The 288,358-nt window shown below is 42.6% G+C and overlaps 1 protein-coding gene across 1 annotated transcript; it reads right to left on the reverse strand.

Annotated features, from left to right (window-relative positions):
- Positions 1–82,591: 82,591 nt before the first annotated feature.
- LOC126184352 (cadherin-like and PC-esterase domain-containing protein 1) lies at positions 82,592–226,975 on the reverse strand. The gene is made up of 7 exons (XM_049926731.1): positions 226,852–226,975; positions 209,502–209,638; positions 135,723–135,934; positions 129,311–129,412; positions 116,646–116,733; positions 94,382–94,528; positions 82,592–82,690 (listed from the first exon to the last, which is right to left on the reverse strand). The coding sequence occupies exons 1-7, from the start codon at positions 226,973–226,975 to the stop codon at positions 82,592–82,594; spliced, it is 909 nt and encodes a 302-aa protein (XP_049782688.1).
- Between the last annotated feature and the right edge of the window lie 61,383 nt (positions 226,976–288,358).

Consider the following 288,358-nt stretch of genomic DNA (forward strand, 5'->3'; position numbering starts at 1 on the left):
CTGGTTGAGGGACAGTGTCAGCCACAGACAGAACCTGACACCTGTTTGTCAGACTAACTGGGGAGTCGTTACGTGCGGCCCACTGGGACATATTTTTTCGCCTCCCACTCCCCGACGTGACGTGAACCTCAGTGCGAGCACTAACTGGGCTGGCCACCAGTGTGGACCGATCGGAAGACTCAGACATGTTGGACACCCGTTGAATACCCAAGGCCGGTCCACAACAGTGATGCCCATCCATTGCAGTTTCAAGCTGTGTAACTGAAGCCATCACAGCCTGCAGCTGAGGAGAGGTGACACCAACTCGGCTCACATCCTCACACAGCAATCACAGTCCCTATCCATACTAAAGACCGTGGAAAACTACACTACACAGACAGACAAGGGCAATCGACACGCAGTACGGAACTCCACCGTACCCACGGAGTAAAAGGCAAGAACTTTGTCTAATAAATTAGACTAACACATAGAGATTCAAAACCTGAACAACCAAACCACTCAGGTGAGGTGAGACTAAATAATTCGCTCCTGGTTAGAGACTTGTAATACGTCACAAAATAGGTTTACTTCACGACGCAAACGAAGACGCGAGAACTGTGCGTATTAAATATAAATTTAACAAGCAGAAACGCAACAATATAAACTACCAAAGTACACAAATAAAACTATGCTATTCGCGCCTCGTTAGAAACTCGTAAACTGTCGCAAGAGTGTCACTTTCCTGTTGCTGCTTGTGTCTCGAATGGCTGCTGACATGATGTTGGAGGTTACAGCACATCTCCAAAGTCATTGTTCACCTATGTTGAAAGAAAAGTTAAGTTAGGTAAAAAGTTATTTCTACTTAACAAGTACGACTGGCAATTGGAAAATGGTTAGAAATTAGTACAAATTCAGATGTATTGAAGTCGATGTGATAGAAACGTTTTTGCTATGGAACAAAGTGAGGCTTGGGAAGGCTCAATTGCAATATCAGGAAGCTACCCCAAAAGCAGCAAGAGCAGCATAACAGATTCAGATGGTTAATATGACTTTCTAATGAGGGTTCGAAGGAAGATAATGGTTGAAAAGTGCAATGTTCCTTTTTTTCACGCTACCACTCGGCTGATAACCCGATAAGATTTTATTTAGATCTTACCGATTGAGTTATGAAGACTTTGGTCCCAGTGAAATCAGTCAATGTAACGAAGTTGAGTGTCCATATGTAGGTTCGTTATGATGGGATCGAGACAGGAGATAAAATTTAGGTCGAACGACTAAATTTTGTCTTCCGAAACCGCTTCTCTGATGAAGATCGTAGCACGGTTCCTACGTTCGATCGCCGCATAGATGCGAAGATTACAACTATAGACATATGTGGGTGCGGTTCTAAAAAACATCTCAAATAATTCGATAGAGGAAATTCGGCATGAGCTGATGAGATATCTGTTACGTTCTATAAGCTGAATATGTCGAAGAACTGACACTTCATCTTGCATTAGTTCACCTGAAGTTGCTGGAACAGCGGAGCCTGAAGCCATATGAGTTTGTTCATTACGTGTGCGGTTGTGTATAGGAAGGTGACAACATTAGACCCGAGTTTCGAAATGCAGAGAGACTTGTAGACCATCAGTACTCTGTAAAACATTAATAGCCCAAAACATAGATATATGTAATGTAATGACAGCAAAAGGACGAAATGATCGATATAATTTGACTGTGATCTTTCTACGAATGAAAACCTTCAAATATCTATAAGTATGCAGTTGAGTGATTGGAGGTGGACTTAATAAATGTAGCGTTTGGCGCCCTGGGGGGGGGGGGGGGGAGAGGGGGGGGGAGGCAGATCTCAGACTCGATTTCGTTGAAAGAATTCAAAGGAAATTTAATCCACATACGAAACAGGTGACTTACAAAACACTAGTTCCCGTCATTCTTCAGTATTGGTCTGGGACGATTGCCAAGTTACGTTAAAGCATGAGACGGGAAAGGTTCAGAGAACAGCTGCATGATTCGTCAAGGATTTCTTAGGTCAACGTGATAGTGATACAGCAATGATCAGTAACTGCCGTCGAAAATACTGCAAAAACGACTTTTCGCACTCTAGAGAGCTCACTAACAATGTTTTGAGAGTCCACGATGAAAAATAAGACAAGGAAAGAGAAAAGCTGCTTTCTTCACATGAATGTCACGTAATGGTCACGGTTCTATAGAATCAGGGTACACAGAGAGGTGTAATCACAATCTTATTTCCACAGCAATTTACACGGATGAAATGGCGAAGGGGAGAAAATGATATTGGTATACAATGTAACATTGTTCACCAAGACAGGGCTAGTGAGAGAGTAAATTTTGACTTCGGTTTTTCATTCATGCATCTGAGTGGTTACATTGTAACACATTAAAGTTTTTTCAGCCTGTTTACCCCACAAGCTAAATAAACCGTATTTGTTTCAGAGGTAGGAGATACGAAGTTTATGCTGGACTCACGAAACCGTTGTTGTTTCTTCGCGTGTAATGCCGTGACGAGCAGCTCCTGTTCGAAAGACTGTCGGTCAAGCGTTCGATAATCGCACTCGTACCAGGCAGCCCATGGTGCAAAGGAAATGCAGCAAACAGAGTTGTGTCTTTCACGAAAATGCACGACACTCACATCGAGCCCTTGCCGTCCAACTCCTCAGTGATACTGCTTCACCGCAGTAATTCGTTTGATGGCAGACCTTTTAGCTTAACATTTTCATCGTTTTCCTTTTAAATACTGACTGTAAATACGGTATTTCAATTACTAATCTGATTCTGTGTGTCACTAAACTAATATGGACATATTTAAATCATGTTTTACAGAATTTTATGACTCTACCTCCCTTTCTTCAAACAATGATTAACTACAGAAGAAAGAACTAAGTAAGCCTGTTAGACAGGTAGCCTTGAATTACAACGACACATCCACAGATCCTTTCAATCTGCAGTAGCTTTACGCATTTAACCACTTTCAGTATCATTATGAAGACTAATCTGCTGTCAGCTATGTGTATACAGAATATCCTTAGACCACGTACGACAAATCGAAACAAGATAAATAGCAGCTACCCCAAAGCTAATCTCATGAATAAAGCTCAAAAAAAATATTCATTACACGCGCCGTCTAGGATTCTCGTCAAACATTATCTAGTATTGCGGTGAATAATAAAAATCGTGGCTGTTGCTCCGATAATTTCATTGATACTTGAGTAACTCCTATATAAAGCTAGCTTTTGTAAACAAAACCTGTAATTAGTCTCCTTAGAACCGTAAGGGATAAAAGTCTGTGTGTTCACGACAGTTTTTTACCCAACGTTCAAATGCATGCACATTAATATGCAACTACAGTATTTAAGTTGGTTGATAATCAGTAGTAAAACATGCGACAGAAATTTCTCAATGCTGCTAAATCACATCTGCATGTTAGATCAGTAAACACCAGTAGCAATAGAAGATATAATTTAAAATTTGTGACCCAACTATTATCCCTTCTGAATCAAGACTGCAGAGCACCTCTTCATTAGTCTTTTTATTGTTTTAAAGTAACTGAAGTCACACAAGCGTTAGCAAACCATTAAACTCTGATTAGTGAATTACTATTCCCATGGGAATGCTTTCAACTGGCGTTTCTTTCGAACTTACATGTTAACGTAACCACCGATTTTTGCCAACAAGTTTGTAGACAATAATGTAGTGAGGCCCACCTATGTCACCATAAGTTCAAAATTCTTAAGTCTTACCGTCGGCTTTTGGTTTATAAGTTATTAGGCAGATCTGAGAAAGGGTTTTCGCATCAACGGTCAGATCCTACTGTTAGTAATGAAACACGAAAATGTTTTGGAAATGGAGTTTACGTGCTAGAGATTAACAAGTTTGACAATTGCACTAATATGGCGTACATTGGTCTTGTGGGAGGTCTTGTATTGCGATTATTTTGCACTTCTTCCTATTGCTACTTGTTTGTCCATATCAACAAATTCTTCACGCAGTATCGTATCTCCAATTTCATCTTTATCTACGTCCTCTTCCATTTCCGTAATATTGACCTCAAGTACATCGCCTTTGTATAGACCCTCTATATACTCCTTTCACCTTTCCGCTTTCCCTTCTTTACTTAGAACTGGTTTTCCATCTGAGCTCTTGATAGTCATACAAGTGGATCTCTTTTCTCAAAAGGTCTCTTTAATTTCCCTATATGCAGTATCTATCTTACCGCTAGTGATATATGCCTCTACATCCTTACATTTGTCCTCTAGCCATCATTGCTTAGCCGTTTTGCGCTGCCTCATTTACTGCATTTTTATATTTTCTCCTTTCATCGATTAAATGCAATATATCTTGTGTTAACCAAGGATTTTCACTAACTCTTGTCTTTTTACATACTTGACCCTCTGTTGCCTTCACTATTTCATCTGTCAGAGCTACCCATTCTTCTTCTACTGTATTCCTTTCCCCTGTTCTTGTCAATCGCTCCCTAATGCTCCCTCTGAAACTCTCTACAGCCTCTGGTTCTTTCACATTATCCATGTCCCATTTCCTTAAATTCCCACCATTTTGCAGTTTCTTCCATTTTAGTCCACGGTTCATAACCAATAGATTGCGATCAAAGTCTACATCTGACCCTGGAAATGTCTTACAGATTAAAAACTGGTTCCTAAACCTCTGTCTTACCATTATATAAGCTATCTAAAACCTTCCAGTGTCGCCAGGTCTCTTCTACGTATACAGCATTCTTTCATGATTGTTGAACCAAGTGTTAGGTATGATTAAGTTACGCTCTGCACAAAATTCTACCGGGTGGCTTTCTCTTTCATTCCTTACCCCCATTCCATATTCACCTACTACTTTTACTTCTCTTCTTTTCCCTACTATCGAATTCAAGTCCACCATGACTATTAAATTTTCGTCTCCCTTCGGTATCTAAATAATTTGTTTTATCTCATCATACATATCATCAATCTCTTCGTCATCTGGGGAGCTAGTTGGCATATAAACTTTTACTATTGTGGTAGTCGTGGGCTTCGTATCTACGTTCACTATGCTGTTCATAGTAGTTTACCCGCACTCCTATTTTCTTATTCATTATTAAACCTACTCCTGCATTATCCCTATTTCATTTGATATTTAAAATCCTGCATTCACCTGACCAGTAGTCTTGTGGCCGAGCGGTTCTAGGCGCTTCAGTCTGGAACCGCGCGACCGCTACGGTTCCAGGTTCGAGTCATGCCTCGGGCGTGGATGTGTGTGATGTCCTTAGGTTAGTTAGGTTTAAGTAGTTCTAAGTTCTAGGGGACTGATGACCTCTGATGTTAAGTCCCATAGTGCTCAGAGCCATTTCAGCCTCCTGCCACGGAACTTCACTAACTCCCTATATATGTAACTTCCATTTCCCTCTTTACATTTTCTAACCAACCTTCTCGATTAAGTCATCAGACATCCCACGCTCCAATCCGTAGTACGCCAGTTTTCTTTCTCCTAATAACGACGTCCTACTGAGTAGTCCCCGGCCGGAATTTCGAATGGGGAACTACACTACTGGTCATTAAAATTGCTACACCACGAAGATGACGTACTACAGACGCGAAATTTAACCGACAGGAAGAAGATGCTGTGATATGCGAATGATTAGCTTCTCAGAGCAGTCACACAAGGTTGGCGCCGGTGGTGACACCTGCAACGTGCTGACATGAAGAAAGTTTCCAACCGATTTCTCATACACAAACAGCAGTTGACCGGCGTTGCCTGGTGAAACGTTGTTGTGATGCCTCGTGTAAGGAGGAGAAATTCGTAACATCACGTTTCCGACTTTGATAAAGGTCGGATTGTAGCCTATTGCGATTGCGGTTTATCGTATCGCGACACTGCTGCTCGTGTTGGTCGAGATCCAATGACTGTTAGCAGAATATAGAATCGGTGGGTTCAGGAGGATAATACGGAACGCCGAGCTGGATCCCAACGGCCTCGTATCACTAAAAGGCGAGATGACAGGCATCTTATCCTCATGGCTGTAACGGATCGTGCAGCCACGTCTCGATCGCTGAGTCAACAAATGGGGACATCTTCAAGACAACAACCATCTGCACAAACAGTTCGACGGCGTTTGCAGACGCATGGACTATCAGCTCGGAAAACATGGCTCCGGTTACCTTTGACGCTGCATCACAGACAGGAGCGCCTGCGATGGTATACTCAACGACGAACCTGAGTGCACGAATGGCAAAACGTCATGAATCCAGGTTCTGTTTACAGCATCATGATGGTCGCATCCGTGTTTGGCGACATCGCAGTGAACGCACGTTGGAAGCGTGTATTCTTCATCGCCATACTGGCGTATCACCCGGCGTGATAGTATGGGGTGCCACTGGTTACACGTCTCGGTCACCTCTTGTTCAAATTGACGACACTTTGAACAGTGGAACTTACATTTCAGATGTGTTACGATCCGTGGCTCAACCCTTCATTCGATCCCTGCGGAACCCTACATTTCAGCTGGATAATGCACGACCGCATGTTGCATGTCCTGTACGCGCCTTTCTGGGTACAGAAAATGTTCGACTGCTGCCCTGGCCAGCACATTCTCCAGATTTCTCACCAATTTAAAACGTCGGGTCAATGGTGGCCGAGCAACTGGCTCGTCACAATACGCCAGCCACTACTCTTGTTGAACTGTGGTATCGTGTTGAAGCTGCATGGGTAGCTGTACCTCTATACGCCATCCAAGCTGTTTGACTCAATGCCCAGGCGAATCAAGGCCGTTGTTATGGCAGAGGTGGTTCTTCTGGGTACTGATTTCTCAGGATCTATGCACCCAAATTGAGTAAAAATGTAATCACATGTCAGTTCTAGTATAATATATTTGTTTAATGAATACCCGTTTATCATCTGCATTTCTTCTTGGTGTAGCAATTTTAATGGTCAGTAGTGTATTTTGCCTCCGGAATATTTTACCAAAGAGGACACCATCATTATTTAACCATACAGTAAAGCTGCATGCCCTCGGTAAAAATTACGGCTGTGGTTTCCCCTTGCTTTCAACCATTCGCAGTACCAGCACATCAAGGTCCTTTTGATTAATGTTACAAGACCAGATCAGACAATCACCCAGGCTGTTTCCCCTGCAACTACTGAAGAGGCTGCTGCCCATTTTCAGGAACCACACGTTTGTCTGGGCTCTCAACAGATAGGCCTCCGTCGTGGTTGCACCCATCGCTGAGGCACGCTAGCCTCCTCACGAAAGGCTATGTCCACGTTTCATGGGGCTGGGTGGACAGTATTGGTACTGTGAATGAATTTAGATTCATTTCATCCTGTTTACGAGCGAAAATCATGAAGGAAATTGCACGCAGTTCAAATTTGGAGTCGGGTACCTCGCAAAAATCTATTGCTCACAGCGGCACATGGCTGACTGGATGCGTATAGTGTGGTCTGGCGTGTCGCGTTTTTCTTTCTTTTCAATTTTGGTGAAACCATCGACTGAAGATACGCAAGATGAAGCATTTAATCCACTGTATGTGAAGAGAGTAATTCTGGGATATGCCAGGAATGTTTTTGTACCATGGCTTAGCCCCACTCCATCTGGTAACACTGATTGTGAACCATGATGTTTATTTCAACCTCTTTAATAACCAACTGTTGACATTTTTCTACATCTTAAAAACGGCCGTAGTAGGCGTACTTTACTAGTTTGACAAACACTCGAACATCACACTGCACCTGAACTGGCCTTCTAAATCTCACAGTCATAATCCTACAGAAAGTATTTGGGATTTCGAGGGGCGTTAAATAAATAATAAAATAAATTTTTTCTTTGCAATTTATTTTGAAAAAAATGCGGCCTTTTTTGTATGACATGGTGCGATATCCTCGCTTCAGCCCCTAGAGTTTCATGAAGTTCGATAGGTGGCAGCGCTACACATAGCCTTCAAATAGGCATCTGCAGTGGAGATACGTTCCAAACAGAGAGCTGTCACTGAGGTTCTTTTGGCGGAAAACCAAAGCGTCGTAGATATTCATAAACCATTGGACAGTGTCTAAGGAGACTTTTCACTGAACAAAAGCATGGCGAGTCTGGTCTTTGGGCGAGGTGTTTGTCATCATCGCAACAAGGTTGCGCAAACCTGTTTGATCTCCCGCATGCCGGACTCCCGCACACAGTTGTGACTCCTGCAATGCTGGAATGTGCGGACGCTCTCATGTGAGATGATCGGCGTATTACAATCCGACACCTCGCCCCACAACTGCACGTATCTGTTGGTAGTGCTGACACACCCGAGAGGAGCTGATAAAACTTCTTTCGACTCTTCTTCCTCATACAACCCACTGTCCGGGTCGTGCATCTTTCGACTTCCGTCTGTTTGGCCCAATGAAGGATGCACAGCACGGGACGCAGTATGTGGATGACGGGGACGTTATTAATGCAGCAAGACGTTGGCTCGAACGTCAAGTACACTGGTTACATGAGGGCATACAGGCCCACGTTTGAGGAGTATATGGAATATATCTGAAGAAACTTGTGGACGCTCCTTACCGCCATATTCAGAGTAATTAAAGCTAGATCCGGTATTAATATGAAGTTTCCTGGAAGTGAAAAATTTTTTGTCCAGTTTGCTTTTTGACAATAAAATACCACTTGAACTTATATTCCCGCAAACATTTATTAGAATGATTCACTGGGCAATGCTGTTATAAAGCAAGATTAACAACAGCGACAAGATAATTAAATATCCAGTATCTGTGTCATTTTCGAGTATCCGTTTGTTTCTCTCGAACATTAAGAGTCTTGAGGCCAGTGAGTGTAATTAAGTACCGCGTGCGATAACGAAAGCAAAGTCTCGAAGAAGCGCTGAATGTTGGCGAGAATATCCGCATGAAGGAGGGGATTACATAGCCAGAATGTTCTGTCGCTGCAGCACGGTACTGCATGGTCGGCTGGAAGCTACCACGACCAGGTGAATACCTTAAGGATCCGTGAAGAACGCTATTGTGTGTTTAGACGGGGCGTTAGGATACCAATGGTACAACTGATGGCAGAATAGATTCGCCAAATATCGAAGAATTTGATGACAATTTCCATAGTGATCTTTAATAATGAGTTGGATATGTATATTTCGTGTTGATTCTAATATGGAGTGGCAATGATTGGGGAAGATTATTAAGCCAGAAGTTTCCTGAAGATTTTGACCTGGAACACTGAAGTGAGGGGATAGGAATCAGTGGTATGGAACAATAGGCGAGCGATGGCCCGCATCCAGGTAGTAGAATTCTCCTGTGTGTATGTGTCACCCAACAAACCGAATGAGGTTGATCTTCTGAGATGTTTCTCATTAATTCTCTCCATCGATGTACGAAGATATGTGGAAAATTATTGGATAATGTTTCGTCGGAGATGAGATCGATTGAGATAGAACACTAGCTCTAATGAGAGACATTTGAGGAAGGAAGTGGTTGTGACCTTGCCAAAGGACTCCTTCCAGTATTCGTCTGAAGGGGTTTAGGGAAACCACGGGCAGCAGTCACCGGACAGGGGTTTGAACACTGTTCTTCCATAACACGGTATTATATCGTTCGATATTTTTTTTAAAAAAAGTCCGAAAACTGATCAAGATCTTTGCATGTTTAAATTTCAGTGCCGAGTTTAGACAATGATATCCTTTTCTTTTCTAAAAGCTGTCCCTCAGATCTTCATAAAGTAGATACAGAAAGTTTTTCATGCCACTCCGCTATTGTGCATCGCTTCTTGCGCTTCGTGTTGCTGGTCATTTCTCAAGGCACGGAAGAATTTGGTCATGAAGTGTTCCTCGCATCGTTTAAGCGTACTGCGCTGTTGCTGTCAGAATCGATACCTGTGACAGTGTATCTACCAAAATAGTTGGCTCCTCAGCAGCTTGTAGCCTGTGGAATACTACGGACCCAGTACAGAAATACTAACCAGCTATCGACGGTAAACGCCATCACATATACTTATCGAGGCCTCTGATGTTTTTAATGTCTACATTATCTGATCTAATCTAAAAAGTATCATTTGCCAGAGGCGCAATGTGGATATGGAAAGCAACTACTTGTCTCCAAGAAAATAACTTATTTTCAGGGATTTAGAAAGGTAAAACTCAAAGTAATTTTCCTTGTGATTAATTAACTTTTATTACCCGAAATGAGATACCATTTTCGTCTTGATTAAATCTTTGAGTGATATCTTGTAAGCCGAAGTAATTTAATCACCGATGGCGTATCTGTTTTATGTATGTTTTTATAGGATTAACACTTCTGTCTGTTTTTTCTGCTAAAGAGTTCTAAGAGGAAATTCAAATTCTCACATCTAAAAACATAGAGATTTCTAGATTTTAAAATATGGGCATCTTTGGATGTCCCACTCACTGTAACTATCGCAATGAACATACAGGAACACAATATACTGCTATTTTAATTAAACAAATTTGAATATATCTCCGAATTTCGCTTAAGGTTATTAGTGCTTTAGAAAGATGTTAAACAGAAGTCTTACAATAACATAATTGGCGACAGCTTTCACTACGGACATGTTAACCTAATACTTTAGCTTTCACTTTTCATTTTGTCCTGGAGAATCTTTTGAAAGGTTAGAATCCGAATTTATGTTATCGCATTCGGCAGAGACAGAATTCTAATTTCCTCCCAGCTATCCAGATTTAGGTTAACCATGGTTTCCCTAATTCGCTCAAGATGACTGCCGTTATAGTGCCTTTGAAAAGATCGCCAGTGGTATTCTGTTATATCCTTGTCCAATCTGCCCTTGTGTAGTTCCTCCACAGGAGACGTTAAACACTAATAATACGTCCTTCCTTCGTTCGTTTGGGCGCCATAAACCATAGGTAAGCGAAGTGCACGACAAGGAACTGGTAAAGCGTGACACTGTTACAATGTAACAGAATAAAGAATGAAACTGAAACACAATGTTTAGCAAAAATGTTTGCTGGTGGAAATATTAATTTCTTGCAGAAATCGCTGTAGGAAGACATCACATACGCTGAAAAAGTTACGCAACCTATGAAGTGTGCTTTATATGACGTTTTATTAACTACTGGATTATAAACAACTCATGGACAACTATTCCAGTATTCTTGAAGTGTTATTTTCGTATCGTGCTTCATCACGACCCTTTACAACAGTCACATATTAATGGTTCTTATTGGTCACTCACGTACGAAGTGTGTTAAGAATGACTGTATCTGAGCAACTATTAATACAGTATTATTTTTAAAGTCCCAGGGAGCACGAGTGGAAGGGGCTAAAGAATCTTACTAGGTTCTGCTCTAAAACTTGTTCGTGGAATTCCTTCATCAGATTGCCGTGAGATATAAGACGTATTTCATCGATCGTCTCCCAGTTAAGTTTTTCATTATTTCTATCACATAGTCAAGTATGTTTCATTGTCACTTAGTGGCTCCTTTCTTAATATATTCTGAGTGTACCCTAATAAAATCAAATCTGATATCGATGTCACCCACTAGAGTGCCAAATATCGGCTACATAATTGTCTTACAATCGACCAGGTAACAGTGTGGTAATAGGGAATCGAGGTGTGCCACTTGTATTGCAGAGAACTGGTCGATTCACATCACTTTACGACATCGTATTGATCGATATGTCTATAAAACATGACTTCCTTTAGTTGTAAGTAATCGTGATGTTAGAAGCTCCTACACTGCAGCGTTCACGAAGCGCAGTGCTTCACATTTGTATAAGTAAAGCGTTAATTGCGTCTTCAGACCAGGATGACTTCTGGTAAAGTTATAGCTGGATATCACTTAAAATTTTTTTTTTTTCGGATAGCCCCTGGTGATGTAGCGTGAGGGCTATGAATGAGCATTTGGCAACAGTGAGAAGAGAATGTGTGTTGTGTGGTGTGTGGTGCAGCTGGGGCCCGCAGTGAGTCACGGCGTGACCAACGCGACAAACGCGACCGCCAGCAGCCGTGACGTATCGCCGCCCCCCAGCTCCAAGTCACCGCCGTGGAACTCCACGAGCAAACGAAGGGGCTAAGGTGAGAGCAGTAGGCAACACAAGCGTGTACAGCTATCTACGGATACGGAGAGAACCAAAGGCGTGCCTTAAGCAGCTGTGCGGTTCGCTAACAGCTTGGGAAGGCCACACGAGTATCCAATCTGGCAGGATTAGAATTCAGTCTTCTGCAGGCAAGTGCTTTCAAAGGATAGAAAAATGTATTTTGTGTCACTGAACATAAAACTGAAATCGTCTGTAATCCAAAGTTCCTACCTATTGAAATTTTAATAATATCCAACAAAATTTTATCACAATATCAACTTGATCGAATGATTTTCTAGTAGTCCTAATCTAGAGAACTCTAAAATCGTTTTCTTTATTTAAAAATTGGAAGCCCCTGATTACATGATTAACGAGTATCAAAGGAGCTATTCACGTCATTAAAACACTTGGATTTACTTAGAGATGTTACAGCGAAACAAATTACTCAGCTGGAGGCAAGCATGTTTTTGGTATCGGGCCTCTTTCAGGATGTCATAAACCAAAACTAAGTCAGGTAAGAAATTGGAACTAGTGCACTAGTGTAGAAATACTGAAATCCTTCTCAAAAACAGGCCAGAAAGAACTGCGACTGCTTTGTTTGAATGCGCAGAATGTGGGACAGACGTTCTTTAAATCTGAAACGGCGTTACATACTCTGATTAGCCAAAACATTACGACCAACTGCTTAATAGCTTGTTGGGCCACCTTTGTAACACCATCATCGTTTCTGCGTAACATCGAATCGACAGTTCTTTGTTAGATTTGTGAACGTATGTGGCACCAAATGTCTACGCACAAGTCATGTAATTCCCGTAAATAACTGGTCGCTCATTTGTGTACGCGGAGATGGCGCCTGATAGCGACCTAGACTGGTATCATCGGATTCACATCAGGCGAATTTTGTGGCCAAGACATCAAAGTGAGTTAACTATAACGGTCCTAAAACTATTGCAGCTCGGTTCTAACTCAGAGACGCGGACAATTATCCTGCTGAAAGGTGACGTCACCGTCGGGAAAGACATCAAGCATTAAGGGATACAGGTAGCCCGCAGACGCCAGCTTGTCTTCCATTATTACCATAGATTTTGTGCAAGTGCAGGAGATGTCTCTCATAGCATAATATTGCTCCCAGCGGCCTGCATACGTGGTGCTTTACACTTTTCGAGGGGTCGTTCGCCTGGATGACGGAGGTTGTGGAGACAACCATCGGCATGGTGTACGAAGAAACGTGTTTCAACCGCCCAGGTGACAAGTTTCCATTAACCCACGGTCCAGCCCCGCTGATCACGTGTCCACTGCGATCGTAACTGAAGATGTCGTTGGGTCAACATATGAACACTAAGTGGTGGTCTTCAGCGGAGCCCAATATTCTACAATGACAGCTAAATGGTGTGCTCCGAAACACATGTGCGCGCACCAGTGTTGTATTCTTTCGGCAGAGCTGCCACAGATCGCCATCTGTCCTACTTTACAGAAAAGACGAGCCTACGAACGCCATGTTCTGTGAAGGCTTGTGGACGTTCAACCATTTAGAGCCATATTCCACTGTCCTTATAACTCTTTCCGTAGACGCTCGCAACAGTTGCACGTGAACATATGACTAGCTGCGCCGTTTTCGATATTATCGTTTAGAGGCTCCGGAGAATAACAATCTGCCCTTTGTCAAAGGCGCTTACTTCAGTAGAGTTCCTCGTTTGCTACCCGTATCGTCGTTACAGTGATCCCCCATTCGTCTATGCTCCGCGTCACGTTCCTGCAACGCCACCAGGCGACATCCAACAGGACGGTGGGCAGTGGTCATAAACGTTTTGGCCTATCGGTTTATATATTCCGCAGGCCATCTTTCGGTATGTAACGGAGTGCAGTGTGTGCACCATTGTCACTTCACCCTTTTCCTTTTCCAGTCGCGAATGGCTCGTGGGAAGAACAGTTGTTGCAGAGCCTCTGGGTGCGCTCGAATCTCTCTAACTTTACCTACATGGTCTTTCCGCTAGGTATACATACCAGGAAGAAGCAATATATTATTTGACCCTTCTAGGAACGTAAGGTTCAAATGGTTCAGATGTCTCTGACCACTATGGGACTAGCATCTGAGGTCATCAGTCCCATAGAACTTAGAATTACTTAAATCTAACCAACCTAAGGACATCACACACATCCATGCTGAGGCAGGATTCGAACCTGCGACCGTAGTGGTCGTGCGGTTCCAGACTGAAGCCCCTAGAACCACTCGGCCACACCGGCCGGCAGGAACGTAAGCAGTAGGAACTTTAACAAACCGTACTGTGATGCAGAACGTCTCTTTTGCAGCGTGTGCCACTAGAATTTGCTGAACGTCTCCTTGACGCTTTGTGAGTTGGCAGCCGTATGAAAGGACACAATTAATATCTCGCGTAAGCCTATTTAAAATTTCAGGGAACCAATTTACGGTATGGAATCTACGAATAATCTCCAGATTTTTACGATAGCTACTAACATTCTACATTTTTATTCTTAATGTCTACATATTTATTTTTCAACATAGTCAGCCTGGCAATGAATACATTTCCCCCAACTAGAGACCAGTTTGTTGATAGCGTCACTATTGGGAGTTTGACATTTTTTACGAAGCCACAACCTCACCTCTGCTTACACCGCTTCATCACTATCAGAGTGAAATACTCGAATGTGATCTTTAAATTTTGGAAACGGATGAAAATTGGAGGGGGCCATGGCGGGACTTTATGGAGGATGATCGATGGCTATGAACTCAAGGCGTTGAGTTGTTGCGGATGTCGCAGCGCTCGGGTGGCATCTGGCGTCGTCATGCTGAAACAGAGGGCTCCATGTGTGAACGAACTATTCGAATTCGAAATGGGATTAAAGCGCGCTGTTTCTCATGCACCGAGTTACGTTACACGCAGATATGTTGCAAGCTACAATTCGGTACCCGCTAGCAGAGAGCTGCAACTTTAAGTCAGTGAAACAGAAAAGCTAACCGAGTAGCATGCAAGATATGTAATACCTCTACACATTTTGAGAAGTGAATAAAAAATTCGGAGGCCTTACTTTTCAGCACGCCCTCGTTCACAATACTCCCGTAGAAGCTTTGGTTACGTGATTAAACCAGCAAAACCTCGCGGAAACGCATATAACCGTCTACTCATTCAACGCTCAACTCGTGAGGGGGTCATGGAGAAAGCCACATACAGTAAAATATAGTGGACTGTCTGAAATGTACAGTAGAGTGATTTACAGAGTATAGTCGTAAACAGAGAAAGAAAGAATCATACTTTCATCAGTGATGCTTTTCGAGAAATCTGCTGTCTGTTCGTCTAAGGAGAAAGAAGCTTACAGGAAAATTGCACTGTCATTCTTGAGTACTTTTACTGTATATAGGGTTCAGTATTAGTTGAGGTTACAGATAGTCAGGCGTGTGCTAGTATCATGGTAAACAAATAAATTGAAAGTCTGAGCTGACTGACATTGGAAATTATCTGATCTCAGATTCTGCGCTACCAACATGTCAAGAAGAATTTCCAGTGCTTTATGAACATCTGCTTCCCACGTATTGTTCACATGGGGACACGGAGATCAGTAAGAAGACGCGGAAAGAAACCTAAAGGCAGCTTCTCCTCTCATTACTATCATTAATAGTACAATGAATAATTAGCTTTACAGTGATTAGCAGGTATGTATGTAGACATACGAGTTGAACGAATTGTACGACTACATCATGCAATCGGTGGATTACTAGGATTGTGACACATTCTCTCTCTCTCTCTCTCTCTCTCTCTCTCTCTCTCTCTCTCTCTCGCTCTCTTTACCCTTATCGATGCTACCACAGCGTACACAGCGTAGACTACATGGCACAGATACTCACAACTGCATTACAAAACGCACAAAACGTGGCCTTACCAGTACAGAAAACTGCTAGGCATCGTGGTACACCTTGGAGGTAAAAACGTACAAATCTGAGAAAACGTGTGCGATATCTGCGCGTAATTTATCTAAGAGATTGAGGACACGATGTGAGAGAGGCTAGAACTATTGTTGTATAGGTCAGTGAAAACTGAAAAAAAGGCTCTCTCGATACGACAAAGAAAATGCATGAGGAACAATACGATCAAAGGAACTAGTAGCAGATTATGGGTTACTTTCTACGGAATAGTATCAGAGAAGTTAAAACGATCACCGGTGCTAGCTACATTGTGTAAACGGGATGGGTCTATTGCTTCAGGTTGAAGAGATTTAACTCAGTACCTACTGAAGTCGCTTCTTCCAGAAAATAACAGTGAAAATCGTAACGATCTTCAAACTGAGGCACGAGAAAAAATGTATGCCACATAATAAAGCCCAAGTAACGTTCTATCACTTGCACAAGAGGAACTTAAAGTTGCTGTCACTCAGATAAAGAATGAAAAAATTCCCAATCCTGTATAAATTGATAATGAAACGCTGAAAGCAGCAAAGAATAAAATTGTTTCATTTTTCACAAACTTCTTGAATGGATCACTAAGACACGGAAAATCTACTTTAGTTTGGGAATATGGACTCTACGGTTCCTAAGATCTACAATTTACTTGTCATGCCGCAAGCTACAGTCACACAGGAAGCTACACGACCTCAACCAGAGCCAATTCGGCCTCTGAAAGGCCAGATCCATAGACGACGCCACTAACTGTGCTCTCAGCATTGTGGACAACTGTAGCATCAAGTATATCACAGGTATCACGGCTGAAACTGCGGGCGCACTTAACAGCCTGTGGGAGCCCTCAATATTTGCCCAACTGAAAGAATTATAGTACCAAAATGTTTGTACCACAGCTTCCTAGATTACTGTGAATGGCTCACTGTGGAGTGGTACAAAACATCCAGTAAAGTAGTGGGGCGAATACACAGCGATTTATATTTGGACCAATTTCCTGGTACCTTAACTTTGAGCCATTATTGACAACTCTGTCAGGAATAATAGCCTATGGCAATGACACACTGTCGTGGCAGAGGACTCAATAGCAAGCTGGAAGGAAAAGTGGTAACGTACTTGCTCAGCTGCAAGAGTGATGAGCAGATATTAAATCGAACATGGCACAAATGAGTCTACCTGCCTGCTGCACAAATTCCTAAAAGGCAGCCTCTACCGTTCGCAGAATCCCATTCTGAGGACTTGGGAAGGTCTGGTGTGTTGCGGTGAGATAAGTAAGTATTTGGGATTGGATGGGAAGCGTAACTTTTATCATAAAACGAAGACTTACACGACCGGATGTCGTAGCTGCTAATGACTGCTGTTGGACTGTATGGCCGTGGTCGAAGAATCATTACGGTTGCTGACGTTTCGTTCAGAGCTGTACTGAACATCTACGGAGGTGCTCCTGCCGACTGACGAATCGAACGTCGGAGAGTGGCATAAATAATGTGTTAAGTGGGCGTGGTCGATTGCTGCCTGACAAGAATAATACTTATCTGTCGATTTTGCAGAGCCACTTCCCACATGTCAATGAATTTCATGGCTTCTTTTTGTGTTAAAATTATCACTATGCTTACTCATTTCGATGGCTTCTCTATATAATCGTGGACAACAGTTTTATATAGTATACAAAATTTTGGTTTCGGAAAATTTCATGTCACGATTTCCTGACTGAAGAGCTACAGCTGATTTTTCTGTTTTCCCTGGTTCAAATGGCTCTGAGCACTATGGGACTTAACATCTGAGGTCATCAGTCCCCTAGACTTAGAACTACTTAAACCTAACTAACTTAAGGACAGCACACACATCCATGCCCGAGGCAGGATTCGAACCTGCGACCGTAGCACCAGCGTGGTTCCGGACTGAAGCGCCTAGAACCGCTCGGCCACAACGGCCAGCTTTTCCTGGTCAGAGGCGACTTTTATGTTATTTCAGTCTTGTATTCACTCTTCTCTTGGTACTTTCAATGTAGACCTTTCGACAAGTACATGGAATCGTATATACTACATTTGCTTACAGAGGAAATCATTACTTCTTTACATATTGGAGTGCTTGAGATGTTTTCTTCGTTGGTCTAAAAAACCGCCATGATATCAGGTTTCTATGAAATTCTACCGACTTGATCAATTAGTTGATCTGTGGGAGAGAATCCGCGTTTTTCCATTGTTTGATCAATGGGAGAGAAACAGCGTTCTTCCATTGCCATGTTTTACTCTTGTCTTTTTCCCTACTGTCATTCTGCAACAGAACCTTATTTACTTCTTTGCCTGAACGGCCATTCTTCTTGAAATCCTGCTTCAGATGTTTTAATTAGCGGTCCAGGTTTTCCAGCGTGCAAATTCTTCAGGCTCTGTAAACAAGACTTATAATGGGCCATCTCTTTTGCTGCGGATTATGATTGGAGTTCTTATACACATATCTATCCGTATGTATGACTTTCCGGAAAACCTAATGTTTCAACTTTCCAGCAGCTCGTCTCATAACTAAAACATCGAAGACGGGGATGGCGTTGTCTGTTTCCATCTCCATGGTAAATTGGATTTGTGGATTTATACCACATAATTAACAAAAGGAACCTTCAAGAGCTTGTTTATCAAGTGACCAAACCACGAATGTATCATTGACGAACCGATACCATCAACGTGGTTTCTTATTTGCATTTTGCCGGCCAGTGTGGCCGAGCGGTTCTAGGCGCTTCGGTCTAGAAACGCGCGACCGCTATGGTCGCAGGTTCGAATCCTGCCTTGGGCATGGATGTGTGTCATGTCCTTAGGTTAGTTAGGTTTAAGTAGTTCTAAGTTCTAGGGGATTGATGACCTCAGATGTAAGTCCCATAGTGCTCAGAGACATTAGAACCATTATTTGCATTTTCTAGAGCTGAATGAACTTTTCTATATAAAGCATTCTGATCTGTGAAGGACAAAGGCCCTCTTCTTTCAGCAATTATAGTATATCAGATTCCGAGTACCTGAGGAAAGGTCTACATTGTACGCTCCACCTTACACCGGCCTATGTTCTAACATAGGCCGGTGTGAGGTGGAGCGTACACCATTACGTTAAGTAGTGATTTTGACTTTGTACGTATGTACTGTTTGTGTTTTCCTTTTTTCGTTTATAAATGTATAGCTATGGTGTTCTTTTAATCATAGACAAAGGTCTACTTAGGCACTTGTGGGTTTTATTGTTCTGAAGAAGGTGTAGTTATCTATGCCGAAACCTAGGTTAACACTAGGTCCTTTTTTCGCAACCGAGGCGGGTTTCTAGTTTTTTAATATATTAACCAACGATTGCTGACGCGCTGCGATGTTGAAGGTACTTTTACAATAGCTTAGACTCTATCACGGCTCTATCACAACAGGTCGCAGGGTATGTGGCATATTTCCAAGCAAGAAGAAAAGGATGCTTGTGAGCCGCGTAGACTTATCTTGAGGCATGATTCACTGCGTGGCAGACCATGAATATTTATACACGATCTTCTGGTGGTTGTGTAGCTGCTTAGCATAACATGATATGATTTAGCATTGAAAAATACCGGTAATTACATCTAATTATTAAATGCATATCGCAATTGTCGATAGAAAATTTAAGGAAAAATATCCTGAAAAAAAAAACGTTTATATGTTTTGTGAAATGTTTTGTTTAAAAGAAGGAATAAAATACATTGCATAAATATATGACGTGCCTTAGAGTGATGTTCAAAATCGTGTGTAGCAAATGAGTTCCTGATTGGGAATTAAAAGTTCAATTTGAAAGAGTACTAGAAGATATCTGCCCTACGTGATTTCGAGGATCTTTCAAAGGTCCATTAAATACTTCGCTAATCGATTTTTTCTTAACTTTGACAAATAATTTCACAAAACATTTTCCGCATTTTTCTATTTTTTGTTTATTAGCACGTTATGTTCAGGAAGCTTAAAATATACTACACGGTGCCCCTTGATGAATGGTCATCTGAAGCAAAATACTTCATATGAACATATGCTGTATTCTGAATGGTTTTCGTGACAGAACCCAATTAATGTGCATTTGCTTTGGCGTGCTCGTGAAACTCTTACCAGTCAAACTTTTAACCTCCTTCCTTCAGGATATCCTTGTGCCATTAAACTCGCTTTCTGAACTCGCAGTTGTCCATGGTATGTTGTGAGCGAAGCAGAGCAAGAGTATGAAAATGTGTAAAAAAAATCATCTATTAACTGTGTTTGTACATGCGCTGGCTAAAATACCGCATAGCTACATTAATGAAGAATTTGTAGATATGGGATATGTTTACGTGTTTTGCTACGGTAGTACTCTCGCTGCGGTCAAAGAATACCGTCGGCACTTTACGACACATCGAATTCCTGACCGTTGGGTGTTTACTAGAGTTTTCGGCACACTGCAGGAAACAGTTATTCTTCCAAACCCTCATTTTCCTGCTGAACATGTACTTCAACAATCTGTGCAGCAACAGCAACACGTTGTTTAAAATATACAGCGTTGTCCTGCTGGCACCACACGGTGACTTCCATTGGATATCACTGTTCCACTGTAAGCTTTCTAAATTTAAAAAAAAATCTATACGTGAGAAAACTGAATATATTGATTTCAAAACTTTCTCCTCTTGTAACGTTTACTGCAGTTATCGTATTCAATTACTGAGCGAAACTCAGTCTAGGATGGCCCTGTGCTCCGCATGTGAGCAGTGTCGTGAAATAAAACTTTAAGCTTCTTAAAGTGCAAAATTTTAAATAAAGAAAATTAATCTAATTAAATGACAAGAGAAACTAAGTGTGTACTCAATGAAAGCTATGTAAGTAAAACTGAGTACCGAAGTACTTCATGAACGTTGCGTGATATGAAGTGCAATGTTTGACTTGGAATATCCACAAAAATAAGTTACTGCTCTACCCGTACGAAAATAACTGATTGAAATTACCAACGCAGTTCACTGAAAATAAATTTGCTTGCTAGCACAATACCTGACAATCCCTAATACACACTGTTTGTTCAAGATTGCAAGGTGTGATCTATACTGAAATGAAAGTGACTTACCTCTTGCTCAGCATGCTGTTTTTGTGGCTGGACTACTGACGTTCTCGAAAGCAAGTATAAATCAGCAGATGCAGCAGCCAAAAGAAAAATAATTTTCCCTAATTTTTTGCTTGGAAGATACAATCTGTTGCGGCGTGTGGCGTAAGGAGCAATGCACACACGACAAAATATTCAAAACTTTACTATAGATCTTAGAGGTAGGTTTTACTTTAAAGAAAATCATTCCTGAGAAACCAAATGAAAACCCAGGAGATCAAATTAACACTAATCATGAAAGTTATTAGTTATCTGAGGGACAAAGATTTGCTTTAGTTAATATTTCTGACAAACAAATATTTCATTCTTGCAAATGCCTTCGTTGTCTTTAATATTTTTCCAAAGTCTTCTATTACAATATAAAGAATGATAACTTATTGTAAATGAGTTCTCATCATCACAATAAATTATTCCAGAGAGCTTGTCCCAGATTCACAAAAAACTGATCTCATTCTATGAAAAACTCAATTGCTCGCTACAAAGCCACAAATAAGAATGCCCAAACGCTGCAGAACTGACTGACTAGCAAGTCATCCATACATACACTTAAGCATAGTTGTGCAGTGCATTCATTCATCTTTGTCCCAGTACAGTAAAGGCGAATTATGTACAATAGTAGAAAACACATGAGAACCTTACATTATCTTCTGCCTCCCAGTAAAAATTTCATATGATTTGTCTTAGCTGTGGCACGGCAAGGAGAACGAAATTTCGAAAATTAAGTTACAATTATAAATAATATTACAAGTGTTAGGATTTAGGTTACAAAATGGTACAAAAGAATGTTCCGATTGGTGTACACATATGAAGATTGTCTTGTCACAGGGAGGAAGCACGCACAATTTGCCAAGTGCTGTAGGTTGCAGGGAAATACTGCATCACTCATAACTATCGAAGGTTTGCTTTAATGTCTCATATCATCAGTCCTGAGGCTAGTATGTGAATACAATTAGCACCAACAGAGATACTGTCAATAATCCGGTGACAAAGAAAAGAAGTGCAACTGGCACAATATTGATACATTTCTTGAAACGGGGTCACTGATTAGGACGCTGACCCTGTAGTACTGAACCCACAGGTAAGCAACACCGACGGGTAAGAAGAGTTATGCAACATTCTGTGCCAGATACAAACTAAATTTAACAAGAGGAGCAACTAACAATAAACGTTATATTCCAATTTTGACAAATGGCAATGAAAATTTATAAGAAAATCTAATGTGCACACACTAATAGATCTTATATTACAGAAAAGCTTAGCTACTGAGAACTAATAACTAACATGTAAAGTATAGGAGCAATGATAATAAAATCACATACATGAGAAACATACACATAACATAAGAGGAAGAAGGTATATAGACCAGAAACAAATAACAAACAAGCAGCTGTATGATGGTTCATTTGAAGGAAAAGGAAAGAGAATTACGCGCACTTCAAAGTCTCAGTCAATCTATGTGATATCTTATCCTAGTGTCATGTACTACTCTAGCATACTGATTGGCTTTCTACCTTCTGTACTGCATGCATTCTATACCTTCACTGAAACCTCATACAGTTCTCATAATATCATTTATCTCAGTTTACTTGCCAAAAATATCACATTCACATAATATTACGTTTCATGTCAATTCACCTGCCAAGATAATCATATTGAAATTTTCTTCAAATACTTCGTTATCTTATTACCATAACCACATAATATAATCATTATTCAACCTGCCTGCACTCATTCATAATTCCACACTAAAAAAAATATCTTTCTTCATCTATAGCATAAATAGTGGGCAAAGCCAATCCTAGCACATTTTGTTTTGTGCAGGTTGTGTATAATCAGGGGCAAGCATATATTCAGGGACAAATTAAATCCCTCTCCCTCCCCTTAAACTGCTGTTATGCTAATTGATCTATGACACCTTGGGGGCTGATTCATGACCCCCCCCCCTAGCCCTACATATTCCTCCTCCCCCATCCACTATGGGAAAGGGATTGCCACAGTCCCCAGTTCAGTTCTGAACCACTTTTGCCCCTCCTGAGGAATCCCCCAGCACTCAGATCCTCTCCCATCCTCCACTTTCCCCCACCCCACCCCGTCTGGAAACGTGTGGAAAAAAGATTCAGTCTGCGCTGACCTGCTGGAGAGTACAGATTTCATGACATGAAATTAAATTGAATATCATTTGATATTATAATATATCGTTCAATAGAATTTGCATATTCTTTATTTGATCAGGTTGCAGGAGACAGGGTTCCTCCCTTCTCGCCCCCTAGCCCAATTTCCATGACATAATAACTATAAGAAATGAGGAATGGAATGAAGTGCAATATATTAGCTGCAGTTTTGGGCCGCCCACATCTGTGTCAGCAAGCCAGGCATGCAATAATCCACGTCAGCTGACTGGACGCTGCCGGCACCAGGTGGAACACTGAGTGCTGATTGTTTCATATACTGTGGAGGCCTGTGGGCTAATGGCATGCCTCAAAATTGTGAGGACCAGTGTGCACCACTAGTATCGCCTCACAGTGACTGGATGAACTACCACGAAACAGCGCATGCATGAGGCGCTCATCCTCTGCATGGCACAGACAAACAACTGTCATGGAGTGCGCAGCCCATCACAGAGAAACAGCTGTCGTATTCCACGCAACCCTCTGCCACTCCCTGGAGCTGTGTGTGCCTGTGTGCCTAACCACACGTAGGACTTACCTTTTCTTGTGGCATCAGGTGGTATTTCTTTGATCAGGAAATTCTAGACCCAGTTCCTGGCTGCTTCCTTGTCTCTTTTAAGTGGTTATCTTCTGTTTGTCGCCTCCATAACTTCACTTGCGAAATGGTGTGAAAAGATCAGTCTGCTTTAAACTGTTAGACTGGGAGGATCTCATGACATGAAATGGGCGATAAATTCGACCAATATTTCTTTATTTATTTAAACATTAATAAAATTAATTAACTAAATTGGTGGAAATGCTGGGCTGTGATTCTCTTTATTTGGGAGGGAGACATAACTGACTCTCATGTCATGAAAAATGGCGGGAAATAGTCCATTTGCACTAACCTATAAATTAATTATTTTACAACTTACAGGAAGCAAACAGATCACTTAAAACACTCATCACCACGATGATTCATCTTCATAAATATAAATATATCCGAGGTCTTGTATACAATGATGTTTGGAAACACAAGCACCCTCTTGTATGCTGTGCCTGAGTCACCACTACCACAATGTTTCCACCTTACACTAAATATTATACCGGCCAGAAGAGGATTAGAGCCCCACACATGGTCATGCCGGTAGTTGGACGCCCATCACCTGGTATCCACATGCTGGCTCTACCAGATGATCCAAGACTGGAGAGACTGTCACTGTGACTGCCCAGCCATCGACCAATCAGTTTACATTGGGGGGAATAGTTGTCCAGCGCAGACAATCGCCATATTGAGCATTCTCAAATTTCAGTGTAAAAATATGAGAATACACGCAACACACCAATCCGCTTCTGTCACCATTCAAAAATTGTACTGGTTAGATTGCTGTTCAGCCATTCAGAGAGGGCGCGAGCGCTGCCGTCAGAACTTGTCCCAGCAGCTGAGGGCAAGAGCCAACTAGCCAGAGCCTATCTTTCACCCGCTGGTTGCACGAGGCTAAGCAGCGGCTTGCAGTCCGCCGAAGCCTCGTTACCATCCCTGCCATTGGTTATTTTCAAAGACAGAAGAAAATGGAGCATACACGCTTTTTTACATCCCTTAAGTATTGTTCTTAGTGTAAAAATCCTGTACAAGAGCATGGCATAGGCTGTATTTCCACTAAGTGTTTTCTCATCCATTTAAAAAAATCTGGTCTTATCAGCTTAATATCTGTTACGTCAAACATCACAGAATTAGAACATCAAACTTATTTTTGGCTGTTGACAGAGTGCGAAGAGCATGCTCTACCTCTGTCATAGGATGCCTCCTCATTTTCGAACTCTCGTAAGTAGTCAAATGCCTCATCATTTACAAAGTCTCTTAAGATAGCCAAGTACGTCACAGAAAAGCTGTAAATAACAGGTTAATACTACATATCACTTTATAAATTCAGTAAGATTGCTGATTTTATTACGATGGCCCTCTGTCCCTGTGTATGTGGGAATTGAAATTTCGTTAAAAGATCTCGCCACAACTAAAAAACGCCTGATTACTGCTCCAATTCGTAAATCATATCCGTGGAAATCTTTCCCTCGCTTCCGTCCACCCAGCGGCACATCACTGATATCAAATTGCTTGACTAATCAATTAAATTGATCATGAGATCCCTCCTGCATGGTGAGCAATTTTTTTCCTGCAATAGGATTACACTCACCAGGTAACTCAAATGGGAAGCCCTGGAGAGAAGACGATGCTCTTTTCGAGGAACACTGTTGAGAACAAACATTTGAAGCTGACTGTTGAAGGATTCTACTGCTGCCGACATACATTTCGCGTAAGGACCATGAAGCTGAGAGCCGAGAATTTGACACTCATATGAAGGCATACCGACAGTCTTCTTTTCTCTCTATTGCGAATGGAATAGGAAAGTAAATGACTAGTAATGATAGAGGGCACCCTCCACCAAACGTCGTGCGATGGCTTGCGAAGTATGCATACAGTTTTAGATGTAAGATTAGTCTACTGTTTAAGATTTCACTCCATCCATTTATAGGCACATAGAACTCACTGCATAATGTTTTCTCTTATTTATCGAGAAAACAAAAGACGCAACTTATGATGCTGATTGTCTGTCAGTAAAAAGTTTTATATTAGCGCCTAATTTTCTCACAGCAGTCACTTCGCGTGACGTTTTTGAGACGTTGTAATATGGTTTGCCAAAAACACTTAGATAAAGTGGTACAGAGCTTACCTCACAACTCGCCTTTCGTCGGAATATGCTTTACCTGCCATATTCTCACGAATCTTCTAGTCTTCGATATACCGCACTTGAACCCAACTGAATTTTACACGTGAGAGATCACCGCATCAAGTCACAGACCCCCAATAATTCTCTAGATATCCCATTACGTTTCGACAGCACTGCTTCATTACTTGGAAGGCCACCTAGTCCAAATGTCACTTACTACGTAGAGAGGTATCACAAGAAGAAAAATAGCACACGGGGTTTGAAGGAAGTGGTATACGCTGCAGTGGAGCGAGAGCAGATCTGTGGTACTGTTTGCCGGCCGCGGTGGTCTAGCGGTTCAGGCGCTCAGTCCGGAACCGCGCGACTACTACGGTCGCAGGTTCGAATCCTGCCTCGGGCATGGATGTGTGTGATGTCCTTAGGTTAGTTAGGTTTAAGTAGTTCTAAGTTCTAGGGGACTGATGACCACAGATGTTAAGTCCCATAGTGCTCAGAGCCATTTGAACCTTTTTTTGTGGTACTGTTTCACTTACGAGAGTGGGAGCATTGGGATGGGGATGTGCTGTTCGTGATTTCTGTCACCCAATCATTCTAAAATCAACGAAAGCTCATTTCGAGATGGTAAATCTCCTCCAACAAGTTTTTCATGCAGTGAATATGGAATTCAAACTATACAAAAAAAAAAACATAAACGATTCGGAACGGGGCGTATGTCCATACGAAACTTTTTGCTTAATATAATCGTTCTTCTCATATCACTGAATATTTACCGTTCGTCCTGGGACAACTTCTATTTAAATATCGATCGATATTCTATTTTTTCTTAACTATCCTTATTGCAATTTCAAGCAAAAATTAAGTATACTTTTTAAAAAATAGACTTCACAATGGTCAATTTCGTGCCTCATTCGTCCATATCCCAGTCTTCGTTTTGCTGAGAAAATTTAGGCACAAATTTTAATTTCCAATCACATAGAAGTGTCTCTTTATTGCCTTGGTTATTTTCCAGTAGTTAAACCTTTTCTAGCAAAAGTATCCCTCACGCTCGTCAGTCTGGTTCCTCTTTCGTTCATTTCCTGGTCTTTATTTGTCGATGAAAATCCTGACAAAAATTTTCCTTGTAATCACTAATTGTCTCTCTAGTGCCTAGATTATTTTTAAGGAATAAACTTTTTCTATATTTGACCTCACGCTGGTAGTTTGATACCTCATATGCCCATTTATCACTCTTAATTTGGCTATGAAAAATCGTACAAAAATCCACTGTGTTATTTCTAGAGTTTTGTTTTCACTCCGGTTAAATTTTTAACGTAAAGCAAACTAATTAGCAACGCGTTACAGTTAGAAAACAAGGACAGATTGGAAGAGGATGAAGAAGGAACTTGGGTGTGGTCCTATCAGGTGAGGAAAGTACTGAAAGTGTGGGCATTGTTGCCCTATGCAACAGTTCAGTTTGTTGTTACCTACACCATGCATTTCTCTCTGTTTAAGACACTCACAAACCAGCCCTGGGAGAAATAATAGCTGAAACCTAGCTGGGCACTGTCGAACGAAGCTAACATAACAGATACGGGTACGTAATCCCATGCCAGAGTTCACCAACTGTAGTGGTTGGCACACGGTGGCGCGTTAGTCTATCGGCAACCTATGAGCAATATTTTTCAGTGAGTAAGAGGTTTGCTGAAAGTGTAGGCCAGTGCAGCACTTGAACACCATATTTACTGGATAGGTCCGCACATCACGGGCAACATAGATCTTGTGCTATATTGTTGAACAATAAAGTCACAGAGGTCTTAAAGGAACGGCACAGCCACCAGCCTTAACATGTCAACAATGTAACGGGTGTTGGACAAATTACCGGTAAGGCGAATTGGATGTGGTCGTGCTGTGTACCCAATGTACCCACCACACTTTCAAGCCAGGTGCTGGACCTTTTTCACAATGAAAAAATGCAATCTGCTAACATTCGTCCTCCTCAGAACTTCCACACTCCAATTATTTCCATTGTTTACTGTATGTGGAACCGGAACTCGTCTGAAAATATGATATGTTGTGACTCCTGCGTCCAGCGTTGTTGCTGGGCGCACCACTGTAGAACATTTCATGTTGATTTCTCGTTTGTTGCATGCTTACTTCATGATGTTGTCATTTTAATGGGAACAGTTAAAATGCGTTTCAGCTAACAGTGTTATTTGGCTCCCACAGATTCTCACTATGTAGTTAGTGTTGTTCGTTCGTTATGAGTTACTAATTCGGTGTGCATCTTTTTTATTCCTCTATAAGTCATATTAATTGGCGCTATTTTCCAACCAGTATTTACATGATGGGTCTGATTTCACTACTTACATCCTAGAGGGCTGAAGCATAGCAATTCTTTAACTTGCTCTGATGAGGCAAATATAACCACCTGCCTAATAGATTGTTTGGCCTTTGGAACGAAATACATCACTGATTCTGCATATCAGGAATCCGACAATTTGTTGGTAGGTTTGCGGAGGTATGTGGCATTAGATGTCAACCCAGAGGTCATGGCCGGCCGGAGTGGCCGAGCGGTTCTAGGCGCTACAGCCTGGAACCGATCGCAGTTCGAATCATGCCTCGGGCATGGATGTGTGTGATGCCCTTAGGTTAGTTAGGTTTAAGTAGTTCTAAGTAGTTCTAAGTTATAGGGGATTGATGACCTCAGAAGTTAAGTCCCATAGTGTTCAGAGCAATTTGAACCAGAGGTCATGTAACTCGCGCAAATAATGGGCCTCTGATTTGCGCACTCGGTGATTGCACCCGATAGCGACCAAAATGGGTTACATAGGGTTTACATCAGTCAAATTTGGTCACTCAGACATCAACGTTACTTCACCATAACGCCCCTCAAACCACTGTAGCATGGTTCTGGCTCCAAGACATGGACGGTTATACTACTGAAGGTGATATCGCTGTCGGGGAAGACATTAACCACGGAAGGATGCAGCTGGTTCCCAGCTGTCAGCGTGTCATCGATTACTACTACAGGTCCCATGCAAGAGCAGGAGAATGTCTTCCACTGGATTATACTGCTTCCACCAGTCTTTCGAGCCACCGTTCACCTAGATGACGGCGTTTGAGGAGACGACCAGCTACCTCCTGCAGCAAAAATGTGATTCATCCGAAGAATCAACAAGTTTCCATTGATCGACGGTCGAACCCCCGAGGTTCAGTATCTACGGCAATCGTAACTGACGATGTTATGGGGTCAACAGGTGAACACGTAAGGGTGGTCTGCTGCGGAGCTCCTTGATCAACAATGTACTACGAAAGGTGTGCTCCGAAATAATTGTGCATGCACCAGCATTATGCTTTTTCGGCAGAGATGCTACAGATTACCATCTATCCTCCTTTTCAGAGCAGACAAACCTCTAAACCCCACGTTCGGTGAAGAGTCGTGGACGTCCAACTACCTGGTGGTAGTATTACTGTCCTACCTCTTGCTGTAGATGTTCATAAAAGTAGCACGTGAACGTTCAAACAGTTCCGTCATTGTCGAGATACGCGTTCACAGACACTGCGTCATAATCATCTGTCCGTTGTCGAAGTCTTTATCTCAAAGGATTTTCCCATTTGCAGCCGATATCTTTGCTAGGTTGATCCCCCGTCCGTGTCTGCCCCGTTTACATACTTTTCTTACCGCGACACGTGACCGCAACGCCACCAGGTGGCATCCAACGTCGCGTCGGGCAGTGGTCATAATTTTTGGCTGGTCAGTATATATACTAGACGTACAGTGGAATAACAACTTCACTCTGCAGCGGAGTGTGCGCTGATATGAAACTTTCCTGGCAGATTAAAACTGTGTGCCCGACCGAGACTCGAACTCGGGACTTTTGCCTTTCGCGGGAAAGTGCTCTACGAACTGAGCGAGCCAAGCACGACTCACGCCCCGTACTCACTGAGATACTGGCAGAAGTAAAGCTGTGAGGACGGGGCGTGAGTCGTGCTTGGGTAGCTCAGTTGGTAGAGCACTTTCCAGTGAAAGGCAAAGGTCCCGAGTTCGAGTCTCGCCCCGGCACGCAATTTTAATCTGCCAGGAAAGTTTTAAACGTACACTCTTCGACATAAAACCCAGCTAACGGCCGGCCACCGCAGAGTCTACGTCCGTTGCCGACTGTGACATGGGACAGATGAGCTCAACCTAGCAGCGCTGTACGCTGCAGCATTTCCTGGAGGAAGTCTGAAAGCTGATTTCCTGAGTATAAATGGTAGAATACCTGTAATTTTCGTCCCTTTCTGACGCACAGATAATAACAGTTCAGACCAATAACATTTTTGAGAAAGATTACTTTGGAAACTGTCTTCCTCTGGAAGCCGCAAGTAACAGTGATATGCGGGGCGCACTGGTTTTTACATGACGAGTATACTGTGGTGAAGCAAGCATTCGAACAAGTAACTGGAAGTATGGACTAACTTTGTGGTTGTGTAACCGACTAGCTAACAGCATCTCTGTTTATGTGTTCCCATCCCATTTTAATATTCCCTGTTTTCACTTCAAGGAGTATTTTCTTCCTTGACTCTCGCGTTTGATTAAAGTAATAAAATTATACACTGAGATGACGGAAGTCATGGGATAGCGATATGCACACATACAGACTGCGGTAGTATCGTGTGCACAAGGTACAAAAGAGCAGTGAATTGGCGGAACTGTCATTTTTACTCAGGTGATCCATATGAAAAGGTTTCCGACGTCATTACAGCCGCTCGACGGGAATTAACAGACTTTAAACGCGGAATGGTAGTTGGAACTAGACGCATGGGTCATTCCATGTCAGGAATCGTTAGGGAATTCAATACTCCGGTATTGACAGTGTCAAGAGTGTACCGAGTATACCAAATTTCAGGCATTACCAATCGCCACAGACAACGCAGTGACCGGCAGCCTTCACTTACCGAGTGAGAGTAACGGCCTTTGCGTAGACTTCAAATGTTCCATTGTGAGTGAATTCCTAAGGGACAAAACTGCTGAGGTCATCGGTCCCTAGACTTACACACTACCTACACTAACTTATGCTAAGAACAAGACACACACCCATGCCCGAGGGAGGTTTCGAACCTTCGGCGGGAGGGGATGCCTCAAACCGCGCGGCCACATCGCGCGGCTGCGTAGAGTTGTCAGTGCTGACAGACAAGCAGTACCACCTGTAATAACCGCAGGAGTCAATGTGGGATGTACGCGAACGTATCTGTTAAGACAGTGCGGCGAAATTTGTCGTTAACGGGCAATGGTAGTTGCCCATCGACGCGAGTCCTTTGGTTACAGCACGATATCACATGCTACACCTCTCCTGCGCCCGTGACCACTTTGGTTGGACCCTAGACGGTGGTCTGGTCAGATGAATCCCGATTTCATTTGGTAAAAGCATGATGCAGATCCCACGAAGCCACGGACCCAAGTTTTCAACAAGGCACTCTGCAAACGTGGTGCCTCCATAATGGTGGTGGATGTGTTTACATGGGTCCTCTACTTTAGCTGAAGCGATCATTGACTTGAAATGGTTATATTCGGTGACTTTGAGGCTATTTTCTGGCATCTTCCCAAACAATGGTATAATTTTTGAAGGTGACAAATCGTCATGTCACTGGGCCACAATTGTTCAAGATTTGTTTGCAGAACATTCCGGGCAATTCGAGCGAATGCTTTGACCTTCCCGATCGCCTCATCGAACATTTATGGGAGGTAACTGATCGGTCTTTTCATGCAAAAAATACTGCACTGCCAATTCTTTTGCAATTATGGACGGCGAAATGGGCTGTATGGCTCAATATTTCTGCATGAGATTTCCAGCGACTTGTTGAGTATATGCCACGACGAGCTGCTGCACTACGCCAAGCAAAAGAAGGCCCGGAACGACACTAGAAGGAATACCATAACTTTTGTCGCCTCAGTGTAATATTTACGATGTTTGTATTTTGTTGTATATTGTAGTCCCCAAAAGTGATGACCCCGACAATGGCAGAAGACGAGAGAATGAAGAGCAAGATCATTTCGCCTACAAACGTAGATACTGCACCTCAAAGGCAGTTATCGGATGTTCCAGAAGACCTTCAGACTAGACCACAACCGGTATGAATTTCCGACCAAGCGCAGGGCACTTCGCGTCGTATGCAGCTCACAGACAATTCCACGGTAAAGCAATATCGGGCCTTCCGTGTCACATAGTATGACAGTCGAACAAGTAACTCAAGTGTGGACTACCTTTGTGTCTATGTGAAGGACGAGATGCCGTGTTTCTTGACTTCCGCAAGGCGTTCGATACAGTTCCCCACAGTCGTTTAATGAACAAAGTAAGAGCATATGGACTATCAGACCAATTGTGTGATTGGATTGAGGAGTTCCTAGATAACAGGACGCAGCATGTCATTCTCAATGGAGAGAAGTCCTCCGAAGTAAGAGTGATTTCAGGTGTGCCGCAGGGGAGTGTCATAGGACCGTTGCTATTCACAATATACATAAATGACCTGGTGGATGACATCGGAAGTTCACAGGCTTTTTGCAGATGATGCTGTGGTGTATCGAGAGGTTGTAACAATGGAAAATTGTACTGAAATGCAGGAGGATCTGCAGCGAATTGACGCATGGTGCAGGGAATGGCAATTGAATCTCAATGTAGACAAGTGTAATGTGCTGCGAATACACAGAAAGATAGATCCTTTATCATTTAGCTACAAAATAGCAGGTCAGCAACTGGAAGCAGTTAACACCATAAATTATCTGGGAGTACGCATTAGGAGTGATTTAAAATGGAATGATCATATAATGTTGATCGTCGGTAAAGCAGATGCCAGACTGAGATTCATTGGAAGAATCATAAGGAAATGCAATCCGAAATCAAAGGAAGTAGGTTACAGTATGCTTGTTCGCCCACTGCTTGAATACTGCTCAGCAGTGTGGGATCCGTACCAGATAGGGTTGATAGAAGAGATAGAGAAGATCCAACGGAGAGCAGCGCGCTTCGTTACAGGATCATTTAGTAATCGCGAAAGCGTTACGGAGATGATAGATAAACTCCAGTGGAAGACTCTGCAGAAGAGACGCTCAGTAGCTCGGTACGGGCTTTTGTCAAAGTTTCGAGAACATACCTTCACCGAAGAGTCAAGCAGTATATTGCTCCCCCCTACGTATATCTCACGAAGAGACCATGAGGATAAAATCAGAGAGATTAGAGCCCACACAGAGGCATACCGACAATCCTTCTTTCCACGAACAATACGAGACTGGAATAGAAGGGAGAACCGATAGAGGTACTCAAGGTACCCTCCGCCACACACCGTCAGGTGGCTTGCGGAGTATGGATGTAGATGTAGATGTAGATAACACTGTCTTTGTTTATGTGTCCTCCTTGCATATGTAAGATCTCTCCGTTTCCACTTGAGAGAATATTTTGTTCCTCGAATTTCGCGTTTGATGAAAGTAATAATCTTGTAATATATACGACGTTGTTATTCAATTATGCTTTATAATTCCCATAACATTAATATGCAAAACATGAGTATGGTTCAGAATTAACTGTATAGTTTGTGACGCCTACTGACTATCACATTATGTTGTTTAATGTTATTCTTAGTGCTTTATATCTCTTTCTTTTCCCCTGTAGAAGCGATTCTTTATGCAATTTTTTCGTTACGAATTCATATGTTTTCGTCAAGACACAGTGAATAGCTGTGGTGTAATGAGTTCTAGTGGTGTTGTTTGATGTCGTGATTTGATTTCTTATGGTAAATGTATGCGATAAACTGTGTGAATACCTTGCAGTTCATACTCTGTAGCAATGCAAACCACTGCACATTTGAGGCTGATCGAAAGTGATATAGGAAGTATTCAATCTTATGTAAACCAACAAAATTTCCCAATTTCGAAACTGCTCAGAATGGAAAGAAGTTGGTAAACTCGTCTCAGCTAACGTCTGCAGAGAAGCCTGATTGCTATTATACAGATTAGTCATAAAGTAACTATATTCAATACTGTTTCCCCGACGTAGTGGTCCTACGTGACGAACAAACCTATGGTTGACGATTGAGTCGAAGTTCTTCGGGGAGTTTGTAAGTTGAACAAGTTTGGTATTCACAATACAGAAACCTATGACCATTACCACAGTTTACTGACAATGGAGGATGTACTCCACGGGAAGAGGTACGTGGATGATGGGGGAGGTAATTGATGCAGTAATACGCTGGTTCCGACGTCAGCAAGTAAAGTGGTGCCCGCATGGAGCGAGATTACGTCGAAAAATAGGGTTTTGTAGCCAAAAAGAGTGTGGAATTATATGGTGTATAGGAATCCTGAATAAAACAAACCTCCTTTGAGAAAAATGTGTTGCATTACTTATTGAACGCTCCTTGTACTTCAGCTACGACTTTGGCAATGGGGGAGTGTTCACTGTAGCGATGCCTTCTCTGCATAGTTGTAATGTGCTCACTTTCTAAAACGGTAGCTTCTTTCGAATTCTGTTCCAATTTTTCTGCCAAAACAATATCTTGTCAGTTACTTTCACTATTATGTTAATTGGGCTTGTATCCACCACAGTTAAGAGACGAACCGTGACACTCTGTGGCACATGTCTCCTCGCAGCCTCGCAAGAATAACCATAGTCGTCTGCTTCGCGAGTACCACGTTACAATACTAAAAAAAATAAAAAAATCTCTGAACAGATTCGGAGCAACTCTCAGTGACACGAATCAGTATTTTGATCATCATCTCATTACCAAACAAGACGGAATCATTGAACAAGCTTGTTACTATACGTTACCTATCACGGATATGAAGGTGCAAAACGTATGAACGTGCACATTGCACATTTGCCTATTTCCTCTGTTTTGTTTCTGCTCCAGTAGTCATTAGTCCAACTTTCTCCTGTAAATCTACAGTTCGATTTGTTACTCTGTGTCATCAATGTATTAGTCTGTTATCCGTGCCGGCCTGGGTGGCCGAGCGATTCTAGGCGCTACAGTCTGGAACCGCGTGACCGCTACGGTCGCAGGTTCGAATCCTGCCTCGGGCATGGATGTGTGTAATGTCTTTAGGTTAGTTAGGTTTAAGTAGTTGTAAGTTCTAGGGGACTGATGACCTCAAAAGTTGAGTCCCATAGTGCTCAGAGCCATTTGAACCATCTGTTATCCGTAATATCTACAGGTTTGAAGTATTCCTAATATTTTAGTTGTGTATGACACTGGACCGGACGCAGGTTGCATTCCATTTAAAGTCACCACTGCTTAGTATCTTAGTGTTTAATGACGTCTTGGACAAGGTCGTTATGCACTCATTTTTATTTGTGTTAAAATAAGTTTTCGTTGCAAGCCAAACAGAATAAGAGAGCATCTCATACGGATTTTTCAATGGTGTAATCTACTGTCGGTTTCAAGCTGTCCTTTAGAGTGGCATTTGGGAGCGCAGCTTTACGAGGGCTGGCTGCAGCAGGCTGAGGATAGTAGTGTGGACATTGTGAGCTGTCCACAAAGTTCTCCATATTTCTAATGCAACTGAAACTTTGGAATGTTCCTGACGATATTTTACACGTAGTACTTGTTCTGTCACATTGTTTTATTTGTGCTAAGAGATCCAAGTAAATTCTCGTAATATTCTCTTTCCATACTAATGGAGTAGTCTGAATAGTCATCGCTTTTACATGATACTGAGATCGCAAATTTAATTTTTCAACCCTAGGAAGGCCATTATCCCCGTAAATTTCAATTTTTTTGTTTTTCATATTGTGAAATGTCTGCACTAATTACCACCGGAACAATGACAGAGCACTGAACGGAGGAGTGTCATATTTTCTCTGTGGCGCCATGTTCGTCTCTTGATCTAAGGCAAGGGTATTTGCTGGTTCAGATCTCGTTAGACTGCCATGTGTATTGCTTCAGTTTCTTTCTCTTTACTCTGAAGCCGGCCGGAGTGGCCGAGCGGTTCTAGGCTCTACAGTCTGGAACCGCGCGACCACTACGGTTGCAGGTTCGAATCCTACCTTGGGTATGGATGTGTGATGTCTTTATGTTAGTTAGGTTTAATTAGATCTAAGTTCTAGGGGACTGATGACCTCAGAAGTTAAGTCCCATAGTGCTCAGAGCCATGTTTTTAACTCTCAAAATAGCTAGAACGGAATTCAGTAACAAAATGCTAAGGAAACCTTCGCATTGCGCCAATTGAACGATTAGCCTATTTCCATTGTTTTACTTTTAATCGTCAACCATCTTCATTAATGCAATAAACTTCATTCATCATTAGTTTGTTATTGCTATTATTAATATCGTTATTCGTTCATTCGTAAGAGCTTACCAATCACAATTTGGTTTCGATGCACATGACAAGTGAATCTGCAAGAACCGAATGTTGCATATTTCGCCATGCGGAAGACACACATTTATCTCAGCGTCTCGTTTCCAGGGTAACAGGAAAATCTCAATAGGAAAAGATGAAATGGGAGGCGGGTGACGCAGGCACAACTCTCCAACAATTACTGTTTATTTAACACTGTGCTAACAGTCGAATTCGTGTTTCAGTATATTACTCAACAATGGAATATATAGTGTAGACTTTGCCCGTGTTTCAGATAGCTACGAATTTGTGACCACGAGTGTGGGTTACCATTTCTCACCTGCTGGACAGTATTACAATTGTAAATGGAAGATTCTGTTTGTTAATTTTGTTTAGTTGCTATTCGAATTAGTTATGCCAATGGATAAATTAGGGTTTCTTCTTGCTTTTGTATAGACAGCTACGTAAACAAACATGGAAATTCCGGGTAATCAAGTGCGTGTTTCACTTGTGACATTCGATTTGGAACACAATTCGTAAGCCATCTGGCAATCTCGATCCAGTATTTCGTGGGAACAGGCGTAATGGTTGCTTAACGAATACCAAAGCAATAACACAAAAATTCTCTGGAACGATACGAATGAACCATCAGTGTCATGGATTTGGATTCATTTGATCATTTAGGGACTAGAAAATAAGGAAACAGTACGAAAGCAAGGAACAGCCTAGTCAGTATTCAGTATATGTATACATATCAAGGTAAAAAACGTACGAAGGCGCAGAATTACACATCGTCCCCATATGCAATTCTGTTCCTGTGTTAACGAACATAATTTACAGTTTCTTCTCTTCTGGAACCTGAAATGAACTGATTACTGCATGGCATCGAACATTTAGTTAACAGCGTTCCTCCTTGCTTCCATCCCCATCAATACACTTCTGGAAATTCTGTTCGTATGTGGCACACGACAGCATTTAGTCGATTTCGAGGTACACAGAGTTTGATAGCTTACTGTTTCTCGACATATGGGAGAAGGCCGATTCCCAATTACTTTTCATTCCACTGAAATTAGTTTCCGTTGGAACGAATCAAAATAAGAGATTTATTCGTTTGTGTTTTGGCGACACTGTAATTGTTATGGAAAAGTGTCGTCGTAACTGCCGTCTGCATCACGTCTGCTGCGCAGCGAGCTACGTTAATTCAAGTATTAAATGTATTTTTCTTACTTGTCACTTCTTCTTCCATGTGTTTTTGCTTTTAGGAAGCTTTAATCGTCGAGTGCTAGTAATAGTGTTCCATAGATTTCGTGTTTGTTTTGAATACAGTCAGAGAGAGTCCCTTTAGTCAGCCTTAGTGCCAGCAGTGCTAGTGTTTGTTTTCAATACAGTCCAGAGACAGATAGCGCTATTTTCATTGTTTTCTACAAGAAGTGTCTAGTAACCACAGTTTAGTCAACTATCAGCCGCCATTAGTGAATTACCAGTCTAGTTAGAAGTTGATTAACTCTCTACAGTAAATTGATTTCTTAGAATGGATAGGATGTGTGACTGCTGTGTACGGACGCAGGAGGAGCAGGCCACTGTTCGCGAACAGCTGAACGTGTTGATGGCCGCAGTCAGCCGTCTTCAGGCTGCTGCCTCGTAGTGTAGCGGCAGTGGGGAGTCTGGTGCGTCGCATGGTACACCCAAGGTGTTACATGTTTCACTCACTGTCCCTGCTGTCGAGACATCTTCGCGGGTACCGGGCGCGGTTGGGCCACCCTCTCCCCAAGGGTAGAGGCGGGTTCAGCGGCGTTCGCGGCGCACGAGGTGGAGGGTCAATGTGGAGGCTGGCCGTGTGGCATCGCCTGCTCTGCCTGTGAGTGGACATGTGGCCGCTCCTTAAGCAAGGTCGGAGCAGGCACACGGGGGAGCGGTTTATTAGTGATTGGGAGCTCTAACGTTAGGCGGGTGATGGAGCCCCTTAGGGAAATAGCGGTAAGGTCGGGGAAGAAGGCCAGTGTTCACTCTGTCAGCTTGCCGGGGGGTCTCATCCGATATGTGGAGGAGGCCCTGCCGACGGCGATAGAGAGCACTGGGTGCACCCGACTGCAAATTGTTGCTCATGTCGGCACCAATGACTCCTGCCGTCTGGGTTCAGAGGTTATCCTCAGTTCGTACAGGCGGTTGGCGGAGTTGGTGAAGGCGGAAAGCCTCGTTCGAGGGGTGGAATCTGAGCTAACTATTTGTAGTATCGTTCCCAGAACCGATCGCGGTCCTCTGGTTTGGAGCCCAGCAGAAGGCTTAAACCAGAGGCTCAGACGATTCTGGGGAGATCTGGGGTGCAAATTTCTCGACCTCCGCTATCGGATGGACAAACGTAGGCTCCCCCTGAATAGGTCAGGCGTGCTCTACACGCAGGAAGCGGCTACAAGGTAGCGGAGTACGTGTGAAGTGCACATGTGGACTTTTTTTGGTTAGAGAATTCCCTCCCTAGGCCCGACAAGACGCCTCCTGAGACGCGGCAAGGTAGGAGCAGGCAAAATGCAACAGGGAATAACAATATTAACGTGCTAATAGTAAACTGCAGGAGCGTCTATAGAAAGGTCCCAGAACTGCTCTCATTAATAAACGGTCACAATGTCCACATAGTACTAGGGACAGAAAGTTGGCTGAAGCCAGATGTAAACAGTAATGAAATTCTAAACTCAGATTGGAATGTATACCACAGAGACAGGCTGGACAGTGAAGGGGGAGGCGTGTTTATAGCGATAAGAAGTGCAATAGTATCGAAGGAAACTGACGGAGATCCGAAATGTGAAATAATTTGGGTGAAGGTCACTGTTAAAGCAGGCTCAGACATGGTAACTGGATGTCTCTTTAGGCCCTCTCCGCTCAGCAGCTGTTGTGGCTGAGCACCTCAAGGATAATTTAGAAAATATTTCGAGTACACATCCCCACCGTGTTATAGTTCTGGGTGGAGATTTTAATTTGCCAGATATAGACTGGGAGACTCAAACGTTCATAACGGGTGACAGGGACAAAGAATCCAGTGAAATTTTTTTAAGTGCTTTATCTGACAACTACCTTGAGCAGTTAAACAGAGAAACGACTCGCGGCAACAACATATTAGACCTTCTGGTGACAAACAGACCCGAACTATTTGAAACAGTTAACGCAGAACAGGGAATCAGCGATCATAAAGCGGTTACCGCATCGATGATTTCAGCCATAAATAGAACTATTAAAAAAGGTAGGAAGATTTTTCTGTTTAGCAAAAGTGACAAAAAGCAGATAACAGAATACCTGACGGCTCAACACAAAAGTTTTGTCTCAAGTACAGATAGTGTTGAGGATCAATGGACAAAGTTCAAAACCATCGTACAATATGCGTTAGATGGGTATGTGCCAAGCAAGAGCGTAAGAGATGGAAAAGAGCCACCGTGGTACAACAACCGAGTTAGAAAACTGCTGCGGAAGCAAAGGGAACTTCAAAGCAAACATAAACATAGCCAAAGCCTTGCAGACAAACAAACATTACGCGAAGTGGAATGTAGTGTGAGGAGGGCTATGCGAGAGGCGTTCAATGAATTAGAAAGTAAAGTTATATGTGCTGACTTGGCAGAAAATCCTAAGAAATTTTGGTCTTATGTCAAAGCGGTAGGTGGATCAAAACAAAATGTCCAGACACTCTGTGACCAAAATGGTACTGAAACAGAGGATGACAGACTAAAGGCCGAATTACTGAATATCTTTTTCCAAAGCTGTTTCACAGAGGAAGACTGCACTGTAGTTCCTTCTCTAGATTGTCGCACAGATGACCAAATGGTAGTTATAGAAATAGAAGACAGAGGGATAGAGAAACAATTAAAATCGCTCAAAAGTGGAAAGGCCGCTGGACCTGATGGGATACCAGTTCGATTTTACACAGAGTACGCGAAGGAACTTGGCCCCCTTCTTGCAGCGGCGTACAGTAGGTCTCTAAAAGAGCGAAGCATTCCAAAGGATTGGAAAAGGGCACAGGTCATCCCCGTTTTCAAGAAGGGACGTCGAACACATGTGCAGAACTATAGACCTATATCTCTAACGTCGATCATTGTAGAATTTTGGAACACGTATTATGTTCGAGTATAATGACTTTTCTGGAAACTAGAAATCTACTCTGTAGGAATCAGCATGGGTTTCGAAAAAGACGATCGTGTGAAAGCCAGCTCGTGCTATTCGTCCACGAGACTCAGAGGGCCATAGACACGGGTTCCCAGGTAGATACCGTGTTTCTTGACTTACGCAAGGCGTTCGATACAGTTCCCAAAAGTCGTTTAATGAACAAAGTAAGAGCATATGGACTATCAGACCAATTGTGTGATTGGATTGAAGAGTTCCTACATAACAGGACGAAGCATGTCATTCGCAATGGGGAGAAGTCTTCCGAAGTAAGAGTGATTTCAGGTGTGCCGCAGGGGAGTGTCGTAGGACCGTTGCTATTCACAATATACATAAATGACCTTGTGGATGACATCGGAAGTTCACTGAGGCTTTTTGCGGATGATGCTGTGGTATATCGAAAGGTTGTAACAATGGAAAATTGTACTGAAATGCAGGAGGATCTGCAGCGAATTGACGCATGGTGCAGGGAACGGCAATTGAATCTCAATGTAGACAAGTGTAATGTGCTGCGAATACATAGAAAGAAAGATCCCATATCATTTAGCTAAAATATAGCAGGTCAACAACTGGAAGCACTTAATTCAATAAATTATCTGGGAATACGCAATAGGAGTGATTTAAAATGGAATGATCATATAAAGTTGATCGCCGGTAAAGCAGATGCCAGACTGAGATTCATTGGAAGAATCCTAAGGAAATGCAATCCGAAAACAAAGGAAGTAGATTACAGTACGCTTGTTCGCCCACTGCTTGAATACTGCTCAGCAGTGTTGGATCCGTACCAGATAGGGTTGATAGAAGAGATAGAGATGATCCAACGGAGAGCAGCGCGCTTCGTTACAGGATCATTTAGTAATCGCGAAAGCGTTACGAAGAAGATAGATAAACTCCAGTGGAAGACTCTGCAGGAGAGACGCTCAGTAGCTCGGTACGGGCTTTTGTTGATGTTTCGAGAACATACCTCACCGAGGCCTACGTATATCTCACGAAGAGATCATGAGGATAAAATCAGAGAGATTAGAGCCCACAAAGAGCCATACCGACAGTCCTTCTTTCCACGAACAATACTAGACTGGAATAGAAGGGAGAACCGATAGAGGTACTCAAGGTACCCTCCGCCACGCACCGTCAGGTGGCTTGCGGAGTATTGATGTAGATGTAGATTCCATATGCCATATTACTTCATGAGCGGAAGCTAATATCACTATCTTTGCTATGCCTGCGCTGAAATTACCCGCACCAGCGTTAACAACGCCTAAATACTTCAAAAATGAGATACTCTTGATTAAATCTAATTGAATGTCTTAAATATAGATTCCCTGAAAGCCTACTTTAGGAAGTATATGGAGAGACTCCTGCAGAAATAACAAGTGTTCTCACGACTCCTCCCTGAGACGCCATATAAGACGAGCACGACAAGCATTTGGCTACATACTGCCACTCTCCTAGCTAAGAATTGCCAACCATGTTGCAAATATTTGTCAACCCTCTGACAATGCACTTATTTCGCATGTGCTCCTGAACTGTTCCGCTAAATTGACTTGCTATTCCCTTTCCACTTCGATGACTGATGCTGCATAATCCTCATGCAATATGAGACACTAAGAGGAAATTTAATTTTTGGACTTCAAGGATGTCGTACCTAACATACGTAACAACAGTTCTTACTATTAACGTTGCGTTATGAGGCTCAACGACAAATGTTATGATGAATGAGTGCTATTTGCATCCGTGTCTCGTTAGCTAAATGTCTCCACACATGACTTTTGATTAGAGTTATATAACCACAATAGGCTGTCGTAGACTACGGTAGTTTTCCTAGTACCTTCGGTTAGTTAAGATCGTAACCGCGTTCCCTGTATATTAGGCGTGGCCGTGCGGTTAAAGGCGCTTCAGTCTGGAACTGCGTGACCGCTACGGTCGCAGGTTCGAATCCTGCCTCGGGCATGGCTGTGTGTGATGTCCTTAGGTTTGTTAGGTTTAATTTGTTCTAAGTTCTAGGCGACTGATGACCTCAGAAGTTAAGTCGCATAGTGCTTTGAACCATTTTTGCTTTTATATTGCCCGTTATCTCAATTCGATCGTTTTGTTTGCCTTTGCATTCAGTGTCTCACTAGATTCCCAGAAACAGGAAGCGATGAATCCTCTAGAAAGTGAGTGAAGATATATAAAGATCCGCGTAACCTACAGAACATTTTTGGTTACATAGTTACATATCTATCTGTTATTTACAAATAAATAGTTTTTATAGAGGGACTGAAATTGTCGGTATTTAATTCAGATTTTATTCCGAGGTTGGTGATTCGTAAATGGAAACAGAGTTATGTTGTAATACAAATAAACAGACAACACAGATTTCTCACAAAGTGCTAGAAAACACAATTTCCTAAAAGAAGCCAAAAATTAAAAAAACTCAAAACAAAAAGATGGAAATTTCTTTCGAATACGTCGTTGAGCTTACTTAAAACATGATTTGCTGTTTATAAATCATTTTCGCACATATCAATAATAACAGGAGCTCTAGCCCTTGAATATGATGAAGAGCTTTCTATAATGTACAAAATAAGGTTTTTTATGTTGTTGTTGTTGTTGTGGTCTTCAGTCCTGAGACTGGTTTGATGCAGCTCTCCATGCTACTCTATCCTGTGCAAGCTTCTTCATCTCCCAGTATTTACTGCAACCTACATCCTTCTGAATCTGCTTAGTGTATTCATCTCTTGGTCTCCCTCTACGATTTTTACCCTCCACACTGCCCTCCAATGCTAAATTTGTGATCCCTTGATGCCTCAAAACATGTCCTACCAACCGATCCCTTCTTCTAGTCAAGTTGTGCCACAAACTTCTCTTCTCCCCAATCCTATTCAATACCTCCTCATTAGTTACGTGATCTACCCACCTTATCTTCAGCATTCTTCTGTAGCACCACATTTCGAAAGCTTCTATTCTCTTCTTGTCCAAACTAGTTATCGTCCATGTTTCACTTCCATACATGGCTACACTCCATACAAATACTTTCAGAAACGACTTCCTGACACTTAAATCTATACTCGATGTTAACAAACTCCTCTTCTTGAGAAATGATTTCCTTGCCATTGCCAGTCTACATTTTATATCCTCTCTACTTCGACCATCATCGGTTATTTTACTCCCTAAATAGCAAAACTCCTTTACTACTTTAAGTGTCTCATTTCCTAATCTAATACCCTCAGCATCACCCGACTTAATTTGACTACATTCCATTATCCTCGTTTTGCTTTTGTTGATGTTCATCTTATATCCTCCTTTCAAGACACTATCCATTCCGTTCAACTGCTCTTCCAAGTCCTTTGCTGTCTCTGACAGAATTACAATGTCATCGGCGAACCTTAAAGTTTTTATTTCTTCTCCATGGATTTTTATACCTACTCCAAATTTTTCTTTTGTTTCCTTTACTGCTTGCTCAATATACAGATTGAATAACATCGGGGATAGGCTACAACCCTGTCTTACTCCTTTCCCAACCACTGCTTCCCTTTCATGCCCCTCGACTCTTTTAACTGCCATCTGGTTTCTGTACAAACTGTAAATAGCCTTTCGCTCCCTGTATTTTACCCCTGCCACCTTCAGAATTTGAAAGAGAGTATTCCAGTTAACATTGTCAAAAGCTTTCTCTAAGTCTACAAATGCTAGAAACGTAGGTTTGCCTTTTCTTAATCTTTCTTCTAAGATAAGTCGTAAGGTCAGTATTGCCTCACGTGTTCCAACATTTCTACGGAATCCAAACTGATCTTCCCCGAGGTCGGCTTCTACCAGTTTTTCCATTCGTCCGTAAAGAATTCGCGTTAGTATTTTGCAGCTGTGACTTATTAAACTGATAGTTCGGTTATTTTCACATCTGTCAACACCTGCTTTCTTTGGGATTGGAATTATTATATTCTTCTTGAAGTCTGAGGGTATTTCGCCTGTCTCATACATCGTGCTCACCAGATGGTAGAGTTTTGTCATGACTGGCTCTCCCGAGGCCATCAGTAGTTCAAATGGAATATTGTCTACTCCCGGGGCCTTGTTTCGACTCTGGTCTTTCAGTGCTCTGTCAAACTCTTCACGCAGTATCTTATCTCCCATTTCGTCTTCACCTACAGTCTCTTCCACTTCCATAATATTGTCCTCAAGTACATCGCCCTTGTATAAACCCTCTATATACTCCTTCCACCTTTCTGCCTTCCCTTCTTTGCTTAGAACTGGGTTGCCATCTGAGCTCTTGATATTCATACAAGTGGTTCTCTTCTCTCCAAAGGTCTCTTTAATTTTCCTGTAGGCAGTATCTATCTTACCCCTAGTGAGACAAGCCTCTACATCCTTACATTTGTCCTCTAGCCATCCCTGCTTAGCCATTTTGCACTTCCTGTCGATATCATTTTTGAGACGTTTGTATTCCTTTTTGCCTGCTTCATTTACTGCATTTTTATATTTTCTCCTTTCATCAATTAAATTCAATATTTCTTCTGTTACCCAAGGATTTCTATTAGCCCTCGTCTTTTTACCTACTTGATCCTCTGCTGCCTTCGCTACTTCATCCCTCAGACCTACCCATTCTTCTTCTACTGTATTTCTTTCCCCCATTCCTGTCAATCATTCCCTTATGCTCTCCCTGAAACTCTCTACAACCTCTGGTTCTTTCAGTTTATCCAGGTCCCATCTCCTTAAATTCCCACCTTTTTGCAGTTTCTTCAGTTTCAATCTGCAGTTCATAACCAATAGATTGTGGTCAGAATCCACATCTGCCCCAGGAAATGTCTTACAATTTAAAACCTGGTTCCTAAATCTCTGTCTTACCATTATATAATCTATCTGATACCTTTTAGTATCTCCAGGATTCTTCCAGGTATACAACCTTCTTTTATGATTCTTGAACCAAGTGTTGGCTATGATTAAGTTATGCTCTGTGCAATATTCTACAAGGCGGCTTCCTCTTTCATTCCTTCCCCCCAATCCATATTCAGCTACTATGTTTCCTTCTCTCCCTTTTCCTACTGACGAATTCCAGTCACCCATGACTATTAAATTTTCGTCTCCCTTCACTACCTGAATAATTTCTTTTATCTCGTCATACATTTCATCTATTTCATCATCATCTGCAGAGGTAGTTGGCATATAAACTTGTACTACTGTAGTAGGCATGGGCTTTGTGTCTATCTTGGCCACAATAATGCGTTCACTATGCTGTTTGTAGTAGCTAACCCGCACTCCTATTTTTTTATTCATTATTAAACCTACTCCTGCATTACCCCTATTTGATTTTGTATTTATAACCCTGTAATCACCTGACCAAAAGTCTTGTTCCTCCTGCCACCGAACTTCACTAATTCCCACTATATCTAACTTTAACCTATCCATTTCCCTTTTTAAATTTTCTAACCTACCTGCCCGATTAAGGGATCTGACATTCCACGCTCCGATCCGTAGAACGCCAGTTTTCTTTCTCCTGTTTGTGGCTGTAAACTTGACTTGCATCAAAAGTAGTTTCTTTCGTTAAATGAAAGCGCAGGATTTAAGCGCTCAACTAATTTTTTTTACTTATGAAATGCAATGTATATTTTGCGAGTGTGTAAAATGTACAGTGGACTAACACTGAACGATGTCCGATTCTAATTACGTGCAAACTAACAAACAAGCAAAAAACAAAGAGAAGTCGTTGACTGCCAGTTTCTGTCTCCAGATTTATTTATGTTTCTTTCCCTACCAATGCTGCCAACACTACCGCTAATTCTGCCATTTCCTACGTCATTTACATATTGTACCAAAATGACCGAACCGTAGTTTTGGTAAAGGGCAACTCCACTTTTGATGCAAGGGCCTCGTGAGTTCTTAGATCTAATTGCTATGCAGACCGGTGCACTCTAGGTCATTGGTTTCCGTTTTATGTAACAGATCTGTTAATTGCTAGAAGAAATTCTTTAACAAAATCTGAAGGAAAGCTTTACACATTAAGTCTTCTCACAGGCCCGACTAAGTGAGCTGTGTTATTTGTCATGGATGTCTGCTTTATGAATACAAAGTTCTTCACTATACAAACGTCTCCGAACAACTTCGACTCGACTGTCAACCATAGAATTAGAGATCTTTTCGTCACGGAGGACACACATTTCAGGGAAATAGCTGTGAAGTGAATATTGTTGCTCTGTGCTAAATCGGTGTACAAAGAGTTAAGCCGTCGGCACACGGACCATGCATCCGAACGTTGAGCGTTGAGCGTGCCGAATTTCTGACGTCATAGCGTGGAATAGCACGTTCGGGAGTCTTTCCGAACGTGCAGAGCAATATCTGGCATGTCAGGTATTCTGAACGTGCGTCTGAGCGTTGAGTAATGAGATGGCACATCGCCACCTACGTCACACGCACGCCGTCTCTCTCCAGTACAGAGTTGTGAGGCGCCAGATTGGCATTCATTTGAAGCCTATATGTATATATGCCGTTTCTGAGCACCAGAAAATTGAGAATCACTGGAAAACCCGTTGTTAACTGTGTGATCCGTTCCAATAAAATAATGAGAAACATCATAGTCGTGGCGAAAGAATTATTGTAACTTGCGTATTATGAGAGTAGGCTATTTGAAGGCACCGGCACACTGAAGATCCACTCAAAACGCATTGTTCTTGGTGCAATTTGTTAAAATTAAATTTCAATTAGTAATTATCTACGATTAAGGTTTCAGCATGCAGTAAGATACTACCATTAGAAACAGAGATTTGTGGTTGGTTTAGACAGCTGGCACGGTAGCTCAGCGTGTTCGGTCCGAGAGCGAGTCTGCTTTAGGCGGTGGCGCGGCACGGACCTGCAGTCCCGGCCGCGGGCGCGCGTGGACGAGGAAGTGTTTACACCGTCGGTACTCGCGCGTGTTGTTGTCTGACTCGATCGCCATGGCACACAATTTTCGAAAGACTACGCTCCAATTTACGTTCGACAACGAATTTGCCAGACCCAAAGCTTTCGAAATAGAGCGTTTTTTGAGGGAAGAAGTTCGTTTACCTGCTACGGACATAATTGGAATACACCTGTCCATTGTAAGCAGTACAATGTACGTAAAGATGACCGATGAAGCTGCGTGTGAAAGAACTCTCTCCGCTGCTCAAAGAGGATTTAAATTTCGACACTCTGATGGCCATATCAGCGACGTAACAGTAGCTCCTTCAGGATTGGGTGTGAGGATGATTCGGATCTTTGAACTGCCGTTTGAGGTGCCAGAATCGATGGTTATTGAATCGCTGCGACCATATGGAACGGTACATAGTCATACGCCTGAACGCTGGGCAAGTTTTAGTACCTATCCTGTGCTAAACGGCGTGCGACAGATGCGGATCGTCCTTACTAAACATATCCCGTCTTATTTATACATTGGCGGGTGTCGAGCTATTGTGATCTACGATGGCCAGACACGCACTTGTTCTGGCTGTGGTGGAGAAGGACATATCCGCTCGGAGTGCATACAACGCCGCGTTGTGCAACTGCCACATGGAGACGCGTCACAGCGAGAAGTTCCCACGCAACTGCCGATGACGTACGTGTCGGTGGCTCGCCGGGAGGTGTTGCCCAGTTCGGAGCGTGACAAGGACGTGTTTATGCAAGAGCCGACCGAGTTACGGGAGCATGGAGGTGACTCGGAGAATGTCCCTACGCCCACGTCACGTCGGTTGAGGGAGGAACCTTCCGACAACTCACATGAAGCACGCGACTTGGAAGTAGAGGTCGAGACAGTGGCGCCGGCAACGGACCAACGAACGATCGACGAACACAGTGAGGCAGCAGAGGGCAGGGCACGCAAACAGCGATCGCCGAAGCGTCGCAAAAAGCGTCGCCATAATTCGGGTGACACGTCCCCCCCTAGCCTAGGGGACACGGAAGTTATCCTAGCCGAAGAACTGTCTGACACAGAACACGTGCCTTTAAAGGACGCTGACAGGATTCCGTCAGATGGAGACCGGATGTCCGGCCTTTCAGATGGTCCCTCTTCATTGACACCGACTGACCCAGAGCTGCCGACGAAGGAGTCAGGGATACCAATGTCCCAGCAGCCTCGTCGCAATACATCAGAGGACGTTTCTCGGATGGATGACCACTGCGACTGGGCGGAACCAGTCGAGGACATACAGGAATTGCCACCCCCTAATGATGACCACTCACCTGCAGGATGCACACCACGGAACGACAACAAAGGAGGGCAGCCCGTTGGCGGGCACCCCTCTGAGCACGAATAGTGGACTAACGCCCTTGGAGTTCTCAGTGACATGACACGAGCATGACAACGACAACGAACCAAGCATATAAGGTGGGCACAGTGAACATTAACACCGCACGTTCGCTTGCAAAGATGCAACTTCTCCGGGATATGATTTACGCCACTGACGTTGATATTCTGCTGATGCAGGAAACCTGCAATGCTGCTTTTCCCGACGTGCACGGATACAACACTTACCTAGCGCCGACTCCAGATGGAGGACGTGGCACAGCGATACTAGTCCGGGAAGGGATTCCGATGTGTGACCTCGATTACCTTCCTTCGGCTCGGGGTTTGGCTATGACCGTGAACGGCATTCGTATCGTCAACATCTATGCACCCTCCGGATCTGACAATCGACAGGCGCGTGCACGATTCTACTCGGAGGAGATTGCCCCCCTATTCCATGGACGGTATGACCACATCTTGGTAGGGGGGGATTTTAACTGTGTACTCGCCCCGAAGGATCAAACTCCTAATTTCAGCTCATGCCACGCATTGAACACGATCTGCCGGGACATGGCCCTTATGGACACGTGGGAAAAGATCCATGCGCAGCGAGAGGGCTACACGTATTTTACTAGCCATTCGGCGAGCAGGCTGGATCTGATTTATGTTTCTGACGGATTAAGAGATCACGTGTTGGCTGCTGAACGTTGGCCCACAGCTTTTACGGATCACCTTGCATATTTATGCACGTTAACCCTCCCACGGCAGAGGGTCTGGCGGAGTCGTAGTTCCTGGAAACTCAATTCATCCTTATTGGTGGATCTCGAATGTCGCCAGCGGATCGAAGAAACATGGCAGACTTGCACTCGCCGTCTGCCGCTGCACCGTACGGTTCTTTCGTGGTGGCTGCAGTGTGCAAAACCGGCGATCCGAAGAGCTCTCATCACGTATGGCAAGGAAAAAGCGAAATGGCTCCGAGATACACTTGACTATTTCTACATGGTGCTCCGCGACCTGTCCTCCATGGCCCCATCGCTCGAGCGTCAAGCGGAAGTCCATCGCATTCAGGCCTGTATTTTATCGATCACGAGACGTCGACTGGAGGGACTTTCGATCCGTGCGCGGTGCTTGGACAACGTCGATGGAGAACGTATCGGCATGCATCATGTGTCCAAGGGAAATGCTCGTAATCGCCGATCCCTAATCACAGTCCTCCATGATGACGATGGTCGGCCCTTGACGTCACAACGGGACATTGCTGCTGAGTTTCTGGAGTATTATCGCCTCCTTTTCACTGGGACGCCGACGGACAATCGGACAGGAGAAGAAATTTTGCGACAGATGCAAACGGAGGTGGATGGTTCAGATGCAAAGGCGCTATTGGAACCCCTAACGGAAGATGACATCCGGGGCGCACTCGCGAAGGGTGCGGTGCATAAATCCCCTGGGCCAGATGGGTTGACACTCGAATTTTACCGCGCATTTGCGGATTTAATGATGTCCCAGTTGGTATTGATGTATAATGAGTTATTGAGCCCTGACACGGACGTTCCGTCGCAGTTCATGGCGGGACTGCTTATACCAATACCGAAATCGACAGCGAGTGTCAGCGCCCATCAATTTAGACCGCTCACGATGCTCAATACTGATTATAAGCTCTTTGCGCGAATGTTGGCGGCAAGGCTCAAGACTGTAATATCCAAGACAATACCACCAGACCAGGCTTGTCTAGGGGTACGGAGCAACATACATACTATCCTCGGCGAATACCGTGACGTAATTTCCCTGACGGAAGCTTGTCGCATGCGAGCGGCGTTCGTATCGGTGGACTTTGATCGTGCCTTTGACAGGATCAACCATGATTTCCTTGACTCGACCATGCGACGCATGGCGATACCACAGGATTTTATTACCGTCCTCATGCGCCTCCTTCGCGGCGCTTCTTCGACGGTGAGAGTCAATGGCAGGGAGGTAGGACCGATTCCTGTTTGCAGCTCAGTTAGGCAAGGATGTCCCTTGTCGATGTTACTGTTTACAATAGCGCTCGAACCACTGATGCAGACTCTTAGACGGACTCTAACAGGCGTCCGACTCCGAGCGAGCTCCTTCACGTGTCGTGCATATGCCGACGACTTGATGATACTCGTCCGGTCGGAGAACGAAGTAAGTCAGGTGGTTACCCTTCTTACTACATACGGAGTAGCTGCGGGAAGCAGGGTCAACATGAATAAAACCAAGATCATGCACATCGGTCGAGGGCTGGACGATCTGCACAGTCCGTTTACGACGGTGGACATCTTGCGATGCTTAGGTGTATTGTTCACCCGATCGCTACGGCAATCAGCGGCGGCGAGCTATCGACGTCTCCTCCAGAACGTCCGACTGCACATACGCAACAATTCACTCCGAACGCACGACCTGCTCCAAAGGGTGGACTACACTAATGTTCACCTGGCCTCGCGACTGCCGCACCTGGCACAGGTACTGCCAATGCCACATGGTATTGCTGACAGATTAATGGCGGCCTTTGGATACTATGTCAGCCAAGGAATGTTGTTTAAGGTCAAATACAAGACTTTAACTCTCCCACACCATGCTGGAGGACTTAACCTCACGGATGTGCGGAACAAGGCTCTAGCTCTATACCTGCGAGCGACGCTACGCACTTGGAACCAACGGCAACACGCCATCACGTCGGCCATCCTGGATGTGCTTCATCCCACGTCCTTTGAACCACCGGTCGCTGTAGGCACAATCTCGCCCTCTTTTTCTCACGTCGCGCGATTTTTTGTTGATTTTAGTTATGTTCAGTTACAGATACCTTCTACAAGAATCCCCACTACCCGTGAGATATATCGATACTTGCGGCGTCATCATGGCAGCAATGTTGTCGAACTTAAATACCCAACACGAAACTGGCGACAGATTTGGCGAGCTGTCCATACACCTCTCCTCACCACAGCAGCGCGATCGTCATGGTATACACTAATCAACCGCAAGACAGTCAACCGCCAACGTTTGTACGACATTCGCATGGTAGATTCCCCGCTCTGCCTTATATGTGGCATGCAGGACACCGACGAACATTCTCTGCAGTGCGGTGAGGCAAAGGATGTTTGGCGGCTGACGCAACGCATCATGGCCCTCCTCAGACGCACCGACGAATCAACGATCACGACAGACGCTTTATTTTTCCCTGACGCTGTATTTTTCCCCTCACAAAAGACGTCGGCAATCCGATGGATTGGTGGACACGCATCGCACTACGTGCTCTCGCGGACATTGATATTGGGCATGGACTATTGGCATTATCTACTAGAACAACACGAAATCATCCGACGCCACTCTAAATATAAAACGAATTTTGCGAACTTTCTAGGCAGCATGTTTCATAACCCCCCGAAGCGGTGGGGAGTCCCAGGTTTACGTTGTTTCGAGGGATAGCACGTACTCCCAGTGAAGTGACGAGGATGTCACTTCAGTCCTATATTTCTTTTCCTTCTTGTTTATATATGATTTTTCTTTTGGGACATTGAAATAAAATAAAAAAAAGCGGTTAAAAAAAAAGAGCCAGTTGACCTCTGTAATAAAAAAACTGAGCGGAAGGATCAACCACCGAACTTGAACAGGATGTCTTGCGACGTCCGCAGCGACCAAACACAATTATCAATAACGAACAAGACGCAAAAAAAAAAAAAACCTTATGAGTAGAATCACCGACTTGTAATGAGTTAACTATCGCGGCAGTAGTTCGCGTCTAGACACTTCCAGATTTTTTTCCTAACATTCGCGTTTTTATTAGGTTCTGATACTTTATTATTAGTTTAATATAAGTATACTCTATAATATTTGATGTTATGTAGATATAAGTTCACCTTTTTTTTTTGAGGGGTGACTGTTCGATTGACTTAATCTACTAGACAGCTTGCGCTACTTGTATCAAGATATTTTGCTCCTTTTTCTTTTACGCTTCGTAATTCACATGTTGCAAAGATTCTGCAATAAGGTAGGAACAGTGATCAAGTAAGAATGGCCTTGGGGTTTTACTAAAATGTAGGAATGATGAAATAATAAATATTATTTATTATTCTTATGCGGAGAAGTATTCCAAATTTGTACCGCACTGTTTGTAATGGAAGTTTTATAAGCCTGTGTCCTTATTGATTGGACATAGTACTTTCCTTTTCATGGACGATGGAGGAAATGTGCGTTTTAATAGAGCTAACGTGGGATATGAGTAAACGGTGTGATTTACGAGCTAGAAATATCCCTCAACTGCCTGCCGCTGGAGTGCGTTGCGATCGCGTATACGACGTTGGGGCCCACGTACCGTATGCACAAGACGCATCGTTCCTGAGCGTTCAGCAGCACGTTGAGCTTGGCACGCTCAACGTTAACGTTCGACAGCACGGTCCGGCTTAAGGCACCTCTATCGACGTTTGCTGACTCGGTCGTTAGCAAACTGCCTTATATTCTGGGTACCTTCAAAAATGGGCAGTTTTGATGGTTTAAGTCTAACTGAACACCATAAAAATCGCTATCGACCAGCGTTAAGTTCTCCATGAATCAATACGTGGATCTCTAATGTGCAGTGTGCGTGTGTTGCTATACAGCGTAGACTACAAGGTATTCACACAGTTTGTCGCATATACAGGATCTTACAAACAGGTACGGCCAAACTTTCAGGAAACATTCCTCACACACAAATAAAGAAAAGATGTTATGTGGACATGTGTCCGGAAACGCTTAATTTCCATGTTAGAGCTCATTTTAGTTTCGTCAGTATGTACTGTAATTCCTCGATTCACCGCCAGTTGGCCCAATTGAAGGAAGGTAATGTTGACTTCGGTGCTTGTGTTGACATGCGACTCATTGCTCTACAGTACTAGCATCAAGCACATCAGTACGTAGCATCAACAGGTTAGTGTTCATCACGAACGTGGTTTTGCAGTCAGTGCAATGTTTACAAATGCGGAGTTGGCAGATGCCCATTTGATGTATGGATTAGGAAGGGGGCAAAAGCCGTGGCGCGGTACGTTTGTATCGAGACAGATTTCCAGAACGAAGGTGTCCCGACAGGAAGACGTTCGAAGCAATTGATCGGCGTCTTAGGGAGCACGGCACATTCCAGCCTATGACTCGCGACTGGGGAAGACCTAGAATGACGAGAACACCTGCAATGGACAAGGCAATTCGTCGTACAGTTGACGATAACCCTGATGTCAGCGTCAGAGAAGTTTCTGCAGTAGGAGGTAACGTTAACCACGTCACTGTATGGAGAGTGCTACGGGAGATCCAGTTGTTTCCGTACCATGTACAGCGTGTGGAGGCACTATCAGCAGCTGATCGGCCTCCACGGTTACACGTGTTCATCCAACAATGTGTCAATCCTCATTTCAGTGCAAATCTTCTCTTTACGGATGAGGCTTCATTCCAACGTGATCAAATTGTAAATTTTCACAATCAACATGTGTGAGCTGACGAGAATCCGCACGGAATTGTGCAATCACGTCATCAACACAGATTTTCTGTGAACGTTAGGGCTGGCATTGTTGGTGATGTCTTGATTGGGCCCCATGTTCTTCCACCTACGCCCAATGGAGCACGTTCTCATGATTTCATACGGGATACTCTACCAGTGCTGCTAGAACATGTGCCTTTACAAGTACGACACAACATGTGGTTCATGCACGATGGAGCTCCTGTACATTTCAGTCGAAGTGTTCGTACGCTGCTCAACAACAGATTCGGTGACCGATGGATTGGTACAGGAGGACCAATTCCATGGCCTCCACGTTCTCCTGACCTCAACCCGCTTGACTTTCATTTATGGGGGCATTTGAAAGCTCTTGTCTACGCAACCCCGGTACCAAATGTAGAGATTCTTCGTGCTCGTATTATGGACGGCTGTGATACAATACACCATTCTCCAGGGCTGCATCAGCGCATCAGGGATTCCATGCGACGGAGGGTGGATGCACGTATCATCGCTAACGGAGGACATTTTGAACATTTCCTGTAAGAAAGTGTTTGAAGTCACGCTGGTACGTTCTGTTGCTGTGTGTTTCCATTCCATGATTAATGTGGTTTGAAGAGAAGTATTAAAATGAGCTCTAACATGGAAAGTAAGCGTTTCCGGACACATGTCCACATAACATATTTTCTTTCTGTTGTGACTTGGCAAGACAGCCAAGCCACTATGATTGGTAGCCGAAAGGCACGCGTTAAGCTCACGCAGGCTGGCGTGAGGTCTGGAACATTTAAAGGGATTGAGACTGGCAAATTAAGTACGTAGCTGATGGAATACTTAACTTTAATCCATAATTGGTGAACATCGGTCTGACGGTACATGCATCACAAGATAAATAGCAAATGCTAATGGCGCCTTGCTAGGTCGTAGCAAATGACGTAGCTGAAGGCTATGCTAACTATCGTCTCGGCAAATGAGAGCGTAATTTGTCAGTGAACCGTCTCTAGCAAAGTCGGCTGTACAACTGGGGCGAGTGCTAGGAAGTCTCTCTAGACCTGTCGTGTGGCGGCGCTCGGTCTGCAATCACTGACAGTGGCGACACGCGGGTCCGACGTATACTAGCGGACCGCGGCCGATTTAAAGGCTACCACCTAGCAAGTGTGGTGTCTGGGGGCGACACCACACTTTCTTTATGTGTGAGGAATGTTTCCTGAAAGTTTGGCCGTACCTTTTTGTAACACCCTGTATTTACTGTAAAAATTCAAACCACAACAGTATAACTCTTTACACCACGTTTGCTCACTGTGACTTGACGAAAACATACGAATTATTTACGCAAATAATTACGTTAAGAATCGAAACTAAAAAGAAAAGAAACGACTTATATCGCATTAAGAATAACATTAATCATCGTAATAAGTTTATCAGATTACATCACTAAATTTATAATAAATTTGAGCTATACTCATGTCTTGCATATTAGTGTAATACAGTACTCATCGTATAAGAAATGGTCGTCTACCTCCGTTGCTGTCGAGCCTGAAATTTAAATCTAAGCCATTTTTTGTGGAGCATTCCTAAGCAACAGTAAAGCATTTTCTACTCTCCAACGCGTTTAGCACCTGACGCTTTCGACAAACGGCGCTTCGTCCGCAGCTCGTGGTCGTGCGGTAGCGTTCTCGCTTCCCACGCCCGGGTTCCCGGGTTCGATTCCCGGCGGGGTCAGGGATTTTCTGTCTCGTGATGACTGGGTGTTATGTGATGTCCTTAGGTTAGTTAGGTTTAAGTAGTTCTAAGTTCTAGGGGACTGATGACCATAGATGTTAAGTCCCATAGTGCTCAGAGCCGTTTGAACCATTTGACAAACGGCGAGGGAGCGCAGCGCTGCAGCTGCAGCCGCTGCCGAGAGCCAGCAATTGGACAGAATTTTCATTACTAGTGCGTCAGAAAGTGAAAAAAAATTGTATTTGACTGAGGACCTATAGCTCGTCCATGCAAACAAGACCATTAACTACTGCCCACCATTTCATAATAATGTATGAAGTCAAATCGCAGTAAAGATCATATTCCGTTAGAACATGAAGCGCCATAGCACCAAATCAGAAGTGAGAGTGCCCAGCAATCTCTCATCTTCATGTGGGAATAAATATACTGTGAAGCAGTAGTCAGAATGGCCAACTCCTTAAACAGATGTCCGAGAGATGATCGCAGGCGAGCACCACATATTATTCTTCCAGCAGATTTTTGGGCAATGAAGACACTCTTTCTTAAAGATGAGTTGCCCCATAACATTATTTCATATGACAGTACTGAACCAAAATAAGCAAAATATGTCAACTTACTGATTTCTTTCTCCCCAAAATTTGCTAAATTCTAAGTGCAAATGTGGCTGAACTAAGTTGTTTTAGGAGTTCCAAAATGTGTTTTTTCCCAATTTGAATTCTCATCCATATTGACAGCTAAGAATTTTGAAGTTTCCACACTTTGTATTCATCACCATGTGTTACACTTACCACCAGTGCAGTACCCCTAGAGCTGCAAAACTGATTATGATGTGTCTTTGTGAAATTCATGGTGAGACCACTCGCACATAACCAGTCAATAATACTTCTGAGAACTTTGTTCACCATATCTTCCATTTCTGTACATATACAGGATGTGATTACTATATCGCTGTCATCTGCAAAAGGAACTAATTCTATTTGTTGTACATTAGGCGGTAGATCATTTACTGTGCATATATGAGAAACAACAGTGGACCTAAGACTGGGCATTGGGGAACCCCATACGTGATTTCTCCCCAGTCAGAATTATGTCCCTGGATGCTGTTGATTGAGTTACTACTAAGTACAACTTTCTGCATTCTTTTGGTTAGATAGGACATGATCCAGTGGTTGGCTATACCATCAATCCCATAAAACTTCAATTTATCTAGGAGTATACTATGATCCACACAATTAAATGCCTGGGATAGCTCACAGAAAATACATACCGGTGCTATTTTGTTATTCAATGCTCGTAATGTCCTGTGCTTGAACATATAAATGGCATTCTCAGTAGAACAACCCCTCTGAAACCAAACTGTGATTTATGCAGAGTTTATTGTTTCAGATTTTAGAAATTTGCAGCTTCAGTTACTTCCATTAACACCAAGTTTGCCGCATTTTACAGTTACTAGTCATTTCTTATTTATTTACTTCAGCCGTTATTTCTTTATTGGTGGTGCTCAGTGTTTACCGACTGTTATTATCACATCTAGAATTACTGCTGCAAATTACTTCTCATATTTTCTTGTGAGACGTCATTCAGGTATAGCCATTTTAGGGAATCATTCTTACTCACTAGGAAAACGTTACAAACTGATAGCTTATGTACAACATGAAGACATATTTTCCTTGCTTACTATGATAGGACAGAAGAAAGAATGAAGCTTGAAAGGGAAATAAATGATGACGTGGTGATAGTAACAGTGTGAGGTAAATCCCGGCACACTCGTTCGCCTCTGTATCTCGTAAATGATGCTGCGTTTGTTTCGCCACAATGTGTTATAAGACGGTAGTATTTGGATCTGTTCTAGTACCGGTTTGTTAAAGGGAGTGACTTGCGCTGCCTCCCTATCATGGGGCACATATCTCTTCTCATGGAATCTGTGGTAGATCATAATCAATAGCGGAGCTACCTGACTCAAAAATTACGTACAGAACTTTACAGGACCTCCGTAGGACTCTGGAGGTCTTACTAGGTTTCAGTGAATCTTACCAACCAAACTCGAAGCAAACCATGAATGGTAATAACGACGTGTACGACTGTGTGACGTACACTCTTTGAAATAAAACGTGGTCCACCACCGGGCGCCGCAGATTCAAAGTACACACTGATTGAGACATAGGACAAATAAAATGACCGTAGTGAATTCGGCTATCTGCACCAATCTGCACAATCTGGCAGCAGTGTAGGCTGCGAAAGTTTCAGGAAGAAGTTTTAGTATCTGTTCGAGGAGTTACACTACGACTGCGCCCGTGGTCACGCGGTAAACAGCACATCGTCTGAATGCGCGTTTTGCGTTCGAAACCGCTCGTTTCCTAAATTTTTACAGCGCCGAGCTGAGGAGGAAGCGAGCAGAAAGGAAGAAGCCACTCTTCTACTGGCACTTCGCTAGTAAAGAACTGCAGGCCTGTACCTAAATGGTGAGACTTGGGTCCTTTGCTAGTGTGTCACTTAGATACTGTGCCAGCCACCTTCTGAAACATCAGAGGTACTGCTAATATCATCATGCTCACAACGAGTGAAGTGTGGGTGTTCTTATTTGTCTTGAGTCGGCTGTCTAAGCATTTGAAATATTCCGTCACACACAGTCGTGGCACGGAGTCAAATTGGTTTGGTAGAACAGCAGACAGGTCCATCGGCACACTGGAAACCACTGGGGTTTCAGAAGCTTATAGGAAAGCACCTGCCTTCCAAATTAACCGAACATGAGACGAGTACTTACATTTTTCGGGAACGCGCCATTAGTAACAGATTGCCGCCGTCCACGACTTCAATCAATGAACACACTGTGATGTGCCACCTTGACCAGCAGGAGGGCGAAGTCACTGCTGCGGTGTAGGGCTCTAATATATGTTTCTCACAATCAGCACCCTGTTCTTTTGAACCATATTTTTCTTTTTGAATAGTAGAGTATAGATGCTTGGTGGTAGCGTAGTTTTGTGCCATAACCCGGATTCACGTGTATGAAGTCAGATAAAGCGATTAGTGTTCTGGTTAGTGTCGTGTGTCGATCCCCAGGTGATCACTTTGTACACCATAGACCCCGTGTTAGTGAAAGCGTTTGTTAAATAAAAAAATGTTTCTGTAATGTTTCTTTCGTCGTTTTTGTTGTCTTGTAATGTTAAGAATGAATAAATCTAGTGTCATTTAGATCACAGCGTCTCCCTGAGTTCTGATTAACAGATCCTTCCCATTTTATTTTTACAGTCTAGATTAGAAACATAACTAGAAATTTTTCATTTAACGTCCCCTGCCAGGATCTCCTACTTTATTAACGATAGTCTTTCAGAGTTTGTTGTAAATAATCCACTACAGTTCAAAAGGAACACTGAGGTACATTATTACAATACTAGAAGAAAAAATGACATTCATTACTCAACATTAAGGTTGTATTTAGTGCAGAAACGGGTGCACAATGCTGCAACAAAAATTTTTATCACTGACCCAGTGATACAAAATGTCTAATAGAAAGGTAAAGTTTGAAAATAAATTGAAAAAGTTTCTCCCTGACAACTCCTTCTGTTCCATAGAAGAATTTCTCTGTTTGTCATGTGTAAAAGGTGGTGGGTAGGAATTTCTAACTCAATCTGTGTATCGTGTTTTCATTTCAGGAACAAAAATAATTATATGGTGATGTTTAGTGAGCAAATAGATGTACAAATTAATTTGCAATATGAATGTAAAATGACTCATTCCACATCATGACGATTTAATGGGCAAAATGATCCATGGAACATGAAATTAACTAACTAACTAAGAATTTTGAGTAAGAAGTAAGGTTGTCCGAAGGTATAAATGGAAATGCCGTGTGGCTAGGGCCTCCCGTCGGGTAGACCGTTCGCCTGGTGCAAGTCTTTCGAGTTGACGCCACTTCTGGGGAAGGGAGAGTAATAAAATGGTGCCACTAGAGGCAAGCCAGAGCGTTTCGATATTAGTTAAAGGAGATGTGTGGAAGTGGTGTGAGGATCACACCAAAAGTATATATAAATAATGAGGTCAGTAGGCTGATGCAGATAAAAAGGAGACAGAAGCGTCGAAATAGAGGGGTGGATGTAAATAGAGAGAAATAGGTGTAATGAAGTCAGTAGGCTGACATATATGTTACAATAGTGAAAAATTGATGAGTAGTTGTCATGTTTTAGATACGTGTAATCTTACTGAAGGCAGATAGTAAATTAACGGATAAATACAGACAACAACACAGATAAACGAATTTATTAATAAATGCAGATTGTAGAGTACCGGTATGCTATAATAAAAACAGCTTTTTAATGATGTGTGTGACAAATCAAAATATCTACTGTCGAATAAATGACAAGCATATCAATCCATACGATTAGTGAGGCACATGAAGATAGAACTTACAAATGTTAGTCAATTTTCTAAGTAAAGCCACATTTAAAGAAATAAAATAGATTGCAAACTAGTCCAAAATGTGACTATAGAAAAACCTATGTTGACTTTAAGAGCGTAAATAAAATATGTTGGAAAGCGCCATAAAATACTTCCCCCCGTTGACCTCAAATGTTTTAATGAAAGTGCTTCTTATGGACGCTCACAGAGGTGCCTATGATTGTAATTGAGTAAGTGAATACTGAGAAGTGAATCGTTTTGTGAGCTTCTCTTTCAGGTAAAGACTGATGAATCAAAATCACAAAAAAATTCTGTAATAAACGAAAATAATTTTATATCATGTTTCTATGTAATTTATGTACATGACTTGTAAAAATCCATTGTATATATATATATATATATATATATATATATATATATATATATATATATATATATATATATATATATATAATATATATATATATATATATTGTATATACGTTAATTTTGTGGGTTTAGTATTAAGGAAAAAATTTCTAAAATAAATTTCATTTAAGAGAGGTCATCTGTAGTAACATCACTTGTTTCTAATATTTAATTTTGTTAAAAAATCACTGTTTTTACGAAAATAAGTAGGGGGTGATGTGGCGAAGCAAATGCTGTTTCATTTGAGAGATACAGAGGCGAGCAAATGTGTTGGGACTTATTACAGTTCACTACTACCAGGGCCACGTCATCATAACTCGCCTGCACGAAGCATATAAAGTATTGTGCAATAATCTAAGGATGAAATTAAAAACTGTAGTAGCTTTTCCATAGTTTGACAATATATGCATCAGAATATTAATGTTAAAATTGTTAGATCTCAGAATGCTCAGAAGAATATGTTTCACAAAATAAATTCTTTTAAAAAAAATCAAGTGGCGCTAAATTATAAAGCTAGAAAGCGAAAAATTGTTCAGAATGTGCAAATGTGTAAATGTATGTCACAATCAACTGCTACATGTCTCAACTCAATGGGAGCAACATTTTAGACAAAATCAGCGTTTTTACGAAAAATTGAAGGCGCTAACTGTTAGACTCAGAAATATGAAAATTCGTATGAAGCTTCCGTTTGACAGAAAACCATTACCTATACGACCCCATTAAGCTACCCCTAGAAGTTTCCGAGTAATTTACTAAAAACTAAATGTGGAACAAAAGGGTCCTTATTTGTAGTACACGGAAGAGCCAAAGAAATGGTACACATGCCTAATATCGCGTAGGGGTCCCGCGAGCACGCAGAAGTGCTGCAACACGACGTGGCATACACTCGAGTAATATCTAAGGTGGTGCTAGACTGGATTGAAACCATGAATAGTGCATGGCTGTCCATAAATCTGTAAGAGTACGAGTGGGTGGAGGTCTCTTCTGAACACCACGTTACAAAGAATCCCAGTTATGCTCAATAATGGTTATGCCTGGGGAGTTAGGTGACCAGCGGAAGTGTTTAAACTCAGAAGAGTGTTCCGGGAGAAACTCTGTAGCAGTTCTGGATGTGTGGGGTGCCGCATTGTCCTGCTGGAATAGCCAAAGTCCGTCGGAATATGCAATGGACATCAATGGATGACTTGATCAGACAGAATGCTTACGTACGTATCACATTTTAGAGTCGTATCTAGACGTATCAGGAGTCCCATGTCACTCCCACTGCACACGCCCCACACCGTCACAGAGCCTCCACCACCTCTGCTGACACGCAGAGTCCATAGATTCGTGAGGTAGTCTCCAAACCCGTACAGATCCATTCGATCGATACAAATTGAAACGAGACACTTCCGGCCAGGCAACATGTTTCCAGCCATCCCAGTTATGCTCAATAATGTTTATGCCTGGGGAGTTAGGTGACCAGCGGGAGTGTTTGAACTCAGAAGCCACAAGCGAAGCGTAAAGCTTACTGTGGTGCACTCATCTAGAGTACACGAGTGGGCCTTCGGATCCGGAAGCCCATTCCGTTGATGTTTCGTTAAATGGTTGCCGCTGACACTTGTTGATGGCCCAGCACTGAAATCTGCAGCAATTTGCGGAAGAGTTGCACTTCTGTCGCGTTAAACGATTCTTTTCAGTCGTCGGTGGTCCCGTTCTTGTAGCATCTTTTTGCTGCCGGATTCCTGATATTCACGGTACATTCGTGAATTGGTCGTACTTCCACTCCATCGCTAACTCGGAAAGGTGTGTCCCATCGCTTGTGCACCGACTTTAACACCAAGTTGAAACTTACTTAAATATTGATAATCTGCCTTTGTAACAGCAGTAACCGAGCTAAGAACTGCGCCAGACATTTGTTGTCTTATACAGACGTTGCCGATCGGCGGCCAGTATTCTGTCTGTTTACAGATCTCTACAGGGTGTTACAAGAAGGTACGGCCAAACTTTCAGGAAACATTCCTCACACACAAAGAAAGAAAATATGTTATGTGGATATGTGTCCGGAAACGCTTACTTTCCACGTTAGAACTCATTTTATTACTTCTCTTCAAATCACATTAATCAGGGAATGGAAACACACAGCAACAGAACGTAACAGCGTGACTTCAAACACTTTGTTACAGGTAATATTCAAAATGTCCTCCGTTAGCGAGGATACATGCATCCACCCTCCATCGCATGGAATCTCTGATACGCTGATGCAGCCCTGGAGTATGGCGTATTGTATCACAGTCGTCCATAATACGAGCACGAAGAGTCTCTACATTTGGTACCGGTGTTGCGTAGACAAGAGCTTTCAAATGCCCCCATAAATGAAAGTCAAGCGGGTTGAGGTCAGGAGAGCGTGGAGGCCATGGAATTGGTCCGCCTCTACCAATCCATCGGTCACTGAATCTGTTGTTGAGAAGCGTACGAATACTTCGACTGAATTTTCAGGAGCTCCATCGTGCATGAACCACATGTTGTGTCGTACTTGTAAAGGCACATGTTCAAGCAGCATAGTAAGAGTATCCCGTATGAAATCATGATAACGTGCTCCATTGGGCGTAAGTGGAAGAACATGTGGCCCAATCAAGACATCACCAACAATGCCTGCCCTAACGTTCACTGAAAATCTGTGTTGATGACGTGATTGCACAATTGCGTGCGGATTCTCGTCACCTCACACATGTTGATTGTGAAAATTTACAATTTGATCACGTTGGAATGAAGCCTCATCCGTAAAGAGAACATTTGCACTGAAATGAGGATTGACACATTGTTGGATGAACCCGTGTACCCATGGAGGCCAATCAGCTGCTGATAGTGCCTCCACACGCTGTACACGGTACGAAAACAACTTGTTCTCCTGTAGCACTCTCCATACAGTGACGTGGTCAACGTTACCTTGTACAGCAGCAACTTCTCTGACGCTGACATTAGGGTTATCGTCAACTGCACGAAGAATTGCCTCATACATTGCAGGTGCCCTCGTCGTTCTAGGGCTTCCCCAGTCATGAGTCATGGGCTAGAATGTTCCGTGCTCCCTAAGACGCCGATCAATTGCTTCGAACGTCTTCCTGTCGGGACACCTTCGTTCTGGAAATCTGTCTCGATACAAACGTACCGCGCCACGGCTATTGCCCCCTTCCTAATCCATACATCAAATGGGCATCTGCCAACTCCGCATTTGTAAACATTTCAATGACTGCAAAACCACGTTCGTGATGAACACTAACCTGTTGATGCTACGTACTGATGTGCTTGATGCTAGTACTGTAGAGCAATGAGTCGCATGTCAACACAAGCACCGAACTCAACATTACCTTCCTTCGATTGGGCCAACTGGCGGTGAATCGAGGAAGTACAGTACATACTGACGAAACTAAAATGAGCTCTAACATGGAAATTAAGCGTTACGGGACACATGTCCACATAACATCTTTTCTTTATTTGTGTGTGAGGAATGTTTCCTGAAAGTTTGACCGTACCTATTTGTAACATCCTGTATATTTGAATACGCATTCCTATGCCCGTTTCTTTGGCACTTCAGTGTACATTAAGTACCATTTATATTAATGATAGAAAATTATGATTATAGCCCTTGATTACATAATAAAGCTATAGCATGTTGCAGGAGTAAAGAAAAATCAATACAAGGTCTCTTAAAGATGTAGTTCAGAGGTCATGTTTTACTGTCGGTTCCGTAATAAAAATTCTAGCTTTCAGAATTGTAATGGAGTCGAGCTGAAACTCTTTCAGTAACTAAAGGTAACTTAACCTTAATAATATAAAAACTACGAAGATTGTAAATTGATTAATAATTATAGTTATTAAATAATACGTGTCTAAGAAAGTGGCCATGTAGATGCTGCCACCAGAATATCAAGCGGTTAACAGCAGACGTTCCGTTTGGCCGTCCACTGGGCCCATATACAGACATCACAAAAAGTTTTGGATCACCCCAGTTCCCAGAACTCGTGAAGATAGACGTTCTATGAGGATGTTGTATCACAGACACAGTCCCTTTGACTGTTTAGAGATGTCACTAAACCCGCCCAAAGATGTAAACAACCATGCATGAGCAGCGCCTATTAGACGGAGGGGATCCGACAGCTGATCAGTTTCCGTCATTCCACCAGGAAGGAGGTACACGGCTCGTATTGTCTGTAGCTCAACCACGCGTAGACGGTCAATACCGCGGTTCGATCGCGCCAACATTGTTACTTTGTGCCAGGAAGGACTCTCAACAAGAGAAGTGTCCAGGCATCTCGGAGTGAACCAAAACGATGTTGTTAGGATGGACGAGATACAGAGAGACAAGAACAGTCGATGACATGTCTATTTCAGGCCACCGAAGGGCTAGTACAGCAGTGGATGACCACTACCTACAGATTACGGCTCGGAGGAACCCTGATAGCAACGCCAACATGTTGAATAATCCTTTTCGTACAGCCACAGGACGTCGTATTCCGACTCAAACTGTGTGCAATAGACAGCATGATGAGAAAATTCACTCCCGACGTCCATGGCGAGGTCCATCTTTGCAACAACGACACCAGGCAGTGCGGTACAGATGGACTTAACGACATGCCTAATAGACCGCTCAGGATTGGCATCACGTTCACTTCACCGATGAGTGTCGCATGTGCCTTCAAGCAGACAATCGTCAGAGACGTGTTTGGAGGCAACCTGGTCAGGCTGAACTCCTTGGACACACTGTCCAGCGAGTGCAGAAAGATGGAGATTCCCTGCTGTTTTGGGCATTATGTGGGGCCGACGTACGCCGCTGGTGGTCATGGAAGTCGCCGTAACGGCTGTACGATACGAGAATGTTATTCTCCGACCGATCGTGCAACCATATCGGTAGCATATTGACGAGGCATTCGTCTTCATAGACGAAAATTCGCGCTCACATCTTGCACATTTTGTGACTGACTTCAAAATGGTTCAAATGGCTCTGAGCACTGTGGGACTCAACATCTTAGATCAAAAGTCCCCTAGAACTTAGAACTACTTAAACCTAACCAACCTGAGGACATCACACACACCCATGCCCGAGGCAGGATTCGAACCTGCGACCGTAGCAGTCCCGCGGTTCCGGACTGCAGCGCCAGAACCTCTAGACCACCGCGGCCGGCTGACTGACTTCCTTCGGGATAACGAAATCGCTCAGCTAGAGTGGCCAGCATGTTCTCCAGACATGAAGTCTATTTAACATGCCTGAGATAGATTGAAAAGGGCTCTTTTTGGATGACGTGACCCACCAACCACTCTGAGGGATCTACACCGAATCGCCGTTAAGGACGGGGGCAATCTGTACCAACAGTACCTTGATGAATTTGTGGATAATATGCCACGATGAATACAGGCATGCATCAATGCAAGAGGAAGTACCACTGGGTATTAGGGGTACCGGTGTGTACAGAAATATGGACCACCACCTCTAAAGATCTCGCTCTATGGTGGTACAGCATGCTATGTGTTGTTTTCAGGAGCAGTATAAAGGGCGGAAATGACGTTTATGTTGATCTCTATTCCAATGTTCTGGTCAGGCTCCGGAACTCTCGGAACCGAGGTGATGCAAAATTTTTTTCGATGTGTGTATAAATACGGTAGGAGAGTCTGTATGACGCATTTTGCACCGAGCTATCACTCTGTCCGCATCATCAAAAGCCACATTATGTGCTGCCTCAGATGACGTCACAACTGGGCTGCTACTAAACGCATGTTTTCGGTTCGGAGAGGAAATGTACTGACGAGGACTGTACACCATCCTGGATGGCTTGGATTTCATTTGAGTAACTATTTGTGTGCCGCCTATAGTGTTGACAAAACCGTGTGGCAAGTGGTGACATTATTTTCCACTTTTCTTGCATGCAGTTAACTTTGATGATTAGAAATCAGGGCTAAAAGACCGCTTAACTGGAAGTTATCGCCGAGGTCGCCTCTGAAATGCTCATACTGCTGTTTATTTCAGATACATTATTGTTTTCAGGAATATTACTACGTTTGTGCTTGTGAACTTTTACTGAATATATTATTCAGTTAGAACTCAAAATTTTTATTTATAATCGTAGTTCCTGATCCTGCTGAGTAAGTAGCTAGTAGGAACATTTTCTTTCAGTGAACCCAAGAATAATGTGGACTTGCAGACTGGGAATTATTGTCAGTATGTTCTCCATCGCTTTCTTGCTCACTGCAAATATAGTGTTCGGGCTCTTGTAAAAGACGGCGATGAATTTATATTCTATAATTATTATCCACCCACTGCCCCAAAATATATGTAGGTAAAACAATACTGGCACATGTTCGGAGTTCAGTCATTGTAACCCACCTTGAACCAAAGTGCCCACGCGAGTTAGCTTGTGTTATGAAAATAGCAATCTCAAAGCACACTCTTCACACATGAGAGCCTCATTGCCTTGGACAGAGCCCATCAGATTGATTCGGTTTTGAAATGTATTTGTTTATAGGGTTTTGTTTCAGTACCACACTGATATCTATACCACGTCTATGGGACGTATAACAAGGTTTGCGACTGGCTTGGAAATTTTCATGTAAGCAAGACGCAGCGTATTATCTTGGATGGTAAGTCATTTATAGACAGCTGAAGTGACACCAGTTGTGCCCTAGGATAGTGAAATTCTACAGTTACTGTTTATGTAATACATTAATGATTTAGCGAATAGTATGAGTGGCAAATTCAAGCTTTTCGCAGGGGCTGTACTTACCAGCGAGATAATTCCTTGCAGCAAAAATCCAGTTAGAGCTCGACAAAATATCAGCTTGTTGTGAAGCTTGAAACTTTCTCTTAATGCACATAGAACACTTTTACGGTCTATACCTGAACACATCTCATATGTAAGGGAACCATATCAGAACATAGATCGTATACGAAGGGGAGGAATTGCGGATGTCCCCAGACGTGCCTGACTGTCGAGAGAGTGCACGGAAATATTCAAGAATCTTACCTGGCAGGCACATAAAGAATAATATACGGTGGATCGATTGATGCTATTAAGAAAATTTCACTACTTGTCTGCCACAGCAGGAACTGCGAATGTTCTTCAGCCTCCTACGCATGTAGCCCGTGGAGGTTATGCCGATAAAATTAGGTAAATTCTTCCATTCTTCTCATGATCAAACGGGAAGAGACCCTAATACATCGCAGAATACGAAGTAAATCCTCTGGCACTCTTTTCACAGTGATTCTCTGAGTGTAGAGAGTGTAGTATTGAGAGTGCAGCAAACATTCAGAATATTTCCAGAGCGATACTAACCCCTTTGTTTATGTAAACCTCTAATTAATTTTAGGTAGCTATGGACTCAAAACGTTTTGAAGGTAAGCAGTGATAGTCTGTGAGTAACTATTGACAGCTGAACAGTTTTTTTTAATACTATTTGGTGACGAATTCACTTTGCTTAGTGATAACATGAACAACCTTCGTATATCTCATCTGTGACCTATAGAGAATTCGCACACTATTGACTTTCATTATCTGCCCACCGTGTGTATGTCATACAGTGTGACTGATAATTAATAAGTTAGCGAGATCAGTTATCTTTCCGTATTGTTATGAATGGAATTGAGCTTTAACTATTTCTGAAGCAATTCCACTGCCTACACGTCAGAGCATACCCGTTTTCACCTCCAATGAAATGCACATTCTAGTAGCGAAGCCCCACGTTAACTAAACTGAGGATTCTTTAACGGTGGTTGAATCAACTTCTATCTTTCCTCAGAGGTACAGTTTCTCCTGAATCAGTCTGTATATGTGCAAGTTTTATATAAGATGTGCAGTATAGCTTGACTGTTGTTTAATCACAATGCGAATCCTTGAAAGCTCAAGAAAAAGGTGTCTTCTTCCGCGGCTTGGTGGAAGTACACATCAACCATAACGCAGAAAAACTTCGGAGGTGGATTCTGCAAATTTATTGTTTTGGCACAGGTAATGGAAAGACTAGTACCCAGACTAATTGTTTTTTTCTTTGTGTTTCATTTAATGCAAAGTAATTAAGGAACTTCTTATGAATAAATAATCCTGCTCAGGTACACTTTTCAAAACGGTTTTTCTCAGATTTCCAACTCTGAATTTCCCGAAGGTTATTCAGTCTTCCTAGGAGTAAAGAACTTCTCATCAATCAGTTTCTTCAGTCTGCATTGGATAGCATGACATTCTACTTGAGTCAGTAGTTTTGGTTGTCGCATCGACTAATTGATTCTGATGTAGCATTTCTTCTCACTCATATTTTATCAGCGGGAAAATATTCTGAAAGCGCAAAGCAGCGTGATGGGGACTTGAAGTCAGACACTACATGAATTTTACACAACACAGCTGAAGTTTGAAATGGTCATTCTGAGGTACGATAGTAGTATACTAAAAGTTGATTTAATTACATTCAGGATTTACGCGTGTTTAAAGGATTCTGTACTCTGGTTTCAGACTCAGATACTTCATAATTCATGCGGATATTCTAGTAGCTTGAAAACAGTATCAGATTCTTCCACAAGGTTTTTATGTGGATTCTAGCACTTACTTATAACTCTTTCTGCACATGATAAGCACATGTGTGACACAGTATTAGCAGGCGATTTTCCATGCAGAAGTTACTTGCAACAGCGAAGTATAATAGGAAAATAATGCAATTATCCGTCGGTGATTCCTCGGTTGCATTTGATCTTACATAACATATTTCGTATACTGACATTTACTTGCAGCTGTGACATCTGTAATTCTGTTCTATTTGCACATGTAGGGATATCATAAAATTATATAATGGAGCGGCTAACATATTCTCCTTCTAATGTAACTCATTTCTTTGGGCCCATAAATACAGGGTTATTACAAATGATTGAAGCGCTTTCACAGCTCTACAATAACTTTATTATTTGAGATATTTTCACAATGCTTTGCACACACATACAAAAACTCAAAAAGTTTTTTTAGGCATTCACAAATGTTCGATATGTGCCCCTTTAGTGATTCGGCAGACATCAAGCCGATAATCAAGTTCCTCTCACACTCGGCGCAGCAAGTCCCGATCAATGAGTTCGAAAGCATTGTTGATGCGAGCTCGCAGTTCTGGCACGTTTCTTGGTAGAGGAGGTTTAAACACTGAATCTTTCACATCACTATGCGTGAAACTTGCCCGCACGCGTTCAACCGTTTCTTCGCTCACTGCAGGCCGACCCGTTGATTTCCCCTTACAGAGGCATCCAGAAGCTTTAAACTGCGCATACCATCGCCGAATGGAGTTAGCAGTTGGTGGATCTTTGTTGAACTTCGTCCTGAAGTGTCGTTGCACTGTTATGACTGACTGATGTGAGTGCATTTCAAGCACGACATACGCTTTCTCGGCTCCTGTCGCCATTTTGTCTCACTGCGCTCTCGAGCGCTCTGGCGGCAGAAACCTGAAGTGCGGCTTCAGTTGAACAAAACTTTATGAGTTTTTCTATGTATCTGTAGTGTGTCGTGACCATATGTCAATGAATGGAGCTACAGTGAATTTATGAAAGCGCTTCAATCATTTGTAATAGCCCTGTACAACAGGGTTTTTTAACAATTGAAGGAAATTCGCAGTTTTCTCACAAATCTTTGGTGTTCACACTTTGTTACTAGGAATGGTCACAGTTATTAAATGATACCCTAAAGAACTATCCGTTTCATATTAAGCAACTATTATAGTGATTTCTGAAATGTCTATTACATACTGATATCGTCTATAGCAGATATCTTTTCGATAACGTGTTGTTGCTGGTAAAAACGAAAACAATTTGGTTTCATATGAAGGGTATGAAATAACACATATGGTTATGTTTTGAGGAAATCTACTTCGAACATTCTGTACCTGATGTCCGAAACAGGCATTTAGGAGGAAAATACTTACCCTTTTTCCCTTTACGCGCAGTCGCTGATAAATAAGACGCAGCCGAGGGACAGCAGAGGTAAATGTATCTTTCGCTACATTTAACACAGTTATTAGCGTTTTAAATTTCAGGCGTAGACAGACTGGTTAGAAAAACTACCAGCGTGAAAAATATGATAGCGGACACAAGGGAATTAGTAAAGAAAATATACAGTCGATTACAGTTTAACATTTAAATGATAATTTCATCATTCTACGTCCTACGAACGGTTTGAACGTTAAGTCATTATGAATTTCATTTGAGCATTTATTCTTTAATAATGCCAAGAGTCATTGTAGAAATTTACTTTGTTAACTTATAATCACTTTCGTCCATTACGAATATCATCGAGCTATTATGTTTGAAAATTTATTTATGAGTAACATTTTTCCACATCGAACACAGAAATTTATCAGCGTAATCAACATTATTGGGAAATAATTTACTAGTGAATTTAAAATACACAAATGAAAAAAAGTTGTGCATCTCTTTGGTTCCGAGAGTTCCGGAACCTGTACAGAAAATCGGAATAGAGATCAACATAAACATCATTTCCGCCCTTTATATTGCTCATTAAGACAACACATTGCATGCTGTACTATCATAGAGCGAGATCTTCAAAGGTGGTGGTCCAGATTGCTGTACGCACCGGTACCTCTAATATCCAGTAGCACGTCCTCTTGTATTGATGCATGCCTGCATTCATCGTGGCATACTATCCACAAGTTCATTAAGGCACTGTTGGTCCAGATTGTTCCATTCCCCAAGGGCGATTCGGCTTAGATCCCTCAGAGTGGTTGGTGGCTCACGTCGTCCATAAACAGCCCTTTTCAATCTATCCCAGGCATGTTAAATAGACTTCATGTATGGAGAACATGCTGGCCACTCTAATCGAGCAATGTCGTTATGTCATTCGCAAGACGTAAGCTATGGAGGCGCGGATTGCCGTTCACAAAGACGAATACATCACCAATATGCTGATGATATGGTTTCACTATCGGTCGGAAGATGGCATTCACGTATTATACAGACGTTACGGCGACTTCCATGGCCACCAGTGGCGTACGTCGGCCTCACATAATGCCACCCTGAAACAGTAGGGAACCTCCACATTTCTGCACTCGCTGGACAGTGTGACTAAGGTGTTCAGATTGACCAGGCTGCCTCCAAACTCGTCTCTGACGACTGTCTGATTGAAGGCATATGCGACACTCATTGGTGAAGACAACATGATGTCTATCCTGAGCGGTCCATTCGACATGTTGTTGGACCTGTGTGTACCGCGCTGCCTGGTGCAGAGGTTGCAATGCTGGACCTCGCCATGGACGTTGGGAGTGAATTTGCTCATCATGCAGCCTATTACTCACAGTTTGAGTCGGAATGCGACGTCCTGTGGCTGCACGAAAAGGATTATTCAACATGTTGGCGTTGCTGTCATGGTACCTCCGAGCCATAATCTGTAGGTAGTGGTCATGCACTTCAGTAGTAGCCCTGGGTGGCCTGACCGATGTCATTGACTGTTCCTGTCTCTCTGTATCTCCTCCATGTCCCAATAACATATCTATGGTACATTCCGAGCTGCCTGGACACTTACCTTGTTGAGAGACCTTCCTGGCACAAAGTAACAATGCGGATGCGATCGAACCGCAGTATTGACCGTCTAGGCATGGTTGAGCTACAAACAACAGGAGCCGTATACCTCCTGCCTGAAGGAAAGACTGAAACTGATCGGTTGTCGAACCCCTCAATCTAATAGGCGCTGCTGATGCATGGTTGTTTACATCTTCGGGCGGGTTTAGTGACATCTCTGAACAGTCAAGGGGACTGTGTCGGTGATACAACATGCATATACAACGTCTATCTTCAGGAGTTCTGGGAACAGGGGTGATGCAAATCTTTTTTTGATGTGTGTAATTTAATTTTTCAAATTGAAAACTTTGAAACCCATGACCTGCTTATCATATTCAGTCATGAATTTCTCATGTAGTCCTATATATGTAAATTTTAATCTATTACAAGTTAAATGACCAAATTGGTAATTAAATTCAACAACGAAAAACAGTGTGTGTGGATTTTCATGTTTTATCACCATTGGATAGGCCAATGAAAAGTGTTAGGAACTAGTCCGGATAGTGTACAATATTGCTTTACAAACACATGTGAGTGGAGAATCTGGGTTTTCAGTGCAACACCTGAATTCCCGATTTTACCTATCTCACATCCATATTCAGCTGTTTACACCAGCGCATAGCACCATTTTCTCCTTGAGACGATGAGGACGTCATTATGATTTTCCACTGTGAGCCTAGTATGTATTGGCAAGAGATTCTTCTTGAGAGATTTCAGTAAAAAGTATAATAAGGAAATGGAAATAACGAACACATTTATTGTGTATCTCCGAAATGTACAACACATCACATACAAATATGCAGTTTTCTTTTAATACATAACGTTTTACACAGGAAACATTTGAGCTAGTTGAAATGAAGTATAAGATTTATTGTCAGAGTTTCAAGTGCAAGCTGCCAGGAACATAACAGCTGCGAGCTTGTTAAGTACACTTAGTCTGAAACATGCACTGGAATAATATACAGTGGTAAACATCATTACTATTTTACAAATCTCACACCAATACTCATCTCTGCCTCCCTCTTTTTTCTAGATATTACAGTTTTACATTACAAACAATCATTCCTGCAGAAAGTAGTCATATAATACACAGTAAGACAATTATATACATAAATAATTTTTCATTGTTACATTTATATCGCAAATAATCTTTACAAATATAGCTTGCTCCATTATAAAAGATAAAATTCAGAATTTGAAGCTCTGTTTGAAAACTTCCTCTGATATAGTGTGCTAAATATTTCTTTGGGATATGCATTTTCTTGGATCATGTATCTGCCTTTGTGACAGATTACAGTACAGTGTTCTAACCCATTAAAAAGTTTAACAGAAGAAAGTATCTATTAACTACTAATTACGCTAAAGTGAGACAACACTGAAGTAGCTGTACACTAAGTTAAATTTATAAGAATTAATCTATTCATCAGCAAAAGATTTCAGTATTATAACTTGCGCTAGTTTCGATGATACGCCTTCACTTTCTAAATTTGGAACTCAATATCTTGTAACTGAGAGTTATCGTGTCATCAGTATAACTACAACATGCCGTAGTTAAACAATGAATAAAAAATCTAACTACATACGTTTGAATTTGTGCTGGGTATAATTCTCTCAGTCTTTCGTATATTCCACATATGCTTATGATGATCTATATCGTGATGTTGTACAACAAGCAATGTGTGTGTGAAATCGAAGCATTCCGTTGGGTGATTCACAAATGGACTACCAATTAAAAAGAAGTGAATGTTACATATCCACCAAAAATTACTTATTCTTGTGGGAGTTTTATGATAATGACATAACGGTCGATAATATAATATTCGTTGTTTGGTAGTAACAACAAGCTTGGCACATTAACAAATATCTGAATTGTCATTCAGATACCACAGCGGTCTCAGATGAAGAGGTCCATTCATGAATAAGCAACTTTACTCTTATACAAAGCTAATAACAAAACAAAGTGATGAGATGAATGTTGTGACACTAGTAAATCATGACGACGCAAGTAAGTATCTTTCAGAGAGTGGACACTGCTGACTCTAAAAATAAAACTTCGAAGAATGTGAAATACATTCATGTCATCTAGTCTCACCAGCGTATAGGTATTAAAGATATGCAGTTCTTCTTGAGACCATAAAATTATTCTAACATCCTCTAGACCCTTCTAACACTGACCCTAGACAAAGGACGGGTAAATATTCTTTGGAATCAACAGCAATGTGGATCTGCAGGCGAAGTTTTACCCGTGCAGTTTCATTATTAGATGAACTTCCATTATGGCGTAGCTGTACGAGACGTTTCAGTAGCTTTTAGTTAATTTTACTACTTCATAGCCCTATTAAAGGTAATAAGTAGAGCGGAGAAATGTGTAGATCCCATAGATATATTTAGGCAAAACGCTGTAAAGCAGGAAATCACGTTAGAGAGCTCACAAGGGGACCGCGACTCCTTGTCGTCACCGATTTCGTCCAAATTTATGGTATATGCTAGGCTGGGCCAGAAATTAAAGTGACAGATATGATAACTCCAAATGCCCAAGCGTTTGGAAAAAATAGCATTTTTGGTGCTTGTCTGACGAGGTATGCGATATTTATGTTGGTGCAGTTACCCGGAACAGGTTGGCGCTACAGAAAGAGTACAGAACGGTAATTCATGGATCGTGGGTTTAATTTCCTGTGCAGGAACTTTTTTTTATTTTTTGTTTACAATTTTTACGTTACATACACTGCACATAAACCAAAATAAAGGTCAATATATTGTCTTTATTAGTGTTTTCATAAAAGGCATGAAAATCACAGGCGAAGAAAATTTGGGATTGAGAATAAATTTCCAGGAAGGGATTGTAAGGCTTACACGAGGATTTCGGATATAAAGTTAGATACTTTATTTATTTTCAGTTGATGGTTTATACGTGATAAGGTGATATTCATCACAAAATCATTGGAAGCAGTACTTGACTCGGAATTTTGCACAAGATGTGAACACCGCATTTTTAAAATTAGGTGGTTGTTTCAAAGTGACCAGGGGAAAACAAACTTATTTTACATTCATAAAAGTTTCTCTCCCTCGCCGCACAGTTTGGCAGTAAATCATATGTTACCCATCACTTCGTCAATTATTTGCGAGGGTAGCTAGTGATCTACAATCCTATGAGATTTAATACTGTCTTCTCGGGATGAAATTTCTTTTCCCCCTCAAAGAGCTGATTTTACTTACACCGGTAGCCAGTTGTTCAAGAGCAGCTGCCAAGGACTGCTCAAAGGTCAAAATGAAACTAACGGAATACGAAGTCCCGTACGCTTTAATTACAGTCCTTTCTTGGAAAGTTATTGGGCAGAGCCGTCGTAGACGCTTTAAGTACAATGCTGTCTTCGAAATGTATTAACCTTCCTATATTTTCCTTTACCTTTCCTTTTCAAGCCTTTTTGTAAAAAATATCAACAGATATAATATACTGCCCATTATTTCCGTTCTTTTGCGGTGTAAGCAGTCTAAAAACTGGAAATAAAAGATGTTCCGCAGGACGACTAGACTCCACTATCCACGGATTACCGTTCCCTGCTCTTTCCGCTGCGTCATAAACTGCCTGGCAACTACGCCAACATCAATGGCTCGTGACTCGCCCGACCGACGTCAAAAATTATGATTTTTCTAAACTCTTCGCCATCCGGAGCGCCCTCCTCTGTCACTTTCATCTCTGGTTAAGCGCTGCATGCACTATAAATTTGAACAAAATCGGTGGTGACGAGTAGGCGGGGCCCTCTTGTCAATACGGAGTCTGGGTGTCTCCGTTCTTCGACGAAGTACAATAAATGAAATGTTTCTTTACAGCAAATTCATGTTAATGTGGTCTTCTCATTACACATTAAGAATTATTAATGTTGTATACGCAATGGTCAGAGGTAGGTTGTGTTTCAGACTTCCGTTGCAAAAATAATAAATTTCATAGGTATGTTTGAGCTGTTGCTGAAGTAAAGACAGACTTACAGAATTTCTAAAGCGACTTTGAAGAAGAAACTACTTAAACCAAAAGGAACACTTCTCCATACAGAATGAACTTCTGCTGTGAAACATGGTTACAGGAAACAGTAATGAGGCAATCTAATCTACTTATAAGGTATAGGTAACCGAAAGCATTATCTAAGAGGTCGGTAAGTCTTCTAAATGGAATAGTGCCACATGCTATTATTGACATAGCGTGGGAATGTTTTATACACCGACGTGTTCAAGTAGAAGGTCGTAATTTTGCAAAAAACAAAAAAAAATTAACATTGTCTACGTTAACAGAAGGACACTAATTTTGCCCTCCCGAAGTCAATTCCGTTTTGTCATTAATGTCACAACGTCAGAAGCGAAACACGTTTGATTCAAGAATTCCAAAATTTGTTTTTACATTAAGGCGCATAAATGTTACGTACTATCTCAAGTATTTCTTACAGTGCGTGTCCCTATAACCAGGTGAGACGACCTTTTAACCTGAACTACTCTCAAATATTCAGTAGAGTGGAATCGTCCAGCTGTCATATTTCGTTAAACTGAATGGTTACCATCCTGAGGCAGTGATGATGACCTCCAGGAAAGCCTAAGGTCAGAGTCGATAAACAAACGGTGCATCAGAGAGCTCAAAAACATATGAACCCCCAAAATCTCTTCCTATATGAGAGAATATTAAGATAGCAATAGTCAGCTGGAGAAGGATTTTTTAAAAAAATGTCTGTTTCGCGCCATATCCATTACGGAGAGTTGGAGAAAAAGAGATTTTCGTAGCTGTGATATCTTGGGGACAGACGTAACTGTTTACTGAAAACACTTGTTCCAAAGCATGGAAGAGCGTGTATTCGTAGTAGTGGATAAACTGTAGATAATGACATTTTATTAATGGAGGTAGATACTGGATCTACATAAGAAATTGTTTGAACAATAATAGGTATTAATAATACATTATGTGTTGTGGTAGGAATATTTTATCGGCCTCCGAACACATCTACAGAAGTAACTGCAGACTCAGAGACAATCTCATTCCACTAGAACGTGTGTTCTCGAAGCAGTCGTTAATAGATGATCGATATATTAACCAAAACACAACAGTTTTGGTAAAATCAAAATTGTTAAATGGTGGACAACAACATACTTCCAACAAAACTGTTACAAAACCTATATCCGAAAAAACATAGAACACTGAGTTTTTATATCAAACCGTCATGGAAATACGTTACACTAAGTAGCAACATGCAGATCCAGTCTCTTTGAATGACAGTTTCCCGAAATTTCTTCACCAAAGAAGACGAAGCAAACATTCCGGAATTCTAATTAAGTACAGCCGCCATTATAAGTAACTCAGAAGCAGATATCCTCGGTGTAGTGTAGCAGCTTAGATAACTTAATAAAGGCAAGGCCTCCGGTCCAGACTGTATACTAGTCAGGTTTCTTTCAGAGTAGCTCCATATTTAGCAGTTATATACATCTGCTCACGTGACTAAAGATCCATACCTAAAGACTGAAAAGTAGTGAAAGTCACACCAAAATCAAAGAAACAAAATAGGAGTGATCCGCTGAATTACAGACTCAAAGTGTTAACGCCGATTTGCAGTAAGATTTTATAAAATATACTGAGTTAGAACATCACAAACCATCTCGAAGAAATTCGGTTTATTGACAAATAGCGAACACGAATTCAGAAAATATCATTCTTGTGAGACAGAACTAGCTCTTTAATCTCACTAAGTAATGACTGCTGTCGACAGGAGATGTAAAATTGATTCCATATTTTTAGGTTTCCATAAGGATTTGGACACCGTTTCTCATAATCGACTTGTAAACAATTTGCGTGCCTATTGGAGTATCGACTCAGTTGTGCGACAGGATTCGTGATTTTCTGTCAGAAAAGTAACAGCTCGTAGTAACCGACGGAAAGTAATCGAATAAAACAGAAGTAATACTTGCCTTTCCCCAAGGAAGTGTTATAGACCCTCTATTGTTCCTGATTTACGTAAACGATGTAGGAGACAATATGAGCAGTCCTCTCAGATTGCTTGCTGATGATGCTGTCACTTACGGTCATGTAATGTCATCAGATGATCACAACGTATTGCAAAATGATTTGCACAAGATATCTATGTTGTGCAAAAAGTGGGAATTGACTCTGAATCTTGAAAAGTGAGAAATCATCCACATGAACACTAAAAACAGTCAGCTAAATTTCTGTTATAAGGTAAATCTCACAGATCTAAAGGCTGTAAACTCAATTAAATACTTAGGGATTACAATTATGAATAACTTAAATTGCTACGATCATAAAGATAATGTTGTGGGGAAAGCAAACCAAAGACTGCGATTTATTGGCAATACACTTAGAGTATGTAACAGATTTAATAAAGAGACTTCTTACACTACGCTTGTCCGCCATTTCCTAAAGTACTGCTGTGTTGTGTGCGATAAGTATCAGATGGGATTGACGGAGGACATCGAAAAGTTCAAACAACGTCAGCTCATTTTGTATAATCACGAAATATGGGAGAGAGCGCCATGGGTATGATACGCAAATGGGGATGGCAATCATTAAAACAAAGATGTTTATCGTTGCGACAGAATCTTCTCTTGAAATTTTATACACTAACCTTCTCTTCAGAGAGTGAAAATATTTTGTTGCCGCCTACCTAAATAGGGAGAAATGATCACTACAATAAAATAAGACATATCCGGGCTCACGCGGAAAGATTTAAGTGTTCGTTTTACTCGTGGTTGGATAAACGCTCTTCCGGGCACTTAACTGTGAAGTGGAGAATAATCACGTAGATCTATATGCAGATGAAGCTGTAGATGAGTATAAACAAGCGAGGTGGAGCACTGGTAAGGCACTGGATTCGTATTCGAGAGGGTGGCAGTCCAGCACGGCCATCCAGACTTAGGTTTTCCGTGATTTTGGTAAGTCGCTTAAGGCGAGTGCTGGGATGGTTCCATTTAAACGGCAAGACCGATTTCCCTCCCCATCAGTCCTGAGTCAGAACTTGTGTCATCCCTCTTAATCCGCTTCAATTTTAAGTATGTTCACAAGGACACCGAAATCAGTGACAATGAATTTCTGATTACAAAATTGGTCACAAAAGTGAAAAAATAGTTAAACAGAAAAGTATAGTTACTCAGTAAGATTAATACGGAATAGATCATAAGTGTACCAGAGAGCAACAAGAATCATTTCAATCAGATACAGAACACATAAAGAACTGTGGTTCAAGTTCCAATGGTAAGTCTATCAAACTCAGTAAATATGTGTACGTAACAGAATAATTAGTGACGATGGTGACCCCATTCCCTGGGACACAGATAATGTCAGGAAGCTTTTCAAGAAAGAGAGGGGGGTTGCACAATAGCTGCCAGCCAAAGCATGAACCCGAAGATACTAAGAAAAACGCTCTTGGATACTGGGACCCTATGTAAACTTGTAACATACACTGCTGTAATATATTATCGTAGGTTCCCTCCGAAAGCATAAAAAATCTGATCATATTATAAAAATATTAGAAGGAGAAAAATTAATGACGAGGTAGAAAAAGAAAATAATAAAACGAAGGCCGAAATAGTTTTCTCTTTCTAAAAATTCCTTCGCATATCAAACTCAACGAATGTTTCCATCCATCAATAGCAGTACAGCTGTAAGAATAAATGGCGCATTTTTTCGTATTTGTGGTACTTAAAAAAAGCAGCAGTTGTTGAAATGAAAGAAACTCAAAGTCTCCGGTGCTTTTCCTAGGATGTCCATTATGAATTTCTCAAGAGGATTTGCTTTGCTGTTGATCATAATGCCCCTAAGACATCTCGAGAGGAAATCCATTCCTAGCGGCTGACGATGGTGTAAGTCATATCCATCTACAAATAAGGCAGCATAGCTTATCCACACAGCTACCATCCTACATTATTCATATCTTTTTCTGAAGAGTTATAGGACATATTCAGAACTGAAACATTAAGGTCTCATGAATAAAATTACTTTTTCGACGGAAATCAGAATGGATTTCGAAGAGATGGTCGTATAAAACACAACCTGCGCTATTAACACTACATACCAAGGTTCTGTGACAACCGTTTGGGTTTAGAATTCACAAAATTTTGTTAATCTGTTGATATAAAAGTGATATCTTCTGAGTCCAAAGAGAACGCAATAGGCAATTGTCCATGTTATAGGCTAATGACTTTTTGGATATTATTAGCTATGATCTCAGACTTTTATGAAATGCTGCAGTTATTTATGCAGAAGTTTTATGCGGTTAAGCATTGTATCTGTATCCAGTTATATCTCGAAAAGTAGTATCCTAGTGGGCAGGCTCGTAACTAACTATTCCCAATGTAGAAAATTAAAACAGATGGTCCGCTCTGGAAGTAGAAGTCTGATATTCTTACTAGGTTACAACTTCAGTCAATGGCATCGAGAAAATACTCGCAGGCTACAATATGTTGACGTATAAATTGGAACGATGACCTGAACCGCAGTGTCGGTAAAGGAAGTTAAATTTTAGGCTTCGGTTTATTTGCAAGATACTAGGAAATTGTAGTTTATCTACAAAAGGGATCACTTACAGAAATCTACTGCGCCAACTGTTGGAATATATCTTAATTATGTACGAACATGGCAGACTAAAAAATAAAATATTTCGTACTTAATGAAGAGCGGCTGTAAAGGTCATAGACTTTTCTCACTGGCATAAAAATGTAAGAGATATACAAAAATAATCTTAACTGCCGAGTAGTCGAGGGAAAACTCTGTGGATCTTTCGGAAAACACTCTCAGAATTTTCCAAGTACTCGCTTTCTGGACGGAAATTACGAGGATTCTTCAGCAGTGTACGTATAGATTCTTTTGAGACCGTGAAGTTAAGGCTTAACTCCTGACATCTCACTCAGAAATGTAGAAGGAATGATTCGTCCTTTGCTTCTTTGTGAATGAAACGGAACGATACCTTAATATACATACAACAGAAGGCAACCATCGATACACACTGTAGTAGTAATTAGTAATCTCAAGATGTAGACGGGCGCTTAATGCTCTAGTAGGTGAATTAGTAACATGCTATTCCAAATGAAATTTCTCATCTGTGGCTATAGACTTAACTGGAATTAACATACAAACATGCCTCAAACTGATTGAAACAGTTTCATTTCTTGTTGTAGTTTAGAATTTCATTTAAGTCTCATTAATATTTATTTCCGCTCAACACTCGCTTATTTGTCGATAAGATGTTTTATTTCAACAAGATGGCACAATGTCATTTGACTGGGAAAGCTGCCGCAATTGTTAACACGCTGGTTCACAATCGGGGGGAGCGTGACTAAATCTCTGGCCGACTACATGGGATTAGAGTTTTCCACGGTTCATGTACATCGATTAAGGTGAATAATGGAATGATTGCTTTCACGGGGACACAACAGATTTTCTTCCACACTCTTCTCCAATCTGAGGGTATGACCCGTTTGTAATTATCTCATCGGAGACGGACTCTTAAAACCTAATCTTCCACCAGTTTGTTTTAATCTGGTTATACTTAAGTCATAAATATCAATCTAGGGATAACTGGCACTAATAATGTGAAGCTCACAAAGAAAATCTCCTGATAAATAGCAAATGTTACTGACTTACTGATGTACCTGCTCCAGTTTCTGCCGATGTGAATAGCACGGTTTTGGAATATAATGCGGCAGCACGGAAGTGGCAGCAATGAGTCGTCCTTCTTTTTGCGCAGTTACACTGCAATTGGCTCACAGATTTCCATGGAACTGTCTCTAAGAATTTTTTCAGTCCCTGGAATAGAATATATGGACAGACTTTCAAAAATACTGACGTCTGAAATTGTAGAAAGTGTTATTTGCTGACGGTGTTAGCTATGAAACTAAACCATTCCTGCAATTACGTATTATTTATCATTATAAAGTTTTTCAAGTTTCTGTGTTACGTTTTTCACTGTACCAGTTATTTGGACCCTCCACAGTTTGATGAATACGTACTTTGCCCTAGAGAAGTTGGAAAAAACTGAAATCAGGACACCAGGAAAACGTGCTCAAAATTATTCGGCTAATAAGCAGGAGATATTTTGTATCGTGTGAGAGTAACCGCAAAATTTGACAGTTTCCTGTAGGATATTATTTGGCATAGGCTTAGATTATGATAGATGGATTCTCATTTGAGTTCGGAATGTGACTTTGAGCTTCACTGGAAACTTTCGATAAGTATCTTAATATCCGTGTAAAGGTAGCTACAGGAACAGACTGAGCAAGAGTCATTTTAGCTCGCACGTACTTTTCAGCGTTACACGAGAAAGCTATTTACAATGGATACTTTCTTCACCTTTACAAACGAAAACTCGTACAGACGAATCGAAGTCGTAGAGTTTCTTGAGTGTAGACACAGGTCAATGTGCATGTACATAGCGACGTTTGAAGCGTTGGGAAGATGTGAAAGCAGTGCGACAGCGGTGTAGTGAAGTATCGCGGACAGCGGGGTGTAGTGTCAGGGGGCATGGCGGCAGATGCGACTCAGGAGGATCTCGGAGTAGAGTGCGTTGATGTGCCCCGTCACGTGGTATCCGCCACCACCTGCCGGCTCCACCTGAAACGCAGTTGGGCGAGGTTTAGCAGTAGCTATGCAAACACGACAGTCAAAGATTTCACAGCTTCCTAACATTTGTCTTTTAGGAGAGATACATGGGCTGAATACTACAGTAGTGTCGTAAGCTGAGGGCCTCTCTTAGTTAAGATTTCTTTCTTTCAGGTAAATATAGGGTGCAACGAGTCTAAGTTGAGATATTTCTATTCGCGACTGATGACGGTGTCCCAAACCACAATACATCAGTATTTACTTCATTTGTAGACTAATAATTAGAGCTATTATAAATCGTATGTTTCTAAGTTGAGTAGTGCCTCAAGTACATGTGGCAAGAGCAAGCCATTAATGCTTATTTTTCCCTGGACAACAAGTCGGATTTTAAAGTGTGGACTAGTGGATGCAAAATGGTTAGTCTATCCTGAGAGGCACAGTCCACTTAGTGGTGCAGTTACGGCCATGCAGAAAGCATCAGGTCGTAAAGTTTGTGACATGTTACTGAGAAGACTGTTCGACGCAGTGGAAAAATAACTCACACACTGATGTATAAATATATCAAAATACCTTATATAGAAAAAAATCTGCAATTATATTCGTTACACCCTGTATATTATTATTGTTGTTACAGAATGTATTTTAACTCTACAGCAGAATGTGCGCACATTTGAAACTGTGTGCAGGTTAAAACTGTGTATCGGACCGGGACTAGAACCTGCGACATTTCACGGGCAAGTCATCCACCTACAGAGCAAGGCAAGCACGTTTCACGACACATTCTTACAGCTTACTAGTACCACTTCCCCTACCTTCCACATCCCAGATTTGAGTCCCGATCTGACACACTGTTTCATCTACTGGGAAGTTTCATTAATATTAGGCTATTATTACTAACGTTTATTGAGGCAGTAAATTTATTTGACATGCTCTGTGCCTACAACGATTCGTCTAAACAAATCATACGTAACATGACAAGGCTAGTTTATAGAAATATAAGATCTTTTTTTAGCTTGATGCAATAATATAATTAAAAAGCTGTCATCAGACCGAAGGTTGGCTTGAATTTCATAATGATTAACTAGGCAGGGTACCATTTAAGCTAGTGTGTTGTTGCCCTCCTCCATTCTTTGAAATGATTTACCCATCCAGATGCAGGGCGACCTACAGTAAACTTCGCTTGTGAACCACACTGCTACTCAGCATTTTACATTTTAGCAAATATTGTCAGACGTAAAAGAAGTGAAAGGCGGGAGATATAAACAGAAGTAGAAACGATAACAACAATAATAGTATAAAAAACGAAAAAAAGGAAAAATATAAAAATGAGAAAGTAATGTTTAAAAATAAACAGCGTTCTCTAGTTCTCAAATAAATTGTAAGCTTACACACATCTACGCAATATTCTGCGTAAGCCATGGTACAACTAGAGGATTTTGGGAATCGTCAGCACTCGAGCGCCCCTTCCCGTGAGATTGACACTTGGTAAGTTTTATGATATCGCGCTACGAAAGAAAACTATGTAACGAGCGTTAATTACTGCTTACCTTCTGAGTCTGCCTGTTCTAACAGTGAATATCATATCAGTTCAAATTACAAACACTAGTACAAAATATAAATGGGGACTAGAAACAACAGTAAAATGTATGTGATGAGTACATTGGGTACCAACAACTGTTTTTAATTATGTTCAAAAATGTAAATGAGGTCACCTGAGAAGTGCTTAAAGCTTCAGAAAGTTGTATCTGTTTGTGCCTTGACACTTAGCAATTCGTGTGGGTTATCCAATTTGCAATATTATTTGTAGTTTCCAAGGCATCAGGGTTTCTTAATTCATAGCTATGTTTATCATCTACATCTTTGTTGTCCCTAGCATTGTAGTTTAGAGGTCACTGTATTACGACATGATCAGATGCACTTTACGCTTGACATGCACATCTGTCAGTGTTTTACGTATTTTATATAGATAGGTTCCATGTCCTGTTACGAAACGGATCGTGTCTCTGCTTGGGTAGTTTCCTTCTTTCGCGAATGTCTGGAAACAGTACGCAATCACGGCGATGGTTGTCCTTATTATTAGAGCGCCTTTTCTACGCACTAGTTCTCCAGGAATTTAATCGCACTATGTTCGTAATTTTGTCGGCAGTGATGTGCCTCACGATCTGAATGTTCCCTTCCGCAGGTAACAGCATGCAGATCTGTACCTCACAATTACATTGGCAGGATAAATCCTCAAAATTAATAAAAATACTACTACTGATTTTGTATCAAATGCCCCATTATATCTTAGAAAGACATCTCGCTCCATACACCTAAGATGTGTTTTCGCACGTTACTTGCACAACTGCGAATCAAACAATGATAATAAAGATGTCACTATGGTACCGCCTTCTTGCTGCCAAAGGAAATTTATAAGCCACAACCCAAGTTAGCTTTTGTATGGTTGTCCAGGATTTACAGTGACCTTACTGACATGTATCGTAACATTTTTGTGTGTGTAAATAAAACTCTACATACCTGCGTATCTGACTATTGCGAATAGAAATTCCTGCTAATTCGAGTGCAGGATTTTTTGTGTAATGGACAGTTATGGTGTTGTTGTTTACACATCTTTGCTGCACCAGCGATAGAATACTTGTTTCTTTTGTTACCAAATTTCTACTACAGTTCCTAGTCCACGCGACAATTATAAAGGCATTTCGTAGTTTGGAAACACCGAAGTTCGTGAAATACGCTTGTGATGACCACTGTTATAGTAACTCCATATTTCCTAGAAGATCCGTTTATCACTTGCATAGCCCTATTAATAGTGTCAGCAATATTTACACTTTCTAAATCCATAATGAATCTGTTTCAGCACGTGAAGCTCACTGTGGGACAGCAAATGTTCACATAGGAGCTTCTCGACAGTATCCGCAGCATTCGTGATGTGTGCGGTCCGTAAAACTTCGGTTCTGACTCGTAAATGCTGCTCTCTCTGGTTTCCAGGTATTCCGTATACGACGTAGTTTGAGTAATTCAGTAATGATTGATGACAGGATAGCCACTGTCGGTGGAACTGCATGTCACAAGATCTCTGAATAAATGTTGTCAGGAACTGGAAAAGGACTGAAGTTACCTCTTCCTCTATAAAAGAAACTTCAGCATTGCTGTTAAGGTAGTTAGTATGCAATTGATTTCGAAGGCGAGTATCATTATCACTTTCTTAAGCAACGACGACACCTGGAACAAGAGACGGTAGAAGTTTTTCTGCTGACTTTCTGTTGGTGTCCTTTTAGTCTCTTTGTTGGGTTTAAATGACCAGGGTGATTTGACTTTTTTAGACAGCGGTTTGTGTGGCTGTGCCCAGGTGATGAACTGTAATATACGTGATGTTTTCAGCATTCTTGGTTAAAGATTCATAATTCTTTCTTTGCACTCTTCTTGGTAATTTTATAAACTATACTGACGTCCTCGTCTCCGTAGTCATCATTGGTAAATTCGCCACGTACTACGTACCGTCGTTCTTCTTAAAGTGGACAGCTCTTCGTTCCATGGTGTTTCTTACTTATTTGATGACCACTTACGAGGTGCTGCTTTAATTTGTGTGTATTGTAACACTGCTGTGAAGGTAAGTGCTGTGTAATCGACACTGCTTTCAACGTAGCCAAGATATCCCAGTCAACAAATGCAAAGTCTAAATAAGTTACTGCGGAAGTTTGTTCATTTCAGACAGCATGCAGCATTTCTAATTGAAATGTGATGACGTTGTGGTAACTCATCGTGACATTCTGGTTTACTTCCAAAGATGAATTATCTTGATGGTTGATCTGATCGATGGCATTAAGTCACGTTTGGTATCTGCTTCTAATTTGTTCTAATGAGCATGCCGTTGATATATATCTATGAAAGAAAAATACGTTTAGTTCTTCTATGACGTCTTGTAACAGTATACCGCGCTCATCGTCGTTTCGCACTAGCATCAGCACCAATTACATGGGAAGTACAAGGGTTAAATAAATGCTTGAAAACACCACGAAAGATGAATGCTTGAACATAACTGCAGATGCTAGCCAAGTTTGGGGGTTGCGCTGGTTTATTTGAAGACAGACATCACCTATGCAATGTACTCAGTTCGTTGAAAATGTCAGTCGTGGTCAGAACAGTTTTCTGTGCAGCTGTGAATGCATTTCGTCGGAGGTAAGTGAGTTCAAACTTGGGCAAATATTGATGGTCCTCGCATGGTGGATGGATCGATAACTAAGGTAGCCGAAGTGTTTGGCGTTTCAAGATTCACCGCATCGAAGATTTGTACATCTACAGGAAAAGTGTGAAAACATCATCTGCTAAGTCACAAGCCTGTCAGCACGAAAACAACACGAAGGAGCTATATAAGCTGGGAACTGCAGCGTGTTGCCTGAAGTATGGCAGAAATTTTCGTAATGAGAGCACATTGTGGTTGATGTAATATCACTTAAATGTGGTCGGTAACAAATGAGTACGTCCAGCTATAAATTAAGTCAGATCACGATTTTAAAATATCAGCATGAGTAATAATTTATGATTGGGCTCTATATTGAAAAGTTTGTTAACACACATTATGGTTGGCTAGTACCACATAATTGTTATAATTATGCAAATCAGTAGGTATATGTATTCCCGTGTTTTGTCCTTTGCAATAAGCCATAATTTTTTCTCACGAAATGGATGCACAACTAAAATGATTATAAGGCATGGCAATCCTAATTTTGTCACACATGGAAAAATATGTTTAATATTTCAATGCTGTAAGATGTTGTCTTTGTTACTACTGTCTTACGGTCGCTTGTTTTAAGTTAATGACAAGAAGAACAGTATTTATTGTTTTTCGGATGATTCAAAATATGAAAATGTGCAAATGGTAGCCAACAATACGCGCGATATAATTCTTTTTACTTGAGTGACAATTGTATATTTTGCTACTATTATTTATTATATTGACTGGAATAATTAATAAAGGCGTCTTCATGTTTTAATATTTAAAATGCGACGAGTCCACTGGCTGCGGACACGCGCTTGAATGCTAGGCGTAACACTCGCGTAATTCAACATTTCCTGAAACGTCTGTTGCCTATGTCTGCCTTCAGTTTCATTTTGACTTTATAGTGAGGATATATATATATATATATATTGTGACATTTATCTACTATGAAAGGCACGTATTGCTAGTTTTACACGGTTGTCATTAAAAGCAGGCACTTTCAGTGACAGGTATGTCTTCATCAAAGCGTTCACTACCGTACATCTATTTTTGTATTGTTGTCTCAGTAGGTCAATCTTGAGAATGAGCCAGTCGGTTTGAAACTGGTCCCCAAAATGTATGCATGGGAACTGTGACTCATTTGTTATGCACTAATCACGAAATAAAATGGATGCCGGTCCTATATCAACAGATTGTTGAAATTGGATAAAACTCATAGCATTATCATGTTCAAAAATTAAATTTCTGTGGTGTTGCCATGGATTCAAGCTAATTCTTCATAATCATTTAATTTTTATTGACGACCCTGAATTAATGTTTTTCTTATTCTATTCACACTGAAGAGCCACAGAAACTCGTTCACGTGCCGAATATCGTGTAGGGCCCCCGCGAACACGCAGAAGTGCAGCAACACAACGTGGTATGGACTCGACTAAGTCTTAAGCAGTGCTGGAGGGACTGGCATCATATGTCTGGCGTATTTGGTGGCCAGCGGAATTGTTCAAACTGAGAACAGTGTTACTAGAGCCACTCTGTAGCAATTCTGGACGTATGGTGTCTTGCATTGTCCTGCTGGAATTACGTGAATGGATGCAGGTGATCAGACAGGATGCTTATGTATATGTCAGCTGTCAGAGTCGTATCTAGACCTATCACGGGTCCCATATCACCCCAGTTTCACACGCCCCACACCATTAGAGAGCCTCCACCAGCTTGAACAGTCCCATGCTGACATGCAAGTTCCATGCAAGCATGAGGTTGTCTCCATATCAGTACACGTCCATCCGCTAGACGCAATTTGAAACGAGACACTTCTGACCAAGCAACATGTTTCCAGTCATCAACAGACCAATGTCGGTGTTGACGGACGTAGGCGAGGCGAAAAGCTTTGTGTCGTGCAGGCATCAAGGGTACACGAGTGGCTCTTCGGCTCCGAAAGCCCGTATCGATGATGTTTCGTTGAATGGATCGCACGCTGACACTTGTTGATGGCCCAGCATTAAAATCTGCAGCAATTTGCGGAAGGGTTGCACCTCTGTCACGTTGAATGATTCTCTTCAGTCGTCGATGGTCCCGTTGTTGCAGGATATTTTTCCAGCAGCAGCGATGGAGGTGATTTGATGTTTTACTGGATGCCTGATATACACGGTACACTCGTCAAGTGGTCGGACGGGAAAATCCCCACTTAATCGCTACCTCGGAGATGCTGTGTCCCATCGCTCGTTCGCCGACTATAACACTACGAAAAAACACACTTAAATTTTGATAACCTACCATTGTAGCAGCGGTAACCGATCTAACAACTGCGCTAGACACTTGTTGTCTTATATAGGCTTAACTTCGGTGATCTGACGGGAACCGGTGTATCCACTGCGGCAAGTAAAACAAGTTAAAATTTGCTGGCAAAATAAATGTGTTGATGTAAAAATAATATTTACATCACATATACACTAATGCAATAAAAAATCACAACACCAAAAACGAGTTGTGCGACATAAACGAAAGCTGATAGGCGTGTTTCTACACCTGAAAGATGATGTCTATTCAAATTTCGCAGACGCGTGAGAGTGGCTCTAGGAGCGTCATTATGAGGATGCAAATCAGGTTAGCTTTAAATACACGATGCAATGGGCGTGAGCGTTAGTTAACTTTGAGAAAGAACTTGATGAGATGATATTAGTCAAGAATGCTTTTAAGGTCACAAAGACGCCTTTATCAACACCTCACTGAATCTGAACGAGGTCCTGTAATGCTACGAGAAGCTGGATGTTCCTTCTGCGATACTGCAGAAGGACTTGGGAAGAATGTAACCACTGTACATTGCTGGCAGCGATAGTCACCAGAATGTTCGGTCGCAAGAAGGTCAGGCTCTGGACCGCCACTTGGCACTACCGATAGGGAAGACCATCGTGTTCGGTGTATGGCTCTGGCACATAGTATTGTATTTGTAGCACCAATTTAAGCAGCAGTTGACATCACAGTGATACAACAAACTGTAACAAATCGATTACATCAAACAACGTGTATTCCACCGATCGGAAACCACCGCCGTTTGTGACTTCAGTGGTGTAAAGCGAGAGCTCATTGTAGGACAGAATGGAGGACTGTTTTGTTTCCTGATGAAACCTAATTCTGCCTCGGTGCCAGTGATGGCCGTCTGTTGGCTGGGAGGAGGCCAGCTGAGGGCCTGCAGCCAACCTCGCCTGGAGTTATGGTCTGGAGTGCGATTTCGTATGACAACAGAACTATCGCAGTTATCCCACGCATCCTGAGTGTAAATTTGTACTCAATATGGTGATTCGACTTATTGTGCTGCCATTCATGAACAGCATTCTAGGGGGTGTTCTCAAACAGGATAACGCTCGTCCACATACCACCGTCGTAAACCAGCTTGCTTTGTGGAGTGTCGTCATGTCGTCTTGGCCTGCTCGATCACGAGATCTGCCTCCAGTCGAACGCATACGGGACATCATCGGGTGATAACTCCAGCTGCATCCACAAACAGCATTAACCGTTCCTGTATTGACCGACCAAGTATAACATACATGGAACCAATCAGACAAACTGACATCCGGCACCTGTACAACACAATGCATGCAAGTTAGCTTGCTTGCATTCAACATTCTGGCCGTTACTCCCGTTATTAATGTAAAAGTACTTCACATTTGGAACGGCTTGTCCCACACTTATATTAACCACTAATCATGCAGTGTTAATCACATAAATATGTTACCTACGCAAATGTATTACCGAAATTTCATTACCATAAATTAATTATTTTCTGATATTGCGACTATTTTCCATCAGTGTATATACAATGAAGTGCCAAAGAAACTAGTATAGGCATGCGTATTCAAATACATAGATATGTAAACAGGCAGAATACGGCGCTGCGGTCGGCAACGCCTATATGGAGACAACCTCATGCTTGCGTGGTCGGCACTTGGATGTGTGACCATCCAGGCCGCCATGCGCTGTTGCCATTTTTCGTGGTGCAATCAGCCTCGTGATGCCAATTGAGGAGCTACTCAACCGAATAGTAGCGGCTTCGGTCCAGAATACCATCATAGCGACCGGGAGAGCGTTGTGCTGACCGCACGCCCCTCCTAACAGCATCCTCCACTAAGGATGACACGGTGGTCAGATGGTCCCGGTAGGCCACTCGTGGCCTGAAGACGGAGTGCTTTTTTTCTTTTACTTATTACTGTTAATGCATTTTAACCTTTTTAGTAATTTATTCAATTATTACAGATTCTGTTTCCAATACTGTAAGCTTCAAAAGGAAACAAAGTCCAAAAGAGCCTTCTCAACTATTGGGCCTTTCTCAAGGCTGCAAGGAAGTTCTTTTTATAGCTGTTACTATGATTGTTTAATCAATTCAGAGCTTGATGTAAACAGTAACTCGTCGTATTCAGAGATACTTGTCTGAATTTGCTGCCAGTTTGATCTGCATTTAGAAGTGGGCAATCAAGACGTTGCTAATATTGGTCCAAAAGGATTTTAACGCATCTAGAGAATAAAATGTGAGCGAAAGTTCTTCAACAAGCATTAAAATGTTAGGAGAATGAAAGAAACCATTAATATATTTATAGCGATACTTTTTTAACCTATCACTGTCACAATTTTATGGCTTTTCATCAAATGATTCATAAAAATGATATAAGTTGTAGATGTACCTATAGCAATACAAAACTTGTGCAGATCTACCGCTTTCTATTCAGGTCTGTTGTGGTTATAAGGTGTGTTATTAGTGCAACATATCTTACTGATATCAAATCAGCCTAGTATACACAAAGCTATTATAAGATATTTGAAAGCACCTGACACTGTGGTAAAAGATGACTGACCCTTTGTCAGATTAAAACTAATTGTAGATATTTAAATTCCAAATTAGTCTGGAACGATAGGCTGCCTTCCAGTGGTGATAACAGAACATGAAAGCCCATTAAATATTAGTTACTCTAAACCATTGGATCATCTTAAAGGTATCAAAATGAAGAAAAAATAACTTAAGTAAATATTATGTAGGTAATTAAGCGCTTAAAATTTCATGGGGGTGCTGTTAAAATTAATTGACATTCAAACCGAGTTTGTATTATAACAAGAACGTTTGTTCTTATTTAAATTTAACTGTCACTTCTTTATTTGCTTTGCTTTGTTTTATTAAATGTTATTTTACATTTTGTGAAATTGTTTTGTGGAGTAAATAATGAATTTTACATATGGTTATTCTCTTTCTAGTTTAATGAATACTTTCATACAGGGTGTTTCAAAAATGACCGGTATATTTGAAACGGCAATAAAAACTAAACGAGCAGCGATAGAAATACACCGTTTGTTGCAATATGCTTGGGACAACAGTACATTTTCAGGCAGACAAACTTTCGAAATTACAGTAGTTACAATTTTCAACAACAGATGGCGCTGCAAGTGATGTGAACGATATAGAAGACAACGCAGTCTGTGGGTGCGCCATTCTGTACGCCGTCTTTCTGCTGTAAGCGTGTGCTGTTCACAACGTGCAAGTGTGCTGTAGACAACATGGTTTATTCCTTAGAACAGAGGATTTTTCTGGTGTTGGAATTCCACCGCCTAGAACACAGTGTTGTTGCAACAAGACGAAGTTTTCAACGGAGGTTTAATGTAACCAAAGGACCGAAAAGCGATACAATAAAGGATCTGTTTGAAAAATTTCAACGGACTGGGAACGTGACGGATGAACGTGCTGGAAAGGTAGGGTGACCGCGTACGGCAACCACAGAGGGCAACGCGCAGCTAGTGCAGCAGGTGATCCAACAGCGGCCTCGGGTTTCCGTTCGCCGTGTTGCAGCTGCGGTCCAAATGACGCCAACGTCCACGTATCGTCTCATGCGCCAGAGTTTACACCTCTATCCATACAAAATTCAAACGCGGCAACCCCTCAGCGCCGCTACCATTGCTGCACGAGAGACATTCGCTAACGATATAGTGCACAGGATTGATGACGGCGATATGCATGTGGGCAGCATTTGGTTTACCGACGAAGCTTATTTTTACCTGGACGGCTTCGTCAATAAACAGAACTGGCGCATATGGGGAACCGAAAAGCCCCATGTTGCAGTCCCATCGTCCCTGCATCCTCAAAAAGTACTGGTCTGGGCCGCCATTTCTTCCAAAGGAATCATTGGCCCATTTTTCAGATCCGAAACGATTACTGCATCACGCTATCTGGACATTCTTCGTGAATTTGTGGCGGTACAAACTGCCTTAGACGACACTGCGAACACCTCGTGGTTTATGCAAGATGGTGCCCGGTCACATCGCACGGCCGACGTCTTTAATTTCCTGAATGAATATTTCGATGATCGTGTGATTGCTTTGGGCTATCCGAAACATACAGGAGGTGGCGTGGATTGGCCTCCCTATTCGCCAGAGATGAACCCCTGTGACTTCTTTCTGTGGGGACACTTGAAAGACCAGGTGTACCACCAGAATCCAGAAACAATTGAACAGCTGAAGCAGTGCATCTCATCTGCATGTGAAGCCATTCCGCCAGACACGTTGTCAAAGGTTTCGGGTAATTTCATTCAGAGACTACGCCATATTATTGCTACGCATGGTGGATATGTGGAAAATATCGTACTATAGAGTTTCCCAGACCGCAGCGCCATCTGTTGTTGAAAATTGTAACTACTGTAATTTCGAAAGTTTGTCTGCCTGAAAATGTACTGTTGTCCCAAGCATATTGCAATAAACGGTGTATTTCTATCGCTGCTCGTTTAGTTTTTATTGCCGTTTCAAATATACCGGTCATTTTTGAAACACCCTGTATGAACTTCGTGTTTTATTCTATTAAATTCTAACTCAAGTAGTGTGAAGCTTTTGTTCTGTGCAGGAGTTTATTTGTGAGTTGTTCTGTGCAAAAAACTTTACATCAAAGGAAATTTTAAAGTTTTAATTGTTTTGCTGAAGCAAAAATGCCACACACAAGATTTCTTCAAATGCTTTCCAGTTTTCAGCTTTATGACCAAAGCTGGAGGTAAGTGCTCAGGGTGCGAGTGGCGTTTTGGTAACTTGGATGGGGGAAGTAAGAGTAAAGAGACTCACTAGAAGGAATGACTATATCAGTTTACCGTACTACTGACGATCATCTCCGCTTGCCCGCGATCGTAGTTACTGCTCTGACGCCTCCTACACGCATCAAGGAATTTATAACATTACTCTACGAAGAACGCAATAAAATCCGACTCACCATCATTTAGGATTTGAATATGTATATTGCTAGAAGAACTTAATTTCACCAACCATTCTACGTGCATTATGGAATGTGGTAGAAATATATGTCTCCAATACCTTTCTCACATTGTCCCGAATCACAGGTTAATTTTGCTCTATTTCGTTATTCCCTACCTCTCTGCATAGTGCAGATGTTTATCAAATAAACATTAAATGAACGATATGTAGCTCGTGGATCGTTGTGCGGGAAGTGGGTATGCATGAGGTACCTTATGGAAGTGGCAGGCGCATTTGCCCTGTAGGAAATCGTTGTAGCGCGCCGCCGTCATGTTGAACGTGTCGACCACCTCCATTTGGTGGTGGCTCGCGAACGCCGCCAGTCCCTGTGAGTGCTTCAGCAGCTTCTGCTGCTGTTCCTGCAAGAATAAACGACAGTGAACAACACATTAAAGTAAGCAGCGAAAACTCATGTCCTAGACATGAAAAACTAGTCTGGCAGTCAGAAATCAGATCAAGTGGCTATGGCGTTTATACAGACTACTTTCATGACTGCACAGTAGAATCCACTACCTCATACACGATATCTTCACATACACATGGAGTATGAAGAGAGCTACTCAAATGCCTTTCACCTGTGAAATAATTTTTGTTTGCTCTTATCAAAATGATCTGCAACGAAGCTTCCAGTGAATGTCGGGCGACTCATTACTACAGTATAAAGCAAGAGCGATGTAGACGCTTGTATACAAATGTTAAGTATCCAGATTCATAACGCATATCAGGGATGACCACACCAAACTAGCCAAGCTCCTGTGTGATATTGTTTCGTGGGCAGGCGACTCTAGGCTTCGGCGTTTCCGTGAGGTTCTTCGTGGCAGCGCCAGCGACCGTGCCCCTCTAAACGAGTCTCGGGTTTGAGCGGTGCTGTCACAGAATCCCCCCTAAAAAGTTCCTTTCTTCCTTAGTATTCTGCATTGTTTTTTCCAACCGCTTACTCACTCTGTAGCTAGCAGCTTCTCGTGGAGCTGCCGGCCTGTTCCGCAATGTTGATGCAGACTTTTGCGTGAAATATGGTAACCCAGATAGACACGCCTTAGGCCACTTCTTTATTTTTCCTTGACGAGAAGAAATGATTACATATAACTCAATTCCAGATACGTACTAGAACAATTGAAAACTGAAATGATCCAATATCTTTATTTCAAAATTCTCTTTGCCAAGATGTTGCTATTTCGTCTGTATCTTCATGGTAAGTATGCTGCGGACTCTCCTGTCTTCCAAGATGACGACTGCTATGTTCACTGGACGTAATACACTGAGGTGACAAAAGTCATATGATATCGATAGGCACATATACTAAATGATGGTAGCATCACGTACACAAGGTATAAAAGGGTAGTGCACTGGCGGAGCTGTCATTTGTACTCTGGTCACTCAAGTGAAATGGTTTCTGGCATGATCACGGACCCACAGCGGGAAATAACAGACTTTGAAAGTGGAATGGCAGTTGGCGCTGGCGCACGGGGCATTTATTTTCGGGAATCATTAGGGAATTCATTATTTTGAGATCCACAGTGTCAAGAATGTACTGAGAATACCAAATTTCAGGCATTACCTCTCACCACGGACAACGCAGTGGCCGACGGCCTTCACGTAACTACCGGGAGCAGCAGCGTTTGCGTAGGATTGTCAGTGCTAACAGACGAGCAATACCGTGTGAAATAACCACAAATAATCAGTATGGGACGTATATCGAACGTATCCGTTAGGGCAGTGCGGTGAAACTTTGCGTTAATGGGCTGTGGCAGCAGACGTCCGACGCGAGTGCCTTTGCCAACAGCACGACGTCGCCTGCAGCGCCTCTCCTTGGCTCACGACCATATCGGCTGGTCCCTAGATGGCTGGAAAACTGTGGCCTGGTCAGACGAGTTCCAATTTCAGTTTGTATCTCACAGGAGCTTGGCTAGTTTGGGGTGGTCATCCCTGATATGTGAAATAAATCTGGATACTTAACATTTGTATACAAGCGTCTACATCGCTTCATAATGGTGAGGGCTGTATTTATATGCAATGGACTGAATCCCCTTGTCCAGTTTAACCAGCCACTGACTGTAAATGGTTATTTTTGGGAACTTGGAGTCCTTATGGAGTCATTAATGGACTCCATGTTTTCAAACAACGACGTCCTGTAACCGGGCACAGTTGTTCGCGTTTGGTTTGTTGAACATTCTGGACAATTTGAGTGTTTTTGGTCACCCTTATCGCCGGATCTGAATCCCATCGAAAATTTATGGGACACGATTGAGAGGTAAGTTCGTGAACAACATCATGCACCGGCAATACTTTCGGAATTATGGATATCTATAGAGGCAGTATAGCTCAATATTTGTGCAGGGCACTTCCGACGACTTGTTGAATATGTCTCACGTCGAGTTGTTGCACTACTCCTGGAAAAACGAGGTCCGACACGATGTTAGGTGATATCCCATAACTTCTGGCACTTCAGTGTACTAGTCGCCCCTTTAAAAGAGCACTCTGGTCGCTCTGGAACTCTGTAGATTTTGTATAACTGGAACCAGGTGGCAATTTAATCCTTCACTGTATACGTATGTCGAGATAGGGAATTGCTGTTCACGAGTTTGTCGGTTATATGGAATGAGCCCAGTAAGATGGGTCAATGTGTAGATGTATCAAAATGGAAGAAAGGAACAACCTTACTCGACAGTTTCCAAGAGCAAACCTTTGATGAAGTTGGCTGATTTATTGGTGTATCATCGTGGACTCTCCAGCATGTTTACATGGGAGGCTGTGCCACCCGTTGTCGCGTAACATAACGTATAAACGGTGGTGGCAAAAACACCGTAACCAACAGGGACTGGAGACGAGTGCCACGATTTGCCAGTAACAAAAGTTTGAAACCCGTCAGAAATTTCTACTCTCAGTGAATGTGGATCCATCTCAAACAGGTTCCGAGCAAACATTTCGAAGAGAACTGCATGTAATAACGTTGAGCGATCAGTGTACCGAGATCAATACTCACATGCAAAATTGTAACTCCCTACGTAACACCTAGACCACAGAAACTATCAACTTTGTCAATGTTTTTTGTTTCAATACGTGTTACCACCTCTCACCATATGAGGGTACGTTAGCATTGTCGAGTATGACCGTTTTGGTGGTCCGTGTGTTATGGTGTCTGGAGGCATAGCGTTGCGTGGCCGTACTGACTTCCAAATTCTCATTCACTCTCAAGGCTATTATGACACTTTGCTCTTTCCACATGTGCGTCTCTTCAGGGTTGCATTGGGACCTGACTAACGTCTTACGGATGACAATGCGTGACAACGACGAATAGCGCACGTGGAGGAGCTCTTACAAGGAGAGAATAATCGGCGAAAGGACTGACCTGCCTGTTCCCCAGACTTAAATCCCACCGAACGCGTGTGGGATGCATTGGGCAGACGTATTGTAACACATCCACGTGTACCAAAGACCACCCAGCAGTTGTCAGCGGAATTGGTAGAGGAATGGAACGCCCTACCTTAAAATACCTCAACAGTCTCGTAACCAGCACCGGACCACGTTGCACAGCATGCATTGCGTCCGTGGTGATCACATCTCCCCATTAAGAGCCATTTCCGCCTTCCGAAATGTCCAGGAGATCATCATTAATCGCACAGACTTCTATGTATTTATTATCTTTGAATAAAAGTGTAATTTCTGTTCGTACTGTTTCCATTTATTTTCTGTGCTATACTGCAGCAATTTTTTCTTTACATGGTCCAAGTTTGATCGATCTATGTTACTTCACAGTGACAAATCATGCGAAAGCTGCTTCCATTCTTAAGTTTTTCACAACAGTGTAGTTGCCCGTCTTCAATGGCCCAGTCAACACGAAAACTTGACTTCGGTTGACAAGGTAATGGTCAATTCCAACATGTTGAAACATGCCCTGAAACGTTTTATAAAGTAAGAAAACACCGAAAAAAAGACGCTGTCTAAATTTTACATGCTAAGACGCATTGCAAGTATTTTTAAAATATATTGAAAATTACCAAATTCGTAGTTCACTCTGCGGCTGGAGAACTGGACACTCCTACCGGAGCTATAGCGGGTCGCACATGTGCACACGGCAGGCGCGGATCCTTGGTTAACAACACATCGGTGAACAGATAACACGACTCGCCGCGACCGCCATTTGTAAAGCGATTTTCAGTTTTCATTGATAGTTTCCCCAAAAAACAACTGTCCACAGTTGCTGTTCCCTCAAATTCGTAACTCGGTAAATATCCATAATAATTAACAGTTGCTTTTGCGGTAGTGTGTTAACAATGGAAATAAAACTGAATTGTGGTGAGTGCTAATGTTACGCAGTGTGTGAACTCGCTTTTTCTTCGTAAAATCTGATCGTGAACTGTGTGAATGAAAGAAAGACTTACATGATGTAATAAATATGCATCAAAATGAAACCCGCCAAACTGTGGTTCAAATAGTTCAAATGGCTCTGAGCACTATGGGACTTAACTTCTGAGGTCATCAGTCCCCTAGAACTTAGAACCACTTAAACCTAACTATCCTAAGGACATCAAACACATCCATGCCCGAGGCAGGATTCGAACCTGCGACCGTAGCGGTCGCGCGGTTCCAGACTGTAGCGCCTAGTACTGCTCGGCCACCTCGGCCGGCGCCAAACTGTGAATAGAAAAACTATCCGAAAGATATACTGTAAAGGATGGCCACAACGTCCCATTAGGCCCATTAATAATCATCATAAACACCCAAATTTAAACAAGGAACTTGAACAAGAGTTCATTAGAGGAGCTTTTTAGGTATGAACCACATAGAGCTGCTTGTGAGATGCAGTGCATCATTACGGATAGAGATCTATTACACTGGGCTTTCAGAATTGCAACTGAGACGAACATTGTTGATTACAAGTAATCTTCGATCGTTTAATCAGATTCAAGAAATCATACAGCATGAGTAGTCGAAAAACGACGAAGTTTACCTCAAGTGAAAGTGTAGAGGAGAAGCCATTAATTCATAGTTGACTTGAAGATGAAACTGGCCGTTATCCCCACATCTGCTGTGTCTAACGCCGATCACTCAGGTTTCATGAAAGAACTGCGAGCAAAGCTGCACTTCGTCATTTCGAGGCGTAAAAAGACAGAATCTTCTCTGCAGTTGATTAATGCTATGAAATATTCGTATACAACAATGACAGTGATAGGTATGAGTGTATTCCTGTTTTTGCAACTTTATGTCTGTCTTCAGGGACCTGAAAGCAAATTAGGACAGAAAATAACTAAAATACTGTTTACTGGGAAAAATCTTATAGCCAACTTATCTAAGTTTGGAGCAATAGGAAAGAACAATGCTCAGCATTTCATTTGACACTGCTTCCAATTAGTTGCAGAAATTTATTCATCGCATTTGTTGGACTCTTGTCCTGTACATAACGATCCCTCTGGCTTTCAAGAGGACGACGAAAAAACTGGTTGATATAACTCAGATTCCTCACGAAATAACCGATTTGGGTCTTAATAAAGAATTTTTCCGACTATGGAAAATATTTTTAAGGAAATTGTCCGACAATACAAATTCCGAAAGCTCCGCACCATTTGAGATTTATCAGAAGAACAGTAATTCTAAATTTTAGTCATTTGTGCTTAACAGTATCTTTCGGTAAGTTTTACGACTTGCTTTAGGTATGCCCGGTATGCAGCACAAGAAGCAGAGCAACGGATAGGACCATTTCCTGCTCCACCGCACTTCTGTACAAATAAAACTGTTAATTATTGTGAAGTGCTGATAAAATCTTCTCGGGTTGATAGCCGAGTCAATGTGTTGTTTTCCAGCAACGTTTCAGCAAGTTTCTTACTTGCCATCTTCAGGCCATCTTCGCCTGAAGATGGCAAGTAAGAAACTTGCTGAAACGTTCCTGGAAAACAACACATTGACTCGGCTGTCAACCCGAGAAGATTTTATCATCGAGATTCGCCGAGAAAGCCTGCATTCTCATATTGTGATGTACTATTTTTCTTTAATCATGCGTTCTTTTTATCATTCAAATGCCACTTCTCTTTATTGCGGCGACTATGTGGAATAAACAAGGAACTCATTATTACTAAAATATACGTTATTCAAAAATTGTCATAAGAACTGTGTTATAGGAATGTTATAAAATGATGTATGTGTAAGAAATATATCATTTCGATAAGTTAAAGTTACGACTGATGGAAGTCAGCTGTAATGTAACATCAATCATTGATCGATTTATTTTCCTTTGCCAGTCTCCTTTGTAAAATTACATACGCAGCATTATATGAACTGTCTATTATTCAAAACATTAATAACACGAGACGTGTTTTGTATGGTTCAGATGCTTCAACTTCGCCTGTGGTACTGCCACTACGCAGCCCTACACTTTCGTCACGGTCGATCGCACGCTAGGCCGGAAGAGCTGTACGAACGGCTGTCATGAGCGGTTCCTCGTGCGACAAAGACGACTAACTTCAACCATTTTTTAAAAATACTTGCAGTGCGTTTTAGAATTTTGACAATGTATTGTAGTTTTCCTGCACAATAAATGTCACATTGGTCCATTCCCTTGCATGTTTACCCGTGTATTGTTGTCCGACGAGTTACGGTTTTGTCTCTTTCCAAATGATACAAAGCATTCAGTGTTTCGATGATGCACTGATCCGTGGATTGTGCATTTTGTTACGGCCAGAGGTGGTTATGTGTTATTTAGAGGGTGACTTCCTACCGCGAGTCTCGTTCACTCAGCCTCGTTAGCGTGAACATGAGCCAGAATATTTCTTTCAACATTTTCTGTTCTCAGATGTTGTCCTTTCCTGTGTACCTACGTGATGAATATCATGTGTACTCTCCCATCTTCCAAGATAACAACTACCGTGTTCGTAGTGCAGCGCGCATTGTTTTCAATATTAATGTACAGTTAGGCATATTATCGCAACTGGTCTCGCCCGCTAAACCAGTCGATCTTAATCTCATAGAAAATGACTTGGGCCATTTCAGACATCGGCTGAAACTTTGCGGTTACCATCCTGGCAATATGGTAGCTCGACAGGATGCAATCATAAATGAGTGGCTTCAGCTGGGTATGGCATACCTAAAGAGACCTGTGCGCGCTCTTCCTCGCCGAAGTGATGCCGTTATAAAGACTAAGGCACTGTTACACGATATTAGCGTGATGTCCCTCGCTGGAGAGTAATTTTTTGTCTTATTTACACGTTTGTGCTTATTTGTACGTTTTGGGTTATATACTATCGTTTCTTTTCATGTGCAAAATGTAACAAATACCAGATATTTATAACATATCATCCCATTATAACGCGATACTACGAAATCGCTACGACACTTTGTAAACTTTGTTGCTTTGTTTCTTTTTGTCCTTGCAGGTCGGGCTAGTCGCGTGTCACAGAAAACCCCTTTAAGCGTCAGATGCAATCTACGTGCACATTAGGTGCTCCAGTGGGGTTTATCATTGGACGTTGACCGTAGACGTCTTCTGAGTGATCTAGGGTGGTCCACTGTACTTCGTCACTGTTTTATTCTTTTGTGTGTGTGTATGGCTTTTGGGGAAAAACTAATTAGCGGATATAAATTATTGGTACTGTTGTTTTCTTATTCATTGGAGTTTTCTGACGTCCTATGGCTTTGATATTACCTTTCCTATGCAACCTCTTGATTCGCTATAACATCTACGTGAAAGTACGAGCATGGAAACATATGAACATTAAGGGAGTTTCTCTACTTTTAACGTGGAGAGCATCTTCTGTCTATACGTGGTAACAAACCGAAAGAGTCGTTTGCTCTCAAGAATATTCTAATTTTATAAGGCCAGCACATATATATTTATCCTAAAAATTACCCTGGTAATTTACATAGTGATTTACAATTTTTTTTGTAGTCCCGTACACGCGATCCCTACGTACCTACACCGCTGGTTGCAGATCACTACTTCGCAACTTCTGTAAGTTAATGACACGACTGGGACATTAATTCCGACATAACATTGTTGCCCTGGTGAATAATGAATGCTTTTGACTTTCCGTAATTAAGTACCCATTCCCTCTCCATCTCGTGTACCACAAGCTGAGCTGGGATAGTTATCATCGTTAAACGGCGGCAGAAATGATCTATAATAATCAGAACGTGACAGTTACACACTAGTGTTTGGGCAAATGGACCATAATCATCCTACTCTGTCATCTGGAATGACCGACTGGCTTCCGGCAGGCTGAGCATCATTGCTTGTAGACGACTAAGTTCCGCTCGTTTTGCACATGGTGCACAGTTTCTGACATATTGCGCTGCATCTGGTTTACAGTGCTTCCTACGCAGTCAGCAGCTGCTCTATGGTGTGCGTCTCATCAAGCGACGTAATCAGATAGTGACGACCGACAGGCTTTTCTCTGCACCTCCATAGGGAAGCCTTATGTTGCCTGCTTCCACTCGTTTTCCTGCACAGGAATCCTGTTCACTTTCACTTTTCCTTTTTTTTTCATTGAAATGCCGTCACACGCTAACGCGTCTATTTTACGGCTGTGTATTGCCTCATAATCTATTTGATGCACCTTTAAAGACAAATAGCCATTTGGATGCAGCATGTTGGTAATCACTCTAAAACCCACCTGAAAAGTTATTTAGAAGTAATTGTCCTATAGCTGTTTTCCGTGTCTTCCTGTTGATATTGAGAACCGACCAATACCTTTTTTGATCTATTTTGTAAGTCTCCGTCATAAAAATCTCTGTTTACCGAATCACTTTTTCTCTTTCACCGAAGTGAGAATTACATTAATAAATTGGTTTGCTTCGTGTTAGTCTAAATTAATAAAACAAACAAAGTAAGTATGTTTCTTTGGAAAAAGATACAGATTTTTGTTTATTGGTAATCGTTTTAATGTAACACTTGAAATAATATTTCTGATTTACAACACATGGAAATATGGACACAACAGTATATATTGTTATTCTTGAAGAACGACGCGATCAAATATGTTAAGAGCCACCGCGGCGTGGATGTTGTAGGCTGACGGAGGAACAAGGGATATCTTCTCGATTCTGAAACCAATGGGCACTCTGATCATATTCTACAACTCATGAACTTCACTTCACATTACCAAACAACAAGCGAATACGTGTTGCGTCCTACTATGTCAAAATATTTGCAGACATGACAGAGTGTCTACTTGAATATCCGTCCCAACAAAAAAATAAATCTTTACGGAGACACTAACATAACTTACAAAATAAGGAGAACCAAGAGGATAACTATTCTGATCTCTGAAGTCATTCCTACCCCAAGCAAGCCAGAGATAAGTTTAGCAGAAATTTTTACAAAGGAGCTAATGGTGTTGAGAAAGGATACAGTAAATAAAGTTCGCGGTAGAGTGTTTATTGGTGTCAGAAGTAACTAGGTAGTTCCTCTGAGTTAGTACGGGTAGAGATTAAACTCGACAACTGGAATAAATTAATAACTGGTTCCTTTTTCCGACATCCCGACTCAGATGATGCAGTTCCAAACAGTTCAAAGAAAACTTGAGACTTATTTCAAATAGGTATCTTACTTATACAGATATTATAGTTCATGGCGACTTCAATCTACCCTTGACATTTTGGCAAAATACATGTTTAAAGTCAATGATAGGCACAAGACGTCGTCCGAATTCGTACTGAGCGCTATCTCTAAAAAATATTTTGAACGATTTGTTCAGGAGCCCAGTCAAAGCGTAAATGGTTGCGAAAACATACTTAAACTCTTAGCAACAAATATACCTGAGCAAACAGGGAGCATCACGACGGGTACAGGAATTAGTTACCACAAGCTCGTTATAGCGAGACGGAATACGGTAACGTCCAAACCAACCAAAAGACGCAAGTTATATCTATTTAAGAAATCCGATAAAAATTCACTTGACATCTTCCTAAGAAAATGACTCAAACTATGTAAACGTAGAACATACGTGCCGTAAATTAAAACGAATAGTGTCGACAGCACTGAGAGATGTATACGAGATAAATTAATGAGAGACAGAATGATTCCCCATGGTATACAAAACAGCTCAGAAAACTGTTACAGAAGCAACGAAAAAAGCCTACCAAATTGAAAGGAGCGAAAAATCCTCAAGATTGTCGATGTTTTTGATGTGTTGGCAAATGTGCCAACACCTTGTAGATAGAGGAGGCTGAAACGCACGCTATCTAACGCAGACGGGCGTGAATTCTGGAACAGGATACGTAATTAATGCACTAAAGAAAAGTACGTAGCGTCTGTTTACTTAACTTTAATTCATCCTTGTGGTATATCGCTCTTGACTATACAAATGAGACTCTCTCCAGAAATGGTTAATGGCGCCTTGCTAGGTCGTAGTCATGGACTTAGCTGAAGGCTATTCTAACTGTCTCTCGGCAAATGAGAGAAAGGCTTCGTCAGTGTAGTCGCTAGCAAAGTCGTCGTACAACTGGGGCGAGTGCTAGTCCGCCTCTCTAGCCCTGCCGTGTGGTGGCGCTCGGTCTGCGATTACTGACAGTGGCGACACGCGGGTCCGACATGTACTAATGGAGCGCGGCCGATTTAAGGCTACCACCTAGCAAGTGTGGTGTCTGGCGGTGACACCACAGTTTTACTGAAGGTCGAAACTTAGCGGACACTTCAACGCGAGATGCTTCTAATGGTTTCCAAACCGAATTTCAGTATCGAAATCTGGCAGCAAGTTCTAAGAAATTCTACCCGTATACATACTACATCAGCAGCAAAACACAACCAACACCTTCAAGGAGCAATAGCAATGGTAAAGTTACTGTTGATAGTGCCGCTGAGTCAGCATTACTAAACACGATTTTCCGAAATTCTTTCAGCATAGACGACGAACTAAATATTCTGGAATTCGAATGAAGAACAACTGCTAATATCAGTAACTTAGAAGTGGATCTCCTAGCTGTATCGAAGCAGCTCAGTGACTCAAAAATATCAAGGCGTCTAGTCCAGAGTGCATATTATCTAGGTTCCTTTCAGAGTATGCCGATACGAAAGCTCCCTACTTAGGAACTATACGCAAATACTCGCTCGACGGAAGACAGGTTCCTAAAGACTTGAAAGTAGCGTAAGTCACACCAGTATCCGAAAAGGATATATGAGTGATCCTCTTAATTACAGACCCATATCACTAACGTCGATCTGCAGAAGGATTTCTGAACCACTAATGTTTTCGACAAATACGAATTACTTCGAAGAAAACGATTTATTGACAAATAGGCAACCCGGATTCAGAAAATATCGTTCTTGTGAAACAAAACTAGTTCTTTAATCACACGAAGTAATGAGTGCTACCGACAGGGGATACCAAACTGATCCCATACTTTTGATTTCCTGAAGACTTTTTACATCGTCTCTCACAAGCGACTTACAATCAAATTGCGTGCCTACGGAGTATCGTGTCATTTGAGCGGCTGGATGTGGGGTTTCCAGTCAGAAAGGTCACAGGTCGTAGTAACCGACGGATAGCGATCCAGTAAAACAAAAGTGATATCCGGCGCTCCCCAAGGAAGTATTACAGGTCTTGTGCTGCTCCTGATCTACAAAAACGATGTAGGAGACAATCTAAGCTGCTCTCTTAGATTGTTTTCAGCTGATGCTGCCATTTACCGTCTCGTTAAGTCATCAAATTATCAAAAACATTTGCAAAATGATTTAGACAAAAGTCATCCACAAGAGTACTAAACAGATTCCACTAAATTTCCGTAACACGACAATTTTCACAAATATAAAGTCTGTGAATTCAACTAAATACTTAATGACTTTAATTACGAAGAACTTTAATTGGGACGATCACATACATAATATCGTGGGGAAAGAAAACCAAAGTCTGCATTTTATCGACAGAACACTTAGGTTATGTAACATTTCTACTAAAGAGACTGCCTACGCGACGCTTGTCCGTCGTCTTCTCGATTATTGCTACACGGTGTGGGATCCGCCTCAGACAGAATTGACGGAAGATGTCGAAAAAGTTCAAAGAAGGACAGCTAGTTTTGTGTAACCGCGAAATAGAGGAGAGAATGCCATGGATATGATACGCGAATTGATGTGGCAATCATTAAGACAAAGGCGTCTTTTTTATGATAGGATTTCAGTCACTAACTTTATCCTACGAAATAATTTTTAAGCGCCACCTACATCGGGAGAAATAAACATTGTGATATAATAAGAGAAATCAGACCTCCCAAGGAAAGATGTAAGTGTTCGTTTCTCCCGCGCGCAGTTCGAGAGTGTAGCGGTAGAGAAATAGCCTGAAGGTGGTTCGCTGAACCCTATGCAAGGCACTTAATTGTGAATTGCAAAGTAGTGGTGTGGAAGCAGATGAGTACTGCAGAGTGTTGTGTAGAAAAACCACGCCACGCTTAAGTTGGTATATTTCTTGTTTTCCATATATGGAGTAATTGCCATCATTTTATATGAGAGTTATTCATAATTATGTTTTAGGTCCTTACTCCGTTCATCGAAACGGCAATAAGACAGAGTAGTCTGTTATTTTGTACTTCGACCCTACCACAGCTCGACTGTCAGCAGTGTCGTGTATCTGAAGATGTGACTACGTGGGTTGCTCAACTGCACGAGAAATTCAGACCGAGGCGAACATTGTCAGCAGGAACAGTCTTCCTACTGTTAGGGTTGTTCAGATATTGTAACATTGTGAAAAAAATTTTCAATCCTGTGAACTTCCACTTACTTCTGATATTCTCGTGTTATTTTTATCGAATATTCTAAATAGTAAAAGTGACCTCTTCTTTGAATGTCTAGGAATGTCATTATGTTTCACGGTCTGTATTATTTGCCAGGTGGCTGTCTCTCACTAGTTACGTGGTACAAAACTCGTCGTAGGAAGGGAATATCGTTTTGTAGGTGTTGTTCTAAAATATGGAAACTCTGCGAGAAATGGGCCCTTTTAGACAAAGGCTGATGCTAGTCGAAATCAGGTGGTCGCACTGTTGTAATTGATTACGAACAGTACCAGTGCAATGTCCTCAATAAGTTGCAAGTGGCAGTCGTCGTCAGAACAGTGTTCTGCGTAGTTGTAAAAGCATTATGTCGGAACCAAATGAATTCGAACGTGGGTAAATTGATGGTGTTTCTATGGTGCATAGTTCCCTAACCAAGGTAGGCGAAGTGTTATGGTGTTTACAGATGCACCGTAAAGAAGGCACATGCGAGGAAAGAGATAAAACATCACCCTGAGTCACACCGTGTACGAAAGTCTGCGTTGAGTTATCGTGACAGACCGTCATTGAAGAGAATTGTGATGAAAAATAAGAGGACGACGGCCGTAAGAGTGACTGCAGAAGTGAAGGTCGTACTCGCGAATACTGTCAGCACTAAAACTACACGAAGGCTGCGCCATAAGCAGTGAGTTGTAGGGCGAGCTGGAACTCGAAAAACACTTATCACAGATGCAAATAACCTAACAGGGTAACGGGGATCGAAAAGTCATAAAAATTGGACTGTTGAGCAACGGAAGAATGCCATTTGGTCGGATGAGTATTGTTTCACACTGTTTGAAACTTCTGTTCGCGTTAATGACACAAGAGTGAAACATGGCAGGGTTTCGGTGTTGATTTGGGGAACTATATCGTGGCATTGCATGGACCCCATTGTTACTCTGCAAGATCGCATTACTGCCAACGTTTATGTGTCCATTCTGGCTGTTCAGGTCCATCCCACGGTACAATGTTTGTTCTCCAGCGCTGATGCTATGTTCCAAGACTACAGTGACGCTGTTCTGCTCTGGCATCACAGTCACCAGATTCAATGTAATTAAGCCTTTGTTCTCTGCATCGTTACGGCCTTTGCATATTTTTGTCCACCTCCTGTAGCTCCCAGTTCAGACATCACTAGAAAACATAGTATATTTTCTCAATTTGCGACATGGTTGCGAATAGAAAGTGTTGTGTACATAGTTCCGCATAGTCAGCGCATACACCACTTTCCCACTAGAGTGCGCCCCGCTAAGCACTACAGCGCAGGCGCAGTGCTCGTCTGTCTCCGAACTACGAGATGGCGCTGCCTTAGAGACGGACCAAATTTTGCTTCCGCCGATCCGCGTATTAATATGTAACACAGCCAATGAGATTGCTGCTAACGTAGAACTTTTTCTCCTCGCGGATCACAATCGCGCAGTGATACCTGAATGCGCGAGATATTATAACGAGTGTACAGACCTCCGATTAGTCTGCACCAGTCTGTACCAGTCTATAGTCAAGTTTCAGTCTGCGCTTAATAAGATTACCATATTCCCGTATATAGCCATGAAGATAAATGTATAGACACTTTGTCAAGTATCAGAGATATGTGAGAATAAGATTAACGTACCAAGACCAAAGGAACTTCAGATTGTCAATTGTAAACAGCACCCAGAATCGAGTTATGTAATGTCTATGCTTTTTATTATTTTAATAAATGTGTGTGAAAATTAATCAAGTTCTGTTTAAAGTTGGTCACCATCAATCTGCTACTCTAAGCGTGCAAGTGGCATTTCTATCATGTGACCTAATGGCACAAGATAAACACGCCACGATAAGACTACGAGACATATTGCTGGCACTCGCCTACTTCGTTAGAGCGACAAGTCAAATAATCTGATGGTGTGTGTATCGAAGGTCTTACAGTATGCACACCACAGAAAGTGAAGACTATTTTTTTATTTCAGTCTATGATCATAAACTCGTTAGCTCCTCAGACTGCCGTTCTCGGTCAGCAATGACCATCGTCAGATCTGCAGCAAAACATGGCAAAAACACAAATACAACTAGTGGATTGTCTACAACTTAAAACATAAAAATAGGCCATAATGAAAAGCACTAGTGACATACATGCGAAAATCATGCACTTTAAAATAACAAGACATACCTATTTTAAAAGCATGTCCCAATATAGTTGAGCCATAGTGGCATCGTCAAAAGATAAACATAAAATCAGTTTAGCATCGTTGTAATATATAAAATATGGTATGTGCTAGGTCACAATGTCGCCGGAGTCATCTTGTTAACAGCGCTACCGTTCACAACAAACTGCTGTATAGTGGCCACAAAATGTTTTTGACGTAAGCTTGATAGATGTTGCTACTGCAGGCGTACATATATTCTTCAATTATGTGGTTGTACGATATGGAATAAAAATGTATGTCATACTTTTATCTAAAATTTTCCACAAGAACGTATCAAAATTATTGTCACTTAACTATTTCCTATTTACAATCTAACTTTAGACATGGTTTTAATTTATTGCTTTTTATTACTGTAGTGACTTATACACCTATTAAGCCCGCTAGAGACTTTACCGATTGTATTCTTCTTGTTATTCCACATTGTACAATTATATGACTGAAATTTATTCTAAAACAGTATACATTATTGTATCATTTTTCGGAGCAGATGTAAACGACCTGAAGAATCTTCAGTAGGGAAATCGCAAGAAACCTGTGCGTTAATACCGCTGCAGATGTGTAGGCTGAATAATCAATTTTTCTTAATCGTCAAACCTGTGCTGGGGCCTGATGGAATTCATTCCTTTCTAGGTTATTTCTACAATTATTATCTACGATAGAAGTCCCAAATGGATGGCTAATAGTAGAAGTTGATGCCATGCTGCGAGTGAATTACTAGGTTACCCACAATTCTTCAACCGGATGTGATACTCCTTGATAGTCAACATACCCTCGCATCTAGTTTTTAAAACTAACAGCACATCAACGTGTATGATGAATGTTTGTCAGCAACTATTGTAGAGGGCATAATAGGTAATGAATTTTCGATATATAAGAAAGTGTCAGTAATGGAAAAAATAAAAAGAAAGAAAAATAAAAAACACCAAATAATCTGATATTTTCTGAACAAAAAGTCTGGAAGTTCAATTGCAGAGAACATGTGTCTGTTATGTTAATGTATTGTACTATTCTGCAATGACATCGAATTCACGTTTTGATGGTGTCTCTGCCACAGCCAGAAAAATCTGACGCTGTGCCTTTAGTCTGGTTGTAGCGTGTGTAATAAATATATAGGTCATGAAGGGGAGGTAATTTACAATGAACTAGCAGTCCTGCCTAATGCCGCTTCTTTATCAGCATACAAAAGTTCCTGCGGATCTACTCTGTGACCGTGGTAGCATCCGGTGGTGACCCTGATGTCTGTGTTTATGCCGGAATGAACGGCATAAACTGGGATAATGGGAAGCGCATAGTCAAGTAACAGAGAAATATTCAGTTAATGGCATAATTATACACTAAACGTTTAGAAGCATATCTGAATTTAAGGTAGCCTTATTACAGCATGGGATGACATCAATCGACAGTTCTGGATTACTCGACAGTCAGTGAGTCCTCCGTCCGTAGGACAAACAAGTAATAAGAGAGAAACAATTGAACATGAAATAATAGATTATCCAGTCCTTAGATAGTTGTAAGTAGTTGAAAGTGAAAAATTTTCCCGACGCAACGTACATGTGGTATAGTGGTTAACCATGGCTGATGCAAGATAAGTACACAGAGTACGGTGAGCGCAGCAGTCTTATCCCACAAGCACTGATGCGCGTGTGGCGCAGACGGCTCACAGCACAAGCTGCGTGCTCGCAAAATTATAGCAAGTAACGTAAGCATGTACTTGCTCTCGCAGCGCGAGCAGAATTCTATCGTTGTGAATTTAGACACGATTTATTCCACAGAAATGAAAGCTAGTTGATGTTAATTAAAGATACAATGGAAGATCTTGCGTCTGAATGGGTTCCATCTAAAAGCTGCATCCAAATGAGCTCTATCTAAAACTGCGTCCGAATAAGCTCCAACTAAAAGCTGTATCCACCTGGCGTCCACTAAAAATCCTCAACCACGTGGGACCGGTGTGTGTGGTGCGGCGAGCCTACTAAAAAAATAGTTGTTTCTGTGGCCAACAACCTAACTAGGGGAGCGGCGCAGACAGTCCTTCGGTGTTTTGGCTCGAGGGGGCAGAGAAGCCTCCCTGGTGCTTGGGTTGGACATCCTGTGGGGGACCAGGAGAACGACTCCAAGCAGATAAACGCTTCCTTTCACTTTAGCGTGCCTCTGGCTGCGATTTGAATGCAACGGCTGCATCTTTGCTGATTTACACCATCTTGCAGCTTTCTTAAATTAATCGCTCAGTGGATACTAAAATTAATTCGCCCCAATATCCGACTGTCCTGCGTGTAGGCAAAATATTTATGAATCCGGTACGTCAAGGAAGATTGATAATATAATATTAGATTGCCTATTAAGTTTTCTGACTCGTTAAATATTAACACAATTGGTCTCTGATTATCGTCATTGTATTTGCAGTGTGGCGTTCAGTATGAATACATGATCGAAAATGTTATATTTCAGTTAAGTATTCTTTCTTCGTGAGAGACTGATTGAGACAGCAGCTTAGGTGTCTCCATGTTTGCCAGATACATTGCGGACAAGTCTCAGCTTTACATGGGTAGTGCTCTGCAGGACTGCATTTGTGGCCGTGGTTTCTGTCGTCAAATTTTCGTGCTTTTAAGTATACAGTGTTAATTCAGCACGAGTGTAGTGTTTCTTTTACGATACTGATGAAAGGAGAGAGTGAATCGCAGTGACATCACATATCGCTCTGCTCTCGAACAGAAAAACTGGACCAGTGATGTAAATTCCGCATAAGACGGCGGATCACTGTCGGAAGTCACATGCCTATATTCTAGTAGATGTTGTGAAGAGATCTGCGATTGAACCTGGGATACCGTCACGTGAGTTGATCTTGCAACGATACCTTAATGTGTATTGTCATTCTTGTCTACGGTGGTGGATTATTTGATACTAAGTCAACGCAAATACGATCAGAAATTCCGTTAAGAAACGTTATGTTCATTTCTCAAATGTGATATATAGAGTATTTCACTTACGCTCAAGAGTTGTGTCAGGCGTGGCGAGGGAACCAAAAGGGGGCAGGCAGGCTCTGATTGCCTGTGACCACCTGGTATATTAGTCGTAGTATGGCAGCTGACGTAACGGTTTTATACGAATGACGTGTTATCAGTGACCGACGAAATCTTCCCACCATTAAGCTCTCCAGACTGGTGTTTCTGTAGCCTGTGCTCCAAGAGCTTTGCACGAACTCTCATAAATTCAGATACTGTCGCTTAATGTTAGAATAATTCCTACCAACAAAACCGCCGTGTCACAAGCAGTGTGAGCACTTGTATTGCCCTTCATGAAATATCCGTAAGTTTTTTTTGTTAAATGTTACTAATCTGATTAATGTTACTCATCTGAACGAAGGTTCCAGGATATTGTTCACACGTCTATTAAAAATTATGGTTTGGTAGAAAAAAATTTATCACCTTGCACTAATCGCGTACTACATTTCCGTATTCACAACACACACAGTATCTCAACGTAAGTAGTGAGGATTTTCATAACTTCAACGTTGATGTTTATGCGTGCCGCGCCGGGTAGCCGCGAGGTCTAAGGCGCCTTCCACGGTTCGAGTGGCTGCCCCTGTAGGAGGTTCGAGTCCTCTCTCGGGCATGGGTGTTTATGTTGTCCTTAGCGTAAGTTAGTTTAAGTTAGATGAAGTAGTGTGTATGCCTTGGGACCGATGATTTCAGCAGTATGGTCCCATAGGAACTTACCACCACCAATGTTTCTGCACTCTCACGCACCGCGATAAATACAGACCTTTTTCATAAGAGAAAAAGAGCATTTCAGTATCAACCAATACGCCTAGGCGGCAATAGTCAGTTGCAGTGCTGACTACGAGCAACAGCATCTTAACTGACCATTCGGCGCACTATCGTTACTTTGTCTGGTTTCAGTCTGTGTTTGTGTAGAGCTCTATAAGTAGACTGCACTGCCATACCAATCTCAAGTGGTAAGTGGTGCAGTTATTTTCTTAGGTTTCCTTAAATTATCTATTTCGGTTGGACGCGAAACGCCACCTGCTACAGTGATGTACACGTAAGAACGATGAAGCGATGTACAATGTAACAGGGGCAGTGTATCACGTGACGCTGTAACCAATAGCGTCATTCGGCCACGTCCGTCTGTAGCGTACCCTTCGGGATGCACTTATAATTTTTACCATTGATTTTCATCTTAGTTTAGGTATGGCGAGAGTACTTACTAACTTCATTGTTCTGTAAGAGCGGCATAAAGCATATATGATGAGTATTACGTTAAGAAGTGACATAGAGAGTTTCCCGGGCAAGCCAATTTTTATAAGGAGAGTCAGAAGCAGAAAAAAGGCCCGATGTGGTGCTCACCCCCAAATTGACAGTTACCAGGCTAAATAATGATTGGTACGTGAGGCGTGGATTGGAGGCAGAGCTCGCTGGTTACGCCATAAAGAACACTTCCTGATAAAAAATGTGACGCACGTACAAGAGGAGATGAAAGCGAAATGAAACCTTACGGTGAATGCAAAATTAAATCAAATTTACAAAGAAGTTGGCCGTATGAGCCCACTTAGGAGTACGACGTTACACCTCCTATGGTCTTGATGCATGCACTGATTCACGTGCGTAGGGTGTCCTAAAGTCATTGTATTCTATTCTGAGACATGGTGACCTACAAATGTTGTAACTGCTACTTGATATCCTGGGAATTGGCAATGGGACGAGCTGGCCGTTGTGGCCGAGCCGTTCTAGGCGCTTCAGTCTGGAACCGCGCGACCGCTACGGTTCGAATCCTGCCTCGGGCACGGATGTGTGTGATGCCCTTAGGTTAGTTAGGTTTAAGTAGTTCTAAGTTCTAGGGGACTGATGACCTCAGATGTTAAGTCCCATAGTGCTCAGAGCCATTTTAACCATTTTGAGCAATGGGACGGAGCTGACGTCTCAGCTGGTCCCACAATCGTTTTATGAAGGACAGATCTGAAGATGTTTTTGGGCAGGAGAATGTATCAAAATCACTCATATAGTTCCTGTAGGCACATGAAATGTGTGATGAGCATTGCCCTGTTGAAAAATAGCACCATGATACATTTGCATTAGAGGTAACACTCGAGGGCGCAGAATGTCCGTAGTGCACCATCGTACCATCAGATTTCCCTCACCACCAGCTATCATCTCAGGTCATACCTGATGGCTTCCCATACAACGACGTAACACCCCTGTTCATCTCCAAAACATGGTCGCCGCCATATTCGCCGACGATGGTCATCTGGAGTAGAGCAGAACCACGATTCATCACTGAATATAATGCGACAACATTAATCAACAGTACATGTTTCCCGGTCACGGCACAGCTATAGAGGTAGCTGTTTGTGTTGCGGTGTTAGTGTCTGCCTGCACCGTGGGCGGTAATTCCCTAATTCGCTTGCTGCTAGTTTCCAGCGGATGGTGCGGGATGCCAGCGAATGTTGTAAGGAGTCCATTACACGTTCTCGGGTGGCAGATGCAGATATGAAGGAGTCGTGATGTGCTTGGTGCACGATAGGGCGATCCTCGCTTGTGATGGCCAGACGTGGTCGACCGGAACCTTGATGGTCGACCGGAACCTTGAGATGAGCTATGATAACCTCATATTCCCAGTTGGGCTAGTGTCATATCCGAATGCCACAAAAATCTGGATATTGTACGATTCTATCAGCCGGCCAAATGGAGATCCACATTGAGGCTCCTTCACAGCTCTGCCAGGCGCTGATTACGCTGTCTCACATTAGCACGCGGTATCTCCATGTCTTCCACAGTGATCACCCACATTTGACTCTATTCACAGCTCATGTATGCCCTACTATGCCTGGTAACAACACGAAATCCGAACACCACTAATTTATTATGGTAGTTACTCTACTTTCCACCGAGAATTGCAACTCTAATTACTTTCATATTTGCTTAAAATATGATACTGACATTCTACCCTGACCTCTTGGTGCCTCACTTTTGTTTGTCAGGCAGTGGGTATTCCAGCCCTTTCCTGTACAGAATGCATCCCGCACTCGCTTTCTTACTCGTACACTACTAAAGGCTCTGAAGAAACGGCCAGAGTGTGATGGACGATTGGAGCGTCCCTCCGCTTTTTTGGCTCCCGCGCTACCCTGGGTGCAGCACTTGCGTCGTATCTGAAACACCCTGTGTATGCTGCAAAATGATGTAGAATGTAGACGACGTGTACCCTTCCAACGCCATTATGTCTTTTCTGAACTTTAGAACTGGTCTCATGAATTAACGCGAATAATCTTTTTCCTCTGTACAACACAAAATGCAAGATAGAGTATTTCATTATGTTTCAAAAAGATTCAGCCGATTTCATAAGAGTATATCTTCCAACTACACCAACACAGAAACTTGGGGTGAATTCTAACCTTCACGTCGAATCTACACGTTTGCCTTGGCACCAGTTGTAGGTTGCGCTTCGTAGGGATGCCGGTAAGCGTCTACCTGGGGCAGATATTTCGCACGCTCTTATAACTCAGATATGTTAATGATATAATTTCACACCTGTATCAATTATCATGCAAAATTTCTTTGCATTTTATCTGGTAGAACATAAATCAATCTACTGACCACGGTGAAAGGTCAGCAAAACATGTTTGGGTGTTGAACAAGAAGAATTTATGTTAGAAGAAGCCAGAATCATGTTTCCATAATTGGAGATAGAGAATTTTCTGAAAGTGTGAAATTTTGGAAACATGCCGAAAACTTCATTTTTCGAGAGGCTGGACACAACCGCACTAGCACCTTCAATTAACAGCATTTCTTGACAATGTGCTGCCTCAGAGATAAGTTAGACGTAAGGCTCATGTAGATCTCGCATTGGAACATTGGCGTCCAAGGTTGCCCTATCTCACAGTATGCGATTTTTTTGTGAGTGTTTGTGAAGGATACGTCTGAGAGCCTACCCTTGAATAAACTCTTTCTCCATGCGTGTTTTATCACATGGAATGTGAATTTTTTATACTTGGGAAAGACGATGTCTATGAGATTCCCATAGAAAAATCATTTGTTGAATTGTGAGGCCGTATAGGAGGAGCAGTGAATGCCGTAAGTCAAGACATGTTCGTAAAAATATGGGCGATTTTGACAGTGGCCTGGATGTTTGTTCTGTGTTCGATGGAGGACATTTTGAAAGTCTGTAATAGGTAAATGTAAATTTCTTTCCTAAATGTAATAATGCTGTGCGTGCATTTGCGTAAAAAGGATACCCTTTCAGAATTGGATTATTCTTTTGAGAATAAAACCATTGTGCTTCTATGCCTAAGTTAAAATTAACACACGGTTTTTTATTTAACTCAGGTAAATGAAAAAGTCTTCTGAAATTGAATGAGTCTTTTTGAAACACCGTGTGAATAAAAAAGTGCAATAAAATATTACATACATTACATTACAAAACAGTAAAAATATGAATTTGGTTAGATAGTTTATTTAAGTTCAGTTTAAAAGCATGTAATAGATAACTGTTGTTTTTTATGCTCTGAGGCTGGCTGTATAAGTGAGGCCAAAGAACCATAAAAAAGAATCTGCTGATATTTGGGTTCGCGCACCTTAGGCAGGTAGTGTACGCCCTCGGACGGGATGTGAAAGCCTGAACCGAGCGTCTTGACGACGATGCGTGCCGACTGCAGTCCCTCCCTGTAACAAACACAAACAGATAAGCACACTTCATTCCACATGTATTTCTTGATAGTATTACATCACCCTGTGCTCACGAGTTATGCGAAATGATAACAGAAACAGTAGTGGCGGTCAGTTTGTAGGGAAGCAGCCTACTCACGCTGTAGTAAATTCACATCAGTTTCCATTGTGTGCCAGCCGGTCTGCTGTAACTAGCTCTGACGTCATAAATGTTGCGCAATACCTTAAAAATCAAGCAAATGACTTAAAACTTTTCTAGCATGTGAGGAATAATACTAAATTAATGTGTGTTAAATATCAGTTCGATAACTTCAGCCATTTTTGAAATTTGGACGTTTTTCTGAAAAAATCATTGGCGCAACAGAAAAGAGCTAGAGACTTCAAAATTTATATTTAGATTCATCTTTCATAATGATTTAATAAAAACAGTACTTTGGATTTCACAGATTAAGACTTTAGTGGAAATTCATGATTTTCTGGTTTTCGTCTCAAAACTGAAGGAAGCAAGATAGATTAAGTAGGCTAATAAATAAGGCTAGGATGTTGAGATTTAAGTAGGTTGGAGGTCCGCTATGACTATGAAGATGTGAAAAGTTTCTTTTGAATACCTATAAAATTATAGCGATAGCGGATCTCAAAAGGGCCAGTTCAGAGCTCATCTGCTGCGTGTAGCGTAATTTAATTAATTCTCTCGCCCAAAATAGTTAACTTAGCCACGTCAAAATTTTATTATCAATACTTACCTGCGTGCTAAATGCACGTTTAAATTAAGAGCTTCATCGGCCATCAGCAAAAGAAGCTATAAATTATTATGTAACTTGAAGTGGTGCGTTACTAGCCCAGCGGCTAGTCGGGAGAGCCGATTTGAACAGGCGTTCTCTTAGCCGTCCGCACCGCGGCTATATATATAAGAGCGCTGCGCGAGGAAGGCAAGGCCCCAGTTCTCTCCAGACGCTGAATAGCACGTCAGCTGTGTCGGGAGTCGCTTCGCTCGGAAGCATTGCTACAAACAGCCTCGGGTGCCGTATTAAGTTACTAGAGATACGCGGAACCGTGAAAGCATTTCAAGTAAAGGATTAATTCTGAGATGATTTGCATTATCTAGCTTCAGTTTGCGTATTGTCGTGTTTTCACGTGCCGTCGCGGGACAGACATTCTACCAATTATTTTAGCGTGGCGTTTGATGAAATATTCTCATCAAATCTTGGCGAGCATTCTTTTTAACATTTAATTCGGACATTTATAGTTGCATCAGCGCATTAGACTCTGAACTGCTCTGTTAGTTAGGTTGTAGGGATACTTGTGTTTGTTATCAGTGAATTTCAGAATATACTCAACTATTTTGGAAAATCGTTTTGATTAGAAATCCCGAACAATCTCCTAATTCCTCAGAGCTATAAGCTGCAGCTATAATGGTATTCTCAGATGAAGTGGGCACTAGGAACTCTCTTTACAGGCTCCACGTTTTATTAAATCACTTTCTGGGTGCTAAAAGGTAAATAGAGAGCCACTGTTGAGAACGGCGAAAGACAGCATTAACAACATTTTAAAAGCCTGAAACTGATTCAAACATTTTGAATTGCAAGCATTTATACAGCAAATTTATTTTCACGACTCACTCGCCGCCCCACAAGTTACATTGCACTGAACCGTGATAAGATCATTTCAGATCTAGGAATGGTGAAGGAAAATTTAACGTTTGGCGTTCCTCTGACGACGAAGTCATAAGAGCCTGACCACAAGCTCGGATACGATGAAGATGGGAGAGAAGACCAGCCGTATTCTTTCGAAGGTACCATTCCCTGAATTAACCGCAGTCCATTTAGGTAAACCGCAGGGAACCTAAACCTAAATAGCAGGGCACGGATCTACAGTAGATAGCAGTTCGCTCCGACTATGAGTCTTATGTTTTAAGTACTGTGTCCCTGCGAAAACTGTATTGTTAAATTACACATCGAATTACCTCTGAATGAGGGCTGGTGAAACGGTACAATCTGTACAATAGAACACTTTTTAGTTCGCGTGTTGCTGCCAGATTATGGATTTGGGCCACACTTTCTCAAGGAGACCAACAAAGCCACATTTCGAGCACAAATCGAAGATAGAAACTTTCACATTTGTATTTGACGTTCTGTGTTTGTATCTGAAATAAATTTCATAGTAAACTCCGTTACAATTAAATTTTTATTGTAGGATTGTTTTAATTACTTGTAGTCATCTTGGTACATCGGAGATTGTATCTAACTGCCGGATTTAAGTTCTACCCTTGGTACAACCAGAGCTTTTTCTCGACGGGAGATCTCTACAAGCTCCATTTAGTCTCTTGGGTGCAACTAAGAACTTACGTAAAACGGGTTCCAGGTTGGAAAGCTAACATTAACGGTTGGGAGGGCGGTGTGCTAACCACGTGAATCGCAATTATTGCAGCACGATGAAGCTTTAAGCAGAGAATGGACTAACACACGTTCGGCAGCTGCATGTTATACCAGAACAGTGATAGCACACAGATGAGTTTCGTTAATAGTGCCTCACACAACACTGTATACAAAGGTAGACATTAATGGAAAAACGAAGGTGTAACTAGTTCAGATCGTGTTTCCGGGCTTCTCGTATTTCTTAATTTATTTCAAAGAGGATCGATGTCTTCTTTATTTTCTTCATTGCCTTCGACTTTTTTATTCATCCTGAACGTTTAGTTTTTCTGGAGGTACTACTATTGTTTCTGTACCGCAAGATTTCCTTTAGCTGCACTATTATTTTCATATATGTCTAGGAGCGAAAAATCAGGAGTGGAGAAGCGAAACCAGTTGCGTATTTCTGTAAACGTACTTGGGAAATCATCTACCATTAATGCATCAGGCATAACGCCACTAGAATGTGCTAGTTACATAATTGTACATATTAAATATCGTATTAAATTTTTAAACTAACAGACGGCAATAAATAGTGAAAAATATTTTTTGAAACGTGATTGACGGAAAGCTGAAATGGGCTGCATGCGACCGTTCCTGAAACACGTGCTTTCTTCGTACCGTTTCATCTGCGCGGAACGATATATTTCTCTGTTCTGCTTAGAAATATCAGTACGTCGATTCAAAGCGGTCCTACAGCTTTCCCCGAATGTAGTATCCCGTTAGCATGCGGTCTTACTAATACTCACCTATCGTAATAAACTGAGACAATAAAACAATTTTCAGTCATTAATTTAGACGGAAAACCAACTGATTTCCATTATTCCACAGGAAGTTCATTTCACGATCGTCCGGCAATATTTGTCTAGATTTCTTACGAAATTTTTACAGCGCGAGTGGTTGCAATTTTCGAAGAATTAACACTATCTGCTATGACCAGTGCCTTACGTAAGTGAAAGTTTGTGTTGATGCCTTAGTGGATGCACACAGTGCTTTAAATAAACGCAATTCTGACGTATCCTTGTGTTCCTCTGATCTTCGGCAACCTAAACAACTTATTGTATTTTTCCTTGCAAAGAGTAGGTAAATTGAGATTTAGGCTAACCTGGCATTCTTCCAGATTCAGCTAACTTGAAATTTGGGGCTATACATTAATTACTCTTCGTATGGACATGTGGACCACACAGTGCTTTTAGATTCGTAAATGTGCTCTCTCCACGTTCTTTTTAACTTGTTGCATCCATGGCGAATTCTTTAATTTTCCTATATATGTAATAGTTTTGTTTATAACCCTCATTGTTGGGAGACTTTCAAAATGTCCATAAAATTTCAGCCTTCGTTTTCTAATGTCTGCTCCCAGGATGATAATTTCTCCGTTACATAATGGGATTTCAGTCTTTATCAGTCCCTCATTCATAGGGGCTTATAGAATTTTGCTCATAACCCATTGTTTCTCCTTTAGGATGTTATCCAGATCTACTTTTCTGTTTAGAGTTAAACTTTCCCTTGTATGCAGAGCTTCAGGTTAGATCACGGTGTTATAGTGTCTAACAGAGATTTGTAATTCAGCTTTTTCAGGGCGTTCTTTGGGTGACTTCTGTCGGTTTGCTGTGATGTCAATGTCCGCTAGATCTGCTTAATCGCCTGCGAAAGCTAAGCAAGATATCTCAATGACATCTTTAGCCCTGTCCAAGTTTATTAGGCATCCTGAGATTTTGTTTTTCTAGTTCTTCTTTCCATTTGCTTAATGACTTTATTCAGAATGAAACTGAAGAGGAGTGGTGACGGACCATCACCTTGGCGAACACTGGTTTTAATTGCAAAACGCTCTCATATTTCTCCCACACTTTTACATTGGACTTTTTATCCATGAGCGTTTGCTTCATGAGATTTACTGTCTTTGGAATTACTCCCTGCCCTTCTGTATTGTCAAAAAGATACTTTCGGTCAACCCAAACATATGCCTTCAAAGTCAACTGAAGTACCGATGACTGGGATATTTCCGATAGCCTTATATTTCACTATTATTCTTAGGTTGAAATTTGTTCTGCACACGAGCGTCCTGCTAGAAATCCCTCTTGGTATTCACTCATCTTATGTTCAAGATATGCTTGTGTCATTAGAAGTAAACACGTCGTGAATATGAGGCACTTGAGCTGAAGGAGAGAGATCCATTCGTAGTTATTTATGTCTGTTACGTCATTTTTCTGGAGTGATTGTTTGAGTGCACACTTCTAATCTTCTGGCAGTTCTTCTGTTTGCCAAATATACGTGATGATTTGTCTAAGTTCTTCTAATATGTTTCTCCCTACGTGCTTCAATAATTCCACGCTATGATGTCATCCTCCCAAGATGTCTGTTGATTTTAAACCTAAGGATACGTTTTTAGATTGCATCTTTGGTGAGCGTTTGGAACAGTGGGTATACCAGTACTTGTATATGGTTCCCCTAGGAAGTCGTAGAAGTAGTTCTGGACAGTTGAATAGCTGAGAGAAGTATCGTGCTGGCTCCCTACAGTTGTCTCCATTTGTCGGAGAGATTTTATCATCCTACCTTTTGAAACATTGGTTCTGTGCTGTGTATCCACGAATGTATCTTCTGAAGGTCCTGTAAAAGTTACATGTGTTGTGTTCTCTGATGTTCTTTTCAACAGGTCCAGTGGTTCTATCATGTGCCTCCTCTTGGTCTGATTAACATTGCCACCTCCTATCTGATCTGTGTCTGGAATGCTTGCTTTCGTTCTTCCAGAGCTTCTTCACATGTTGAATCCCACCAAGGAAGGAATGTGTTATTTTTCCTGGAGATTATCGTTTTGGCATTCTGAATGACCTTGGTTAGAAATAACTGCTTTATGTTTCTCAGATTCCTCTTTTGTACCGTAGTTCTTGGATTCTTTTTCTGTCAGCTCTCTGAAGGTTTGTTTTCTTATGGTGTGCTCATTTTGCAGTAAATCTAACTTTGATCCACAAGATAGCGAATCGTATAGTTGTTTGCACCTCTGTGAAGTTAAACATGATGAACGTCTTCCTGCGAACTGTATGTAATGTTTAGGTGATCTATTTCATATCCACCAAGCTACTATCTGGGTGACCTTCAAGTCTCGCTTTCAGGGATGTTTCCGCAGAGAGGTCCACATGCGTTTCAGATTATTTTGTTGACACAATGCAATGAGTCTGGTCCCATTTTTGTTGGTGAATTTATGTACTTGGTAACACTTTCTTAGGTGTTCTTTTCCTCTGACAGTTTTTGCATCGATATCGCGTAACTGAATTCTATATCTTCATCAGGAATTTTTGACTTTACCTGCTCAAGTTTATTCCAAAATTCTTCAACCTTTCAGGATCTTTCCTGTTATTGATGTTTGTGGGAGTATCTGCAATTGTGGGGTGGCTTCTATACCGACTCGCTTGTTCATTTTGCTGTTGAAGATACGGGAGTAGCCGTAATCTGTAGTGGTCGCGTATGTGAAGCGCGTTTTCTGAATAACTAATAGCTACATCTTTCTGATATAGTTTTCAAAAGTAGTAGTGTATATTGACTGGTTGAATTAGGGTGTTTACACTGACGGTTCAAATGTATGTAGGATTCTTTCTTGGTAGTTTTCCAGAGAACTCAGATTTTCTCTGTGATCGTGGCACCCACGTTCCCCAGAATCCGAAGGCGTGGTTGCCGTTCATTGTTGGGCAGACTGGTTACCGCGGTGGATAAAGTTGTTGTTGTTCCCTCGAATCATGATTGCTTGTAATGAAGATGTTGTCCAGAGTTTCGATTGGGGGTTCGTTTTATTTAAAATTTATTAACTAGTATTTGGTGGTAACCATTTAGTCAGGGAAATGGGACATGACATAACTGTTATTCAATACCATGTAAAAAAAAAGACATTTTGAACTACGCTGATACAATTTAAACTTCGTGATGCACTTTGTAGCCGGCCGGCGTGGCCGTGCGGTTCTAAGCGCTTCAGTTTGGAACCGCGTGACCGCTACGGCCGCAGGTTCGAATCCTGCCTCGGGCATGGCTGTGTGTGATGTCCTTAGGTTAGTTAGGTTTAAGTAGTTCTACGTTCTAGGGGACTGATGACCTCAGACGTTAAGTCCCATAGTGCTCAGAGCCATTTGAACCATTTGCACTTTGTACAACTGAAATGGAAGAGAATATTACAATGACAATGAGGAATAAATTACTGGGGTTTTAGGACCAAGGATTATAAGTTCCTGGAACATGAAATATGCAACCTTGTCGTCTCAGTCAACAGATGCCCACCATGCGGCTGCTGGCTCCAAGTCAAACGCAAAGTAGATTTTTCTGAGGATGTTGACTCTGACACTAAGTTCACAGTACCTCGATACATTATCATATAATAATAATAATAAAATAATAATAATAAAAGTAACAATTACGGCAACAGGGTGATAACAATAATAATAATAATAATAACTATAATAACTTTGTAAGATCGGTAAGATGTTGTGGCAGCTATGAACAAGAAGTAGACATGAAAAACAGGTGAGACAGAATGAAACCAGAGTACAAATAAAAGGAGTGGCAGGATGGAATGATTTTTTCTGAAAACGAAGGACAAAGAGATAAGGAAGAGGAAAGGCAGAAAAAATTGATATGAGAAGGATTATGGATTTATTCCTCCATTTCCTTGCTACCAATGCTACTCATACCATTTTATGATAAACTGTATTAATGACAGCTGATAAGCATTCAGCTTTTTCTTAAATACAAGAAGGTACTGGAAATAAGTTTCAAAGCCAGATATCGACATTACAGAAACAATTCCTGATAATTTTTGTAATTTGGTAAGGTATCAGATAGATAAAATGCGCTATTTCAGTTCTACATCTGCACCTATACACCGCAAGCCACCTTATGGTGTGTGGCGGAGGGTGCTTCAGGTACCACTAACTGTTACGCTCCCTTGCCTGTTTCTTTCCCGAATAGCACGTGGGAAGATTGAGTGTCGGAAAACATCTGTATTGTTTCGATTTTCTCGAATTTTCTTGTTGTGGTTATTTCACGAGACGTATGTACGTGGAAGAAATAAGTCGCCCATATCCTTCCGGAAAGCACTCTCTCGGACTTTTTCAACAACGCCTCTCTTGCAGCGTCGTCCAGTGGAGTTACTTTAGGATCTCTGTCTCGTCTATTTCTTCTATTAATGTGACCTGGTAAGGGTCAGAAACTGTTCAGAAATATCACGGATCAAAATCGGTCTACCAAGTGTTTTGTGAGCAGTCTGTTATCGGCTTTTCCTAATATTTTTTTGTGCGGTCGTTTAATTTAAGGTGGCTCCGGATGATAACTCCAACAAGGAGCAGTCAAATGTGTAGAGATTGTGTAAGGATTTCCCACCGAAACCTCTGCGGGATAATTGAAACAATCTTGGCAACATCCACCAACCATTTCGTTTCACAGCATTTACTAGGTAGGCAACTGGAGTACAAATTATCAACGACTTCACGTGCGTCATATCTTCGGTGGCGCGAGGGTACAATGAGAGGTCGATGACGTGGAAATACCCCGTGATAGTCAGAAGTATGTGTGACTAATGATTTATTGACGCTGTGTACAGCACAAAAATCCGACTGGATGTTGGGGAAGTACGGTGGATTTAAGGATGTTTAGTACAAAAAACTAGTGTTTAGACTACACTGAAATGCACTGCCGGAAAGAAAATGCAACAGCCTCCATGACAAGGTCACTTCCTTGGCAAGTGATGTGACAGGTGGAGCATCATTGTAGGAGTATATGATAACAAACAAAGCGCACATGTTGTAGTAAAGGGTGTCCAAACAGTTACATCAATACAAAGTGCACCAGCATCTGTCGGTAACTCAGGTGAGTATCCTCACATGCAAACGATCATTAAAGGTGACGGATTGCTCCAAGTATCTTGCACCGTTTATTGCATTTCAGAAGTGGTTCTTACAGGCCCTGGAGGAAGAGTAAATTTCCACTTCTCCATGTCCCATACGTGTCAAGCTGGCGAGAGACCTAGTGATCTTGATGGTCAGGCAATTGTTATGCAGCACGGGGAGCACATTGCGTCGCAGCAGCTGTATGTTGCCGTCCACTCTCCTTTTGAAAAAGCACACCATCTTCCTGCCGAAGAAATAGCGGTAGCCGGAGGTAACGGGCTGTAGAATGTAGCAGGCAATTGTTACAGTACACTCCAGAAACACCAGATCTACTCTCATCACTTAAAACAACAGACCGCTGTTCCACCCTCCGCTCAACTCTTTCACTATTTCACAACACCAGTGTTTGGCAGCGTGGCCAGAGGCACACTTGATCTTAATCCTGGTCCCTGATGACACAGTAGGTGCAGCATCTGCCCAGATTTCGTTCCTGGATGATGTTCGGTCTTTCGCCGCTACTGCCACAATACGTCGATCTTAAAGCGCATCTGTGCTACAGAGACGTCCAGAACCTGGTCTGCAGGTGTGGGAATATTCCACATACCAGTGTTGAAATTAGCGACGCACCAATGAGACACTGTTCCCAACATGTGCAGCAATCCTCCCACACTTTCATCCAACTTTCTACAGGCAAAGTGTGTGATCCCGTACAAACTGCTGAAGTTGTCCGATAGGAGCACGTACTCGTTGGTGATGCATGCTTGTACGATAGAATGAATGCTGCAAACAATGTTCATCTCGAAGCCCAGCAGAGTTATTGCCAGCAGAGTCAAAACAGGGAGTACACAAACAGGCCTCCTGTCATCGGATCCCCTACGATCATGACAAATGAATCACTAACTCTGGAACCCCTCAATTTGCACATATTATGCCATGGTGCCACAGAACACAGTTCCTGAGGGTGTTGCGGTTTTTTTTTTTCTTTTTTTCTGGCAGTGTACATTATACGTAGGGACTTCATAAAGTAAGTTACACATGTCGTCCTACGCTAAGACCATAGCGGAACAAGAGTGGCACATTCTCAGAAGAGAGTACATGTCGCAGGTTTCCTTCAGACACAGTTCTGCTGCGGTGCGGTTAAAAAAATATATTACAGTGTATGATCAAATGGTCAAGTACGCGGAACTGTACGATTCTTGTGGGCAAAATATATAAACCCCAAACACTTTCACCAAGAAATTCTGGTTGTATATGGATCAAATGCAATTTCGTGTCCAGCCCTTGCGAAATGGTGCCAACAATTTTACCAAAGCTGCACAGAGGTGGATGACGGTGATCGGAATGTCCAGATCTTGTACACGCGGATTCCATCTTTTCGGAACGTTGAAAGAAAATCTGGCTGAAAAGAGATCTTCCACCGTTGAGGAAGTTTGCACACCGGTTCTCGAATAGATCCATGACCAAGGAGAGTGTTTCTATTGTCGCGAAAAAGTGAACGACTGGTAGAACGCTCCGACTGTTATTTTCCGAGACTTGTTGAATATGTTAAAAAATAGCTTGGGTTTTGTAGGTCTAAGTTACACGTTCGTGTCAGAGGATTGTAAAGCTTTTCTGTCTGTTGACTTCTACAGTGAAGTGCCTAAGAAACCGGTATTGGCAAGCGTATTCAAACACAGAAATATGTGGTCGGCAACGCCTAAATAAGACAACAAATGTCTGGGTCTGGTGCAGTTGTTAGATCGGTTACTGCTGCTATAATGGCTGGTTATCAAGATTTAAGTGTGTTTGAACATGGTGTTATAGTCGGCGCACGAACGATGGCACACAGCTTGTCAAAATGTGTGTGAAATCTTGTGGGACTTAACTGCTAAGGTTATCATTCCCTAAGCTTACACACTACTTAACCTAAATTATCCTAAGGACAAACACACACACCCATGCCCGAGGGAGGACTCGAACCTCCACCGGGACCAGCCGCACAGTCCATGACTGCAGCGCCCGAGACCACTCGGCTAATCCCGCGCGGCACATAGCATGTCCGAGGCAGCGATGAAGTGGGGATTTTCCTGAACGACCATTTCACGAGTGTGCCGTGAATATCAGGAATCCGGTAAAACATCAAATCTACGACACTGCTGCGGCCGGAGGAAGATTCTGCAAGAACGGGACCATCGACGATTGAAGAGAATCGTTCAACGTGACAGAAGTGCCACGGTTCTGAAAATTGCTGCACATTTCAGTGTTGGGCATCAACAAGTGTCAGCGTTCGAACCATTCAACGGAACATCATCGATATGGGGTTTCAGAACCAAAGGCCCACTCGCACGCCCTTGATGACTGCACGACACAAAGTTTGACGCCTCGCCTGGGCCCGTCAATACCGACGTTGAGCTGTTGATGACTGGAAAAATGTTGTCTGGTCGGATGAGTCTCGTTTCAGATTGTATCGAGTGGATGGGCGTGTACGGGTATGGAGACAACTTGATGAATCTATGGTCCCAGCATGTCAGCAGGAAACTGTTGAAGGTGGTGGAGACTCTGTAATGGTGTGGGGTGTGTTCAGTTGGAGTGATATGGGACGCCTGATATGTCTATATATGACTCTGAAAATTGACACGTACGTAAGCATCCGGTCTGATCACCTGCATCCATTCATATCCACTTTACATTCCGACAGACTTGGGCAATTTCAGCAGGATAATGCGACACCCCAGACGTTCAGAATTGCTACAAAGTGGCTCCAGGAACGCTCTTCAGAGTTTAAACACTTTCACGGTCCACCAAACTCCCCAGACATAAACATTATTGAGCATATATGGGATGCATTGAAAGTGCTGTCCAGAAGAGATGTCCACCCCTTCGTACTGTTACGGATATATGGACAGTTCTGCAGCATTTATGGTGTCACTTCGCTCCAGCACCACTTCAGAAATTAGTAGAGTCCATGCCACGTTGTGTTGCGGCACTTGTGCGTGCTCGAGGGGGCACTACATGATATTAAGGCAGGTGTACCAGTTTCTTTGGCTCTTCACTGTATGTCGTCCTAGAATGAACATAACATTTACCTACCCTGAAGAGCCCTCAATTATATCACATTGTGTACAGCATAAAGAGAATGAGTTCATGCAGAGTTGTTTGCATTAGAATCGTTTTTCAATAGTAATGCGGTCGCTATTAACGTGGCATCCTGACAGGAACCGAACGTGTTATTTACGGTATTCCACAACACCTGTTTCTCTCCAGCCCCCAATGAGTCGTCTTAAAGAAAATGTCATTCAGGTATAAGTAGGAAACGAAGAAGAAAAGAATCGTACCCATACAGTGCCGTCAGTACCAATGCCATTATACACATACAATTAACATAAATGGATTAGGATCTGAGTAGAATTAGGCCGTGGTGATATTAAAAAAACACTCCTTCTACAGAATATAGCTCCAATGAATAAACCGGTGTGTTTCCTTGTTTTGTTCTGCGCAGGGATTGGCCTGCTCTCCAGATCACTTCCCGTTAGACTGAAAGCCATGCAGAAGCCGAAGGGGCCGTGTCCTACTAAACGGCGCTACAAACGTTAAATAAATAAGTGAGCTTCGACTGCAGTTTCGAATAAATGTTCAAGAAAACTTGGTTTCATGGTATAAAAAATGGCTCTGAGCTCTATGGGACTTAACATCTATGGTCATCAGTCCCCTAGAACTTAGAACTACTTAAACCTGTGTGTAAGGACATCACACAACACCCAGTCATCACGAGGCAGAGAATTCATGGTATAGATTTAATCACCTCTCATGAATGAGCAGTGTACTGAGACTAAACCTTTCGTTGTGTAACAGAATATTCGATGTTTTAAAACTTGCAGGCATATTAAAACATCGTGCTGTAACGGGAATCGAACCCTGAACCCTCCAATAGTCTTATCGACTGAACTATCCAGGCATGAGAAGTTATCCTACCTCACATCTTTACTTATTCCAGTACCTGTGTCCTAGCATACAAACTTTACAGAGGTTTTCCTGCGTACCTTGCAAAACCAACACTCTCGGTACGAGATATACAGCGGAGAAAGACTTAAGCCACAGCCTAGTGTGTTTATAGAATGAATCTAACACTGCAGTGCAGAGTGTGCTATTTCGAAACATCGTGGTAGATTCAAAATTTCTACCTGACCGGTACGAGTTCCCGTGTCCGAGGTTCGGTACACAGTTTTTAATCTACAAGTTAGTTTCAGTGTACTTATATTTAGTGTTGTGAACTTAAGGACGTGGACAACAATATCTGTATTGTGTGGAAGAAAGAACCTGCGTAAGACTCGAAGCAGCACGTGTAGATGGTGCGTGGCCAGCCAGTGGACGCCACCCACAACCAGCACCGTAGAGCTGTCGTTCTCTAGCGGACGAGACCTGCAACACAAACCCAAGCATACTGACTTTCTCTCTTAAAAAAGACTTCTCACAAGCAGTTTTCATATCCATAGTGCTTAATAATCTCATCTTCTAAGCCATTTGCAATCGAAATATTTCGTCTTTGATATCATATACGCTGGCTTATAAGGTAGAACGTCTGATAAATGTGTTATAGTGCACTATAGTGATATATAGTGCGCTATGAAATTTCATGATCTGGCGAAATCATCATAAGTGAAAGGTACAAATTACCTTTAATTTAACGCATTACAATCGCGATAGGAGGTACCCGGTATGTGGTTGAGTCTCTGACGATAGCTTTCCTTTTCTAAATTCTCATTACATGCAATAAAGCTAAGTTTTGCAGACTTTTTACGTCGGTTGTTATTTAAAATGAGACTTTTTTTCTGAGTTTTTTCACCAGTGTTCTGAATGATTCGCTTCATTTACACGAATGCTACAACACGACTAAGCCTGACAACTGGAGGAATATTATGTGGCAAACATTTTTGGAACACAGTCAGTCGAAGAAACTGCGATCCATAAAACCATAATAAAATTATTTCAATAAAAGCAGTAGCTTATTTATTTCATAGGGGGACTGGTTTCGATCTCTTACAGGATCTTCATCAGACCATTTTACTCTATGACAAAGAGTGATACATTTTCTTAGAAATCAAAGGAATTGATAGAATCATAAGAGTAAAATGATACAAAAGCATTGCCATTTTTTAATATTATTTTATTCTTACGATTTTACTCAAGTCCTTTGACCACTAAGAAAGTGTCTTACTCTTCCTCACAAAATAAAACGGTCTCATAAGAGATCGAAGCTGGTAACGTATGAGACGTATGAAACACGCTGAGGTGACGAAAATCATGGGATACCTCCTAAAATTGTTTCGGACCTCCCTTTGCCCGGCGTACTGTAGCAACTCGACGTGGCATGGACTCAGCAAGTCGTTGAAAGCCCCTGCAGAATTTGTGCCATGCTAAGTCTTTAGTCGTCCACAACTGCGAAAGTGTTGCTGGTGCAGGAATTTATCTCTCTATTATATCCCACAGTTGTCCGATGGGATTCATGGGGGTGATTGTCCACAATGTTCTTCAAACCAGTCGCGAACAAGTGTGGCGCAGTGACATGGTGCACCATTATCTATAACAATTCCATCGTTGTTTGTGAACATGAAGTCCGTGAATGCGTGTAAATGGTCTCAAAGTAGCCGAACATAAACATTTTCAGTTAATTACCGCTTCAGTTGGATTAGATGACCCAGTCCATTCCTTGTGAACACAGCCGACACCATTGCGGTATCACCAGCTTGCACAGTGCCTTGTTGACAGCTTGGGTCCATGGCTCCGTGGGGTCTACGCCATGTTCGAACCCTACCATCAAATCTTAACAATTAAAATCAGTACTCATCTGACCAGGCCACTGTTTTCCAATCGTCTATCGCCAAACCGATAAAGTCACGAGCCCAGTAGAGGCGCTACAGACGATGTCGTGGTGTTAGCAAAGGCACTCGCGTTGGTCGACTGCTGCCATAGGCCATTAACGCTAAACTTCGCTTCGATGTCCTAACGAATACGTTTGTCGTATGACAAACTTTGATTTGTGCGGTTATTTCACGCAGTGTTGCTCTTCTTTTAGCAATGACAACTCTACGCATACGCTGCTCCTCGCAGTCGTTAACTGAAAACCTTCGGCCACCGCGTTGTCCGTCATGAGAGGTAATGTCTGAAATTTGGTATTCTCGGCAAACTATAGAAACTGTGTATCTCGAAATATTCAATTCCCTAACGATTTCACCGAGTGAGGTGGCGCAGTGGCTAGCACACTGGACTCGCATTCGGGAGGACGACAGTTCAATCCCGCGTCCGGCTATCCTGATTAAGGTTTTCGGTGATTTCTCTAAATCGCTCCAGACAAATACCGGGATGGTTCCTTTGACAGGGCACGGCCAACTTCCTTCCCCGTCCTTAACTAATCCGATGAGACCGATGACCTCGCTGTCTGGTCTCTTTCCCCAAACAACCCCTAACGATTTCAAAAATGGATAGTCACATGCGTGTAGCTGCTACTACCATTTCACGTTCAAAGTATGTTATTTCTCGTCGTACGACGACTACCACGTCGGAAAACTTTTCACATGAATCATCTGAGTACAAATGACAGCTCGGAAAATGCACTGCCATTTTATCCCATATGTAAGCGACACTACCGCCGTCATATACGATATCGCATCACTTTCATCACCTCAGTGTAAATAGCTTCATGCGATCAAGAATGTTTTCATTGAAATAGTTTTAATACACTAAAGAGCCAAAGAAACTGGTACACCTGCCTAATATCTTGTAGGTCCCCAGCGAGCACGCAGAAGTGGCGCACCACAACTTGGCATGGACTCGACTAATATCTGAAGTAGTGCTGGAGGGAATTGACACCATGAATCTTGCAGAGGTGTTTAAAAATCCGTGATCAGACAGGATGCTTACGAACGTGACACCCTTAGAGTCGTATCTAGACGTATCAGGGGTCCCATATCATTCCAACTGCGCACGACCCACACCATTACAAAGTCTCCACCAGACTGAACACTCCCCTGATGGCATGCAGGGTCCATAGAGTCATGAGGCTGTCTGCATACCCGTACACGTCCATCCGCTCGATACAATATGAAATGGGACTCGTCCGAGCAGGCAACGTTCTTCCAGTCATCTAGAGTCGAATGTCGGTGTTGATGAGCCCAGGCGAGGCGTAAAGCGTTGTGTGGTGCAGGCATCAAGAGTACACGAGTGGGCTTTCGGCTCCGGAAAGTCATATCGATGATGTTTCGTTGAACGGTTCGGACGCTGACACTTGTTGTTGATCCAGCATTGAAATGTGCATCTGTTTGCGGAAGGGTTGCACTTCTGTCACTTTGAACGATTTTTTTTAGTCATCGTTGGTCCCGTTCTTGCAGGATCTTCTTCCGACCGCGGTGATGTCGGAGACTTGATGTTTTACCGGATTCCTGATATTCACGGTACACTCGTGAAATGGTTGTACGGGAGAACCACACTTCATCGCTACCTCGGAAATTCTGTGTCCCATCGCTCGTACGCCGACTATAACACCACGTTCAAACTAACTTAAATCTTGATAACCTGCCTTTGTAACAGCAGTAACCGATTTAACAACTGCGCCAGACACTTGTTGTCTTATCAAGACTTTGCCGACCGCAGCGCCGTATTCTGCCTGTTTACATATCTCTATATTTGAATACGCATGCCTATACCAGTTTCTTTGGACTTCAGTGTATAATGTGGTGTTCTACTTGAAAGAGCACACTGAAAGTGGAACGCCAAGTACGGTTACAAAGAGTCTTCTCTGTCTAGATGGAATTGTAACATTTCATTTACTAAGACCCGAAAGCGTGACGGTGACAGTGAAGAGAATAATTTATTGTCAAGTGTCAAGAAACTAAGAACTGCAGCAAAGCAGTGATATTTTTAGGAACTTTGTCGTCTCATTCAACTGCCGAGATGGAAAGCGTTAAGTCACCAGCTATTGCGACCTCGAAGACATTATCTTTGTTTCACGCGTCACGCACCATTCAGACCACTGCGCGCTCACTTCTCTGTATGTTCACTGGAAGCAGCTGTACTGGTCATGTCATAAAGCTCTTATCTCTGCCTTTTCTTGCAATAGTCATGCAGCTGGCTGGAACAGTTCCACGAATCGCCACTGTCAATGCTGGCACAAAATTCCGTTCGTCGGCCTATATTTGTAACTTGATACAGAATAAATGAGTATTAATTTGTAAAATTTGCTATATCAAAAACATGTACTGAGTAACGAAACAAAGTTTGAAGTGGAATTGACATGTCTACCTCAAAAAATTACTTCGAAGTTGCTTTTTTCTGTACAGTAGGCGATCAGTGTAATTTTAAGCAAAATCGATCTTAAAAAAGATGGATTAAACAGTGAGCTGTTCGCTGATTTTGTACAGCACCCTAAAAATTCAGGTTGATTAATATTACAACAATACATATGCAGATTAATACAGTTTCTCGATACATTAAAGCCTGAATCGCAGCAACTATTGTATCCGCGCCTTCTATGTATTTAAATTCAAAAATCAAATATAGTTTGTAAAATTAATTGAATTTTCGAACGGCGCTTGGCATAATATGATTATAATATTAAAAAAGGAGCAATTCCTAATGTTCTGGAAAATTATACAGGGTGGTCGAAAATTCCCGTTACAGACTTGAAGGATTTCTTGAGGGGAGTGAGTAAATCGTATTTTGAATAGGAAGCCATGTCCGGAAACGTCATGCAATGAGACTACAGAGCGTCAAAGTTATAGGACCGGGCGTCTGTAAATGTACGTATACACGGGGTGATGTTACAAACTTCCTAGGATGATGGAGAACGATAAATGTATTAATTTGAAGTAAGGATCCCTGTACCGGAAACGAACTAGTCGAAAGTTATAAACGAAAACCGTTCTGATACCTCTGACAGTTGATTAGATGTACCGGTTCTTGTTTTGCGAAGAGTGTAGGGCTGGTAACTTTCAGTGGTGGCAGTATGGGTAAAAACAAGAAAACATGTCCAATAAACGTGGACTCTAAAGTCCGTACCTTAACAGCTATGAACACTTGCTCAGTAGAGGAGATGTGTTTCACATTAGCGAAGATGAACGAGTGGTCATAGCTCCTCAGGTACGCAATTTAGAGCCCACATTTATTGGACATTATTTCTCGTTTTTGCCCACACTACCACCACTGAAAGTTACCAGCCCTACACTCTTCGCAACACAAGAACCGGTACATCTATTCAACTGTCAGAGGTATCAGAACGGTTTTCGTTTATAACTTTCGACTCATTCGTTTCCGGTACAGGGATCCCTACTTGAAATTAATGCATTTATCGTTCTCCGTCATCCTAGAGACTCTAACATCATCACGTACATTTACAGACGCTCGCGTCTGTAACTTTGACGCTCTGTAGTCTCGTTTGATGACGTTTCCGCGCTGGGATCCTATTCAAAATACGATGTACTCACTCCCCTCTACAAGTCCTAGAAGTCTGTAACGGGAATTCCCGACCACCCTGTATAGTCTCTTATTCGCAATCCTAGTGGTTTATTCTTCTCTTCCACCCGGTACAGTCAGATTAATGGGACCACCGTCTATGTTCTACGTCAACGTGCAGTAACCACTCACAGACGGTAGGTGGCAGGACTAGCAGTGGGTGGTGTATGAAACATGTATGGGGACGCCGAAACCAGTGCAGTCGTTGTTGCAATGCGGAAACGGAGCGATTTATCTCATATACAAAAGGGCATGACCACTGGCCTTCGGTCCAAGAGTAGAAAGTGACAGGTGGCCTTTTCAGATAAATCACGTTTTGTGCTCCATCGGTGTGAAATGTGTTAAAGGAAACACCCTGCAACAATCGTCGGTAGGGTCCAGGGCGGAAGAGGTAGCGTTGTGGTCTCGGGAACGTCTTCGTGGTATACCTTGAATTACCTCATCATTCTGGGAGACGCAATGGATCAACACAAGTATACATCTGTTCTCGGTGACCGTGTCCAGGCACACATTCATTCTGTTTTTCCTCGGCCCGATAGCATCTACCACCACGACAATGCAACATATAACACAGCTCGGAGTATACGTCCGTGTTTCTAAGAGACTCTCTTTACCACTAAACAGCCAGGATTTAAATCCAATGTAGAGTCTGTGGGGCCACCCGATTTGGCTGTTCGCACCGTAGATCCTCATCCGAGAAACCTAGCGCAGTTGAGCACGGAACTGGAGTCGGCATGGGTCCACATCCCTGTCGGTACCTCTCCCGGCACGTCTCTCAGCTGTCCGCGCTGCAAAAGATGATCATTCACATTTTTGACAGGTGGTCACAGTACTGTGACTGGACAGTGTATTTGACTATATTACGTAAATGAATTAAATAGTATGGGCTAGTAGCATTATACTTATTTGCTGGAATTATTTGGCAGGACGTTATACAGGTTTTAATATTTCGCCATACTTGTAAGTAGCTCCCTTGATTTTTTTTCATTTTTAAGTGTTTCATACACAGAATGTTTGGAAATTGAAAAAAATAATTAGGATTCTCATTTTTTGTTGTTAAGTGAGGCTGGGATAGTACACCAGTTGTTATGTACGTTCCTAGCTCTAATTTATATAGTCTATCGTTTTGGCCACATATGAAACCACTAAAACATTTTATGAACGTGCTGAAAAAATTTATCTGTTTGTGACGTTAGTAGGAGATGTACACTGGTGGAGAGCGCACCTGTTGATGAGGCTGTACAGCGTCCTGTCGAAGACTGGTCGCTGAGGTGGCGCGAGCCAGAACTGCGGGTAGTAGGCGAAGGCCAGCGTGGTGGCGCCTGCGTGGTAGACGCGCATCTCGTGCGTCTTGTCGCCGTCTAATAGGCTGGCGTTGAGCCGCTCCAGCACGTAGTGCAGCATCCCGCGGTTCGTTGAGTCTCCCACGAATAGCAGCTTCACCACCAGAAACAACACGTATCACGCTATTACGTCTTCGTATACGCAGAAGAATAAAGCTCCTGTAAATAGCTTCAAATCTCTCATTACCTAAGGAGTAAGGAACCCTTAGGAAATCGAGAAAGGACGAACCCAAGGACCATTGTCCACGGAAAAATTTGGAAATTTGTGGTAAGAGCCTATAGGACCAAACTGCTGAGGTCATCGGTCCCTTAGCTTACACACTACTTAATCTAACTTAAACTAACTTACGCAAAGGACAACAGGCACTCTTGCCCGAGGGAGGACTCGAACCTCCGACGGGGGGAGCCGCGCGAACCGTGGCAAGACGCCACAGATCGCTAATGTTTGAGAGGAAAAAGGTATGTTTCAAAACAGTAGCAAAAATACAAGCAATGCTTATAGCTTGGCTTGACAGCAAACATTACTTTGAAACTGTGACGTCAGAAACGGAATAGAACGTTAAAAAGTTGACTGGAAGCTAGATCAGTAAACAAAAATTAGCAGCCAGAAAATTACGTACGCTAATATGAGATGTGCGATATTTAAACATTTTGCATTGCGTTTACAAGGAGTAAACATACATACGTGGTATAGTGAAAATAAGTAAAAACATAAGGGAACCGCGGATGCAAATCGGAGAATGGTGTTCGACGGAAACGGATCGCTTATTAAAGAACATTTATAACAGCAGCTTACGGTGTTACGTGATGTCATTCCTAAACTTAAAAACGTAGAAAGGTGAAATAATGACGAAATCATTATCTGTTATTCCGACAGCATATAAACACGTTTCGAAAAATTCTACCATCGAGCAGCAAAAGCACTTTTGCGTGTATTATTTCAGTCATAATGGTGATGAACACACCGATTTAAAATTAGTAGAAAGATAAATTAACTAACGTGATACAACTTCGTTGATGAAATGGTTCCATTAGTGATAGTTAGTTTAGGGTCTAACCCAGCCTTCAGGAAACTGCATAATTTTCTCATGGGGAAAGATGAGAAAAACCGGTCGTACGCTTCCCTTGTTAGAGGGGAACGTGTCTGGCGAACCTGAGACCTTTCAGTTTGCGCCTGGTCAGCGCGAGCTGTCCTATATAACCATAATAACCAGAAACGCTGAACAAGTTTCAGTGAACACGGTACAACGCGACGATCCAACTTTGTATGCGACAGACATGATTTGTGCCTAACTACCTCGGTATCTTTAAAAAAAAAAAAAAAAAAAAAAAAAACTTACACTACACGCCAGCAGCATGTCGAGCCGACATTTTCTTCAACACTAATTATTGTCAGTTGCAAGTTGTATGAAAACAGTAATATACACACATATAAAGAAGTTTTTCATCACACCGGTTTCCACTACTATAGACTTTGTATTTCGATATTGTATCACAGACACAGTCATTTTGACTGTTCAGAGATGTCACTAAACTCGCATAAAGATGTAAACAACCATGCAAAAGCAGCGCCTATCAGACGGAGAGGGTTCGACAGCCGATCAGTTCCAATCATTCCACCAGGAAGGAGGTACACCGCTCGTGTGTCTATAGTTCAACCAGGCCTAGACGGTGAATACCGAAGTTAGACCGCGGTCGCATTGTTACTTAGTGAGAGGAAGGGCTCTCAACAAGGAGATTTCCAGTCGTCTCGGAATGAACCCAATGGCTCAAATGGCTCTAAGCACTATGGGACACAACATCTGAGGTCATCAGTCCCCTAGACTTAGAACTACTTAAACTTAACGAACCTAAGAACGCCGGCCGGAGTGGCCTAGCGGTTCTAGGCGCTACAGTCTGGAACCGCGCGACCACTACTGTCGCAGGTTCGAATCCTGACTCGGACATGGATGTGTGTGATGTCATTAGGTTGGTTAGATTTAAGTAGTTCTAAGTTCTAGGGGACTGATGACCTCAGAAGTTAAGTCCCATAGTGCTCAGAACCATTTGAACCATTTTAACCTAAGAACATCACACACATCCATGCCCAAGGCAGGATTCGAACCTGCGACCGTACCAGCAGCGCGGTTCCGGACTGAAGAGTGAACCAAAGCGATGTTGTTTGGACATGGAGGAGTTACAGAGAGACAGTAACTGTCGATGACATACCTTGGTCAGGCCGCCCAAAGAGTACTACTGCAGTGGATGACCGCTACCTACGGATTATGGCTAGGAGGAACCCTGACAGCAACGCCACCGTGTTGAATAACGCTTTTCGTGCAGCCACAGGACGTCGTGTTATGACTCAAACTGTGCGCAATAGACTGCACGATACGCAACTTCACTCCCGACGACCATTGCGAGATCCATCTTTGCAACCACGACACCATGCAGCGCGGTACAGATGGGCCCAACAACATGCTGTATGGACCGCTGGGGATTGGCATCACGTTCTCCACACCGATGAGTGTGGCATATGCCTTCAATAAGAATATCGTCGGTGACGTGTTCGGAGGTAACTCGGTCAGGCTGAACGCCTTAGACACACTGTCCAGCGAGTTCAGCAAGGTGGAGGTATCCTGCTGTTTTGGAGTGGCACTCTGTGGGGCCGACGTACGCCGCTAATGGTAATGGAAGGCACCGTAATGGCTGTACGATACGTGAATGCCATCTTCCCACCGATAGTGCAGCCGTATCGACAGCATACTGGTGAGGTATTCGTCTTCATGGATGAATATTCGAGCCGCCATTGTGCACATCTAGTGAATGACTTCCTTCAGGATAACGACATGGCTCGACTAGAGTGTCCAGCATGTTCTCCAGACATGAACCCTATCGAATATGCCTGGGACAATTGAAAAGGGCTGTTACTGGACGACGTGACCCACCAACCACTCTGAGGGATCTACGCCGAATCGCCGTTGAGGAGTGGGACAATCGGGACCAACACTGCCTTGATGAGCTTGTGTATAGTATGCACGACGAATACAGACATGCATCAATGCAAAAGCACGTGCTACTGGGTGTTTGAGGTACCTGTGTGTACAGCAATCTGGACCACCACCTCTGAAGGTCTCGCTGTATGGTGGTTTTCATGAGCAATAAAAAGGGCGGAAATGATGTTTATGTTCATCTCTATTCCCATTTTTTGTACAGGTTCCGAGGCTCTAGGGACAGAGGTGATGCAAAACTTTTTTTTGATATGTGTAGAATAAGACATCTGATTAAAAAGATACCCTCAGTCGAGCTTTAATTTGAAAGACAATCCTGCGAAACGGTCTTCATCTCGATCTTTAATTTGTAGGAAAAGTCTAAAAACCAGAATAAAGTGTAATATTGAAATGGTATTAGCTATGAGCATCGTACAAGTGAGGTGATACAATAGAGTGAATGCAGCGGACCGAGTCCCAGAACCACAGCTAACACAGAGGCGTTGATATGGTAGAGATGTGTTTCTAAGTCAATATGTGGCTGGTACGGTTGCTCGGCGTGGACGCTTTTCTAAATCGGACACCGCTATCGTTAGTGTGCAATGTGGAGGAAGCAAATGCCGGATCTCCAGAGCACGTGCTAAGGTCGATTTCCTGAGTGGTCGATATCTCGTAGCCCTCTACGATATCGAAGATAACTTATTGTATTACATTTAGTAACTGTATTAATTTTAATATATATCTATGTGTACTATAATACGAGGGTTGAATGAAAAGTAATGCCTCCACCATCGTTAATTGAGATTGGATGGGAATATTTTAATTAATCAAACGCAGAAATAATCCTTAGAATGTGATCTTTAATTACCAATGTTCACTTTTCCACATAGTCACCAGATAATTGGATACATTTCTGCCAATGATGAACAAGTTTTCTGAAGGGGTCACCGAAGAAGTCGATATTCTGTTTCCGCAACCACATCTCACAGTTCTCTTAATGACTTCATCAGAAGCATAATGATGTCACCGCAGATAGTCTTTCATTATCGGGAACAGATGGAAGGCAGACGGTGCTAAATCTGGACTGTATGGAGGATGCCGTACGGTGGTGAGATTCAGTCTCTGGCGTTCTGCTGTTGTGCTTCGTGAAGTGTATGGTTTGGCATTGTCACGCTGCAGGATAACATTTCCCTTTTCCTTTCGGACCCTTGTTAGCCGTCGTTACAGAGTTCGCAGCGCCGTGATGTAACGCTCTGAATTTATTGTTGTTCCACGATCAAGGAAATCAACATGGATAACACCATCTGCGTCCCAGAACACTGTGGCCATGATTTTTCCAGCTGAGGGCTGCGTCTTGATTTTCTTTTTCAGGGTCGAGTCTTTGTGTCGATATTTCATAGACTGACGTTTCAAATCCGGGTCGTAGTGGTGTACCCACGTTTCGTTTCCTGTCATAATTGAATGGAGGAAGCCGTCAACTTCATTCTCGTAACGAGAGAAGAGTCCCTCGCAAATTTCAAGTCTGTGAGCTTTCATTTCAGGAGTCAGCATCCGGGGTACCCATAGTGCACAGATCTTCCAATTGCTAAGCAAAGCAATAATGTGAGCCACACATTCTTGTGAAATGCCGATTGTGCTTGCAGTTTCCCTCTGAGTGATACGACGATCGTTCTGAATCAATCTGTCAACATTTTGCTTGTGAAACTCGGTGGTTGCTGTCACAAAATGCTCAACTCTTTGTTTGTCACGCAGGTCAGATGTTACCGCCTCAACATCTTTAAACTTACTTACATCTACATCTACATCTACATCTACATGATTACTCTGCAATTCACATTTAAGTGCTTGGCAGAGGGTTCATCGAACCACAATCATATTATCTCTCTACCATTCCACTCCCGAACAGCGCACGGGAAAAACGAACACCTAAACCTTTCTGTTCGAGCTCTGATTTCTCTTATTTTATTTTGATGATCATTCCTACTTATGTAGGTTGGGCTCAACAAAATATTTTCGCATTCGGAAGAGAAAGTAGGTGACTGAAATTTCGTAAATAGATCTCGCCGAGACGAAAAACGTCTTTGCTTTAATGACCTCCATCCCAACTCGCGTATCATATCTGCCACACTCTCTCCCCTATTATGTGATAATACAAAACGAGCTGCCTTTTTTGCACCCTTTCGATGTCCTCCGTCAATCCCACCTGGTAAGGATCCCACACCGCGCAGCAATATTCTAACAGAGGACGAACGAGTGTGGTGTAAGCTGTCTCTTTAGTGGACTTGTTGCATCTTCTAAGTGTCCTGCCAATGAAACGCAACCATTGGCTCGCCTTCCCCACAATATTATCTATGTGGTCTTCCCAACTGAAGTTCGTTATTTTGAACACCCAGGTACTTAGTTGAATTGACAGCCATGAGAATTGTACTATTTATCGAGTAATCGAATTCCAACGGATTTCTTTTGGAACTCATGTGGATCACCTCACACTTTTCGTTATTTAGCGTCAACTGCCACCTGTCACACCATACAGCAATCTTTTCTAGGTCGCTCTGCAACTAATACTGGTCTTCGGATGACCTTACTAGACGGTAAATTACAGCATCATCTACGAACAACCTAAGAGAGCTGCTCAGATTGTCCCCAGGTCATTTATATAGATCAGGAACAGCAGAGGTCCCAGGACGCTTCCCTGGGGAACACCTGATATCACTTCAGTTTTACTCGATGATTTGCCGTCTATTACTACGAACTGCGATCTTCCTGACAGGAAATCACGAATCCAGTCGCACAACTGAGACGATACCCCATAGGCCCGCAGCTTGATTAGAAGTCGCTTGTGAGGAACGGTGTCAAAAGCTTTCGGGAAATCTAGAAACACGGAATCAACTTGATATCCCCTGTCGATAGCGGCCATTACTTCGTGCGAGTAAAGAGCTAGCTGCGTTGCACAAGAACGATGTTTTCTGAAACCATGCTGATTACGTGTCAATAGATCGTTCCCTTCGAGGTGATTCATAATGTTTGAATACAGTATATGCTCCAAAACCCTACTGCAAACCGACGTCATTGATATAGGTCTGTAGTTAGATGGATTACTCCTACTACCATTCTTAAACACTGGTGCGACCTGCGCAATTTTCCAATCTGTAGGTACAGATCTATCGGTGAGCGAGCGGTTGTATATGATTGCTAAGTAGGGAGCTATTGTATCAGCGTAATCTGAAAGGAACCTAATCGGTATACAATCTTGACCTGAAGACGTGCCCGTATCAAGCGATTTGAGTTGCTTCGCAACCCCTAAGGTATCTACTTCTAAGAATCTCATGCTAGCAGCTGTTTGTGTTTCAAATTCTGGAGTATTCCATTCATCTTCCCTGGTGAAGGAATTTCGGAAAACTGCGTTCAATAACTCCGCTTTAGCGGCACAGTCGTCGGTAACAGTACCATCGGCACTGCGCAGCGAAGGTATTGACTGCGTCTTGCCGCTTTTGTACTTTACATACGACCAGAATTTCTTCGGATTTTCTACCAAATTTTGAGACAATGTATCGTTGTGGAACCTATTAAAGGCATCTCACATTGAAGTCCGAGCCAAATTTCGCGCGTCTGTGAATGTTAGCCAGTCTTCGAGATTTCGCGTTTTTCTGAACTTCGCATGCTTTTTCCGTTGCCTCTGCAACAGCGTTCGGACCTGTTTTGTGTACCACGGGGGATCAGTTCCATCTCTGACCAGTTTATGAGGTATGAATCTCTCAATTGCTGTTGCTACTATATCTTTGAATTTGAGCCACATCTCGTCTACATTTGCATAGTCAGTTGAGAAGGAATGGAGATTGTCTCTTAGGAAGGCTTCTAGTGACACTTTATCCGCTATTTTAAGTAAAATTATTTTGCGTTTGTTTCTGGAGGATTTGGAAGAAACGGTATTGAGCCTAGCTACAACGACCTTGTGATCACTAATCCCTGTATCAGTCATGATGCTCTCTATTAGCTCTGGATTGTTTGTGGCTAAGAGGTCAAGTGTGTTTTCGCAACCATTTACAATTCGCGTGGGTTCGTGGACTAACTGCTCTAAATAATTTTCGGAGAAAGCACTTAGGACAATCTCGGAAGATGTTTTAGCCTACCACCGGTTTTGAACAAGTATTTTTGCCAACATATCGACGGAAGGTGGAAGTCCCCACCAACTATAACCGTATGAGTGGGGTATTTATTTGTTACGAGACTCAAATTTTCTCTGATCTGTTCCGCAACTATATCATCGGAATCTGGGGGATTGTAGAAGGAGGCAATTATTAACTTAGTTCGGCTGTTAAGTATAACCTCCACCCATACAAATTCGCACGGAGTATCTACTTCCACTTCACTACAAGATAAACCACTACTGACAGACACAAACACTCCACCACCAATTCTGCCTAATCTATCTTTCCTGAACACCGTCTAAGACTTCGTAAAAATTTCTGCAGAACTTATTTCAGGCTTTAGCCAGCATTCTGTACCTATAACGATTTCAGCTTCTGTGCTTTCTATTAGCGCTTGAAGCTCAGGGACTTTCCTCTAGAGACTCCCACCCGAGTTCCTGAAGCATTTCCGTAACAATCGCGTGATGATCAAACCTACCAGTAAAAAATCTATCAGCCCTCCTCTGAATTTCTTCTATGTCCACCCTCAATCCGACCTGATAGGGATCACAAACGCTCGAGCAGTACTCAAGAATAGGTCTTATTAGTGTTTTATAAGCGGTCTCCTTTACAGATGAACATCTTCCCACAATTCTACCAATGAACCGAAGACGACTATCCGCCTTCCTCACAACTGCCATTACATGCTTGTCCCACTTCATATCGCTCTGCAATGTTAAGCCCAAATATTTAATCGACGTGATTGTGTCAATCGCTACACTACTAATGGAGTATTCAAACATTACAGGATTCTTTCTCCTATTCATCTGCATTAATTTACATTTATCTATATTTAGAGTTAGCTGCAATTCTTTACACCAATCACAAATCCTGTCCAAGTCATCTTCTATCCTCCAACAGTCACTCAACGGCGACACCTTCCCGTACACCACAGCATCATCGGCAAACAGGCGCACATTGCTGTCCACCCTATCCAAAAGATCATTTATGTTGATAGAAAACAACAGCGGACCTACCACACTTCCCTGGGGCACTCCAGATGATACCCTCACCTCCGATGAACACTCACCATCGAGGACAATGTACTGGGTTCTATTACTTAAGAAGTCTTCGAGCCACTTACATACTTGGGAACCAATCCCATATTCTCGTACCTTAGTTAGGAGTCTGCAGTGGGGCACCGAGTCAAACGCTTTCCGTAAGTCAAGGAATATGGCATCCGTCTGATACACTTCATCCACGGTTCACAAGATATCATATGAAAAAAGGGCGAGTTGCGTCTCGCAGGAGCGATGCTTTCTAAAGCCGTGCTGATGCATGGGCAGCAACTTCTCTGTCTCAAGGAAATTCATTATATTCGAACTGAGAATATGTTCGAGAATCCTGCAACAAACAGATGTTAAGGATATTGGTCTGTAATTTTGAGGATCCGTCCTTCTACCCTTCTTATATACAGGCGTCACCTGCGCTTTTTTCCAGTCGCTTGGGACTTTCCGTTGGGCAAGAGATTCGCGATAAATGCAAGCTAAGTAAGGAGCCAATGCATTAGAGTACTCTCTGTAAAACCGATTGGAATCCCATCAGGACCTGGCGATTTATTTATTTTCAACCCATTCAGCTGCTTCACAACCCCAGGGATGTCTATCACTATGTCCTCCATACGGGAATCTGTACGAGACTCAAACGGCGGTATGTTTGTACGATCCTCCTGCGTGAAAGATTTCTCAGATGCTAAATTTAAAATTTCAGCTTTCGTTTTCTGTCTTCCGTTGCCAGGCCAGACTGAAGCCTTCGACCCGCTTACCGATTTTACGTAAGACCAGAATTTCCTTGGGTTTTCAGCAAGATCTTTTGCTAAGGTATGACGGTAGAAGTGGTTGAATGCTTCACGCATCGCTCTTTTTACATCAGCACGAATCTCTACTAAGTTTTGCCTGTCCTCATCCTCCCGATCTTTCTTGTACCGCGAGTGCAACTGCCTTTGCTTCCTGAGCATTCTCCGAATTGCGCTGTTAAACCACGGTGGGTTTTTTCCGTCCATAACCCACTTCTTCGGCACATACTTGTCCAATGCGTGATTTACAATGTGTTTAAAATTTGCCCATAATTCTTCCACGTCCATCGTACCGGAAGTAAATGAAGTCGATTCATTTACTAAGTGGGATGGTAACAACTGCTTATCTGCTCTTTCTAGTAAGAATACTCTCCTAGCCTTCTTGACCGACTTTTTAACTTTCGTAACCATAGTCGTAATGACAACATCATGATCACTAATCCCTGTCTCAACACTGACACCCTCGATGAGGTCTGGTCTGTTCGTGGCTACTTGCCCAACGACGCACAGTACTCACATCAACACAATCACCATAAACTGCTTTCAATCTCTGATGACTCTCCTGTGGGGTGGCACATTCTACTGTCAAGAATTCAATGACTGCACTTTGCTTAAGTCGCAATGACCGGCCGCCTGCGCAGGGTTCCATACTTTACACTGTAACAACACAACCGTTCAATGCTAAGGCTTCCCGCCAACTGGAGATGTAGAGAAGAGGCTAGGGAACAAGCCAGTACCTGCCGCATACCAATGCTTTTCAGTCAAACCTCGTATGATATTGTTTACTACTACCATAAGACAAAAACTAAGGAATTTGCTTGAAAAAAATCTATGTTGGCATCAAAATCTTCTCTCCGATCGAACACTAGTTTCGGGCAAATAAATCGTTCGTGCTACGAAATTATCAGTGACTGCAACATTCTTTTCTCATAATTTCACGAATCAGTTCTCTTTGACACAATATTCATAGCTATTTAAGGGAGTTTCAGCAGTACTGCTAGTACGATCTACATGTCGCTGCGCATTAGCTCAGCGTCATTACCTACTGAGATCTGGACTTGTTTCCACCAGAATGTCGCTATCGAAAATTACTCATACTTCTGGCACATGATTCATCTAGCCAGTAATAGTTGGTGGACAAGTTTTTATTTTCCGGAGATATTGTAGTCGCCGCAGAATACACTTAAACAGCTCACCCTCGGCGTCGCAACTGTCGCATGTTCTACATTGACCTTATGAGTCAATGATTGGTCAAAGCAAATGTATTTTAGGTGCATATGACATACACTTAGATATGTGAAATACCAGTTTATATTTATTTCAAATTACCCGTGAAGGTGTTAGAATATAATTAAACTACCGCCTAATATGACATAGTCCAGTCAACGAAGGAAAGGGAAAGAATTGCGTGGTCGCAAATTTTTGTACATTGTTAGGAGGGCATGTGACGAACAACTTTCTGAAAATCCTGACCGGTGGGGTGTGAGCGTTCGTGTGAGGAGGATGGGGTTCAAGGTCACTTCTTAAAGCATTTCTTGAATGTCCCGAAAACCGCGGCTCCTACCGGAAGTGTTTCCCAAGACAAACTTTAACTGCAATAAACTGCCTATAAAAAACTCCTATTCCTTTTTTTCTCTAGGACTAATAGTTTCCGTGTTGCAAAGCGACAAAAAAATCGCATTTTATTAAAAGTAGTTAGTTAATGGTACAAAACTAACGTTCACTGTTAAATGAAGTGGGTTAAGCACACATATTAAATGTGTGTACCACTTATAGCCGCAGCAGAGCCGAGTTAAGGGATAAATTGTGTTCTGGGGTGTAACAGGGCATAGGAGGTGTGGCTGGATAGTAGAAGTGAGAGGGAAGGTATGCCACCAGGTTGTGGTCATGCATTTCCCTCCTTCATAGTTATGCAAACTGAAGAGCAAGCACATGATTTCAGACACTGCCTACCCCACAACGTCACAAAATGGAGCTACAGGATGTTTCACAACGTTATACTGACCCTCTGGAGTGCGTCTTGTTAACCACAGGCGACGAAGTTTGCAGGCATGACGTGGGAAGTTTATTTTCCGCAAGAAGTGCATTAACATTGCATGGAAGACAGATGAGCTACTGATATTACTAACGCAAGAAATAACTATGGACAGAATCATCGTACATTTCTGCATACTGTTCTACACTACTAGAGAGGAAATAGTAGCTGTATCGTTTTTCCGGATAAAGCAACTTCTTTCATCAAAAGCGCTGCTCGATTTTCAGTTCATAAACAGACTAAATGTTCGCAGCATTTCCTGCGCAATTCTCTTACACGATAAGAAAAAAAAAAAAAAAATAACTTCTCTGCTCTCGTGTTTTTATATTTGAGTTACTTTCAGTTAATTAAATCAGTACTAATTTGATGTCGATAAGTGAGATTTTATGTAAAATATGCTTCTATAAGCAATGGACGAGAAGCGTGTAATTTGTTTTATGTTGTCAGTGACCTTTGGTGTGTTGGTCAGACAGGAACTGGATAGGTAAGTGTGCTGCTGACTACCGTTGTCAGCATATTGTGTAGCCTCGTAAGTGTTTTGTAGTCGCTTGATGGTGAATTAGTGATTTATCAGGAAGATACTTCCCTTCACTGAACATTAATTACGTTACTGGCAGAGTGCATACATCCCCTACACTCTGAAATAACTGGCACTTGTAGAGTAGGCTGCACTCACTGGAGCCACTTACCACACATGTACACTGTATCTTTCAAGGTAGGTGTCAATATATCTGATGCAATGAGACTGATCAAGTCTAGAACAGCAATCTGCTGTATTCCGTTGCCTGACTTACGATGGAATATCTGACGTTTCATAATACCTTTGTGACCTTCTTGTGTTGCAGAGTGAGACCATATAAGCCTTTGGGCCTCTTCAGATGTTGGGAGAGCTGAGGCTAGGGTGATACATTTAACACCTCTCATGAACTGAAACGCATTCCAACCAATGATAGTGGAGACAATGAAATTGAGATTTTCTAATACATTATTGAAAGCGTGTCGCACTTGGGACAGGCTCTTCAGTGTGATAGACAGCTGACAGCTTTAGCTGTTCAATATTTTTACATAATAGTTGACTTAGCAACAGCAACTTAGCACTCATTTAATAAATTGAAAATAACTCCACTATTTAAATACGAGCTCAGTGAAGTTATTTTGTTTACTCACATAAAATAACTGGACAGGAAATACACTGAGGTGACTAAAGTCAGTCGGCCGCAGTGGCCATGCGGTTCTAGGCGCTACAGTCTGGAACTGCGCGACCGCTACGGTCGCGCGGTTCGAATCCTGCCTCGGGCATGGATGTGTGTGATGTCCTTAGGTTAGTTAGGTTTAAGTAGTTCTAAGTTCTAGGGGACTGATGACCTCAGAAGTTAAGTCCCATAGTGCTCAGAGCCATTTGAACCATTTGAACCATTTGACTAAAGTCATGGGATACCGCCTATTTTCATGTCGGAATTCCTTTTGCCCGGCGTAGGGCAGCAACGCGACGCTGCACGGGCTCTACAAGTCGTTGGAAATCCCCTGCAGAAATACTGAGTCATACTGCCTCTATAGCCGTCCGTAATTGCGAAAGTGTTGCCGGTGCAGGGTTTTGGACACGAACTGACTTCTCCATTACGTCCCGTAAATTTTCAATGGGAGTCATATCGGGCGACCTGGGTGGCCGAACGATTTGCTCGATTTCTCCAGCATGTTCTTCACACCAATCGTGAACAGTTGTCTGCGCCACACTCGAACCCTGCCATCAGATCTTACTATCTGAAATAGGGGCTCATCTGAGCAGGCCACGGTTTTCCAGTCGTCTAGGATCCAGGCGATACGATCAAGAGCCCACGAGCGGCGCTGCAGGCGATGTCATGCTGTTAGCAGAGGCACAGCATCGGTCGACTTGCTGCCATAACCAATTCACGCAAAATTTGGCCGCACTGCCCTGACGAATACGTATGTCGTACGCCTCACATTGATTTATGTGGCTATTTCACGCAGTGCTGCGTGTTTGTTAGCACCGACAACTCTATGCAAACTCAGGTCCTTTCTGTCTTTAAGGGAAGGCCGTTGGCCACTGTTTTGTCCGTGATGAGAGGTAATGGCTCAAATTTGATATTCTCGGCACTTGACAGTGTGAATGTCGGAATATTGAATTCCGTAACATTTCCCGTAAAGGAATGTCCAAATCCGTTGGAATTCGATTACTCGATAAATAGTACAATTCTCAAGGCTGTCAATTCAACTAAGTACCTGGGTGTTAAAATTACGAACTTCAGTTGGAAAGACCACATAGATAATACTGTGGGGAAGGCGAGCCAAAGGTTGCGTTTCATTGGCAGGACACTTAGAAGATGCAACAAGTCCACTAAAGAGACAGCTGACACTACACTCGTTCGTCCTCTGTTAGAATATTGCTGCGCGGTGTGGGATCCTTACTAGGTGGGATTGACGGAGGACATCGAAAGGGTGCAAAAAAGGGCAGCTCGTTTTGTATTATCACGTAATTGCGGAGAGAGTGTGGCAGATACGATACACGAGTTGGGATGGAAGTCATTAAAGCAAAGACGTTTTTCGTCTCGGCGAGATCTATTCACGAAATTTCAGTCACCAACTTTCTCTTCCGAATGCGAAAATATTTTGTTGACCCCAACCTACATAGGTAGGAATGATCATCAAAATAAAATAAGAGAAATCAGAGCTCGAACAGAAAGGTTTAGGTGTTCGTTATTCCCACGCGCTGTTCGGGAGTGGAATGGTAGAGAGATAGTATAATTGTGGTTCGATGAACCCACTGCCAAGCACTTAAATGTGAATTGCAGAGTAATCATGTAGATGTAGATGTAGGTGTAGATGTAGATGCGTCTAGCTCAAATTACTAGTCAGTGTTCAAAGTCTGTTAATTCCCGTCTTGCGACCATATTCACGTCGGAAACCTTTTCACATGAATCACCTGAATACAAATGACTGCTCCGCCTATGTAGTGCCCTTTTATAACTTGTGAATACGATACGATATTTCTTACAGGAAATTTAATACAGTTTAATTTTGTGCTGAGAAACACTGTCGCTAAGCCGCGGTTTTGGAGATGTTCAAGAAATACGTAAAAATTGAAATTTAAACACACCCCACCCCAACGCTCACATCCCACGTGTCAGCAGTTTCTAATATGCTGTCCATGACACTCACTCTTACCACTGCACAAAAGCCTGTGACAGCAGGATTTTTTCCCCGACTGGTCCTCTTTTGGTCCTCGTTGACTGGGTTACAATAGAAAGAAACGCGATAGAACAAAAGGAAACTCTATCTGAATGTGAGGAAAGCTCTTCTTATGTATCGTAACACATCAGAGTACAGAAGTGGTGGCCTAAAGCATGTACTGACTCAAAATGCACTGCAAACTGCTGCAAAAATGTCTGTGAAGGTTGTGCGATGAGAGCAACCTAGACAGATACAAGTAAACAATCGTCAGATAAACAATATCCCTATTATTTCTATGTGTGTATTTCGACCTGGGAGAGATCTAGCCAAATTGAACATATTTTATTACACTGAATGTGGTATTTCAATTCGTTTGTGAAATTTACATAACCTGACAAATTACAGTCCCTTGCTGGTACAGCTTTTCCAGGTAATTCATGAGAAGTAGGGCTAAGGAAATGAAGATCATAAACTCTAAATAAATTAGTGGAGTCTTTGAATGGAAACACCTCTCACCCTAGTGACGCACCAACGCAAAGAACAGTTTTCCTCGTATGTCTCATGGAACAGTTCCACGGATCCTGTGGCCGTATAAAGGCCACCTCCAATGTAAAGTACATGAACAGTAAATTCAGTAATTTTTGTTCCAGCTGGTATGAGACTTACTTTTATATTGGAGATCAAAGGAATAAACAGATATTCCATGAAATAAGGAACGTATAAACCTAAATATTGGGAAACCTACAGTTCAGATACACATTGACGGAAAAAAAATCGCAATACCAAAGAATAATGAATGAAGAGAATTGAAGTTTTGGGAATGCATTTGTCTAGACAAGGTATTTAAGAGATTAGTACCGCAAGATCACAGGTTAATATAAGAGTGAGGTAAGTCATTGCAAATGTGAAACGATGGTACATTAACAATCGGTGTAACCACCAGAATAAGAATGCAAGCTTGCATTGTGTTGTACAGGTGTCGGATGTCAGTATGTGGGATGGAGTTCCACGCATGTTACACTTGGTCAGTCACTACAGGGAGGGTTAATGCTGTTTGCGGATGACGTTGGAGTTGTCGTCCAATGATCTCCCGTATGTTCTCCTTTGGGGACAGACCTGGTGATCGAGCAGGCCAAGGAGACACGTCGGAACTCTGTGTAGCATGTTTGGTCACAATGGTGTTATGTGTGCGAGCGTTATCCTGTTAGAAAACACCCCATGGAGTGCTGTTCATGAATGGAGCACAACAGCTCAAATCACTGATTGACGTACGAATATGCAGTCAGGTTGCGTGGTATAAAAACGAGAGTGCTCTTACAGTCATACTAAATCGCACCCCAGACCATAACCCAAGTGTACGTCTAGTGAGCCTAGCAGGCAGACAGGCTGGTTGTAGGTCCTCAACTGGTCTTCTCCTAACCACCACACGGCCATCACTGGCACTGAGGGAGAACCGCTTTCATCACAAAACACAAAAGACGTACACCCTGCTTCCAACGAGCTCTCGTTTGACCCCACTGAAGTCGTAAATGGCGGTGGTTTGGGGTCAGTGGATGTCACGCTTCAGGGCGTCTGTCTCGGAGCTATTCTTGAAGTAACCGATTTGTAACAGTTCGTTGTGCACTGTGGAGCCAACTGCTGCTAAAACTGCTTCTGCAGATGCAGTGCGATGCGCCAGAGCCATATATTGTTGTCAGTGGTACAGGCAACCCGCTCTTCAACCAATCTACAAAGTAAATTAGATGAAAAACAAGAAACAGATAGTGGGCATATGTATACACTGAATTTAAAACTTTTTAAAGATGAAAAATGAACTTGAAGTTTTGAGATGTACCATAAATGACTTACTGCACTGGTAGTTAAAAACAGTAATAACAAAAGGTAAAATGAAACATAAGAAAGCCGGCCGGGGTGGCCGAGCGGTTATAGGCGCTACAGTCTGGAACCGCACGAGCGCTACGGTCGCTGGTTCGAATACTGCCTCGGACATAGATGTGTGTGATGTCCTTAGGTTAGATCTAAGTTCCAGGGGACTGATGACCCTAGAAGTTAAGTCCCATAGTGCTCAGACCCATTTGAACCATTTGAAACACAAGAAACGCACACTTAATACATTTAAAACCTGTTGCCGGAACATTGATATTTTAAAGAAGCACTTGCTTGGCACTACAAACAGGAGGGATCTTCCATGGGATAGGGAGTCAGTTCTTGAAGGGGAAAAGTTTGACCAGTGAAGAGGGTAGGAATGTGGTGGTATAAGGACAGAGGACTGGTGCATTGCAGCCTTGGGGTAAGAGTAGCTACTGGAACAGAAGAGGGATAGGAGTAGAGGGGAGAATTCGTGACGCTAATAGTTATTGGGAAAAGAGAGTTGTGTGGAAAGAAGGACCGAAGGGGAAAAGGGGGGGGGGTGAGAAAATGTGGAGAACGGAGGGAGAAGAAGCCCTGATAAGTTGGATTGGGTGAGGTGGACCTATAGCTGGGAGGATTGGTAAATGTCGGGCCAGAGTTCAGGATCTGGGAGGGGGAGATGGTTGAAGTTTCGTTGGCAGAGCATGTAGAGGGTGGGTAAGTGGAGGGTTGATGTGAGGTGTTGGTAAAGGTGCGGTAGCATATGAGGATTGGAAAGTGGAGGGGAAAGGATAGGATTATTTGAGACCAGTTTGCAGATGGTGTAGATTGCTTGGTGGTGTTTAGTGTGAGTGATGAGAGACGGGAATGTGGTGAGTTGCTAAAGGATCCTTGTGTGGGTAGGTAAAGGGATGTAGAAAGTGAGATGAAGTGCATGGAGTTCGAGGATCTGGAAGGTTTTATAGAACTTGGGATGGGCAAATATCTATGCAACACTTGCATAGCAAGGGATGGGTTGGATTAGGGATTTGTACAGGTGGAGGGCAGTGGGGGCTGTAGTCCCCATGTTCGCTCAGTTAGTAGTTTTAATCTAATGTAGGTGTTCTGTTGGAGTTTAGCAGGGAGTTTTACACATTAGTTGCCAGTCAGGTTAGTTCAGGGTATATTAGTGTTAGTTAGCTGGATGGGACGGCCATAAAGATGACGTAGAAGTCATGGAGACGGAAGGTGCGGATGGTGTGTCCTATAATTATTGCATGAGTTTTGGAGGATTTAATCTTAAGGAGCCATTTTTTACACCAGGAGTTAAACAGATTAAGGTGGACCTGAAGGGATCGTTGGGATTTCTGGAGCGTAGAACAGAGGGCAAGGAAAGCGGTGTCATCAGCATACTGAAGGAGGTGGTCTGGTTATATCGGCAGTGTAAAAGACGTAAAGGATAGGGGAGAGAACGGAACCTTGGGGCACTCCTGCAGTGGGATGGAAGGCGCGGGAATTCGTGTTGTTAACAATGACATAGAATGGGTGATTGGTGAGAAAGGATGCAATAAGGCGGACATAGTTGACTGGAAGTGCATAAGTTTGCAGTTTGAAAAGGAGACCGGTATCCGGTACGCAGTAGTATGCTTTCTCTAGGTCAAGGGAGAGATAGATGACGGATTTACGATCGTTGAGCTGTTGGGATAGGAGACGTGTGAGGTTCAGGAGTTGAACCATCAGCAGCGCTAACGACCGTTACAGCGTGTATTTAAAGCAAACTTCAGTCATCATCTTTCAGATGTAGGAACATGCCTACCAACTTTCGTTTATGTCTCATAACTCTTTCTTGGTGTTGAGTTTTTTCCCGTCAGTGTCTTATACTGTCTGCTTTGGAAAAACATCAATGTCACCATTGTCATCTACGGCACAAAGTAGCCATGGAATCATTTTCTGCAAAAATAAAAAAAAAATCATATTCACGCAATAGGCATTCTTTTTGAAAACTACAACTGGTAACACGTTCGTAACATCGGAAGCTGACAACGCAGAGAACTCTCACCGGTGTTTCACGAATTGTCTGCTGACTTTAATTACCGTTGTTACCTCCACGAAAGAGATCTGTATTCAGCTCTCCCTCTAAAAAATTTTAGACATAAAAATATGGTTTCAATTTAATTACATTTCAGCTGCGAAGAGACTTCCTCAATGAATACGGCCCTCGGCTGGTATTAATTAATACTTGACGCGTAATTATTTTTGGCTGTAATGTATCTGCGCGGGGTAGCGACACAGATGTGGCCGAAATACGTCGGCCAACAAACTTTCTCTCTAAAGGAAAAAAAAAGTTAGCTCTGGAACTCCTGCTGCAAGTTTTTGGGAGTTCATTTCCAGATGTCGTATTTCATAAATCACTTCAGTATTTAATAAAGTGGCGGTACTCTCTTTAATAACGTACGACGCTTAATCTAATTGGAATCGCACGTTTTTCCGTCGTTCTAGCTTTACTGGACAGACGGTAGAAACCGAATCATTGTAAGATTACTTGAAATAAAATCGTACGAAATAATCGTATTTCAGGATAGCACCAGTAGAAATTCTTTCGACTAGGAGCGCAAATAGAGTTAAAAATATTTTCTGTTGACTATTATTCACAGTCTATAGTAGCCATTAAATGAGATTCCATGGAAACAAAAAAGAAAAAATGTGGGCGTTCTTCATTACAGTAAGTAAATATTTGACGTAGTTAATTAACAATTTTGCGGAGAGGATTTTCTAAATATTTTAAGTGTGTGTGTGTGTGTTGATTTGGTGAAGCTGAAGTTAATGGAGAATGGGCAGTCATATTATTTCATGGTGAAAGCGGCCTGAATATTTAGTACATACATTTGTAGTATTACTTTCCCCTTTATAATATGAAGAATATGGTAACGTTTAGTGAACGAACGGATAGTACTCAGAAACTATAAGTTTTCAGCCTGATGATGAAAGTTCATGATAGTCACGTCGGATTACATGACTTGTTGTGGAGATAACAAAGAGTCTTGTTGTTTAGTTTAGGAAACGGGAGGAAGAATATCAGTGACTGTTCTCATATTAGTTTATAACTCGAATGTAGTTGGAATAATTCTCATGTAATTAAGAAAGGAATGCGGTAGCTCATCCATAGAACTCTTTTTCGGAAAAAGCAATAGGGTGGTTAGTGTAATGGGAGATAGAGCGCAGCGCCTTCACCAAATTGTATTTTTTTTAATGCTGTCGTTATCCTAAATTACCTCAGGCAAATGCTTAAGTGGTTTCACCAAAACGGTTAACATCGTTTCACAAATTGCTCCCTCCCATTTCATCCGTCTTATTCCACTGAGTTAGACTACAGGCAGTTGTGACTATCAAGACAATACTCAAAAAAAGACAGAAAGAAAGCAATCAGTAAAACAGCTCCCAAGGGATTGATGTAGATTTTCAGACATCTAGACTCTACTTGCTCATAAGTGGTCGTAATGAATTGGAAGAAATGGAATCAGTTAGAGGTCTTCAAGTATGAAGCGCCATTGCATCTTCAGAAACTCTGTAGAAATGTACACAACGACCATGACAAGGAAAATATACAAATGTTCATTTAATTCACTAACTAAAGTCAGTAATTTAAACATCCGTGGTTATAGACTTAACTATCAAAATTGAATTTGATTTCTCTCTGTTGGTGACAATGTCTTCGACATTGTTCATTAATTAACTTCTCATGGTTGGGATTCACAGTCATATAATATTTCTTAAAAGACGTCATAGTCGCCGTTGACTGTCTAAAATATTTATTGTTACTACTGCAATTTCGGCCTTATGGCCCTTTTCAAGTAACACTGCAACGTCACATTCTGTCAGAATATAAAACGATCTGACAGGATGTGACTTTGCAGTGTTACTTGAAAATGGCCATAAGGTCGAAATTGCAATAGTAACAATAAATATTTTAAACAGTCAACGGTGACTATGATGTCTTTTAAGAAATTTTCATTAACATTTACTCATTATGCATCTATCTCAGTTTCTAGAAACAGATAAAAAAGAATGAGATATTATTTTCACACGTCGATTTCCCAATTTTTGTACCCTAGATGGTAATAATTAATTTTAGTATACTGATCTTAATTCAGTACATCATTAGTTTCGAAAGCTTGCTGTCACAAAACAGTTACTTACATTACTTATATTATAATGTTCCATAGCAGGATTTAAAATTCCCTTTAAATCTACACACCTATTGCGAAAAAACGTCGTGGTTAGTTTACTATCATTCAAGATGCTATTTGCTTCCAATATGGGTGAAGATATGGCAGCCAAAAGGTCATCTTCGAATTTTGCTTTCTGATGTATTCGACGATTCGGAGCAAAAAAGAGGAATCTGTTATATTTTTCAAGTTATTGTAATTGCAGTCAGAGAATAGAACAGAATTGTATCCGATTTACGTTTTTATGTTGAGTATTTTTGCTCTTTAAAATACAAGGGTAGGACAAAAATGTGAGGGTTGTTGGGTTGGGTTGTTTTCGCGGAAGGAGACCAAACAGCGAGGTCATCGGATTAGGGAAGGACGGGGAAAGAAGTCGGCCGTGCCCTTTCAAAGGAACTATCCCGGAATTAGCCTGGAAGAATCTAGGGAAATCACGGAAAACCTAAATCAGGATGGCCGGACGCGGGACTGACCAGTGTGCTAACCACTGCGCCACCTCGCTCGGTCAAAAAAATGAAACACCGTGACAAATGCATGGGTGAACATAAAGGCAAATACTAGCCACGTCAGCAGGTTGTGCTGCTGTACTTTGTATGGAGCGTCAGTCGCGGTGAGAACAGAGTTTTGTGCAGTTATGAACGCATTATGTCGGAGTTAAGTGACTTCCAAAGTGGGAAAATTGTCGGTGCATGTATGGTGACTGTTTCCATAACCAAGGTAGCCGAAGTGTTTGTTTTTGCAAGAGGCACCATACTGACGACGTTAGCTAACTCACGCTGCGTGTTGAGCGATTGTGTCGTACGATCATTGAAGAGGATTGTGACGAAAAACAAGAGGACGACAGCTGCATATATGTCTGCAAAACTGAATGTTGCACTCGCGACCTGTCAGCACCAAAACAACACAAAGGGAGCTGCATAAGCGAGAATTTTAGAGCGAGCTGGAATTCCAAAACCACTCACCAGTGATACAAATGACGGCAACAGGAAGATGTGATTCCGCAGCCATAAAATCTGGTCTGTTGAGCAATGGGAGAAAGTCATTCGTTCGGATGAGTCTTATTGCATACAGTTTCCAACTACTGGCCGAGCTTACGTCCCAAGAGGGAATCATGGCGTGGTCGGTAACGATTTGGACACCCTTATCGTGGTATTCCATAGGCTCCGTGGTTACTCTGCAAGATCGCATTATTGCCATTATTTTGTGCCCATTTTGGCTGATTAGGCCCACCACGTGGAACAATGTCTGTTCCCCAGTGATGATTCACTGTTCTAAGGCGACATGCCATCTTTTCAAACAGCTCGCATCGTCCAGGGCTTGTTAGTTTTTTTTCAGCCATTGTGGTGTACTTTTGATAGAAGAGCGCGTGATTACTATCCACCTACACCAACATTATCTGAATTTGCTACTATTTTGGAGGAAGAATGAATTAGATGTCAATTGAATACCATACCAGACCTGTATTTATCCATTCCGAGATGAGTGAAAACTGTTTCGAATGTCAATTGTTTCCTACACGTTACTAGGCATGGTAATGTGTCGTGCTTTTGGTGTCTCCACATTTTTTTCACCCTCTGTAGCACATGGACTCTGCTTCCGAGGCACCTCCTAGTTGATCTGAAATCACAGCTGGGCGAGTGGGGCGTGGTAATGCGTTCGCGTCGCTTGAGGCGGAGATCCAATGTGGAGACTGGTCGCCTGGTCTCTCCCATTCACTCTTGAGAGTGGACAGGTGGCCGCTACTTCAGCAGGGTCCGAGCAGGCACACAGGGGGATGGGTTCCTAGTTATCGGGAGCTCCAACGATAGACGCGTTATGGAGCCCCTTTGACAGATAGCGTTCAGGACTGCATTCGGTATGTCTGCCGGGGACGTCATCCGAGGTGCGGAAGCGGCCTTGCCTTCGGCTACCGAGCGTGCAGGGCGCAGTCGTCTGCAAGTTATGGGTCACGTCGGCACCAACGATGCCTGTCGAATGCGTTCTGAGGTCGTCCTCATTTCATAAGGCGGCTGGAAGAGGTGGTGAAGATAGGTGGCCCCGCGCGCGGGGTGCAAGCAGAGCTCTCAATTTGCAACATTGTTCCCAGAGTTGATCGGTGTCCTTTGGTTTGGAGCCGAGTGGAGGGACTCAGCCACAGGCTCCCTCGATTCTATGACAGTCTTGGTTGCAGATTTCTGTATCTGCATTATCGTGTGGAGATTTGTAGGTCTCCCCTTGAAAGGTCAAGCGTGCACTATACAAAGATAGCAGCTACTCGAGTAACAGAGAACTTGTGGAGGGCACATGAGGGTTTTTTAGGCTAGGCGTTAGTTTGGAGTGCTCTGATCAACACTCGCCAGTCGATAAGCAGCAAGGGAAGTCAGACGGCGTTGAGAGTAAAGACACTTGGACTTTCAAAATTTTATCTGTAAGCTGCCGAAGTATTCGTAGTAAAGTTCCTGAATTTACTGCCCTCCAGGAAAGTTCTCGCACTTAAATTATTCTTGGGACGGAGAGCTGGCTGAAACCCGAACTGAAGAGCTCTGAGATATTTAGCGAATCGTGGAATGTGTATTGGAAAGACAGATTAGAAGCAGTAGGAGGGGGAGCGTTCATTGCAGTAGACAAAAATATTGTCTCTACTGAGGTCGAAGTTGAGTGAGGCAGTGAAGCTACCTGATCGCATATAACATGTGTAGGTAAAATCAAGTCAATTGTTGGATGTTTTTAACGTCCACAGGAATCCACCGTGACAGTTCGAGTCGTTCTATGAAAGTCCACGGTTAGCAGCACTGAAACACGCAGATCACTCAATATTAATTGGAGGCGACTTTAACGTTCCGAGTATAGACAGAGTGAAGCCAGCTGCAGGTATGGCACATGTCGGCACTAATGACGTGTGTCGCTTTGGATCTGAGGAAATTCTCTCTGGATTTCAGTGGCTATCTGATTTGGTGAAGGCTGCCGGTCTTGCTTACGAGATGAAGGCAGAGCTCACCATCTGCAGCATCGTTGACAGAACCGACTGCTGACCTTTGGTGCAGAGCCCGGTGGAGGGAATGAATCAGAGGCTCAGACGGTTTTGCGACCGTGTTGGCTGCAGATTCCTTGACTTGCGCCATAGGGTGGTGGGGTTTCGGATTCCGCTGAATAGGTCAGGAGTTCACTACACTCAGCTGGAGGCTACAGGGGTAGCGGAGGCTGTGTGGCGTGGACTGGGCGGTTTTTTAGTTTAGAAGGCCTCGAGAAAGTACGGGGTGGGCTGCAATCTCAAAGGGTGCATGGCAAATACAGGACGTGCTTGGATCAAGGAACAGTCGGAATTGTAGTTGTAAATTGTTGTAGTTGTGTTGGGAAAGTCCCTGAGCTTCAAGCGCTAATAGAAAGCACAGAAGCTGAAATTTTATAGGTACAGAAAGCTGGCTAAAGCCTGAAATAAGTTCTGCAGAAATTTTTACGAAGTCTTAGACGGTGTTCAGGAAAGACAGATTAGGCAGAATTGGTGGTGGAGTGTTTGTGTCTGTCAGTAGTGGTTTATCTTGTAGTGTAGTCGAAGTAGATACTCCGTGCGAATTGGTATGGGTGGATGTTATACTTAACAGCCGAACTAAGTTAGTAATTGGCTCTTTCTACCAACCCCATGACTCCGATGATATAGTTGCTGAACAGTTCAGAGAAATTTTGAGTCTCGTAACAAATAAATACCCCACTCATACGTTTATAGTTGGTGGGGACTTCAACCTTCCGTCGATATGTTGGCAAAAATACTTGTTCAAAACCGGTGGTAGGCAGAAAACATCTTCCGAGATTGTCCTAAATGCTTTCTCCGAAAATTATTTCGAGCAGTTAGTCCACGAACCCACGCGAATTGTAACCGTTTCTTCCAAATCCTCCAGAAACAAACGCAAAATAATTTTATTTAAATAAGCGGATAAAGTGTCACTAGAAGCCTTCATAAGAGACAATCTCCATTCCTTCCGAACTGACTATGCAAATGTAGACGAGATGTGGCTCAAACTCTAAGATATAGTAGCAACAGCAATTGAGAGATTTATACCTCATAAATTGGTAAGAGATGGAACTGATCCCCCGAGGTACACAAAACAGGTCCGAACGCTGTTGCAGAGGCAACGGAAAAAGCATGCGAAGTTCAGAGAAACGCGAAATCCCGAAGACTGCCTAAAATTTACAGACGCGCGAAATTTGGCACGGACTTCAATGCGAGATGTCTTTAATAGGTTCCACGACGATACATTATCTCAAAATTTGGTAGAAAATCCGAAGAAATTCTGGTCGTATGTAAAGTACAAAAGCGGCAAGACGCAGTCAATACCTTCGCTGCGCAGTGCCGATGGTACTGTTACCAACGATTGTGCCGCTAAAGCGGAGTTATTGAACGCAGTTTTCCGAAATTCCTTCACCAGGGAAGACGAATGGAATATTCCAGAATTTGAAACACGAACAGCTGCTAGCATGAGTTTCTTAGAAGTCGATACCTTAGGGGTTGCGAAGCAACTCAAATCGCTTGATACGGGCACGTCTTCAGGTCCAGATTGTATACCGATTAGGTTCCTTTCAGATTGCGCTGATACAATAGCTCCCTACTTAGCAATCATATACAACCGCTCGCTCACCGATAGATCTGTACCTACAGATTGGAAAATTGCGCAGTTCGCTCCAGTGTTTAAGAAGGGTAGTAGGAGTAATCATTCGATCTACTGACCTATATCATTGACGTCGGTTTGCAGTAGGGTTTTAGAGCATATACTGTATTCAAGCATAATGAATCACCTCGAGGGGAACGATCTATTGATAGGTAATCAGCATGGTTTCAGGAAACATCGTTCTTGTGCAACGCAGCTAGCTCTTTATTCGCACGAAGTAATGGCCGCTATCGACAGGGGATATCAAGTTGATTCCGTATTTCTAGATTTCCCGAAAGCTTTTGACACCGTTCCTCACAAGCGACTTCTAATCAAGCTGCGGGCCTATGGGGTATCGTCTCAGTTGTGCGACTGGATTCGTGATTTCCTGTCAGGAAGATCGCAGTTCGTAGTAATAGACGGCAAATCATCGAGTAAAACTGAAGTGATATCAGGTGTTCCCCAGGGAAGCGTCCTGGGACCTCTGCTGTTCCTGATTTATATAATTGACGTGGGTGACAATCTGCGCAGTTCTCTTAGATTGTTCGCAGATGATGCTGTAATTTACCGTCTAGTAAGGTCATCCGAAGACCAGTGTCAGTTGCAAAGCGATTTAGAAAAGATTGCTGTATGGTGTGGCAGGTGGCAGTTGACGCTAAATAACGAAAAGTGTGAGGTGATCCACATGAGTTCCAAAAGAAATCCGTTGGAATTCGATTACTCGATAAATAGTACAATTCTCAAGGCTGTCAATTCAACTAAGGACCTGGGTGTAAAAATTACGAACAACTTCAGTTGGAAAGACCACATAGATAATATTGCGGGGAAGGCGAGCCAAAGGTTGCGTTTCATTGGCAGGACACTTAGAAGATGCAACAAAGCCACTAAAGAGACGGCTTACACTACATTCGTTTGTCCTCTGTTAGAATATTGCTGCGCGGCGTGGGATCCTTACCAGGTGGGATTAACCGAGGACATCGAATGGGTGCAAAAAAGAGCAGCTCGTTTTGTATTATCGCGTAATAGGGGAGAGAGTGTGGCAGATACGATACACGAGTTGGGATGGAAGTCATTAAAGCAAAGACGTTTTTCGTCGCGGCGAGATCTATTCACGAAATTTCAGTCACCAACTTTCTCTTCCGAATGCGAAACTATTTTGTTGAGCTCAACCTACAAAGGTAGGAATGATCATCAAAATAAAATAAGAGAAATCAGAGCTCGAACAGAAAGGTTTAGGTGTTCGTTTTTCCCATGCGCTGTTCGGGAGTGGAATGGTAGGGAATTAGTATGATTGTGATTCGATGAACCCTCTGCCAAGCACTTAAATGTGAATTGCAGAGTAATCATGTAGATGTAGATGTAGATGTAGACTGAGATGTCAATGGCTTCATTGCAGTAGGTGGAGACAGACATTCATGCGAAATGCTTTTGAAGACATTTTCTGAAGACTGTCTTGAGCAACTAGCTACGCAGCCTGCTCGCAATGGAAATATCTCAGATCTTGTAGCTACAAATAGGCCGGACGTTTTCGACAATGTCAGTAAAGAAACGGGGATTTGCGACCATGATGTCATTATAGTAACTATGGTTAAGAAAGTCAATAAATAAGACAAGAAGGCTAGGAGAGTGCTTCTGCTAAATAGAGCAGATAAGGAGTTATTAGTATCTCACTTAGACAGTGAATCGGCATAACTTAGTTCCAGTATGATGGATGTAGATGAATTATGGGTAAAGTTTAAGCAGATTATTAATCTTGGTATGGAGAGTTACGTGTACAGTAAGTGGATAAGGGATGGAAAAGACTCACCATGGTTTAATAACGAAGTTCGGAAGATGCTGAGAAAGCAGAGGTTGTTGCACTCTCGGTTCAAGAGAGAACGCACAAATACGACAAGCAAAGGTTGGCAAAGATTTGTGCGACTGAGGAAAGATTTATACGCGAAGCATTCAACTGCCGCCGTCACACCTTAGCAAAAGATCTGCTAGAGAACCAGGAAAAATTCTGGTCCTATGTAAAATAGCTAAGCGGGTCTAAAGCCTCGGTTCAGTCCCTTGTTGACCAGTCCGGTTTACCAATTGAAGACAGCAAAACGAAAGCCGAAGATTTAAGTTTCACGTTCAAGAAATCGTTCACATAGGAGAATCGTACAAACGAACCATCATTTGACCTTCCGACAGACTTCCGTATGGATGACAGAGTTAACAAGCATCCCTGGCGTAGAGAAACAACTGAAAAATTTTAAAGCAAACAAATCACCGGGTCTGGATGGAATCCTAATTCGGTTTTACAGAGAGTACTCTACGGCATTAGCCCCTTACCTAGTTTGCATTTATCGTGAACCTCTCGCCCAGCACTGAGTCCCAAGTGACTTTAAAAACGCGCAGTTGACTCCAGTATATAAGGAGGGTAAAAGAACGGACCCGCAAAACTACAGACCAATATCCGTAACTTCGGTTTGCTGCAGAATCTTTAAACATATTCCCATTTCGAACATAATAAACATTCCTTAGACGGAGAAGCTAATGTCCACGAACCAGCATGGTTTTAGAAAGCATCCCTCGTGCGAAACTCAACTCGCCCTTTTTTCTCATGACATACTGCGAGCTATAGATGAAAGGCATCAGGCAGATTCCATATTTCTAGATTTCCGGAAAGCATTTGACACGGCTCAAATGGGACCCTGTATGTTGTCCTCGACGGCGAATGTTCATCAGAGACAAGGTTATCGTCAGGAGCGCCCCAGAAAAGTGTGACAGGACTACTGTTATTCTCCTCATACGTAAATGATTTGGCGGACAGGGTGAGCAGCAAGCTGCGGCTGTTTGTTGATGATGCTGTGGCATAGTGATAGATTTAGTCATCGAGTGACTGTCGGGGCATACAAGATGACCTTTCTCTCGGTATGCTGAGAAGATACCTATTTCGAACCAGCAAGTGGTTACGATCGCACAAGCGATGGTCAGTTTGGAGTGCTGGAAACGATGATTGCGAATCAGGTGCCGAACTTCATGTAAGACTTCATGAAAAAATTATATCTTTTATTAAGTGTGAATAAATTAAGAACCAGTTCACTTCACTTACAGTCGAATGGAAAGACAGAACGGCTGCATCAGACGATAGGGAGGGTGCTGAGTTACTATGTGAACTCCGTCACAATGATTAACACATGTACTTTTGTTTGAAGTGTGTGGGTACAATTCAAAGGTCCACAGCAGCACAGGGTTATCACCGTATGTGGTGATGTATGGGAGAAAAATGCCATCACCATTTGACATAATCAAGGCAAAAAGAGGCAATGGTGAGGAGTCATCCTTGAGTTCGCGAGATTAGTGAGAGGTATCGAAACGAGTATAGAAGGCGAAAACCAAAGCATTGTGAGCCAGGAGGGATCTATCAAAGACATGGGAGCTCTTACCACAGTACAGAGTGAGGCAGTGGGAGACGTTGTTCAGTCCTTACACACCGAAAGGTATGGCGCAGAAATTTGTGACGAGGTACAAGGGTCCTTATCAGGAAACAGAAACAACATCACTAGTCAACGTCTGGCTACAGTTGCCTAAGGGTTGACAATACGCCGATGGCAGTTCAGAGGCACTCCAGAGTTGATTCTAGTGATAGTAAGAGTGGAACCAGAGGAAAAAGGAAAGAGGAGGAACTGGAAAAGTACACAGAGAAGTGTAAATGAACCTATGTAAGACTTGTCATATACACTGAGCTCACACCATTGATGATGATGAAGTCCCATACTCCTTGACAGAGCATAGGGGACGAAGCGGGAGACCCTCACCGCTGTACTAGGCAAGGTACTAGCGGAGGTGGTTTGCCATTGCCTTCCTCCGACCGCAACGGGGAGAAATGGTGATGATGATGATGATGATGAAGAAGACGACACAACAACACGCAGTCATCTCGAGGCAGGTGAAAATCCCAGACCCCGCTGGGAATCGAACCCGGGACTACGTGCTCGGGAAGCGAGAACGCCACCGCGAGACCACGAGCTGCGGACGCTCACACCATTAACAGATGTATTTTTATTGTGTTTATTGATGGAAATGAGCGTTTGCCGTCATTGGCCGGGAGACCCCTTGCGGGGCAGATCCGGCCGCCTTGGTGCAGGTCTTATTACATTCGACGCCACATTGGGCTACCTGCGCCCCGGATGGGGATGAAATGTGTTTATTGATGATAATTTAGGACATTATGTATTGAGTACTGGGGGTAGTATGCTAATCGTGTATGTATGAATTTTGTACTAGAATAAGGGTTCTACAGTTTTACTTTTATAGAAGATGCTGACTTTTTAGGGGATAGTGCGGATTATCGTATTCCTTGTCCTCAGACTGCTGTACACCGAGATCAAGGATGAGAAGGACGCTAGTTGTAACGGAGCTTTACCTCTTCACCTGGGGTGGAGTGGGGGAACAGTGACACCACCATCTGGAGACATGTAGTCATTACAGAGGAGGAACTGCGTAATGACAGAGGGGGAAGTTTCAGTATGTCCAGCTCGTGTGATGCAGATGAGTGTGAACGTTTTCGCATTGCAGTAATTCATTGGCAGAAAACAGAATTAGCATTGCCCAAGGAACATTAAGGAAACGGGCCGTATTTCCAGCAAACATGTCTGCACTGAATGTATTCCGTAAATGGCAGTGTGGTAGTGGTGGCGAGTTGCTATGGTAATCTCTCGAGGGCCAGACGGTTGCAACAGAAAGATAGTGGGTTGTTGATTAATAGGACAGCACGAGATTTAAAAGGTCTAACGTTCCATCTACGAGCCATGATGACGGGAGTTAATAATTTGAACGTAACACAGACGCAGCTGTACTAGGCAGACGACCAATTCGAGATACTACCTAAGCATAACCTAACCTTCCTGAATCACAGGTGCAAATCAGATCTAATCCATTCCGTGGATCAATTAAAAGCCGTAAAATAGGGGCAAATGTCAGTGGAAGAGTTACTAAAGCATCTTAAACAGTATCAGGAAGGGCAACAACGAGTACTCATGACTCTGAGCATCACGATACTTAGCGCCATAGTGATTCCAGCTCTGAATTCCGTAGTCTTCATCTATTTGAAGTGGAGGGCGATCCAGCATACCAATCCAACAGTACTACAGATCACGGCAGACTGGAATCCTAGGGCATGAAAGTGAATATGGTGCTGTACAAAAACTGTATCTGATAGCATTCAAAAGGTTATAAGGCCACGCAGTAAGCAATGAAGGCTTTCAAATTGGTTTTGCAGCTACAGTGTGGATGCACAAAGTGGTGAAAACTCTGGAGGAACTAATGGAGTGTTAAGTGGAGCAGATGTAAGCGACTAAACAGCATAAGGAGGCATTTAGCATGTAAGAGTTTAAGTCAGATGCGGACTCTGAGCTCCGAAAATTGTGCCGCCATATGTTTTGTAAGAGGGACTTGGGTTTTATATCTGTCAGACTGTGGGGAACCGGTCCTAGGCAGGGTCCATCGGACTGGATCTTTCCTATAGAACGGGGAGGGGGGGGGGGGAGTTAATAAAATGGCACTACCAAGTTAAGAGTAAAATTTATGATAAGGTGCAGCATTAGCTGCCGGTGGCCGATAGGCACGGCGTGTCGACTTTAGGGTTAAGACAACAAGCGTGTGAAATTCTTGCGAGATGTGTTAGCCTCGTTCATCGTAACTTGCTAGTGAGCAGTAATGCATGGAGCAGGCAATGTCTTCGTCACTGAGGTTTTGGTGGTTTTCTGGATAACGTGACCAGAGAGGCACATCGCCGCAAGTGTGCTGCTGTCTGGTATAAATACCAATTATTTTGTAGCAGAGACATTCGCGGCCCAGCAGTAGCAGCAGGACGCAGGGACTAAGCAGACAACGATACGACATGGAGCCGCTGGCCGCAGCTGCGGGTTCGAGTCCCCGCTGGGGTACTTGCTTCTAGCGCTAAGTCCGCCCACTGGATTTGGTGCCACAGTACGGTGGTTCACTTTGGCAGCAGCTGGACTCCTGCGAGGAGGCAGCGGGTTAAACCCCAGGCACACCAGCCGGTTCCGACAACGCGATGCGCGCGCCTATTGCTGCTCGTCTTGGCGACGTGGGAGCAGACGTTCTTCGAAGAGGGGCTACCTCTGCAATATTCCAGTAGGTGCCGGTGACTTTGGTGCTACCACTTATACAACATACCCACGGGTCCTGCGCCCAGTGCAGACGCCAGGAAACCAGGGCACCAGCACCTGGCTGACCAACTACCGCGCCATTCGTGTGGGCCAAGGCGGGGTCAGCTATATTCAAAGTGTATGTGATATCATGCGAAATTTGTGACTGGATTGAGGATTTTTCGGTAGGGAGGTTCGTAGCATATTATCTTAGATAGAGAGTCATCGACAGATATCTATGTAACTTTGGGTATGCTCCAAGGAAGTGTGTTGGAATCCTTGCTTTTCATGTTAAATTGTAATGACCTTGCAGACAATATGAATAACAACTTTTGACATTTCGCAGATGACGTAATTTTCTATAATGAATTACTGTCTGAAAGAAGATGCTCAAAAATTCATTCTGACCTTGATAAGATTTGAAATTGCACAAAGACTGGCAATTTTCGTGAAAAATTCAAAAATATAAAACTGTGCACTTAAAAATCTAAAAAATATAGTATCCTATGACTACAACATCAACGAATCACAGTAAAAATCGGGGTAGTAATACAAATACGTAAGTGTAACACTTTGTAAGGATATGAAATGGAACGATCCCAAAGCCTCCGTGGCAGGAAAACAGATATCAGACTTCGGTTTATTGGTAGAATAATTGGAAAATGCAATAAGTCGCCAAGGACATGTGCTTAAAAATCACTAGTGCGACACACGCTATAATATTTTTCGAATGGGACCCATAGAAAATAGGGCAGACAGGGGATTTGGAATGTATACAGAGAAGGGCAGCCCAACTGGTCACAAGTGGGTTCGATACGTGGGAGACTGGCACAGAGATTCTATAGAGACTCAAGTGTCAGACACTTGAATATAGATACAGACTAACACGAGGAAACCTGCTTGCAAAATTTCAAGAACCGACTTTAACTGATGAATCTACTAATATACTACAACCCCTTAAATGTCGCTACCGTAGAGATGGTGAAGACAAGATTACATTAATAATAGGGCGCACAGAGGCATTTAAACAGTTCGTGCTGAAGGAATGGGAAGAAGCCCTAGTAATTGGTACAGTGAGAAGTATCCACTGCCATGCACTTCACAATGGTTTGTAGAGTACGGACGTAAACTAAGATGTAGATGTATGTTTGTATTCATCCATGGAGTAAGCCCTATGTATATAAGTCTCGATGAAGATCATCAGTAATTTTCAACAAGGGGAACTTGTGGCAAGTGTATAGAAGGTATCAGTTTGTTAACTGTTCACAGAGCAAGACGTTTCACGGCTGTACCGCAGCAAAGCCAATCATCAGTGGTCCAGATAATCGAATACGATACACATTTAACACAAAGTACAGTAGAGACGAAGTTACACGTCTAGAGTCATTAATAGTGACCATCATACAACATTTTTCATAGTAACACAATGGTCCAAGGACTAACTTGGGTCATGGTTTATTAGGGTGTTTTTTGATGAAAAAGTCATTCTGATACTCAAATATTGTTCCAGAAGGAGAAAGGCGTCATCCAATATCGCACTGTTCATAGTATTTGACATGTACAGGCGTGGTTAAACTATCATCTGGGTTAAACCACAGATCTATCGTGGTAGTCTAAATAACTTAGCTTGATTGTTGCACAGCATCTGTAGTCTGAATTAGAATAAGAACTCTAGCACAGGAGTCTTCCACGATCATCACTGACAAAAATAAGCCCAGTGCTGCCTAGCGAATGGTACAAAAAACGGACATTCTGCGGAAACATTCCTCGAAGACTCTATAAGGTCATCTTTATACAGGATGGTTGGGGACTTCGGCTGTTCAGTATAAAACTTCAAACCAAAAACACCTTCAGCCGTCTATATTTCAAATGTTATCTTAATTATGCGACTAGCTTCGAAGTTTCACTATTCCGTCTCCATACAGAACACTAAGACAAAAATCGCACTAGACTAATTTGGGACCACTCTCTCGAACGCCCACGTAAAATTCAGTTTACGGAATCATTGTGTTTGTAACGGAAACAAACCAACGTATTGCCTTGACTCTTGGCGTAGAATGAGAAACATGTTGAGCAGTATTTGGCTGGACTCACTCCAGTTACACATTGCAAAAAATAAACTACAGATATCAGTCGAAACATCAGAGGAAATGGGGCTGACGACTCTTGGGAAGGACAATCGGTGCATGTACAGCATGTTTTGTTGGAATTCCATCATTTTGTTCGCAACAGAGAATATAACGAACCGAAATACCAGAATATCAGTTTCTAATCCGATACATCCACATATGAATAACATAATTATATACACTCCTGGAAATTGAAATAAGAACACCGTGAATTCATTGTCCCAGGAAGGGGAAACTTTATTGACACATTCCTGGGGTCAGATACATCACATGATCACACTGACAGAACCACAGGCACATAGACACAGGCAACAGAGCATGCACAATCTCGGCACTAGTACAGTGTATATCCACCTTTCGCAGCAATGCAGGCTGCTATTCTCCCATGGAGACGATCGTAGAGATGCTGGATGTAGTCCTGTGGAACGGCTTGCCATGCCATTTCCACCTGGCGCCTCAGTTGGACCAGCGTTCGTGCTGGACGTGCAGACCGCGTGAGACGACGCTTCATCCAGTCCCAAACATGCTCAATGGGGGACAGATCCGGAGATCTTGCTGGCCAGGGTAGTTGACTTACACCTTCTAGAGCACGTTGGGTGGCACGGGATACATGCGGACGTGCATTGTCCTGTTGGAACAGCAAGTTCCCTTGCCGGTCTAGGAATGGTAGAACGATGGGTTCGATGACGGTTTGGATGTACCGTGCACTATTTAGTGTCCCCTCGACGATCACCAGTGCTGTACGGCCAGTGTAGGAGATCGCTCCCCACACCATGATGCCGGGTGTTGGCCCTGTGTACCTCGGTCGCATGCAGTCCTGATTGTGGCGCTCACCTGCACGGCGCCAAACACGCATACGACCATCATTGGCACCAAGGCAGAAGCGACTCTCATCGCTGAAGACGACACGTCTCCATTCGTCCCTCCATTCACGCCTGTCGCGACACCACTGGAGGCGGGCTGCACGATGTTGGGGCGTGAGCGGAAGACGGCCTAACGGTGTGCGGGACCGTAGCCCAGCTTCATGGAGACGGTTGCGAATGGTCCTCGCCGATACCCCAGGAGCAAAAGTGTCCCTAATTTGCTGGGAAGTGGCGGTGCGGTCCCCTACGGCACTGCGTAGGATCCTACGGTCTTGGCGTGCATCCGTGCGTCGCTGCGGTCCGGTCCCAGGTCGACGGGCACGTGTACCTTCCGCCGACCACTGGCGACAACATCGATGTACTGTGGAGACCTCACGCCCCACGTGTTGAGCAATTCGGCGGTACGTCCACCCGGCCTCCCGCATGCCCACTATACGCCCTCGCTCAAAGTCCGTCAACTGCACATACGGTTCACGTCCACGCTGTCGCGGCATGCTACCAGTGTTAAAGACTGCGATGGAGCTCCGTATGCCACGGCAAACTGGCTGACACTGACGGCGGCGGTGCACAAATGCTGCGCAGCTAGCGCCATTCGACGGCCAACATCGCGGTTCCTGGTGTGTCCGCTGTGCCGTGCGTGTGATCATTGCTTGTACAGCCGTCTCGCAGTGTCCGGAGCAAGTATGGTGGGTCTGACACACCGGTGTCAATGTGTTCTTTTTTCCATTTCCAGGAGTGTAGAAGGGAGAACCGATAGAGGTACTCTAGGAGTGTATTTTTTCTCTGCATAGTGCATAAATTGTGATGTTTACCTTTTTATTTAATAACTGAAAATACATAAAATTTCCTTTAATTAATATTGAACCAAATGTGTAATTTCTGTATGAAAACTTTGTAGTGAACGGTCAGGTAGGCATTGTCATAGTCTGAAGCTGTTGATTCTTTCTGAGACGAACAATGACTTGCCAGTGACGGCAGAAAGAACTTCTCTGTTCGACCTTACAACCAAATCGATTTCCCATCATATGTTGACTGTATTGTACAGAGGGCATAATAATGATCGTTATTAATGATAAGAAGATGCCAATCCCGGCATCTTCAACATCACTACGGTAACATGTCGGTGGAGTACTGCAGCCGCGATTAGGGCCTAATCGGATTGAACTAAGACCATTCCGTGACATAGAATGCTTTTGATTTCAGAAAACTAGTCATTTCGATCAAAACTTACTTTGTAGTTCAGTATAAACTATTTTGCCCCTGCTTCCAAGTGGTCCCTCTATCTTGCATAACAGTAGTATGGATGTGCCATTATTGGTAACGTACTGGAAGTGTTCACTTAGTGGGAACAGGACATCCCTACACATAACATGTTAACATTTCCCATCCACATCATCCGTATAAAAACAATTCTTTTGGAGATGCATGGAGGGTATTTTTGGCACTTTTTTCCAAGGAATTTCAAGGCATTAGAAATGAGTATGATAAACTGTGACACTATGAGAGACCAGTCGGCTATGAAACTGTATTTTTTTTTTAAACGTTCAGTTGAGCAATATGTGGCTGGTAAGTTGCTCCGTGGTCGCCGGACCAGGTAAATGAGTGGGCGCTGGGCAACGCATCCCAGTTATTTAAGTGAGTTGTGGATGTATAGAGGTCGGGGAGCAGCCTGCTAGTGACAGAAGCCTAACAACCTGGAGAACCTCAGGATGTGCCGTCGTGAGCTAAAGAAAGGGAAACAACATGACCAAAAACCGACCAAGTCAAAACTTAACATACGACATTCACTGAACATACTGAAACTACTTACAGACATGCTATGAAAACTCGAAAGACAACTTGACACTTGCTTTAGTGAGACGATCTCACTGAAATTATTACCATCTATTTAATGTCCTTATTATAAAAATTTGTTTGTAACACTAATAAATGGTTCAAATGGCTCTGAGCACTATGGGACTTAACACCTATGGTCATCAGTCCCCTAGAACTTAGAACTACTTAAACCTAACTAACCTAAGGACGGCACACAACACCCAGTCATCACGAGGCAGAGAAAATCCCTGACCCCGCCGGGTATCGAACCCGGGAACCCGGGCGTGGGGTAACACTAATAACAAATGATACAATCACTCAATACAGACTTACGAAATACATATGGATAGGGCTTGATGTCAGTTTGAACATTATCTTGTTTAAATTATTATTAAATAAAAGCACTGTTCTTTATAAATATTTTATTGAATAATTCATAGAATAATGTCACAACAAAGATTTCTTTACATGTACACTAAATATTAGTGCCAGTAGGAATGATTTTCCTTCTATTCCATTGTTCTGATGTTATTTAGTGAGAAGTTTTTGTAACGTAATGTTTGTAAGATTGTAGTTTGATCGAAGTAGGACTGCAGGGCTAAGTTGAATGCAGTCGTTCATATGACGAGGTTACTGCAATACCTCTTGTGGTGTATAATATTTAAGTCACACCAGTTATTTTGCTATGTATAAAATATTATAATGCAGTATTAGATTTCAAATAACTAATATACGCCAGTTACTCTTGGTTTCTCCGTCTTAAGCTTAATACAATTAATTACACAGGATTTTACACTTGGCCTGTTTAATTTTTATTTACAAAGTATCTTCTGTGGCCATTCTGCTAATTGGATGCATATCTTTATATATTTTTGATTGTTTTAGATTAAAAACAGCAATTTGTTTATTAAGCTGGTGTGCAATTTACTTACGGTGTTTCTGCCTTTTGTTTACATATTCTATCAACAACGGCTTCTTCCTTCTTTGTTAGCAGAGCCTGATGTCGAAAGAAACATCGTTACACATTTGGGCTTGGCAGTTTCCTTTTCCTTTTTATATTTTTTATTACGAGTGAAAAGGCAAAAACTGCCAAGTGTATATCTGTAACTAAGTTTCTTTCGACATCAGCCTTCGCTAACAAACAGGGAAGACGCAGTAGTTTAGAGAATATGTAAACAAGAAGCAGAAACATCGTAAGTAAATTTCACACCAACTTCATAAACAAAATACTGGTTTTAATCTACAACAAGCAAAATTGTACAAACATATGTATCCAATTTCCAGAATGATCACGGAAAATGCCTTGTAAATATAAGCGAAGCGCGTCTGGTGTAAATTTCTCTTTAATTAATGGCACTAACCTTAAGACGGAGAAACCAATAATAATTGATTTTCACAGCTGCTAAGAAAGGCGGCCATGCAAACAAACATATAACTAAAATATGTGCCATATAGGTTTGAAATCAATAAATGTTGTTATGTATGTAATCTTCCGACCAGTGATCAAGTTGTAAGTTGCTACTCGAAGTAGAGAAGTTTGTCACGCGAACAAAATTTTAAATACTCACGTGGAGCAAGGTTCGTGTTGTTTCGTCTTCATCTGTTGGTCGGTAATGTTATCTTGGATAAGATTTGCGAGGCCAGAACCCTCTCGGGCTCTTGTTTTTCTCTGCACTTGGAAATACACTGGTCAGCCTAAACATAATAGCCACTGCCCACCGCGACATTAGATGGAGCCTGGTGGCGTTGGCGGCACGTGACACGGTAACAAGAGTGTGTAAGCTGAACAGACACAGGCGGGGACCACCCAAGCGAAGATATGGGCTGCCAATGGGGAAATCCTTTGACATACAACAGATTATTATTACGCAGAGTCTGTCCGGCTATCTCGAAAACGTCGAAGCCGGTCGAATGTTCAGGTGCTACTGTCGTGAACATCTACGGAAAGAAGTAGGAAAATAGTGAAACTTCCACTGCGCACTAAATGGTTGGACGTTCAAGACTCTTCACACAACATGGGGTTCGAAGAATATTCTGATCTGTAAAGTAGGATAGATGGTGAGTCATGGCATCTCTGCCGAAAAAACAAAATGCTGGTGCATGCACAAGTGTTTCGGAGCACAGCATTCATCGTACATTGTTGAACATGGAGCTCCGCAGCAGACCACCCCTACGTGTTCAAATGTCGACCCAACGACATCGTCAATTACGACTACTATGGCTACGGGACTATCGGGATTCGATCATCGATCAATGAAAACGTGTCAACTCTTTGGGTGAATCACATTTTTGCTACACTAGGTCGAGGATTGTCTCCACAAACGTCGTCATCGAGGTGAACGTCGGCTCGGAACGTACAGAGCGCCAAGTACGCAAGCTAGTGGGGGCATTATTATGCTATAGGAGACATTCTCCTGCGCTTACATGGGACGGGTGGTAATAACCGACGACACTCTGACAGCAGAGAATCACCTGCATTCCCTTCTTCCCCGGCGGTGATGTCATCTTTCAGCAGTATGATTGTCCGCATCTTAGAGTGAGAACCGTGCTACAGGGGTTTGCAGAGTAATATAGTGAACTCACGTTGATGTCTCAGCCACAAAATTCGACTGATGTTGAGAGGTGGCATGAGCCCCCTCTCATATTTCTATCTTACGATTCTCCTCTCTAATTGCATGTGGTGGAAAGTTGCTATTCCTTCACACGCGGACTTCCCACGCAGCGTCTCTCGTCACCCGGGTGGTCCAGTGACAGGTGGGCATTGTTTGACTTTGAAAGGGTGAGCCGAAAGGTGTGAGGGAGTCGAGTGAATGCTTTCCAGACGCCAACATTGTCAAGAGGCATGCCCGCAGGGCCTGAAGTAGCGGCTGGGCTAGAGGTTCCGTTACTTCGCATAAACTTAGCGAAAACACTTTCTGGCGGGCTACCAGCGAGGCGTGGGAATGACTTGTGTACCCAGGCAGCTGTGGCGGGAAAATTCCCGCGCTTTCTGCAAAATAGTAACTGTGATTGGCTTGCTCAGGGCATAGCTCCGTGACGTAGCAAGAGCGACGCAGAAATTGGCGTCAAGAATCTCCATTGGTGGAATGGTAGCGTTCCGGCAATGGAGTGGAATTTTCCGCCGGTTTTCGAGTTGCTGATTGGAACGTTTAACCACGGCCACTGTCGTGGGGGCGGGAATGTTCTGTGTTCGGTTTTGTACGGGTGCTCTTGTGGGTAGTCGGCTCTCGCTTTTCAGTCGAGGACGTTGAAGCAACCAGCCAACGGCTCCGGTACGCCAGATCGTGTCCTGGCAGTCAAGAAGACAGTTTGGTAATGTATGTCCGCAGCACCGGCAGATAGGGATTTTCCTAGGTGATAATCAGAGCTCAGCAGAGCGCGCCTGTTCGTCTTTTTTCTAACTTTGTTCTGTCTTGGGTAGCAGCAATTAATGTTGGGTTGGCTATGTGTTTTCTCTAAGATTTGAGTTGCAAGGAATTGGCTGCACATACCACTTCGTCATAATCCTCACAATCTAGTTTAGGGACAACTTCACATTCACAGCGTTTGTTTGAGTATCCAATTTGAGCCAATTTGATGTATTGTAAATATTTCATGTGTTTTTGTTTATTATTTTGTGTTTAGTCTTAATAAATCATATTGTTATTTTGGACAGAACTTCCATTCTGTTAATCGGTAGAGCAACCCCATCATTCCTCACTATGTTAATGAAACCTTCGTTTATTTAACTTATTTATCAAATTAAATTATTGCAGGTGCCAAACTCTCTTCTACTCCACTGGCAGGGTTGATTAGAGTCAGTTTGCGTATTTTTTTTATCCTTGTGCAAGAGCAAAAGTTGGAGTTAGAATAGGGGGGGCTTAGAGCATCATGTACATATGTAGATTCTAGAAGAATTGAGTGTTAAATACACTGCTAGCCCCGGCACCTCGCATAAAATGGCGACCCTTAGCCTCGGATCTTTCCTGTGAATCGCTGATAAGTGTTACTAGTAGTAGGGACACTCAGAATTTTTTTTGCTTAATTTTTTATTGATTAACACCCAAGTTTTTTTGTGGTAGTTCTGCGTTTAGTTTTAAGTAGCGGCGCATTATTACAGTTTTTGTTTTCAGTGTATATATTTTTTTTTGTTCATTGTTTTTTGTGTTTCGTTGATGTGGTGTCCGTACCACATCGCACTTTGTCGGATTTGTGTGCGGTTTCTGTGCCACATCAAATTGTGCTTGTAATTACAGCGTTGGAACAGCGTTGTTGAAATTTTATGTCTATGCGTAAAAAATACAGGGAGTAGATTATTTTTGTTGTGTATTTTAGATAAATTTTGTTTCTCATGAATGATCACGAGAAGTAAGGCACGACTATTAGTGAGCGAAGCTAAAACAAAAGTGAACACCATAATGGATAAGGGGCACGTTACTGACGGGGATAGGTTCGGAGATGAGATGGGCACATTTTTAGCAGGACAGGACGCCAGGGTCATTGATGAGGAAGGTGATTTGGACGCGATCTTAGAGCAGCGTTGCGGCCGTGATTATGATAGCGAAGTAGAGGATGAAACAGAGACAGGCACACAGGTCGAGACGGCAGCAGAAGTTTATAATCAAACGAACGAGTGCAGACAGAGGCCAGCTCCGTCACGTCAGAGCTCAAGCGCCCAGGTGTCCAGAGTTACATCACCCATGTGTGACGAGGCTCAAAATGATGACATAAACCCAATACTGAGCTTCCTACGATCAATGAAAGAAGAAGCTGATGAACAACGGAAGAAGGAGAAGGAAGAAGAGGAGGAACAACGTAAGAAGGAGAAGGAAGAAGCTGACGAACAGCGTAAGAAGGACACTCAGGCAATAATTTCGCATATAGGGAAAATTCGTGGGGAATTACTAACAATAAAGAAAGAATGTGGAGAAGCAAAACAAATGTCACTGGTAGCACAAAAAGTAGCAGGCCTAGCCAAAACGGCAGCAACAGGGGCAATGAAAGTCGCGGAAGCAACTTCTAAACTCGCAGGGCGCTTGCGACGTACAACACAATCCTACTCAAAATCCCTAGCGTTCTTAAAAACTCAGGGTAATATCGCGGTTGCGAACAACACGAAACGAATGGAAGAAGTAGAGAGTCGGATAGCAAAAATAGAGCAAAACGGGCACACGAGCACTGCGCGTTCGGATACCAATGATGGAGTACACAGAATTGTGTCTCCGAGGAAAAGCCCTTCGTGCTCTAGCCCAATGACCGAGTGCGGAACTAACAATGCACACGCAGAAACAGCGAATAATAGCTCCAATAATTGTAGCCCACTTAGAAGAGTGAATTCTGAGTGCCATTTCCACGGTGTTACAGAGGTAGCACATCACAGTTATCAGCAAGATAGAACAGGACACTCAGCAGACGTGCAAGTATCGGAAACGAGTGACAACACCAGTGCGAGGATCAGACAGGATTTTGATCACAATCACTTCCTGTCGATACTAAAATTCCAGAAGTTCAAAGAAAATGGAGGATCGATGCATCCGAAGAGCTGGGTGATGCAGTTTACAAATTCATTACCGGCATCATGGCCAACCCAGGCAAAATTAGAATTCATGTGTGGACACATCGAAGGCCAAGCAGCGGAAAAGATGCGAGATGTGCCAGCGACGTGTCGAACTTTTCAGGAATTTGTTGGTGCATTCCTGCGGACCTACTGGTCAAAGGAAACGCAAGACAGGATTAAAGAGGAAATAATATTTTGTCCTGAACTGGAAGTGTCCGGGCATAGGAGCGTAACCAAATTTCTTGATGATTTACTCAAGAAGAATCAGTTCTTAGATAGTCCATATAGCAACGGAGAAATCATTAAATTTTGCTTTTCCAAATTGCCAGTTAGGTACCAACAGACACTTGTCGGCAAGTGTGGATCTGACATAGAAGCATTCAAGATTCTATTGCGCGAACTCGAAGTAGTCTTTGATAAACAAGACGCAAAGGACAGGAAGAAGGGGCAAAGTAACAAATACGACGGGCCAGGAAGGGAAGACGACAACAGATCGCATAATCGCACTGGTCAGTTAGGAAACCAGGGTTACGGAAGTCAAGGTTACGCTATTCAAGGTTATGGAAACCAAAGACACGGAAACCAGAACGTCAGGGAGCAGGGTCAATCTAGACAAGGAATCTGGGATAGGAGGAATAATGAACGGCAAAGCGACCGTAATTGGAGAGAGCGAAACCAAGGATAACAGTGGAACCAGGAGATTGAAACTAGACCCGCAAATCCTAATGCACGTCAGAGGAGGGGGAGCTTAACAAGGGATTGACGCCAGACTAGTGCGAACACAGGCCGCCGGAATTTCGCACGTAATCTCGGACCTGGCCAACTACGGATGATACATTACGAAGATTTATCAGAAATCCTGCTCGAGGAACATAAAGCAACTCCTCGACAAGATCGGCAGCCTCTTATCACAGTAGCAATAGCTGAAAAGAGTATGAATGCGATAATAGATAGTGGAAGCTACATAACAGCAATATCTGAGGCAGCATACAAGAGGTGCTCTCAGGAGATGGACTGGCCTGTTCTATCGGTTAAGAAAACCAAAATAAAAGGGGCATTAGCGGGTAAATGTACGGAGGTCACCGAACAAACAAGACTGGAATTCTCCTGCCAAGGACACAAAATAGAGTCTAACTTCTGGATCGTGCCAAATCTGGCGATCGACATGATAAGAGGAACGGACTTCCTAAATGAACATGAAGCGATAGTTGATCTAGGACGAGGTGAAGTGGTTTTGAGGAAAGGGAATCCCGTCCACATTAAGTTCGACGACCAGCTGATCCCAGCTCAACTACCGTCTAACTGTGTACGGATAAACTATGCGTGTCTGAAAGACAGAAAGGAAAAACAGGTCGACGTTGCGGGTAGGGGAGAGGACACGGATGAGAATGAAGTCGGAATAATGGGAGAAATAAAGGAGAAAATAGGAGAAAAAGTGGAAGCAATAAAGAATGTAAGGTGCGACCACCGCAAAGAACTTCATAAATTACTAGTAGAACATGCGGAGGTCTTCCTTCCCAAGACAGGATCAATAAAGAATTTCCAATATGAATTTCGTGTACGTCCGCACAATCAGTTTCGTGTGCCACCCTATCCAATCCCCTTGGCATATCGACAGAAAGTAGCAGCTGAAATTGCGCGAATGCTGAGTGAAGGAATAATAGAACCTACGGCTTCAGCCTATAATAACCCGTTAAGAGTAGTCGAGAAGGCAGATGGTAGTATTCGTTTATTCTTGGACTCGCGACAAATTAATACCATAATAGAACCCGAAACAGACAGACCGGAACGATTAGAGGAACTCTTACAAAACTTCCATGGAATATCAATCTTCTCATCAGTTGATCTAAAATCGAGTTTCTGGCAGATCGAGCTCCATCCAAATTGCAGACAGTACACAGCCTTTTTAGCATTTGGAAGATGTTACCGGTTTCGTCGTCTCCCATTTGGTTTGAACATTTCGTCTGCCGCATTCATTCGGGGGCTGGACGGCATACTAAGCGATAATTTGAAACGTCATGTCACCAGCTATGTGGACGATTTGCTGATCGCGGAGAAATCTTGGGGAGAGCACAATGCGGTCCTCGGTGAACTCCTTGCGACATTCAAGGAATACGGAGTGACTATCAATATCGAAAAATCGAATTTTGGGACGTCCTCTGTCAAATTTCTAAGACATATCATCACGGGTGAGGGCATTGCGCCAAATCCCGAAAAGATCGAAGCGATTGAAAAGTTTCCCATTCCTACGACAAAGAAGCAGTTAAGGGGGTTCTTGGGGATCATAAATTTTTACAACTGCTTTATACATGTCAAAACTCAGAGCAGTCCTAGGTTGCATCAACTTACAGGAAAGAAGATTCCTTGGGAATGGGATGAGGCGGCCGAATCCGAATGGAAAGCATTAAAATTCGCATTATTACAAGCACCCATCCTATCACACCCTAATTTAGCAGAAGAGCTTTGCATAGTAACGGACAGTTCATACTCAGGTCTGGGTGACATGGTGTTCCAAGACTATGTACATGAAGGAAACAGGGTGTGGAAGACAATTGCGTTTGGTAGCAGAGTACTAGCCAAGAGTGAGAGGAATTACTCAGTAACCGAGTTAGAGGCGCTGGCTATTGTATGGGCGTTTGAAAAATTCAGATAACTTCTGTTTGGTCGCAAGACGAGGGTCTACACAGACCACAAGGCACTCGAGTTCTTGATGACTGCAAAGCTTAATCACAGGCGGCTCATTAGGTGGGCATCATATCTGCAGCAGTACAACTTTTCGATAGAATATATCCCCGGCAGTAGAACATTATTGCAGACGCCTTATCACGGTCACCGATCGGATTTGAGCACAACATGGAAGAAGATCTGGAGGAAAATCACTACTGCCTTTTCTATATGCAGAAAGTAGCCTTTGAAAATTTTATTACCTGTAGTATGCAGGACGTCAAGAAGGAGCAAGACAAGGGCCCTGCCCTAGTGTTATTGAAACAGAAATGGATAGACAGAAGACACGCCACCATCAGGCAGTTCTACCTCTTGCGGAAAGGCATAATTTTCCACCGAAATTATGCCAATGGCACTGAATGGGGGGTATGCATCCCTGAACACCTAATAAACAAGGTTATATGGCATACTCACCTCAGCTATGGACACTTCGGACCACGCAAGTGCAATCTAAAGCTAAGGACCATGTGCTACTTTCGAAACATGGAGCGTCGAATACGGAGGGTGCTGTCGGTGTGTAAAGACTGCCAAAAGGCTAAGCACACCACTGTGAGCATGCAGGCACCATTATACCCAATCGTACCGACCAAATTAAGACAATTAGCAGCAACAGATTTGATGGGACCTTTGCCAAGAACAAGAAGAGGATATACTTACGTATTAGTGTTTGTTGAACTAACGTCAAAATATTTTACCTTTACGCCACTGAAGAGGGCGACAGGACGAACTGTATCACGAGCCCTAATACGGGATTTCCTATCACAGGTTGGTCATGTGAGTAGAATTATTTCTGATAATGGGCCACAGTTTAAGTCAAAAACTTGGAAGGAGACGTTGCGTCGATGTAAAATTGACCCATTTTTATATCTTCACACCATCCGAGATCGAATGCTGCAGAACGGGTTATTAAAGAACTCGGAAACTTGTGCCGGTTGTACTGTAACAAACAGCACACGACATGGGATGTTTTCCTTAAAGACTTCCAGGAGGTGATCAATGAGGCACCCCATGGGATAACAAAATTGGCACCCATTACAGTACTGAAAAACCGGATTCCTAAGGACTTGATAACCGAGGTCGTAAACTTCCCACCAAGGGCGCGAACGCAGCACCAAGCCATAGTGGATTTGGCTCTCAAGAGGATACGGGCTGCAGCAGAGGTCAGGAAGAGACGTGCCGACAGGGGAGCTCGTCTACGACACTTCCAAATTGGACAAAAGGTGCTCGTTACGTCTTTCCGACTTTCGAACAAACAAAAAATGAAATGCCAAAAATTCTATTCTGTTTACAACGGCCCGTACCGTATAAGGAGAGCAGCTCACCACAATGCTTATGAATTGGAGACGCTGAAAGGAAAGAAGTCCATAGGACTCCACCACATCTCTCACATAAAGGAGTTCGTGGAATAGTAGTAGTGTAAGTGGTGTACATAGTAGAATAGGCAAAGATATGAACCTTTCTTCGGGGAACAATAATCGTTGCATTAATAGATTAAGGTTGTTAAACTATTAACACGCTGCGTTTTCTCGCATAAGAATTTACTGCTGTTAACTTTTTTTGTCTATGTTCGGGATCTCCTCTGTCGTTGCGATAAGAGGCACTACCTTTCTATGAGCAATGTTTTTGTCCTTTCCTATCTGGTGTCCATGTTAAGGGATAAAGATGAGTGACGAGATGTCGCACAAACGGGCGCATACAAGAACGTGCTCTTAGAAGCGTTCTGAGAAGTCGTGATACGCTCCATAGCGGCCACAACCAGTTCGTGAGACGTTCATACCAATGCTTGCAGGCACGCGTCAGTGCACTGCAAGATTGTGGTATATTGCGTGATTTCGAGGATGAATATGGGCAGTATAGTTTTTTTTGCAGAGCTGCGCCAGCTTCGTTGTCTTGCAAGCCGGGGTGAAGCTGTGAGCGTTTGACTCCAGTGGTGCCCTAGACGAGAGAAATGCGGGCATAAAGCCTACCATGCCAATGTGCTGGTTGGGGATTTAGCGTGCTGCTCGTGACTGTCACAGATGAGTAACCAGGGACTTATAGTTGGATATTCGTGACATACTGTGTAGCTGGCGTGTGTTGGGCGACTGAATCCTCAACAGAAACCAGTCCTGCCTTGGTCATATTACATTGCTTCTGGAAAGGTGTGCTGTGATCGCGAAAACCGCATCACATAGAGAAGGAAGTTGCAACTATAAATTTATTGTCGTGTATAGCCATGGCTAACCCAGTCTCTGGAGTTTCAGTGAGGCGTAGTGAGAATTCGGAGGCCATGTCGTACGGCGCGCACATCACTGTCGTCAATAGCGGCGTGCAGCGAGACATCTCAGCGGAACAGGAATTATGTAAGAGTGTTGTATAAGGTAAAAAGAAAAAATAATAATAATAATAGAGAGAGTACCATATACTAGGATAAATTAAACTTTAGGATTTTACAATAACTAGATCCTTAATAGTGTGGCGGTTTTCTATCACTAGTGTTCAGCAGAGCGCGCCTGTTGAGATGCTATTTTTCAGGTCACCAAACCACAGACAAGAGATGGAGGGACGATGGGCGAGCGAGAGTAGCATAGTTGCATGTTCTTTATAAAACTTAGACCTGCTTAACAACATAATTTAATTAAAAGACATAGAATGTAGATCGTTGGCAAATGGTAGTTAATTCTTGAGCATGTCTACTGTCGATCTATATAATTAATAGTAATATTAGTGCGGGCCCGCACATTTAGTTGTTCATCCATTACATAGCATCAGTTATCACACACCATGTACAATACTGAGATCGGTCTCTACAGAAATATCAAAATAAATTATTTCCATGTCTAGATTAGATACACCAAGATAGCTACAGATAAATAACTATAAAATTAAAATTAGAGTGTCTGAAATGACAGACCATCAATGTATCGTTATGTAAATTTATTATAACATAGAAGGTCATGGAGATAAGTGAGGCATAAGATTTTTGTAAGAATTGTGCAGATGATGGGGATCGTGGCAATGCAGAGGCCAGCCGGAGCAAAAACAGGAGGTCATCGGCTACCTGCAGAAGAGAGTGTCAGCACGCCACCTGACGTGAAGGGCGCGAGAGCATCCGGTCCTACAAGCTGACAGTCACCGGGCCGTATACCTGAGGGATTAGGCGGCAGACAGCCCTCGCCGGGCCACAAGTGAAAGTGAGGCTGGCCGTTGACACTGACACGCGACCCACACGAGACAGCCAGCTAGCTCTCCGGACACGGCAGCCGTTTGGAGGGATTCCCTGCGGCAGACCACGTTGTCGTGAGTACACGAAGAAGATCACATATGGTGTCATAACCGGCGTCTCATGTGCCTCAGGACAGAAAGGGACGCTATATACTCACCTGTTTGGGTTTTTACAACTCACTAGCATTGGCCGATCTGCATACACAAAGCAGTATCGTGCCACACTAACAAATGTATGGTCTCATTTCTAACTTCTCCTCTTTATTAGAGAGCAGTTTTAGCAATCGTCGCTCCTAGTTCGATCCTGTATGGATGACCTCACACACTTGTGGAGTCACTCCACGTGCCATCATCCCTCGTCGAACTGCAATATTGGGAAATGTAAAGTACTGTCCAGCGAGAGAAGAGACCTAGACTAGTGATGTATCCCAACAAGTAGACGTCAGAGACAATTAATCGACGTGAGGAGAGCCTATCACTGTGTCTTCCTACCGTACTGCCGTGATCATATGCGTGGGTCTGACTACAATCTCAACAGCGTACTGCAGACGCTCCAGCACTCCCTATTGCTGTTGCAACAACGTAGCAACAACACCCGACGTTTAGCCCTATGTGATGTCAGTACTGTGGCTCCAATCCCAAAAGCCCCCCTCCAATGCTCAAGACATGGAACCACGTGCATCAATGCATATGACTCGACATACCAACCCCCTCAGAGAAACTAATGAATTTGTGAAGTGCTTCGAACATTTCTAACAATGTGATTTAGTGCCTCATTCTCAGCACAGTCGTGAACAGTGTGCAATGTGCACGCACAACTTAATGTCCCATGAACCTTGTTTTTTTTCTTAAATTTCTTTCTCTAGTGTTGTTTTTGTAATGTATGTGATACCATGTATGTGTTTGTTTTACACTGTAATTCTTATTACAAATTACTGTATTGTTCTCCACACCATGTTTTTTTTTTGTGTCTTGTATTTATTGTTGTGTGTATGCAATCGGTGTGCCTGAAGTCCCCATAAACTGAAGCAGATACCACCACTATCATTGTGAATGGACCATCTGTTCAGGGAACATTTTGTAAAGGTTATTCTTGCTGCAGGGAGACAGAATGAATCGGAGGTTGTAATTAGATTCAGAAAGCTCACAAAGAGATTGTTAACTTAAATAGTATCATGTGTGAATGAGTTCAGGTTAGTTTAATGATTAAAATTGTTGTAACATCTTGGGCATTTAATTGCAGAGCACTCCAACTCTGATTGTAAAGAATAAATTGCTCCATATTTGGCTCACATGTCCGGGCCATATTTAGAGAGTGAATGTCTGTGTGAATCGGTATTTGGAAGGGGCTCCCTGGGTATGGATGTGTGATGTGAGTGTTAGTGTTCCATATTAAGAAGGTGAAGTTGGCCACATCATAAATAATCCTCCCTCTATGAGCTGCATTTTTCAGTTGCAGTGATTTTCTTTATAGTGTGCGGCATGTGCAGCCAGTTTGCGAGATTGTTCTTGGGCGATTGACTCACTACCTTGCTCCTAAGTGAGCCAACCGCTCACCAATTACAATCTAAAATGGCGTAGGGGCTATGAGAGGTGGCATGAGCCCCCTCTCATATTTCTATCTTACGATTCTCCTCTCTAATTGCATGTGGTGGAAAGTTGCTATTCCTTCACACGCGGACTTCCCACGCAGCGTCTCTCGTCACCCGGGTGGTCCAGTGACAGGTGGGCATTGTTTGACTTTGAAAGGGTGAGCCGAAAGGTGTGAGGGAGTCGAGTGAATGCTTTCCAGACGCCAACATTGTCAAGAGGCACGCCCGCAGGGCCTGAAGTAGCGGCTGGGCTAGAGGTTCCGTTACTTCGCATAAACTTAGCGAAAACACTTTCTGACGGGCTACCAGCGAGGCGTGGGAATGACTTGTGTACCCAGGCAGCTGTGGCGGGAAAATTCCCGCGCTTTCTGCAAAATAGTAACTGTGATTGGCTTGCTCAGGGCATAGCTCCGTGACGTAGCAAGAGCGACGCAGAAATTGGCGTCAAGAATCTCCATTGGTGGAATGGTAGCGTTCCGGCAATGGAGTGGAATTTTCCGCCGGTTTTCGAGTTGCTGATTGGAACGTTTAACCACGGCCACTGTCGTGGGGGCGGGAATGTTCTGTGTTCGGTTTTGTACGGGTGCTCTTGTGGGTAGTCGGCTCTCGCTTTTCAGTCGAGGACGTTGAAGCAACCAGCCAACGGCTCCGGTACGCCAGATCGTGTCCTGGCAGTCAAGAAGACAGTTTGGTAATGTATGTCCGCAGCACCGGCAGATAGGGATTTTCCTAGGTGATAATCAGAGCTCAGCAGAGCGCGCCTGTTCGTCTTTTTTCTAACTTTGTTCTGTCTTGGGTAGCAGCAATTAATGTTGGGTTGGCTATGTGTTATCTCTAAGATTTGAGTTGCAAGGAATTGGCTGCACATACCACTTCGTCATAATCCTCACAATCTAGTTTAGGGACAACTTCACATTCACAGCGTTTGTTTGAGTATCCAATTTGAGCCAATTTGATGTATTGTAAATATTTCATGTGTTTTTGTTTATTATTTTGTGTTTAGTCTTAATAAATCATATTGTTATTTTGGACAGAACTTCCATTCTGTTAATCGGTAGAGCAACCCCATCATTCCTCACTATGTTAATGAAACCTTCGTTTATTTAACTTATTTATCAAATTAAATTATTGCAGGTGCCAAACTCTCTTCTACTCCACTGGCAGGGTTGATTAGAGTCAGTTTGCGTATTTTTTTTATCCTAGTGCAACAGCAAAAGTTGGAGTTAGAATAGGGGGGGGGGGGGGGCTTAGAGCATCATGTACATATGTAGATTCTAGAAGAATTGAGTGTTAAATACACTGCTAGCCGCGGCACCTCGCAATGTAAATTCTATAGAACGCATCTGAGTTACTATAGGGCGTCATCACCGCGTACGCAAATCAGTGGCCCGTTATTTACGCGAATTACGTGAGCTGCGCGTAAACATCCAATGCCACCGACCTCAAAAAAGCCACCAACAAACTTTCGCATCCCTGATACGCAGAACCAGTGATGTGCTTGCTCCAAAGACGTAAAAACAACCTAGTAAGCAGATGGTCATAATTTTTTGGCTCATCAGTGCAAAATGTAATACAATAACAAAAAAAAATGCGTGTTGTACATCTACAGTTAAACAAATTATTACGATTTCAGAAAAATTGGATGATTTATTCAAGAGAAATAGCTTCACATACTAAGCAAGTGAAGAACGCGTTGGTTCAAAATGGTTCAAATGGCTCTGAGCACTATGGGACGCAACATCTTAGGTCATAAGTCCCCTAGAACTTAGAACTACTTAAACCTAACTAACCTAAGGACATCACACACACCCATGCCCGAGGCAGGATTCGAACCTGCGACCGTAGCAGTCCCGCGGTTCCGGACGCGTTGGTTCACTTCTGGTTTTCATACAAGCAGTTATCCAATTTAGCGATGATTCACAGAGTTGTTGGATGTACTTCTGACGTATATGATACCAAATTCTGTCCAGTCGTGCTGTGGATTGTCAAAATCCCGAGCTGGTTAGAGGGTCCTGCCAATTACGCTCCACACGTTCTCGACTGGGAAGAGACCACGCGACCTTGCTGGTCAACGTAGAGTTCGGTAAGCACGAAGACAAACAGCAGGAACTCGCGTCGTGTGAGGACGGGCATTACCTTGCTGAAACGTAAGCCGAGGATGGCTTGCCATGAAGGGCAACTAAACGGGGCGTAGAACACTGTCGACGTAGTGCTGTGCTGTAAGGGTGCCTCGGATAACAACCAAAGGGTCCTGTTATGAAATGCAATGACACCTCAGACCATCACTCGTGGTTGTCGGACCGTATGGCGGACGACAGTCAGGTTGGTATCCCATCGCTGAATGTGCCCGACATCACTGCAGACGGGCTTGTTAGTGTATAGAGATGAGTGATAGTTGGCGCAAGGGACACGGTGCGTACAGCTCCCTTCCTGTGAGCCGCCAATTAATGGTTGTTGTGGTCACTGAAGCACCTGTTGCACATCAGATCGATGATAATGACGAACCCGCGGCTCTGAGTGCCTCTCTGACGATTGTTCGGTCCTCACGTTCTGTCCTCTCACTAAGTCGACACTGTGTTCGGTCGTGGTTCACTCATTCCTGCCAACATCGTCGAATGGTGGAATCGCTCCTATTCAAATGTCGAGCGATTCGCCTATTACTCCAACCGGCTTCTTTGAGCCCAACTAAGCAGTCTTCCTCAAGTGCTGATATCGCCGTATCTTGTACACGCGCCTGTCTGCAAGCCATAGTTCCTCTCCAACTGAGCAAACTGTTCGAAATTCGGTAAACTTTTATCCCCTGTTATCAATATGTCCCCTGTTTACTATCCTTGCCAGCTACGTGGTTAAATTGCACTGCAGTGTTACACATTCATTGATCAGCAGCCAGTTTACAATTCTGAACTTTTCAGCCTAGGTTAATTCTGTTACTGTATAAAGACTTGTGTGTATTTGCTAAAATTTAGGAATTTGATGCAGTTTAAGCAATTTAATGCACGGACCTTGCCTTTCGTGTGCATTCTTTAGCGCCTGCGAACACTCTGCTTTCTCTGCAAAGTCGTCCATTTAGCTCGCTTGTTTCTAAATTGTACACAAAAACAGCTTGTGTGCGGCTACGATTTGGAATAAATTGATGCTTGATCTAAATAAATTAACATTTGAGATTAAGCGTGTCGTTGTAACCTACTTTATGATTCTACGGTATGATATTGTTAACAATTTTCCTTTATACTCCATTTATTTGTTGCATTCATTAATTTGTCTATACTAAATTCATGTGTCTCATATAGATCCTTGCTTCTGTATGCGTTTAAAGCTACCGTTCATTGTACAGACGAATTATACACAAATTTAAGTTCGTGTACTCGCCCTGTAGTGGTCAAATAGCAACGAATTGGTCGCATCTGGTGATTAAACTCCCTTCATTACGTTGTTACAGACTTCTTCATTTTTAGCTGTTTACTTGAAAATGCTTCTTACGTGACAGGAAAGATCATCAGCCCGAAATGCTGTTTGTTGTTTCAACAACTGTGTAATGAATTCCCGGACCGTTTTCTAAGTAACAAGACAGCTCTTTATCTGTGCTTGTAGCCTACGTTCTTTAACTAGCTAGCCTCTTCTTCATCGCATTGTCAGTGAATGACATAGCACTGCTCATGTATTTTACGGAGGACCTCACTTTCGATAACATTTCCTTTGTTGTGTATAGCAATAGTATCATACACTGGGTTCGTCAACTTCGTTTAAAGAATTGTTCAAGTGTGTCGGAATTCTGACTCTACCATTCCTGGACCTATATCCCATCATGGCATTTCTTGATGATATACTGACTCGTTCAGAAAAAACTGGAACATTCATTAAGTGAACACTAGACAGAAAAATGATTTAAATGGGAAAAACGATTTGCACTTGACAACACTTCCTTGCTCTACTCAGCAGGTTTAATTTTAAGTAGGCTTTTGGTATAACTTGAAAAATTGAAAGATGAGCACTTAGTATTCAAATTCAAATTAAGAGGTTTCCATGTGACACACTCCTTCTGTTCTGCACAGGAATTCCTCACAATGATTGAGAGCTGTTGAAGTAATGTGTTAACTTTTCTTATATTCCCTAGCAATTTCCTAGTGTTTTATTAATTCTTTAATTCTTTTGTTTACTAATTTTCTGATTAGCATTCTTAAAACCATGTCCTGGTTCATTCAGCTTTGGCTCGCATGGTTCCACGGCAGTCGATAAATTAATAAACGGAGTTACTGAAGAAATGTCTTTATGCTACTGACCAGAATCACAAGAAGGGTAAGAAAATGACACTTGAAGTTGACGTCTCCACATTCACAATTCCACTACTGCTGGTATCATTGTCGCAACAACTTACTATTCTGTTACTTCGGAATCTCCCTGCAGATTTCTTCTTTTTAAATCCTGTATTAATGTATCGTGGGTCGTTTCCACAGAACCAACAACACAATTCACAAAGCAATAAGTAACATATTACACTAGTCTTGAGACTGGCAGTCTGAAATGGAACCAATTGCCCCTAGTACAAGGCAACTGTGGTGACATGTCCCACAGATACATTATGTGAAGGATTATTGGAAAGGTTGAATGACAGATTTTTTGAGAGAACGGATCACCACAAACCAATGACAGCATATTTTTGAGAAATAAATTACAAATACTTCGAATTAAGATTGGAAAAAAATACATACATAACCTTAAAAAGTAAAGTTTCTATTGTATTAGAATACGAGATATCTAAAAATTGACTTTTTTAGTGCGTTTTTATTTGGTCGCTTTCTTGTGAGACTGTTCGGTATAAATTTTACAACGGATTTTGAGCTAACTTCCAGGTGAGCTAGAGACTTCAAATTTTAAACATAGTTCGGAACTGGATGCCAATACAATGTTAATTCTCTTTCTCGTCGGTCTGATCGGTACTGGTGGGGATGGAAAAGGGTGATAATGGCTGACATTTCAGCTTGGCTTCAGGACCGGCGTGTTGAACTAATATTATCGGATTGCTTTCCATGTGCTATGCGAGTGGATGGGCACAGCTGAGCTGAGCGAGAAGAGAAAAGAAGATGGACGGAGAGAGGGAGAGGAGGACATATATACACTGAAGAACCAAAGAAACTGGTACACCTACCTAACGTCGTGTGGGGTCCCCACGAGCACGCAAAAGTATCGCAATAGGACGTGGCGTGGACTCGACTAATGTCTGAAGTAGTTCTGGAGGGAATTGACACCATGAATCCTGCCGGGCTGTCCATAAATCCGTAATAGTACGAAGGGGTGGAGATCTCTTCTGAATAGCACGTTGCAAGGCATTCCAGACATGCTCAATAATGTTCATGTCTGGGGGGTTTGGTGGCCAGTGAAAGTGTTTAAACTCAGAAGACTGTTCCTGGAGCCACTCTGTAGCAATTCTGGACGTGTGGGGTGACACATTGTCCTGCTTATATTGCCCAAGTTCGTCGGAATGCACATTGGATATGAATGGATGCACGAGATCAGACAGGACGCTTACGTACGTGTCACCTGACAGAGTCGTATCTAGACATATTAGGGATCCCATATCACTACAGCTGCACACGCCCCACACCATTACAGAGCCTCCACCAGCTTTAACAGTCCCCTGTTAACATGCAGGGTCCATAGATTTATGAGGTTGACTCGAAATCTGCACACGTCCATATGCTCGATACAATTTGAAACGAGGCTCGACCGACCAGGCAACATATTTCCCGTCATCAACAGTTCAATGTCGGTGTTGACGGGCCCAGGCGAGGCATAAAGCTTTGTGTCGTGCAGTCATCAGGGGTACTCGAGTGGACCTTCGGCTCCGAAAGCCCATGTCGTTGATGTTTCGATGAATGGTTCGCATGCTGACACTTGTTGATGGCCCAGCATTGAAATCTGCAGCAATTTGCGGAAGGGTTCTCTTCAATCGTTGTTGGTCCCGTTTCTGCAAGATACTTTTCCGGCCGCAGCGATGTCGAAGATTTGATGTTTTACCGATTCCATGATATTCACCGTACACTCGTGAAGTGGTCGTACGGAAAATCCCCACTTCATCACTAACTCGGAGATGCTGTGTCTCATCGCTCTTGCGCCGACTATAACACCACGTTCAAACTCACATTAGTCTTGATAACCTGCCGTTGCATAAGCAGTAACCGATCTAACAACTGCGCCAGATACTTGTCTTATGCAGGCGTTTCCGACCGCAGCGCCGTATTCTGCCTGTTTACGTGTATCTGTATTTGAAGACGCATACCTACCAGTTTCTTTGGCTCTTCAGTGTGTGAGCCATGCGCGTACACATTCCCAGTCCAATACAGAGAGTCCTCATTGTAAATGTCAGTAGCTATGACAATACTTTCAAGACCTACAACCTAAAACATAGGGTGTATGCAGTAGATAATAAACAAGAGGTGAACTACTAATAGATCATTTATGTACTGCGTGCGGCCGGCCGGTGTGGTCGAGCGGTTCTAGGCGCTTCAGTCTGGAACCGCGCGACCACTACGGTCGCAGGTTCGAATCCTGCCTCGGGCATGGAAGTGTGTGATGTCCTTAGGTTAGTTAGGTTTAAGTAGTTCTAAGTTCTAGGGGACTGATGACCTCAGATGTTAAGTCCCATAGTGCTCAGAGCCATTTGAACCAATTTTTTTGTACTGCGTGCGCCCGTAGTTTTTCGTTATAAACCTTACTGTTATTTTCATAGCTATAAAGCACAGTTTTTTAGGACTATTTGCAAGGGGTGCTCTTTGGCGAGGCACTCTTGCGAAAATTTAGAGAACCGAGATTTGAGGCCAATTTCAGAGTGTTTCTATTTCCGCCAGCGTACATTTCGCATACGGACCACGAAGATAAGATGCGAGAAATTAGGGCTCGTACAGATGCTTCTAGACTATCGTTTTTCCCTCTTTCTCTTTGCAGGTGTACCAGGTAAGGAAAAGAATAGTAGTGATACGTGGTACCCTTCGCCATGCACCTTATGGTGGCTTGCCAAGTATGTGGAAGCAGAAAATTGTATGTTGCTAGGAGAAATTGTTTCATACTTTTCAGACCATTCTGAAAACTTGTTACATTAAAAATTTCTTTTTATTAAAATATTATTTAATTTTTAGGGTCCACATCCCCTAAAACGGGTAGTAGTTAGTCTTGGCAGCATGTTTACTGCCTACAAGTTGAAATGCATTGTAGTCAGAATCATAATGCCTTGCACATAGTACAGCGTATTTGAAATCACAGATTTGCTGGACTACCTCATTGCTTTTAGCTGCTTGGTATTCTTTGTACTAAGTACTATGACACGTGCAGGGTGTGTTACAATTTGTGTTATACACCTCTAGAGGTTGTAGGGTTCACATTTTACACAGGAACTCATGACCATTAACGTCATCCAATGATGCTATAGAGCGTCAGTGTTATAGGCGGTGGCGACTGTTGCATATTCAGGGAGATTCCGCGATGATGCTACAAACTTTCAAGGATTATGGAGAAGGATAAAAGTATCAATATAAGGTAAGGAAAGGTATGCAACTCTCTGAGGTTGTAGTATGGACCAAGACAACAACAAAAAAAGTCTAGTAAACGTGGGCCCTAAAACGCATAACTGAGGAACTGTGAGCACTTTTCATTTCCTCTGTTGAACAAGTGCTCATAGCTATTAAGGTATGCATATTGGAGCCCGTGTTTGCAATACATTTTTTCTTGTTTTGGTCCATTCAATCACCTCTGAAAGTTATATACCCCACAGTCTTATCAACAACAGTACCGGTACATGTATTCCCCTGTCAGAGGTTCAAAAGGTTCAAATGGCTCTGAGCACTGTGGGACTTAAATGTCAGAGGTGTCCAAACTGTTTTCACTTATAACTTTCGATTTGTCCGTTATCGGTACAGGGAACCTTACCTCAAAATGATATATTTATCCTTCTCCTGCATCCTTGAAAGTTTGAAACTTCACCACGGAATCACCTTCTATATAAAAACATTTACAGGCGCCGGCGGCTATAAGTTTGATGCTCTGTAGCGTCGCTTGATGACGTTTCCGTACATGGGTTTCTATGTAAAATTTGATCTAAGTCCCTTCTGCAACCTCTTGAAATGTGTAACATGAATTGTGAAACACCATGTATATCTGTTTGTGTGATTGCGAAGCGCAGATGAAGTGTGCTTGCGCTGCCACGAATGTGTTAAAGAGTGCGTTTCTTTCTCTGATCTTGATTGCAGTGTTTCTTAGGACGAAATCTAATTGCGTTGTATGAAATGGAGCATCATAAATCGGCAATGAAAGCGCATGTGCCTAGTGATGACTGTACTTCCTGACGAAAGAAGTGAAGCACACAGAAAATATCGCCAGATGCCAATGTAGCTTCGTACACGTACACATCGCCGGCGGATATGCAAAAAGTTAAAGTTACAATTCTCTGTGACAGGTAAAATAGCTACCATAGTTGATTAAAGTTGTTTGTGTTCAGTGTTCTTGCTAGGCCTGATAGTGTACATACTGGGCGTGAACAGCGTATGATGTTGAGTGATCACTGTGAAGAACACGGGTATGTCGCGTTCTTGTGTGAGACAGTTATGAAAGAGTGTTATTGTAGGTCTGCATCTGGTCGGCTGGTTGAATCACGCAATATCCAGTTTTGCTGGTCATTAGGAAATGAAAGTGACCCGATGTGGGACTGCATTGGAACGTGAGGTCAGGCGTACTCGTCGACAAGGTTCCGGTCGAACATGTCTGATCACCCACAACAAGAGACAATGCCGTGTGCACCAAGCAAATGGTAATCCCTTCACATATGCGCCTTCCAACCAAGAACAAGTAATGGAAACCCTGAATTATTCTGTGTCATCCTGCATCATGGTTGGAGACTAGCAGGAGTCGAACCAGGAAATTACCGTCCCATGCATAGGCTGCTATTAATACCACATTGCAAACGGCTGTGTTTGGCATAGTGCTGTGACCGAGAAGCACGGAATACTGATGAATGGCGTCGAACTGTGTTCAGCGATGTATGTGTTAAGGTTCTCCACTACTCCGAATGACCATCGTCGGCGAGTGTGGCGCCGCCTGGGGGAAGTCAGAGTCTTCCATTATATTGGATAGTCGCAGCAGTGTTACACCAGGCATCATAGTGTGGGTCCTATCGGGTATGATTGGAGGTCACGGCTGGTAGTGAATGAGGGAAATCTGCCAGTATGCCAAGGACATCCTGTTGCCTCCCATGCGACAGTATCGTGATGCCATTTTTGAACTGAACATTCCTAGTCCACACACGGGACGTGTTTCTATGAACTGTCAGCGTGATGTGCTACAGTTATTATCCTGGTTTGATGAACAAAATCAAGGTATTCCGGTAGTTTCGTCAGAATATTAATTTCGTCTCCAATTCACGCCAGAAAACGTAGTGACCATATTAATGTCACGTTGAAGTGTCCCAATATATAAGTGTCTACAAATCATAAGTTAGTGCAGAGGAGAGACACTCATTCAATCCTAATTTCCTATAAGAGCTTTCCTATTGTTCATAATTAAATACACTCCTGGAAATTGAAATAAGAACACCGTGAATTCATTGTCCCAGGAAGGGGAAACTTTATTGACACATTCCTGGGGTCAGATACATCACATGATCACACTGACAGAACCACAGGCACATAGACACAGGCAACAGAGCATGCACAATGTCGGCACTAGTACAGTGTATATCCACCTTTCGCAACAATGCAGGCTGCTATTCTCCCATGGAGACGATCGTAGAGATGCTGGATGTAGTCCTGTGGAACGGCTTGCCATGCCATTTCCACCTGGCGCCTCAGTTGGACCAGCGTTCGTGCTGGACGTGCAGACCGCGTGAGACGACGCTTCATCCAGTCCCAAACATGCTCAATGGGGGACAGATTCGGAGATCTTGCTGGCCAGGGTAGTTGACTTACACCTTCTAGAGCACGTTGGGTGGCACAGGATACATGCGGACGTGCATTGTCCTGTTGGAACAGCAAGTTCCCTTGCCGGTCTAGGAATGGTAGAACGATGGGTTCGATGACGGTTTGGATGTACCGTGCACTATTCAGTGTCCCCTCGACGATCACCAGTGGTGTACGGCCAGTGTAGGAGATCGCTCCCCACACCATGATGCCGGGTGTTGGCCCTGTGTGCCTCGGTCGTATGCAGTCCTGATTGTGGCGCTCACCTGCACGCCGCCAAACACGCATACGACCATCGTTGGCACCAAGGCAGAAGCGACTCTCATCGCTGAAGACGACACGTCTCCATTCGTCCCTCCATTCACGCCTGTCGCGACACCACTGGAGGCGGGCTGCACGATGTTGGGGCGTGAGCGGAAGACGGCCTAACGGTGTGCGGGACCGTAGCCCAGCTTCATGGAGACGGTTGCGAATGGTCCTCGCCGATACCCCAGGAGCAACAGTGTCCCTAATTTGCTGGGAAGTGGCGGTGCGGTCCCCTACGGCACTGCGTAGGATCCTACGGTCTTGGCGTGCATCCGTGCGTCGCTGCGGTCCGGTCCCAGGTCGACGGGCACGTGCACCTTCCGCCGACCACTGGCGACAACATCGATGTACTGTGGAGACCTCACGCCCCATGTGTTGAGCAATTCGGCGGTACGTCCACCCGGCCTCCCGCATGCCCACTATACGCCTTCGCTCAAAGTTCGTCAACTGCACATACGGTTCACGTCCACGCTGTCGCGGCATGCTACCAGTGTTAAAGACTGCGATGGAGCTCCGTATGCCACGGCAAACTGGCTGACACTGACGGTGGCGGTGCACAAATGCTGCGCAGCTAGCGCCATTCGACGGCCAACACCGCGGTTCCTGGTGTGTCCGCTGTGCCGTGCGTGTGATCATTGCTTGTACAGCCCTCTCGCAGTGTCCGGAGCAAGTATGGTGGGTCTGACACACCGGTGTCAATGTGTTCTTTTTTCCATTTCCAGGAGTGTATAATTTAGACTGACTGTGCTCTGGATTAAATCCGATTATGGCGAATCATATAACGAGTCGCAGTAATCTCTCTCTCTCTCTCTCTCACCCAGGAAGTGTGGAGGAAACGAAATGAAACTTCATGGGTTGAGAGGGTATGTGATGTTATTTCATTGACTGCAAAATTGGGTCAAATTAACTGAGAACTTGGTAGGATGAACCCACTTATCAGTACTACGTTATGCCTGACACACAGCTGCTGTAACTGGTCCTTGATACAGAGTTTTAACGGTTGGGCATGGATATTGCTATGTATCATAGCTGAGTGTGCTACTCAGCTATGTTAGATTATCGTCACTCGTTAATACTTAATGTGACTTGGACGTAATCAGCTGCATCAGTGTGAACATAGCCTGCTAACTTGAAATGTTCCAAGATTAGTATACACCAATATGTTGCGCCTTCAAAGTAGTTTATCAATTATCGATAACTAATGCTCATGTGATCGCAGAAAAAGGCTGTCAAAGAAAGTAATCAATTAAACAATACTTAAAGGGAGATATATTTGCCATTCTTATGGCTTGAATAGTAAGCTTTCTGACGCAATGTTAGTACTTTCTGTGACTTTGTTATGATGTTTACAGATTTGGATTTGCATTTGTAATTATCTGGGAGGTAGCTTATCAACGATCGATAGCCATTTCTCATTTATTAATAGATAACAGTTTTCAAAGAAGTTAATGAACATGTGAAGGAAGATGTGTCGTGATTATGGTCTGAATAATAAATTTACCGCTACAATGTAAACAGTAGCTTACTTCTCATATTCATCCGTTTGGATTCTGAAAAAAAGTAATCAGTAGATATTCAACAAGTACATTTTGACGTTTTTCCATTTCTTGTGTAAATGACATCTTCTGCCTCCAACAAGAGGTTCTAAATGAAGATATTATTTAATTTCTTTAGATATCAAGTACGGTTCACTGTTTTCCGTTTCTTACACATATCTCCTCATATTTCCAGAAGCTCATAATAGAACTGAAAACTATCGAAAGTTTATTAATTCTCCTCCATATTGTTCTAACTTGACTTTATGCATTGATTAATATCTACAGGATTTTTATAGTTTCACTGTCAAAAGTATTTTCCTCAAGAAAGGGGATCTGTAACGTATTTTATACGAAAAGAAGCTAAGTCTTTTGTTACATTTACGCCAGTGACGGTACCCTAACTGAAGCCCGAAAGTAAATTACTAGATATCAAACGGCTCCTCTTACTCATCTTTAAGAAGTTAGCTCCGCAGAGTAAAATTTCACGTTTGGATATTGACAGTTTATTAATAAGACTGCCTTTTTGCCTTGCCGTATGTCGATATTATGATTCTGATTTGTCCGTATTCAATTTTTGGTACTAGTGATGTTGTTAAAAAGTGTAGACAGACAGAAAATGTACTCGAAAAGTCTGACAGGCTGATTTTTGTCTAATTTGTTGACTAATATCACTCGTGCTAATCCTCCTCAGAGTGGCCCCAAGTGTCTTTCTGTGTACTTCTCTACATCTGAGCATGAAGTACCTGCGTCTGATTCCAATCTATTTTATATTTGAATTGTATGTATATTGTGATTTCATCGAAGTTCAGAGATGTTTGAATGTGTCTAGGAAAACCGCGAAATTGTTTTCAAATATATCTGATGAAATGATGGAGGGTGAGAACTGTTTGTCCCTTACTTTTTGCCAATTTCTGGTTGTATGTGTAGCTTACTATAACGATATAAGTCGATTTTGTGGAAAAAATTTTAAAAAAAGTTTTTTTCTTATTTTTTGGACTCAAACGGTTAATGTTGCGTCCTCGGACCTCAGAATATACAGTACATAGTTATACACAAATAGTGCATCCAATTTCAAGGCCACCCTCTAACGAGGCGCAACGTAGTTATGGTCAGAGACCATAGAGGGCGTACGCCACACGAACTACGTTATGCTTCCACCTAACGTCACGCAAATATTTCCCAAGTCAACATCCATCCGCCAAACAGGACTGTTAGCGGACTCACGTCTCCACTCAGTGTCTTAACAGTTACTTGACTGTATCGACACAGAACCTACAGTCCAGGTCCAAAAGAGCACTACCGGTTTTTCTGCTAGTTACATTAGTCATCATTCATTGGATTCAGGACTAGACCAGTATTTTATGTATTGTATTGTATGTTAACCGGGGGCCTAGAAACGACGAAGAGGCTCCGTCCCAGTTGCAGCCGCAGTGGTCCACAACCCCATGACGACTGCCACAGTCGACTTCCCCACACCGAACCCAGGGTTATTGTGCGATTCGGCCCCCGGTGCACCCCCCAGGGAACGTCTCACACCAGACGTGTGTAACCCCTATGTTTGCATGGTAGAGTAATGGTTGTGTACGCGTACATGTAGAACTTGTTTGCGCAGCAACCACCGACATAGTGTAACCGAGGCGCAATAATGGGAACCAGCCCGCATTCGCCGTGGCAGATGGAAAACCGCATAAAAACCATCCACAGACTGGCAGATTCACCGGACCTCGACACACATCCGCCGGGCGGATTCGTGCCGGGGACCAGGCACACCTTCCTGCCCGGAAAGCCGTGCGTTAGACCGCACGGCCAACCAGGAGGGCCGGACTAGACCAGTACTCAAAGTTATACTAGCGCAAATGAACTTTTAACAACTTTACCACGCATTACCTTCACACTCAAGACACGTAAGACGTACATTCTCTTAATAAATTATTTTAAATTGCAGTTAATTTGTGTTCTCTTCAGTTTTGCCGTAGTTCGCCTAAACCTATTTGGCCCAGTGACGAGGCTGTACATTTTCTGGGTGCAAAAAAGCCATAATAATAACAGCAACTACTTTCGGTAGTAGGAGTTTCTCTTTTTGCCACATTCATGTTCGGCACCATCCCTGTTTTATGTATAAAACAGATAAAAAAATTAACTTATTCTTCCATGCAAACTAAAAGTTTGATCGCTCTTCACAGCTAGATATCTTAATTTTTGCAAATAAAATTATTGATATTTTAAAAACTTCGGTATGAAAACGCTCTTCCTGGTCCTACGGAGTGCATTAGGAAACCAGGCACGTGGTTGATAACCATCGAATTTATCTGTGAATTTCCAGATAATACAATCGAAGAGAGGCGATTAAGAACTTTTTGAACACTTCGAATGTCGAATACTTACGGAGTCGTTGTGGTTGTGGTATCGTGGGTGAAATGAGCCACGTGCTATGAACACGACCATTGTTCTGCTCTCTGCTGACGAGTGACAATCATGTCTATGGTGGTGAGACTTGTTCTGGTAATGAAGACTAATTTCTTTCTCATTCTCGATCAAATAAAATTTTGGTCATAGCAAATGAATCTGTGTGCTGTGGTATCCTGTAACTGGTACTTTCTGCAGGAATGTTGATAAGATTGTTTGGGCGTAAGATATCGAGGTCTTATGCATGCTCCTGTTTTAAAATGTAATGTGACGTGCACATACACAAACACACACACACACACACACACACACACACACACACACACACACACAAATTAAAAATAATTACTATTTAAGTGGGATGTAGCGAAGAAGAGAAGATGGACTTTGAAAATGTGTTAGAAAACCATATAGAGAGTGCTAATATAGTGATGGGAGATTTTAATGCACAGGTAGGCAAAGACAGAAAGGGATTTGAGCAAGTATTGGGATGTTTTGGATATGGAGGTAGAAATGAAGAAGGGGAAAGACTCCTGGATTTGTGCCAGAGAAATGGAATGAAAATAGCAAACAGCTGGTTTATGAAGAGAGAAAGTCATGTTATCACCAGATACAGTTGGGATGGAAGAACGAAGAGTGTAATTGATTATATTCTAGTAGATAGGGAATGGGGAGAGAAAGTAACAAATGTGAAGGTAATTCCAAGTGTGAGTGCTGATGGAGACCATAGATTACTGGTGGGACAATGGAAAATGAATCAGTGTGTGAAAAATAGAAAACAGAAGAAAGTGACGAGGATACGGGATTGGAAATTGAAGGAGAGTGAATGTGCTGAGAAGTACAGAGAATTAATAACACAAAAATTTCCAAAAGAAGTTTTCTGCGATGTAGAAAAAGAATGGAGTTTATTCAAAGACACTTTAGTCGAAGCAGCACAAAAAGTATGTGGCAGAACATCTGGAAAGTAAAAAATAAGACAGACAAGTTGGTGGGATGATACCACAATCCAAGCAGTTAGAAGAAAAATGGAGCATGGAGAAAATGGTGGAAAACTAAAAATGACGAAGACCATAAAAGATATATAGAGGAAAAGAAGAAGTGCAAAGAAATAGTGGAAACAGCAAAGAAAAAGGCATGGGAAGAGTTTACAAAAAAACTTGAAGAAGATGTGAAGAGCAATAAGAAAATGTTCTATAAAATGATGAAAAATAAAAGGAAGGCTTCTGAAGTACCAGTAAAGATGGAAACAGAGGACGGTACCATTATTGAAGATCCAGGGAATATAAAAGATCTCTGGAAAGAACATTTTAAGAAGCTGTTAAACGCTGAGGACCAGGTACATGAGGAAACAACAAATAATGGAGAAATTGAGAGAAGTTGGGAAGCAGAATTAGGACAAATTACACAGGAAGAAATGGAAAAAGCTGTGAAGAAGATGAATGGGGGGAAAGCCCCAGGACCTGATGAAGTATCAGTGGACATGATAAGAGCAGCAGGTCCAGTGGGAATGCAGTGGCTGTATAGAGTACTATCAAGCGTGTGGAGAAATAGTAAAATACCTGGCTACTGGAGAACAGGAGACATTGTTCCCATCTTCAAGAAAGGCAATAAAAGACTTTGTAAAAACTACAGAGGAATAACCCTCATGAGTCATACAGCCAAGATTTTTGTAAGAATTTTACTAAATCGAATAAGTGAAAAAATAGAAAAGGAGCTGAGTGAAGAACAGCATGGGTTTAGGAAAGGAAGGAGCACAATCGACCTGATATTTTCTATCCGTCAACTGATGGAAAAAAGTTGGGAGTATAACAAAAGGGTGATAATGGTTTTTATAGACATAGAAAAGGCATATGACTCAGTTGACAGGGAAAGACTCTGGGAAGAACTGAAGAAGATAGATATAGAAGATGGATACATTAATGTTATAAAGACAATGTACAGAGGCCACAATTGTAGAATTAGAACACCATTGGGGAACTCTGAATACTTCGAAATAAGACAAGGACTTAAGCAAGGAAGTATTCTATCTCCTGCGCTTTTTAATGTTGTGATGGAGGGAATGAATAGGGCAGTTAAAGATATAGTAAAAGAAAAAGACAAAAAGATGATTTTTGCAGATGATATGGTAATATGGGGTGATAAAGAGGTAGATGTACAGTTACAGCTTGATGCGTGGAAGGAAATAATGAAAAGGTATGGATTAAGAATAAATAAAGGTAAGAGTGAAGTAATGGTATTTGGAAGAGAGAAAGGAATCAATGGAAATATTACCTTGAATGGAGAACCCCTCAAAGTGGTAGAAAGTTTCACTTATTTCGGGAGTGAAATATCTAGGGATGGAAGAATAACTAACGAAATTAATAGGAGGTTACAGAAGGGAGGCAATTTCTACCAAACAATAAAACATCTGATTTGGAATAATGAAGTTTCAGAAAGAGCAAAACTCCTGATGTATAAGAATTATTACTTCCCTATGGTCACCTATGGTGGAGAAACATGGACAATGAAAGAAAGGGACTGGAGCAGACTGCAAGCAGGGGAAATGAAATTTCTCAGAGCAGTTAAGGGAAAAACAAGAATGGACAGAGTAAGGAATGTAGAGATTAGAAAGGACCTCAAACAAGAAAGTATGAGAGAAGAAATTGAAAGAAAGAGATTAAGATGGTATGGGCATGTTAAGAGGATGCATGGGCAGAGACTCCCCAAAATTATGGAAGAACTAAAGATGGATGGGAAACGACCTAGAGGGTGCCCAAGAACACGGTGGAAAATGGGAGTGAGGATATCTGTTGAAAGGAGAGGTGTGACCTGGCAGCAAGTGGAGGAAGAAAAGTAGTGGGAGGACCGAGCCAAATGGAGAGGACTCGTCAGCACCCAGACCCGGCAGTAGCTGGAGCGGGATTCGGATATAGATAGATAGACTATTTAAGTTGATAAAAGATTACTTTAAAATATAAACAAATCCAAAGAAAAATCGACTGAAATTCTACGTGTGATAATTGTGATTGCCTGATAAGTAGGTAAAAATGGGTGAGCCAGCCATTAAAGCCTTTGTAACAGAGGGCAGGACTCCACGTACAATAGCTGATGCCCTCTGATCCACATATAAAATGCACTGTATTACCGTAAAATGTGTTTTATGGCCAGACGTATGCTATAGGCATTACAGACTGGGAGATCTTCCAAACGGGGTTATAAGCCATGCATTAATTGGCAATGTCCTAATTACAAGTTTATCAGAGTGATTTCCACTCATAGGAATGACTGGCATGAGATACCCCACGGCTGGATATTTGGTCACCTACAGCAGCTTATAGTCCCTGAGACGTTTCCACTGCTCCTCGCACAGCTGCATGGCTGTTTGACCCTAAAGCAAGATGTTAGCCTGCAGGTGAATGGTACATCGATTAACGTTCAGTCTTCTTGGCTGGTATATATTCCTGCAAGGAAGTTCTGTTGTTAGAGTGCTGTTACGTAACTTCTTTCTTGTGGAGAGCGTGTGAGGAATGAAATGCTCTATGCATTGATGGTGTGCTTGTAGGTGTTCAGCCGAGTTGTTCCCATTGTATGAGCACTGTTTCGACTATCTCCCTTATGCTGCAAGTTGCTCTGTTATTGAAGATTTACTTGATTCATTTAGTCTGGTGTGTCGCTTTGTTCCCTGAATCTCTCCTCGACCCCCATTCAAGGAACACCAATGACGCACCCAACTAAAACACCTAAGGCAGGGCTCTCCACGGTATGCCAAACTTCACGCGTGCAGTGTGTATGGGCCGCAGGAGGGCCAAGCCCGGCCTGTCATTCTGCTTTGCTCGGTCCCACTCGGAAGTACCCGAAACAACCCGACATTTAATTTAACATTGCGGTACAGCATTTTTCTGTCGGCACAACTCTTTGAGTTCGGCAGAATCGTGGTGTCAGCGCTATTTACTCCTCGCTATTTGTTCGTGCGGTTAACGCAGAACAAGGAATCAGCGAGTGTAAAGCGGTTACTGCATCGAATATTTTAGCCGTAAATAGAAATATTAAAAAAGGTAGGAAGATTTTCCTGTTTAGCAAAAGTGACAAAAAGCAAATAACAGAGTAACTGACGGCTCAACACAAAAGTTTTGTCTCAAGTACAGATAGTGTTGAGGATCAGTGGACAAAGTTCAAAACCATCGTACAATATGCGTTAGATGAGTATGTGCCAAGCAAGATCGTAAGAGATGGAAAAGAGCCACCGTGGCACAACAACCGAGTTAGAAAACTGCTGCGGAAGCAAAGGGAACATCAAAGCAAACATAAACATAGCCAAAGCTTTGCAGACAAACAAAAATTACGCGAAGCGAAATGTAGTGTGAGGAGGGCTATGCGAGAGGCGTTCAATGAATTCGAAAGTAAAGTTCTATGTGCTGCCTTGGCAGAAAATTCTAAGAAATTTTGGTGTCAAAGCGGTAGGTGGATCAAAACAAAATGTCCACACACTCAGTGACCAAAATGGTACTGAAACAGAGGATGACAGACTTAAGGCCGAAATACTAAATGTCTTTTTCCAAAGCTGTTTCACAGAGGAAGACTGCACTGTAGTTCCTTCTCTAGATTGTCGCACAGATGACAAAATGGTAGATATCGAAATAGACGACAGAGGGATAGAGAAACAATTAAAATCACTCAAAAGTTCGATTTTACACAGAGTACGCGAAGCAACTTGCCCCCCTTCTTGCAGCGGTGTACCGTAGGTCTCTAGAAGAGCGTAGCGTTCCAAAGGATTGGAAAAGGGCACAGGTCATCCCCGTTTTCAAGAAGGGACGTCGAATAGATGTGCAGAACTATAGACCTATATCTCTAACGTCGATCAGTTGTAGAATTTTGGAACACGTATTATGTTCCAGTATAATGACTTTTCTGGAGACTAGAAATCTACTCTGTAGGAATCAGCATGGGTTTCGAAAGGGAAGGTCGTGTGGAACCCAGCTCGCGCTATTCGTCCACGAGACTCAGAGGGCCATAGACACGGGGTCACAGGTAGATGCCGTGTTTCTTGACTTCCGCAAGGCGTTTGATACAGTTCCCAAAAGTCGTTTAATGAACAAAGTAAGAGCATATGGACTATCAGACCAATTGTGTGATTGGATTGAAGAGTTCCTACATAACAGGACGCAGCATGTCATTCTCAATGGTGAGAAGTCTTCCGAAGTAAGAGTGATTTCAGGTGTGCCGCAGGGGAGTGTCATAGGACCGTTGCTATTCAAATATACATAAATGAACTTGTGGATGACATCGGAAGTTCACTGAGGCTTTTTGCAGATGATGCTGTGGTATATCGAGAGGTTGTAACAATGGAAAATTGTACTGAAATGCAGAAGGATCTGCAGCGAATTGACGCATGGTGCAGAGAGTGGCAATAGTATCTCAATTTAGACAAGTGTAACGTGCTGCGGATACATAGAATGATAGATCCCTTATCATTTAGCTACAAAATAGCAGGTCAGCAACTGGAAGCAGTTAATTCCATAAATTATCTGGGAGTACGCATTAAGAGTGATCTAAAATGGAATGATCATATAAAGTTGATCGTCGGTAAAGCAGATGCCAGACTGAGATTCACTGGAAGAATCCTAAGGAAATGCAATCCGAAAACAAAGGATGTAGGTTACAGTACACTGCTTGAATACTGCTCAGCTGTGTGGGATCCGTACCAGATAAGGTTGATAGAAGAGATAGAGAAGATCCAACGGAGAGCAGCGCGCTTCGTTACAGGATCATTTAGTAATCGCGAAAGCATTACGGAGAAGATAGATAAACTCCAGTGGAAGACTCTGCAGGAGAGACACTCAGTAGCTCGGTACGGGCTTTTGTTAAAGTTTCGAGAACATACCTTCACCGAAGAGTCAAGCAGTATATTGCTCCCTCCTACGTATATCTAGCGAAGAGACCATGAGGATAAAATCAGAGTGATTAGAGCCCACACAGAATCATTCCGACAATCCTTCTTTCCACGCACAATACGAGACTGGAATAGAAGGGATAGCCGATAGAGGTACTCAAGGTTCCCTCCGACACACACCGTCAGGTGGCTTGCGGAGTATGGATGTAGATGTAGATGTAGAAAGGACATTCACATGTCCAGTGGCTGTTTGCACAAAAAGAGGCAGTCTAACGATCTATCGTCACAGTCCTTTAAAATGAATGGGATTAACAGAAGACAGGGATGAGAAATTTCAATTCACATAAGTGACGGGTACTGCTTATTTGCTAGGAAACATCATTATAGTACCACGCAGAAAGAATTTAAGCCTTTAGATGATAATGAAAGAGTAAAAAGTTTGTGATCGACAGACGAGATTCATCATTCTGTACATCAAGAAATTTGCAGGTATATATCGTTCGAAAAAATTGGTACAAATAGTAAAATTCCTGAAGTTGCATTCATTATTCCACTTTCAGTTGCAACAGTTTTCAACGGAAATGAACGAAAAGGGTATAGAGACTTCACGTATTACTGCATAGTGCGGTGGTTACGTCACAAACGGCATGTCTGGAACGATTTTTCGATTTAAATCTCGCTATTGTTGAATTTATGAAGGAAAACGAAAATTAGAACATCCCGACTGGATTGCAGACTTCGTATTTTAAGTAGACTTGACTGCACTCTACCCTAAGTAAGTCATTGCAAGTTAACTTCTTTCTGATTTGATAGAGATTGATTTAAAAAGATCATCGCGTTGTGGAAGGGACACATTCTGACAAAGACAATACAGTTTCCTAAGCACACTGGCGTTAAAGAAAGTGCGAGGTTTGAACAATTAATCGTGGACTTCCAAGAATTACAGCGATAGTTTCGTAAAGGTTTTGAGGACGCTTTCAATTTAACACCTGTGTCCGAGCTGTTTTTGAGACAGTTTACCGTTTCAATTGAAAGCGCCCCTGGGCTTGTGCAGATGTAACTGACTGACCTCATAGGTAATTCCAGTTTTAATTAAAAATCCTTTTACGTCAAAACTGTCCAGAATGTCTACATTGCTTTTCACAGGTAGATTTTCCAAATCTTCATAATGAAGTTGCCGTACTGCTACAATATTTCGATCGACATCGTGTGAAACCCAGATCGCTCTATTCGTCCACGAGTCTCAGAGAGCCATAGACATGGGTTCCCAGATAGATGCCGTGTATCTTGACTTCCGCAAGGCATTCGATACAGTTCCCCACAGTCGTTTAATGAACAAAGTAAGAGCATATGGACTATCAGACCAATTGTATGATTGGATTGAAGAGTTCCTACATAACAGAACGCAGCATGTCATTCTCAATGGAGAGAAGTCTTCCGAAGTAAGAGTGATTTCAGGTGTGCCGCAGGGGAGTGTCGTAGGACCGTTGCTATTGACAATATATATAAATGGCATTGTGGATAACATGGAAAGTTCACTGAGGCTTTTTGTGGATGATGCTGTAGTATATCGAGAGGCTGTAACAATGGAAAATTGTACTGAAATGCAGGAGGGTCAGCCACGAATTGACGGATGGTGCATGGCATGGCAATTGAATCTCAATGTTGACAAATGTAATGTGCTGCGAATACATAGAAAGAAACATCCTTTACCATTTAGCTACAATATAGTAGGTCAGCAACTCGAAGCAGTTAATTCCATAAATTATCTGGGAGTAGGCATTAGGAGTGATTTAAAATGGAATGATCATATAAAGTTGATCGTCGGTAAAGCAGATGCCAGACTGAGATTCATTGGAATAATCCTAAGGAAATGCAATCCGAAAACAAAGGATGTAGGTTACAGTACACTTGTTCGCCCACTGCTTGAATACTGCTCACCAGTGTGTGATCCGTACCAGATAGGTTTGATAGAAGAGATAGAGGAGATACAGCGGAGAGCAGCGCGCTTCGTTACAGGATCATTTAGTAATCGTGAAAGCGCTACAGAGATGATAGATAAACTCCAGTGGAAGACTCTGCAGGAGAGACACTCAGTAGCTCGGTACGGACTTTTGTTGAAGTTTCGAGAACATATCTTCACCGAGGAGTTAAGCAGTATATTGCTCACTCCTACGTATATCTCGCGAAGAGACCATGAGGACAAAATCAGAGAGGTTAGAGCCCACACAGAGGCATACCGACAATCTTTCTTTTCACAAACAATACGAGACTGGAATAGACGGTAGAACCGACAGAGATACTCAGAGTAACCTCCACCACACACCGCCAGGTGGCTTGCGGAGTATGGATGTAGATGCAGATGTAGAAGGACATTATGAAACTAAATAAGTCACGTTTACGTGGCCACTTGAGTCCTAAACTCTGTGGAATTGTCTGCATCTCTCTGTACTCCGACAATTTGAACCAGATAAAAATTATATTACGTCTTCAGCGCGCCAAAATTATTAATTAATACTGAAAACTTGTCCTGCTTGTGATCTGTGTTGTTTGAGAAATGTGAAATATAAAATCAAGTCATATGAGGTACGACTGTACTGATATTTAAACTGCTACGGCCGCAGGTTCGCATCCTGCCTCGGGCACGGATGTGTGTGATGTCCTTAGGTTAGTTAGTTTTAAGTAGTTCTACGGTCTAGGGGACTGATGACCTAAGATGTTAAGTCCCATAGTGCTCAGAGCCATTTGAACCATTTGAACATTTAAACGCGGCGTGTTTGATGTTTTCCACTCTTCCCCTCCACGGTGAGGGAAATGTGAAACAAGGCTGAGCGCTTTGGCACTCGGGCATGGGCATGGTCCGAAAGCCGAAATCCTGGCCACCAATGGACTAAGCCAATCAGCTGTCGTTGAGCACTGCCTAGAACATAATTACGATACGAATTTCGGTGAGATCAGTATTGTGGTACAAGCGCCAAGTTACTGGTAAAGCATATTTAAGCGTCTGTCGAACTAAAGATGTTGGAAAAGCTAATTAACAGAGACAGAGGTTTCAATATGAACGAAGCTTGGACTGATGCACCCAGTTCATTAACATGTCGCCGGCCATCATCCAGCAGAACTGGAAAAGGTGGGGCTATGTGTGTTTCAATAAACATCAGCGACAGTAATGTAAAACAAAAGAACATCAGAAGTCGTGAAATGATAATTAAGTGAAGACCTTAAGCTGCCGACAGGCGTTGATATACATTAACGGTGACAGCTGAAAATGTGTGTCCTGGCCAGCGCTCGAACCCGGGATAATCTGGTTACATGACAGACGCTTTATCCATCTGAGCCACCTAGGGCACAGCGCACAGTGCGACTTCAGGGATTTATCCCTTGCACGCTCCCCGTGAGACCTACTTTCCCAACTTAATGTTCACACACTACATTCGTAGTGCCCCTGCCCATGACACTCATCACTCGCGGCAGGGAATCTTACCAAGTCCCGTCAGAGTTCGGGCAATGCGTGTGCATCCAGCACAGATGAAGAAGGTCAATGGCCGGTTAGTCTTAACTATATGAAGATGGTATCTGTTCTTTCGGACATGTCCGAATGAACATATACCATCTTCTTATAGTTAAGGCTAACCGGCCATTGACCTTATTCTTCTGTTCTTGCCCGAACTCTTACGGGACTCGGTAAGACTTTTCAAATGGTTCAAATGGCTCTAAACACTATGGGACTTGACATGTGAGGTCATCAGTCCCCTAGACTTAGAACTACTTAAACCTAACTAACCTAAGAACATCACACACATCCATCCGCGAGGCAGGATTCGAACCTGCGACTGTAGCAGCAGCGCGGTTCCGATCTGAAGCGCCTAGAACCTCTCGGCCACAGCGGCCGGCGACTCAGTAAGATTGTCTGCCGCGAGTAATGAGTGTAATGGGCAGGGGCAATACGAATGTAGTGTATGGACATTAAGTTGGGAATGTGAGTCTCACGGGGAGAATGCAAGGGATAAATCCCTGCAGTCGCACTATTCTCTGTGCCTTCGGTGGATCGGATGGATAGAGTGTCTGCCATGTAAGCAGGAGATCCCGGGTTCGAGTTCCGCTCGGGGCACACATCTTCAACTGTCCCCGTTGATGTATATCAACGCCTGTCGACAGCTTAGGGTCTTCATTTAATTATTATTTCATTCTAAAAGAGCTTGCATGGTCACCGATGGTATCTGTTCTTTCGGACATGTCCGGAAGAACAGATACCATCTCCATATCAATGGGCGTAGTGGGCGTCGTGAGAAGGTCTCAGCAATAAATAGCGGCGCGAGAGCAACAGTTGTTCAAAGTCTGGCTGGGTTCCAGGCAGGGTGTACACGTAACAACACAACTCAAATGTTCAAATGTGTGTGAAATCGTATGGGACTTAACTGCTAGGGTCATCTGTCCCTAAGCTTACACACTACTTAACCTAAATTATCCTAAGGACAAACACACAAACCCATGACCGAGGGAGGACTCGAACCTCCGCCGGGCCCAGCCGCACAGCGCCCTAGACCGCTGGCTAATCGCGCGCGGCAACAACACAACTCGTAGAACCTGAAGAAGTCGACTGGGTCGCTCTCAGAAATATTATGCGTGAAATGGGAACATCGACAAGGCTGAAGACCCGGAATCACACGACCCCTGGATCATTCGGAGAAAAGCAAATAGCTCATAATAGTGTTAATGCAGTTTGACAGAGGTTTACGCACCTTCTTGTTGTGGAGACAGCGCCGGAGCTGCGGCAGCGCGAGTCGGCGGTGCACGCAGCCGTAGGGCAGCCAGCGCGCCTCGCTCCATACGCAGGAGGTGCGCGACTCGCAGGCGTCGCACGGCACCACCCAGCGCCCTGTCGAACACATCACCACGTGTGAGCTGTTATACACACAACACCTGAAATACTAACATTCGATAGTGCATCCTACTATTAAGCAACTAACATCCCGAAAGTGTTTTGGTTTTAAGGGCATTACTTATGGTCTAACGAATGTTTTTGAACATAACGTTTCGTCTCCAAACGATGAAGTCATTACCATAAGCTTCACTACTGGCCATTAAAATTACTACTCCAAGAAGAAATGCAGATGATAAACGAGTATTCATTGAACAAATATATTATACCTGAACTGACATGTGATCACATTTTCACGCAATTTGGGTGCATAGATCATGAGAAATCAGTACCCAGAACAACCACCTCTGGCCGTAATAACGGCCTTGATACGCCTGGGCATTGAGTCAAACAGAGCTTGGATGGCGTTTACAGGTATAGCTGCCCATGCAGCTTCAACATGATACCACAGTTCATCAAGAGTAGTGACTGGCGTATTGTGACGAGCCAGTTGCTCGGCCACCGTTGACCAGAAATTTTCAATTGGTGAGAGATCTGGAGACTGCTGGCCAGGGCAGTAGTCGAACATTTTTCTGTATCCAGAAAGGCCCGTACAGGACCTGCAACTTGCAGTCGTGCATTATCCTGCTGAAATGTAGGGTTTCGCAGGGATCGAATGGAGGGTAGAGCCACGGATCGTAACACATCTGAAATGTAACGTCCACTGTGCCGTCAATGCGAACAAGAGGTGACCGTGACGTGTATCCAATGGCACCCCACACCATCACGCCGGGTGATACGCCAGTATGGCGATGACGAATACACGATTTCCATGTGCGTTCACCACGATGTCGCCAAACACGGATGCGTCCATCTTGAGCTGTAAACAGAGCCTGGATTCATCCGAAAAAATGACGTTTTGCCATTCGTGCACCCAGGTTCGTCGTTGAGTACACCATCGTAGGCGCTCCTGTTTGTGATGCAGCGTCAAGGGTAACCGCAACCATGGTCTCCGAGTTGATAGTCCATGATGATGCAAACGTCGTCGAACTGTTGGTGCAGATGGTTGTTGTCTTGCAAACGTCCCCATTTGTTGACTCAGGGATCGAGACGTCGCTGCACGATCAGTTACAGGCATTCGGATAAGATGCCTATCATCTCGACTGCTAATGATACGAGGCCGTTAGGATCCAGCACGGCGTTCCGTATTACCGTCCTGAACCCAACGATTCCATATTCTGCCCACAGTCATTGGATCTCGACCAACACGAGCAGCAATGTCGCGATACGATAAACCGCAATCGTGATAGGCTACATCAAAGTCGGAAACGTGATGGTATGCGTTTCTCCTCCTTACACGAGGCATCACAACAACGTTTCACCAGGCAACGCCGGTCAACTGCTGTTTGTGTATGAGAAATCGGTTGGAAACTTTCCTCATGTCAGCACTTTTAGGTGTCGCCACCGGCGCCAACCTTGTGTGAATGTTCTAAAAAGCTAATCATTTGCGTATCACAGCATCTTCTTCCTGTCGGTTAAATTTCACGTCTATAGCACGTCTTCTTTGTGGTGTAGCAATTTTAACGGCCAATAGTGTATAATGATTGGACTTGGTAACACCATTGTGTCAGAAAATTCGAGTTTAGTACTTTACTGTTCCTGTTCATGATTCTTTCATTTGCTTAATTAGTTAGCTAGATATCCCGCAGATAAGTTGAATCATTCTATTATCGAAACGATGTGGTGCGAGACAGTTAACGAGACGTGTACACTGAGGTGGCAAGAGTCATTGGATAATTCCTAATATCGTATCCGACGACCTTTTGCCCAGGTAGTGCTGCAACTTGATGTGGTATGGACTCAACAATTCCTTTGAAGTCCCCTGCAAAAATATTGAGCCATGCTGCCTCTATTGGCGTCCATAGTTGCTAAAGTGTTAGCGGTGCAGGATTTGGGCACGAAGTGACCTCTCAGTCATGTCCTATAACTGATCGATGGGATTCATGTCGGGCGATCTGTGTGGCCAAATTATTCACTCGAACCGTCCACAATGTTCTTCAAACCAGCCACGAACAATTGACGCCCAGTGAAATGTGTGGGAACATGAAGTCCATGAATAGTAGACCTCAGGTGGTATTGTTGAGCGCAGAATATGAATACGAGGTAGAAATTAGGTGTTTTGTGTCTCACGATAGAGATTCAACTTACCACGTACGTCACCATGGCGCACAACACTATGGCGGCCAACTTCCTACTCTTCCCATGCTTCAATCTGATTTTTTTCCCTACGCAACAGAATCGACAGATGTAAAGGCTGTTTCAGGAGCAGCCTAAGAAAGTGTGATAGGCCCGTTACTTTCTACAGTATGTACTATAAATGAACTAGTGGATATCACCCTATGCTCCATGAGGCTGTTTTAAAGATGATGCAGTTGCCTACAAGAAGACAGCAACGCTAGGCACAAAAAATGTTTAACTTGTGTGATACTGAGCCGTGCTTTGGCCGCAAAAAGTATTGTAACTTGTATAACATCGAGCCCGCATCGAACGCTAACATGAGGACACTGAATTGTTAGTGGGTCTGTAGGGAGAAATTAATTTATTTTTTGTTTCTTGGGTGCTAGGCTTGATAACAATTAATGGAACCGGAAGCCACGTCTTCGCTACGAGTGAGCAAAACATCGGATTGACTGAGAGGTGAACGCAGATTTTAATGTCAAAACTATTTATTAAAACAAAATAAAAAATAAACATAATGAAATTTAGTGCATCAGGGCTCTTAGACTGGGCAGAAATGGCACAAATGAGTTCTCTGAAAAACTGGTTTATCAGCTGATTTTCGCCAAAGCCTTGAACCGGCTATCGGCAGTGCAGAATTGGTGTCGCCGGGTAATGAGCTTAGGCGGATAGTGTCTTATGCTGCTGTTTTGCCCTTCCTTTCTGTGAGCGTGTAGTGTCTCGTGGATGATTTTCAGCTGTCGTTGATTGTTTGGCCTGTACCCTTTGCGCAGGCCGAGAAGATTAACTCCGCCGTCCACGGGCGAGGGCTATACAACCGGCGTGTTCGCCTCAGGTAGTTGTGTTACCAGGGGTCGGTTCTTCGACGGGGATGGAGTTCTGTACGCCGCCGGATTACAGATGGGACATCTAAGGAATCGCATACGAACTAGATGACAGTTGCCATAAGGATGACCCATTGGCCACAGGATCAAAATTCGGATAAGTATCTGAACCAGATTACAAAAGCAGGCTCAGGGGAGAGACGGAACATTAGTCTCAGAATAAAAAAGAAAGTCAAACGGTCGTGAGAACACTTGCATGAAATCCAGCAACGACTGGAATTGGAATCAGAACAACAGGGAGTAGGTTGCTGTCATCACAGTATCACACGAGCAACAGGGGCAAGTTCAGACCATAGCTTGAGCACAAAGACTTGAGACGAAGTCTCAACATGAAGTCTCTGGAAAAAATCGTCAAGAAGACTCACCCGGCACTCATCACACTACCCCCCCACTGCCCCGCTCACCAATTTTGATGCCGGTCTCCTCTCTCTTCCAGCGCGCTGAAATTTTGTTGTCGCATCTTGCCACTGCCAGACGATACATCAGTTTGAGCTAATAGACGATTCCTCGAGTGTGACTTTGATTGGCTTGGGGTCGATACAAAATTAATTCACTGATGCCACAAATCCGACTTACGGATTTCATCAGTAACATATGAAGAATTAAATTGGCTGCAGTCTATTCCAGGAGTCTGGTCCAAGGGTTCACTTGGACTAGCGCTAAATTCCACGTAAACATCAATAAGTCAGGACCATGTATTCATACCGCAACAGTTTTTTTCGTAGACAGACTTGACAATACAACTTCACTGTAGCAACAACCATTGGCCATGCTTTACTGACACTGCCAACCTACTTTGGGAAGAAAAGTTGTATAGTAGGTCCACATGATCTGCCCAGCTCCAGTTCATTTCTTGTCTTTTGGCGTCTCTCTAAAATCCATTTATAGACATGCCTCCCCCCACGAGTTTAAGGAACATCAGGTCACAAAAGCGAAATACAAAATATATACTTCGTAGAGGAATTACGCTGCCTGAATGGCAGCGCCGTTTTAATTTATTAATATTAAAAAGTAAAATACTTCCTAATACTCTGCATGATTTTCGTTTTTAATACACTCCTGGAAATTGAAATAAGAACACCGTGAATTCATTGTCCCAGGAAGGGGAAACTTTATTGACACATTCCTGGGGTCAGATACATCACATGATCACACTTACAGAACCACAGGCACATAGACACAGGCAACAGAGCATGCACAATGTCGGCACTAGTACAGTGTATATCCACCTTTCGCAGCAATGCAGGCTGCTATTCTCCCATGGAGACGATCGTAGAGATGCTGGATGTAGTCCTGTGGAACGGCTTGCCATGCCATTTCCACCTGGCGCCTCAGTTGGACCAGCGTTCGTGCTGGACGTGCAGACCGCGTGAGACGACGCTTCATCCAGTCCCAAACATGCTCAATGGGGGACAGATCCGGAGATCTTGCTGGCCAGGGTAGTTGACTTACACCTTCTAGAGCACGTTGGGTGGCACGGGATACATGCGGACGTGCATTGTCCTGTTGGAACAGCAAGTTCCCTTGCCGGTCTAGGAATGGTAGAACGATGGGTTCGAGGACGGTTTGGATGTACCGCGCACTATTCAGTGTCCCCTCGACGATCACCAGTGGTGTACGGCCAGTGTAGGAGATCGCTCCCCACATCATGATGCCGGGTGTTGGCCCTGTGTGCCTCGCTCGTATGCAGTCCTGATTGTAGCGCTCACCTGCACGGCGCCAAACACGCATACGACCATCATTGGCACCAAGGCAGAAGCGACTCTCATCGCTGAAGACGACACGTCTCCATTCGTCCCTCCATTCACGCCTGTCGCGACACCACTGGAGGCGGGCTGCACGATGTTGGAGCGTGAGCGGAAGACGGCCTAAGGGTGTGCGGGACCGTAGCCCAGCTTCATGGAGACGGTTGCGAATGGTCCTCGCCGATACCCCAGGAGCAACAGTGTCCCTAATTTGCTGGGAAGTGGCGGTGCGGTCCCCTACGGCACTGCGTAGGATCCTACGGTCTTGGCGTGCATCCGTACGTCGCTGCGGTCCGGTCCCAGGTCGACGGGCACGTGCACCTTCCGCCGACCACTGGCGACAACATCGATGTACTGTGGAGACCTCACGCCCCACGTGTTGAGCAATTCGGCGGTACGTCCACCCGGCCTTCCGCATGCCCACTATACGCCCTCGCTCAAAGTCCGTCAACTGCACATACGGTTCACGTCCACGCTGTCGCGGCATGCTACCAGTGTTAAAGACTGCGATGGAGCTCCGTATGCCACGGCAAACTGGCTGACACTGACGGCGGCGGTGCACAAATGCTGCGCAGCTAGCGCCAATCGACGGCCAACACCGCGGTTCCTGGTGTGTCCGCTGTGCCGTGCCTGTGATCATTGCTTGTACAGCCCTCTCGCAGTGTCCGGAGCAAGTATGGTGGGTCTGACACACCGGTGTCAATGTGTTCTTTTTTCCATTTCCAGGAGTGTATTATTACAATTTTCTGTCAAGTACCGAAGGAATATTCAGTTAATATGTTAATTTGTGTTAGTTTTAACTTAAAAGAGATTTTCCTTTGTGTTTTAAAATACTGAGGGAGCAACGATACTTAATTCTGATATTTTTTCCACAAATGGATCTGCCATAATAACAAAATAAAATGAACGTAGTATTTAGGACATTTAAAACAACTGCGTATTTATGTGTAAAATCCATCATCTCAAAATAAGTTTTATGCTGATTTCAAAGCTGGTCTTATATTATGTGAGGCTGTAATATTTCCGAAGTAGTGAAGACTTTAATGTGATGGTTAATATTTTCGCAATATTAATTCAGCTGATGCGTTTGGACTGTAGCTACCTGTATGAAGTATGACGTTCTGTCCTCCAGTATTAGTTGAATTGAAGTTGCATTTTAAAATAATAGATTAATTGAAATCAGTGTTGCACCACAGCTCAATTATCATTACCTGATACGGTTTTGGAATTACACATCTGAGGAAGTCCCCCATGAAATATAATATTCCCTTATAATTTTTAGGTTTACAGTTTCTCAGTCCATGGTAACAAAACATGGGATGATGAATTTAACTTACTTAAACCATCGAAATATGGCTCTTTTACACGAATCCTAAAATACAATTCAGAAGGATTGAGCGGTATCTACTAAAGCAACGGGGTGTCAGCAAGGTTGTGCTGTTATAAACATGACTTACACTAATGTGGCAAAAGTCATGGGATACCTCCCAATATCGTGTTGGACCTCAACTTTCCCGGCGTAATGCAGCAACTCGGTGCGGAATGGACTCAACAATTTGTTGGAAGTCCCCTGCGAAGTACTGAGCCATGCTGCCTCTATAGTGGCCCATAATTGGGATAGTGTAGCCGGTGAAGGATAATGTGCACGAACTGACCTCTCGATTACGTCCCAAATATGTTCGATGAGACTGACGTCGAGCGATCTGTGTAGCCAAATTATTCGCTCGGATTATTCAGAATGTTCTTCAAACCAGTCGCGAACAATTGCAGCCATTCATGTTTGGGAACATGAAATTCATGAATGGCTGCAGATGGTCTCCTAGTGGTCGAACATAACCATTTCGTCACTTGTACCAGAGGACCCAGTCCATTCAGTATAAACACAGCCCACACCATTATGGAGCTACAAACAGTTTGCACAGTCCCTTGTTGACAACTTGGGTTCATGCTTTTGTGTGGTCTGCGTCGCACTCGAACCCTATCATCAGTGCTTACTAACTGAAATCGGGACTCTCTTGACCAGGCCACGGGTTTGCTGTCGTCTAGTTTCCAACCGATATGCTTATGAGTACAGGGGAAACATTGCTAACGATGTCGTGTTGTTAGCAAAGGCACTCGCGTCGATCGTCTGCTGCCAGAATTCACCCTGCTGCCCTAACGGATGCGTTCGTCGTACATCCGCCATTAATTTCTGCTGCCATTTCCCTCAGTGCTGCTTGTCTGTTATCACTGACAGTTCTACGCAAACGCTGCAGTTACCGGTCGTTAAGTGAAGGCCGTCAGCCACTGCGTTGCCCGTGGTGAGAGGTAACGCTTCAAATTTGATATTCTCGATAGATTTGTGACACTGTGAATCTCAAAATACTGGATTCCCTAACGATTTCCGAAATGGAACGTCCCATGCGTCCAGCCCCAACTACTTTTCCGTGTTCAAAGTCTGTTAATTCCCGTCGTGTGGCCGTAATCACGTCGGAAATCTTTTCACATGAATCAACTGAGTACAAATGACAGCTCCGCCAGTGCACTGCCATTTTACACCTTGTGTAAGCGATACTACCGCCATTGTATAAGGGCATACAGTTTTGTCAGCTCAGTGTATGTATAAGAAACTGGAAGTTACGTGGTATCAGTTCTGGTCTGTTGCTATGTATCGCCATCGACAATGCATCCCTAATCGAAATTTAAATTATATGTGCCTGGGCAGTTCTCTTCGTCTTGATTCCGCGACTCAGGATGCCAACTTTTCCTTACACGAGCCCGTTAAACATTCTGGCGATCTTGTCCCGCAGGATAACGGCTTGCGGCGAGTAAGTAACAAGCTTTCCCCCTAGAGGTGACTTCAGGGTCGTTACACACCTACAGAATGGTCAACTTCCCTCTTATATCTCTCACGAGCGCGCAAGTTTATAGAAAGAAAGTGTTTTCCTAGCGCAGAATGGTGGCTGGCGAAGAGTCCACACGTAATTCATAAGCCTTTCACTGTTAGATAGACTCCGGTTTATTGGAAGAGTTTTAGGAAAGTGTAGCGCGTCTCCAGAGGAGACTGCGTATAGAGCACTTGCGCGACCCGTTCTTGTGTACTGCTCGAGTGTTTGTAATCCCCACCAACCCACCCGGACAGCCGTGTGGTCTAACGCACTGCTTTCCGGGAGGGAAGGCGTGCCGGTCCCCGGCACGAATCCGTCCGGAGGATTGGTGTCGAGGTCCAGTGTGCCGGCCAGTCTGTGGATGGTGCTTAAGACGGTTTTCCATCTGCCTCGGCGAATGCAGGCTGGTTCTCCTTATTCCGCCTCAGTTACAATACGTCGGCAATTGCTGCCCAAACACTCCACTTACGCGTACACCATAATTACTTTACCACGCAAACATTGGAGTTTATCTCATTTGGATTTTTTTTTTTTTTTTTGAGACGTTCCCCGGAGGGGGAACTGGGGGCCGAACCGCACAATAACACTGGGTTCGGTGTGGGGCGGCGGTGGGTGAGTGGACTGCTGTAGCCTGTTGCGGGGTTGTGAACCACTGAACCCCTGACGGCTACGACCGGGACGAAGCCTCTCCGTCGTTTCTAGGTCCCCAGTTCCATACAATACAATACAATTCCCACCAGGTCGGACTTAAGTAGTTACCAAAGCCATGCAGAATGTGCGGTATGATTTATTACCAGTAGACTCGATGGATTCATTCATCTCGCTAATGTTACTGTTATGTTTCGGGGGATTACCAAAGCCATTCAGAAATGTGCGGCATGGTTTATTACCAGTGTACTCGATGGATTCATTCAGCTCGCTAATGTAATTGCTATGTTTCGGGGGCTTACATGGGAAACTCTAGAGGGAAGACGACGTTATTTTCGCGAAATACTTCTCACAGTATTTAGAGAACTTACATCTGTGGTTAACTGCAGAACGTTTATACTGCCGCCAACAACCACCAAGTACGCGTTGATGACACTCTCTTAGCTGCAGTATGTCTGAAAAGATAGCTCCAGATACGAGCAATATGACACAGGGTCAGAATATTTGAGTGATTTCTTCTTGGCTGCTAGCATAAGCATTACTCTCCATAAGAAGGGAAGAACCACCGTTAGGAACAGCATACTCCTGAAAGATCGTTGGATCTGGATCTTGTGGTTTTACTTGCGAACTTTTACTGTGTTAGTTGACGCTCACTTCGTAACTGCAGTCTTTGACTGCACAATATAATGCGTGATTTACTTTCTCTAGATACAAACAGGTTGGATGGAGGGTTCAACACTAATTCACTACTCGTAAGTGAGAAAAGAACCGAAGTTCCTATCGGATGCTCCAATCTCAGACTTTCCTTCACTCAGTCCCTGTGGAAGTATGGTATCGCACATCTTGTTGTTAGAGGGAAACTCAATAACTGTCCACATGCTCTGCGGCAGTTTTGTTGAAGACAAGTACGTAGATATTATACTGTCTACCACTTTCTGTAGATGGTTTTTGGCTCACTATGGTACAGGTACTTTCTGACGCACATTCATACGGAGTGTTAGCTAGAGGAAAGATCGTCTAGCTGTATTTGCTCGAGGACGATAATGAATTGATATTCTTCAAAAACAAATCCACATTCCTTTTGTTACACTTTGTAACTCATCAGTGTTATGATGTATCTCAAGCTGCGACTTTTAAGCTTCGATCCAACCAATGGCTAGCATTAAACGCACTTAACTGATCACAGAGATGGGAAATTCCACTCCCTTCACTGGAATAACCTGAATACCACCATCGCACAATGGTATTTCAGCATACTTTCCGGAGTGTGTCCGGAGTGCATCTGATAGCTGATTTCATCTGTGAAATTTTCTGCTCTTCACATTAATTTTCCGAAATTCTTTTCTCTGACAAGAATCTACTATTTCATTCATCTCGCCGTACATCTTTGAGGCCTGTTTCTGATTTATTACTGTGTACTCTTCATATTTCATCCATTCTCACACACGAAAGTGGAACTGTATGCGAAAGCAACGTCTTCATGTTCGAGGGACATGAACAGGTCTTCGGACTCTTGTTGCACCTAACGTAGATTTAGGTAAAAAGAGACCCCAAGAATAGGATACACTGAAAGAACACGACTCACTTTGTAGCCATAGGAGTCTCCTCGAGTAGTAATGAAAAATTATTTCACACCGAGTTCAGGTCTATAGTCCCTTCAAACGGTTGAACAACATAGCATATCCAGATAAAAACTCTTGATTATAAGTAACAAATATCTATACAAACGCTGGGTTTCCAATGTGTGTCGTAACAGAAATTCTTTCGTGAAGAACTGCCCATTCCAACATTTAACGATTGTAAGTCTATATTTGTTTAAAACTGGACACATGGATGTTTGAAGACGGTTTATGGAGTCACATTGATCAGTGGTTGTTCCTATTCTTGAGATTTTCTACATTTGTTCTTCAGTCAGCTTGACTGACTCATTTACTCAGTTCACTGCATCAAAAGAGTCATCATCACTTTATGGAAGTATGGCGATCTCATACGCAAGCTATAACGTTTCTGTCCCATTCTGTGGAACCATCATCAGCGCTTTTTGGAGTAGCGGGCTCTGTAGCAGCGCCATCCACAGGGAAACTTTCCCAGGCGGAGCTCGATAAATTACTGGCTGGCAGGCCAACTGTAACCTGTTACTGTGGACGGGAGCGGGCCCCTGATTTAATGAACCGTGTCCGAGGACGGACCACCGCAGCAGGAAGCTTTCATAGCTGACCGATCTCGACATTTCAAGAAGAATCCTATTGTTCTCCTGTGATAATTATGGCGGAGCACGGTGTTATACTCTACCGTAACAAAAATATACAGCGTCTATTAAATCTGCTAGAACTATTATCGGTAGCAATAGTGGCAGATGAATGAACTTAGAGTTCTGAATAATTGTTGTCTGCGGTTGAATAATGTAAGGCAATAATTTTCAGCAAGATACGTGATTTCATCTCATCTCACTCTGTACGTTGTTCCTCTAACATATGAATTAGATATTTCAGCCAGTGATGGCGACACATTTATTTCCGCATGGAACCCGAACGACTTCACGAAGACAGCACATCTGTTCATAGTTACTCTGGATACGCTACTTCTGAATGACAAGTGAAACAGTGTTTGACTCGTATTTTTACGCCTTGCACACATAACTTCGCGACGCCGAAGAACCGTGATCTCCTTTTTTGCATCAGGAAAACGCGCCACCTCGAACACCAACCAAACAATCATTACAAAAGCAGCATTAAATTCTGCTGTGACTTAGCAGAAAGACTATGTTTAGTGGCTTTATAACCAACTCCTCGTACAGTCTTGGTCGCAATGGGATCTGAAAAGGAAGGCTAGAGGTGTAGAGTTAATGTTGGGAGCACATGGTTTGAAGCAAGTAATTTGGCAAGTAAGGAACGAAAGAGTTGGGGTATTGCAAGATAACCTTACTGTTTTTGTAGTGGTATTGCTATATAGAATTCGCACGGTATAGTGTGGTAGTTTGATTGAACTAGAGTGACATTTATTTAACTGATGTCTTATGAATGATTCACAAAAAAGGTCTTTAATATGTCATGAAGAGGAACCTAGAGATCTGATACTGAGTCTACAAGATGATACCAGAATGTATTCTGGTGCAAATTCCAATCGTTACAGATCTTTCCAATAGTAATCATTAACTCCCCTGCCAGTTTTTTGCATGTTTTGGAAATTACATAGACATTATATCATGTCTTCCATGTTCTTGACTTTTCACATCAGTGAGCGTATACAGGGCGTCCCAGAAGCAGTGATTGAAATTCAGGGATATGACAGGAATGATCATTTGAGGAGAAAAGCCTAGTAAACCTGGGATCTAAAATTCATACCTTACGAACATGCTCACTTCTTCATCTTCGATGGTGTCAAACAAATCTCTTCCACTGAAAGCTCTTTGCCTTCCATATTTTGGGACGATGTAGTATGGACCAAAAAAAGCTATAACATCCGTTAAATGTAGGCTCTAAAATGCATATTTTAAGAGCTGTGAGCACTTGCTTAATAGAAGACGGACAAGTGCTTATAGCTCCTCAAATATGCATTTTAGATCCCTTGTTTGCTACATTTGTTTTGCTTCCAATGATCGTTCCTGTCATATCTCCGAATATCGGCCATTCATCCACGAACACCCTGTACACTACCACCAAACGAAAGAAAAAAATGATTTCTGCGTTTTCTAAGGAACAGCATATCGTGGAGTAATATCGGGTGACCATTTTTCGATAGTGAAACGTGTCCTTACGCTGTGACAAATCCCATGAAACTAGATTTTCTCGGCAGCATTTGGTGAGTATTTAAATAGAGATGTGAATTTCTTCCCCGCTGGAAAATGTCTTATCCGGCATCGGAAAAAAACAGAATGGGAATGATGCTGTCAATTTGTGTGCTAACCGCATATGTTACATTAGTGGTGATCAGCTTCAAAGTAGTTCTCATTTCAGTCCACACGTGTCCATAGCTCAAAATATCTCTGGATGTTATTTTCCGTAAAGTAAAATCATACCCATTAAAATAGAGCAATTTATGTAGGTTCCCTTTAGTTAAAAACGATAAAATATCCAAAATCCTTTTAGTTTCCTAGCTAATGCAGCTTTTTCTTGTCTTCAGAATTTGTTCAATGAGCGCTTTACTCGTCTGAGACACCCCTTGGACAGGTTGCCGCATCATTATCTAGTAAACACTATACCATTATGCCATTGCTATAGACGTTTTTCAGTATGCCTATAGGTCACTTCTAAAGATGCAACTGTCGTCGTAGGTTATATGGAACACAGTGGTACAATATAATGGCAAAAAGCAGAATCATCCGCAAGTGGATTCAACGTAATTTTTTCCGCCCGAGCAGCCATCGGCGATGACTCTTAGGAAGCGCTGTGATTTCGGTGAACAGCTCGCCAGGTTGCGTCCCACCTGCATTTGAGAGAGAGAGAGAGAGAGAGATCCTTTTCTGGTACGCGAGGCGCGCGGGACGTGCCTAACAAAGCACCGGTGCGCAGCCGCAGCAAGCGCTGCAGTATTATTCGGCGTTGTTAATCGCAGTCTGTTTGGCTGTAATTGCACCATCCGTCACGGGATTCCCCTCGGCACTTGCAATTACCTCAGACGGCACGCCAAACAAAATTATTTCACGCGATTCATTTTTCAGTTTAATTTAAGAACCCTTCCGGGAGAACGTTTCGTTCAAATGTTTCGTTGTAACTTAAACCACATAATGCTCTTCGCGACATAAACGTCTCCTGCTTTCCATCAGATAAAAATGTTTGGCCGGAACAACGAAAAGAAGCAGGGAACTATTCCCTTTCGCAGAGGAAAAACCCTCGGTTTCCCGTGCGCCACCGATAAACCCAAGCACCAAGCAAAGTTTCTACATTATACGAGATTAAACCATTACACGATTAAATTTTAATGAAGCATTTATAACTGTAGTGATATCTGTTACAGTTGTTCAGCTACTTCCCAAACCATTTTCCACGCAGCTGTCACTGCCGAGGATAATTATTCTGTGTCTGTGATGCTTATACTCATGAGCAACTGGATCAGACTTACAAGGAGGCCGTACGGTCTCGGACATTCAGTTCGGAATGAGAATTTGCAGGCAAGTAGTATACCTCAAGGTTTTCCACCCATAAACGCTGTAAAGCGCACTAGCCAGAAGATTCCAAGAAGAGCGCTCTAAAGTTTTAAGTGCGGCTCACACACCGGTCTGTTTACACTCTTTGACAGCACGGCGAAAGACCCCGCCTGTAGCAGACTCGCTTGCCACGCAGTTGATCCCAGGGTCGAGTAACTGTTTATTTTATTTTATTTTAAATATTTTTCAAAATTGTATCGACTTTTAAATAAAGGTCATGACTTAAAATGTTACTTAGACACCTGGGAAGCTAACGACAGGGCTCTATATTTACATTCTCAACGATTGTTTAATGTCTTTCGTGGGATATAACAGTTTCTATTCATTATTGACTCTTTGGGAGGACGCGCAGAGCCTGAACTATATGTTGAAATCTTTCCGAATGACAAGAAATCACCGACAGTACTATTAAAGTGATTTTCCCAAAATGTACTCCATTTGCTCAACCTTGTGACGTCTATTTTATAGACAGGTAAAAAATCTAATAACGCTTATACAAAATTAAGCTTATTTAATTGAAAATAATATAGAAATAATCTCTCGTCAAGACTATATAAAAATACAGTCAATAGTGCACCAACCGCTCCCAGGCTTTCCGATAAGAGAGATATTTTCATGAATGTTAACGGAGTGTGTTTTCCAACAGACCGTTCTAAAGAAAAGTTTGTTTAAGTAAACAGTTATCCTTCATAAATTGCGCAAGACGTAAAAATATTTTTTGGTTATCAATGTTCATATGATAATTGTTCTGGTGTTTGTATGTGAAATACGACCTTGACCAATAAAGACGATATTGTAAGTAAATTTAAATCAATGAACGCTATCCAGAATTTTGTTATAGTAGTAATTAAAGCGTTCATTTACCTCCATTAAAATGTATTTGAAATTATTCAACTATTTAGAAAGAAAATAATAATAGTCATTCACATTTTATTTCAATTATCTGTAACGGTCATTTCATAACTAAAATAAAATTATTTATCATTTAATTGATATTATTTTAGGTCATTAAATATATTTGTTGTTATAATTATGAAAACAATTAAAGCTTCGAATCTGAGTCGCCCAAACGATAAGCGAATCCACTACGGGTGCAGAAAATTCGATGTGCTGCCAGAGCATACAAAGTGACCCGTATAACAGCTGCGCGTAAAACTTTAGAGCTATTTTTCTCAGAATCTTCCGGCTAGTGCGCTTTACAACTTATGTGGGTGGACACCCTAGAGGTATACCACTAAGCTGCAAAGTCTCACGTCGAACTGACTTTCCGAGACCGTAATGTCCTCCTTCTTATCTGCTCATGGAGAAAGCGCTCGTCTCGCCATACCACTTGATTACTATGTCGACGGATCTTGTACTGGCACTCAGAAGGATAGCGGAGTGCAACATGGGCAGGACACGCGATGCCGGCGCATTTGAGAATGGCCAGATACCAAGTACATGATGATTGGACCATTGCATCTCCTAGGTCATCTTAGCAGTGAGATTTTGACGTGCAACAGATTCAAGGGAGTACTTCAACTCGGGGAAACACCAAGGTCAAAGTCTATTGCTTTGGGCACCAATGTGATATTGAAAACGTCAACCGATAGCAGATTAAGTTCTAGACATTAATAACCGATGTACAAGCATACCAATCAGAACCACTGTCATGCTAGGGGGGGCCAGAAGCCAGTACACCACACCTTCCTGCTAGTTTCGCTTTAGTTAAGTTAGTTACCTATTTAAAAGATCAAATTCTTGATAAACATTATGATGTTGAAAATGTCAACAGGGCAAGTACGCAGCTCGTGGTCTAGTGGCTAGCAATGCTGCCTCTTGACCACAGGGTCCCAGGTTCGATTCCCTGCCGGGTTGGGGATTTTCTCTGACCGGGGACTGGGTGTTTGTGTTGTCCTCGTCATTTCATCATCATCATCATTGGTGACAATGGCTAGATTGGACTGTGTAAAAATTGGTACTTGGTACGCCCGCTGATGGCGCATTTGAGCACCCCATAAACCAAACATTATCATCGTCATCAGTAACAGGAGAAACATAAAACACATACACAGGGTGATCAGAAACAGCCTAGAAATCTTTAAGGGTTTTGCGAAGTAGGTTCCCGTAAGATATAATTCTTAAGTAAAGAAACTCGATACGTTGGGCCGCTTAGGAGTTAATTAGCATTGAAGTTAGACAACCAGGCAGTTACATAAGCAAATTCAAGGTGTCCGCCATAGCTGGTGTCGCCAAAAGTTTTCTTCGTTTGTTTTCCTAAAAACGAACAAGAGAGCGATACAAAAATTGGACGTGGGGCGGTAGTAAGGATCGAACCAAACCATATGATTTCATCTACGGTACGAGAACAAGTGTCACTAACTGTATTATCTGGCGGACCACTTGAATTCGCGCGCTACGGCCTGACTGGTTAACTTCATCAATTCTAATGAAATCGGGAACGGCCCGACGTAATGACTTTTTTCGTAACAATTATTTCTCAGCACAACCTAGCGAGCAACGCCCTAACGGACTCTGCAGACTGTTACTGACCTCCCTGCATACAAAAATACACTCCTGGAAATTGAAATAAGAACACCGTGAATTCATTGTCCCAGGAAGGGGAAACTTTATTGACACATTCCTGGGGTCAGATACATCACATGATCGCACTGACAGAACCACAGGCACATAGACACAGGCAACAGAGCATGCACAATGTCGGCACTAGTACAGTGTATATCCACCTTTAGCAGCAATGCAGGCTGCTATTCTCCCATGGAGACGATCGTAGAGATGCTGGATGTAGTCCTGTGGAACGGCTTGCCATGCCATTTCCACCTGGCGCCTCAGTTGGACCAGCGTTCGTGCTGGACGAGCAGAACGCGTGAGACGACGCTTCATCCAGTCCCAAACATGCTCAATGGGGGACAGATCCGGAGATCTTGCTGGCCAGGGTAGTTGACTTACACCTTCTAGAGCACGTTGGGTGGCACGGGATACATGCGGACGTGCATTGTCCTGTTGGAACAGCAGGTTCCATTGCCGGTCTAGGATTGGTAGAACGATGGGTTCGATGACGGTTTGGATGTACCGTGCACTATTCAGTGTCCCCTCGACGATCACCAGTGGTGTACGGCCAGTGTAGGAGATCGCTCCCCACACCATGATGCCGGGTGTTGGCCCTGTGTGCCTCGGTCGTATGCAGTCCTGATTGTGGCGCTCACCTGCACGGCGCCAAACACGCATACGACCATCATTGGCACCAAGGCAGAAGCGACTCTCATCGCTGAAGACGACACGCCTCCATTCGTCCCTCCATTCACGCCTGTCGCGACACCACTGGAGGCGGGCTGCACGATGTTGGGGCGTGAGCGGAAGACGGCCTAACGGTGTGCGGGACCGTAGCCCAGCTTCATGGAGACGGTTGCGAATGGTCCTCGCCGATACCCCAGGAGCAACAGTGTCCCTAATTTGCTGGGAAGTGGCGGTGCGGTCCCCTACGGCACTGCGTAGGATCCTACGGTCTTGGCGTGCATCCGTGCGTCGCTGCGGTCCGGTCCCAGGTCGACGGGCACGTGCACCTTCCGCCGACCACTGGCGACAACATCGATGAACTGTGGAGACCTCACGCCCCACGTGTTGAGCAATTCGGCGGCACGTCCACCCGGCCTCCCGCATGCCCACTATACGCCCTCGCTCAAAGTCCGTCAACTGCACATACGGTTCACGTCCACGCTGTCGCGGCATGCTTCCAGTGTTAAAGACTGCGATGGAGCTCCGTATGCCACGGCAAACTGGCTGACACTGACGGCGGCGGTGCACAAACGCTGCGCAGCTAGCGCCATTCGACGGCCAACACCGCGGTTCCTGGTGTGTCCGCTGTGCCGTGCGTGTGATCATTGCTTGTACAGCCCTCTCGCAGTGTCCGGAGCAAGTATGGTGGGTCTGACACACCGGTGTCAATGTGTTCTTTTTTCCATTTCCTGGAGTGTAAATAAATAAATAAAATAAAAAGTAATCTTTACAGCACGCAGGCTCTGTAACAAATACGTATGTAAAGGGCGCGAGCAGAATCGCTGTTTTGGGAGGGGGGCGGGGCGAGGGCCGTCTTGGTGCTCTGTTCCTACTTGAGCTAGGAACATGGCGTAAAAAGTTTTGGGTTTAGCCCGGACCAGAGGCAGTTTGTGTAGCGATTCAAACATCTTTATTACTGTAGCTATGATACAATATACTATGCAAGGTTTGAACGACGAAACGGAAATGGTGCCCAGGGAAATTGGACGAATTGTTTAATTCCTTTTGCAGAAGATTTTAATTAGGCTGAACTTATTCTTAGCAACTAGCTCCATTTCTATGTACACCGTTTTGATTTTGTGTGCAAAATCAGTCACCCTCGTTCGAATTTTACGTGCAAAAACACCCTTAGACAACTCCTGAATGGAGCGAGACTTACGGTCAAATTTGGTCCACCGGTGTATCAGACCGTTGTCTAAGGTACGTTTTAACCGTTTCAAAAAAACTGCTTTGTTTGGATTTTAAGTGCAAGAAATACGTTTTTCTGGGCTATTTTGTTTCAGATTTGTGCGAACAGGTTCAGATTTTGTAAGAAGGTAGACAAATACAAGTAATGAATGGTCTTCCTGTTTTTTTGTGAGAGCTTCTTCCGTTTCCATGATATAGTGGTCTAATGTTGTACATAAAATGCACGCAAATCACACATGCTGTGGTTGTTTAAAGTAAAAGGGATGATAATAAAAATATATTCTTCGCTAATTACCAGAAGCGTCTGCGAAAATCGTCCATCTTTCGGGTTTCACGTGCGAAGAATCACGCGTTTACACATGAAACTGTGCTCATAAAAATGCGTTGTATTTTGAGCACTGCATTTGGATGTGATTAAAAAACTGCTTATTACAGTTGATTAATGTTTCGTTGTTTATACGTTAAAGATTTTATTCACGAGTGTCTTAAAATCATCAACAAATCATTGGACATGCAAACCATTACATGTACCAAACCAGAATTATGCCCAACCCTGTACAAAAAAAATATACTGTTTCATGCAGCATTTAAAGCTTCATCGATGACTACGAAGAAAATTAAAATAACCCGAAAACTGCTGTAAACATGATTCTCAGAAAAAATTTAATTTGATTTCTAACCAACAGAAAATCTTTTATTGCGTTTGCTTCAAAAACTATTACGCTATCTTGTAAATAATTTATTTTTGGACAAAACAAGGTTGAGTTCGTCAATTTTTGTACAGGATTGTATGTTGATAGTATTTTGTCGTGCGTACATTCTTTCGCAGTTATGCTTATGTCAGCCACTCATACTCACACTTAATTGTTGCAACATTTCGCACCAAAATTATTGACGTGAGTTTTTGTAGTCGCGCTTTCTTAATTTTCAATTTTTACTATTGCATACTTTTAATCAACAGTGATAAGAATATTGAGATAAGAGATAATAACATGATTCATGCTTTTCCGTAGTTTGTACCTTTTTGTGTGAATCTTGCAGCTTGCCACACAATAAGATTTTGAGTAAGTTTATCTACGTAATGTGAATGTATCGTGGGTGTATCTATATAATATAAACTATTTATATACATGATTATCATAAACTTGGCACATCATTTAATACATCGTTCGGTATTGTATTTAAGTTTGTTGTTTTTTGCGCACTATATTAAGTACTTATGACTACTTTTGATATGTTCGCGTATACAGTCTCATCCGCATATGAATAAAATGTGTGTAACTATAAAACGGAAGGAATAGAAACAACAAAAAATTAAACAAAATTTAAAACCAAAATATTCGAAACAAAATGACTTATCTGGCAGCTTCAAAGACATTTAGATCAAAAAGTCTTACATATTCGCGCTTTTTTACGAGTTAAACCTACTTCTCCAGCGCAGTGAGCTCTCTCAGCTGCGAAATGTTGGCACACCTGCATCTTGCAATTTGTAGACTAAAGTCGCTGATCCTGTGTCCAAATCCAGAAGATTCGGCAGCCATAGTAAACAATATGTAATATTATATGGCTGAAGAGCATGTATGTCGTTGTTGTTCTGGTCTTGAGTTCGAACATTGGTTTGATACAGCGCTCCATGCCACTCTATCCCGTGCAAACCTCTTCATCTTCGCATAACTATTGCAACCTACATCCGTCTGAGACTGCTTCCTGTATACATCTCTTGATCTTAGTCTACGTTTTTTGCACCCCACAATTCTCTCCAATACTAAATTGGTGCGTTCTTGATGTCTCAGAATGTGTACTGTCAACTGATCCATTCTTTTGGTTAAGTTGTTCGACAAATTTCTTGTCTCACCAATTCTATTCAGGACTTCCTCACTAGTTACATGATCGACCCATCTACTCTTAAGCATTCTTCTGAAGCACCACATTTCGAAAGCTTCTATTTCGTTTCTATCTAAACTGTTTGTCTTCCATGCGTCACTTCCATTCATGCCTGCACTCCAGGCAACCTTCAGGAAGACTTTCTAACACTTAAATCTATTTTCGATGTTAACAAATTTTTCTTCTTGAAAAACACTGCCAATGCCAGTCTACATTTTACATTATTTTATTGCCAAAATGGCAAAACTCATCTTCCATTTTAAGTGTCTGGTTTCCTAATATGATCCCCTTAGCGTCACCTGCTTTAATTCGACTACATTCCATTACCCTTGTTTTGATTTTGTTGATGTTCATCTGATATCATCCCTTCAAGACACTGTCCATTCCCTTCAAATGCTCTTCCAAGCCCTTGGCTGTCTCTGACAGAATTACTATGTGATCGGCAAACCTCAAAGTTGTTATTTCTTTTCCAAGAACTTAAATTCCAACTACAAATTTTCTTTGGTTGCCTTTACTGCTTGCACAATGTACATATTGAATAACATCGTGGATAGGTCACAACCCTGTCCCTTTTCAGCCACTGCCTCCCTTTCATGCCCCTCGACACTTACCACAGCCGCCTGGTTTCTGTACAAGTTGTAAACAGCCGACGTTCATACAGCCGATCTCTTTTCCCCAAAGGCCTCTTTAATTTTCCTGTAGGTATCCATCTTTCTCCTAGTGACGTGTGGTTCAAAATTCTTGCTTTTGTCATCTAGCCATTCCTGCTTAGAAATTTTGCACTTTCTATCAATCTCATTTTTTAAACGGTTGTATTCCCTTTCACCTGCCTCATTTGCTACATTTTTCAATTTTCTCTTTTCATCAACTGAATTCAATATTTCTTGTGACATCCAAGGATTTCTGCTAGGCCTTGTCTTTTTACCATTTGATCCTCTGTCGCTTTTACTATTTCATCACTTAAAGCTACCCATCCATTTTCTACTGTATTCCCTTCCCCTGCTCTAGTCAACCGTTGCCTAATGCTCCCTCTGAAACTCTCAGCTAACTCTGGTTGTTTCAACTTATCCGGATCTCATCTCTTTAATTTTCTATCTTTTTCCAATTTCTTCAGTTTTAATCTTCTGTTCATAACCAATAAATTGTAGTCAGAGTCCACATCTGCCCCTGGAAATGTCTTACAGTTTATAATATGGTTTCTAAATCTCTGTCTAACCATTATATAGCCAATCTGAAACCTTCAGGTGTCTCTTCCACGTATTCAGCCTTCTTTTATGACTCTTAAACCAAGTATTAGCGATGATTAAATTGTGCTCTGTACAAAATTCTACCAGGCGGCTTCCCGTCCAAATTCAACTACTACTTTTCCTTCTCTTCCTTTTCCTACTCCCATATTCCAGTCCGCAATCACAATTAAATTTTCGTCTCCTTTAATCATCCGAATAATTTCTTTTATCTTATCATACACTCCTGGAAATGGAAAAAAGAACACATTGACACCGGTGTGTCAGATCCACCATACTTGCTCCGGACACTGCGAGAGGGCTGTACAAGCAATGATCACACGCACGGCACAGCGGACACACCAGGAACCGCGGTGTTGGCCGTCGAATGGCGCTAGCTGCGCAGCATTTGTGCACCGCCGCCGTCAGTGTCAGCCAGTTTGCCGTGGCATACGGAGCTCCATCGCAGTCTTTAACACTGGTAGCATGCCGCGACAGCGTGGACGTGAACCGTATGTGCAGTTGACGGACTTTGAGCGAGGGCGTATAGTGGGCATGCGGGAGGCCGGGTGGACGTGCCGCCGAATTGCTCAACACGTGGGGCGTGAGGTCTCCACAGTTCATCGATGTTGTCGCCAGTGGTCGGCGGAAGGTGCACGTGCCCGTCGACCTGGGACCGGACCGCAGCGACGCACGGATGCACGCCAAGACCGTAGGATCCTACGCAGTGCCGTAGGGGACCGCACCGCCACTTCCCAGCAAATTAGGGACACTGTTGCTCCTGGGGTATCGGCGAGGACCATTCGCAACCGTCTCCATGAAGCTGGGCTACGGTCCCGCACACCGTTAGGCCGTCTTCCGCTCACGCCCCAACATCGTGCAGCCCGCCTCCAGTGGTGTCGCGACAGGCGTGAATGGAGGGACGAATGGAGGCGTGTCGTCTTCAGCGATGAGAGTCGCTTCTGCCTTGGTGCCAATGATGGTCGTATGCGTGTTTGGCGCCGTGCAGGTGAGCGCCACAATCAGGACTGCATACGACCGAGGCACACAGGGCCAACACCCGGCATCATGGTGTGGGGAGCGATCTCCTACACTGGCCGTACACCACTGGTGATCGTCGAGGGGACACTGAATAGTGCACGGTACATCCAAACCGTCATCGAACCCATCGTTCTACCATTCCTAGACCGGCAAGGGAACTTGCTGTTCCAACAGGACAATGCACGTCCGCATGTATCCCGTGCCACCCAACGTGCTCTAGAAGGTGTAAGTCAACTACCCTGGCCAGCAAGATCTCCGGATCTGTCCCCCATTGAGCATGTTTGGGACTGGATGAAGCGTCGTATCACGCGGTCTGCACGTCCAGCACGAACGCTGGTCCAACTGAGGCGCCAGGTGGAAATGGCATGGCAAGCCGTTCCACAGGACCACATCCAGCATCTCTACGATCGTCTCCATGGGAGAATAGCAGCCTGCATTGCTGCGAAAGGTGGATATACACTGTACTAGTGCCGACATTGTGCATGCTCTGTTGCCTGTGTCTATGTGCCTGTGGTTCTGTCAGTGTGATCATGTGATGTATCTGACCCCAGGAATGTGTCAATAAAGTTTCCCCTTCCTGGGACAATGAATTCACGGTGTTCTTATTTCAATTTCCAGGAGTGTAGTTTCTTCAATCTCTTCATCGTTTACGGAGCTAGCTAGCATATAACTTTGTACTTCTGTGGTTGGTGTGGGCTTCGTGTCTATCTTGGCTACGATAATGCGTTCAGTATGCTGTTCATGGCAGTTTACACCCATTCCTATTTTCTAATTCATTATTAAACCTACTCCTGCATTACCCCCTTTTGACTTTGTAGTTATAACCCTGTATTCGTCTGTCAGAAGTCCTGTTCCTCCTTTCAGCGAACTTCACTAAGTCCCACTATATCTTACTTCAACCTATCTACTTCCCTTTCTAAATTTTCTAACTCACCTGGCAGATTAAGGATCTAACATTCCACGCTCCGATCCATAAAATTCCAGTTTTGTTTCTCGTGATGACGACTATTTTCTGAGTAGCCACACCTCCGGAATATTTTATTCAAGAGGACGTTATCATCATATAAGTATGCAATAGAGCTGCATATACTCGAGCAAAATTACATGTATAGTTTCCCCTTGCTCACAACCGTTGGCAGTATCATCACAGTAATGCCATTTTGGTTTACGTTACAAGGCCAGATCAGTCAATCATCCAGACTGTTGCCCTGCAATTACGGAACAGGCTGCTGCCCCTCTTCAGGAACCACATGTTTGTCTGGCCTCTCAATTGACACCCCTCCGTTGTTGTTGTTGTACATACGGTACGGCTATCAGTATCGCTGAGGCAATCACGGTAAGGTCAGTGGTTCATGGGGGGAGCGTCCATGTAGTAGTTGAAAAAGTTTTTCTGGTGTGATAAAGTTTCTGGGGATGATTTTATTTCTGGTGGGACGCTAAAATAATTTTTTGATTTCTGGGTGTGAGGGGGATGCTGCTTTTTTTCCCGAGGCACAAAGACACAAGAACAAATAAACACAAATTTATGTACATTTAGTGGGAGGGGGGGTGTATCTACAGTAGGAACTATCCGAGATTTGGGAGACATCTATAATAGGAAGTATTCCAGGTGGGGATGCATGCATTCTAAACTTTAATGACGGAATGCGTAATCTTGCACGACATAAAAAGTGCCATGTAGGATCTCATGATCTCACATGTCACGTTATACAATATGACGTCATGTTTCATGTTACTTTACTTCACACGATGCATTATATTGCATGACATGGGTAGTAATACTGCAAGTAAAAAATCGCGAATATGCTAAGATGTTTTGATTTAAATGTCTCTGAAGCCGCCTGATAAGTCTAAAAGGTAGTTTCCTTTCTTTGACATATCTAACTCTGACCAGGATATATTCGTCTTTTTTGTGCTATGATAGGAGCATTTTTCATTCTGGAATTGATATGGCTGCATGCTGGCTATTTACAGGGTGCCTAGGCCCGTGCCGTCACAGAGTTGACATCTTTACTATAATATAATACCTGTGAAAGAAACATTCAAGGAAATGTATAAGCACACACTCGAATTAAAAATCGACATCTGCGACAGTATTTTGTGACAAAGGTTTAGATTCGATTGCAAAACTTTGGAGGCATTGAGATATGATTTCAGTTAATACATTCATATTCATATTCATATATTAAAAGGTCATCGAATAACAACAAACAACTCGAAGCGTAGCGATAATATGTCCATTAGAACGGTATCCTGGTAACATGACGTGGACCATGGGCAACACTTAGATTATTATTGCCTCCCTTCATAGATGGTATGCATAGCGTGAACACGGAATGTGAAGCTGTTACAAGGCAAAAGGGGATACAGGCCTACATCTTGTACTGCGGATCAGGCCGTCAAACATGGCTTTCCCACGCATATTCAGCAAACACTCTAGACCAGTCAACTCCTTATATTGCAGTAATATGCGAGTCCACGATGATCGAGTAACATAAAGTATCAGATGATCCAGATCCGAAACGCCTAGAGTTCTGTGGAAAGGCTAGGTGTTATGCTGGGTGCATATCTTCGCGAGCTTAAGACAATGATCATAGCTCTACACTGTATCACGTGTCAATACTGTTACTGAATGCTTCTTCCCTCCTTGAATTTTGTTCACAGCCATGAAATGATGCCACAGTCGATATTCAACTGTGACCAGTCTTCATTCTACCAATCGTACGACCACACAAGGTGTCATTCAGATGTGTTTGCTTGCTGCACATTACTGCTTCTCTACGACTCGAGTACTCTGCACAAAAAGGACTCAACGTACAGCCAGAACTAATACACCCAACACTATAACAGCATGCATTTCAGCGACCCTTATCCTTTTTGTGTCTTCAGCACTGAGTACACGGCAGTCCTCAGATGCTGCTGTTGATTGTAGTTATCTTTTTAATTACCTCTTGAACATTACATTCTACTTAAACTTAGGGTATACGAATTTCATCATTAACACTTTCTAAATATCATTCCAGTACTTGCTCGATCTCCTCTCACTTCCTCAAATTACAGCTGTCAAATGCTCAAATTTGAGTGGAAGGGGCAGCATTGTAACCAGTTTCAGTAGTGGCAGGCACACGTTCAGTCCTTCTCTTTTAATCAACCTCTAGAGTTTACATACATTTAGGCAACCACGTGGCGCCACAAACCTTTTCAACATAACGAATGGATCCCTCCACATACATGCTGAGTGCAAATGATCTTCATTCCCTCCTATGCCGCCACATTAGTAAGAGATACCATTATTCGACACAGGATTAACCTGCTAATATTTATTACAACCCTCCTCTATTGCCCTGTTTTGATCTGCCGCTGTAAGCTGAAGGCTTTATAATATAAATAACACGACACTGTTTCAGGCGGTAAGGCTCCTCTACTCCTCTTATCGCCGACCGAAGTGGCCGAGCGGTTAAAGGCGCTACAGTCTGGAACCGCACGACCGCTACGGTCGCAGGTTCGAATCCTGCCTCGGGCATGGATGTGTGTGATGTCCTTAGGTTAGTTAGGTTTAAGTAGTTCTAAGTTCTAGGGGCTTATGACCACAGCAGTTGAATCCCATAGTGCTCAGAGCCATTTGAACCATTTGAACTCCTCTGATCAAAACCGAAGAAATATACGTATACAAACATACGTATTATATACTGAGGTGGCAAAAGCCATGGGATAGCGATATGCGTATATACAGATGGTGGTAGTATGGAGTACACAAGGAATAAAGGAGCAGTACATTGGAGGAGCTGTCATGTGTACTCAGGTGATTCATTTGAAATGTTTTCTCTCGTCATTATGGCGAAACTACAAGAATTGACAGACTCTGAACTCGGAATGGTAGTTGGAGGCAGACGTATGGGACAATCTATTTCGCGCATGGTTAGCGAATTCAGTATTCCGCGAGTGTGCCGTAAATACCAAATTCCAGGCATTACCTCTCACCACTGAAAACGCAGAGGCCGACGGCCTTTACTTAACGACCGAGAGCAGTGGAGTTAGCGTAGGATTGTCAGTGATAACCGACGAGCAGCACCGTGAGAAAGAACCGTAGAAATCAATGTGGGGCGTACGACCAAAACATCCTTTAGGGCAATGCGGCGAAATTTTGCGTTGATGGACTATGGCAGCAGACAACGGACGCGAGTGCCTTTGCTAGTAGCACAACATCGCCCGCAGCGCCTCTCTTGGGTTCGTGACCGTAATTGTTGGATCATAGACGACTGGAAAACAGTGGGCTGGTCAGATGCGTCCCGGATTCACTTGGTAAGAGTTGATAATAGGGTTTGAGTGTGGCTCAGGCCCCGTGAAGCAGTGGACCCAAGCTGTCAACAAGGCATGCGCAAGATGGTGGTGGCTCCATAATGGTTTGGGCTGTGTTTGCATGGAAGGGAGTGGGTTCTCTGGTCCAGTGAACTAATCACTGACTTGAAATCTGTTATTTTCTGGTACTTGGAGACTATTTGCAACCATTTATTGACTTCATGTTCCCAAATAGTGATGGAGTTCTTATGGATGACAATGCGCCATGACACCGGACCAAATTTGTTTGTGATTCGTTTGAGGAACGTTCTAGACAGTTCGAGCGAATGGTTTGGCCACGCAGATATAACGACATGAGTCCCATCAAACATCCATGGAACCGTGAGATGAGTTCGTGTATAAAACCGTGCACTGGCAACACTTTCGCACAAATGGACGTCTATAGAGGTAGCATGGCTCAGTATTGTGGCTGTCACGCTCCAGCCCTGTGCCCTACAGGAATGGGTGTGTTCTATGAGGAATTCCAAGATACAGCCATTAGACAGGAACCATACAGTATTAACAGGTTCCTTTTAACCACCAGCGGGTTTCTTTTCAACTCCTTGAACACTCAGCCGAGAAAAGATATTGGAGATTACGTTTCAAATACGTGAAGTTCAGGAGCCACACCAATATAAAATACTTCAGTTTGCATGAACACAATATAATTTATTCCCTTCTGAATAAAACTTTTTTTCGACCAGTCTTCAGACAGCTTTTAGCTCTAATCCAATACAACTCTACCGCTTTATAGTAGTATTTGCTAAGGACAAACTAACATACACTCGTCTTCGAAAGTAAGAACTGTCCAACAACTATCACTACGCAAAGTAGTCGCCTTGGATACATGCGCGCCCGGACTATGTGATCACGACCGCTCTATGAAATTGCAAACTACTGGAAACGTCTGGTTCCGTCGGAGCTAAATCCTCTCTTTATGAGTTTCCACGACCGATTCTCTGATTCTACGAGTTGACCATTGGAATTTCGTTCGATATTTGATGATAGATGAAGCTGTAGCATGATAGGTTTGTTCCCCTGGAACGGATACTTACAGCTAACAATAACAACAACTCTCTAATCGGTGATGTGGCTAAGAAGAATCACACATAACCTAATTTTACAAACTAATGGTCAGAGAAATTTCTCTTCCCTTGTAGGATACATGAGTACTGGTCAAGAGCTAGTTTCAAAATTCCAGCTAAATGACCAACTTGCATTTAAATCTTTCCAGAATGCCAGTATTTGAGAAAAATTGACCCATTAATCCTAATCTGCCAGAAAAGTGAGTACCGCATGTCCCGTCTGGTTCGGAATGGCTTCCGAAAAACCCAGTGATCATCTTTCTCACCTCGGAGAACTGTGAAACCGTAATTAATGCAGGTAAAAGTACCTCTAAACTGAAATCCGAATCGAATAAATACTTCTCTGATAACCTGTTCCTACGGACATTGGGGAAAAGAGGAAGGAATATTAGAGTTTAACGTCTCGTAGACAGTGCGGTCATTAGAGACGGAGCAGAAGCTCGGATTACGAAATGGTGGGAAAGGATATCGGGCACGCCCTTTTCAAAGCAATCATCCTGGCATTTCCCTGGATCGATTCAGGGAAATCATGGAAAACCAAAATCTAAGTGATGACATCTCCTGGGCACGGGAGGCCGCGGCGTTTACGTCACAGCACCTAACACTGCAGGTTTTACGAGTGCCCGCAGCCCTCTGCGGCTGGGAGCGCGTAACTATTTCAGACAAGTTCAATAATTCTTGTTTGTACTTTCAAATCCATGCAAGCTCTCGATAGCACACGACAGAGCCCTGTAATGGACACCATTCTATTAAGTATTGATTTCCCGTGAGCCCTACACGGAGCCGAGAACTCGACAAGTATGCCGGACAAGCCGATTAGTGTGAGATCACAAGTTCGTCGCGAGGCTCGTATTTCTCGTGGGCCCCGGAAACGAACCTGTGACGTCACACTAGTCGACTTGTCCGCCACAGTTCGCGGCTCCGTGCAGGGTCCACGGAACATCAATATATCAGTGGAAAATACTCACTGAAGGTCTTAGCTTTGTCGTGTGCTGTTGAGTGCGTGCATGCTTTCAAACACCCACTCAAGAATTATTAAACTCGTCTGAAATAGTTACTCGCTCCGCACCGGAGACGACTGCAGACAGTCGCAAGACCTGCAGTGTCACGTGCTGTGACTTACGCGCCACCTTCTGTCTTTGGCTTGGCTCTGAGCACTATGGGACTTAACATCTGAGGTCATCAGTTCCCTAGAACTTAGAACTACTTAAACCTAACTAACCTAAGGACATCACACACCCATGCCCGAGGCAGGATTCGAACCTGCGACCGTAGCGGATGCGCGGGTCAAGACTGTAGCGCCTAGAACCGCTCGGCCACCGCGGCCGGCCGTCTGTCTTTCTCGTGGGCCTCGGCCACTTCACCATAACGTAAGACACGTTCACTGTCGGTTTTATACAAATACTCGTACTTGTTGAAAGTGAAAGAATGTAATACTCTTGGCTTTCCCTTTACACTGCTCCCTCTGTATACTGCAACTAGGAAATGGCTCTAACACGCCAATTACAAGTAGATAGGCAGTTTACAGACCAGTATTTTATGTTTACGTGGATATTACTTCGGCTACTTTGTGTAACATCCATATATTTTTCGATGTATACTGCCAAACACGTCCACAACCAGCAGCTTCCTGTGGCTCGTCTCAAGGCAACTCTGTGTTGAGAATGAATTCTATTCATTAAATTTTTTCCCTGATAAAAAAATCAATTCTAAATAAAATTTAATGTATACGAATGATTTACAAAGTAGTTAATACAGGGTGTTTCAAAAATGACCGGTATATTTGAAACGGCAGTAAAAACTAAACGAGCAGCGATAGAAATACACCGTTTGTTGCAATATGCTTGGGACAACAGTACATTTTCAGGCAGACAAACTTTCGAAATTAAAGTAGTTACAATTTTCAACAACAGATGGCGCTGCAAGTGATGTGAAAGATATAGAAGACAACGCAGTCTGTGGGTGCGCCATTCTGTACGTTGTCTTTCTGCTGTAAGCGTGTGCTGTTCACAACGTGCAAGTGTGCTGTAGACAACATGGTTTATTCCTTAGAACAGAGGATTTTTCTGGTGTTGGAATTCCACCGCCTAGAACACAGTGTTGTTGCAACAAGCCGAAGTTTTCAACGGAGATTTAATGTAACCAAAGGACCGAAAAGCGATACAATAAAGGATCTGTTTGAAAAATTTCAACGGACTGGGAACGTGACGGATGAACGTGCTGGAAAGGTAGGGCGACCGCGTACGGCAACCACAGAGAGCAACGCGCAGCTAGTGCAGCAGGTGATCCAACAGCGGCCTCGGGTTTCCGTTCGCTGTGTTGCAGCTGCGGTACAAATGACGCCAACGTCCACGTATCGCCTCATGCGCCAGAGTTTACACCTCTATCCATACAAAATTCAAACGCGGCAACCCCCCAGCGCCGCTACCATTGCTGCACGAGAGACATTCGCTAACGATATAGTGCACAGGATTGATGACGGCGATATGCATGTGGGCAGCATTTGGTTTACTGACGAAGCTTATTTTTACCTGGACGGCTTCGTCAATAAACAGAACTGGCGCATATGGGGAACCGAAAAGCCCCATGTTGCAGTCCCATCGTCCCATCCTCAAAAAGTACTGGTCAGGGGCGTCATTTCTTCCAAAGGAATCATTGGCCCATTTTTCAGATCCGAAACGATTACTGCATCACGCTATCTGGACATTCTTCGTGAATTTGTGGCGGTACAAACTGCCTTAGACGACACTGCGAACACCTCGTGGTTTATGCAAGATGGTGCCCGGCCACATCGCACGGCCGACGTCTTTAATTTCCTGAATGAATATTTCGATGATCGTGTGATTGCTTTGGGCTATCCGAAACATACAGGAGGCGGCGTGGATTGGCCTCCCTATTCGCCAGACATGAACCCCTGTGACTTCTTTCTGTGGGGACACTTGAAAGACCAGGTGTACCGCCAGAATCCAGAAACAATTAAACAGCTGAAGCAGTACACCTCATCTGCATGTGAAGCCATTCCGCCAGACACGTTGTCAAAGGTTTCGGGTAATTTCATTCAGAGACTACGCCATATTATTGTTACGCATGGTGGATATGTGGAAAATATCGTACTATAGAGTTTCCCAGACCGCAGCGCCATCTGTTGTTGAAAATTGTAACTACTGTAATTTCGAAAGTTTGTCTGCCTGAAAATGTACTGTTGTCCCAAGTATATTGCAACAAACGGTGTATTTCTATCGCTGCTCGTTTAGTTTTTATTGCCGTTTCAAATATACCGGTCATTTTTGAAACACCCTGTATGAAGAACAAGCAACGGAGAGGGAAATCGGAAGTCTCTCTCAGCATAGGTCAAGTGGAATATTTAGCATACCACTCGCATCAGCAGAGAGTAGTGTTTTCGCGTAAATTGCACGGACACTACGATTTAAAATTGTTCATCGGGGAAAGGATACACATTTAGGATGAACAGGATTCACGTCACCGTCAGGGCACGCCTTAATAGATTTTCTGTTTTTTTTTTTCCCACATACTTGTCCACTTTGAGCTTGACAGTACTCTCTAATGACCTCACTGTTGATGGTACCTTAAACATTAACCTTCATTCTTTTCGTCGGAAGGCTAACACATCAAGGTGACAGTAGTGAATTTCATACTAATGATCGTCACTCATAAAATTTTAATAGTTTTCAAGGATATTTAATATGTACAAATCCTGCCAAGTTCGTACGCAGTTAATGAACAGCAACAAAGATACGATGCGAGCAGCATGTTAAGCTTCCACTTGAAATGTTAAAAATATATAATTTTCAAGGTCAGGCAAGAGTAAACTAAAACGGGCTCAGATATCGGAAAGCCAATGTGGCAATTTTCTCGGATCTAGCGATGCAAAAATAATGATCAAAATATAACCACCAACATATAATGACCACTTGTTTACTACAGTGTTGGTCCTCCTTTGAAAAGCAGTGTAGGTGCGATCATGAATGGCATGGATTCTACAAATCCTTGGTAGGTTTCTGGAGCTATATGACACCAGATATCTGTTTACCATAAATTACTGGATGGTGCTTTGTGGACAAGGAGCTGTTGAACGATAGCATCAAGATGTGTCTCGTCGGGTTAAAATCAGGCTAGTAGGTGGTCAAGACATCGACGTGAGTTCACTACCATTCTTCTCAAACCCCTGTAGCATGATCCTGACTTTGTGAAACTCGCATCTACCCTGTTGGAAGATGCCATCGCCTTCGAGGAAGAAATCAAGCATGAAGAGAAGCAGGTGGTCCACAGTAATGCTCACGCACTTCACAGCTGTCATGGTGCCTCTAATTTATACCACAGGTCTCATGGAATGTGTTACGTCTGCCACAGATGGCCCCTACCAGACAGACTACACTCAAGACACCCCTGTGTACCATATAACATACACAAGTACTTGCAGGCGCAACCAAGAGGAAAACAATTCTTCAAAACAAACAAAACTTGCTAGAGATGAATGCGAACCTTTTTCTGCAGAAGTCGCCTCACAGATACAAGGAAAGTTGGAGTACTCCGCCGACCTCCACCAGCTTTATAAGGCCAGCGCAGCAGCAGTACAGCCAGTTCCTCGCGAAGCTAGGACCAGTTCCGACGGACCTCACCGACGCTTTTGATGAATGTTCGTCTACATGTTATTTATTTTCTTTGTGTGTATATAGTGATTGTTCGAGAAGTGTAGTTCAGCTAAAATAAGTGACATTATATTGAGTATTCTACAATACTGAGTATTCTTCAGAATGTCATGTAAATATTGTGCATAGCATAACACTGCTCCCATTAGCCAGCAACTGTTTAGAATAGCCGTTCGCCTGGATGACACTTTATCCAGACACGACCATCGTCCCGGTGTTACAAGAACAGTGATTCATCCAATCAGGCGACATATTTCCATACTTCAGTCTCGATGATCCCGTTCCCACTGCAGTCGCGATTGATGATGTCGTTGGTTCAACATGTCAACACGCAGGGGTCGTCATCTGCGGGGTACCGTGTTCAACAGTGTGTGCTATGGAACATTTGTGCCTTAACCATCATCGCCAGATCGCCACCTATCCTTCTCTACAGAGTAGGCAAGCGACCGCCCTCCACGTTCTGTGAACAGCCGTGAGCCCGCATCTCGTGGTCGTGCGGTAGCGTTCTCGCTTCCCACGCCCAGGTTCCCGGGTTCGATTCCCGGCAGGGTCAGGGATTTTCTCTGCCTCATGATGGCTGTGTGTTGTGTGCTGTCCTTAGGTTAGTTAGGTTTAAGCAGTTCTAAGTTCTAGGGGACTGATGACCATAGCTGTTAAGTCCCATAGTGCTAAGAGCCATTTTGAACAGCCGTGGCCGTCCAACGACTTATTGCCAACTCATGGTTTCACAATCCTTCAACTAGTTTCCATAGATGCTCATGAGAGTAGCACGCGAACTGCCAAAGGTATACGCTGTTTCCTTAGTATTCAAACCTAGTTGTGATACTATAACGATCTGTCCCTTTTCAGAATCGCTAACGTGTGTGAATTTCTCCATTTTCGGCCTTTATCGTCGTTAGAATAATTAACCGTGCGACTTATATTCACGGAATTGTGTGTAAATCGTCCGTTATCTTTGTAGCTCGCAAATTTTTAATGTTTTTCTCGTATTCTTTGTTGATTTTTTTCTTTGTGTTATCTACTATTATTCACTTCTTGGATATATAATCTGTCTTGAGTCAGTAGGAGAGGTCTAAGCAGAACCTATTGCGACCATCTTTTACGAACGCTGTAATCTCTGCCTTCCTTCGTGATTCCGTCTACTGACCACTTTAAACAATGTCCAGTCCAAGTAATTAATAAGCAAAGCCTTTTATGATGATTTGAGCAGAGCAATGATTACAATAAACTTGAAGTTTACTTGCCTTGTCATCTCGAGATGGCTCCAGTTCCTCTTGTCTAGAGGTCTGATTCTTGAAGCTGAAAATCTCACAAGTCCTCACGGTTGGTTTGAACTAAGTAAATTTGAAGATTATTGTTGCAGCGTTTTCTGCGTAAATATATTTTCTCATATTTTAGCATATCATACAGTATTTTGATTTTTCACATTAACAAAGCCTAAATTACATTGTTCGCAAAAAATACAAAAATACGTCAGATCACACCAGAGGCAAGCTTACGACTCCCACACTCTGTGGAAATAACAATATTCCAAAGGGTTTACAGTTTTTCTTGACAAATGAATTTCTACTAGACAGCATTAGTTGCGATTATTATCTGATAAATGAATCCAGAAATAAACATAGCAAACAGTACAGGATTGCGTAATTAATAGAAATTTTAAGTGTGTCAATAATTCGTCATTTCAAATATTTCTAAAAAAATAATTTTCAATATTCAGAACTAGTACCTATTTTTTATAACATAGAGAGTAAAATATTTTATAAAGTAATTCCTTTTTATAAATTTTAGATTGAAATGTTACATACTGTGTATAAAATTATATGAAGGTTTTCAGAAAAGCAACTGAGATAATACTGACCTGTGAAAAATTCGATAAATAATTCTTGTACGGACAACTACTGTTGTGGAAAAGTAATACTAGAGGAGGATGTCCCGTTACAACGCTACGCTGAAATTTTAGGCCTGGCGGCTGAGTGTTCGTGTTGTGCGACCGCCGCGTTCTCTCGTAGGCGATGCTTGCAGCCTCTCTAAAGTGGTTCCTCAGACGTGTGACCTCAGCCATTTCATGCAGCTGAGTTGTCGTAAATGTCCTTGGTAGATGCAGAGCAAACCGCAGTATGCGGTTCTGCACTCTTTGTGGCGTCAGTATTTGTGTTTCGGCGGCTTGACCGCATGCGAAGCGGAGCGGCGCCCTGTAGAATGTGATACGAAGCTGCAGTGGAAAATAGACCCACAGATGGGTACGACTTTCTGAGCCGACCATTGGCTTTGTTCCTGACGTGTCGTGTGTGCTGGCGCCGTCTACTGTGACGGCAAGATATCGATATGGTGTCACTCTGTGGAAGAGGACTCTTTGCGATGTTGGTGGGTGGCAGCGCTGCAAGGATGGCGAGGCGAGAAACTACACAGAACTGCGTTCGTATCATTTAAGTTGAAGTGCCACTTGACCCAGGTGTGCAGGCTGTCAGAGGCGAACGGCTTTCTACGGTGAAGACTGTTGGCATTGATGGTACATCGCTGTTTCATCAGAGTATAGCGTGAGCTGCAAGCGGTCTGTCTTTGGTGTGTCAGCGGTGTGGAGCGTGTACAGGATTGGTCCTAAGACCGAGCCCTGTGGCACGCGAGCACTAATTTTTGTTTATTTATTTCTTTAACGTGATCTGATCGAATCAGGGTTTCCCACAAACAGAATCTTTTCTTACATTAAAGCTACCTAATAATTAATAATTTTATCATGACAGTTACTATTAAAATGATTTGAGTGTTTTTAGAGACAATGTGAGCAAACAGTACTGATTATGAACTACTACATCTAATACTGGCAGAACTTCTACTAGTGCTGCTGCTCTCATTAATAATTAAAATAATGAAAATAGTGATAGTGGCAGACATAAAAGGAATTTATAGGTGTAAACATATGTTTTCTGATATATCGAGTTCTGGGCTAGGAAGTTCAAGAAGACCACACCAGCTAAGAATACTGTTAAATGAAGTAGTTCTATTAGGAAACAGGAATGTGCAAGAGTAACGAGTGCGTACACGGACAGTGGTAGTCATTATTGTTGCTTCAGTAGATATGTCATTAATTGTCTCTGAAGCTGGATATGTTATTCAGGTTCTGTAATGTAATGCGGGAGGTTATTCCAGGGTCGGTTGCCTTCTACTGAGAAGGACTTCGAGACAGTCGCTGAAGGATGGACTAGTACTGAAAGGATTTTGCTCTGATGGGAACAGGTGTTTCTGCCATGTTATTCAGACAAGACCGTTAACGTCGAGGAGATATATGAGGGACAGTGTATGTTGATTAGACAGTAGAGAAGGCAGAGCATATGGAAAAATCTGTGCTTGTCTGCACACAGCCCGGTTACCTGTGCATATGAATCAAAATATGATCACTAAGTGTGATACAACTGTGAACATTTCATCTTCAGCTTGCTTATGGAAGGTGCCGTCGTTAGGTTATCAGCGGATGAGGCGGGAATCTGAAGCTGGCACGCCATTCTCATTGTAACTTGAACAAGAGGCCATCACGCCTCACACTGTCTAACGCTTCGGAAACATCAAGGAGCATCGCCCCGAAGTACTCAAGGCCTCCTCCATTAATCGCAGGAGCTGATGGTCCGTTGAATAACCGTTTAGGAACCTGAACGGCTCCTTGGATAGTATTCCATCTGAAGTGGCGTGACGCTGCAGCCGTTAATCAGTGTATCACCACAACGACTATCTCAATATCCCAAGAAATTAGGCTCGTAAGATAAGGGTTGCAGTATTTCTGAAATCAGTGTCCATCAACTTGCAAATGAGAAAGAGTTCGTTATGAGAAATAACTAAACAAATGTCAAAATGTAGATTTAAACCATCGCCTCACTAACGTAAATCAAAGAATGTTGTGGTGTCTAAGGCATCTTCGTCAACGGCACCTGGCGTGCCGCGCACCGCTCACAGCTACACAGCTACACATTTAAATCTACCGCCAGCCTGCCGCAGGTCGTGGACGCCCTTCCATCGCTAGTTGTCTGTTACGAGGCGTGCCACGCAATCAGAAGACGAAAATCCACAATACCTCTCTGCACGCATTACTGACTGGCCGCCACGTCCGCTTAAGCAGCACATTTTCAGAGCTCGCCCCAGATCAAGTGTATCCATAGACCTATGAACATTAGTGTGAAAATGTACAATGTAGAACATTACATCGAAGTAAAATGACGCTACTCAACATAACTATGTCATAGCGTCTCATAGAAGAATATCAGCATTTAAGGTGATTGGTTTGTATTAACATTACTATCATTGCATATACCTCAGCACCACAGAAGAACCTAGAGCAATCAAAGTTACGTATAACTCATTTATTACGCGCATATAGCATACATTAACCTACTAATGTCTTACCTTTTTGTAGCTGTCTGTATTTATTGCCACATTGTCCACAGATACAAAAGTTGTCATCATTCAAAACCCGTACCGGTACAAAACGAGTTCATAGTAACCGCATTCGGAGTAAAGACACTGCGAATGTCAAAATTATATGAGTAAGTTGTAGACGTATTCATAACGAAGTTCCAGAATATGCTGTGCTCTGGGAAATCTGTGGCTCTCAAATTGTTCTCGAGCCTGACCCGAAGTAGAAAGTTCTGAACTATATAGTGTGTCTCAAACCTGTTGGATCAAATTGAAACAGGTGGTAATGGATTCACAACCGATTATATTGAGATAGAGAACCAATGGTCAAAAATGTATATTTGTTGTGTTATGCTAATACACAACGGACACCGCATAACAACAACGTAGCTTGTTTGCTGCCTCCCCGTTTGACTGGTTCATGTTACTTAGTGTTCCTGCGAGATGTGCTGGCACAGTTCTTGGAGACTGAACCCCTATTTATCCGCGAAAGGACGTGGTTTCAGCCCGTCGTTGCACCAGACCACTTCCATGTTAATGTCCGCGACCACCTGAACAACATGTACGCTCATCGTTGGGTTGGAAGAGGAGATCCTGTCCCATGGACAGGGCAACCGCCGGTTCTCACACCTCTGGACTCTGTTCTGTGGGATTACGTCAGGATGTTGTTGTATGAAACGCCCGTAGAAAAGGAAGAAGACCTGCTCACTAGGGTCCAGCTGCCAGCTCTCTGTCTCCTCCTACAACAGACACCAGGAACTTTTGAGAGCCTGAGGCAGAACTTCATGCGCCGTTGCCATGCATGCATTGACACTGACTGTCGTCACTTTCAACAGATACTATAAGCCCTGTTGTTTTCATGCGGTATGTGCTGCGTATGTGCAAATAACACGAAAAATATGCATTTCCGATTGTTGGTTCCCTGCCTCATAATCGGCTGTGGACCTACTATAGCATGCTTCAATTTGACCCTAAGGGTTTGAGACGACCTTTGTAGCGAGTAATGTAACGTATATCGGAAAGACGGATTAGACGCCACAGAAGGGATGATATCACTACAGTCGGCATAAATATTGTCTCTATTGAGTTGGAATTTCAATGTGACTGTGATGTTATCTGTACTCGGAAAACAGGTCTAGAGGTCTAGCTGAAATCAAATTAATTGTTGGATGTTTTACCGGCCACCCAATTGCGTAGTACAGTTTTCGAGTTACTCAAAAAACGTCAACGCTCAGTAGGGCGGAAATACACAGATCATACAAAATTAGTTTCAGGCGACTTTACGATACGACTCGTATAGTCAGGGAAGTCTATGGATTCATTGCAAGGGGTACAGACAGTTAGTCTTGCGAAGTACTTTTAAACATTTTCGAGAACTATTTTGAGCAGCTAGTTCGACAGTCCAAACGCAGTGGAAATATTTTAGTCCTAGTAGGTGCAAACAGGTCTGAACTTATCAACGGTGTCAGTATAAAGACAGAGACTAGTGATTATGTTGTCACCGTAGTGACGATGTCACTAAAATTAACTGAGCAGTCAAGAAGGCTAGGAGATTATTTCTGCTATAAAGAACTGATAAGCAGTTGTTAGCATCTCACTTACACAATGAATGGGCACTCTCGGTTCGGAAGAGAACGCGTAAATGACGATAGGCAAAAACTAGTGGAGATTCGTGTGTCTGTAAAAAGATGGATGGGTGAAGCTTACAGCTTCCACCATCATATCTTAGTGAAGATCTTGGCCAGGACTCCTGAAAAGCCTGGTTCTACGTAAAATCGCTTAGCGGGTTGAACATTTCTTTTCAGTCACTCGTTGACCAGGCTAGTGTGACAATAAAAGGTAGCGAAACGAAAACTGAAGTTTTAAATTTCGCGTTCGTACAAACACACCGTAGTTTGACCATCGCACTGACTCCGTATGGAGGAAATAGTAATGGGCAACCTTGGCGTAAAGAACCAACTGAAAGAGTTGAAAATAAATGAGTTCAGAACAAGATGGAATCACAACTCGATTTTACAAGGAATACTCCACGGCATTGGCCCCTTACTTAACTTGCAATTGTTACGAATCTCTCGCCCAGCGCAAAGTCCCAGGCGACTGGAAAGAAATCTCAAGTGATTCCTGTATATTAGAAGGGTAAAAGAATGGAGCCGCAAAATTACAGACCAATATACTTAAAATCGTTTTTGCTGCATAATTACAATGTAATAAATTTCCTTAGGACGGAAACGGTTCTAACGACAAATCACCAGTTTTAAAAGGCGTCAGTCGTGCGAAACTCAACTTTACCTTTACTCGAATAATATCCTGCGAGCTATGGATGAATGGCAACAGGCAGATTCCAGATTCATAGATTTTCGAAATGCGTTTCACGCTGTGCCCCGGTGCAGACAGTTAACGAAGGTATGGGCATCCTGAATAGCTCCAGATACTTGATAGGCTTCTTAATTAATAGAACCCAATACGTTGTCCTCGACGGCAAGGTTTCATCAGAGACATCTGTAACGTCAGGCATGCCCCATGAAAGTGTGATATTACAACTAGTATTCATTATATACATAAACGATTTGATGGACAGGGTGAACATCAATCTAGAGTTGTTTGTTGATGATGCTGTGGTGTACGGGTAGATGTAGTCATTGAGTGACTGCAGAAGGATACAAGATGACTTGGACAAAATTTTCTAATTGGTGTAACTAATAACAGTTAATTCTTCAAATGGTTCAAATGGCTCTGAGCACTATGGGACTCAACTGCTGTGGTCATAAGTCCCCTAGAACTTAGAACTACTTAAACCGAACTAACCTAAGGACATCACACACATCCATGCCCGAGGCAGGATTCGAACCTGCGACTGTAGCGGTCGTGCGGTTCCAGACTGTAGCGCCTTTAACCGCTCGGCCACTCCGGCCGGCTAACAGTTTATTGTAAATAAAGGAAAATGTAAGTCATTGCAGAAGGGCAGGAAAAGCAAACACATAATGTTAGAATACAGTGTTAGTAGTGTGTTGCTTGACACAGTGACGTCGATTAAATATCAAGCCGTAACGTTGCAAAACGATATGTAATGGAACGAACGCGTAAGAACGGTAGTTGGGAAGACGAATGGTTGACTTCGGTTGGCAGAATTTTGGTAAAGTGTACTTCATCTGTAAAGGAGACTGCGTATAGAAAACTAATCGACCCATTCTTGAGTGCTGCTCGAGTGTTTGGGAACCCCACCAGCTCGGATTAAAGGCAGACATCGAATCATTTCAGAGGCTGGCTGATAGATTCGTTATCAGTGTGTTCGATCAGCACGCAAGTATTACGGTGATGATTCGGGAACTCAAATGGGAATTCCTGGAGGAAAGGTGCCGTTCATTTCGAGGAACACTAATGATAAAATTTAGAGAACTTGCATTTGAAGCTGACTGCAGAACGATTCTACTGCTGCCAACAAATATTTCGCGTAATAACTACGAAGATAAGATGAGAGATAGTTGTTTTTCCCTCGTTTTATTTGCGAGTGGAACAGGAAAACCTGGTGCTCTCAAGGGCAGTGAAATACCATCTCCGATGTCTCAGTTATGCATTAATGCGGAGCAAATAGTACTAGCTGTAATCTGAAACACCTCGCTGATGATGCAGTCATCAATGCGAACTTTGTATCTCATACAAATTGTAGTTAGACTTCCAAAATGTATTCGTCTGGTGCAAAAACTGGCAACTAGCTCTTAATCCCGAGGCATATGCGGTTGCACTCTTCGCGAGTGTCTATCATTACGAGATTAATGAATTAAAAATAGTCAGACATCTCATACAAATATTTGGGGGTTACAATACGTAGAACAGTTATTTCTCACACTCTCAGTCCTAAAATGGGACAGTAAGAAACCTTAGAATTCGATATAATATATACAAGTAATAGTGTTTCGGAGAGTACAGATGGAAACTAAGATGTCTCCCTCGCTGGGAAAGTAAAAACACCAATGTTGTCCGAATGTAAACAAAACGATAGAAATACACAACGTTTCTAATATAATCGTATTTCTCATCTTGTATCGTGAGAACTTCTGCAGAAAAGTGCTAAACGTGAAGGCTGTAGCTACGTTTACTTCCGTTCAAAAAATTGAAAACCAAGGGCACCCTCAAAGTGATTCTTCAGTTTCAGGATGCTGTCTACTGTCGCTCATAATACTGTTAAAACACGAGCCTCTTCGGACCGAAGCCTCTAATGTTTCCCGTAGTGCAGAGTGACTGAGACTACTTTCAGTTCATACCAGTAAGCAAGATAATCACCAAGTCTGCGTTGAAGCACTCCATCCCCTTATTTGTATTGACATTCCTACTACACACAGGTGTCAAAACTCATGGAATACGTCTTAACATCGTGTCGGAACTCGGTTTCCCTGTGTAGTGCAGCAACTCGACATATCATGTACTCAACAAGACCTTGGAAGTCCCCTGCAGAATTATTGGTCCACTGGCGTCTATAACTGCGAAAGTGTTGCCGCTGCAGGATTCTGTGCAGGAACTGACCTATCAATTATGTCCCATATGTGTTCGGTGGGATTCATGTCGGATGATCTGGATTGCCAGATCATTCGCTCGATTGTCCACATTATTATGCAAATCAATAGCGAACAGTAGCGGCCCGATGACATGTTTGCGAACATGAATGGCTGAAAATGGTTTCCAAGTAGTCGAACATAACCATTTATTGTCAATGTTCGGTTCAGTTGGTTCACAGGAGCCAATCCATTCCATGTAATCACAGTCCACACCACTATGGCGCCAACACCAGCTTGCACAGTACCTTATTGACAACTTGGGTCCATGGCTTCTTGGGTTCTCAGCCACACTCGAAGTCTACCATCGGCTAGTACCAACTGAAATTGAGACTCATCTGACTAGGTCATGGTTTTCCGGTCGTCTAGAGTCCAATTGATATGGTCATGAACCCAAGAGAGGCGCTTAGGCGATGTTGTGCTGTTAGCAAAGGCGCCAGCGTCGATAGTCTGCTGCCATAGCCCACTAACGCCAAACTGCGCCACAATTGCTTGAGGCATACGTTCGTCGTACGTCCCACAATGATTTCTCAGGTTATTTCGCGAATGTTGGTTGTCTTTTAGTACTGAAAACTCTACGCAAATATCAATGCTCTCGGTCATTAAGCGAGGGCCGTTGGCCCCTGCGTAGTCTGGTGAGTGGTAATGCCTGAAATGTAGGATTCTCTACACACACTTAACACTGTGAATCTCGTAATACTAAATTCTCTAACAATAACAGTAATGGAATGTCTTATGCGTCTGGCTCCAAATATCATTCTGCTCTCCAAGTATGTTAATTCCTGTCGTGAGACCATAATGACGTCGGAAATACACTCCTGGAAATGGAAAAAAGAACACATTGACACCGGTGTGTCAGACCCACCATACTTGCTCCGGACACTGCGAGAGGGCTGTACAAGCAATGATCACACGCACGGCACAGCGGACACACCAGGAACCGCGGTGTTGGCCGTCGAATGGCGCTAGCTGCGCAGCATTTGTGCACCGCCGCCGTCAGTGTCAGCCAGTTTGCCGTGGCATACGGAGCTCCATCGCAGTCTTTAACACTGGTAGCATGCCGCGACAGCGTGGACGTGAACCGTATGTGCAGTTGACGGACTTTGAGCGAGGGCGTATAGTGGGCATGCGGGAGGCCGGGTGGACGTACCGCCGAATTGCTCAACACGTGGGGCGTGAGGTCACAGTACATCGATGTTGTCGCCAGTGGTCGGCGGAAGGTGCACGTGCCCGTCGACCTGGGACCGGACCGCAGCGACGCACGGATGCACGCCAAGACCGTAGGATCCTACGCAGTGCCGTAGGGGACCGCACCGCCACTTCCCAGCAAATTAGGGACACTGTTGCTCCTGGGGTATCGGCGAGGACCATTCGCAACCGTCTCCATGAAGCTGGGCTACGGTCCCGCACACCGTTAGGCCGTATTCCGCTCACGCCCCAACATCGTGCAGCCCGCCTCCAGTGGTGTCGCGACAGGCGTGAATGGAGGGACGAATGGAGACGTGTCGTCTTCAGCGATGAGAGTCGCTTCTGCCTTGGTGCCAATGATGGTCGTATGCGTGTTTGGCGCCGTGCAGGTGAGCGCCACAACAGGACTGCATACGACCGAGGCACACAGGGCCAACACCCGGCATCATGGTGTGGGGAGCGATCTCCTACACTGGCCGTACACCACTGGTGATCGTCGAGGGGACACTGAATAGTGCACGGTACATCCAAACCGTCATCGAACCCATCGTTCTACCATTCCTAGACCGGCAAGGGGACTTGCTGTTCCAACAGGACAATGCACGTCCGCATGTATCCCGTGCCACCCAACGTGCTCTAGAAGGTGTAAGTCAACTACCCTGGCCAGCAACATCTCCGGATCTGTCCCCCATTGAACATGTTTGGGACTGGATGAAGCGTCGTCTCACGCGGTCTGCACGTCCAGCACGAACGCTGGTCCAACTGAGGCGCCAGGTGGAAATGGCATGCCAAGCCGTTCCACAGGACTACATCCAGCATCTCTACGATCGTCTCCATGGGAGAATAGCAGCCTGCATTGCTGCGAAAGGTGGATATCCACTGTACTAGTGCCGACATTGTGCATGCTCTGTTGCCTGTGTCTATGTGCCTATGGTTCTGTCAGTGTGATCATGTGATGTATCTGACCCCAGGAATGTGTCAATAAAGTTTCCCCTTCCTGGGACAATGAATTCACGGTGTTCTTATTTCAATTTCCAGGAGTGTATTTTCATATGAATCACCAGAGTACAAGTGAGAGCTCCGACAGTGTTTTGGCGTTTTTAACCTTGTGTATGCTATGCGATACTATCAGCATCTATGTATGACCTTATTGCTGTTTCATGACTTTGTCACCTAAGTGTAAAATACGGTCTATGTTGTATGCGAGTGGTATTCCCTGAAACCATTCTTTGAGGAAAGATACTCTTTCTCCAGAAGTGTCATAATATTTAAGCTTACAATATGTTCAAGTATCCGCTTTAACACTTGTAAAAGAATGAGCTGATACATAAGTGTAGCATGAGACTGTGGTTGAATACGGGAAGGTGGTTAAAAATGACTGTAGACTATTCAGATGGCGACTGCCACGGTGACGCCACACCAGTGTCAAAATTGAGCCAGGACGAAAGATTGACGTTGGATGTGGTGGCACTACCTCTTCGCTATCAAAATTTATTACGCTTCCTGTGTTATATACGGCATTTACAGGCAGGCAGTTATATTCTTTAAATAGAATTTCAACATATTTGTAACTGATGATTAATTCTAACTTAACTGGTACTTAAAAAAACGTTGCTATTCACTCTCTCTCTATTATGATGTCTACTTTATTTCGCCTTTGCTCGGTTCAAATAAACGTTTCTAAAAGTTTAGTTCTTCCAGTACTACGCATCACTTCAGCTGGAATGTATAAAATCATAGCCGAATAACTATGAGTTGTAAGCTCAGGAATAGGTCTAGATAATCAATAAACATAAACCTTATATGTATCAATCACATGACCGAAGATAGGTAAAATTTTTGATAACGACATGTTTAGATTTTGAACCTAGAAACAAGTAACTGTCTAGGTATTAACATTTAGAATGAAGTAACGAATAAAATTCCAGGCATCCTTCCAGGTTTTATTTAGGGTCTTGTGGTGATCAATCGACTGTGTTCTTTCCTCTCAACGTCTCGGTGTGTTGAAGGCTGCCTGACACTATTTTCGCTCAGTAGTGGAAAGGCATCAGGATCAGATGAGATTCCACGACGATTATACGAAAGAACTTGCTCCTGTTCTAGCAGCAGTTCATCCTATATCTCTAGACAAACGGAAGGTACCTAGCGACTGCCAAAAAGCGCAAGTCACTTTCGATTCAAAAAGATCCGTAAAACAGATGCATATAATTACATGTCTACACTGTTGACGTCAGACTGTTGTAGAATTATGGAATATGTTCTATGCTCAAGAATTATGCCTTTTTTGAGGACTAAAATCACCTGTATAAAAATCAACATGGATTCCATAAACAGAAGTCATCCGAAACTCAGCTTGATCTGTTTTTCCATTAGATCCACAGCGCTGTACACAACGACACTCAGGTTGCTGCCGTCTTCTTTGACTTTAGCAAGACCCTTCAAACGATCCCGCACTGCCGGTTAGTTAAAACAATACGAGCTCATAGAGTATCGGACCAAATTAGCGACTGTATTCAAGACTTCCTTGCATACAGAATGACTGACTCTGAGAACTATGGGACTTAACATCTGAGGTCATCAGTCCCCTAGACTTAGAACTACTTAAACCTAACTAACCTAAGGACATCACACACATCCATGCCCGAGGCAGGGGTCGAACCTGCGACCGTAGCAGCAGCGCGGTTCCGGACTGAAGCACCTGGAACCGCTCGGCCACAACGGCCGGCTTGCATACAGAACTCTACATGTAGGTCTTAACGGGAAAAAAAATCTACGAATGAAAAAGATAATGTACAGAATACTCCAAGGAAGTGTGGTAGGACCGTCACTGTTTGCAATGTAGAGTGTGTGCACAATTAAAGTTCTAAATCGACGTTGTTCTGAACAATGGTTCTCTTTCCACAGCGTTTCGAGGTCGGAAGTTATATTATATATAAATATTGTAGCAGAAAGCGTCGGAAGCTCTCTAAAATTGTTTGCAGATGGTGCGGTTGTTCATAAGAAAACAGCAACGTCAGAAGATAGTTTCCATTTGGAGAATGACCTGCAGAGAATTGATTAACTGTGGCAGTTGACAGCGCACGTAAATAAATGTAACATATTGCGGATACATAGGGAAAGAAACCCACTGCTGTACAGTTACACTGTTGATGACAAATTTTTGGACACAGTATTTATCATAAAGTATGTAGGATTAAATACCCAGAGCGACCTTAAGTAGAATGACAACGTAAAACACTTATAGGGAAGGCAGATGCCGGACCGAGATTCATAGGAAGATTCTTAAGGAAATATAACTCACCCACGAAGGAAGAAGCTTATAAGGCGCTTGTTCCACCGATTCTTGAGTATTGCTCATCAATATGGGACTCCTGCCAGCTAGGACTGCTAGGAGAGGTAGAGAAGATCCAACGAAGAGAGGAGGGTTCCGTTAGTTGGATCGTTTAGTCAGCGAGGGAGCGTTACGTAAATGCTCAACTTACTCCAGTGGCAGACGTTACAAGAGAGATGTCGTGAACCACGGAGAGTATTTCTATTGAAATAGAGAGAGCGCTTTCCGGGAAGAGTCGGACAACACATTACTTCCTGCCACATACATCTCGCGAAATGGCCACAATGAGAGAATTCGATAAATTAGAGGTAATATAGAGGCTTACTGACAGAACTCATTATTCCCATGCCCCATTCGCGAGTGGAACAAGGTAGGGGGGATCAGTTAGTGGTATCAGAAATATCCCCCGACACACACCGTAAGGTGGCTTGTGGAGTGTGATGCACATATAGACACTTTCACAGTCAACGAAAAAGTGGCCACAGATATTGCAACAAATGTTTGTTAATAAAGGTTGTCACAGTTGTTGAAGCTGCTACACTCTGTATTGAAGGCTATGTTGCCATGAAACTAAGTAGTCTGTGGTTTGGACGTCACAATAGACGACCTGTCTAGGTATTTACGGTAGCAGCCTCATTGAGGTGCATCTTGTGGAAGTGGACGAAGGAAGGAGACTGGTTCCAATCTACTATGTTATTAGTCAATTTGATTGTTCCTGTAAAACATTCGTACTATGAAACCGAAAGAAATCCTTTAGTTTCATTTTATACGAAGGGAAATTTTTTCAGAGACCGATTAACGGTCAAAATCTTCCAAAAATTATACATGAGGACTTCAGAAAGCAAGTTACACATGTCGTTCCACGCTGAGACCTTTGCGCAACGAGAGTGGTGTACTGTCAGAAGAGAGTACGTGGTTCGGGTTACTGCAGACACAGGTTTTCTGGCGTACGGGTAACAGTGCCAGTGAAACGGTGCACCAACTCCAAACGTGCTCCAGAATGGAAATACGCGGGACAGTACGATTCCTGCGGCCGAAACGTATGAAACTGCACAGAAATTCGCCGCGAAATTCTGGAAATATATGGAACAAAGATAACGCCGGGTCTAGCCATAGTGAAATGGTGCCAACAGTTTTACCAAGGCTGCGCAGAACTGGACGGTGTTCATGGAGGAGGGGATTAGTGTTTAACATCCCATCGAAAACGAGATCATTAGAGGTGGAGCACAACCTTGGAACAGGGAAAGATGAAGAGGGAAAGTGGTCGTGCGCTTTCGAAGGAACCGTCTTGGCATTTGCCTTAAGCGATTTAGTGATATCTTGGAGAACTTAAATCAGGATGGCTGGAAGTGGGTTTGAGCCGTCGTCCTCCCGAATGTGAGTCCCGTGTGCTTAATACTGCGCTAACCGGCTCTGGCTGGAGGGTACTAATTGCGAAATCCAGACCTTTCACTATGTGATTTCCATCATTTCGGCAAGCTGAATGATCATCTGTAACGAAAGAGATTTTCCAACAATGAGGACATTCACAAGCGCTTCTCGAATGACACTGTGGCCACCGAACGGATTCCTATTGTCGAGGAATTGAACGACTGGTGGAACGATCCAGCTGTTGTTTACAGCGATTTGGCGACTACGTAGAAAAAATAGTGCGACATATCTGTGTCACTTTGAAGTGTAGTTCAGCATTGAATAAAGGTTACTTGGTCTATCATAAAAATGTATAACTTACTTTCTGAAGCCCCCTCTTAATTGGAGTGGAACCATTTTACAAACATTAGTACCAGCAGTGATCAGAGAGTGATTTGTTGGTCGTGGTGAGTGAGGCCGGCTGAGTATGACGGCGCCTGGTTGGTGGAATTGTGGGGTTGGGGCCGGATCTGTGAGGGGGTGGGGGACGGGGGAGGGCGCAAGTTGCGCCGACGGCTTGTAGCAGCAGCTGTCGCCAACCTCCGCATTAACATTCCCCCGGGCGCTGCCTCCCAGAAAACTTTTCCCAAAAGTAAATTCACAAAGAAATCCCAACCCGAGGACGAAAAAAAAAAAAAATCCAGACCGACGGAGAGAAGGAGCCAAGCAACTCTGTGTGCGTACCATGCTATGCTTCCGAGCATTATTGGCTGGGAAAACGCGGTGCGTTCACTATTGAAAAGCACTTAGGAAGCTGAAGCGGAAAATGAATTAAGTTGTGCTCATGGTCTGCAGACTGGTGTGAGGCATACGCTGACAACCACGTATCGCCAAATGTCTGTCCGGTCGTATTTCCTTGAGCGGAAACCCTGAACGCTACCCCGCTAAAAGGAAAACGAAAGCCACGGTAGGGAGAAAGTAGTAGTTGCTAATGATTACGGATGATAGTAAACCAAGCATAGTATTGTAATATCTACTACTACACAAAGACAAGCCGTTGTTTAACGTCGTTTCCAAAATTCTCGGAAAAAAAGTTCTTCAGCGTTTTACTTCAAATTTTTACACTGAACTCTAATAAACATTCCGTCGGACATAGGCTGCATATTTTGTAAATATGGATTGATAAAAATATCTATGTACTCCATAAAGGAGAAACGTTATTGGCAAATATGTCCAAAAGTTCTTAACCGATTCACTCCTATTTTTTACACGATACTCTAATAAACGTTCGGACGGACAGAAGCTACTTTTTTTTAATATAAAGAGGAAAATTTCTTAGTGAGAATCGCCCAAAATTCTTGACACGTTTACTTCAAATTTTAACATGATACTCGAAATACGTTCGTATGGACAAAGGCTCATATTTCTTTAAATATATATGATACATAAATAAATATGTCATAATATATGAACTGTCAGCAAATATCTCTAAAAGTTCTTCAGAGGTACATCAGAGTTTTACACAGTACCCTAATAAACATTTGGACGGACAAAGGCTATATACATTTTTATATGTGAAACATATAAGTGTATATACTAGTATCATACAACAGGGAGACGTTGTTAGCAAAAATTTCGAAAAAATTCTTGAATGATTCACCTCAAATTGTTAAACGATACTCTAATAAATGCTCGGATGGACACAGGCTACATATTTTTTTTAATATTTTGAAAAAATGGTTCAAGTGGCTCTGAGCACTATGGGACTTAACATCTGTGGTCATCAGTCCCCTAGAACGTAGAACTACTTAAACCTAACTAACCTAAGGACATCACACACATCCATGCCCGAGGCAGGATTCGAACCTGCGACCGTAGCAGTCGCGCGGTTCCGGACTGAGCGCCTTAACCGCGAGACCACCGCGGCCGGCTTTTAATATTTATGGTACATTAATATCCATATAAAATCCTACTTGAAGACAAGCAGTTTTTGAACGTTGTTGCCAAAAATCTAGAAATGTTCGTGATTGATGCACTCCAGATATTTACACGATGACGTAATAAACGTTCATACGGACACGTTCTCTATATATTTAAATGCATATAAAGGTGAAACGCTGTAAGATAATATTCGGAAGAGCTCTTGATCTATTTACTTGAATTTTTTACACGGTTCTCTAATAAATATTCGTACGAGCATAGGCTAATTATGTAGATAGATTACTGTTAGTGGATAGATTACTGTTAAAACATACTGCGAGAATGGCAATGCTGTCCGGCGAAAATGTGCAGTTTCGTTTTCTTTCTGGCAGTTAGTTTTAACTAAAATAGCTGGGGATATAAACCATTAGATAAAATGTTTCTCCCAATATATTCTTTCTCATTACTAGACCACGGATTTTTAGGTCGTAAAAAAGTGTGTTTTAGGCACCTAAAATAGGCTCTTTCAGTAGTTCATTTAGGCTATATAAAACCTGAAATAGGCTCTAATAAAAATGATGCAGAGAAAATAAAAATAAATTAAAATACACAGTGTTCACAGTATGATCATCTTTTTAGTCATTAAAACAAGGAGAATGAATATTTACACCGTTACAGAGCATAGAAATCTACAACATTAATGTTGAACATAACTCCAATTTTTTTGAGTTCCTGCAAGATAAATATCTCCGTAAAAAAGGTGTGGCAATGGTTTAATTAATAAATTCGTTGTTTCACACATTCTGACCATAGTTGGCTTCACAATAAATAACCAAAATCTTTTCTAGGTTTTCTAGTGAAAAACTGTGGCGCTTGACAGTCAGAATCTATTTATACGCTGAAAAAGAACGTTCTACATCAACAGATGTGACAGGGGCGTACTTCATTTTCGGCACATGTTGGACAGGAATACTGGAGTCAGGAGTGCTCGATTTTCTACTAAGTATGTCGGCAGCTGCACACAACTCGTTCAGGCCAGTGTTCTTCTGCAAAACCGTTTGCATTTTTGCCCGTACTTTTTCCCCTACTTCACCTGGCGCTTCATTAATTTTCATTTTGACTTCTTCAAGCAAAGAAATATTGTCGTAGATAGGTCTCCCTGAGCCTTCCAATTGTGAAATTATTCTTGCCATAAATGTGTAGTGGGCCCTAATGTAAGATAAGTCCCGTTCTAAATAAGAATCTTTGAGTAACTCCATTGCTCCTCCGGTATATTTTCAACCGCCTTCTGGACAGTTGAGAGATGCGTACTATAGTATTCTGCTGCTATCAGCCACGTGCCCCAGCGGGTGACAACAGGCTCTGGCGGCAATTGGACATCTGGAAGCTGTTCTTTGAATGCCTGTATTCTTGATGGTGCCTTAACAAAACTTTTCTTCACCATAGATATTACTTTATTTACTTTACGAAATTGTAGCCTTACTTGCTCTTCTATGCGGTTGATCCCATGCACTACACAAGTTACGTGCAGCATCAATGGGTAGAATACTTTTAATAGTTGAAACGTTTCTATCATATATACAGCAGCATCAGTGACGGCCAGAAGCACCTTATTCTCATCCACTTCGTTTGGGTATAGCACCTTAAGCCCATTGTTCACAAACTGTGCTATTGTTTGTTGGTTAGTTTTTGCAAGCTGTTTTGAGTAATCAAATGAGCCCTGGATGGAGCATCTGGATCTAGCTTGCCAATAATCAGGTTTGCAATGTAACGGCCAATACTGTCAGTAGTTCATCCACAGAAATCCATATACAAGATTATCCAACATCTTCTCAGATTCTGTGCAATGCAGCATTGTAAGCTGAATCCACATAATTCTTACGTAAAGTTGACTCTGCAGGAATAGACTGATGGCAGTACTTCTCAAGAAAACCTCTGAAAATAGGGTTTTCTAGTTTCCGAAAGAGGATGTTTGCTGCTACAAGTGCATGACACAAAGCACTGCAGAACTTGTTTTTTTCGGAGGATTCACCAGAGTTATTGGTTAAAAGAGTTTGCTTCAATTTTGACTTTCGTTCAACATTAGCTTTATGTGCCATTCCATCTGCATGCTGAGTTAAGTGAGATTTCTTAACACTCGAAACCTAATACGAGAGAAAAGGGAAATGCAATTTAGAATCGCATATAACGAGTATTTCGTATTACTAAAGGATAGCGATAAAAAAGGATCCTAAGTGACAGGAAAATAAGAAGTCTCAGAAAAACATCAACTAACCTCCTAGTTGCATACTTGGCAGAAAATAATTTTCCCATTTGTTGTATAATGCGGAAAATCTTGCAGCCACTGCCTTATATAAGTAGACTTTGAACTAGCTCTTTTCGGCATGGCGTAGTATTCTCACACAGAAACTAGAATTTATTTTGCACTTAGAACGTCAGTAACACTTAACACGTCGGTCGCTACACAATGTACTGATTTGTTTTCACTGGGAAAAAGTGAACGATGACTTGCTTTTTTTTTCCTTTTACTGCGTTACATGAAAGCGGGAGGGGAAGTACCGTACTCGTTGCTGGACATATGGCACCTGACAGATGGCCGCCCCTTCTGAACAAGCGAATGGAATCTACCGGTGCTTCAGATGAAAACATCTCACTACTGGCAAATTATTTTTGGAACCGGAAAATTCACGTATAATACCTTTTACGAAACCGAGTAGTTTGATAGGACTACCTGTAGGTAGCAGCGAGAAAATGCGCGAAGGGCAGTAATTTAGCTATAGAGGGCGTCTACGATTAACATTGTGATTTTTTAATCCGTGCTCAGCTTAAGGCCTATGAAACCGTTTCTTTGCAAAAATACACAGCTGACCAGAATCCTACGAACGAAATATTTTCAAATATAACATTTAGTACTCTCACGTTCGATTCTAATGTGTAACTCAAATCTTTGACCGGTTCCCATTCGCTCACCGAAGTTGCGCTCGGCGCGTATTTGGGTGGATGACCATTCAACCGTGCCGAGTGCTGTTGGCAGTAAGGCAAGCAAAGGCATTGTAAACAGTCTCTAACGACCTTCGCCTTCGACGAGACGTAAAACTCTAAGTTTACTTCCTTCTTCTAATCTTTGAAAACACAAGAACTCCATGTCAGATTAACGAAATAGGTACTTTTTATGATTTTGGTGCCGAAATAGGCAAAATTAGGCGTCAACGTCGAAATACGCAATTTTAGGTCCTATAGAACTAACGGTATTCAGTTTAGTTAGTCACGAAACGCTTAAGTACCAACTTATATGCAAATTGGAGCTTAGGAAAAAAAATAGATTTTAACCTAAAGATTTGTCATCTATTTTTTACATATGAATAATAAAACACCTATAAAGAGTATTTGGTATTAACAGGGATAGCAATATACAAAAATAAAAAAAGACCGAAGTGTTAGGCAAATACGAAGCATGAGCGCATATCAGCTAGTCCCCTTGCTGCACGCTGGGCAGAAAATATTTTTTCCATCTGTCGTATAGTGTGGAAAAACTTGGAGCCACTGTCTTATGTGATGAAATAGGCACTTTTTAGGATATTACAGCCGAAATAGGCAAAAATAGGCACTAACGTCGAAATAGGCTTTTTTAGGTCCTATAGAATTAACGCTATTAAGTGTAAATAGTCATGAAACGCATAATTACAAATTTTTATGCAAGTAGAAACTCAGGAACAAAATAGGTTTTTACCTAAAATCCGCGGTCTACTCATTACAAATAATTTTAAACAAAAATTGTATACACAACTATTTCGTTGATTGTTTCCCTCACTCACTGTCGGTGGTTTTCACAGAGAACACGAGAGTTGTATCCACTGCTTATTTTTTCTTGATAGATTATTACTAAGCCAACTAAATCGTCTCAATCTTCGTAATACTACCTGTTTGCCGATTGAAAATATGGAAAATACTCTCAAGAAAGTTACTATCCGCACAAACCCAGAAGCAGGGGAAGTTTCTCATACCCCATATACCAATGATCCCAATCGAATTACCCATTAACCTTAAGTGAGTTCAGTTCGCAGTGAAGAATTCGTTGACAATAACAATAAACAAGGCTCAAGACCAGAGAGAAAATGAAGAGGAGATGGACAGAAAGTGGATGGTTCAAATGGCTGTAAGCACTATGGGACTTAACACCTGAGGTCATCAGTCCCCTACGATTAGAACTACTTAAACATAAATAACCTAAGGACATCACACACACATGCCCGAGGCAGCATTCGAACCTGCGACCGTAGCAGCAGCGCGGTTCCGGACTGAAGCTCGTAGAACCGCTTGGTCACAGCGGCCGGCGACAGAAAGTGGAGAGGAAATGGATACAGAGAAGGGGAGAAGGAAATGGACAGAGGAAAGCAGTAGAAGGAGATGGTGGGAAATAGGGGAGAGAAGGAGATGGAATACGAGAGGCAGAGGAGGAAGCGGTCAGAGAAGGGGTGGGGGAGGATAAGGAGATGGACAAAGTGAGGAAGGAACACGAGACGGAGAGAGAAGGAGATTAGGACTTATATCCAATTCCCATACGCATTTAGCAGCTACGAAACGTTGCCGGGCTCTCTAGTACAGTTACACAGTGAAATTGTCGGGGACACATTTAGCCGCTCCAATTTTTTTTCCTTTATTGAATTTTGATTCCCCAACCCCTCCCCGGGGGGGGGGGGGGGGGGGGCAGCGGGCTGACAGCAGCTTAATACGCCGCTCTACAGACGATAGTAGCATTAAAAAAAACATAATGGGAAGATGACAAACAATACGTAAAGGCGATAAAACAGCGACGTCGTTAAAAACAGTAAAATGGAAGAAAGTTGCGGAAGTTAAAATAGAAAAAAAATGGGTTGACGATGCGAATGAAGACACACAGTAAATACACAGGCACAATTAAAAGACACGGAGACAGTATGGTTTCTGTTCGCAACACTTTAAAAAGGGGGTACACAACACTTAACACTCAAACACTGCACCAGATATTAGAGATGGTTGGTTGGTTGGTTGGTTGTTTGGGGAAGGAGACCAGACAGCGTGGTCATCGGTCTCATCGGATTAGGGAAGGATGGGGAAGGAAGTCGGCCGTGCCCTTTCAGAGGAACCATCCCGGCATTTGCCTGGAGTGATTTATGGAAATCACGGAAAACCTAAATCAGGATGGCCGGACGCGGGATTGAACCGTCGTCCTCCCGAATGCGAGTCCAGTGTGTAACCACTGCGCCACCTCGCTCGGTAGATATTAGAGACGAAGATAACACACAATAGCCTAAAGCAGATGGTGGGTGGTTGCGGGAGGGGGGGGGATGAGGGGGAGAGCCTACCAAAGGCTTTCCTCCGTACATGGATCATTCTGATTCAGTAGATATAGATGGCACCACTGCGTACGTGTGAACACTGTGGCGTGGCTGCAGTGTACAGTTACTGTGCTAAGTCTTCGAAGTTATCTTTCAGTGTATTACACGCTTTGTTCTGAAACGGTTAACACAAGCTTTCGGTGAAATATGTGATCTGTCAACTTCAAAAATGGGGCAGCTGGGTTCGCGGTTAGCGTGAGCGTCTGTAACGAAAACGGCTGAACCGTGTAACGTGTCACGATTGACACTGTAATGATAGCATACACAAAACATGGTAAAACATCATCAACGAAGAGGAATAGTGGGCGAAAACCGAAGTTAATCGACAGCATTCAACGAGCATTAAAAAGGATTGTGGCCAGACAACATAAAACTACCGAGGCAGAAGTGACGGCAGAACTCAAGACTCACTTGAGTAATACTGCGTCGACGATAACAGTACGGCAGGAGCGTCACAAGGATAACATTTATGGAAGGGTTGCAATTGCGAAACCGTTATTAACGGAAGCCAACGCAAAGCTGCGAAATAAGTTGTGCCACGATCAAAAAACCTGGACACTTGGTGACTAGAAGAATATGGTATGGTCCGATGAATCGTCATTTACACTCTTTCCTACAAAGAGCCCGTCTTATGTATGGAGGACCCCAAAAGAAACCTAGATCCCGCTTGCCTGCTTCTTACAGTGGAGCATGGGCGGGTTTCCTTTATGATTTGGGCGGCTATATCGTGGTATTCAGCTGGACCTGTCATTACCATCACTGGCCGGATTCTGCGAATGAATATCTCAACATCCTCTGCAATGAAGTGCTTACTATGACCAGTATACTGCCGCCAAATACTGTCATATTCCAAGGTGATAATGCGCCCACATACACTGCCAAAAATGTTCAAGCGTTGTTTGTGGAGCATTAGAACATCATCTACCATCTTTCCTGACCAGAACAATCACCAGAGGTCAACATCATTGAACCTTTATGCCGTGTTTTAGAGTAGAGGGTTAGTAGCATATTTCCAGCTCCAACGTCTTTGGAGCAACTGGCGGAAGTTTTGGCACAACAAAGGAGAACATGGTGTTGGAAACTATTCAGAGACACTACGCATCTTTTCTGCAAACTATTGCAGCTGTCCGCAAAGCCAATGGTTGCCCTACTCCTTGTTAATAAATTAATATTGTGTCAGGTGTTCATATTATTTTGACCACCCCCTGTGCGCGTACGTCGCATGGTCTATAACACATACACGAGAAAGAAAATGCTTTCAGCCAACATTCATCAAAAAAAAAAAAAAAATCGGCACAAAAACGAACACAACAGCCACTATGTTTTCCACATTATCTAAATTCTGTAAAGTTATGGAAAAATTTTACCAAGTACTTGACTAGATAGTGGGGATAAGCGACGACTAATCCATTCAGGAAAATTTAAAACGGAAGTTACCGTAAATGTACACTACTTAATGTGCTATTCAGCAAATAATGGAACACGTGAGAGGGAGGTGATTGTATTTGAGAGCAAATATTGAAATATTCGGCAGAGATTATTGAGAGGGTAGACTGTAGCTGACATGGAAACCTGAAGACAGCAACCAAAAGAAAACAAAGTTCGTCGTAATTCATGCGATTATTCATGAAGTCATCTTCGCTACTTGAACATAGACCTAGGGACAACCATATTTTCTATTTTATTTACACACCACTCAGGTTGGCGGGCCTCCTGATTTTTCTTTGATTTTAATTGTGACGTCTCAGTAAGAAGTATTCGTTGCCTCGAGGCAGTTATCTCCAAGGTATATTTTCAGAACACAGTCATTTTCACTTCTATCTTTTGTATAGGAACCTCTACTCATAAACAGTCTGCCACAAGCTCTCAAAGAAGCTACACCCATACCTAAGAAAACGGTTACGTATTAATGTTCCATCACAATAATGGACTTTCGACAAAATTGTCCGTCGCTGCTCCGCGATGTTTATCATCACACTCGTCGCTCTTATCCTGTGGACCTTCTGTTTACACAGTAAAGCTTCTCTTTCTTCACAGTCTCAGCCACCGTCGTTTGAAACAGATTATTTTAGCCTTGATGTTAGGTTGACATTAAAATGTTTTCAAAAGTATCCATGTTATTAATACTATTGTTGTTCATATTATTGTTGTTAAAATACCATCTTCTGTTATTATTACAACTTTAATTGATATTATTTCCAGTTTGTACTTACAACCAACATTATTACTGTTAAATAACGTTTAGATAGTGTCTAACTCAAAGGTCTGAATTTTAAACTTTGTGACTATGTACAAGGGGATATTTCAGCTACTCACAATTAACTGATAAATAAATTGAATGCATATACATTCACGGTCAGGTAATCACCACACATCTACTTGGAGCTCACAAATCGCGCTAGGATTGGATCTGTCTAGACATTGTCCAGAAGAGGTGTTAGAGCCAGAGTCGGATATGTGTGAAAATATCTGTAAGCAAAAATCTCGTTAAAGTTGTACCCTGTTACATTTATGGTGTGGAGCCTGACCAAACACGAAGGTCAGATGCACTCTGTAGATATCTGAGTGATGATGTTTGGTTTGTGGGGCGCTCAACTGCGTGGTTATCAGCGCCCGAAGATATCTGAGTGACTGAGTGTTATCAAATCAAGCGAATCACTTCTGATAGATATCAATCAGTGTATGGATAGTTCTGGTGAAATCGAATAACTTCCGTTCCATTCCTCTTTCAGTTCTAAACATTTCACATTTCTGATAAAATAATTGTAATTAAAGCTGCAGCAGTGACGAATAAAATAACGTATATAGATTCAGAACCTTTTTTTCACTGGTTGTTTGGTCGGACTTGGTAGAAGCTGTGACAAAAACTTGGACAAAATCAATGAATCCCAAATAAAATGGTAATCCACACAAATTTGTTTGCTCATTAGTATCATTCATATATTGCAGATGCTATATAAACCTCTAAAGCCTGCTTTTATCTCTACCCATTAATATCCAATGCGAAGGAACTGAAGGGAAATAACAGTAGAGAGAGTGTATGGAGTACAATACTTTAAAGTATCAAGTAGAGAGAAGGGAAGTAATAGTGTCAATTACAACATGAAGATCACAAAAGTGAATTAGAGTACGGAATGAACCCTGAGAAAACCAATACATGCCGCCAAAGTGCTTATAAAAAGGGTATGTGACATCAAGATTATTTGTTGATTTATTCGTCCATAAATTCCAACGTAACTGCAGATAATTCTTTGCAGGTTCGACTGGGACTCACTTGTACGTCAGTCCAAGCCTTCCAGTGCATTACTATCACGTGAATAAAGACATCTAAGGACATCGTTTTGAAGTGCCCGAGAACGTGGGGCTTGTGTATATTTGTGATTTCGCCAGTATCTCAAAGACGTCTATGAGTGGCGAAGCATAATTCCTCTATCTCATTTACGTGTGTTTCTTGACAACTACCGAAATTGCCAAAGTAATTTTCTGTCATGTTTACCTTTGTTTGACCATTTTGGAATGATGGACTCGCAAAACAGCGATGTCATGTTGGCTCCCAATCCATTGGTGCTACTTTGAATCTCATGATGAAAGATATTTTCAGCTTGAGAACATGGCGAACGAAAGAAGGATAACTGTAGATGGACATTCTTGATCTTGAAACTGTTTTGTTTGGTTATTTGCGTTTCATACTCATCGATAACACCAGAAATGATATATTAGGACTTATTATAGGACATTGATATTGGATTTCCACACTGTTCTCAACTCTCACTGACTATGGGACTTACTACCATTGCTAGACAGATAAAATACATAGCAGGACTGATCTTATAACTAGCAGTACAGGAATATCAATAATCTTTGGTTAGTTTCAAGTAATTCAGAACCATAAAAGAAAGAAGTTATGGAAGTTGTGGAAGTATAGGCTAACATTGAGTCTATGTGCGGATGAAGAAAGCAGTTTACATTTTTTGGAAGAAAAAGAAACACTTGAAAACATAATGGAGTTACACATAGTGACTGGAAAAATGAGGAAGTGGAAAAGTCAAAGGTTGAATGTCAATGGATGATAATGCGAGATGATGTTTTCCCGGCGTATTTCTAGCTTGCAGATTTCCGGCGTGTCCGGCCACATCATGTCGTAATTACTAAACGACATTTCGGCAAACAGGCTTGTTGCTATCTTCAGATGCTCCATGATGACTGCCGCTTGTCTCGTCTGGGCTCTCTGTATCTCACCTTCTGAAGTACCTCAAGTGTGTTCCCGTCTGATGAATGTTGTAAATAGGCTGTTTATGTTTTCTTTATGTAAGTAGGCTGTTTAGGTTCTTATATTGGTAACGCCGCCGCCACGTAGCGCTCTCTGTATGAAAATCACTGGCTGTGCTGTGTGCAGCCTGTGGCTAGTTTGCATTGTTGTCTGCCATTGTAGTGTTGGGCAGCGGCAGCTGGATGTGAACAGCGCGTAGCGTTGCGCAGTTGGAGGTGAGCCGCCAGCAGTGGTGGATGTGGGGAGAGAGATGGCGGAGTTTTGTAATTTGTCATGAACTGCTATATATATTATGACTATTAAGGTAAATACATTGTTTGTTCTCTATTAATATCTTTCATTTGCTAACTATCCCTATCAGTAGTTAGTGCCTTCCGTAGTTTGAATCTTTTATTTAGCTGGCAATAGTGGTGCTCGCTGTATTGCAGTAGTTCGAGTAATGAAGATTTTTGTGAGGTAAGTTATTTGTGAAAGGTATAGTATAATGTTACTCAGGGCCATTCTTTTGCAGGGATCTTTGATAGTCAGATTGCGTTGCGCTAAATAATATTGTGTGTCAGGTTAAGCACAGTCTTGTATAATTGTTCTAAGGGGACGTTTCATATGTCGACCCTTAGCCAGGATACCTCACTGGAATCGTCTGATTTTTTTCTTGTAGTTTGTGTATTTAGTGTAGCTTTTGTTTATTGCTAGCGCGTAATTATAGAGAGAATTTCCTTGGTAGTTGTGGTTTTTCATTGTTGCACAGTAAAACAGTTGTGGCATGCATGTAGATTTGCACCAAGTATTTCGCAGCTGCGCTTGCAATTAACTAGATATTATTTTCAGTTCTATGTTAATGTGTTCTCTTATTTTTGCTCCTCAAATTGTGCTTTTCTGTGTTATCGTGTGAAATATTGTGACAATAATGGCGTGTGAAAAACGTAACACTAGGCTCCAAAGTAAACTGAAAAATAATAGTGACGACGAGCGTAGCTTATCAGCACCACTGTGTAGTGAATTAACAGACATTCGAAGTAGTAATTTGGTAATTGTGCATAGGGAAATGGAGCGGGCGGCAAATAATGGTGTAGGCAGTGAAACAGGTAGTGAACAAGGAAGCATTATCGATCGATCGGTCGGCAACAGCTCGCCTCAGGAATCCGAAATGATAGGACACAATTTTGCAAATACTGTAGATTCAGGTTTTGCGTCCTCACCGTTTTCTCAAATAAGTCAAGATACATTTTCTGCTTGTCAAAATGTGAATGTTGCTGGTGAAAATGCACTGCCGAAAAGCGTAGAGGAACAGATTCCAGACACTAATGCATTGTTATTACAATTAATGCAACAAATGGGACAAAATCTTCAAAAGTTAGACACAATGGAACAAAATCTTCAAAAGTTAGACACAATGGAACAACATCAGAGACAAACACAGCAACAGTTAGACGCAATGGAACAAAATCTTCACACCACGCTTGAACAAACACGTGAAGATTTAACTACTGAGTTACATAAAATAGAATCGAAATGTCAAAAAGCCTGTAATGACGTAAAAACACAAATTTGTGAGCATTTCCAACCTATTTTTTCGCGTCATGAAAATGCATTACAGAATCACGAAGCAGCCATAAAAGAATTCCAAACTACTGTTCACGAAAATCATGAGACCTTGCAAGCTAAAATTAACTCAGTTGCGTCTACCGATTCGGTTACGCAACTTGCAAAAACCCAGGAAAACTTAAAGGACACAGTAGAAAGACACATGGAGGAAATTAGTTCATTATCAGAGAAAGTAGTTGAACTTTCGGATCAGCTAAGTAATTTATCTACGAAGGTAGATGATAATCTGAATGACACAAAACCGGTAGTCTTTAATGACACAGAAGAGAGTGAACAAATTAGGAAACTGAAACAAAATCTGAATCAAATTGATACGCAACATCAAAGAGAAATCCGGGAAGTACAAGATCAGCTGACACAGGTAATACAAGAATTACGTATTTCAGAGGACACTCGCGCCCCAATAAGGGAAGAGAGACATAGAAATACGGAACAGCCACAAAATAATAACACAGGGCATTTCGGAAGTTATGAAAGAAATTGGCAATGTGCACCGAATTTTGAGATGGAACCGCCGAAGCGACGTAACAATGACCGACATGCGACTCGCCGACATGATGATTTTGACTATAAGCTGTTCATTACTACACGTAAATTCAAAACATTTAAGAATTCTGGCAACGACATTCATCCACAAGCGTGGCTCCATCAATTCTCTCATTGTTTTCCTCCCAACTGGTCATTAGAACACAGATTAGAATTTATGTGTGGCTACTTGGAGAATGAAACAGCTGTAAGAATGCGATCAGTCATTCACGATTGTCACAGTGAAGGAGAATTTTACCATGCGTTCCTCTCAGCATATTGGTCACAAGCTACACAAGACCGAGTAAAACATAGCATCATGATGATGAAACACTTTGAACAATCTGAATTTTCCAGTCTTGTCAAATATTTTGAAGACATGTTGCACAAGAATCAGTACCTGTCAAACCCATACAGCCCCTCAGAACTGATCCGCATTTGCTTAATCAAATTACCTGAACATTTACAGCATATTATTTTGGCAGGACGTTGCAAAGACGACATTGAAGCTTTTCAGGGACTGTTACAACAACTGGAAATTGACACAGACAGTCACGGGATGCGAAAACAGGAAAACAATCACTACAGGTCTCATCCGCCACAATTCCGTGACGACAGAAACAATAACTGGACACGACAAGTTTATTCTTACAACGCAAATCGTGACCAAAACAGACACCACCCATATGACAACCACTGGCAGAGTAATAGTTACAGAGAAAGATCGCATTTTCGTAGTAATGAATATCACAGAGACAATCATAGAAACAGACAATTTGGCAACCAGAACTATTATTATCACGGGAGACAGAATAACCTCAGACGCAACGGTCCACCGTGCAGTGGTAATTCAGGGAGAAATTCTCCACCACATGACCGACAACAAGAAACTATGTAAACTACCGACAAAACGACAGACGTGAATTTCATCAGAACTGGCGGGATTTAAACAGAGCTGGGCCCTCTCGGCAAGGCGAATTTGTAGAAATTAGGTCTCCTAATCCCAATAACAACGCGCGCCAACAAAGGAACAGACAATGACTCGCACCGCAGGCTGCCGCGTGCGCCCACTGGCTCAGGGAAAAATAACATAGACGCTAACCTTGAGAAAAATTCCAGTATTCTTTACCGACGTATACCACATGATAATTGCGTTAAAGTTGAAACTCTGCATACTAGGAAGAGTAAAGGTTTACACCACATTTCACATGTAAAACCATTTATAGACAGATAATCTGCTTTTTAACTTTGTCTTTCCCATAAAACGTTTCACTTCACGCTACTTGTACAATTTGTCACACTGAGAAACTGTTAACATGCAACAATGTTTTGAAGTTCAATATCCACTCAAGAACCAAAAGAACTTATTTAAACAGAAATTACGAATGCATTGTGATAGTGAACAGAGGACACAGTGTTACTGTGTATGTACATTCTTGCTTGTTAGTTGCACGACTATAAGGCTCACATATTTAGAACATTTACCAGTACTGCTAATGAGATTTTAATGCAACATTTTAGTTTACTTGAAAAGATACTCTTTATTTGTAGTACATTCGGTGAGATTAACGATGACACAGTGGTTAGTTTAGGTGACAGCTACACGATTTTATCACAACGCTACTAATGAGTGACAATTTACAATATTGCTCTTGCAGTGTATCTATTTTATATCTGCACAGTTTTTCTGTATTATTCTGGAAAGTAAAACATGTTTTAGTTGTAACGTTTGTGGTACAGCTACAATGAGACAGCATTTTCCGTAGCACAACAATACGTTACAGCACAGTACTTTCTTCATCACAACAATAAGCATAATAACTAAGATATCTATACGCAAAGCATTTCACTTTTGTTTATCATGAGGTAAGTACATTGACTTCTGCAGAACTTAGCTTTCGGAGGACAATAACTATGACACTTCCACAGAGATGATCTTACAGCAAGACGCATATTTAGCGCTACAGGACACGTATTTGAGTGATTAATTTTGTACTTAAATCATTTATTTTTAAAGATATTTGAGGTACAATGATACAAAGGTTTTCCGTAATACATTTCATTCTATTCTTGTAATCTGTAACACCTGAGGGTATAATTACATTAATCCTCAGGGGGGTACACGCTTACTTTGTGTATCATGTGTGTGGCAAGCACAAGGAGCCCTAGCTAATATGGTATTTGCTTATACAACTTTACACATCGGTACCATATTTCTCTAACACACAAATTACACAGCTATCTCATCATTTAACTGAGAGATAAACACTTTTTTTACTACATCAGTGACAGATGTTTACGTAATTACACAGTTGGATAACTTCACACTTATAAAATTGTATTTTGTTTGTACTTTGTGAACTGCTCATATTTTTCGGAACCGTTGTGATACTATGAGAGCTTTGAATGATATATTTGGTATGGGATCATGATTTTAAAGTAAGTTTGAGGCAGATGACACTATTGAAATGAGCAGAGAATATTTTTTATGGTTTGAAATTATTGCAGAAAGCTACGACTCTTTTGAGATTTGACTGAGGTGTTATGATGTTATTTTTACAACGACGATGTGTATTATGCTGTTGAGGTATGTTTATGGCAATAAGATGATGCTACCATATATGAGGAATGTGATTACGTGTTTATATGTATATGAATAATGAATAGAAGTTAGGGACTCTTGACTTGTGAAAAAGGATGTTGGAGACCACGAATCATACTTTAAGAGTTATGAAATGTGTGTAAATGCGTGAATGTATCACAATGCCGGCGAAAATTTTTTTGGACTCGTTTATATTCATAGGATTTTGTTCCTATACATTTGCAACGTAAATTCTCGACCTGTGAAATTTTTATATGAGACTGTCACTGTAGCGGAAACTGCTGTCGTAAATATTTCCATAAGAAAGTTAAGTGACCACCTGCACGTAATGCGTCGTGGGCACGCAGCTGTGTCAGACGCCAGGAGAACAAGCCATTAGTGAGTTCGTCGTCAGAAGCACAGGTAAAAATATTGTGTGTCAGGTTAAGCACAGTCGTGTATAAATTGTTCTAAGGGGACGTTTCAATGTTTGCTATAATGTTATGCCCTAAATTGTATGTTTAGTGAAGAGATTGTTCTTTGTCTGAAGCCTCAGCGTATTGTATATCTAATTGATGAATAAGATTGTGGGTCAAGGTGGAAACTTTATCATAGAGATTTTGTGACTTCCTTTTGATGTATGTAAGGGTTAACGGTTTGCCTAAGAGCCCTCGGTGTGTGTTTTGGGCGTGTACTTGTCTGCGTCTGCAGCTGTGATGAGTAGCCTGTTCTGTTGCGTCTGAAGTTTGCTATTATGAGAATCAGTTGCCATGGACTATACATCAGACACATACGCCATGGTTGGAAGGAAGACAGCCCTCTATATCTGTAGCTTTGTTTCTATTGTTAGCCCCCCACCCCCGAGGAGCCGGTAAAGTTGATTACATACAACGCAACCTCTACTACGGGACCTATTTCATAGCTTAGAAAATGATAGATGTCTATGCAGCTTAATCCTGAGACAGACTGTCGAGTCGCTCCCATCAAGATTTCTACTGGCTACAGAAGTATGACTGTTATTTTGAGTTAGGTTTCCGGCGAACATGACTGCTACAGATATCTCTGTACTGATTTTATCTTCCAGACGTTGCACTAATTGAAGATTTCAGCTACATGTTCCTATAGATTCCTAGTATTGAAGCTGATGTTGCAGCTGCTTCTGTAGATCCCCGTATCGTCGGCATGTAAAAGCTGTTTCAGCGTCTGCCAATTTTCGTACATCAGTTGGGTAAAGCGAGTAAAATCTGGGGCCCAGAACCGATTCTTGCATTATCCCGCAACGTTTCTGATCATACTGTCATGTTTGCCGCCCATAACGCACGTTAGGAACGAGTCAGTCATGTTAATCATTTGTCCTGGAATGTCTAGCTGGGATAATTTGCAGACTAAGCCATCATTCAAAACTTTGTCGAAAGCCTTATCGATGTCGACAACGACTACTCATGTTGTATGTTTCCTATCCCTCGCCCTACATACGTGTTCCACCAGAAACAGGGACACGATATTTGGTACTACGTTCTGGACGGAAACCAAATGGTTAAGTTGGCGCCACGCAGGAATTTGGTGGGGTATCTGTGGATAAGTCACTTCAGCACTTTCTCTAGGAAGCACAGGAACTTTCTTATTGGATTTAGGTAATGTTATGACCTGAACAGTTTTCCAAGCAGTAAAGACTTAGGTTAAGGAGAGGTCTGTGATCGACGTAGGAAATAGGTGTTTTATGTATTGGCCCTGGACCTTGTAAAGACTGGGGCATTTGTTGTTGCCTAGCCATCTGATGTAGGTGTACACAAGGCGATCGGTAACTGACATAAACTCAGTCTCTGACCTCTCTTGCCTCAGTTGAGCCACTCGCCCGACAATTATTCCTTCGCGCCTGTCGCTCTCGTCATCTTCGATAACACGAAGTTGGAATTGTGACTCCAGCGATGACGCCAGTACCACTGCTTTCTCATCTTCGTAGACCAGTCCATTTTCTCTCATCAGCGGCCTGTCTACTCTGAAAGTAGTCTTCTGCGTTTTCATCACCTTCCATATTTCGATCAAGTCTCTTCCGGCGTTTCTAAGCCGTTCTTTGCAGCAGAGTGATTTTTTACCCTATTTTTATGTGTTTAAAGCCGAGTCAGAACACTCACATTCGACCTGTCATTCGAAGTATCGTGTATTAATTACCTTTAATACAACCCGGTTGCCGTTAATTCCCTTCTTTACGTGGAGGTCCTGCCATGCAGTCTCTCTGTATAACCATGTGTAGCCCTGGAAAGACTCCAACGATACTCCCTTGTAGCTGTTATTGGTGGAAGGGAAAACAATATCTACTCTAATTACCAAATGACGCCAACATTTCATCATTGACTGTCTTGTATTTGTTTCAAATGGTGTACGGATCACCATTACTTCGTAACTTGGAACAGATACAATATAAATTCAATACAACTTCCGCCATGACGGCTCGACAAGAAGTAACTGAAATTTCATTTTAGAGATTCGTCTGTTTGTCACTGTTCTCATTCCTGGAGAGGGTATCTCCTCCTTTAGAGTGAAGACACCGCCAAGCTGCTATTTCAAAACATAACACTCCCCGCCCACAGCAGGTGAGGACGTTTACTCGCCGTCGCGCGTTGCCGATTATTAGAACCGCACTCTGTACAAACGCGAAACAAAACGATCGCGAACAGTATGTGTTTCGGGACTTTTTCCCTATCTCTTACTACTTTACTATTTTGTCACGATCATCTTTCCTTGTCATAAACAAGGAGTGGGAAACGGCACGTAACACTACAGTTTCCCCAACATAAAACTGTAAAATTTCTTATTGTTAATTGACATTTTGTTAAGGAGAAAATACTCTATCTTTAATAACAAACCACAAGCCTTGTGTAATCCCATGCATTTACAGTTCCCAACACTATTTCTAGTATTGTCCTTTCAGTTTTATCCTTTTAAGAAATTGATAGGTCTTTTATTTAGTTTCAGGCAGATTCTGCTATGCTCTTTTTACTTACGAGTATTCACCTTATATACTTCATAAAAATTCTGTTTGCGTAATGCAATAAACTGTTATGTAATGAACACTCTTTCTACAAAAACGGACATATCATTTTAAAATGTATATGGATCTTCTTGACAAGATTTAAATAAAGAAACGCTGTTAAAACTCTTTCTTGTGAATTCTGTTTTTATGCTACTACTACTGTAATGTCTTTTGTCCGCAGCTCGTGGTCGTGCGGTAGCGTTCTCGCTTCCCGCGCCCGGGTTCCCGGGTTCGATTCCCGGCGGGGTCAGGGATTTTCTCTGCCTCGTGATGACAGGGTGTTGTGTGATGTCCTTAGGTTAGTTAGGTTTAAGTAGTTCTAAGTTCTAGGGGACTGATGACCATAGATGTTAAGTCCCATAGTGCTCAGAGCCATTTGAACCATTTTTTTTATTGTCTTTAATCTACTACACCATTTAGATTTTTTTACGTTTATCTGTTATTTGAGAATTACTTTCTTATCTTATTTGAAATAAGTTTGTGTATGTATATGCTTTGTGGGTTTGAACATACTTTCCAACGCTTTCTTACATTGTTGTTGCCCGAGGAGTTGCCTATCAGGTATATATCTCCTGCACGTACTATACAATCACTAAATCCAAATCTCAGTGCATGCTCTTGTCAATTTGCGTGAAACATCTTCGCTCCAAACCCTCCTTCGTATTGGCTATTAGGTAGGTTTATTCAGAATCATCCTTCATCTCAGCTATCAGGTAAGTCTATTCAGTTTTATGACCAATTTGAAGAAAACTTACATATCGTGACCATCGGTCACAATATAACTTCATACTTCTGTATTAACTGTACTTACAGTAATTCTAAGAGCAGACACTCTGGCCAACCTCTGTACCGTTGTAGATGAATGGGTCGCCTTTTCTTTCCTTTGTGCACAAAAAAATGGTACAGGTCACTCCCCCGATAGATTCACCTGACCAAGGTATAGGCCATTCCTTCCATGGGTTCGCCTACCCTTAGACCTCTCCTACCTACGTAAATCGGTACAGGTCATTGCTCCAATGGATTCAACTGACCGAGGCATAGGCCATTTCTCCTAGGGATTCACCTATCATTTTCGTCTCATACGCCTATTTTACGATATTTGTGCCCCTCATCTTAGCTTCATCAGTAAACACAGCTACTAGCCCTTTTCTACAACCTTTTTTCACTTTAAATGAGAAGATTGTCCATAATCATTTTACGCTGATTTTTACCCGATTACTCTATACCTCTACATTTTAACTACTCTTTAACGTCTTTTTAAGTATATTCAATGTACTTCTTTTTAATATACTCGGAGAAAGTTAGCATCTCATCTCCTGCTCTATGTAAAAGACTTCATCGTGAACATATGTTAATGTTCTAACTCCTATCCTGCATAAGATACGTCTTGTTGAAGATAAGTTAGCACACCTTCTCGTTGACTTGTTAACTCCTCAGCATGGTATCTCTTGCTCTGTTACGCATGTTAGCACGCCATCAGTTCGTCATATGTGAAATACCCTCCAGTGCAATCCCACTGATGTAAGTTGTAACTCCAATTATATGGACTGTAAAGAGAAAAGATCCTCTAATAGAACCTTTGCATATGGACAGAGGGAAACAGATTTGGTACTCCTTAGGGACAAGGAAGAAAATGAAACAAAGATACAGGTATGTTACGATCGAAGAAGTAAAGCAGACAATACCCCACAGATGTAAACCCCTTCACACCATGACTCTACATGCTAAGGTACTTCACCATGGCGACAGAGGAAGAAAGTGTTCTTCATTTCCTACAGATCGACTTTTCCACGGTTTCATCACAGCAGAAAACCCGAAAATTGATCCTAATAAACCCCTGCGAAATGCAATAGAAAGGGTACTATTTTCACATAAGTCCTCATCAACTGTCACTATAATCGTTACAGTCGGTCAATTCGTCCGTCAATAGTCTACAGAGATGATACCGCACTACTCCCGACTGATCTCCCCTAAGAAACATCACATATAAACACAACTATACTATTATTCTTTATTCAGTTTTATAAAATGTATAAACTGGTAACAGTTTACTCGTAATTCTTAAATAGTCTCTTTACTACATTCATAGTTAATCGAAAGCACGTTGTCATTGCTATTTCACTTTTCTGTAGGTGTCATAGTATTTTATATTCATCCAACTACTAATATTATTCTATTCGAATAAATCTGAAGTCATTCTTATTCTTGGTTTTCCGTGTACTACATGTACACGGCAACATGCAACTAAATAAATGACATGGAAACATTAACTGTTATATATTCCTAATAAATTTAATCTACAGTACAGTTACGTTTATGGACTAATTGACCGTCTATTAACTTAACGTAGCGGTTCAGTATCCACAAAACCAGCACAAGACGCTATGTATCCAGCTGTTGTAGACGTAGGGGCCTATGTGACCGTTTTCAAGTCGAGCTCAGTTACCATTTTTTAAATTACTGGTACGGAAGAAGTGATAGTAGAAGGTGTTACTTATTAAAACGTAACAGGGTAGTCGAAGAAGAAAGAAATTGTCTACGGGAACTGAAAACATAAATACGGAAACAATTTGAAACGTCCCCTTAGAACAAATTATACATGACTGTGCTTAAACTGACACACAATATTTTTTTTAGCGCAACGCAATCTGACTTTCAGAAATCCCTACAAAGGAGTGGCCCTGACTAACATTAACCTGTACCTTTCACAAATCACTTACCTCACAAAAATCTTCGTTACTCAAGCTACAGCAATACAGCGAGCGCCACTACTGCCAGCTAAATAAAAGATTCAAACTACGGAAGTCACTAACTACTGATGGGGATAGTTAGCAAATGAAAGATTTTAATAGAGAACGAACAATGTATTTACCTTAATAGTCATAATATATATAGCAGTTCATAATATCCAGAATAACAAATTTCAAAACTCCGCCATCTCTCTTCCCACATCCACCACTGCTGGCGGCTCACCTCCAACTGCGCAACGCTACGCGCTGTTCACATCCAGCTGCCCAACACTACAATGGCAGACAACAATGCAAACTAGCCACAGACTGCACACAGCACAGCCAGTGATTTTCATATAGAGCGCTACGTAACGTTGCCAATAAGAAAACATAAACAGGCTACTTACATAAAGAAAACATAAACAGCCTACTTACAAATTTAACAGGGAGAGCCGATGGTCGTCAATCCCCTGAATACACAAAGATCGTGAGCTCTTCTGGGGTCCCGAGTCTTTTAAGTGTATCTATACTGTATAGTCGTTTACTTTTTCCTGAGTCAGGGTCTACCAAGTGTACCGCTTTCAAATGTGATACGCCTTGCACTTTGAGTAGTCTCCTGTACCGAGTGAAAAATTTATTTGTCTCCTTTTTTTATGTTTGAGCTACGACGATAATCACGCAGTAATACCAGATTGTCTACTTGAAAGCTCGGGATAACATCTTAGTCATCAAAGGCCTTGAATCTTTTCTGTGCCTGTGAATGCAGAGTCTCCTGCATCCTCTTTTGCAGTTTTTCTAATTCATTCTCTGACATTTTCAGCGAGGGTTCTCCTATATATATTTTATTCATGATCTCTACCGGACCTAATCCCATTGACATATGCGGTAGTTCATTTTGGATTACGTGAAATTCTGGGACAAGTTGTGCTACTGTAGTATGTTTCGTAGAATAGTAAGTCCTACACAGTCGTCTTAATTCCTTCATAATGCTTTCATGTGGGTTAGTTTGATGATTATATTTGGATATAATTCTTTAAAATATATAATTCTTTAAAATATATATAAAATTATAGGTCATTATCCGTTAATAGGTCCACATCTTGAAAATAATCCTGTAAAAACTGTATTCATGTATTGGTATTCGCTTATTTGATGGGATAAAATTTAACTGACATTGACCAACATTCCACTAACGCTATTACGTGACTAACTCCTCCCCTACCTGTGAGTAACTGGCCAAAGAAATCCGCAGCAGCTAGATCATGAAAGCCTTTAGATACTGTGGGATATAGTTCATAGTGCATATGTCTTTGATGAGTTCACATGTTGTACATGACCTCAATAAAACAAGAATTTTCTGATTCATATTTTTAAAATGCGGACTTTACACACATGTTTAATACGCTTTCTAAACCGAAAGTGAGCATATCCTTTGTGTATAGGCTACATCAGATCGGTTTCACTATATGTGGAACACATAGTTTTCATCTCGTCTGATCTGACTGTGCTCTCCAAAATATATACCTTTTATTATCTTCCACTGATATTGCTTTGTCCGAAGTAATGGTAGCTCGTTACAGCTGTTATATTATCACTAAAATAATGATTTACCTTCAAGTTTTGTTTAATTTTTAAAGCTAAATTTCTTACTTTATTGTTGATGTAGATTAAGTCCAAAACCTTTATTGCAAAAATCACTCCTGGTCCTTTAGTTCGTTTTCCTTAACACATATCTAGAGCTAATCCGGATAATGTATCGGGTACTACATTCTGTGAACCCTTTATATAAGTAATTTTTATGTGAGATTCATGTAACTGTAGAGACCAACGGATGATGCAATAAGTGGCTTTCCATGAAAATTAACAATGCTTGATAGCCTGTATGGCTAATAATCTATGAAGCCCATATTATGGTTTGAAATTATCGGAAACTCTATACAACTGCTAAAAGTTCTTTCTCTGTGACGTGTAGTTAATTTCGTGCTTCGTTAAGCTTCTATTACAAATGCTATTGTCCTGTGTTCCCCCACTTCGGGACTCCATTCTTCTTCGAAAAACTCTGGAACATCTTCCTCAGAATGAGTGCTCGTTTTAGTTAATTCTATTTTCTCTTCTACTGTATGATTTACTGTTCCCTCTAACCGCTCCGCTAAATATGACAAAGCCTTGGGTTTTTCAATAATTTCCCCAGATTATTTGGATTTTTCCGATGCCGTTACTCGTTCGTTTGCCTCTGAGATTTCTTCCTTAGCCAATAGTATCGAAGGAAATTGACGGAGATCCGAAATGTGAAATGATTTGGGTGAAGGTCACGGTTAAAGCAGGCTCAGACATGGTAATTGGATGTCTCTATAGGCCCCCTGGCTCAGCAGCTGTTGTGGCTGAGCACCTGAAGGATAATTTGGAAAATATTTCGAGTAGATTTCCCCACCATGTTATAGTTCTGGGTGGAGATTTTAATTTGCCGGATATAGACTGGGAGACTCAGACGTTCATAACGGGTGGCAGGGACAAAGAATCCAGTGAAATTTTTTTAAGTGCTTTATCTGAAAACTACCTTGAGCAGTTAAACAGAGAACCGACCCGTGGCGATAACATATTAGACCTTCTGGTGACAAACAGACCCGAACTATTTGAAAAAGTTAATGGAGAACAGGGAATCAGCGATCATAAAGCGGTTACGGCATCGATGATTTCTGCCGTAAATAGGAATATTAAAAAGGGTAGGAAGATTTTTCTGTTTAGAAAAAGTGACAAAAAGCAGATTTCAGAGTCCCTGACGGCTCAACACAAAAGTTTTGTCTCAAGTACAGATAGTGTTGAGGATCAGTGGACAAAGTTCAAAACCGTCGTACATAATGCGTTAGATGAGTATGTGCCAAGCAAGATCGTAAGAGATGGAAAAGAGCCACCGTGGTACAACAACCGAGTTAGAAAACTGCTGCGGAAGCAAAGGGAACTTCACAGCAATCATAAACATAGCCAAAGCCTTGCAGACAAACAAAAATTACGCGAAGCGAAATGTAGTGTGAGGAGGGCTATGCGAGAGGCGTTCAATGAATTTGAAAGTAAAGTTCTATGTACTGACTTGGCAGAAAATCCTAAGAAATATTGGTCTTATGTCAAAGCGGTAGGTGGATCAAAACAAAATGTCCAGACACTCTGTGACCGAGATGGTACTGAAACAGAGGATGACGGACTAAAGGCCGAAATACTAAATGTCTTTTTCCAAAGTTGTTTCACAGAGGAAGATTGCACTGTAGTTCCTTCTCTAGATTGTCGCACAGATGACAAAATGGTAGATATCGAAATAGACGACAGAGGGATAGAGAAACAATTAAAATCGCTCAAAAGAGGAAAGGCCTCTGGACCTGATGGGATACCAGTTCAATTCTATACAGAGTACGCGAAGGAACTTGCCCCCCTTCTTGCAGCGGTGTACCGTAGGTCTCTAGAAGAGCGTAGCGTTCCAAAGGATTGGAAAAGGGCACAGGTCATCCCCGTTTTCAAGAAGGGACGTCGAACAGATGTACAGAACTATAGACCTATATCTCTAACGTCGATCAGTTGTAGAATTTTGGAACACGTATTGTGTTCGAGTATAATGACTTTTCTGGAGACTAGAAATCTACTCTGTAGGAATCAGCATGGGTTTCGAAAAAGACGGTCATGTGAAACCCAGCTCGCGCTATTCGTCCACGAGATTCAGAGGGCCATAGACACGGGTTCACAGGTAGATGCCGTGTTTCTTGACTTCCGCAAGGCGTTCGATACAGTTCCCCACAGTCGTTTAATGAACAAAGTAAGAGCATATGGACTATCAGACCAATTGTGTGATTGGATTGAGGAGTTCCTAGATAACAGGACGCAGCATGTCATTCTCAATGGAGAGAAGTCCTCCGAAGTAAGAGTGATTTCAGGTGTGCCGCAGGGGAGTGTCATAGGACCGTTGCTATTCACAATATACATAAATGACCTTGTGGATGACATCGGAAGTTCACTGAGGCTTTTTGCAGATGATGCTGTGGTGTATCGAGAGGCTGTAACAATGGAAAATTGTACTGAAATGCAGGAGGATCTGCAACGAATTGACGCATGGTGCAGGGAATGGCAATTGAATCTCAATGTAGACAAGTGTAATGTGCCGCGAATACACAGAAAGACAGATCCTTTATCATTTAGCTACAAAATAGCAGGTCAGCAACTGGAAGCAGTTAATACCATAAATTATCTGGGAGTACGCATTAGGAGTGATTTAAAATGGAATGATCATATAATGTTGAGCGTCGGTAAAGCAGATGCCAGACTGAGATTCATTGGAAGAATCATAAGGAAATGCAATCCGAAAACAAAGGAAGTAGGTTACAGTACGCTTGTTCGCCCACTGCTTGAATACTGCTCAGCAGTGTGGGATCCGTACCAGATAGGGTTGATAGAAGATATAGAGAAGATCCAACGGAGAGCAGCGCGCTTCGTTACAGGATCATTCAGTAATCGCGAAAGCGTTACGGAGATGATAGATAAACTCCAGTGGAAGACTCTGCAGGAGAGACGCTCAGTAGCTCGGTACGGGCTTTTGTCAAAGTTTCGAGAACATACCTTCACCGAAGAGTCAAGCAGTATATTGCTCCCTCCTACGTATATCTCGCGAAGAGACCATGAGGATAAAATCAGAGAGATTAGAGCCCACACAGAGGCATACCGACAATCCTTCTTTCCACGAACAATACGAGACTGGAATAGAAGGGAGAACCGATAGAGGTACTCAAGGTACCCTCCGCCACACACCGTCAGGTGGCTTGCGGAGTATGGATGTAGATGTAGATGTAGATGTAGCCTGTTTGAATTCTTTAACAGCAAGCTGACCTATGTTGTTAATCCTGCCATCTAATTCTTGAAACAGTTCTTTGTCTTCCTCTGCAACAAAATTGCATTGGTTATTTATTTCACCCTTCAAATCTTTAGGTAACTTTGTCAAAGTGTTTTATACATTAGTTAGCTTAGTTTCTATTGCATTAATTAATTTTTTAGTTAGTTGTCACTAACTTAGGGCTTACATCCTTAATTTTTCTGCAATGTGGCGTACCGCAGCGTTGCACAGTTAGTACTGCGTCATCGCAGTTGTCAAGATTCTCCGAACCTGCTGAAAAATCTTCTTCTCCAAACCCGCTGAAAACCGTTTACGTTGTAATTGAAAAAAATTCTTCACAGTTTTCCGTGAATTTGTTTTTAGTTGACGTAGTTGCTAGTCAACAAATGTAGAACTGTGGATTATCTTCCAATTTCTTTACTTGTCCAGAATAAATCGATTCACTTTCTTCATATTATTTCCAAATAGCTTTTGGCAACACGGCTATACACGTCCACTTATATTTTCTTAGTCTGTTTATTTTCTGTTGCTCTTGGAAACAACGTAATCTATCACTTATTAATATTCAAAATCTTGAACATTTACTCTTCACGCCTACTTTATCTTCTTCCTTCTCACCATTGTGCTGTGTCCTGGTCACTGGGAGCCAATAACCTCTTCTTATGTGTTTGAAGCTGAGTCAGGACACTCACATTTGACCTGTCACCCGAAGCATCGTGTGTTAATTTACCTTTAATGTAACCCGGTTCCCGCACGTTACCTAATTTATGCGGTGGTACTTCAACCATTCTCTCTGTGTAACCATGTCTAGCTCTGGAAAGACTTCAACTCTTCTCCTTTTCAGCTGTTATTGCTGGAAGGAAAAAGTATGTCTACTCCAATTACCAAATGATACCAACATTTCATCATTATATTTGTTTCAATGGGTGTACGGATTTCGATTACTTCGTAACTTGGAGCAGATAAAATATAGATTAAATATAACATCCGCCTTTAAGGCTCGACAAGAAGTAAGTGAAATTTAATTTTTGAGCTTAGTTTGTGCGTAGCTGTTTTCATTCTTGGAGAGGGCGCCTCCTCTTTGACGGTCAAGACACCGCCAAGCTGCGATGTCAATACATCATACTCCCCGCCCACAGCAGATGAGAAAGTTTACTAGCAACGAAAAACGCCTTTGTTTTAATGATTGCCACTCCAATTCACGTATCATGTCTGCGACACTATCTCCCGTATTTCGCGATAATACAAAACGAGCTGCCCTTCTATGTACTTCTTCGATGTCATCCGTCAGTCCCACTTGATGCGGATCGCACACGGCGCAGCAATACTCCAGAATAGGACGGACAAGCGTGGTGTAAGCAATCTTTCGACTGAACTCTCCGTTCAACTCCGCACAAACGTGAAACAAAATGACAGCCTACAGCACGAGTTTCGTGACTGATTCCCTCCTAATACTGCTTTACTGTTTTTTCACGATCATCTTTCCTTGTCGTAAAGAGGGGTGGGGAATGTTCTTTGTCTAAACGGCATGTAACATTATAAGAGGCATCTGTGCTGTTGTAATCTTTCTTTCACCTGAGCTTCAAGCTGCGTGCGAGTCCTTCATCACGTGTCGCTTAGTGACTGTCAGGTACCAGATGTCAGGTGGAAGGTTTCTAGCAGCAGCTTCGATGGTCAACCTGGTGTTTTGTCTCTCGAGTACAAGTCTGGAAAACGTCTGTCACATACTCGATGGCTGAGTCCACCTCTTTTCGTTCCGAATTTACGATATTTTCTCCAAGTGGTGCCATACCGGAGCGTTGTACTGTTCGCAGTTAGTGTCTTACTTTATTTTTGCCATCCTCCGGGTTGAGTCTCCGACATTGGCAAATTCTAGGACAACTCGGTTGTCATCTGAGTCCAGCTCATAGTGAAATGTTTTTGCAGCCCTCATAGGCAGGCCCTTTCACACGAAGATGCTATTATAGCTCGCTCATTGATGTCCATCAGTCAGTGAAGGATCTGTAAGTCGACGTTTACTTGCAGACGCTTATATGCTGACCATATTGTCATGAGCTGGTTCTGGTTCCCTGCTTTTAGTTCTATCCCAGCAGCCTCGACGTGACATATTGATCGTCTGGTGACAGACCCTCCACCTCACAAGGATGATAACTCCGCCACCTGGACGGCCTTGTCGATCGAGCCTATGTACGACGTAGTCACTCACCTTCAATCGATGGGTTGATGACAGATGCGCCTCTGTAATGCTGGCGACAATATCTATGGCATGCGAGTCTCGGAAGGACTGCCGCTAAATTATTTTGTCAGTAATGCCATAGGCATTCCAGTTGAGTTTTCGAAAAATGTTGCTCCACACATCTTGGCGTCCAGTATGTATTACCCACTGCCTCCTCGACAACTCTGCTGCAATTGCTATCAGTGCGGGCGCTGCGGTGGATGGTTGCGGTGGTGAGTTAGTGGCGCGCGGTTCCGAACTCTGATCTCCAGTATTCACATTATCGCTGCCGGGTGCACACCGCACTGTTCTGAAATACTTTTTTCTGGGCTCATTGTAAGATTCCACGGTGGACTCAGTTGTAGGCCACTGTTGTAGTCCATAGTTTGGCCAGTTTTTATACTACGATGGGCCATTGATGATTTGGTGGTCTTGCGTTATTCATTGTGGCGTCTATGGCCACAGCACCTCTTTTCTACCATGTATACATTTTTTCCAGTTTATGCATTGCCGCACTGGTAAAGGATTGGGTACATTCCTGGTTTGCGAAGACCTAGATCTTCGTTCACTGAGACTGGTAATGTCGATGTTTTATGGGGTGGACTGGATACACATTTGAAACTAGGTCACTCGAAGATCATGCTGATTTTTCTGTTAGTATTCCCGTCAAACGGGATGCACGCTAGTGGCTTGTGCTCTCATTTTTCTTTCTGCTGTTGTCAAGGAAACCCTTGAATTTGAGGTCGCAAGTTCAATCTTTAGGAAGGCTCATTTGAAAGTGTGAAAGTGTTGTGTTAACAGTTACGACAGGAAAAATATCAGCTGCTAATGACTCACCATGTGCATCACAGAGGTGACAGGAAATGAGTGCCCGGAGATGCAGAGATCAACATTCTATGGGGTATTTGTATTAAACTTCACAAAATGGACCTCGTTGACATTCAAGGAATGTTCAAAACAAATCATTAGCTTGCACGATCAACACCGAATGTAAAATGGCAAGCCACAGTGATCACATAGGTTCGCACCATCAAGATCCAAGGCGAACTCCTTGGAAGTTACAAACAGTGCAGGACGTTGCGCTAGATATCCACTCTTAAATAATGCGTATAGATTCATATTGGTGTGACGGGGTAACTAGAGCTGATGGAATGTGATGTCATGCAACGGAATGTGAAACAGTCTATGATAGAGCTTATCGTGAAACTGGCTATCCTTTAAGGTGTAGCTGAAGATATTGCCATAACATGTTTTATAGGCATAAAAAAAGCAAACATCAAGAGGCTGAATATGACCAGTGGTTTCATGTGATATTAATTGCAATGTCACATATTTTTCAGAATGGGTAGTTTGCTCTGAAGGAGTATGATTTTTATATGAATGCCCGGATTCAAGCAAAAGCAAGTTATTTTGACCAGCTACTAGCCAAAAGCAGTGCTCATACCATAGCTGTAGTTCTCTTTTCCCCTCTTGCTGTGACGAAAATATACCGTACTGTCCTTGTAAGACCATGCATAGGAGAAAGAATCTTAGTGAGCAGAGCACCTCTAACTTCTCATGGCACAATTAATAACTTGCCAGCCAATTTACAATCCAGATTAACATTCGACATAATTATAAATGAATGTGTTAAGGCACTGATATTAGTTGGTCTTGATACAACTCTTTTGGTCCCTCTAACTTCCACGGTGGTGTTGCGCTAGTAGTGTGTAATAGGCTCGGAATTTGTGCTGGAAAGCGTGCTCTGATGGCTGAGGCTGTGAAGACAACCGTTGGCGTTAAGTGGGAGATCCGGGTTCGAGTCCCAGTCCGGCACAATTTTCCACCAGTTGCCACTGATTAATTTCAGTGCCCATGTGCGCCTAACATCATCGAAAATCTTTGATTATGTATTTGTATGGCCGATGGATCACACAAAGTGTCTGTTCTCTCACACATGTCCAAAAGAACGGACACCACATATATGTATATATCATGCTGGTCTTTGCTTCGATTTTTCCAGGGCCTTCACCTCGAAATTCTCCATGAACGAATTTCCCACAACCAACGGTGATGGACATCAAGGCAATGCCGTCAGTCTGATCATAATAGTTAGCATCGAGTATGAAGTACGCTAAAGTGCGCACGCGATTCTTCGAATTTGTAAATTCTTATTTTTGGGTAGGTAAAGTTACCGATACAAGTATCTACTGGGTGCAGAATGACAGTGGTCCATACAAGAGATATAAAGTGCCACTCCTGATATAGACATCGTATAGCGTATGGCTAACACTAGCAAACACAAAGTTCTTGGGTTCATGAAAGACGATGATGCAAATGTAGGCCAGTTGTGGGGTATGTTAGCGCAAAGTCTAAAACTGAGTGCGGTGCAGCAATGATGTGGGATAAGGAGTTGCACCCTGCTACTTCAAGAACTTTTGTGCTTGCAGATAACCATGTGGGACTACGCGTTGCTGAAGCTGGCGCTCTGAACGTGGTGCGGCGTAACGTTCCGAGTATGAGGGGCCTGGCTCCACATTGTGGTTCAATTAAGAATCAGTCTGTCCTTACATGAT

This window comes from Schistocerca cancellata, chromosome 4 (assembly GCF_023864275.1).
Source record: "Schistocerca cancellata isolate TAMUIC-IGC-003103 chromosome 4, iqSchCanc2.1, whole genome shotgun sequence".
NCBI lineage: Eukaryota > Metazoa > Arthropoda > Insecta > Orthoptera > Acrididae > Schistocerca > Schistocerca cancellata.

What these genes read in the sequence shown, in the direction of transcription:
- LOC126184352 (XM_049926731.1), bottom strand. Translation starts at nt 226,975, where the DNA reads ATGGCGCTAGCTGCGCAGCGTTTGTGCACCGCCGCCGTCAGTGTCAGC. An exon ending in CTGTACAGCCTCATCAACAG is followed by an intron (nt 129,413 to 135,722) that starts GTGCGCTCTCCA and finishes TTTGTGTTGCAG; the next exon opens with GTCTCGTCCGCTAGAGAACG. An exon ending in CTGCTTCGAGTCTTACGCAG is followed by an intron (nt 116,734 to 129,310) that starts GTTCTTTCTTCC and finishes TGTTTGTTACAG; the next exon opens with GGAGGGACTGCAGTCGGCAC.